Source organism: Aquarana catesbeiana, linkage group LG08 (assembly GCF_042186555.1).
Source record: "Aquarana catesbeiana isolate 2022-GZ linkage group LG08, ASM4218655v1, whole genome shotgun sequence".
NCBI classification, from domain to species: domain Eukaryota; kingdom Metazoa; phylum Chordata; class Amphibia; order Anura; family Ranidae; genus Aquarana; species Aquarana catesbeiana.
The window spans coordinates 266,058,549-266,346,906 of NC_133331.1; the positions used below are offsets into that span (position 1 = coordinate 266,058,549).

Below are 288,358 nucleotides of genomic sequence, written 5' to 3' on the forward strand. Positions count from 1 at the left end.
GCTGGTCATGGACATGGTGTATCTTCTGCAGGTGGCCATGAGGCATGCTTGTCCTTTTTTTCTGCTGCTGGCCATGTTATTGAGCCAGAATATGCAGAAGAGTTGGTGGAGTGTATAACAAAGCCATCCTCATCCTCCTCATCCGCTGTTACCCAGGCTCACTGTAGTTTGCCTTCCAACGCAGCTGCCACAGCGGCCTATTTCACTGGCTCCTTGTCCACAGTCGCTCCTTCTGTAGCCCCACCATCATGTACAAAGGAGTCCCCAGAATTATTCAACCACAGTGTCGGGTACATGCTGCTGGAGGATGGGCAGCAATTTGAAGGCTCCGATGTTGGTCCCCAGGTTGAGGAAGGGAGTAATGTGAGCCTATAGAGAGGGGGTGCCCAAGAAGGACAAGAAACTGGCAGTCGTGTTCCCCCAGCTGCAGCATACTGCCAAGTTTGCTCCAGTGACGAGGAGGGAGGGGATGATGAGGTCACGGACTGTGCTTGGGTGCCTGAGAGAAGAGAGGAGGAGGAGGGGGCACAACTCCAATGAGGCAGGATGTACTCTAGGGGGCAGCTTAAGGGCAGCCACCCTACTGCATCACACCGCAGAGCTCAACAGGTGCAAGGCGCTGCTGACTCCCTGCTGACTTTGAAAAGTTCCTTGGTCTGAAGCGGATCAAACGTGGCCAGAACAGGAGCCACTTGGGCACGCTTGACCAGACATATGATGACCTGCCATGCAGTCCGTTGGCAACAGAACTTGAAAGATCCACATCAAAGAAAAAGGCAGACTTCTCCTTGCTCCTCATCTGGGATCTCCAACCCCACTATACCTCCAGTCCCCTCAAAAACCTGCACTGAGAGGAATGAAGGTATAGCAATAGGTGCCCCAAGTACTTGCAGCCAATCTGCTATCAGTGCATCACCATCTGATTTCAGCAGGCAAATTTCCCAACCCCAGTTGCTAAACCGTAAAAAGAAATTTGGTCCCAGCCATCCACTAGGGATGAGCCGAATACCCCCCTGTTCGGTTCGCACCAGAACTTGCGAACAGGCAAAAAATTTGTTCGAACACGCAAACACCGTTAAAGTCTATAGGACACGGACATGAATAATCAAAAGTGATAATTTTAAAGGCTTATATGCAAGTTATTGTCGTAAAAAGTGTTTGGGGACCTGGGTCCTGCCCCAGGGGACATGGATCAATGCAAAAAAAGTTTTAAAAACAGCCGTTTTTTTCGGGAGCAGTGATTTTAATAATGCTTAAAGTGAAACAATAAAAGTGTAATATCCCTTTAAATTTCGTACCTGGGGGTGTCTATAGTATGCCTGTAAAGGGGCGCATGTTTCCCGTGTTTAGAACAGTCTGACAGCAAAATGAGATTTCAAAGGAAAAAAAAGTAATTTAAAACTACTTGCGGCTATTAATGAATTGCCAGTCTGACAATACACATAAAAGTTCATTGATAAAAACGGCATGGGAATTCCCCACAGGGGAACCCCGAACCCAAATTTAAAAAAAAAATGACGTGGGGGGGTCTCCCTAAATTCCATACCAGGCCCTTCAGGTCTGGTATGGATATTAAGGGGAACCCCGGACAAAATTTTTTAAAAAAATGGCGTGGGATCCCCCTCAAAATCTATACCAGACCCTTCAAATCTGGTATGGATTTTAAGGGGAACCCCGCGCCAAAATTAAAAAGTGTCACACAGTGGGAGCTTCCCTCCGTGCCATCATGGATGCGGAGCGGCCCGAAAAGAAGATGAAAACAAGAAGATGAAGAGAAGAAGATGAAGAGAAAAAGATGAAGAGAGAAGCGTCACACAGCGGGAGCCTCCCTCCATGCCATCATGGATGCGGAGCAGCCCGAGGAGAAGAAGGGAAGAAGACGCCGACGCCGCGGAGGAAGATGCTGGACGAGAACACCGGAAACGAACCAGAAGAACCAGAAGAAGAAGAAGATGGAGGAAGAAACCGAAGGAAGTCAGAAGAAAGAAGAAAGAAGAATCATTTAAACAAAGGAATTGTCAAAAACTGTCTCTTGTCATTTTTAACATTTTTGACAGTTTTTTTGTGAAATGGTAGGGGTACGCCTTACCATTTCACACAGGGGGGGTGGGATTTGGGGGTCCCCTTGTTAAAGGGGGATTCCAGATTCGGATAAGCCCCCTGCCCGCAGACCCTCACAACCACTGGGCAAGGGTTGTGGGGATGAGGCCCTTGTCCCCATCAACATGGGGACAAGGTGTTTTGGGGGGCTACCCCAAAGCACCCTCCCAATGTTGAGGGCATGTGGCCTGGTATGGTTCAGGAGGGGGGGCGCTCTCTCGTCCCCCCTTCTTTTCCTGTGGCCTGCCAGGTTGCGTGCTCGGATAAGGGTCTGGTATGGATTTTTGGGGGGACCCCACGCCGTTTTTTTTTTAATTTTGGTGCGGGGTTTCCCTTAATATCCATACCAGACCTGAAGGACCTGGTATGGAATTTAGGGGGACCCCCCACGTCATTTTTTTTTAAATTTTGGTTCGGGGTTCCCATGCCGTTTTTCTCAATGAACTTTTATGTGTATTGTCGAACTGGCAATTCATTAATAGCCGCAAGTAGTTTTAAATGACCTTTTTTCTTTTGAAATGTCATTTTGCTGTCAGACTGTTCTAAACACGGGAAACGTGCGCCCCTTTACAGGGATACTATAGATATCCCCCCAGGTATGAAATTTAAAGGGATATTACACCTTTATTGTTTCACTTTAAGCATTATTAAAATCTCTGCTCCCGAAAAAAACTGCCGTTTTTAAAACTTTTTTTTGCATTGATCCATGTCCCCTGGGGCAGGACCCAGGTCCCCAAACACTTTTTATGACAATACCATGAATATAAGCCTTTAAAATTAGCACTTTATGTCCACGAACAGCACTGTTGACTGTAGACAAAGAGGTTGCTTGCACTCTTTTAGTTGCCTGTGAGTGTCTGCCTCTTCTTGGTGGCCTTTCAGACATGATGTATATTTTGTTTTGCAACACCACACTACACTGTATTGTGTACTGTGTACACCACCAGAAAAGTAGTAGCAACTGTACTACGGCTGCACTGTATTGTGTACTGTGTACAGTTGTACACCACCAGACGTGTAGTAGCAACTGCAATATGGCTGCACTGTACTGTTTACTGTGCACACCACCAGAAAAGTAGTAGTCAGTCTAATATATATATATATATATATATATATATATATACTAGACTGACTGTGTATATATATATATATATATATATATATATATATATATATATATATATATATATATATATATATATATATATATCGAATACACTGCCACTAACTGAATAACCTGCCTGCTTAATCTAAACCACGCTATCTCTCCATCAACACCAACAACACTACACAGGGCCACCCTGTAGGCAGCCTTATATAGTGTGGGACGTGGACTTAGTCGCCTGAGCCATGATTGGCCAAAGGCATCCAGCCTTTGGCCAATTATGGCTCTCTTAGCAGAGGGCGCTGGAATTGGCCAAAGCATGCAGGTCAGGTGCATGCTTTGGCAAATCATACAGCAATGCACTGCGATCTCGCAGCGCATTATGGGGAGTTCCGCGGCGCTCTAATTTTCCGCAAACGTCCCATAAAATTTGCTGTCCGGCGAACGGTCGAACACCCGATGTTGGAGTCGAACTTATATTCGACTCAAACCGTGGGCTCATCCCTAATGAGGATAGATGTTTCATATTTCTACCCTCATAAGCTCCCTGAAAATGCTGGTTGGAGCTTGTGCTCCTAATCAAGACACACACTTGGGACAGGTCAAAGGGTAGAGTCCACATAAATAAATATGCAAGGGTTTGACAGGACTATAGGGTGTCAAGGAATCCATGAGTGATTCTCTCACAAAGCTACACTCTGATCCATATTTCTCGAGTTGTCTTCTCGTATCTTCAAATTATTAATTGGTTTGAGTGAGTGTAGTAGTGCAGGACCTTCTAGAGGGTGGACACTTAACTTGTGGAGGTATCCCTGGTGTGTAGATCCCGTCAATTAGTATCAGTTGTGATGAGCGAGGAAAGTGGTTAAAGATGGACTTTTCTTTTAATAGCTATGCCCCATATTATTATCATTTAATCTCAAGGGCGCAAAAAACAATTTTAATGGTTAGGCATTGGTTTGTCTCCTCTTGGCTAGCAAAACCATTACACTTTATGCTCAATATAACAATTCAGAAAGCCAGAAATAAGCCAGTGCCATAGAAGGTATGGATTGTATAGGAATGCTAGATGGCCCTTGGGTTAAGGAATCCTAAAGAGCAGCAAGGATAAGATTAAAAAGATCTATGTGGGCCAATCTAAAAACTTGAAATGGTAGTTCATCCAAGTCGTGTGACTAGTAGCATTGATTATAGAAAATATGGAGCAACATAATTGTGTAAGTTGAACTTTCCTAAAGAAAATACCAGCTGCTTGACTTTTTTCAGGTTTTCATTTTAAAGTACTGAAATATGAGGCAGCCAGTCTATCAACAATTTCTGAAAGTGTTAAATCATAAAGAAGGGGTTGTAGTTAGGGACTTTGAGGAAGCCATGACCTGGTGAGGTCACGTATTTCCATCCCTAGGGAATTTAATTGTAATCGTGGCCTGGTGAGGTCATGTATTTCCATCCCAGTCTAAATCAAAGAAGAGGGGCTGAGCAAGGGGAGGGTGGGACTTTATATGAAGCACGTGACTGCAAAGTGGTAATTGGGTGAACATAAGGAAATTTATTGAATACAAAATGGTAAACATATATAGTGGCAGTATCAAGGGCACATAATAGCATACATATATTACATGGTAAATAGTACAGTATGAACATGCAAGTAATGCTGAAAGCAAAGGTAATTGATAAGCATGACAATGACAATTAGCATGGCAGTAACATCTCATGATAATACCACAATAAGTTTCCTAGTTCACCACAAAAAGATTTATGTAAAACCATAATACAAAATATTGCCTGCAAAGCCTATGGCCTTAATGAACCTGGAATGGTAGGTATTCCATAAACTTGAAAGATATAGGTGAAATGGGTAAAGACACGGCATCCGGTAGCTCTTCATATAAAATCCCACCCTCCCCTTGCTCAGCCCCTCTTCTTTGAATTTCTGAAAGTGGTCAGCAACAACAATACCTATGTTTCTCAGCACAGGTCTTCTTTAAAGTTAGACCGTGGTGTTTATTATTCTCACATAATATTTGTATCTGAATTCATGCCTTTCTTTCTTGTATAATGTTTGTTTAAAGCCGTGTGTGTTGATACATCATTAAAAGTCCCAAAACATTTTGATAAAATTGAATTCCTACTACCTTTATTAACCTGAACACACCCAAAGAAGTTAGTCCAGATGGCATTACTGATGGGAAAAGTCTTTTACTCAAAGCCCCTGGGGGAATCAGAGGTGAAAAAAATATCTAGGGTAGGGATGGGCCGAAACCCCCCCCCCTCTTGTTTGGCTTACAGAACTCCCGAACAGGGGAAATGTTCTTACCCGAACGGCGAATCCCATTGACGTCTATAAGAGCCAAACAGGAAAAATCAAAGGTGCCCATTTTGAAGGCTTATATGCAAGTAATGGGCCATAAAAGGGGTGTTGGGTACTGCCCTGGGGAACATATAGCAATACATATATTTTTTTTTAAGCCATCCTTTTTTAGGAGCAGGGATTTTAATTATGCTTGCAATGCAACAATAAAAATGAAAAATTCCTGCCTGGATGGTCCATGTAATGTGCCTGTAAAGTGGTGCATCTGTTGCAAGCATAAAACATGCTGCTGTAAAAATTACATTTCTAAAGAAAAAAAAAACAAGTTGAATCCCATTACAAATGACTCGCAGTTACAATGTTACAATTGCTGGCTATTGAAAAGAATAAAGAAAAAAAAACAAACAATTTTTCTTTAAATAAACGGCGTGGGGTTCCCCCAAAACCCATAGCAGTCCCTTATCTGGGTATGCAGCCTACAGGTCAGGAAAAGGGTGTACGAGCGAGTGCCCCCTCCTCCTGAACTATACCAGGCCACATGCCCTCAACATAGGGGGGTGGGTGCTTTGATGGGGACAAGGGCCTCATCCCCAAAACCATGGCCGGTGGTTGTGGGTGTCTGCAGGTGGGAGGCTTATTGAAATCCGGAAGCCCCTTTTAATAAGGGTGCCCACAGATGCCGCCCCTGGTGGGAGCCTTCCTGGGAGGTGGGAGCGTTTTTGTTTTTTTGTTTTTAAGGTCAGCGGGCAGCGTGATTGAGGATGGATTTACATTGAGGGACACTATTGTTTGAATAAAGGAATTGTCAAAAACTTGTCTCTTGTGTTTATTACTTTTTGACACTTTTTTGGTGAATGGGTAGGGGTACGATGTACCTGATACTCATTCACATAAGGGGGTTGGGATCTCGGGGCCCGCATGTTAAAGTGGGCTTCCAGATGACGATAAGCGCACTGCCCACAGATCCCCACATCCACCGGCCACAGTTGTGGGGGTAGGGCTCTCCCATCAACATGGGGCAAGGTGCTTTGGGGTGAGGGAGGGAACTTTAGAAATGTAACTTGTTCTTTAGAAATGTAATTTTCAATTGCAACCGCAAATAAATTTAAATGTGATTTGACTCATTTTGTTTCTCATTTTTGCAGCAGCACATTCTGTACATCCTACAGATGCACCACTTTACAGGCAGACTAAGGGGACCCCCCCCCCCCCCCAGACACTATATTTAAAAGGAATTTGTTGTTTTTACTGTTTCACTTAAAGTGGGAACGCAGTGTTTTTGTTTTTTTTTGCTTATAACAGTGATGATCACAATAGTTTTAGCTGTCATGAATGGAAGCCATACATGACAGCTTGCATACAATTATGATTTGTGATTGGCTACAGCTAATCACATGGTGCAGGATGCCAGGTACCAAGTGTTAGCTGTGGGCCAATCACAGCATCACAAAGGTAAGCAAACAGTCATGAATGGAAGCCATTCATGACTGTTTTTTTACATTGTAATCTTGTGATTGCTATGATTGGTCACAGCGGTCACATGATTTCCCAGCCGCTCACAGCCGCCAGGTACAGAGCGCCATGATCCGCTGTCAGGATCACACCACTGCATACCCTAATGCCCCGTACACACGATTGGACATTCCGACAACAAAATCCATGTTTTTTTTCCAACGGATGTTGGCTCAAACTCGTCTTGCATACACACGGTCACACAAATCTTGTCGGAAATTCCAAACGTCAAGAACATGGTGACATACAACACGTATGATGGCACTAGAAAAGGGAAGTTCAATACCAAGTGCGCCACCCTTTGGGCTCCTTCTGCTAATCTCGTGTTAGTAAAAGTTTGGTGAGAGACAATTTGCGCTTTTCAGCCTCGTGCTTTTCCGATCTTTACTGCTCTTCAGTTTGTGCTTGTGGGTTCGTATCTGTTTTTCAGTGCTTGCATTCCCAAAGCACACGCAAGGTCCGTATAAAATAAAATATATGGAGTACTTTGCGGGTAGAGGGGCCATTGATATGCCAGAAAAGGTTTAATAAACATTTTAAAAATACTTTTTTTATTTAAACTGAAATAATATCTCCTTTGATTTACTGCTTGTGTTTCTTTTAGCTGTCTCCTAGGTTCTCCAATGGAAAGAAAGTGAAGTTGCTATGGCGCTGTTCTATTGTGTTGTACACCTGATCACATACCCTCTGATTGCTGTTAAACATAAAATATACAAAAAAAATGTAGTTGAACGTGCACTAATGCATTAGACATGCACTAGATAACTTATATTAAATGTGGTGACTAGAGTTTATCAATGTTCCATATGTGATTAATAAAGGATGCAAAATTAGTGACATTGGTGAAATAAATTGTTAATAAAATTAATAAATAAACTTAAATAATAGTGAACTGGAATACCAAAAAAGAGGGACAAATCGGTCCCATTTAACATACGTTAAGAAAATGTATATATATATATATAGTCCCATTTATTAATAAGTATACAATAACATGCTTCAGACCCCATTCACACAGGGGCAACACGACTTGCAGGTCGCCTCAGCGAGGCGACCTGCAAACGACTGCCCGGGCGACTTGCAAAACGACTTCTGTATAGAAGTCTATGCAAGTCGTCCCAAGTCGCCCCCGAAGTCGTACAGGAACCTTTTTCTAAGTCGGAGCGACTTGCGTCGCTCCCCTTAGAACGGTTCCATAGCACAGAACGGGAGGCGACTTGTCAGGCGAATAGGTCGCCTGACAAGTCGTCCCTGTGTGAATGGGCTCTCTGTGTTGGTGAAAAATTAGTGTTGATAATTTTCACTTTCCAAGGGTGATCACAGCATACGTGTCTTATTCGTGCTCTTATTGTGGCTGCACTCACCGGAATTTCCCCCCCCTCTTGGGGTATGGAGCATTCACAGTATCTGCCACTGTGTAGCACTTTTAAAGGCTGGATGATCCCCGATGTATTGGCAGTCCTCCACTCATGTACCATATACCATATAGAGGAGAAAGGAATACCAATAGTGTGATACTGTTTTAACTGTTTATTGCATTAAAAAGCGTGAAAAGGTACTCACATTCAGTAAAAAACAGTAAGGCATTTGTTGCTGACACTAGCGCTGACGAACGGACTTCGGTCTGCGATATCCTACCCAAAATGGCCGCCGTAATTACCAGCCACCGCAACACTCAGGTCACGGTTCATTATAAAAAGGAGATGAGGCATGCACGGTGTACGCTCGGCGCTAGTGTCAGCAATAAATGCCTTACTGTTTTTTACTGAATGTGAGTACCTATTGGGATTCCTTTCTCCTCTATATGGTTTGGTACATGAGTGGAGGACCAGTGGCGTAGCGTGGGTTGCCAGCACCCGGGGCAAGGCAAATCATTTGAGCCCCCTAACCTGCGGACTTTTAGCACTCCCCGAGTCCCTTCAAATACAATAGTACTGACCTACCTGATTCCTATATTGACCACAACACTAACCTACCTGATTTCAACACTGACCAACCTGATTCCTTTACTGACCATTACACACTACACTGACCACTATACTATACTGTCCACTACACTGAGAACTACACTGACCACTACACTGTGCACTATACTGTCCACTACACTGACCACCATACTATACTGTCCACTACACTATACTGACCACTACACTGACCACTACACTACACCGTCCACAACAGACCACTATACTGTCCACTACACTACACTGACCACTACACTGACCACTTTACTGTCCACTACACTGACCACCATACTATACTGTCCACTGCACTATACTGACCACTACACTGACCACTATACTTCACTGAGAAGGACAGACCACTATACATGTTCACTACACTGATAACTACATTGACCACTATACTGTCCACTACACTGACCACCATACTATACTGTTCACTACACTATACTGACCACTACACTGACCACCATACTACACTACACTGACCACCATACTACACTGACCGCTATACTGTCCACTATACTACACTGTCCACTACACTGACCACTATACTACACTGACCACTATACTATACTGTCCACTACACTGAGAACTATACTGACCGCTATACTGTCCACTACACTGCCCACTATACTATACTGTCCACTACACTATACTGACCACCATACTACACTACACTGACCACCATACTGTCCACTATACTACACTGTCCACTACACTGACCACCATACTGTCCACTATACTACACTGTCCACTACACTGACCACCATACTGTCCACTATACTACACTGTCCACTACACTGACCACCATACTACACTAACTGACCACCATACTACACTAACTGACTTTCTCTCCCCCCTCCCCCCGGGGCCAGTAACACGACTCTTACGAGAGAGTCTCACTCACCTTCGTGTCTGGCTGGCCTGCATCAGTCCGGAGGAGGAGAAGACAGCGGCGACCCACATTGCTTCTCTCCCCCACGCTCTAGCTGCCATATGCAGTGTGCGGTGCAGCGCACTGTGATTGGGTGTATGGGGGTCATGTGCAAAGGCGGGACTTCAGGAGCGATTGCGGACAGGCCAGCTCTACGCCTCACATGACCCCTATACACCCAATCACAGGGCGCCGGACACTGAACATGGCGGCCGGAGCGCGGGGGACACAGGAATTTAAAATTAGGATGAGGCAGCCAGTGACACATACTGGCGCCCCTCTAAATGTTGCGCCCGGGGCCACGGCACCCCTGCACCCCCCACGCTACGCCACTGTGGAGGACTGCCAATACATCGGGGATCATCCAGCCTTTAAAGTGCTACACAGTGGCAGATACTGTGAATGCTCCATACCCCAAGAGAGGGGGGGGAATTCCGGTGAGTGCAGCCACAATAAGAGCACGGATAAGACACGTATGCTGTGATCACCCTTGGAAAGTGGAAATTATCAACACTAATTTTTCACCAGCACAGAAGCACTTTATTGTATACTTATTGATAAATGGGACTATATATATATATATATATATATATATATATATATATATATATATATATATATATATATATACATATATGTCACTAATTTTGTACCTTTTATTATTCACGTATGGAATATTGATAAATTCTAGTCACCACGTTTAATATAAGTTATCTAGTGCATTTCTAATACATTAGTGCATGTTCAACTACATTTGTTTTGTATATTTTATGTTTAACAGCAATCAAAGGGTATGTGATCAGGTGTACAACACAATAGAACAGCGCCATATCTACTTCACTTTCTTTCCATTTATTTACTCCACCTAGTGTTAGTAACCAGTAGAGGAAGCAGTTATTTAACCCATTTTTCTGCTAGTACTTATTTCTTGCGCGGAATCACTCATATCCTCTTTAGGTTCTCCAATGGGCTTTTATTTTTTGACATTTTCTTCAATAGTGCAAATGTAATTTATTTGATACATGAGGTGACATTCTCTTCTTCAACAAACTATTATTATGTTGTGGGTCTGCTATACACACACCTTGTTTTTGTTGTTAATGTATGCAATACATTACAGTTAAAAATATACATCATTTTCAACACCATGAATTAATTTTGCAGAGTCACGAAAATGGCATGATTGTGGCAAATTATAAAACACTGTGGGAGCTATTTAATAAAGGAAAATCCACTTTGCACTACAAGTGCACTGCAAAAGTGAACTTGAAAGTGCACTTGTAGTGCAAAGTGAATTTGCCTTTTGGAAATAACCCTCATTGTCACTGTAAACATTAACTTACTCCAAAAACTGCTATTGAGCATTGAAAGAATAAGCCACACATTGTTGAGTATTAAAATTTTTACTCTGTGCACATTCACATGTGCGTTAGAAAAGGGTTTTTGAACAAACCAACACATGTTAGGAATAACATTTTTGGTATAGACAGTACAAATAGCCTTTTTTGTGTTAAATAGGCATGTTTAAACCATAAAACAATACCCAACTCAAGAACTTACAAAGTCAACTTTGAAAAAATGAAGGCAAGATCACACATTAGTATGTCCAAACTGTGTTGATCTTGCCTTCATCAGATGGGGTGATGTCACCCCTGTAAAAGCCAAATTTTGAAGATGCACACAAATTGAGAGTCAAAATGGGGATTTCCCTCCTGATCCCATGCCTAATGTCAACATGTGCTAGCTCCCATCATGGGGGGATCAATGGACGTGTTTCGAGGGTGCAACCCCTTCCTCTCATCTACTTTAGTTGCGAGGAAGGGGGTGCAACAACCAAACGCGTACATTAATATCCCGTTATGGAAGATAGCACATGTTAACACACTGTGTGCATCTTCAAAATTTGGCTTTCAAGATACTTAAAAAATTGGTGAAAAATAGCAAAAAATTAAGACTTTAGATGTTTTTTAGATTCGGCCTTAAAACATCAATGATGTTTTTGAGTCTTTTTTCAATATCATTGATGTCTTCCTTGATCTTTTGTAAATCACGATTGCACACCATGAGCACTCATGGTGTGCAAGTGCACATGTCCTCATGGAAACATTAGGACATGTCCCCATGAGGACATGTACACTTGCACTTGTGAAATGCGAATCTTCTTCCACAACATCCACATCACCTAAAATTAAAAAACACACCATGTATTATAAATATGCAGGCATCCATCTATTACCTGAAGCTGTGGTCTCAGACACTCACCTATTGTGGTCCCTATTTCACCTACTTCATAAACGTCTCCTTCCTCCACATCTTCTGGTTGTGATGTGGGGATTTGCTTTTTTTTCGGAGGGGGGGGTTCCCTGGTGTCCTCAGATGTCCCGAGTCTTTTCTCCCCTATGTGAATAAAAAAAGGTATACTTAGCTCACAGATATTTGAGGCCAGAAATAGTAATATGAAACATTGCTTGGAAGTGTCGTACAATTGTCTTTTTTGGCAGAGTTCCAAGCTGAAGACATTTTTTTTTCCTTTCCAAAGCTGGAATACTTACCTTTCTTGTACAATTTTCACACATGCAGACACCCCTAGTATCCACTGGAGCACCTGTGTGGGACACCCTAAAAAGTTTATTTTGGTGTCCCAGACTAGTGTTCCTGCGTCCAAATGTGTAAACAGCTGCTGAGTGTCCTCTCCCTACACTGAATTAAATTTGCATTTCATTCTAGTACAAACCCATCAAGACAACAATGTACTAAACTTCTTTTAATACAAATAGGCCTGAACAAATGTAGTTAACCTGTATTTTCCAAAAACATTGTATTAGTGGGCGAACTAACGATGTTTACTATGAACGATTATTGTGCCCACGAACCTGAAAGTTGCCATTTTAAACTGTACAACAGTAAAGAAAAGCACATGGAGCAGCATGCAAGTAATAATAAGAACACAATACAACTACATACTTTTTTGAAGAACTCTCTTGATCTTTCTGTACTGATCCTGCTCCCTCAATTTCAGGTCTGGCCAGCGTTTCCTCAATTGATCCTTGGATCGTCGTACCCCAAAATTCCTGTGCAGACTTTTCATAACTTTAGTCATGATCTTGGCCTTTCTCACATTTGGGTTTGGGTAAGGTCCATGCTTCCCATCATAGTCATCCCCACTTCAAGATGTCCACCATCACTATGAAGGACATATTTGAGGCCCTAAATCTCCTCCGGGATCGGGACGTTCGTGGATCCGGGCTTTCGTCGTTGCTTCTCTCCTCTGCATGCACTTGCTCTCTCTCCGCCATGTGCTCTCCCACTGCGCCGAAGGACAAGGGGCGGGGAATAGACTAGAAAGAACGTCAGGGACATGCGCAGTGTACATAAAGCATAACACACGTGCGTCGTACGTACAATCTGTGAGAGGAGGAAGGAGTATCGGAAGCGCCGATCGTTTGAACAAAGGTACAATTTTTACTTGGTGCATCAGTGGCCTATACTGCTTCTAGATTGAGGCCTATATTGGGACAAGATTATGAGAGTTTAGCCTGACATTAGGGTTTGTCTTGTGTTGTGTCTTGCAGAGAAAATTGATCTATTGAATGATCAGGACTTTATCCCCATATTCATTGATATGTACAGGGAGCTGCCCTGTCTGTGGCAGGTAAACCACCCCTTTTCTAACAATCAAACAAAGAAGAAGGCATCGCTGGATCAATTGCTGGAATTTGTGAAGCCGGTGATCCCTCATGGCAGACATTCCCTATTTGAAGGCCCTAATTGGTGGCATAAGGAGCACTTATAATAGGGAGCACAAGAAGGTCCAGGATTCCCAGAGATCAGGAGCTGCAGCAGATGGCATTTATGTACCCAGGCTGTGGTACTATGACAGACTGCATTTTCTGGCAGGCCAGACTAAACCTAATGATGTTAACTAGATATTATTATTGATCAGTAATTTCTGATTTTACAAAGTGTTTTACATATTAATAGACAGTAGTGGCCACAAATGATTGGGACAAGAATGAAAAATGCTGGGGTCAGAATGATAGTCTTTTCTATTTATTAACATTCAATTTGCAACAGTCATGAGCTGTAAATTGTATGTGATTGATGAACCAAAAGCTAAAATGTCCCTTTTTCACACACAGGAAAGTCTCAGCCAGGAGGAGGCTGAGGAAAGTGGCAGCCAGGAGGTGGCGGGGTAAGTGGAAGCCAGGAGGTGGCCGGGCCCAGTAGCCTGCCCGAATCCCAGATCCCTCCCCTCCGCCTTCCAAAAAAAAGGCCCAGGAAGAGGAGTAACCTGGAGGAGGCAGCACTTGGCCTATTTCGGAAGGCTACTGCGGCCCTCAGAACCCCCCCCAATATTCAAGAGGACTATGCCTACATGGCAGCCTGCAAAATGGAGGAGGGCCAACGCCTCTTATGTGAGGAAGTTAGCTTACAAGCCCTAAATAAAGGGTTGAGGGGCGAAATCACAAGCCAAAGCCACGTTTGTGAGTTCAACCATGGTCCTCCTCCACCTCCTGCCATACCTACGACATCAGAGCCACAGCCTGGAAGCACGCATGGAAGGAAGCGTGGAAGGAAGACAAGAAAGTGATGGCCTGGGTTCAGTCTGGTCTGACAAAAGACACAGGCTGTTGTAAGACCACAGCCTGGGGACAGATATGTCATCTGCTGCTGCTCCTGATCTCTTGTATTCCTGGAACTTATTGTGCTCACTATTATAAGGACTCCTCAGGCCACCAATTTTGACTGTAAAATAATTGACGTCTGCCCTGGGTTACAAAGGCTTCGCAAATTTCACCAGTTTCTCCAACGTTGCCTTGCTCTTTATTTTGTTATGACCCAGAATAAATGGCTATTTATTTTTCACAAATACTTGCCTATGTGTTTTACTTCAAAAAGGACAGTTTGTTTGTGAGTAGGCAGGTATATTTCCTAAATACAATGTCAAATTAACAAGGGACACCAACCTCCTTGGGGTTAAAAAATACAAGATAATAATGGTGTTGTGGTAACGTGACACAAAACAAAAGAAAAAATTATGGAGATCACTATAAAAAAATAAAATAAAAATGGGAGATCTGGATAAAAAAAAAAAAAAAATATTCATGAGATCACGAAAAATACTAAAGAAATCAGTTTGTCAGAACTCTGTGTGAATATCAGCAGCAAAACAACTTCATTATTCTAGCATTATAAAGAAGAAGAGAATGCGCTGCATTAAAAGATTTTAAAATTTGCAAAGTGACAAATGTGCTATCTCCATTACAAACGCAAGTTTTTCCAGAACGAGCGCTTCCGTCTCGTGCTTGATTGAGAGCATGCGTGGAACTTTGTGCGTCGGAATTGTGTACACACGATGGGAATTTACGAGAATGGATTTTGTTGTCGGAAAACTTGAGATCCAGATCTCAAATTTTGTGTGGCGGAAATTCTGATGGAAAATGTCCGATGGAGCCTACACACGGTCGGAATTTCTGCCAACAAGCTCCCATCAAACATTTTCCGTCGGAAAATCCGACCGTGTGTACGGGGCATAAGGGGGCGCACCGGTGTGCATGTTACAATCTCATGTTTTTCTCACACAGTTAAGAGGGAGAATGAGAATCTGCTGCTGTTGAAAAGGTACAAGCTAAATCATATATTATTATGCTATATTTTATAAGATAATAATGTATTATTTATCTATTTACTGTGAAATTACTGGTTGGAGGTTATAACTTTAAACTTCAGTAATTTGTCCGTTAGGCCACCTGCTTGAGTACAGTTTTTGAAAATATTATAAAATACCTTAAAAATAATATATAATAATTATTTGTATATTACTTACTTATGGTAATTAACCCCTTGCCACCCAGGCCAATTCTGACACTTCTCTCCTACATGTAAAAATCATCATTTTAAGAAAATTACTCAGAACCCCCAAACAATATATATATTGTTTTAGCAGACACGCTAGGGAATAAAATGGTGGTCATTACAAATAATTAATTAACATTTTATGTTACATGGTATTTGCGCAGCAATTTTTAAAACTTAAAAAATACACTAATGTTAGCCCGATTTTTTTGTGCACACTTGTGGAATGGCGCCAAACTTCAGTACTTAAAAATCTCCATAGGTGAAGCTTTAAAAAAAATTACAGGTTGCATGTTTAGAGTTACAGAGGAGGTCTAGTGCTAAAATTATCGCTCTCGCTCTAACGTTCGTGGCATATGTAACCTGTGTGTATCTAGCTCTGATACTAGCCAGTGCCTCAACAGCCACTGACCTTACCGCATGTCCCTGGCCCCCTATCATCCTTTCCAATAGCTTGCAGACTATTGATGTTAGGCTGACTGGCCTGTAGTTCCCAGATATAGATCTTGGCGCTTTTTAAATTTTGATGCCACGTTGGCTTTTTTCCAATCAGCTGTCAGCATTCCAGTCAGTAAACTGTCCATAAAAATTAGGAACAATACTGCCGGTCACTTTTTTTTAAATGAAAGTGATTGAACACTTTAACCGGAATACATAACTGTCCTAAATGATCCCATAATACTATATACAGTATAAAGCAAAGCAAAAATTTGGGCTGGAATTCCTCCTAAATTGATTTTAGATTAAAACTTTCTAAATAGCAGATCAGTAGATAACTAAACTGCTGACTGGGTGCTGATGTTTGTCCCACATGGAGGCTAGGAGGTAAATATTTTAATATTTTAATAAATCCACGTAGTTTTAGGTATGTGAGAAAAGAAAAATGTGATCTCTAAATTAAAATAATTAAAACTTCTGTTTACTCAACTTGTTTATCTTTTATTATATAAGCCAACCCCCTTCTCTGTAGGGTAGACCTCCACTAAAGTCTTCCAGCTGTCTACATTCTCAGCACCAACTGAACTACCCAGTAAGTATATGCTGGAATATCGTTATCTTAATATTATTTTTAATATAGTTATTAATAAGGAGAGAAACCTTGGTATTCAGATTTCAGGTAAAATTTAAAAATCTGCTCTGTTTCATTTTGATTTTAAATGATGGCAAGATTCCTCATGTTATTTTTACCATAATGGCTTTTTTCTGCACAATGAATTTTTTAGGTAATTTCTTTTCCCAAGTTTCTTCAACCTTTAAATACATTTAATATGTAAAAGAGGAATCCATTGTTTCAGTATAATGGTTGCTATAGGGGTATGGCCAACCAAAAGTAAAAAAAGCCTGTTTGGAAAGAATGATGACTTGCCTGCTCATTATCTGCATGACTTTTTTTATACCAATGTTCTTAGTGATTTATTTATGATGTAAATCTACACATGTGGATTCTTGTGGGCTCTCTGTATTTGGCTGAATTGGTTCGGACAGTGCTGAATCGCAGCCATTAATATCTAAACTGCTGCCAACAAAAGTGAGTACACCTCTAAGTGTGAATATGTCCAAATTGGGCCCAATTAGCCATTTTTTTCCTCCCCGGCGTCCTGTGACTCGTTAGTGTTACAAGGTCTCAGGTGTGAATGGGGAGCAGGTGTGTTAAATTTGATGTTAAAACACAATAACAGAGCTTTCCATTAAACATTTTTTTTTTTGAAAAAAAAAAAACAACTGTACACGTGCATGTATTTGAAAATGCCCAGCAAAGGCATCTTTACCAATGCCCAGCCAAGCCATCTTTACCAATGCCCAGCCAAGCCATCTTTACCAATGCCCAGCAAAGGCATCTTTACCAATGCCCAGCAAAGGCATCTTCACCAATGCCCAGCAAAGGCATCTTTACCAATGCCCAGCAAAGGCATCTTTGACAATGCCCAGCAAAGGCATCTTTACCAATGCCCAGCAAATGCATCTTTGACAATGCCCAGCAGAGGCATCTTTGAAAATGCCCAGCCAAGGCATCTTTGAAAATGCCCAGCCAAGGCATCTTTGAAAATGCCCAGCCAAGGCATCTTTGAAAATGTCCAGCCAAGGCATCTTTGAAAATGCCCAGCCAAGGCATCTTTGAAAATGCCCAGCAAAGGCATCTTTAAAAATGCCCAGCAAAGGCATCTTTACCAATGCCCAGCAAAGGCATCTTTACCAATGCCCAGCAAAGGCATCTTTAAAAATGCCCAGCAAAGGCAGAGTATGGGCAGAGTACTGCAGAGTATTGCAGAGTATGGGCAGAGTACTGCAGAGTATGGACATTTCACAAAAAAGGTACATAATAAACACAGAATTGTAGAAGAGCAACTCACGATTTTGTCCAATGTCCCGTGAAACCGCTGACACCGCTCTGCTGGGTCCGCTGTAGATACAAAGGGCTGGAATAAAAAAAATTATTTGTCATTGTTGTCCATAGGCCAGGACACAGGTTCAAAGTACTGCAGAGTATAGGCAGAGTACTGCAGAGTATTGCAGAGTATGGGCAGAGTACTGCAGAGTATGGGCAGAGTATGGACAGAGTATGGGCAGAGTACTGCAGAGTATGGGCAGAGTACTGCAGAGTATGGGCAGAGTACTGCAGAGTATTGCAGAGTATGGGCAGAGTACTGCAGAGTATTGCAGAGTATGGGCAGAGTACTGCAGAGTATTGCAGAGTATGGGCAGAGTACTGCAGAATATGGCAGAGTATTGCAGAGTATGGACAGAGTATGGGCAGAGTACTGCAGAGTATTGCAGAGTATGGGCAGAGTACTGCAGAGTATTGCAGAGTATGGGCAGAGTACTGCAGAGTATTGCAGAGTATGGGCAGAGTACTGCAGAATATGGCAGAGTATTGCAGAGTATGGACAGAGTATGGGCAGAGTACTGCAGAGTATTGCAGAGTATGGGCAGAGTACTGCAGAATATGGCAGAGTATTGCAGAGTATGGACAGAGTATGGGCAGAGTACTGCAGAGTATTGCAGAGTATGGGCAGAGTACTGCAGAGTATGGCAGAGTATTGCAGAGTATGGACAGAGTATGGGCAGAGTACTGCAGAGTATCGCAGAGTATGGGCAGAGTACTGAAGAGTATGGGCAGAGTACTGCAGAATATGGCAGAGTATTGCAGTGTATGGACAGAGTATGGGCAGAGTACTGCAGAGTATTGCAGAGTATGGGCAGAGTACTGCAGAGTATGGCAGAGTATTGCAGAGTATTGCAGAGTATGGACAGAGTATGGGCCGGACTTATCATTGGGCTTGACTGGGCTCAAGCCCATGGGCCCCGCCCCATAGGGAGCCCCACGGGCCCCAGCCGAGTGTACTCGGCTAGTTCCACTCACAGTCATGCCTAGTCCCGCCTTATGATGGACATAACACAGGGACTGTGCGTGACTGTGAGCGAAGCTAGCCGAGTACACTCGGCTATGTATGTTGGCACATGGCTCCGCTCACAGTCACGCTCAGTCCCGCCATTGGACCTGTGTTATGTCCATCATAGGGCGGGACTGGCTGCAAATGACACTGATAAGGCTGCAAGGCTGCAAATGACACTGACAAGGCTGCAAGGCTGCAAATGACACTGACAAGGCTGCAATGTCACTGGGCAAGGCTGCAAATGACACTGACAAGGCTGCAATGTCACTGGGCAAGGCTGCAAATGACACTGACAAGGCTGCAAATGACACTGGACAAGCATGCAGATGGACGCTGTGCAAGGCTGCATTGATGAGCATATAAATGTAAGTTTTTTTCCTTAAATTGTTTTTTTTCCTTAAAATTCCTTAAACTATCTTAACTTATCTTGAGGTTTGCTGATTGGTTATTGGCAGTTACGTAGTGCCTTGTTTACTGCCGTTGAGAAAACCTGTCTGCATTAGACAGTGATGTAATGGCGGACAAACGGTATCAGAGTGGTGCGCTTAAAATAAAACTAAAGGTTTAAGGTAATGTATAGAAGGTAGGGCCCAAAAGTGACTCAAGCCCAGGGCCCCCACCACCCTAAGTCCTGCCCTGGGGCAGACTACTGCAGAGTATTGCAGAGTATGGGCAGAGTACTGCAGAGTATGGCAGAGTATTGCAGAGTATTGGCAGAGTACTGCAGAGTATGGTTAGAGTATTGCAGAGTATGGCAGAGTATGGGCAGAGTATTGCAGAGTATGGGCAGAGTACTGCAGAGTATGGGCAGAGTATTGCAGAGTATGGCAGAGTATGGGCAGAATACTACAGAGTATGGGCAGAATACTGCAGAGTATGGGCAGGGTGTTGCAGAGTGTTGCAGAGTATTGCAGAGTATTGCAGAGTACTGCAGAGTATTGCAGAGTATTGCAGAGTATGGGCAGAGTATGAAGAGTATGGGCAGAGTACTGCAGAGTATGGGCAGAGTACTGCAGAGTGTGGGCAGAGTATGGGCAGAGTACTGCAGAGTATGGGCAGAGTACTGCGGAGTATGGGCAGAGTATTGCAGAGTATTGCAGAGTATGGGCAGAGTACTTCAGAGTATGAGCAGAGTACTGCAGAGTATGGGCAGAGTATTGCAGAGTATTGCAGAGTATGGGCAGAGTATGGGCAGAGTACTGCAGAGTATGGGCAGAGTATGGGCAGAGTACTGCAGAGTATGGGCAGAGTACTGCAGAGTATGGGCAGAGTATGGGCAGAGTACTTCAGAGTATGAGCAGAGTACTGCAGAGTATGGGCAGAGTATTGCAGAGTATTGCAGAGTATGGGCAGAGTATGGGCAGAGTACTGCAGAGTATGGGCAGAGTATGGGCAGAGTACTGCAGAGTATGGGCAGAGTATGGGCAGAGTACTGCAGAGTATGGGCAGAGTACTGCAGAGTATGGGCAGAGTACTGCAGAGTATGGGCAGAGTACTGCAGAGTATGGGCAGAGTATTGCAGAGTATGGGCAGAATACTGCAGAGTACTGCAGAGTATTGCAGAGTATGGGCAGAGTACTGCAGAGTATTGCAGAGTATGGGTACTGAGCAGCGCTGTGGGCGGGATCTGTAGTGCCCACATCGCTGCTCAGTAACCATACTCTGCAAACGATCTCTCCCCCTCCCCCTCTCCCCTCACACTGTAGGGCGCGCGGGAGCAAGATTCTGGGAGGACGTCCATGGACACCCTTCCAGAATAAGCCGACCACACTGTAGCTGTCTTTCGGCTATGGCGGGTCGGCAAGTGGATAATAACTCACTGGACTGCAGTGTGGGGTCAGTTCCCGGGCGCTCCGGTGTGTGCGATAAGGAGATTTCCCACAGGTGCGTCGGCAGGGAACGTCAGATGAAGAGACGTCAGATAAAGGGAACGGGGGGCGTGGCTTCAGCTCTCTCGTTTGGCGTGTGCGTCACCCCACTCGGACACATCACCGCTAGCCCCAGAGAACTATGGGAGATGTAGTTCGCAGGCGTGGTGTAGACGATTTGACAGTGTAATTTCTGAATTGTCACGGCGTGCCCACAGAGACGGCTCGACGTGCCGGCAGCGGCACGCGTGCCACGTGTTCGCCATCACTGGCCTAGGCTATAAGAAGATTGTCAAGACCCTGAAACTGAGCTGCAGCACGGTGGCCAAGACCATACAGTGGTTTAACAGGACAGGTTCCACTCAGAACAGGCCTCGCCATGGTCGACCAAAGAAGTTGAGTGCACATGCTCAGCGTCATATCCAGAGGTTGTCTTTGGGAAATAGACGTATGAGTGCTGCCAGCATTGCTGCAGAGGTTGAAGGGGTGGGGGGTCAGCCTGTCAGTGCTCAGACCATACGCCACAGCCTGCATTAAATTGGGCATTAAACTGCATTAAACCCTATTGAGCATTTGTGGGGCATCCTCAAATGGAAGGTGGAGGAGCGCAAGGTCTCTAACCTCCACCAGCTCTGTGATGCCATCATGGAGGAGTGGCAGAGGACTCCAGTGGCAACCTGTGAAGCTCTGGTGTACTCCATGCCCAAGAGGGCAAAGACAGTGCTGGAAAATAATGATGGCCACACAAAATATTGACACTTTGGGCCCAATTTGGACATTTTCACTTAGGGGTGTACTCACTTTTGTTGCCAGCGGTTTAGACATTAATGGCTGTGTGTTGAGTTATTTTGAGGGGACAGCAAATTTATACTGTTATAAAAGCTGTACACTCACTACTGTAGCAATAACTCTCGGTGGAGCTGCTGGTTTAAGCGGACTTGTTACCTTCACTCTCCTTCCCTCTGTTTTACCGTCACCGGGTCTAGGGTTCCGTTGAGTTTACCTCTGGACGATACACGCACCAACACTTGAATACGTTTTCAATGCTTTATTAAACGATTTACTAAGGAAGTAGCAGGAAAGAGGAAGAAGGGAAACTGCAGAAGAAACTCAAATATCTTCTTATAAGGTTCTTGACAAATGTCCCGGTAGAATTTGGATAATATAATAGAATGCGCTCCCCTCGTGGGACACACTCTTTGCTCGCCTGGATAGGCCTCTGTCACTTGCCTAGCAGCCAGTACGTAGCACGAACAAAAGTCTCTGCCACAGACTTGTTTGGGATAAACCTGTACGGTCCTCTGCCACAGGATGTACCATTTTTTTCTAGTAGTGAATGTCAGTCACAGTGCTTGAACCTTTAAGCCAACCCGGCAACACTATGCTGTATAGTTACTTTTAGGATACATCCTCCAACCGAGTCACCAGGCCCCTCTCCAGACCAGCACGCTGCGTGATCCTTCCATGGGATCTCCTCCGTTGTCCAGCTTCATCCCTTCTGGATAGACAGCTCAGGACCATTCCTCGGCTGCTGCGGTAGGCCCCAGACAAGCTTCTGGGCCCACCCCTGCGCCGCAGCAGCGTGGGCCTCCGGAACGGAGGACCACGAGATTGCTCTCTAACGCATACCTGTCGGCCAGGAGGGCCAGCAGGTGGCTGTAAAACGAACCCCCTAATATGGCGTCTATCCCATAAATACCCTCGCCCAGAATGCAACTCGGAGGACCACCTCCACCGAGTTGTCTCCGGGACAGAAGAGCATCCATATGCTTCGACGCGTTGCCCTTCCAACACTGACTAGTGATAACAGCGACACCCACCGGTCAGTCTGAAAACACACACAACGTCAGCCAAGCTGGAACAGAGGCAAACTTAACCTATTTAACGAACAAGTTACTAAATTTACCTAACATATGGTAGATCGCAAATCTACCAGCGCTACACTACATTGTAGCAAAGTGTCATTTCTTAAGTGTTGTCACGTGAAAAGCTATAGTAAAATATTTGCAAAAATGCGAGGGGTGCACTCACTTTTGTGAGATACTGTATATGATTTGTGCTGCACCGGATATGGCCAGGGTGTAACAGCCTGCAGCTATATATTTAGCTCGTGTGAAGCATGCAGATGCTGAACATAGGTAATTTTCATATAAAACACCTATATACAGTATGGCTTGTCTCATCATCTCTCATGATACAATAGTCCTCATGTCCTGCTTCGTGCAGACATGAGGGCGGTGCATTCAATGTAACAGTGTGTGTTGAGTCTCTATCTGTTACCCACATCCAGTGGAGCTTCTGTGCACTGTAGTGAGGTATCCTGGCTGAGAATTCACACCAGCGTGCATTCAAGTGTGACACGAGGGCTACCAGCAACAATTGGGGGTGCCCAACGTGGTCCGACTTTTGTTAGGACTCCAGCATTCACATCAGTAGAGAGAGGGGAAAAAGAGGCTTTGGTAGGGGTGGGCTATCAGGGTCGGTGGGAAGGGATGCGCTAACTTTTAGGGGGGTTTGTCACTAGTTATTTGTATATGAACATATGTCCCATGATCAATAAAGGCGAATAATAGCCTTAGTAGGTGCTGTATCCTCTTGTGGTTTGTCTTTCATGTTATATTTTTGGATGCACCTCCCTTACATTTTTGGGTTTAGGCAGCATAGCCGTTTACACTCACATAGATCTCATTTTTGGTGCGTTTCTGTAGTGCCGTAAACAGTAGCTTTTGGTAGGTTGATCAGTAGTCCTTTGTTTAAAATGATTTTTGGTACTACTTAAACTTTGAAGATATGCCATTTTAAGGATGAGATGTATATAAAAATAAAAAGTTACTTATTTACTTGTATAAAAATAAAAAAATGTGTTTAACAGTAGAATTTACTGAATAGGCAAATAAAACCTAAGAAACATAAAGGTATAGTTGAAACAAAAATCTTTGCTTACGTCCGTTTTGTGTGTGCAGATTTGTGGAAATGTGTTAGATTTAGAGAACAATTCAGGTACAGAGCAGATATAGGTAGCACATGGTATTATTTATGTTTTTGTTACCAGCCGACCAGTGGAAGAGGGGGATGGGATATTGCCCTTTAGAACATAGTAAAAACTAACATACTTTCAATGAATTTTAATATCAATCATTTGACTCAAACAGTGGTGGCTGGTGAAGTTTTAGGATGGGGGGGCGTCAGACCCTGCCCTTCCATTTTGACACCGCCCATTTCTCATAAGCCCCACTCCTTTTAGAATCCACCCACTCTGTCCCCTGTATTCCACTTGCTTCAAACCATAGTGTCAGGAGTATACAGCTCAGCATCACAGGACAGAGTATACAGCCCAAGAATCACAGGACAGATTATACATGCCCCAGAATCACAGGACAGAGTATACATGCCCCAGAATCACAGGACAGAGTATACATGCCCCAGAATCACAGGACAGAGTATACATGCCCCAGAATCACAGGACAGAGTATACAGCCCAAGAATCACAGGACAGAGTATACAGCCCCAGAATCACAGGACAGAGTATACATGCCCCAGAATCACATGACAGAGTATACATGCCCCAGAATCACAGGACAGAGTATACAGCCCCAGAATCACAGGACAGAGTATACAGCCCCAGAATCACACGACAGAGTATACATGCCCCAGAATCATAGGACAGAGTATACATGCCTCGGAATCACAGGACAGAGTATACATGCCCCAGAATCACAGGACAGAGTATACAGCCCCAGAATCACAGGACAGAGTATACATGCCCCAGAATCACAGGACAGAGTATACATGCCCCAGAATCACAGGACACAGTATACATGCCCCAGAATCACAGGACAGAGTATACAGCCCCAGAATCACAGGACAGAGTATACATGCCCCGGAATCACAGGACAGAGTATACATGCCCCAGAATCACAGGACAGAGTATACAGCCCCAGAATCACAGGACAGAGTATACAGCCCCAGAATCACAGGACAGAGTATACATGCCCCAGAATCACAGGACAGAGAATACATGCCCCAGAATCACAGGACAGAGTATACATGCCCCAGAATCAAAGGACAGAGTATACAGCCCCAGAATAACAGGACAGAGTATACATGCCCCAGAATCACAGGACAGAATATACAGCCCCAGAATCACAGGACGGAGTATACAGCCCCAGTATCACAGGACAGATCATACAGCCCCAGAATCACAGGACAGAGTATACAGCCCCAGAATCACACGACAGAGTATACATGCCCCAGAATCACAGGACAGAGTGTACATGCCTCGGAATCACAGGACAGAGTATACATGCCCCAGAATCACAGGACAGAGTATACAGCCCCAGAATCACAGGACAGAGTATACATGCCCCAGAATCACAGGACAGAGTATACATGCCCCAGAATCACAGGACACAGTATACATGCCCCAGAATCACAGGACAGAGTATACAGCCCCAGAATCACAGGACAGAGTATACATGCCCCGGAATCACAGGACAGAGTATACATGCCCCAGAATCACAGGACAGAGTATACAGCCCCAGAATCACAGGACAGAGTATACAGCCCCAGAATCACAGGACAGAGTATACATGCCCCAGAATCACAGGACAGAGTATACATGCCCCAGAATCACAGGACAGAGTATGCAGCCCCAGAATCACAGGACAGAGTATACAGCCCCAGAATAACAGGACAGACTATACATGCCCCAGAATCACAGGACAGAATATACAGCCCCAGAATCACAGGACGGAGTATACAGCCCCAGTATCACAGGACAGATTATACAGCCCCAGAATCACAGGACAGAGTATACAGCCCCAGAATAACAGGACAGATCATACAGCCCCAGAATCACAGGACAGAGTATACAGCCCCAGAATCACAGGACAGATCATACAGCCCCAGAATCACAGGACAGAGTATACAGCCCCAGAATCACAGGACAGAGTATACATGCCCCAGAATCACAGGACAGAGTATACATGCCCCGGAATCACAGGACAGAGTATACATGCCCCAGAATCACAGGACAGAGTATACAGCCCCAGAATCACAGGACAGAGTATACATGCCCCAGAATCACAGGACAGAGTATACATGCCCCGGAATCACAGGACAGAGTATACATGCCCCAGAATCACAGGACAGAGTATACAGCCCCAGAATCACAGGACAGAGTATACATGCCCCAGAATCACAGGACAGAGTATGCAGCCCCAGAATCAAAGGACAGAGTATACAGCCCCAGAATAACAGGACAGAGTATACATGCCCCAGAATCACAGGACAGAATATACAGCCCCAGAATCACAGGACGGAGTATACAGCCCCAGTATCACAGGACAGATCATACAGCCCCAGAATCACAGGACAGAGTATACAGCCCCAGAATCACAGGACAGAGTATACATGCCCCAGAATCACAGGACAGAGTATACATGCCTCAGAATCACAGGACAGAGTATACAGCCCCAGAATCACAGGACAGAGTATACAGCCCCAGAATCACACGACAGAGTATACATGCCCCAGAATCAAAGGACAGAGTATACATGCCTCGGAATCACAGGACAGAGTATACATGCCCCAGAATCACAGGACAGAGTATACAGCCCCAGAATCACAGGACAGAGTATACATGCCCCAGAATCACAGGACAGAGTATACATGCCCCAGAATCACAGGACACAGTATACATGCCCCAGAATCACAGGACAGAGTATACATGCCCCAGAATCAGAGGACACAGTATACAGCCCCAGAATCACAGGACAGAGTATACATGCCCCAGAATCACAGGACACAGTATACATGCCCCAGAATCACAGGACAGAGTATACATGCCCCAGAATCACAGGACACAGTATACAGCCCCAGAATCACAGGACAGAGTATACATGCCCCAGAATCACAGGACAGAATATACAGCCCCAGAATCACAGGACGGAGTATACAGCCCGAGTATCACAGGACAGATCATACAGCCCCAGAATCACAGGACAGAGTATACAGCCCCAGAATAACAGGACAGATCATACAGCCCCAGAATCACAGGACAGAGTATACAGCCCCAGAATCACAGGACAGATCATACAGCCCCAGAATCACAGGACAGAGTATACAGCCCCAGAATCACAGGACAGAGTATACATGCCCCAGAATCACAGGACAGAGTATACATGCCCCGGAATCACAGGACAGAGTATACATGCCCCAGAATCACAGGACAGAATATACAGCCCCAGAATCACAGGACAGAATATACAGCCCCAGAATCACAGGACGGAGTATACAGCCCCAGTATCACAGGACAGATCATACAGCCCCAGAATCACAGGACAGAGTATACAGCCCCAGAATCACAGGACAGAGTATACATGCCCCAGAATCACAGGACAGAGTATACAGCCCCAGAATCACAGGACAGAGTATACATGCCCCAGAATCACAGGACAGAGTATACATGCCCCAGAATCACAGGACACAGTATACATGCCCCAGAATCACAGGACAGAGTATACAGCCCCAGAATCACAGGACAGAGTATACATGCCCCAGAATCACAGGACAGAATATACAGCCCCAGAATCACAGGACGGAGTATACAGCCCGAGTATCACAGGACAGATCATACAGCCCCAGAATCACAGGACAGAGTATACAGCCCCAGAATAACAGGACAGATCATACAGCCCCAGAATCACAGGACAGAGTATACAGCCCCAGAATCACAGGACAGATCATACAGCCCCAGAATCACAGGACAGAGTATACAGCCCCAGAATCACAGGACAGAGTATACATGCCCCAGAATCACAGGACAGAGTATACATGCCCCGGAATCACAGGACAGAGTATACATGCCCCAGAATCACAGGACAGAATATACAGCCCCAGAATCACAGGACAGAATATACAGCCCCAGAATCACAGGACGGAGTATACAGCCCCAGTATCACAGGACAGATCATACAGCCCCAGAATCACAGGACAGAGTATACAGCCCCAGAATCACAGGACAGAGTATACATGCCCCAGAATCACAGGACAGAGTATACAGCCCCAGAATCACAGGACAGAGTATACATGCCCCAGAATCACAGGACAGAGTATACATGCCCCAGAATCACAGGACACAGTATACATGCCCCAGAATCACAGGACAGAGTATACAGCCCCAGAATCACAGGACAGAGTATACATGCCCCAGAATCACAGGACAGAATATACAGCCCCAGAATCACAGGACGGAGTATACAGCCCGAGTATCACAGGACAGATCATACAGCCCCAGAATCACAGGACAGAGTATACAGCCCCAGAATAACAGGACAGATCATACAGCCCCAGAATCACAGGACAGAGTATACAGCCCCAGAATCACAGGACAGATCATACAGCCCCAGAATCACAGGACAGAGTATACAGCCCCAGAATCACAGGACAGAGTATACATGCCCCAAAATCACAGGACAGAGTATACATGCCCCGGAATCACAGGACAGAGTATACATGCCCCAGAATCACAGGACAGAGTATACAGCCCCAGAATCACAGGACAGAGTTTACATGCCCCAGAATCACAGGACAGAGTATACAGCCCCAGAATAACAGGACAGATCATACAGCCCCAGAATCACAGGACAGAGTATACAGCCCCAGAATCACAGGACAGATCATACAGCCCCAGAATCACAGGACAGAGTATACAGCCCCAGAATCACAGGACAGAGTATACATGCCCCAGAATCACAGGACAGAGTATACATGCCCCGGAATCACAGGACAGAGTATACATGCCCCAGAATCACAGGACAGAATATACAGCCCCAGAATCACAGGACAGAATATACAGCCCCAGAATCACAGGACGGAGTATACAGCCCCAGTATCACAGGACAGATCATACAGCCCCAGAATCACAGGACAGAGTATACAGCCCCAGAATCACAGGACAGAGTATACATGCCCCAGAATCACAGGACAGAGTATACAGCCCCAGAATCACAGGACAGAGTATACATGCCCCAGAATCACAGGACAGAGTATACATGCCCCAGAATCACAGGACACAGTATACATGCCCCAGAATCACAGGACAGAGTATACAGCCCCAGAATCACAGGACAGAGTATACATGCCCCAGAATCACAGGACAGAATATACAGCCCCAGAATCACAGGACGGAGTATACAGCCCGAGTATCACAGGACAGATCATACAGCCCCAGAATCACAGGACAGAGTATACAGCCCCAGAATAACAGGACAGATCATACAGCCCCAGAATCACAGGACAGAGTATACAGCCCAAGAATCACAGGACAGATCATACAGCCCCAGAATCACAGGACAGAGTATACAGCCCCAGAATCACAGGACAGAGTATACATGCCCCAGAATCACAGGACAGAGTATACATGCCCCGGAATCACAGGACAGAGTATACATGCCCCAGAATCACAGGACAGAATATACAGCCCCAGAATCACAGGACAGAATATACAGCCCCAGAATCACAGGACGGAGTATACAGCCCCAGTATCACAGGACAGATCATACAGCCCCAGAATCACAGGACAGAGTATACAGCCCCAGAATCACAGGACAGAGTATACATGCCCCAGAATCACAGGACAGAGTATACAGCCCCAGAATCACAGGACAGAGTATACATGCCCCAGAATCACAGGACAGAGTATACATGCCCCAGAATCACAGGACACAGTATACATGCCCCAGAATCACAGGACAGAGTATACAGCCCCAGAATCACAGGACAGAGTATACATGCCCCAGAATCACAGGACAGAATATACAGCCCCAGAATCACAGGACGGAGTATACAGCCCGAGTATCACAGGACAGATCATACAGCCCCAGAATCACAGGACAGAGTATACAGCCCCAGAATAACAGGACAGATCATACAGCCCCAGAATCACAGGACAGAGTATACAGCCCCAGAATCACAGGACAGATCATACAGCCCCAGAATCACAGGACAGAGTATACAGCCCCAGAATCACAGGACAGAGTATACATGCCCCAGAATCACAGGACAGAGTATACATGCCCCGGAATCACAGGACAGAGTATACATGCCCCAGAATCACAGGACAGAGTATACAGCCCCAGAATCACAGGACAGAGTTTACATGCCCCAGAATCACAGGACAGAGTATACATGCCCCAGAATCACAGGACAGAGTATACATGCCCCAGAATCACAGGAAAGAGTATACATGCCCCAAAATCACAGGACAGAGTATACAGCCCCAGAATCACAGGACAGAGTATACATGCCCCAGAATCACAGGACAAAGTATACAGCCCCAGAATCACAGGACAGAGTATACAGCCCCAGAATCACAGGACAGAGTATACATGCCCCAGAATCACAGGACAGAGTATACAGCCCCAGAATCACAGGACAGATCATACAGCCCCAGAATCACAGGACAGAGTATACAGCCCCAGAATCACAGGACAGAGTATACATGCCCCAGAATCACAGGACAGAGTATACATGCCCCGGAATCACAGGACAGAGTATACATGCCCCAGAATCACAGGACAGAATATACAGCCCCAGAATCACAGGACAGAATATACAGCCCCAGAATCACAGGACGGAGTATACAGCCCCAGTATCACAGGACAGATCATACAGCCCCAGAATCACAGGACAGAGTATACAGCCCCAGAATCACAGGACAGAGTATACATGCCCCAGAATCACAGGACAGAGTATACAGCCCCAGAATCACAGGACAGAGTATACATGCCCCAGAATCACAGGACAGAGTATACATGCCCCAGAATCACAGGACACAGTATACATGCCCCAGAATCACAGGACAGAGTATACAGCCCCAGAATCACAGGACAGAGTATACATGCCCCAGAATCACAGGACAGAATATACAGCCCCAGAATCACAGGACGGAGTATACAGCCCGAGTATCACAGGACAGATCATACAGCCCCAGAATCACAGGACAGAGTATACAGCCCCAGAATAACAGGACAGATCATACAGCCCGAGAATCACAGGACAGAGTATACAGCCCCAGAATCACAGGACAGATCATACAGCCCCAGAATCACAGGACAGAGTATACAGCCCCAGAATCACAGGACAGAGTATACATGCCCCAGAATCACAGGACAGAGTATACATGCCCCGGAATCACAGGACAGAGTATACATGCCCCAGAATCACAGGACAGAGTATACAGCCCCAGAATCACAGGACAGAGTTTACATGCCCCAGAATCACAGGACAGAGTATACAGCCCCAGAATAACAGGACAGATCATACAGCCCCAGAATCACAGGACAGAGTATACAGCCCCAGAATCACAGGACAGATCATACAGCCCCAGAATCACAGGACAGAGTATACAGCCCCAGAATCACAGGACAGAGTATACATGCCCCAGAATCACAGGACAGAGTATACATGCCCCGGAATCACAGGACAGAGTATACATGCCCCAGAATCACAGGACAGAATATACAGCCCCAGAATCACAGGACAGAATATACAGCCCCAGAATCACAGGACGGAGTATACAGCCCCAGTATCACAGGACAGATCATACAGCCCCAGAATCACAGGACAGAGTATACAGCCCCAGAATCACAGGACAGAGTATACATGCCCCAGAATCACAGGACAGAGTATACAGCCCCAGAATCACAGGACAGAGTATACATGCCCCAGAATCACAGGACAGAGTATACATGCCCCAGAATCACAGGACACAGTATACATGCCCCAGAATCACAGGACAGAGTATACAGCCCCAGAATCACAGGACAGAGTATACATGCCCCAGAATCACAGGACAGAATATACAGCCCCAGAATCACAGGACGGAGTATACAGCCCGAGTATCACAGGACAGATCATACAGCCCCAGAATCACAGGACAGAGTATACAGCCCCAGAATAACAGGACAGATCATACAGCCCCAGAATCACAGGACAGAGTATACAGCCCCAGAATCACAGGACAGATCATACAGCCCCAGAATCACAGGACAGAGTATACAGCCCCAGAATCACAGGACAGAGTATACATGCCCCAGAATCACAGGACAGAGTATACATGCCCCGGAATCACAGGACAGAGTATACATGCCCCAGAATCACAGGACAGAGTATACAGCCCCAGAATCACAGGACAGAGTTTACATGCCCCAGAATCACAGGACAGAGTATACATGCCCCAGAATCACAGGACAGAGTATACATGCCCCAGAATCACAGGAAAGAGTATACATGCCCCAAAATCACAGGACAGAGTATACAGCCCCAGAATCACAGGACAGAGTATACATGCCCCAGAATCACAGGACAAAGTATACAGCCCCAGAATCACAGGACAGAGTATACAGCCCCAGAATCACAGGACAGAGTATACATGCCCCAGAATCACAGGACAGAGTATACAGCCCCAGAATCACAGGACAGAGTATACAGCCCCAGAATAACAGGACAGAGTATACATGCCCCAGAATCACAGGACAGAATATACAGCCCCAGAATCACAGGACAGAATATACAGCCCCAGAATCACAGGACGGAGTATACAGCCCCAGTATCACAGGACAGATCATACAGCCCCAGAATCACAGGACAGAGTATACAGCCCCAGAATCACAGGACAGATCATACAGCCCCAGAATCACAGGACAGAGTATACAGCCCCAGAATCACAGGACAGATCATACAGCCCCAGAATCACAGGACAGAGTATACAGCCCCAGAATCACAGGACAGCGTATACATGCCCCAGAATCACAGGACAGAGTATACAACCCCAGAATCACAGGACAGAGTATACAGCCCCAGAATCACAGGACAGAGTATACATGCCCCAGAATCACAGGACAGAGTATACATGCCCCAGAATCACAGGACAGAGTATACAGCCCCAGAATCACAGGACAGAGTATACATGCCCCAGAATCACAGGACAGAGTATACATGCCCCAGAATCACAGGACAGAGTATACAGCCCCAGAATCACAGGACAGAGTATACAGCCCCAGAATCACACGACAGAGTATACATGCCCCAGAATCACAGGACAGAGTATACATGCCCCGGAATCACAGGACAGAGTATACACGCCCCAGAATAACAGGACAGAGTATACAGCCCCAGAATCACAGAACAGAGTATAAAGCCCCAGAATCACAGGACAGAGTATACATGCCCCAGAATCACAGGACAGAGTATACATGCCCCAGAATCACAGGACAGAGTATACAGCTCTAGAATCACAGGACAGAGTATACATGCCCCGGAATCACAGGACAGAGTATACATGCCCCAGTATCACAGGACAGAGTATACAGCCCCAGAATCACAGGACAGAGTATACAGCCCCAGAATCACAGGACAGAGTATACATGCCCCAGAATCACAGGACAGAGTATACATGCCCCAGAATCACAGGACAGAGTATACAGCCCCAGAATCACAGGACAGAGTATACAGCCCCAGAATCACAGGACAGAGTATATAGATCAGTGTGACAGACCTAGCCGGGAAAGAGACTTTTGAAGGGGACTGTATGCTAGCCTCTTGCTGATCGATCGGGGGCCCTTGCATTTGGGGGAACGGTGCTCTTTGTGAGCTGTATGTCTGGGGACCCTGGATTTGCCATATTGGAATAGTGGCTGATTCATAATGCTGGGACAGATACTGTTAGGAGATGCTGATGTAAATTCCAACACCTGTCTGTCTATTGTCTGCTAAAATGTGTATTGTAAATAAGTCTACTATGGGATCAAAGAGTTATTAGATCCCCATTGTTATTTGTGTTAATTAACTCTGCTATTGTGTGAAGAAGAGTCTATGTTGATTGTGATAATGTTGATTGGATTTTCTGAACTACAAGACGGCCAGTCTGGCCTAACGGTCATGTCTGAGTCATCTAGGCTGTCTAAAGGGATTAGTTAATTAGCTCATGTTAATTAGGTTAATTAGGTTACAGCTGTATTGTTAGAGTAATATGAGCAGGAGGTCTGCACCTCCACTTTGAGTGTATAAAAGCCTGTATTTTGTCAATAAAGATAGATTCCTGTTTGAACTTACATACAGCTTTCCTGGTGTTTGTTCTGAGCTATCACAACTGGGTTAGAACGGCACAGAGCTGTAGTTCTAATCCCGGAGCATCTGATGACCGAACCATCAGATGTTGCAATCTGATTCAATAGCTGCAGAGGAGTGTTGGGAGAGTGGAACCGAGCGAGCAAAGGGGCTCATTACATTGGTTGGCAGCGGTGGGATTTGCTCTCCAGTCACTGGGACACTCCAAACCAGCCTGCAGGAGAGCCACGCTGAAAGACTTACTTGAGAGCCATGGAGGGAATGGTGGGATCGTGCTTCCTTGCCGTGAACACATCCAAACCATCACCTGGATCCAAGGTAGCAGGATAGCAGGATAGCAGGAGAGGAGAAATACCAGCCACCATGGATGAGGAATTCAGAAGGAGGTTGCGAGAGGAGATACAGCACAGAGGACCAGTATCAGAGCAGGTCCTGCTAGGATGGTTTGATTCTGTCCGCTGTGAGCTCTGGAAGGAAGCGCTAGCCCGTGAGCAGCGACACCAGGGAAAAGTTCTTCCCTCCGTCCATGTGAGGTACTGGTCGCAGTATGAAGTGCGAATGCTGTTTTTGGGGGAGCAGCCGAACTAGGAGTGGACAGCCGAGTTAAGCAGGCTGATCTGGGCAGAAATGCGGTTGGACGAGAGCTACAGAGCCCTCCAGTGGTATGTAGCCCAAGTGTGCCCATGGACGGCGGATGACAGCCCCACGGAAGGCTTTGACTACGATGGCCTGGGATTGTTATATTGGAGGCTGTCCAGGGACCCTGACTTGGAAGTGATCGGGAGGGGCGTTTGGAGGAAATAATGGAGCACAGAGAGCGGAGACTGAATGTCTCAGAAGTGCACTGGGCACTGGAAGATTTGGAGTTTCTGGCCGTTCAGGAATGGGAGTTGGAGATCGCCTACAAACAGCTGTTAGACTCTGCTCAGCAGCAGGGTGGTGCTCCCTTTGCCTGGGACTATCAGGAAATACCAGTTGACAACTCTGAAATCCTGGCTGAAGAGTTGACAATGTGGCAGAGTAACGGTGTGCTTTGCCAACCTGCACCCGCAGCTATGGAGGCGGAGGTCTTATGGCAGATGCAGCAAGTGCTGACTGACCTTGATGAACCTGTTTCTGCATTGGATGATCTTGGATGGAGGAATGTGCCTGTTCAGCAGAATGCCAGAGAATCGGCAGTGGAAAATCTGAAGATTGCCGTCCCCAAACCTGAAGTGCTGACAACAGAGCAGAGCTCTGCTAACCTCTGCCTAGCACTAATAGCATCTTCTGGGTTCCACGGAGAGGAGATGGTGAACCTTTATCCCCAGACACCAGTTGCAGAGACAGGGGATTTGATAGACTTTTCTGCTGAGGAAGAACAACCTGGTGAGCCTCCAGCAGAAGAAGAGCTGTTATTAGGGCCAAACTTCACTATGCTCTGCCCAGCACCAACAGAAGTATCTGTGAAGTCACAAGGAACTTCCCCAGCTGAAGCGCTGGCAACCGGACAGAGGGTCCAAGATCTCTGCCCTACACCTGCGGCGGTTCCGGAGGCTCAGGGTGAGAAGGAGGTGGTCACGTCCCAGCAGCAGATCAGGATACAGGGGGAGAAGGGAGAGGAGGTGTTCGTCATCCCTCCCCAACAGTTAGCCGGAGCAGATGGTGTGGGGTTTCCAGCAGAAGGGCTGGCAACAGGGCCGAGTACTGCTGGACTCTGCACTCAACTAACAGAGGATGGATGTCCTGTGAAGGTGGATGGGACTTCAGTCTCCACCTGTATACCCCAGGGATGCTGGGCAGTCGGCCCAGATCCCCAACAGCATGACGGAGTGAGCCCAGACACCCTGTCTTCTCTCCAGCGGCAGAAAGGACTCCAGGGAGAAGGGCCAGTCCAGGCCTCTTCCCAGCGGCAGATATGTCCTCTGAGAGAGGCAGAGGTTGGCTGGGTGAGTAATACTTTGTTTGGAACAATTTGTTTGGGGTACTGTGTGGGTACAGGCATTAGAGGACTGGAACTACTGACTAACTTCGGAGTCAACCCGTCTGGGGTCTCCTCCTGTGTTAGTCTCCTGCCGAAAGGGGAGAAATGTGACAGACCTAGCCGGGAAAGAGACTTTTGGAGGGGACTGTATGCTAGCCTCTTGCCGATCGATCGCGGGCCCTTGCATTTGGGGGAACGGTGCTCTTTGGGAGCTGTATGTCTGGGGACCCTGGATTTGTCATATTGGAATAGTGGCTGATTCATAATGCTGGGACAGATACTGTTAGGAGATGCTGATGTAAATTCCAACACCTGTCTGTCTATTGTCTGCTAAAATGTGTATTGTAAATAAGTCTACTATGGGATCTAAGAGTCATTAGATCCCCATTGTTATTTGTGTTAATTATCTCTGCTGTTGTGTGAAGAAGAGTCTATGTTGATTGTGATAATGTTGATTGGATTTTCTGAACTACAAGACGGCCAGTCTGGCCTAACGGTCATGTCTGAGTCATCTAGGCTTTCTAAAGGGATTAGTTAATTAGCTCATGTTAATTAGGTTAATTAGGTTACAGCTGTATTGTTAGAGTAATATGAGCAGGAGGTCTGCACCTCCACTTTGAGTGTATACAAGCCTGTATTTTGTCAATAAAGATAGATTCCTGTTTGAACTTACATACAGCTTGCCTGGTGTTTGTTCTGAGCTATCACAACTGGGTTAGAACGGCACAGAGCTGTAGTTCTAATCCCGGAGCATCGGATGACCGAACCATCAGACGTTGCAATCTGATTCAATAGCTGCAGAGGAGTGTTGGGAGAGTGGAACCGAGCGAGCAAAGGGGCTCATTACATTGGTTGGCAGCGGTGGGATTTGCTCTCCAGTTACCGGGACACTCCAAACCAGCCTGCAGGAGAGCCACGCTGAAAGACTTACTTGGGAGCCGTGGAGGGAATGGTGGGATCGTGCTTCCTTGCCGTGAACACATCCAAACTATCACCTGGATCCAAGGTAGCAGGATAGCAGGAGAGGAGAAATACCAGCCACCATGGATGAGGAATTCAGAAGGAGGTTGCGAGAGGAGATACAGCACAGAGGACCAGTATCAGAGCAGGTCCTGCTAGGATGGTTTGATTCTGTCCGCTGTGAGCTCTGGAAGGAAGCGCTAGCCTGTGAGCAGCGACACCAGGGAAAAGTTCTTCCCTCCGTCCATGTGAGGTACTGGTCGCAGTATGAAGTGCGAATGCTGTTTTTGGGGAAGCAGCCGAACCAGGAGTGGACAGCCGAGTTAAGCAGGCTGATCCGGGCAGAAATGCGGTTGGACGAGAGCTACAGAGCCCTCCAGTGGTATGTAGCCCAAGTGTGCCCATGGACGGCGGATGACAGCCCCACGGAAGGCTTTGACTATGATGGCCTGGGATTGTTATACTGGAGGCTGTCCAGGGACCCTGACTTTGGAAGTGATCGGGAGGGGCGTTTGGAGTAAATAATGGAGCACAGAGAGCGGAGACTGAATGTCTCAGAAGTGCACTGGGCACTGGAAGATTTGGAGTTTCTGGCCGTTCAGAAATGGGAGTTGGAGATCGCCTACAAACAGCTGTTAGACTCTGCTCAGCAGCAGGGTGGTGCTCCCTTTGCCTGGGACTATCAGGAAATACCAGTTGACAACTCTGAAATCCTGGCTGAAGAGTTGACAATGTGGCAGAGTAACGGTGTGCTTTGCCAACCTGCACCCGCAGCTATGGAGGCGGAGGTCTTATGGCAGATGCAGCAAGTGCTGACTGACCTTGATGAACCTGTTTCTGCATTGGATGATCTTGGATGGAGGAATTTGCATGTTCAGCAGAATGCCAGAGAATCGGCAGTGGAAAATCTGAAGATTGCCGTCCCCAAACCTGAAGTGCTGACAACAGAGCAGAGCTCTGCTAACCTCTGCCTAGCACTAATAGCATCTTCTGGGTTCCACGGAGAGGAGATGGTGAACCTTTATCCCCAGACACCAGTTGCAGAGACAGGGGATTTAATAGACTGTTCTGCTGAGGAAGAACAACCTGGTGAGCCTCCAGCAGAAGAAGAGCTGTTATTAGGGCCAAACTTCACTATGCTCTGCCCAGCACCAACAGAAGTATCTGTGAAGTCACAAGGAACTTCCCCAGCTGAAGCGCTGGCAACCGGACAGAGGGTCCAAGATCTCTGCCCTACACCTGCGGCGGTTCCGGAGGCTCAGGGTGAGAAGGAGGTGGTCACGTCCCAGCAGCAGATCAGGATACAGGGGGAGAAGGGAGAGGAGGTGTTCGTCATCCCTCCCCAACAGTTAGCCGGAGCAGATGGTGTGGGGTTTCCAGCAGAAGGGCTGGCAACAGGGCCGAGTACTGCTGGACTCTGCACTCAACTAACAGAGGATGGATGTCCTGTGAAGGTGGATGGGACTTCAGTCTCCACCTGTATACCCCAGGGATGCTGGGCAGTCGGCCCAGATCCCCAACAGCATGACGGAGTGAGCCCAGACACCCTGTCTTCTCTCCAGCGGCAGAAAGGACTCCAGGGAGAAGGGCCAGTCCAGGCCTCTCCCCAGCGGCAGATATGTCCTCTGAGAGAGGCAGAGGTTGGCTGGGTGAGTAATACTTTGTTTGGAACAATTTGTTTGGGGTACTGTGTGGGTACAGGCATTAGAGGACTGGAACTACTGACTAACTTCGGAGTCAACTTGTCTGGGGTCTAATCCTGTGTTAGTCTCCTGCTGAAAGGGGAGAAATGTGACAGACCTAGCCGGGAAAGAGACTTTTGGAGGGGACTGTATGCTAGCCTCTTGCCGATCGATCGGGGGCCCTTGCATTTGGGGGAACGGTGCTCTTTGTGAGCTGTATGTCTGGGGACCCTGGATTTGCCATATTGGAATAGTGGCTGATTCATAATGCTGGGACAGATACTGTTAGGAGATGCTGATGTAAATTCCAACACCTGTCTGTCTATTGTCTGCTAAAATGTGTATTGTAAATAAGTCTACTATGGGATCTAAGAGTCATTAGATCCCCATTATTATTTGTGTTAATTAACTCTGCTATTGTGTGAAGAAGAGTCTATGTTGATTGTGATAATGTTGATTGGATTTTCTGAACTACAAGACGGCCAGTCTGGCCTAACGGTCATGTCTGAGTCATCTAGGCTGTCTAAAGGGATTAGTTAATTAGCTCATGTTAATTAGGTTAATTAGGTTACAGCCGTATTGTTAGAGCAATATGAGCAGGAGGTCTGCACCTCCACTTTGAGTGTATAAAAGCCTGTATTTTGTCAATAAAAATAGATTTTGAACTTACATACAGCCTGCCTGGTGTTTGTTCTGAGCTATCACAACTGGGTTAGAACGGCACAGAGCTGTAGTTCTAATCCCGGCGCATCGGATGACCGAACCATCAGACGTTGCAATCTGATTCAATAGCTGCAGAGGAGTGTTGGGAGAGTGGAACCGAGTGAGCAAAGGGGCTCATTACAATCAGCATTACAGATATGGTATATAGATCAGCATCACAGATAGGGTATATAGATCAGGATTACAGATACATTATATAGATCAGCATCATAGATATGGTATATAGATCAGCATCACAGATAGGGTATACAGATCAGCATCACAGATAGAATATATATCAGCATCACAGATAGTATATATATATCAGCATCACAGATAGTGTAGCATGACAGCACCCCCCAAGTCCCTACACCCTCCCCCGTTTGCGACACACTTATAGCAAAAAAAACCCCTGGGCGCAGGAGATCCGGCACTTACCGGGCTGTGGTGTCTTCTCCTCCTGTGTCTCCTCCAGGCAGCAGCAACGGCGGAGGAGTCCGCTCTTCCAGCTTTCTCCGCTCTGTCTCCTCTTTTGCCAAAGTGCTGGGCATCCAATAGGATTGCATGGTACTTTGGCCAATCGGGACACAGGTCTCACTGACCGTCGTCCTGATTGGCGGGGAGGCACTATGGTGTGAAAATAGCAAAAATCCATTTGCTAAGGTCACATACTTGGGTAGGATCAGGGTTCACACTCTGCACCCTGAACCCACTCTTTTTTGAAGCCTATTAGAGCCTCTGGCTCTAATCAAGTGCTTAAAAAAAAACACCCCCTTTCATCCCCTCCATAGGAGGCCATGCGTCCGGCATCCTGAAAGGGGCCTGGCTCATGGATAGGGAGGGTGGCACCCCTGCGCCCACAATGCACGGTCCGCCACTGGACTCAAATATTATTGCATATCCTAATATAGTTATATATAAAATATTGTTCTTTCGTCATTAATGCCCTTTTTAGGAAACAATACGGTAGAAAGATTGCACTCATAAGTTATATACCTTACAATGATCAATTATTTTCACATAACCTCAAAAGTCTTATTTTCCTTCTGTCCAAAACTGGAACAAATTAAAATCACAGAGATTATTATCTGGGGACTCGTCTCTTTCATACAAGAAATACCCTAAAGAAACCCTTATACAGTAAAATTATATTCAATCTAACATCCTTTAGTACTGCTTGAGTGAGGGCCATACTGGGTAGACAAGGTGAGGAAAAAGGCATCCCTCTTTGAGATAGAAAGCCCTGGAAACCATAAGAAATGAAGATTGGAACTTTGGTTTTTGTGAACCAGCTCCAATGGTATTTGAGAACCTGTTGTACTCTTCCTTTTGTGGTATTAAGGAATAAGATATCTCAATACCTCTTGTCATTTCTTTATCCATGGGTAGCCACATCCTATAAGGTCTGGAAAGCATCAAGCAAATCCATGTCATTAACAACACTCAACCTGCCAATAATGGGTGCCAGTCAGATGTGATCCTTTATTTAGAACAAATGAACATTGGACTGTATATTGTATTGGAACAACCATTTTAAAAGTGCCAAATATTAGAGTGCCTCATATTATTATTAGCCATATTTTCAATGTTGTCTTCTTTTTTTTTCAATGAATCCAAATTATCCACAGAGCTCAAAGATGTTCACCTTGAAGAAATCCCTGTTACTCCTTTTTTTCCTCGGGACCATCAAATTATCTCTCTGTGAGGAAGAGTAAGTATGTTAAAACTTTTTTTTTAATAAAAGTACAGGCTTTTAAAGCTTAAACTGGTTCTAAAGTCTTATGCTGCATACACATGGGCAGAATTTTTGACCGGACTGGTCCGACAGACCGAGTCCGGCGGACAGTCGATCGTGTGTGGGCTCCATCGGACCCGCAGCTGACTTTTTCAGTTTGGAACATGTTTCAAATCATTCCGACGGACTCGAGTTCGGTCGAAAAGTCTGCTCGTCTGTATGCTAGTCCGACGGACAAAAACCGACGCTAGGGCAGCTATTGGCTACTGGCTATCAACTTCCTTATTCTAGTCCGTCCGTACGTCATCACGTACGAATCCGTCGGACTTTGGTGTGATCGTGTGTAGGCAAGTCCGTTCATTCGAAAGTCCATCGGAAGTCCGTCAAAAGTCCGTCAGAAAGTCCGTCGGACCAGTCCGGTCGAAAAGTCCGCCAGTGTGTATGCGGCATAAGTATGTTTTACCTTAAAGCATTCTCTGCATTAGGATACACAACTCCCCACTATAATATCCACAGCACTCACACTTATGGGCCTACTTCAATATTATATACCCCTATACTTAAAATATCCAATAATCAAAAAAAAATTTTAAGTGTAGAGCCATGCTTAGCATAAACCTTTTACCCAATCTGTACAAACTTGAATTTAAGTTATGTGTAAATGTGATGGTGCTCAATTGTGACATAAATTACAATCCAGCAAAAATTGTGATATAGAAACACAAATCAATTTGATAACCCCTCCAACTGTGATATAGTTTTATAAACCAAATAAATCAGATGCCTGCAAAGTCCTATGCCTCAATCTCCTTGCAGCTTGTGATCTCAAAATAATCCTGTCCAATGTGAATGCACCAGCTTTCCCTAAATAAATCTTCACCATCATCAACTTCAATTTGTGCTCCAATGTGCCCCTTTAATTGTGCCACACACTGGATTTAATTGACCTCTTATACAGTATATAATAAGTAGGTCCAGCCAGCACTCAATTTTTTTGTTTTCCTCCTCCAAGCCAAGGAAACTCTCAGAGGGATATGTAATTGGCCACCCACCGGTATTTACATCATATGTTTGTATGGTACATAGGAGACACACACCCAACATTGCATCATTGCGCAATGCCTTTTATTAGAAAATGCCCAAAAATTATGCACTCGCAATGGCACCCAGAACCACGGCAGAGTAAGTTATCCACGAAAACGGTGCTGCCTGGAGCCAGTGCGCGTTCCACCAAACAGAAATGATGTCACCGGTCCCGCCTCTACGCGCTTTATCGCTTATCGGATGTTTTCAGGAAGCAGATCATCTGGCACCATCTCCGCTCCATAGATTTACTCATTAACCCTTGCTTTGACAAATCCAATCACAAATATAAACATGAATAATTCTATATTCAGTCATTTCAGGCTTGAATGGTATTTCATTGGTATTGATATACAGAATAAAATGTAAAGTAAAATGGGCCGTGAAATATTACCTAAGTAAACCTTGATTGAAACCTCTATATCAAACCGTTTAGCACCATCTTATGGTTAAAAAGTATTTTACCTCCTCCATACACACCTTACTGCATCTAACATCACATTATGCTTAAAAAATGTGTACTATCTATCCTACAGGCTTTTGCCCTCCTACTGCTTCTGTATTAAACTGTATTGTAATTGTACAGTCCCCCTTTTTATTGTAAAGCGCTGCGTAAACTGTTGGCGCTATATAAATCCTGTATAATAATAATAATCCTACATACTCATGTAGTGAAAAGATTGTGTACTATATCTCCCAGCTCTAATTATACCAAAAAAAAAAAAACAAATAAATAATACACTATAAAATTTACAGGATAAAATCATCCTTACATTATTAAACAAAATGCATAAAAAATATGAATATCAATGTGATAATGCCTTATAACAGTGTACAATGAACTTCACCGATAATCGAACCTTTAAAAATCCGCAATAAAACAATTTAGATCAATTTCAATATTCATTCCATGTGGGTTAAAGTGGTTGTAAAGTCAAAGATTTAAATCAGCATTATCCGTTTTACTTTTGGGCTCTTATATCGGAAGTGTGTTTTTTTTTTTCCAAATAGTGTCTAAATACTTTTTTTAAGTAGTCCGATATTGCGGTCACATTAATACTTCTGGTCCCTCTCTGGAGCTCCAGGACTGATCTGGGAGGAGCTTCTAGTCCTCTAATGTATATAACATAGGTCAGCATTGGACTCCATAAACTTCAACCTTGTGTCTGATTGGTGCTGTGCCGATATAGCAGGTGATTCTGTATCCCAAGCTCCAGCCTGCAGAGAACGTGAAAGCAGTTACCCCATAAACGGCGAGCATCATTTGAGGGACAGGGGATGCAGCATTTCATAGGCAGGAGGGAGAAAAGCAACTGTCAGGAGTTACAGAGCGGGACTTTGCCAACACTTGGTGCTCATCTCTACTAACAGAGGAGGAAGGGGGGGGGGGGAGAACATGCCTTTACAATTATTATTATCGACAGAGAAAACAGAAGCCAACACTCAGATTTAACCCCACAGCGCTGGGGAGGGAGCTGAGCAGGAGGATCACAATAAACCCCTCAATGCCCAAACACCCACATTATGTAACCAGCAGCCCGCTAGTTATTTTCAACTTGTCATATCTCACAGTCAGTCTGAAAGAATAGGGGGTCTGTCAGTGTAGGGGGGGGCAGTGTCCCTGTACGGGGGTGTGGAGTGTAGGGGGTGTCAGTGTGGGGGACCAGGGGTGTCGGTGTGGTGGTTGGGGAGCAGGGTGTGTCAGTGTAGGAGGTGGGGGTGTCAGTGTGGGGGGTGACAGTGTAGGGGGTGTCAGTGTGGGAGGTGACAGTGTAGGGGGTGTCAGTGTGGGGGGTGGTGGTTGTCAGAGTGCAGGGGTTGGGGTGTCAGTGTTGGGGAACGTGGGTGTCAGTAGGGGGGGTGGGAGTGTCAATGTGGGGGAGCAGGGGGTGTCAGTGTAGGGAGTGGGGGTGTTAGTGTGGGGAGCGGGGGTCTATCAGTGTGCTAGACAAAAGTCTGTCAGTCTGATATGGTGGGGGTTTCAGTCTGGAGGGGTGGGAGTGTCAGTCTTGGGGGTCTGTTGGAGTCGGGGTTTCAGTCTGGGTGGAGATCTGTCAATGAGGGAGGTTAGTAGTTGGGGATTGGGGGTGTCAGTCCGGGAGAAGTGTGGCTCTGTCAGTGGGGGGGGGGGGCAGGGGTATTATGGGGTTACAGAATATCATGGCCTATTTTACTACTAGAGGAGATAAAAAGGGGGTGCGGAATATCACGGTCTGCATTGCTTTTAGGGGAGAAATAGAAGGGATCCAGAATATCATGGTCGTCATTATTATCAGAGGAGATATAGAGGGGGTGCAGAATATCATGGCACATTCAAACATTATTCTGCAGGCTGTGATATTCTGTATCCACTCTATATATCAGCTGATAATAATGAATCCTGTGATATAGATAGATAGATAGATAGATAGATAGATAGATAGATAGATAGATAGATAGATAGATAGATAGATAGATAGCTGGATAGATAGATAGATCTATAAATACACGCATGTGCATACATACATGCACACACATATGCATATAAATGCAAATATGCATATACACATACAAACATGCATTCATAGATACACACATGGACATACAGACACATATACATATATATAAATAGTTAATTAAAACAAACTTTGCAGCAGTGATGGCCCGTCCATACGTCCCTCCTTAAGCCATGTGTCCGGCCCCTAATCTACATACAGGGCACAGACGCATGGATTTCAATGTTTTTTGTTTTTTTTTCAGAAGCATGTGAGGCTCTAAGTGGCTTCCATAAAGGGTGGGCTCGCTAATTCGCAATTGTCTTCCTGATTCTCCCCCCGGCCAATCAGGAAGCGGTTCCTGAGTCCCGTATTGGCTGCCGAGGAGGAGGAAGAGAAGCCGTCGTGAAGCTGAGGAGAAGGAGATGCTGGGTGATGCCGACGACCAACCGCAGTGGGGGGTTTGTCGGGCAGCCACATCCCAAAAAAATGGAACACCAGCCGCCACTGCTTTGCAGGCATAATTCATTTATTATTTTTACTTTTTTTTTTATTAAATATTATTTTTTAAATTGTTTTAATACATTGCCATGTGACAGCATACAAAACTGTCTTGTTAGCTGCTGTCTCCAAAGATAATAAATTCTGGAAGACACTGCAGCTTTAACAAAGAGGAGGGGAGGAACAGAAATGCTCAGTCATTCAAGCAGGGAGGGGAGAAAAGGGGAGGGGCTTCACACAGACCGTGGAAGGAAATGACAGAAAGGAATGAGGGAGGGGGAAAGAGAGAGCTATATAGAGATGCAGTACAGAGATGCCAATAATGGAGGGATGTAAAGTGACCACCCTATCATGGATTGGGAGCCACGATTAGCGTTGTCAGTTTACAGACAGGGACACAGGAACAGGCAGGATCAAGCAGGTATTGTGCAACATAGAAAACTTTACATAGCAACATCCCAATGCAGTTTATCCTGCCTTAAAGAGATAGGAACTTGATTTTTTTTTAGGTTTACAAACATTTTAAGTGTTTCAAATTCATATATCAATAAGGTTTCATTCCTAGAAATCTCCTTTCTCAGGTCCGACCCTCTCCAGTGACTACTTACTTTATCTATTCCATAAAAAGTGAAGCCACTGGGGTCCTTATTATGGCATACCCTAAAGTGCCTGGAAAAACTATGAAGGTGATTTACTACAACTGGAGTGCAAAATCTGGTGCAGCTCTGCATGGTAGCCAATCAGCTTCTAACTTCAGCTTGTTCAATTAAGCTTTGACAAAAAAAACTGAAAGCTGGTTTCTATGGAGAGCTGCACCAGATTCTTCACTCTCCAGTTTTAGTAAATCAACCCTTATGTTTCTTAAAACCCTTATATATTTTGCTAATGTATTCGTTAATCTGGGTGGAAAGTTTCTTAGTTGTTCTTCCCACATATTGGAGGCCACAGGGACACTCCAATATGTAGGTGACATGTGGACTAAGGAAGAAAATTTGGTTATCTATTTTATATTGTTCACCAGTATGATGTGGTTTAAATTCAACTTTTTTCGTTAGTTTTACACAAAGGCGCCTTTTAAATCTAAAGCGGCCCATCTGATCAATAAATGTCCCTCCCAGATCGTAATATCCTTCAGTAAGGAAAGCAACCAAACTGATAAGAGGCATGGGGGAGCTCAGCTATGAGGAAAGATTAGAGGAACTCAATTTGTTTACTCTTGAGAAGAGGAGAATAAGGGGGGATATGATTAACATGTTCAAATATATAAGGGGTCCATATAGTGAACTTGGTGTTGAGTTATTCACTTTACGGTCAACACAGAGGACAAGGGGGCACTCTTTACGACTGGAGGAAAAGAGATTTCATCTCCAAATAAGCAAAGCTTTCTTCACAGTAAGAGCTGTGAAAATGTGGAATAGACTCCCTCCAGAAGGACAAAAAAAGGGGAAGTTGGGACTTTAAATGAGGTGGTAGACTTTGTGTAGAAAATGTGGTCAGTTTTATTGAAGTAAAAAATATAAAATGTATAATGCATATAGGTGATAAACATCATATGAAAAAACATATAATGAAGTGTTGTCATAGTGTGCATATGCATACTAAATTCAAATTACAGAGTAATAATAAAATTCCTATACAGAGATCAATGAATAAGTAACATCGTAATATACATATGCATAGAGCAATAACATCATATGGGTAGATGTATACATGATAAACACTTAGTACATATATATAGCATAATCAATTAACATGACAGCTGGCAGCCAAAGGAATGATACAAAAAATAGGTGTAACATATCTTGGTATGAAGTTAGTAGGCATATAACTACATCCTTAATGCCCAATGCGTTTCTGTGTAAGATACACTTCTTCAGGGGTGGATGTGGTGGGGTATCTATGAAAATTATATAAATGATAAAAATGAATCCTAATATAGGTAAGTACAGCAGGTGAAAAACTGGTAGTGTGGTATACCCTAAGTACTTACATGCCTGTACGTAGCGACGGTATGCAGTATGAGCAAAACCGGAGCCGTGGAAATGGTCTGTCCCGGGAGCTGAGGTGATAGAACACCCCATGTCCAAGGATTAGCACATGCAGAAACCCTCAGAGGGGACGCAGGCCTCTTGTGATAGAGGTGTAAAAGGTGTAAACAGTGATGGAACCCAACGAAAATGTGAATGTGACCTGAAAAAATCCTCATTTAAAGTCCCAACTTCACCTTTTTTTTGTCTTACTGATTCCGGGATGGTAAAGTCCCAAAACTCCCCTAATTTGATTGGTTAGACTCCCTCCAGAGGTGGTTCTGGCCAGCTCAGTAGATTGCTTTAGGAAAGGCTTGGATACTTTCCTAAATGTACATAATATAACTGGGTACTGACATTTATAGGTAAAGTTGATCCAGGGAAAATCCGATTGCCTCTTGGGGGATCAGGAAGGAATTTTTTCCCCTGCTGTAGCAAATTGGAGCATGCTCTGCTGGGGTGTTTTGCCTTCCTCTGGATCAACTGTGGGTATAGTAATGGGTATATTGGATTGTACAATATTTTTTTTTTTTTTATGGTTGAACTGGATGGACTTGTGTCTTTTTTCAACCTGACTAACTATGTAACTATGTAACTATGTAATTAATATTGGCCAATACTTCTTAAAAAAATTAAATTTCCCTGTATACTCAATACTTAAACCTGTAATAAACACTGTATTAAATTTATGTTGTGAATGAACTTGGTCTATCAAAAGTTGTTCTCTGTCCATTTCACCCACCATCCTCTTAACATTTTCTAAAGGACCCCATATAGCCCTTTTCTACACATCTATTGATTAATAGTGTGGGTTGTGTGTCATAATCTTCCTCAAGATCACAATTTCTCTGTTTTTTAAAGATTTGGCCTTTAAGGAAAGCTTTTATCTATTTGGGGGTGATGGCAGCCCCAGGTGGGGATATAACTATTTAAGTTTTATAATATAAGTCTTGTGGATTCACACTGAGGAAGATTATTTTGAGATCACCAGCTAAAAAGAGATTGAGGGACGGGACTTTGTAAGCATGCAATTTATTTGGTTTATAAAACTATGTCACAGTTGGAGTAAAACCTCCCTACTGCTTGTTCTTTCCAATCCTAAGCACTTACCTGACTCCTCTCACTCATCCAACGCTGTCCTGGCTGCTCCACTTTTCTCTTTTTCTGATCTCACGCAAGACACTAAGAGCAGCAGGAGACCTGGGACCCTGCTGCTGCTAGTCAATCTGCTCTGATGAGGGAGCAGGGTGTGGTATACCAGTGCTTTGTGTATCTATGGATGCACACAGCCCCGCTCAGGAGTGCACCCTCACAGGTGCTGCCTTAACATTCTGCTTGCTTAGGGGGAACCTGGAGGAAGAAAGAGTGGACAGTGTCAGTGGGGGACCACCAAAGAGGAGGTAAGGGAAGACTCTGTGCACTATTATTGCACAGAGCAGGTAAGTATAATATTTTTTTTTATTTCACCAAAAAAAAAAAAACCTTTAATATCACTTTAACTCTGGGGAAAACAGCTAAACATATAGGTGAAATACATATATAAGCATTGTTTTAATTTGTTTTACTTACTAAAAACTGCTTAAGTCTGTTTATTTAGTCCTGAGATTTTCACAGCTCTGCTACACAGAATAGCCCGTTACAAGGAGACCTGATATTTCTCTGTTGCAAAAAAGTTTCAGGTTTTGCTCCTCCCTCAGCCTGTGATTGAACAGTGAAATGAGAAGCAGCAGATTGATGACCTCATCTCTCTATCACTCTGCTCTCTCCTATCAAAATGCTCCCTGTGCTACTTTTTTGCCTCGGTCTGAGCTCTGCTGTACAGAGACTGCAAGAGGCTGATACCAGGTCAAATTCAGAGGTGCATTGATGTATGCCTTTTTTTAAATAATAATAATAAGGTTTATTGCACATTTAAAATAAAAACAGGTACAGGGATCTGTAATGCAGTACATGCAAGGCAACAGTATAGGACCTCTTGAACACATATAGAAGGTTAACCACTTCGTATCCGGGCCAGTTCTGACACTTCGCTCCTACATGTAAAAATTTACTTTTTTTGCTAGAGAATTACTTACAACCCCCAAACATTATATATTTTTTAGCACGGGCCTTTTAGAATAAAATGGCGGATGTTGCAATTTTTTAAGTCACAAGGTATTTGTGCAGCAGTTTTTGAAACACATTTTTTTTGTAAAAAATACACTTTAATAAATAAAAAAAAACAAAACAGTAAAGTTAGCCCAATTTTTTTGTATAATGTGAAAGATGATGTTATGCCGAGTAATTAGATACCTAACATGTCACGCTTTAAAATTGCATCTGCCCATGGAATGGTGGCAGACGACGGTGCTTAATATTCTCCCTAGGCAACGCTTTAAATGCCTTTACAGGTTACCAGTTTAGAGTTGCATAGGAGGTCTGGTTCTAGAATTATTGCTCCAGCTCGAATGTTCTCAACAATACATCACATGTGTGGTGTGATCACCGATTACATATGCGTGCAGGAGTAACATATGCGTTCGCATTTACGTGGAACGGGGCACTTAAAAAATGTTTAAATTTGTATTATTTATTTTATACAAAATTTTAAAAAATTTTTTACACTTTTTTTTAAATTAACTTTATTGCTATCATAAGGGATTAACAGCATTCCTTTAAAAGAAACATATTTAATACATCTGGGATTCCATTCATGTAGCAGGTCTGGATACATTTTTAAGGGCATTAGAATAATATTAGTTGACTCCATGATGGCAAGATCAAATGCTCTGGTGAATGATTTTTCAGAATTCCCATATGAATGAAATCCTCCTGGTGTTTGGACAGCTTTAGCTGTGTCCACTTACTGATGGGAAATGTTCCAGCTGTATATTCAATAAGAAATTCAAGTTTGTGACATCCCGCTGTGCCGGATTCCTTCACCATGTTACTGTGGTCATAGAATAGTAGTCAACGTGGCCTAAAAATACACATTTGTGGTCCCAGCAAAATACAGTTTTTTGTATTAATCAATGTTGTTTTATTTACCGATAGCCGTGTCTTCTTCCAGGAGAGATGCCAAACAAGAAGAAAGAAGAGATGATCCAGGTGAAAGGGATGTTGAAGTGGAAAGACGAGTGATGGCTAAAAATTTTAGGGGGACGCGCAGAAGATGTTGTAGAAGGCATTCAACGCAGCCACTGTGCTATCAAAGGAATCGAGTGTGTCCATCAATAGCTGTCACTGTGTCCTTAAATGCTGTCACTGTGCCCTCAAATACTGCCACTGTGCCCATCAAACGCTGACACTGTGCCCTCAAATGCTGCCACTGTGCCCATCAAACGCTGTCACTGTGCCCTCAAATGCTGCCAATGTGCCCATCAAACCCTGCCACTGTGCCATCAAACACTGCCACTGTGCCATCAAACGCTGGCACTGTGCCATAAAACGCTGCCACTGTGCCATCAAACGCTGCCACTGTGCCATCAAACGCTGCCAGTGTGCCATCAAACGCTGCCAGTGTGCCCTCAAATGCTGCCACTGTGCCATCAATTGTAGCCACTGTGTCAAACGCTGCCACTGTGCCCATTAAACACTGCCACTGTGCCCATCAAATGCTGCCACTGTGCCATCAAATGCTTTCAGTGTGCCCATCAAATGCTACCAGCGTGCCCATAATATGCTGCCAGAGTGCCCATCAAATGCAGGCAGTGTGCCCATCATATGCAGGCAGTGTGCCCATCAAATGCTGTCAGTGTGCCCATTAAATGCTGCCAGTGTGCCCTTGAATGCCCCCAGTGTGACCCCTGCCTGCTTGCCGTCTGCCCGGCACTTATCCTGTCTTGGTGGGGCAGCGGGTGAGGGCGACGAGCAGGGTCCTCAATGCATCTCTTGCTGTCCTTATCTCCCGTCCTCTCCTCCAAAAAATTGTAGCTCCAATCTCTCAAATCCATAACAAGACAACCGCCCTAATAGAACTCACAGGTGCTGGCTCTGCACAAGCTTGAGGAAAGAAAAAGATCCTGGATGGCCGCACACCATAGAAGGCATCTTTATTGATATTCATAGCTACTATGAATAAGCGCCATGATGGGGCGTGAAACTGATGAAACCGTGAAAATGTTAGCTATTTTTCCTGTTCCTCCCTGTACACGAGGTGACTGCATTTGGATTTTATTTCTTCACATCAATAAAGATGCCTTCTATGGTGTGCGGCCGTCCAGGATAATTTTTTTTCTCCTCCTGATAGGCACCAAATAGCGGTGCCTGTCGTTTCAGCCAATCAGGCAACAGGTAACAAACCCGAGCACCTGATTGGCAAAGAGACGGTTTAGTGTTAGGAAAGCGAATAGTCATTCACTTTTCTAACACAGTTGAGCGACCCGCCAGCGCCCAGCATGGTCACCTTTTTTGACGCATATTAGAGCCTATGGCTCTAATCAGGTGCTTCAAAAACACCCTCTCCTGCTCTAATTCATGTACTCTGCGCCCGAAAAGGGGCCGGGCGCCTGAATAGGGCGTGGCAGCGGCAGCCATAGATAGATTTATGCAATGCATGAATCTATCTATTGATGATAGTGGGGGTGGCAGGAGAGAGGGGGCGTCGCCCGTGTGCCCTTAATGCAGGGCCGCCACTGGTTGGATGGCTTCTCTCTGGTTTGTTGGGAAAATAACCAAAAATGTTGAAACTTTGAAAATGCAATTGGAAATCATCTGATGTGGAATATTATTTGGAAAAAAATAAATTAAAAATAAATAAATATGTTGCATATACTGTGCTGTCTTTTTTTTTTATCTTCATATAGTGAACCTAATTTCCTGACAGACTCCATGGCAGCCAACGTGTGGGTTTAGTCCCGCCTCTACTACCCTATAGGACACTACTCCCATAAATCTTTGCTCCTCACCAGCAGCCGTGTTCTTTTTTTGTCCTCCTCCAAGGACCTAGTAAAATGGTCTTTCTACCCGAAGATTATTTTCTCCCTGCGATCAGATCTGGCGAGCGATTCCTAGGTTGGGATCGCAGTATTCCAATAAGCCCTAGCTACTAGCAGGGTATGGAAGGGGCATATGGAAGAGGCTCTGGAGACGGTGTAGTCCTAGCCACTGGCAGGCGAACCCCAACTGGTCATACAGCCTAGCTACTAGCAGGTGACCCTTGTTGCCCAGGAATAAGTCCGGTTTGTGCGGTGTTACCTGACCCAGGTCTCGATCGCAGCAGGAGTGGTGAGTCCGTTCCGTTTTCTCTGTTATGGCAGCAGTTTGTGTATCCCTTCCCTGTGTTTGTCTCTGCTTGTGCCTGTGTCCTTCCCCGCACTGTCGGGTACAGTGCAGCTGGCAGACATGGCGGCTGGTTCCCTCTGCGTTCCAGCCGCCGTTCACTTCCTGGTTTCGTTTTCGCGGCCGTTCTGCGCATGCGCGGGTACGGCGCGAGAACGAGGCTTGGTTCGCGCACGCGCATAGCGGTAACTGCGCGTGCGCACTAGCGGCACGGCGGTGACGTCACAGGGGCGCCAGATTTAAATTTGGGAAAATGGTCTGCAGGCTTGGGAATGCTTTCAGACTGTCGGCAGTGTATCCCCTTGCTCTGAGTCTGCTATATCAGGTGAGGAGGCTTCTGAGGACAGGTTTTGTGACCTGCCCTTACTGCTTTTTAATTCCTATCTGGTTGCCTTGTTGTTTCAGCCCCGATGGATCCCTCTGGGAACCCTAGCGCTTCACCGCCTGCCCCTGGCCAGCCCTCTCGCAACAGGTACTTGGTAGGGGGGGTTCCTGCCTGGGTGTTGCGGGGGGGGGGTTATGGAACATCAGTTATCTGTTGTCTCCATTAACACAGATGGACTTGTGTTTTTTCTTTTTCAGCCCTTCTAGGTCTACTCAACAACGTAGCTCGCACAGAAGTGGTTCCTCTAGATCACAGCACCGGCATTCCTCTTCCAGATCTGGACATCACGGTTCCTCCTCGAAGTCGAGACACCATAGCCGGGAACCATCTCGCCCTTCCAAATCTCACTCCAGTCATGCAACCGAAGGAGCCTGCTGGGGGTGTAGGGCAAAGGTTCCTTTAGGCAAATCCCTCTGTGATACCTGCTATATAAAAGCAACAGGTGAAAGAGGTGGATCAGATCAGCAACTCAAGTCTCTGGTGGAGAAGATCGTGAAAGAGAATCTAAGAGAATTGGGGTCTAGCCAATCCCATGTTTCTCCTACAGAGCCTCCAGACCCACCAATCAGAGATACCCAGGCTCAGGACACTTGTGAGTCCTCTTTACCCAGTCACCTGTCTGCTGTCTCCTCAGATAGTGATTCAGAAGGAGAAGACCCTTATACTGGATTTAGTTTTGACTTACTCCCTCCTCTGATTAAAGCCATAAAGGAAACTTTAAGCTGGGAAGAGCCAGTGACGGCCCCTGCAAAACAGAGGAAGTTCTTCAAGCAGCTGAAGAAGGAACGTGTCAGCTTCCCCTTTTTCACTGAATTAGGTGAAGTTATCACGGATGAGTGGGGAAAGGTAGAGAAGAAGAACTCCCTTCTCTCTAAAATTCAGAGGCTTTATCCCTTCAAGGAAGAAGATGTTAAGCAACTGGAGTCTGCTCCGCTAGTGGATGCAGCGGTGATGAGATTGGTCAGGCATGTGACCCTCCCTCTGGAAGACACGGTCTCGTTCAGAGACGCCTTGGACAGACGGATAGACTCGGATTTGAAGAGGGTCTATCTCACAGCGGGCATGGCATGTAAACCAGCCTTGGCTCTGGCCGCCATGTCCAGGGCCATGGAGACGTGGTCAGATAGCGTGGACGAGACACTTAGAGGTGTCTCGGAGGAAGTGGCCAAGAATTCGCCCATCCAGGAATTAAGGTTAGCCTCATCCTTTCTGGGGGAGGCTTCAATCGACATTATCCACTTGGTGGCTAGAGTTATGTTGTCTGCTGTTACTGCCAAGCGTGCCCTTTGGCTTCGCCCCTGGCTGGCAGACCCAGCATCAAAGCAGGTTTGGTGCCGTATCCCCTACGATGGGTCCTCTCTTTTCGGTAATAAATTAGACAGCGCCATAACCCGTGCCACCGGGGGTAAGTCGGGGTTCCTCCCCCAGGACAGGCGATTACAAGGCCAGAGAAGATCGTTTCCAAGGAAACAGAACCAGGATCGTGCCAGGGAAGCACGTGGATACAGGCCAGGCCGTGAGTTCTCCAGATCCTGGAAGGCCAGACAATCTTCTTTTAAGAAGACGGCTAAGACCAGTATGTCGGGTGAGAAGGAACCGACCAAGTCTTTTTGAGATGGGGCCCGCCCAGGCAGGCCAGGTGGGGGCTCGCCTCCTCCGCTTTCGGCATGTTTGGGCGGCCTCGATCCAGGACTTTTGGACCGTAAGGACGATTTCCTCAGGTCACACCTGGGTTTTCAGCAGTGCTCCCAGGCTCAGATGTGTCCCCACATCTCTTCCAGCCGCAGAAGAAAAAAGAGAAATCCTTCTAGCTTACGTGAGATCTTTGTTAGATCAAGGCGCGGCTATTCCTGTCCCAGACGACCAACGTGGCTTGGGGATGTATTCTCCTCTTTTCATGGTCCAGAAAAAGAGTGGAGCATGGCGACCTGTTATAGATTTGACGCACCTGAACCTCTTCATCAAAAAGGAAAGGTTCAAAATGGAAACCCTGTCCACAATTCGACAGTCAGTTCAACCAGGAGACTGGCTCATTTCAATAGATCTCAAGGACGCCTATTTCCACGTTCCAGTAGCAGCAGACTTTCAACGCTTTCTCCGTTTTTCCATAGGCCAACTACACTTACAGTTCACATGCCTTCCCTTCGGTCTGTCCACCTCTCCACGAGTCTTCTCGAAGGTCCTGTTGGCCGTTGTGGCTCTACTGAGAACCAGAGGGATCCGTCTTCACCACTATCTGGACGATCTCCTCCTACTGGCGCAAGACAGAGATTGCCTCCTGAAACACAGAGATACGGTCATCTCAACTCTCCAAGAATTCGGTTGGCTCCTGAACTGGGAGAAGAGCCAACTAGAGCCTTCTCAGTCTCTCGTGTTCCTCGGGGCCCTCTTCGATACAGCGAAAGGCACAATTTCCTTACCCGAGGAGAAGATCACAATAGTTCGGGACAGGATTCGCCTGGCTCTCTCCTCTTCTCATCTCCGGGCCCTCCAGTGTCTGAGAATCATAGGCACCATGGTATCCACAATACCAATGGTGAAATGGGCTCAGTGGAGGATGCGTCCTTTCCAGAAGGGGTTTCTTCTTCAATGGTCGGGCGACAAGAATCAGCGCGTTTACATCTCTCAGACCATGAGGGGTTCCCTCCTCTGGTGGCTTCAGAAAGAGAATCTACGCAGGTGTCACTCCATCCTTCCCATCACTTGGATCACTGTGACATCAGACGCCAGCGAGAGAGGCTGGGGTGCTCATTGCCTAGCGGAAGTGGCTCAAGGTTCCTGGGAGTTCCCAGCGCGGAGATTGGTGTCAAATATCCTGGAGTTGCGTGCGGCCTTCCAGGCACTGCTGGCATTTCGTCATCTGATAGCGGGGACTTCCGTGTTACTCAGACTAGACAATACGACGGCAGTAGCCTATGTAAGGAAACAAGGGGGTACCAAGAGCCTGTCTCTGCTTCAAGAAGTGGAACCAATAATGGTCTGGGCCCAGAAGAATCTGGTCAACCTAACGGCAACCTATGTTCCAGGGATTCTCAATGTCCAAGCGGATTTTCTCTCACGAGTCCACCTGGACAACAACGAGTGGTCTCTCCACGAGGATGTGTTCAGATGGATTCTAACACTAGGGATCTCGCCAGAGGTCGATCTCTTCGCCTCCCCGTACAACAAAAAACTAACGAGGTACTATGCAAGGTTTCGAGATCCACAGGCCTACGGGATAGACGCACTGACAGAACGTTGGTGGTTCCACAGAGCCTATGCCTTCCCTCCGACACCTATCATCTTCCAGTTCCTGCGGAGGCTCAGGTGGGAGGAGGTGGAGATAATAGCCATCATTCCTTACTGGCCCAACAGGCCTTGGTTTCCTCTCCTATCACTCCTCAGCTTCCGGGAACCAGTTCCTCTTCCAGCCAGAACGGATCTACTCTTCCAAGGCACGATTCTCCATCCATGCCCAGCTCACCTACAGTTGAGGGCTTGGTTCTTGAGAGGGGTAGGTTGGAAGCACTAGGTTGCCCTAAGGAGGTTATTCCTACACTTCTGAATGCAAGAAGACAAAGCACTAACAAGGTGTATGAGCGTATTTGGTCAAGGTTCTCGATCCATATGTCATCCAGGGCCAAGTCATGTGGCGCACCTGCAGTCCAGGACATTTTGAGCTTCCTCCAATCAGGCTTGGATTTGCCCTTATCTGTCAGCTCGTTGCGAGTACAGGTTTCAGCGATCTCAGCCTTTACTGGGGTGTCCTGGGCCAGACATGCCCTTATTCAACAATTCTTCAAAGGAGCAATTAGAATGAGACCTCAGAGGAAACCCAGGTTCCCTAAATGGGATCTACCTCTAGTTCTTGAGTTCTTTTCTCAACTCGTTAAACCACTGTCTGTTAGAGATCTTACTATCAAGACTGCCTTTTTAATTGCCATCACCTCAGCCAAGAGGGTGTCCGAGATCCAGGCATTAGGGTCAAAAGAACCTTTCTTAACCTTCTTTCCAGACAGAGTGACTCTAATTCCAATGCTAGGGTCAAACCCTAAGGTCATCTCTATCTTTCACGAGAATCAAGAGATCTCACTGCCTACCTTTAGAACTGCCGGAAGTCTGGAAATACACCCACTCGATGTTGGTGTCTCCTTGAAGCAATATCTAGAAGTAACGGCTCCCTTCCGTCAATCCGAGCCTCAGTCAGATCCATTGCTGCATGGATTGTACAGGCGATCCAATGGGCATATAGAGAGAAGGGCTTGGCTCCTCCAGAAGCGGTGACAGCGCACTCGACTAGAAGTCTTTCGACCTCGTGGGCAGCTTCTCGTCACGTCTCGCCTGAAGTGATTTGCAGGGCGGCTTCTTGGTCATCGATCCATACCTTCATGTCCCACTATTGTGTTGAGCCAGCTGCTCTATCCTCAGTTGATTTTGGTGTTAAAGTACTGTCGGTGGACGGTATTAAATAAATCTTTGTTTTCTTCAGCATTTTGCCCACCCGGGTGTGTACGGCGAGTTATTTCCCACACGTTGGCTGCCATGGAGTCTGTCAGGAAAACGGAAAATTCCTATCAAAATACTTACCGTAATTTTCCTTTCCTGATGGACTCCATGGCAGCAGGAGTTCCCTCCCAAATGACTGGAGTAGGCTAGTTATCGAACACGGCTGCTGGTGAGGAGCAAAGATTTATGGGAGTAGTGTCCTATAGGGTAGTAGAGGCGGGACTAAACCCACACGTTGGCTGCCATGGAGTCCATCAGGAAAGGAAAATTACGGTAAGTATTTTGATAGGAATTTTCCGTTTTAGTCAGGGAAATAATGTCCTTGGAGCACTTCCCAGGGAACATAATAATTTATCGACTTTCAGTTGGATTCAGCCACCCCCCCTGATCCGGATAGATCCTCCACCTTATCCAATCACGATAAAAGCATACAGAATGGATCAGTCCACACTTAGGTCTCATGTACTCTGGTTTCTTCTAAATGCTGTTAATCCCGACAGGAGAAAATCAGAATTATAAACTCATCTAAGCTGCATTTTTTTTCAAAACAGTTTAGGTGAGTTTAACAGAGTTTGGGAGTTTATTTATTTCATTGGCCAAAATCTTAATTTATTCTGGCCATTGAAGTAAATAAACGCTAAGCGCTAAAGTGCTAAACGTGCCTAGAGTTTATGCGCGTTTATGAGTGTTTAACAGAGTTCAGCGTTTTTTGTGGTCAGAATTCCTTCCCTTGAATGCGATTTTAGGGGCGTTCAGAAAACAGCCTATTATCTCCCCTTCTAATAAACTGCTAAAAACGTCCATGTGTGTATGGACACATAGGATAACATAGAGGGGAGTTTAAGGGCAGACAAAAAAACCCCGTCCAAATGCGAAAAAACGTGTGTTTAACAGCAGCAGTGTGCATGAGGCCTTACTCTTTATACTTTCACTTCCTTTATACTAATATTTATAAAACATTTTCCATCCAGTAAACCGCCATCAGTAATGCTCACTGGATTTTATTGCAGCAATACCAACATTGCTATTCCCATATACGATTAGCTGTATAGGTGTAAACTGATCCTCTATTTTCAGACTGCTATCATCCGCTGTCCATTAAAAATAGCAGCACACTCTGTATAAAGCTTTTACTGTATAAATGTGACAAAATGTTGCCATTTTTATTTGGCTGCATTCAGAGTTACCAACATGTTGGCAGGTACAGTTAGCCTGCCCACCACTGGATGGCTCAGTTCCCATTATAGTATGGTAAGGGAAAGTTGTAATTGGATGTTGGCTCCCCTTTAGGAAAGTCCCTCCTCTAGTGATGTCATTGGTGCAGTGAGTGCCAAGAAAAATGTCAGTGTAGGCGGGGCCCAAGGTAGATGGGGCATGGGCATGAGATACTCCAGTACTGCTGAGGATGTAGTCCCTGCAGTGCTGAACTAAAGGGCCCTGTCATCGGGAGCAGTGATCTCTGTCATGTTGTAGTGAGCCCATCCCCCCCACAGTTAGAATCACTCCCTAGGACACACGTAACTCCTTGATCGCCCCCTAGTGTTTAACCCCTTCCCTGCCAGTGTCATTTATACAGTAATCAGTGCATTTTTATTGCACTGATCGCTGTAAAAATGACAATGGTCCCAAAATAGTGTCAAAAATGTCTGATGTGTCCGCTATAATGTCGCAGTCATGGAGAAAATCGCAGATCACCGCCATTACTAATAAAAAAAAATTAATAATAAAAATGCCATAAATCTATCCCCTATTTTGAAGACTCTATAACTTTTGCGCAAACCAATCAATATACGCTTATTGTGATTTTTTTTACCAAAAATATGTCGAAGAATACATATCAGCCTAAACTGAGAAAAAAAATGTTTTTTATTTGTTTTTTATATATTTTTGGGGGATATTTATTATAGCAAAAGTAAAAAGTATTGCTTTTTTTTCAAAATTGTCCCTCTTTTTTTGTTTATAGCGTAAAAAATAAAAAACGCAGAGGTGGTCAAATACCACCAAAAGAAAGCTCTATTTGTGGGAAAAAAGGACATAAATTTTGTTTGGGTGCAACGTCGCACGACCGCGCAATTGTCAGTTAAAGCGACGCAGTGCCGAATTGCAAAAAAGTGCTCTGGTCAGGAAGGGGGTAAATTCTTGTGGGACTGAAGTGGTTAAGGAAGTGGTGTGTCCCAAGGGGACCACTTTTTTTTGAAAATGTGCATGGTGTCAAAGAGTGGTGGATACGCTCTGATGCCCCGTACACACGGTCGGACTTTGTTCGGACATTCCGACAACAAAATCCTAGGATTTTTTCTGACGGATGTTGGCTCAAACTTGTTTTGCGTACACACGGTCGCACAAAATTGTCGGAATTTCCGATCGCCAACAACGCGGTGATGTCAAGCATGTACGACGAGACTAGAAAAGGCCAGTTCAGAACCAAGCGCGGCACCCTTTGGGCTCCTTTTGCTAATCTCGTGTTAGTAAAAGTTTGGTGAGAGACGATTCACGCTTTTTCAGACTCGTGGTTTTCAGATCGTTTTCTGCCGTTCAGTTTGTGCTTGTGGGTTTGTATCTGCTCTTCAGTGCGTGCAAGCAAGTTCCGCGTGACTTTAATTAGTCATTGTGTTCTTGTTCATTCGTTACTGTTTTTCAGGTCGCTCTTCACAGGCCTTGCTGTTCTTCAGTGCGTTCTGTTACTTCGTTCTGAGCAGCCGACCGTTTTCTAGCCATGTTGCGTATGCGTACTCCTCGTAGAGTTCGTGCTGTGCGGTGGCTTAGTGTTGGGGTCCTGACCTTGACACAAGTCCAGTCTATGAACAGGGTGGGGAGGAGTTCATGGACCAAGAATTGGTTGCTTCAGCGTGACCAGTTCTGTCATATGCCTTTGCTCCGTGAGATCCGTGAGAATAATCCTGATGATTTCAGGAACTTTCTCCGGATGACGGACCCCGTATTTCACTGTCTGTTGGCTTCGCTGACCCCCTATATCAGCAGGCAGGATACCTGCATGAGGCAAGCCATCACTCCAGAGCAGAGGCTCATTGCTACCCTGCGGTACTTGGCGACAGGGAGAAGCCTGCAGGACTTGAAGTTCTCGACAGGCATCTCCCCCCAGGCTCTGGGAATCATTATCCCAGAGACCTGTTCTGCCATCATCCAGGTCCTGCAGAAGGAGTATATGAATGTAAGATTTTTATCCTTTAATATCACATTTTATAGTATTTAATGTTTGCTAATATATTGTATTTCTTTCCTCATTCCCTAATTACCATGATTGTAATATGCTGTGAAGGTCCCCTTTGTCCTCATGCATGCTGGATTTTTATGTAATTAATTTTTTAGGTCCTTCATACATATTTGCCTTCACTTACCTCCCCAGCATGCTCTACGGGCCCTATATTCACCGCATGTAGTCACTTAAAACAATGTATTTTATCAGCTCCATAGTAGTGCTTTACCCCAAACACCCCCTAAAATGTTTTTAAATGTTATTTTTGCTTTAAATTCAGGCAGAGTGGCAGAGGCTTTTTTTTCTGTGGTGTCCCCAAATCATTTTTAGTAACCCTCCCTCCCCCAACTGCTAAGTCAGCTGATACCAATTCTCTATCTATCCTCAATCATCTATCTGCTGACTTTGCCAAACCCATACACACTATACCCATCTCTTTTGTGCTCTGATTTATGGATGAATTCCCCAAAGCATGTAGTGCAAGGGCCTGCCTGTATACTTTCAAATGGTACTGTTTGAATTTTTAAGATCCTATTATTATCTTGAGACAGGTAATAGCAGAATGTCCAAATATGCTCAAATGTGTACAGTGTGTATTTATATCTTTGTATTCAGACACTTCTTACCTGTCCAGTGGGCTGCCAATAGTGTAACTAAGGAGGGGCTGTTCCAAGTAAAACCCTGTATTTAGGCATTCATCTCTCAATGAAGTGAAGAGGGTTACCTGTCCAAGATTTCCACACCCCCCATAATGTTAGAAATGGCCCATGGGGGGGGGGGGGATATAATAGGTGTACCTTATACTTTGGTGTTGTTAAATTCCCCTTAATAAATGCTATCTGGAGGTTTCCCCAGAATGTTTGTGCCTAATCTGCTTGCCATGTTTCGGAGCAAAAATATTAATTTTTTTTTTTCCTCAACAGTTTCCTTCCACACCACAGGAATGGCAGACTGTGGCCTCCCACTTTGCCCAGCAGTGGGACTTTCCTAACTGCGGAGGGGCAATTGATGGGAAACATGTCCACATCATCCCACCACCCAACTCGGGGTCGTACTATTTCAACTATAAGGGGTTCAATAGTATTGTGATGTTGGCGGTGGTGTCGGCTAATTACGACTTCTTGTATGTGGACGTGGGGAAGAATGGCTGGATGTCCGATGGTGGAGTCATCGCCCAGATGGAGTTCTACAGGCATCTCCAGAATGGCAGCTTGGACTTGCCAGCTCCAGAGGACAATGTGGAAGGACTCCCATTCGTGTTCGTTGCTGATGAAGCGTTTGCGCTGGGGGACCACCTTATGCGGCCATTCCCTATGAGGACCCTCACCCCGGAACAGAGGGTTTTTAATTACCGGCTGGCCAGAGCCCGAAGAGTGGTGGAGAACACATTTGGAATCCTGGCCATATCAATAGACAGTAGTGGGCAAAAATAATTGGGACAAGAATGAAAAATGCTGGGCTCAGAAGGCTAGTCTGTTATATTTGTGAACATTCAATTTGCAACAGTCAGAAGGTGAAAATTGTGTGTGATTGATGAATAAAATACTAAAACTATGTTCATTTTTCATACACAGGAAGACCTCAGCCAGGAGGAGGTTGTGGAATGTGGCAGTCAGATGGAGGCTGGGATTAGTGGCAGCCAGGAGGAGGCGGGGCTAAGTGTCAGCCAGGAGAAGCCTGGGACCAGTCGCAGCCTGACCGAATCGCAGGTTCCTCCCCTCTGCCTTCCATATAAAAGAGCGAGGAAGACGACTCCCATGCAGGATTCTGCGCTCAGGCTCATTCAGGAGACTTCTGCATCCCTCCGAGCCTTACCCACTCCTGAAGAGGTCTTTGCCTGCATGGCTGCTACAAAACTGCAGGGCATGCAGGAGGGTCAACGCAAGCTGTGTGAGGACCTGCTTTATAAAGTCCTAAGTAAGGGGGTGAGTGGGGAACTAACACCCAAGACCGACGTGATTGAGTTGGACCATCCTCCTCCTCCTCCTGCTGCCACAACTCCACCACCACAGCCACAGCGTGGAAGGAAACGTGGAAAGAAGACCAGAGAGTGATTGCCCTGGGTTCAGTCTGGTCTGCCAAAAGCTGCAGGCTCTTGTATGACCACAGCCTGGGGACATGTATGTCATCTGCTGCTTTCCCGATCTCTGGGACTTCTGGACCAGACTGCCCTCCCTTAGATAAGGACTCCTCAGGCCACCAATTTTGCGTGAAAATTATTGATGTCTGCCCTGGGGGTCCAAGGCTTCACCCATTTCTGCTGTTTCTCCAGCGTTGCCTCCCTCTTTGTTTAGTTGTGACCCCTTATTAAAAGTTTTTTATTTGGGAAATTATACTCTCCTATGTGTGTTTTCATCGAAAAAGGACAGTTTGTTGGTGACGATTCAGGTACATTTCTAACATAAAATGTGAAATTAACAAGGGACAACAACACCAAACAATCTCCTACAGATTAAATAGAACAACATATTAATGGTGTTGTGGTAACTTGACCCAAAAATCACACACAAAAATTTTCACGAGTACAAAGAAAAATCCCAAAAAACAAAAATATGCCTTGAAAAAAATACAAACCCTGCAAAAATTAATCGGTCTTAAAAACCACAAAAAAAAAAAAAAAAATAATTATGTCAGATGTGACAAATCAAAATATATCAAAATATATTGAGGGAACCCCGAAAAATAGTAAAGAAATTAGTTTGTGAGAAGTGTGTGTGAATATGAGCAGCAAAACTACTTAATTCTTGTCCCATTATAAAGAAGAAGAAGAAGAAGAAGAGAGTGCGCTGTATTAAACCATTTTTAACATTGCAGCGTGACGAAAGTGCTGTATCCATTGCGAACGCTCATTTTACCTGACCGAGCTGTTCCGTGACGGAATTTCTTCTGAGCATGCGTGGCACTTTGTGCGTCGGAACAGGCCACACACGGTCGGAATTGACGCGATCGGATTTTGTTGTGTGTCGGAAAATCCGATGGAAAATGTCCGATGGAGCCCACACACGGTCGGAATTTCTGACAACACGCTCCGATCGGACATTTTCCATCGGAAAATCCGACCGTGTGTACGGGGCATGAGAGTTTTATTTGATCCATTCTACTCAATACCTGGGACCAAGGGACTGTTGATGAATGCCAATTAAAAGCTATCATCCAGTGGATTGAGTTAAAGCGGAGTTCCGGACACATTTTTTTTTTCTTTTTAAATTGATCTGAGCATAATTAACCACTTCAATACAGGGCACTTATACACCTTCCTGCCCAGACCAATTTTCAGCTTTCAGCGCTGTCACAGTTTGAATGACAATTGCGCGGTCATGCTACACTGTACCCAAACTAAATTTGTATCATTTTGTTCCCACAAATAGACCTTTCTTTTGGTGGTATTTGATCACCTCTGCGTTTTTTTTGGACATGGCTGATCACGTGGTAAAGAGTCACCGTCAGAGACTCTTTACCTAGATCGGTGTTGCGTGGCACCTATGCAGTGGCTCAATATCCTGCGGACGTCATATGACGCCCAGTCAGGATATTGAAACCACTTTGCCGCCGTCATTCTGCTATATGGCGGGCGGCAAGTGGTTAATTATTAAATTAAAAAACGATTATATAATTTTAATAATGGATGTTGCTAAAATAAAAATGTTATACTCACAAGTTTTTCTCTCCTGTTGTGACCGTTGCCATCATGATTGTGGGCATGTGAAGCCCAATCGATAACTCTTCCTGGATCAGCTTAAGAGAGGTGCATGTTAGGTAACCAGCATGCACCTCTCGACTTCACGCATGCGTGATTCACCTGCGGCCATAGCGCCGTTTGTTTCTAAAGTTGCCATAACAACGGGTGGTGACGGAGGAAGGTCTCGCCCCGTTGTTATGGCAACATAGATAAACACATCTTGGCGCTGTGATCTGCCTTAAATCGCGTCATTTCCTGTCAGGAAAATAACGTGATTTTTGATCACAGTACTGCCCACAGACTCTTGGGAAATGATGACACATCATTTCTCAGGAGCACAGGCAAGGGAGGAAGTGACGAGGAGCTCCGTGGACCAGGAAGTGACAGATTAGGAGGACTACATCTACTACGTCTGATTATGAAAAAAAAATTCAGAGTGGAACTCCGCTTTGAACAGTGTATGTATTAGTAAAATATGGGTACATTTGATATAGGTGCAAACAATAAACACATCTTAGGGGTGAGGGGAAATTTTTTACCTATAATATGTTCAATCTAGGCAGCTGCTGGTAGCCATATGGGTTTCACAATTTTACAGTTCCAGGATGTGTGTAAGATGGTACCTTGATCTGGGCATCCTCTAGAACATGTGGAAGATACTGATGGATAAAATGAGTTTATTTTGTACGGGGTTAGGTACCATCTGGTGTGTAACTTCATGGCTGTTTCTCTTGCTGAAATTGAGTGAGTACATTTCAGTAGGTTTTGGATCAAAGTGGTCCATTCTGGTAGTGTAAAAGATTGGTCCAGGTCAATTTCCCATGGAAGCAATGGTTTTGACTTTTCCGAAAGAGGAAATTCATAAAATCAGCAGTAAATACGAGAGATCAATACCCTATCTCTCTGTGAGGAGATGCAGATTTGTTCAAATTGGGATTAAGGGGAATGTACTGTTAGAGAGATGTATTTTTGGTAGCATTTTTAAATTTGAGTATAATGGGCTAATTCTGAAATTGGTATATTGTATAGTTCACGTAAATCTGAAAAAGGGCGAAATGCATTATTTAGGGATAGGGATTTCAAGGTAGGGAGGTAATGTAGTCTCCATATAAAGAAAGTGTTGCTATTTCTAAAGGCCGGGGAGAAGTGGGGGACTCCTATAAAGGATGCGGGGGGGGGTCTAAGAAATCAAGTCAAATTTATCTTTATATCGGTGCCACAATTGATATGAATGAGCCACCACTATATTTAAGGGAAAAGTTTCAGCAGATTTTATGCAATAGTTTTGCTGTAATTAGAGGTTCAGAACAGCATGTGTGAGGAACAGTGGAAATGGCGCAAAATCATAAAATTACTGTATTAGTCAGAACAAATGTTTATTGTAAGCACTAAATTCTTATACATAGGTATATTTAAACCTGGTTTATGCAAAGTTACATAAATTAGAAGCCACAAATTTAAAACGATATTAAATGGTTAAAAACCTCTTGTATTGTAAAGGTTATGCATTGCTTCGTACAGACATGCAATGTGCACCATCTAGTGGTAATAAAAGAGAACTACTGAAAGAATATCTGCATTAAAGCAATACAATGCAAGTATTATTATGGCACAGCTAAAGTGTACCAGAGAGCTAAAGATAATTATCTATAATACTGAATAAAAGGAAATATATGTTTATTAAAATATAATAATGTTCATTGTTGCAACTATGTTTTAAAGTATTTCAGTCAAAATCTGTACTATATTATGTCAACGGTTATAAACATGTGACAATAAGAAATGTAATATATGCATTGTTAGGTAAAAGTGAAACTGCTTCAGCCATAAAGATGAGTGGTCATATCTTATACTGTTTGTGTAATTCTTTGCAGTACCCGCCAAGATGATCACATTACCTCATCACGTCTACAATCATCGGCTCTCTTAATTTATATTTTGAGACCGGTAACATTAGGAAGGCTTAAACCACCATTTGAATGAGATCTGTGCATAAGAGAGTAACCAAACCTCAGTTTATTGTTGAGCCATATAAATTTGTTAATTTCTCTTTGATGGGAGTCTAAAGTGCTTTTAGGGATCAGTATGGGTAAAGCTCTAAAATAAAATAGTAGTTTAGGTAAAATCATTATTAAAGGACAAATATTTTATATGGGTACAGAATCGCATGACCGTGCAATCGTCAGTTAAAGTAACGTAGTGCCGTATCGCATAAAAATGGCCTGGGGGTAAATCTTCCCCGAGCAAGTGGTTAAATATATATGTTGCTGTTTCTACATTTGTGCTAAACTATTCCGTTCTCTTGCAATCGAGGCTGGAGCACTGGAATGACGTCACCGGCGCATGTGCATATTTTTGGCTATTTATGGCATGTGCTGTGTGCCGTTAGTTTGTTCCGCCCGATGCCGTGTCATGTACTCTCTGCAGAATTGCATTGCTATACCGCAAGAGTACAGTCCCATGCACAGCTTACTGATACACCCCATGGGACTTGCCACGTCTAGTGCTTTAAGGTCATAGAGGTCTAGACAGAGTCCTCTTATGTGAGTAGTGGTGGAAGCCTCGGACATCTGGGAGTGTGATCGTCTGGGCGGAGCTATAGAAGGAAATGTAAATGTAAAAACATCACGTAGTGCAGTGCAACCAATTCAATTAAAGGGAGCAGCATTCACCAGATATTGGAATACAAATATCAAAACATTTAAGTGCAAAACAATAAGTCTTATGTCCCCTTCAAATCACATGACTTAAACTAATGCAATCATAATAAATGCGATCATAATAAAAAAACTCAGGTGTCCACACAAATGACCAAATTGGTTATTCTAATAATATATACATACATATAAAAAAAACAATAATCAAGTGATCCCCAGTGCAAAAACGTCCATAAATTCTGTGATCAAATTCCGAGCGGCTTGTGTTATCTTCAGTGAAAAATCCTCCAATGCTCCACCACCTTTTCACACCTATTCTGCTTACCAGAAGCTTAGACCCCAAATTATAGGAGGTCTGACAGAGTTTTGTGATATCCCAGTCCAGTAATGACAACCTGGATAGATCTCTCACCCCCCCCCCCCGGTTCTCCAGTAGAAAATACTCAATAATATCTGGCATTAAAAAAACAGAGGAGGAACTCCATAGTGTAGCGAGCTACTCAACTCAATTATTGTGCAAAAGTGTGGCAGCACTCTGCTCTTTTCCTTATTTCCTCCGTAACAAATCATGTGCTATGGTAGCACCCATGCAGGCAGGCTCCCGAGCTAGGCTGTGTGCATCCATAGACACACACAGCACAGCTCAGCCATGCCTCTCTCACCCTCCTAACAGGATTTGACTGCTAGCATTGGCTCCCGCTGCTCTCAGTGTAGTTTGTGTTTCCAGGAAGAGAAGAAAGGGGGGCTGCCTGCAGGGACAGCACTGGATCAGGAGAGGTTTTAGGTAAGTGTGTATAGGCAGAGGGGTGGAAGAGGGGCTAGTGGAACATTTTTTACTTTAACCACTTCAATACCGGTCACTTTTACCCCCTTCCTGCCCAGGCCAATTTTCAGCTTTCAGCACTGTCACACTTTGAATGACAATTGCGCAGTCATGCAACACTGTACCCAAATGACATTTTTTAGCATATCATTTTTTTTTTAGATAGATAGAGCTTTCTAATGATGGTATTTAATCACCGCTGGGTTTTTTACTACACAAATGAAAAAAAAAAGCTTTTCTTAGTTTCTGTTATAAAATTTTGCAGATAAGTAATTTTTCTTCACTGATGTGCGCTGATGAGGCTGCATTGATGGGCAGTGCTAGGCACTCTGATAAGGCTGCACTGATGTGCACGGATGAGGTGGCACTGATGAGGTAATAGTGATAGGCAGCACTGTTAGGCACAGATAGGCACTGAAGAGGGTCGGCTGAACAGCCGTACAGAAAAAAAGCTTTTAAGCTGTAACCAGCAATCTGTACTTTTGTAGCAACAGATGTCTCCTATAGCAACTGGAAAAAGACTCACATTTTTTGAATTTTCTGGATAAGGCCATCTTTTCTCAGGCTCTCCACATTTCCCGGTCTATGGCACAGTAACTTCTGATACTTCATCTCAGGTCTCCATTCTTTCCTTCACGCCTCCAGGCAACAAACAGGCTCTCTTACCAGGCTTAGGAGAAAACCCAAATGATCACTGACTACAAATCAGCCAGGTTAACTACATCCCAGCAAAGCTAAATTTACTAGTAGCCCTGTTTACAACAAGGGTGCTACAGGAGTCGGAGCTTTAGATGTATCTGAATCTCTGAATGAAATATTAACAGATTTAGTTGAAATTCATTTAGTTTCATGTCATATATAACAAATTCCATATTTTGAGAATGATTCGAATTCGGAACAGTTGAAAAATGATTGACCAATTTGAATTTTGTGTGAAGAACAGCTGGTTGTTAAGGAGTGGGCCAGGAAGCAATCAATGACTTACCAGAATGCCAGCAATGAAAAATGCTGAACAAATAACAGCTTGAGGTCCCCCCCATTCCTTACCTGGCCCTTAGGGTCTGGTGTGAATTTTAAGGGGAAACCCACACCAATTTAAAAAAAAAAAGGCATGGGGTCCCCCCAAAGTCCATACCAGATCTTTATGCAAGCATGCAGCCCGGCATTGTTCCGAAGAAGCTCATGCTCAGTGGCGGGCGAAACATGTCAGCGTAAAATCATCACCGTGGTCAGAGAGCTGCTTATACAGACACCCATGCTGATATTATAGCCATTGGATAAGGATCTACACTAGCCGGGAAACAACAAACTGTTTATTTGGCTGGACTATCTGCATTAATAAGGGACTGAGAGAGACAGTGAAAGCAAAGGTGCCATCTCACCGACAGTGAGTAAAGATCTGATATATAAAATGTTAATAAAGCACTACCATCAACCTTAATATAGCACAGTGATTCAATAAATAATGTGATCCAATAAAGGATGTGATCCTATAAAGAATAAATAAACTAATCATATATAAGTGTCCAGTAAACCACACTAGATATAAATTAATTACTGTTCTTCCAAAATGCTTGTAGATTTCTGGAGATACTGGGAAAAAAGTCAAATACTACTCATTTGTAAAATAAAACACAAAAGGACAATGATACTGAAAAGATCAGGTATGTAGTCTCTGATGTTGTTCACATGTGGTGGATTGCTTTCATACCTTCATTGCTTTCAATCCTTCATAGGTCGATATCGCTCAAATAAAAGAAAGAACATACCTCGTTGCGCAAATAAATAAACTAAAAACGACATGTGGGTAATAAAACACAATTGCACTCACACATGCCCCACAATAATATCGCATTTAAGAAGGTCAGTTGCATATATTCAGACAGTCTCCTCACTTAGCTTTTTCCTGCTGACACAGCACTGGGGTTACTGGCTCCTCCTACGCGTTCCATCACTGGCACGTGACTTTTTCAAGGTTAACCCTGTGAGATACTTGCTGCACATTTATACCTGGTTGGGCATACCTATTGCCATGGTAACAAAAGAGCATTATGCATCATCATACCATCACATGCGGTCATTGCCGCATAATCAGCATATTATGCAAGATACAAATTTTATTAATACATGAAAACAACTTAAAAAAATTATTGTATAATTTAAAAACATTGTGTCCAAATACATTAATATGTTTAAAATCGGGAAAATTACACTTACTGATAGATTCTGTCATGAAGATCCTGCCAGTAATCAGCAATCCAGACACAGGGGGACACGGCCGCGGGTTCCACTGCGCATGCGCCCGTGTTCACGGGTGCTGTCACGCACGGGCACGCGCATGCACACTCCCGCTAGTGCCAGGCGGGCTATTTAAACCGGCCTGTCACACTCTATCCCCGCTGTCTGCTCTACAGCGTTCCGTGTGCCTTAACCTGATCTGACCTGTGTACTCTGCTATCTGACCCGGCTTCCTGTTAGACCATCCTGCTATCCGCCTGCACCAGACCCTCTTGGCTTGCCTGACCATCCCTCTGTGTTGTCCCTGGTACCTCTGCTGATCGACCTATACCGACCTCCGGCTTGTTTGACCATCCCTCAGTCTGATACCTGTATCCAGTCTGCTACCTGCTGCCTTGTTCCTGGTTCCAGTCCAGCGTTCCAGTCTACTACCTGCTGCCTTGTTCCTGGTTCCAGTCCAGCGTTCCAGTCTACTACCTGCTGCCTTGTTCCTGATTCCAGTCCAGCGTTCCAGTCTACTACCTGCTGCCTTGTTCCTGGTTCCAGTGCAGCGTTCCAGTCTACTACCTGCTGCCTTGTTCCAGGTTCCAGCCCAGCGTTCCAGGCTACTACCTGCTGCCTTGTTCCTGGTTCCAGTCCAGCGTTCCAGTCTACTATCTACTGCTTTGTTCCAGGTTCCAGCCCAGTGTTCCAGTCTACTACCTGCTGCCTTGTTCCTGGTTCCAGTCCAGCGTTCCAGTCTACTACCTGCTGCCTTGTTCCAGGTTCCAGTCCAGCGTTCCAGGCTACTACCTGCTGCTTTGTTCCTGGTTCCAGTCCAGCGTTCCAGGCTACTACCTGCTGCTTTTTTCCTGGTTCCAGTCCAGCGTTCCAGGCTACTATCTGCTGCTTTGTTCCTGGTTCCAGTCCAGCGTTCCAGGCTACTACCTGCTGCTTTGTTCCTGGTTCCAGTCCTGCTTACTTACCTGCTTACTTACCTGCTGTGGCTCCGGGTCCTCTCTGCATTCCAGCCTTCTCTTCAGCTTCTGGATCCAGAGGGTGCCACCACTCCTGAACTTCCGGTGACTGTCGTTCCTGCCAGGCACCCATACCACTCCTCACTCCTGGCCTTCTGTCTCCATTCCAGAGGAACAGGAGTGGGAGCTGTAAGGGAGGTCCTTCTCTGCACTTCGGGCTCAAAACCTACCAGGTACGTGACAGTAGCAGACAGCCATGTCTGAGTCTGAGCAGGGAACGTCTCCCATGGAGGAACTTTGTGCACACCTGGCAGGATTGACTGAAGCAGTCAAGAATCTACAGCAAGGATACACCAGGCTGGAGGAACGAGTGTTAACCTTGTCTAATCCCATTGGGGCTCAGGGAGTTCCTTCCGCTCCTGCTCCTTCAGTCGGGCCTTCCTCAACAGTGGTGATGCTCCCTCCAGAACCCAAGGTCCCGACGCCTGAACGTTTCTCCGGAAATCGCCTCAAATTCAGGGCTTTCCGCAACTCCTGTGAATTGTTCTTTGCTCTTCAGCCACGTACCTTTTCCCTGGAGGCTACTAAAGTGGGCTACGTAATCTCTCTGCTTTCTGGTGACCCCCAAACCTGGGCCCACCGCCTCTGGAGCAAAAGGACGTATCCCTGACTAATCTCTCCACCTTCTTTGACGCACTAGGTCAGCTGTATGATGACCCCCAGCTGTCCGTGACTGCAGAAGCGGCTTTGCACACCCTTCAGCAGGGTCGCAGGGCTGCAGAGGACTATGTGGCGGAATTCAGAAAATGGAGTGCGGACACAAATTGGAATGATGCGGCTCTCCGCTATCAGTTTCGAATGGGACTTTCTGACTCTCTGAAGGATGAATTGGCCAGGGTGGGTACCCCACAGACTTTGAATGCATTGATCGATCTAACCATCCAGATCGATCGACGTCTAAGTGAACGTAGGACTGAGAGAGCTATGGGAACTTCTCGCCCAACTTGGGTTACCCCTAAAGTTCCCCATCATATGTCACCAGCACCACCAATCTCTACGTTTAACCCACCTGAGCCAATGCAATTAGGGGTTCTGCGGTCTTCTCTTACCCAGGAAGAACGACAACGTCGTCGAGTGAATAATCTGTGCCTGTATTGTGGGGAACCTGGGCACTATGTCAGGAACTGTCCCCTTAAACTCCGTAAGTGCCTATCTCTGTCCTCTGACTATGTTGCACCTCTGGTTAAGAACACTACTCACCTTGCTCTCTCTCTCCTGTTACAGCTTCCAGGAGAGACTCTGCAAATAACCGCCATTATTGACTCTGGAGCTTGCAGTTGTTTCATGGATTCTCTTTTTGCTACCCAACACCGGATACCTCTGTTGCCTAAAGCCCATGGACTTTCCATCCATCTAGCTGATGGAACAGCCATTAAGTCTGGGCCTGTTACCCAAGAGACTGTTCCAATACCCGTCTCCATCTCCAATTCTCATCAAGAACTGTTACGCCTAGATATCATCGCTTCACCTCTGTTCCCCATAATCCTCGGCATGTCATGGTTACAGGCCCACAATCCTGACATTAATTGGATCACAGGTGAAGTTACCTTTTCTTCCCCATATTGCCAACAGTCTTGTAGACTTCAGAACACTCAGGAGAACCCTACCCTGCTCTGTTTGAACACAGATCCTAGTCTACACCTTTCCATCCCTTCTGCATATCATGATTTTTTAGATGTATTCAGCAAGCAGGGGGCAGAGGTCTTACCCCCTCACCGGGCCTATGACTGTCCTATCGAATTACTCCCCGGTGCTGAGATACCTTTTGGAAGAATATTTCCTTTGACGGAAGTGGAACAAGGGGCTTTAAAAGAATATATCGATGAGAATCTAAAGAAAGGCTTCATTCGTCCATCCACATCTCCAGCAGGTGCAGGTATCTTCTTCGTACAAAAGAAAGACAAGACCCTCAGACCATGTGTAGATTACCGCGAGCTGAACAAAATCACTGTAAAGAACCGTTACCCTCTTCCCCTGGTACCAGAGTTGTTCCAAAGACTTGGGACAGCTACCATATTCACTAAGCTTGACCTCCGCGGAGCCTACAATTTGGTTCGTATTAGGGACGGAGACAAATGGAAGACCGCCTTTCGTACCCGTTATGGACATTTTGAATACCTTGTGATGCCGTTCGGTCTGTGCAATGCCCCTGCTACATTCCAGTACTTCATCAATGATGTTTTACGAGACTTTCTAGATCTGTTTGTTATCGTCTATTTAGACGACATACTAATTTTTTCTTGTTCCCTTGAATCCCTTCGCAGGCACGTCAGAAGTGTGTTGGGCCGGCTTCGACAACATGGTCTATATGCAAAAGCTGAGAAATGTGAATTTGAACAGGAAAGTATTCCATTTTTGGGGTTAATCATTTCCAGCAAGGGCATTAAGATGGACCCTCAAAAGGTCACTGCAGTGCTAGACTGGCCAGTCCCGACAGATAAGAAGGGGATCCAGCGATTCGTTGGATTCGCTAATTTTTACCGTAAATTTATTAAGGGGTTTTCAGCCATCATCACACCCATCACACAGCTAACTAAACAGGGTACACGTTTCCACTGGTCTGCTGAGGCTCAAAAGGCTTTTGAGACTCTCAAGGGCCTTTTTACTTCTGCTTCCATGCTAAAACATCCAGATTCCTCTCTGCCATTTGTACTAGAGGTGGACGCATCCGAAATTGCAGTAGGGGCAGTGTTGTCCCAAAGACAGGGAACTAAGGTCCTGTTATATCCTGTGGCCTTCTTCTCTCGTAAATTGTCCACGGCAGAGAGAAATTATGATGTAGGTGACAGAGAGTTATTGGCTATCAAATCAGCTTAGGAGGAGTGGCGCTATCTGCTAGAGGGTGCTGCTCATCCAGTCTTAATTTTTACAGATCATAAGAACCTGGAGTATTTGAGGTCTGCAAAAAGGTTGAAGCCACGCCAAGCCAGGTGGGCCCTCTTTTTCTCCAGGTTCTCCTTTTATGTCACTTATCGCCCTGGCTCCAAGAATACCAAGCCTGATGCCCTATCCAGGATGTTTCACAAGCCCCAAGAGGTTTCCCCTCCGGACACCATTCTGTCCCCGGGGAATTTTCTTTTGCTTCAGGGAGACCTGCTTTCCCAGATTAAGCAGACTTCCGCAGAGTTGGGATCTTCCATTAGGTCAGAACTCCAAGTTAAGGATGGGTTATTGTGGCACGAGAATAGGATCTTTATACCTGAAGAACTACGAGTTTCAGTTCTAGAACTCTGTCATGACCATGCATTGGCTGGGCATTTTGGAGTGGCTAAGACTACTGATCTGGTACAGCGTACCTTTTGGTGGCCTCACTTACGTGAGGATTGTAGGAGATTTGTTGAATCCTGTACCACCTGTATCAGGAACAAGGGGCACAGGACCAAGGCATGGGGTTTGCTAAAGCCATTACCTGTCCCAGATAGGCCTTGGAAGATGCTTTCTATAGATTTTATTGTGGAATTACCTCCGGCTGGGGGCTTCACCTCAATTTTTGTCATAGTAGACCGGTTGTCGAAGATGGCCCACTTTGTCCCAATGAAGGGCACCCCCTCAGCTACAGAAACGGCACAGGCATTCATTAGAGAAGTCATCAGGCTCCATGGGGTACCAGTTAATATTGTTTCAGATCGGGGGTACAGTTTACCTCCCGATTCTGGAGGTCTCTGTGCAAAACATTGAAGATTGAACTCTCATTTTCATCTGCTTATCATCCCCAGACTAATGGGCAAACAGAGAGAACAAACCAGACTCTTGAACAATATTTACGCTGTTTCTCTTCATTTGCCCAAGATGATTGGATTTCTGTTCTTCCATTGGCTGAGTTCGCCTACAACAACTCTATTCATTCCGCTATCAAACAAACCCCATTTTTTGCAAATTATGGTTTCCACCCTTCATTTCTGCCTAATTCTCTTCCAGAGTGCACAGTACCCGCAGTTCAGGAGAGGTTGGACTTCTTCACTTCCAACGATCAAGTTTTGCAGGAGACCATGACCAGGACCCAGGAGTATAATAAAGCAACTTTTGATAAGAAGAGACGAGGTGAGCTGTTACTTACACCTGGGGACCAGGTATGGTTGTCTACAGTAAATCTCAGGATGGCTTGCCCATCAAAGAAATTGGGTCCCAAGTTTCTTGGACCATTTCCTGTCAAGCGAAGAATTAATGAGGTGGCATACGAACTTGAACTCCTGGATTCATTAAGAGTGCATCCAGTATTTCATGTGTCTCTACTCAGACCCTCTGTTTCTAACCCATTTCCAGGCCGAAGTACGGATCCTCCTGATCCAATTTTGGTAGATGGGGAGGAAGAATTTGAGGTGGAGGCTATCATGGACCATAGGAGAAGAGGCAACCAAAATCAATTTCTGATAAAATGGAGGGGGTTCGGCCCAGAAGAAAATTCTTGGGAACCCGAGGATAATATTCATGCTGAAAATCTTTTGCAATCTTTTCAAAGAGCCCATCCGGAGAAATTCCTTCAAAGGGGCATCCGGAGGCTGCCCCTTGGGGGGGGGGGCAATGTCATGAAGATCCTGCCAGTAATCAGCGATCCAGACGCAGGGGGACACGGCCGTGGGTTCCACTGCGCATGCGCACGCGTTCACGGGTGCTGTCACGCACGGGCGCGCGCACTCCCGCTAGTGCCAGGCGGACTATTTAAACCGGCCTGTCACACTCTATCCGCGCTGTCTGCTCTACAGCGTTCCATGTGCCTTAACCTGATCTGACCTGTGTACTCTGCTATCTGACCCGGCTTCCTGTTAGACCATCCTGCTATCCGCCTGCACCAGACCCTCTTGGCTTGCCTGACCATCCCTCTGTGTTGTCCCTGGTACCTCTGCTGATCGACCGATACCGACCTCCGGCTTGTTTGACCATCCTCCAGTCTGATACCTGTATCCAGTCTGCTACCTGCTGCCTTGTTCCTGGTTCCAGTCCAGCGTTCCAGTCTACTACCTGCTGCCTTGTTCCTGGTTCCAGTCCAGCGTTCCAGTCTACTACCTGCTGCCTTGTTCCTGGTTCCAGTCCAGCGTTCCAGTCTACTACCTGCTGCCTTGTTCCTGGTTCCAGTCCAGCGTTCCAGTCTACTACCTGCTGCCTTGTTCCTGGTTCCAGTCCAGCGTTCCAGTCTACTACCTGCTGCCTTGTTCCTGGTTCCAGTCCAGCGTTCCAGTCTACTACCTGCTGCCTTGTTCCTGGTTCCAGTCCAGTGTTCCAGTCTACTACCTGCTACCTTGTTCCAGATTCCAGCCCAGCGTTCCAGGCTACTACCTGCTGCCTTGTTCCTGGTTCCAGTCCAGCGTTCCAGTCTACTACCTACTGCCTTGTTCCAGGTTCCAGCCCAGCGTTCCAGTCTTCTACCTGCTGCCTTGTTCCTGGTTCCAGTCCAGCGTTCCAGTCTACTACCTGCTGCCTTGTTCCAGGTTCCAGTCCAGCGTTCCAGGCTACTATCTGCTGCTTTGTTCCTGGTTCCAGACCAGCGTTCCAGGCTACTACCTGCTGCTTTGTTCCTGGTTCCAGTCCAGCGTTCCAGGCTACTACCTGCTGCTTTGTTCCAGGTTCCAGTCCAGCATTCCAGGCTACTACCTGCTGCTTTGTTCCTGGTTCCAGTCCTGCTTACTTACCTGCTTACTTACCTGCTTCCTTACCTGCTGTGGCTCCGGGTCCTCTCTGCATTCCAGCTTCCTCTTCAGCTTCTGGATCCAGAGGGTGCCACCACTCCTGAACTTCCGGTGACTGTCGTTCCTGCCAGGCACCCATACCACTCCTCACTCCTGGCCTTCTGTCTCCATTCCAGAGGAACAGGAGTGGGAGCTGTAAGGGAGGTCCTTCTCTGCACTTTGGGCTCAAAACCTACCAGGTACGTGACAGATTCGGTGAAATTCCCTCTGGTGGTGGCTCATAATATTACAATTTCCTCTATTGGTGGCTCCTACTGCTCCAATCACAATATATAAAATCGCACCAAAGCTAAAATACATTCAAAATTATTAAGAATCCAATAAAAAACAATTTAGATCAAAGTCTATGTTTAATCCCATAGGAGAGAGCGTACACATTTCAAAAATCCATCTGGATTCACTTTTACTGAGTTCTCTCACCTTATTACTGCCCCGCCAGTATGGTTTATATTTTTCTATGGCCCAAAATTTGAGGCTGATGGGATTTTTATCATGGCATAGTGAGAAATGACGTGAAACGCTGTGCTTAGGGAAACCATTTTTTATATTCTGTATATGCTCTCGGATCCTTTTCCACATCGGTCATTTCGTTCTTCCTATATACTGTAGGAAGCACGGGCATTGCAATATATATACTACCCCCTCAGTATTGCAATGTCTGTGCAATGCCCGTGCTCCCTACAGTATATAGGAAGAACGAAATGACCAATGTGGAAAAGGATCCGAGAGCATATACAGAATATAAGAAATGAGTAGTATTTAACTTTTTTCCCAGCATCTCCAGAAATCTACAAGCATTTTGGAGGAACAGTAAATAATTTATATCTAGTGTGGTTTACTGGACACATATATATGATTAGTTTTTTTATACTTTATAGGATCACATCCTTTATTGGATCACATTATTTATTGGATCACTGTGCTATATTAAGGTTGATGGTAGTGCTTTATTAACTTTTTATATATTTACTTTTTTGTGATATCAGCACATACAATACAATAATAGCAGTCGCTATCATTTGTTCATCTTAATATAATTTTTGGTTCACAATTTGATACAATCATTCACATCAGCGCTTTAGTAATTTTTACACAGAGTAAAGATCTTACCTTCCAAGGTTTGGCAATGGTGGTTTTCTTATACAGTACCTCCTCCTGTCTTCATTGAGTGGACCTACTGACACCTGACACCTGATCTGCCCACTGCCAATACATTCCCCCATCCAAGATACAGTTGAGTCTCTCTGGGGAGGATTTCATTGTTTGTATCGTCTATCTGAGTGCAGTTCCAGCCTTTTCATTGCACAATTACTGTATTTATCGGCATATAACACGCACTTTTTTCCCCTTAAAATCAGGGGAAAATCGCAGGTGCGTGTTATACGCCAATCCCCGCTGATCCCCCGCTGACTGTGAGCGGAGCGAGCGCCGGCCGCCCATATACATAGATACCTGAGTGTACTTGGCTAGGTTCGGCTAGCTCCGCTCACAGTCACGCCCAGTCCCGCCCTATGATGGACACAGGGACTGGGCGTGACTGTGAGCTAGCCGAACCTAGCCGAGGCTATCTATGCATATGGGCGGCCCTCGGCTCCGCTCACAGTTACGGCCATCCTAGGCGGGACTACGAGACGAGCCGAAAGCGGCCGAGAGCCGCCGAGATATACAGGACTGGCGTAGGGTTGCCACATCATCCCTTTAATCCAGGACACGCATCAATTACACAGGTTCTGTGGCTGATTAAGGTGGTAATTAAACTCACTTGGTGCCTTATCTGCATTAAATTAGCCTGAGAACCTGTGTAATTAATATGTGTCCTGCATTAAAGGGATGATGTGGCAACCCTAGACTGGCACTGTGTACTCGGCGACGCCATTTTCAAACTGCAGTGACACTGACAAGTCACTGCAGCCTGGGCAAGGCTGCAAATGGACACTGACAAGGCTTGCAGATGGGCACTGACAAGGCTGAAAATGGACACTGATAAGGCTGCAAGGCTGCAAATGACACCAAGGCTGCAAGGTTGCAAATGACACCAAGGCTGCAAATGACACCAAGGCTGCAAATGACACTGACAAGGATGCAAAGGCTGCAAATGACACTGGACAAGCATGCAGATGGACGCTGTGCAAGGCTGCAGATGGACACTGATAAGACTGCATTGATGGGCATTTAAATGTAAGTTTTTTTTCCTTAAAACATTTTTTTCCTTAAAATTCCCTCCTAAACTTGGGGTGTGTGTTATACGCCAATGAATGAATACAATACATCGCTGATCCTGCAGAAGTGATCCATCCAGGCTTCAACTTTTTATGGCAACCACCTTGAATTGTGGGCACTTCCTGTCCTTGGGGTGACCATTCAATGACAGATCCATGACCAGCAACCTATACACGGCTTTTCAGGAGTGATTACCTATTTGCAATCTTCTTTGTGCAATTTGTGCTTTACACTGTTCAGCTCCATTGAAATTCAACCACTTTTTTCCACCATATCCTGGTGGTGTGAATGAAAGACATGCATGATTGAGGTGTGCTGCTAGCAGCTCCATGTAGTCACATTGACAACGTTGTCTTTTTTATCTTTTGCATGGGTGGTAGTGTGGTAATTTTATCTTAATGTTACTTTTGATACATTGTTTTCAATAGAGTGTTTATTTTTCCTTTAACCCTGGTGCCTCTATAGAAGGTTACTTTGAGGATCTGTCATCCTCAACTTTTTTATATGCAGCCCGGCAGCCCAGAAAAGGCCTCAACATGGGGGCGTGCTTTGGGGCAGCGGGGCCTCTTCCCCTCCAAAGCACCTTGTGCGTATGTTGATGGGTACAAGGGTCTCTTCCCCACAACCCTGGACCGGTGCTTGTGGGGATGGGGGGTGACTTATTGAAATCTGGAAGCCTATGTGAATGAGTGTGGGGTACATAGTACTGCTACTCATTTACTAAAAAAGTGTAAAAAGTTAATTAAAAACACAACAGTCCTTTATTAAAAAAACAAAACAATACAAATATAATAAATGTCCCTTGAAGTAGGTCCAAAGTAAATCACAAAGCCCGCTTACTTTCACTATCTTTTTCACTTACTTCCAGTGTGGGTGATAGTTCTATATATGTTTTTGGTGTTTTTCATGTGCACAATATTATTGACATTTTAGGGTTAACTTTTTGAACGTGGGCAGTCTGACTGGATTTCCCAGCTGCTAATTAAATTAATTACTTTAGTATTTAGCTTCCTGTTGTCCAGTGCATCCCTAGCTCTGAAGAAAATTGTTTGTTGTATGAAACGTGTCAACTAGACGCCCCTACATTCACTGCACCCACCTGGAATCATTCAATACCCCCTCTTGCTTCATCCAATTCCCCCCCCCCTTCCTTTTGCTGCCTGATGCACGGATGCCTCCACTGGAAAACTGTGGATCCTTGGGACTTTCACACATCCTACACAGCTGCTGTCCATAGAGACATTATCTGAAATACTTCCATAGAGAGTCAGCTGTGTACGTTCACGGAGTGCCATACCTATGCTGTGAGCCTTTTCACACCAGCTCCACTCCCAGCGCTGTACGGCTGTTGTGCCTGGCGTCTGTAGGAAAGCATTTACAGAGCAGTGTGTGTCAGCCCAACAAAGCTACATAGTCCATTTTGGCTGGTCGGCGACTCTTGGGTCCGGACACGGCTGCCTATTTGTGTGGTGCAACTTACAGATCAGTTTTGCTATTCCGGACACTACTACTTGGGGATCGCTGCTCAGAGGGCATGTGTTCACTTCTCATCAGCGGCTTGGGCTATTAGAGGAGATCAGCTGTACTCCCCCCTGCATACAGGACTACCATTGCAGGAGTGGAGTGAAGTTATGTGCTTTGTAGGGTCCTATTTCTTTAACTTATGCCGCTCACGTTGACTTTTACATTGACTTTACATTATAGCGATGGTACGGCAAGTTTGAGAACTTTCAGCATACTTGTCAAGAACCCACTCTGATTTAGAGATCAGTGTCTCCAGTGGTTTCATTTTTTGTTCTTTGTTTCTGGCAGGATCTACTACAACTACAAATGGAATATATTTTTCTTTAATGGAACTTTATCCCCCTCTTTTTTTGGAGCATATGAAACTTGTATTTTTGTTTTTCCAATTACATGTTCACACTGCTCCTAGTCCTGGGTTGTGTTATAGTAGTTGGTTCTGGTTGGGGGTACTGTGGAGTGAATGAGGAGGGTGCAAGGTGGTGTGTTTGCTGTTATTTATTCGTGCTACTTCATCCAGTGGTGGAGGTTTTACATGTTCACTATCCATTGTGGGTGAAATAATTTGTTTTTATATCTATCAATAAATTGTTCCCAATTCTTTATTTTCATAGCCTGTGTGTTCCTCTCTGAAGAATCCTGTCTCTAGACCCTCTGGTCCTCTTTTTTACATGTTATGCATTGGTTCAGAGGAACCTACCCATTTGCTATAATCACTCTTTAGCAATTAGGTATTAGGCTCAGTGTCTATTAATAGGTATTCAACTATCGTGTTAATTGTGCTGATTGCATACACACTGATAGCCTATTTTGACACATATACTCACCAGGAGACTTCCTGACCCCCCCACCCCCCTCTTGTTTATAACACCAAATCAGTACCAGGTTAGTGGTGCTACTCCACTCACACCATATATACAAGTGATCGTTGGGATCATCGGGAGCATCCTAGGCTGATAAAATATGGTGCTGGGCGGCCACCCCACGCCTATAGGGATACCCTGACACCTACTGCATGGTGCGTCCCGCTCCTCGCTCACCCGAAACCTACTAAAAGCCAAATAAGAAAGGAGAAGAGCAGGAACTGAATAAAACAGTCTTTTTCTTTTCTGGGCAATGTGCTAATGCGGATGCCGGACGTGAGTCCAAGAGAACGATTTTCACCATCTGAATATGGCTCCTATTGTGGTCATCAGCAAGCTTAAAGGCATAGGCTGGGCTAAAGCCACCTGCCCTTTAAAGCTTGCCGTCCGGTAAGCTTAATCTACAGCTACGGTGGTCGGGCACTTTGTTTGTGGATGCACACTGTGGTGTTGTTATGACCTTTTGCATTTCAAAAGAACATTCATTTGTTTTGATGTCAACTGTTTTGGACTTTAATCTTAGCGCAGCTTTTTCCAATCCATAGACTGTTTGTGTTATCGCGTTGTTTGCTGCTGCTGTTTGCTAATGTTTGTTAGCGTGGTTTTTTACATTTTCTAGGGTTCAGTATTGTTGGAGCTTGTTCTGCCACCATGCCTCCAAAATGCCACAGCTCTCTCCTCCACCCCCTCCTCTTCTTCTTCTTCCTCTATGGTCCCTTCTGCAGATTTGTCCTCTGAACCAGCGGTACTCCGTAAGCGTTCAAGGGCCTACGCAAGCACTCAGTCAAAAAGATGCCATGCGGTGCTTAAATTGGTCTGCTTAGGGGACAGGAGCCACACTGGGGCAGAGATTCTGTCAGCTCTGCAGGGGCAGGCTCAGAGGTGGTTGACGCCATGCCAGCTTCAGTTAGGAATGGTTGTATGCGACAATGGCACTGACCTTCTCTCCGCCTCCGGCAGGGACACTTGACCCATGTCCCATGTTTGGCACACGTCCTGAATTTGGTGGTGCAGCGGTTCTTGAGCAGGTACCAAGGTTTACAGGATCTCCTGAGGCAGGCCAAAAAAGTCTGCTCATTTCCGCTGGTCATACAATGCCAGTGCTTGGCTGGCTGACATTCAAAGGGAATGGAACCTGTCCACCAACCGCCTCATTTGTGACATGCCCACCAGGTGGAACTCAATGTTGGCAAAGCTGCAGCGGCTGCACACATAGCAGAGGGCCATCAATGAGTACCTGTGCGAGTATGGCACCAGGACAGGGTCAGGGGAGCTTGGCTTCTTTTCGCCATGCCAGTGGCTACTGATCAAGGTTGCATGCACTGTCCTGTCATTATTTAAGGAGGCCACAAGGATGGTGAGCAGCGACAATGCATGCATCAGTGATACTGTCCCTCTTGTCTTCCTGTTGGAGGACACGCTTCGTGGAATAATGGACAGGGCACTTGAGGCAGAACAGTGGGTGGAAGAGGAGGACTTCCTTACCTCTCAAGGCCCCCTTTATCCAGATAGTTCTCCTGCGGGCCCACCAAACACACAGGAAGAAGAGGATGAGGAGGAGTAGGATTGTGTCAGCATGGACGTGGAGGATAACACTCAGCAGCAGTCTTCAAGGGATGGTTTTCAGTCCCCAGAAACCCAAGGAGTTGTATGTGGCTGGGAGGAGGTTGTTACGGATCATGTGATCTTTAGTGACCCCGAGAACTCAGAATCGAATACCTCTTCAAACTTACGCTGCATGGCCTCCTTGATTCTAAAAAGCCTGTGAAAGGACCCTAGAATTCATGGTATCAAGGAGAGGGATCATTACTGGCTGGCAACCCTTCTTGATCCATGTTACAAGGGTAAGGTTGCCAAACTCATCCTGCATTCGCAGAGGGAGAAGAGGATGAAACATCTTCAGGAGACCTTGAAGAAAGGTTTGTGCAACGCATTTCCAGACCCTGGGAGGTTACAATTTCCTCGTGCTGGACAACGTGTTGCTGAGGTTTCGTTCAGTCAGAGGAAGAGCGATGGAGAAGGTGGCCGGCTGACCGATGCCTTTAGACAATTTTTCAGTCCTCACCGCCAAGGTCTGATCGGTTCAAGCAACCATCGCCAGCGTCTGCATTACATGGGGCAGGAATATCTACGAACAAGAGCAGACTTGGCAACCTTTCCAACAGACCATCCACTGTGTTACTGAGTCTTGAGGATGGACCACTGCCCAGAACTTGCTCAATATGCAATAGAGCTACTGGCCTGTCCTGCATCCAGCGTTCTTTCTGAAAGCACATTCAGTGCTGCTGGAGGCTTTGTAATGGATCATAGAGTGACACAAACTCTGTTGATAGGCTCACATTCATAAAAATGAATCAGTCTTGGATCAGCAGCTATCAAGCACCTGATGCTGATGTAACTGATTGATTTTTCTATGGATGTGGGATCTCTTGAAGACTGCCTATGCTGAGTGACTATCCTATTCCTCCTCAATCTTGATGATGCTAGCTTCCAACAATATTTTTAGTTTAGGGCACCACCACCACTGCCTAAGGCCCAATTTTTCTGTCCCTGTTTAACAGGGGCATGTAATTACAATTTCTGATTAAATATCTGATTGAATATTTCACAGCAGGGCCCATTACTGTGCCCAACAAGAGTATGTGTGAGGGGTTACAGTGTTGTGCACCACCACCTCCAAAGGCCCAATTTTTCTGCCCCTGCCCCAGCAGCAGAAAAAAAGGACAAGCGTGCCCCGCGGCCACGCACCATGTTCACGAACAGCACTGTTTACTGTAGACAAAGAGGCTGCTTGCCCTCTTTTAGTGGCCTAACAGTGTCTGCCTCTCCTTGGTGGCCTTTCGGACATGATGTATATTTTGTTTTGCAACACCACACTACACTGTATTGTGTACTGTGCAGGGCTGGACTGGGACAGAAATTTGGCCCTGGACTTTATCCAAACCGGCCCACTTACATTTTGAGTGTCCCATCAGCACCCCCTTACATCAGAGTTTCCCATCACCAGCCCCCTTACATCAGAGTCCCATCATCAGCCCCCTTACATCAGAGTCCTATCACCAGCCCCCTTACATCAGAGTCCCATCAGCAGCCCCCTTACATCAGAGTCCCTTCAACAGACCCTTACATCAGAGTCCTATCAGCAGCCCCTTAGCTCAGAGTCCCATCAGCAGCCCCTTACATCAGAGTCCCATCACCAGCCCCCCTACATAAGAGTCCCATCACCAGCCCCCTTACATCAGAGTGTCCCCCATCTCCTCCCCCTCCCAGGTGTACTCACAATTCTGAAGGCAGCTTCTCTTCTTCCTCTCTCCAGTCATGTGATAAGTGACAAGTGATAAGGGGAGAGAGGAAGGAAAGTCTTCCGGCTGTCTATCTCCACCTGCAGGCTGGAGGGAGCAGAAAGCCTAATGCTCTCTCCAGCAAGTGGCGGAAGCTGTTCCTCCTGACAGGAGTGAAATCAAGATCACTCTCTTTCAGAGAGGAGTGTCCAGGACTGCACCTGACTGGCCCACTGAGCCACCGGCCACTGGGAAACTCCCGGTAGTCCCGATGGCCAGTACATGGCTGGTACTGTGTACACCACCAGAAAAGTAGTAGCAACTGTACTACAGCTGCACTGTATTGTGTACTGTGTACAGTTGTACACCACCAGAAGTTTAGTAGCAACTGCAATGCGGCTGCACTGTACTGTGTACTGTGCACAGCACCAGAAGTGTAGTAGCAACTGCAATACGGCTGCACTGTATTGTGTAATATGAAAACAAGTAGAAACAGTACACCACGGATTGCACTGTAGATATAGGCTACACTGGATGCAGAGTACATATATATATATATATATATATATATATATATATATATATATATACTAGACTGTATGCGTGTGTATATGTGTATGTGTATATATATATATATATATATATATATAAAAATTTTTATTTATTTCAGTTACTTATATAGCGCCGTCAATTTATGCAGCGCTTTACATATACATTGTACATTCACATCAGTCCCTACCCTCAAGGAGCTTACAATCTAAGGTCCCTAACTCACATTCATACATACTAGGGACTAGGGATGAGCTTCGTGTTCGAGTCGAACCCATGTTCGACTCGAACATTGGCTGTTCGGTCGTTCGCCGAATTCCGAACTTTATGGGCCATTCGCGCCAAATTCGTGTGGGGCGTCACGGCCCATAATTCACTGCGGCATCGCAGTGCATTGCTGGCTGATGATTGGCCAAGCATGCACTATGACCCGCATGCTTGGCCAATCACCACGCCGTCGGTAGAGAGAGCTGTAATTGGCCAAAGCCAGGGTGGCTTTGGCCAATTATGGCTCAGGGGGTTAAGAACACGCCCCACACTATATAAGGCTGCCTGCACGGCAGCCCTGTGTAGTGTGTGTTCCGGCGTTGAAAGAGAGAGAGAGAGAGAGAGAGAGAGAGAGAGAGACAGTGTCATTTCATTTGAGTTAGATAGATTAGGCAGGACAATCAGTGAGTTAGCTGCACTTACAGTGTATTGTGTATATATATGCATCCCAGGTGTTGTGTGTGTGTGTGTATGTGTATATATATATATATATATATATATATATATATATATATATATATATACACTCTATTCAGTTTAGCTAGATCCGTTCCTGTTATCTTCTTACTGACAGGCAGGCTTGTCTTGTTACAGTATTTACAGCTACCTGAAGAAAATTGCTGGTGTTCTTTTGATCCTATTAGTATCACAGTCAGGCAGCTAGACTATTTACAGTTAGTGCAGTGCGATCTGCTCACAGTGTTCATCTAAAACTACAAGTTAGTGTGGTGCGTCCTGCTCACAGTGTTCAGCTAAACCTACAAGTTAGTTTTTTGCGAGCTTGCACAGTGTTCATCTAAAGCTACAAGTTAGTGCAGTGCGTCCTGCTCACAGTGTTCAGCTAAAACTACAAGTTAGTGTAGTGAGACCTCTGCACAGTGTTCATCTAAAGCTACAAGTTAGTGCAGTGCGTCCTGCTCACAGTGTTCAGCTAAAACTACAAGTTAGTGTGGTGCGTCCTCCTCACAGTGTTCAGCTAAAACTACAAGTTAGTGTAGTGCGTCCTCACAGTGTTCAGCTAAAACTACAAGTTAGTGTAGTGAGACCTCTGCACAGTGTTCAGCTAAAACTACAAGTTAGTGCGGTGCGTCCTGCTCACAGTGTTCAGCTGAAATTACAAGTTAGTGTGATGCGTCCTCCTCACAGTGTTCAGCTAAACCTACAAGTTATTTTTTTGTGAGCTCTGCACAGTGTTCAGCTAAAGCTACCTGTAGAAGGTTGGTGGTCTCATACTACAGGCAGGCAGTTGATTTTGCTAGCTGCAGTATCAGTACATATATATATATATATGTATCCCAGCTTAGTGCAGCTACAGGCCATTAGTATGTCTGGAAGGCCAAGAAGGAGAGGCAGACAGTCATAAGCCAATAAGAGAGGGCAAGCAGGCTTTGTGTCTAGTGCTGGTCGTGGAGACGGTGCATCCTCATCAGCACGTGGCCGTGGGACACGCTTGCCCTTTTTTTCGGCAGCTGGCCGTGTTGAGCCGCAACATGCCGAAGACTTGGTCGAGTGGATGACCAAGCCGTCCTCATCCTCCTCATCCTCTCTCACTCATGCTCAGGGTACTTTGTCTGGCAAAGCAGTGGCCTCTTCCCTCGGCTCAGTGTCATCAGTGACTCCTTCCCTAGCCCCACCATGTCCTCCTGAGGAGTCCCTCGAACTGTTTGACCACAGTGTTGGGTACATGCTCCAGGAGGATGCCCAGCGTTTGGAAGGCTCTGATGATGATACTGAGCTCGATGAATGCAGTAACATGAGCACGGACAGAGGGGGTGCCCAAGAAGGACAGCAATCTGGCAGTCATGCTCCCCCTGCTGCAGCATACTGCCAGTTTGCTCCAGTGATGAGGAGGGAGGGGATGATGAGGTCACTGACTCAACGTGGGTGCCTGATAGGAGAGAGGAGGAGGAGGAGGAGGAGGAGGCGGTACATCACCAACGAGGCAGGATGCCCTCCAGGGGCCAGCCTAAGGGCAGCACATTGACTGCATCACACCCCAAAGCTCCACATGTGCAGGGCGCTGCAGTCTCTGCGCGTTATTCAAAAAGTTCTTTGGTGTGTGCCTTTTTTGAGACGAGTGCATCAGATCGCACTGCTGCTATTTGCAACATATGTCTCAAGCGTATCTTGCGTGGCCAAAACATCTCCCGCTTGGGTACCACATGCTTGACCAGACATATGTTGACCTGCCATGCAGTTCGTTGGCAAGCGTATCTAAAAGACCCACACCAAAGAACAAAGAGGACCTCTGCTTGCTCCTCATCAGCTGAGATCTCCAACCCCACTATACCTTCAGTCCTCTCTGAGACCTGTACTGAGAGGAATGAAGGTGTAGAATTAGGTGTGTCACAGCCAAGTACTTGTGGGCAATCTGCTTTTGGTACACCGACGTCAGATTGTACCAGGCAAATTTCCCTGCCCCAGCTGCTGCACCGCAGAAAGAAGTTTGCTCCCAGCCATCCACATGCCCAGCGGTTGAATGCTAGCTTGGCAAAATTGCTAGCACTTCAACTGCTGCCTTTTCAGTTGGTAGACTCTGCCCCCTTCCGTGAGTTTGTGGAATGTGCGGTTCCTCAGTGGCAGGTACCCAAACGCCACTTTTTCTCATGGAAGGCGATTCTGGCTCTCTACCGGCATGTGGAAGGCAATGTCCATGCCTCGCTGGACAGGGCGGTCAGCGGTAAGGTGCATATTACTGCTGACTCATGGTCCAGCAGGCATGGACAGGGACGTTACCTAAGTTTCACGGCGCATTGGGTGACTCTGCTGGCAGCTGGGAAGGATGCAGGACAAGGTGCAGTAGTGTTGGAGGTTGTTCCACCACCACGCCTCCAAAATGCCACTACTAATGATTGTGACACACCTCTCTCCTCCACCCCCTCCTCTTCTTCTTCCTCCATGGCCTCTTCCTGTGCTTTTTCCTCGGAACCAGCGGTGCTCCGTAGCCGTTCAAGGGGCTACGTAAGTACGCAGGCCAAAAGATGCCATGCGGTGCTTGAGCTGGTGTGCTTGGGGGACAGGACCCACACTGGGGCAGAGGTTCTGTCAGCTCTGCAGGGGCAGGTTCAGAGGTGGTTGACGCCACGCCAACTTAAGGCAGGAATGGTGGTTTGTGACAATGGCACCAACCTCCTCTCTGCCCTCCGACAGGGACAAATGACGCATGTGCCCTGTTTGGCTCACGTCCTTAACTTGGTGGTGCAGCGGTTCTTGGGCAGGTAACCGGGCTTACAGAATGTCCTGAGGCAGGCCAGGAAAGTCTGTGTGCATTTCCGCAGGTCTTATAATGCCAGTGCTCGGCTGGCGGACCTCCAAAAGGAGTTTAACCTGCCCAAGAACCACCTAATCTGTGACATGCCCACCAGGTGGAACTCAACGTTGGCCATGCTGCAGCGGCTGCACACGCAGCAGAGGGCCATCAATGAGTACCTGTGCGACTATGGCACCAGGACAGGGTCAGGGGAGCTTGTTTTTTTTTCCCCACGCCAGTGGGCCATGATCAGGGATGCGTGCACTGTCCTGTCACCATTTGAGGAGGCCACGAGGATGGTGAGCAGTGACAGTGCATGCATCAGTGACACTGTCCCCCTTGTCCACCTGTTGGAGCACACGCTGCGTGGAATAATGGACAGGGCACTTGAGGCAGAACAGAGGCAGGAAGAGGAGGACTTCCTTAGCTCTCAAGGCCCACTTTATCCAGACAGTGTTCCTGCATGCCCGCCGATCACACAGGAAGAAGACGAGGAGGAGGAGAAGGAGGAAGAGGAAGATTGTGTCAGTATGGAGGTGGAGCCTGGCACTCAGCATCAGCAGCAGTCTTTAAGGGATCAGTCCCAAGAAACACATGGACTTGTACGTGGCTGGGAGGAGGTGGCTGCGGACCATGTCATCCTTAGTGACCCAGAGGACTCCGGACCAAATGCCTCAGCAAACCTACACTGCATGGCCTCCCTGATCCTGCAAAGCCTGCGTAAGGATACTCATATTCGTGGTATCAAGGAGAAGGACCAATACTGGCTGGCAACCCTCCTTGATCCACGTTACAAGGGTAAGGTTGCGGACCTTATCTTGCCATTGCAGAGGGAGCAGAGGATGAAACATCTTCAGGAGGCCTTGCAGAAAGGTCTGTGCAAAGCGTTCCCAGAGACTGGGAGGTTACAAACTCCTGTTTCTGGACAACGTGTTGCTGAGGCTTCGGTCAGTCAAAGAAGGAGCAGTGGAGAAGGTGGCCGTCTGACCGTTGCGTTCAGACAATTTTTTGGTCCGCAGCCCCAAGGTATGATCGGTTCCAGTAACCATCGCCAGCGTCTGTTTTACATGGTGCAGGATTACCTAGGGGCAAGATCTGACTTGGACACCTTTCCCACCGAAAATCCTCTGGGTTACTGGGTCTTGAGGATGGATCACTGGCCAGAGCTTGCACAGTATGCAATTGAGCTACTGGCCTGTCCTGCATCCAGCGTTCTTTCAGAACGCACATTCAGTGCTGCTGGAGGCTTTGTAACCGATCACAGGTTGCATCTGTCCACCGACTCGGTCGATCGATTGACCTTCATAAAAATGAATGAGTCTTGGATCACCACCAGCTACCAAGCACCTGATGCTGATGTAACCGAATAATTTTTTTTGAAATCTCAGATCCCTTCAAAGACTGCCTATGCTGATGCTGAGTGACTATCCCTGAGTAATTATCCTCTTCCTCCTCAATGATCACGCTGATAGCTTGTAAGAACATTTTTGGTTCTGGGCGCCACCACGTGAGCGTGTAATTACAATTTTTAATGCAATACTTTGCAGCAGGGCTCATTTCTGCGTTCCAACTAGAGTATCTGTGAGGGGTTGCAGTGTTGTGGCACCAGCACCAGTGCCTAAGGCCCAATTTTTCAGCCCCTGTTTAACAGGGGCGTGTAATGACAATTTTTGATGCAATACTTTGCAGCAGGGCTCGTTCCTGCGTTCCAACTAGAGTGTCTGTGAGGACTTACAATGTTGTGGCACCAGTACCACCACCAAAGGCCCAATTTTTCTGCCCTTGTTCAACAGGGGCATGTAATTACAATTCTTGATCTAATATTTCACAGCAGGGCCCATTTCTGCGCACACCAAGAGCGAGTGAGGACTTACAGTGTTGTGGCACCAGCACCACCACCACCACCAAAGGCCCAATTTTTCTGCCCTTGTTCAACAGGGGCATGTAATTACAATTCTTGATCTAATATTTCACAGCAGGGCCCATTTCTGCGCCCACCAAGAGCGAGTGAGGACTTACAGTGTTGTGGCACCAGCACCACCAGCACCAAAGGCCCAATTTTTATGCCCCTGCTCAACAGGGGCATGTAATTACAATTCTTGATCTAATATTTCACAGCAGGGCCCTGTGAGGGCTTACAGTGTTGTGGCCACAACAACACCTAAGGCCCAAATTTCTGCTGAGTATATAGGGCAGGCCCCTACTTTCAAACATCTAACTTACAAACGATTCCTACTTGCAAACGGAAGAACACAACAGGAAGTGAGATGAAATCTACCCCTAGGAAGGGAAATTCTCTCCTGTAAGAGTTAATATGGGAAAAACATTTCTCCTTTCCACTGATGCTTTCCAATCCTTGTTTCACATAAAAACCCAAATTTTCAAAAAACATTTGTCATTGGGACAAAAAGTGAGGTGAAATCTTCTGAAGAGGAGTACAGACAGCAAAACAAATGTCACAGGGGTGATAACCCTTCCCTATGTTTTCCAAAAAGCTTAAAAAAGATTTTTTGGCTGGAGCTAAACACGTTAAAAATGTACCCGTTCAAAATTACAAACGGATTCTACTTAACAACAAACCTACAGTCCCTGTCTTGTTTGCACCGCCTGTATACTGCTGTTCAGAGTATATAGGGCCTGGTGGCCCCACACCTTTCCTTATTTTAATTTGGGTGCGGGGTTCCCCTTAATATCCATACAAGGTAATGGACTGGGGGGTACCCATGCCGTTTGTCTCACTGATTTTCATCCATATTGCCAGGACCCGACATTACATTAAACCAGCAAGCAGTTTTAAATGAGATTTTTTCCTTTAAAAAGACATTTTGTGCAGGGACTGTTCTAAACACGGGAAACACGCGCCACTTTACAGGCATACTATAGACACCCCCCAGGTACAATATTTAAAGAAATATTTCACTTTTTTTTTTACTTTAAGCATCATTAAAATCACTGCTCCCAAAAAAACGACCGTTTTTAAAAGTTTTTTTTTGCATTGATACATGTCCCCTGGGGCAGGACCCGGCTCCCAAACCCTTTTTAGGACAATACCATGCAAATTAGCCTTTAAAATGAGCACTTTTGATTTTGAACGTTCGAGTCCCATAGACGTCAATGGGGTTCTAACGTTCGTGCGAATTTTCGGTCCGTTCGCAGGTTCTGGTGCGAACCGAACCGGGGGGTGTTCGGCTCATCCCTACTAGGGACAATTTAGACAGGATCCAATTAACCTACCAGCATATCTTTGGAGTGTGGGAGTAAACTGGAATGCCTGGAGGAAACCCACGCAGGCACAGGGAGAACATGCAAACTCCAGGCAGGTAGTGTCGTGGTTGGGATTCGAACCAGCGACCCTTCTTACTGCATAGGAAAAAGTGCTAACCACTACACCACTGTGCCGCCCACAAATACACTGCCACTAACTGAATAACCTGCCTGCTTAATCTAAACCATGCTATCTCTCCGTCAACACCAACAACACTACACAGGGCCAGCCTGTAGGCAGCCTTATACAGTGTGGGGTGTGGACTTAGTCCCCCTGAGCCATGATTGGCCAAAGGCACCCTGCCTTTGGCCAATTATGGCTCTCTTAGCAGAGGGCGCTGGAATTGGCCAAAGCATGCAGGTCAGGAATTGGCCAAACATACAGCAATGCGCTGCGATCTCGCAGTGCATTATGGTGCGCATTATGGGGCATTCCGCGGCGCTCAAATTTGCCGCAAACATCCCATAAAATTTGCTGTTCGGCGAACGGTCGAATACCCGATGTTGGAGTCGAACTCATATTCGACTCGAACCGTGGGCTCATCCCTAATGAGGATAGATGTTTCATATTTCTACCCTCATAAGCTCCCTGAAAATGCTGGTTGGAGCTTGTGCTCCTAATAGAGACACCCACTTGGGACAGGTCAAAGGGTAGAGTCCACATAAATAGATATGCAAGGGTTTGACAGGACTATAAGGTGTCAAGGAATCCATGAGTGGTTCTCTCACAAAGCTACACTCTGATCCATATTTCTCCAGTTGTTTTCTCATATCTTCAAATTATTAATTGGTTTGAGTGAGTGTAGTAGTGCAGGACCTTCTAGGGAGTGGACACTTAACTTGTGGAGGTATCCCTGGTGTGTAGATCCCTTCAAGTTTTACCAGTTGTGATGAGCGAGGAAAGTGGTTAAAGAAGGACTTTTCTTTTAATAGCTATGCCCCATATTATTATCATTTAATCTCAAGGGAGTAAATCACAATTTTAATGGTTAGGCATTGGTTTGTCTCCTCTTGGCCAGCAAAACCATTACACTTTGTGCTCAATATAACAATTCAGAAAGTCAGAAAAAAGCCAGTGCCATAGAAGGTATGGATTGTATAGGAATGCTAGATGGCCCTTGGGTTAAGGAATCCTAAAGAGCAGCAAGGATAAGATTAAAAAGATCTATGTGGGCCAATCTGAAAGCTTGAAATGGTAGTTCATCCAAGTCGTGTGACTAGTAGCATTGATTATAGAAAATATAGAGCAACATAATTGTGTATGTTGAACTTTCCTAAAGAAAATACCAGTTGCTTGACTTTTTTCAGGTTTTCATTTTAAAGTACTGAAATATGAGGCAGCCAGTCTATCAACAATTTCTGAAAGTGTTTAATCATAAAGAAGGGGTTGTAGTTAGGGACTTTGAGGAAGCCATGGCCTGGTGAGGTCACCTATTTCCATCCCTAGGGAATTTAATTGAAATCATGGCCTGGTGAGGTCATGTATTTCCATCCCGGTCTAAATCAAAGAAAAGGGGCTGAGCAAGGGGAGGGTGGGACTTTATATGAAACACGTGACTGCAAAGTGGTAATTGGGTGAACATAAGGAAATGTATTGAATACAAAATGGTAAACATATATAGTGGCAGTATCAAGGGTACATGATAGCATACGTATATTACATGGTAAATAGTACAGTATGAACATGCAAGTAATGCTGGAAGCAAAGGTAATTGATAAGCATGATAATGACAATTAGCATGGCAGTAACATCTCATGATATGACCACAATAAGTTTCCTAGTTCACCACAAAAAGATTTTTGTAAAACCATAATACAAAATATTGCTGCGGAGCCTATGGCCTTAATGAGCCTGGAACGATAGTTATTACATAAACTTGAAAGATATAGGTGAAATGGGTAAAGACACGGCATCCGGTAGGCTCTTCATATAAAGTCCCACCCTCCCCTTGCTCAGCCCCTCTTCTTTGAATTTCTGAAAGTGGTCAGCAACAATACCCATGTTTCTCAGCACAGGTCTTCTTTAAAGTTAGACTGTGGTGTTTATTATTATTATTATATTTGTATCTGAAGTCATGCCTTTGTTACTTGTATAATGTTTGCTTAAAGCAGTGTGTGTTGATACATAATTAAAAGTCCCAAAACATTTTGATAAAATTGAATTCCTACTACCTTTATTAACCTGAACACACCCAAAGAAATTAGTCCAGATGGCAATACTGATGGGAAAAGTCTTTTACTCAAAGCCTCTGGGGGAATCAGAGGTGAAAAAAATATCTAGGGTAGGGATGGGCCGAACTCCCCCTTGTTTGGTTTACAGAACTCCCGAACAGGGGAAATGTTCTTACCCGAATGGCGAATTCCATTGACGTCTATGGGAGCCAAACAGGAAAAATCAAAGGTGCACATTTTGAAGGCGTATATGCAAGTAATGGGCCATAAAAGGGTGTTGGGTACTGCCCTGGGGGACATGTAGCAATACATTTTTATTTTTTTAAACCATCCTTTTTTAGGAGCAGGCATTTGTCAGCAACAAATGCCTTACTGTTTTTTACTGAATGTGAGTACCTTTTCACGCTTTTTAATGCAATAAACAGTTAAAACAGTATCACACTATTTGGATTCCTTTCTCCTCTATTATGGTATATGGTACATGAGTGGAGGACTGCCAATACATCGGGGATCATCCAGCCTTTAAAGTGCTACACAGTGGCAGATACTGTGAATGCTCCATACCCCAAGAGGGGGGGGGGAATTCCGGTGAGTGCAGCCACAATAAGAGCACGGATAAGACACGTATGCTGTGATCACCCTTGGAAAGTGGAAATTATCAACACTAATTTTTCACCAGCACAGAAGCACTTTATTGTATACTTATTGATAAATGGGACTATATATATATATATATATATATATATATATATATATATATATATATATATATATATATATATACATATATGTCACTAATTTTGTACCTTTTATTATTCGCGTATGGAATATTGATGAATTCTAATCACCACGTTTAATATAAGTTATCTAGTGCATGTCTAATGCATTAGTGCACGTTCAACTACATTTGTTTTGTGTATTTTATGTTTAACAGCAATCAAAGGGTATGTGATCAGGTGTACAACACAATAGAACAGCGTCATATCTACTTCACTTTCTTTCCATTTATTTACTCCACCTAGTGTTAGTAACCAGTAGAGGAAGCAGTTATTTAACCCATTTTTCTGCTAGTACTTATTCCTTGCGCGGAATCACTCATATCCTCTTTAGGTTCTCCAATGGGCTTTTATTTTTTGACATTTTCTTCAATAGTGCAAATGTAATTTATTTGATACATGAGGTGACATTCTCTTCCTCAACAAACTATTATTATGTTGTGGGTCTGCTATACACACACCTTGTTTTTGTTGTTAATGTATGCAATACATTACAGTTAAAAATATACATCATTTTCAGCACCATGAATGAATTTTGCAGAGTCACGAAAATGGCATGATTGTGGCAAATTATAAAGCACTGTGGGAGTTATTTAATAAAGGAAAATCCACTTTGCACTACAAGTGCACTGCGAAAGTGAACTTGAAAGTGCACTTGAAAGTGCACTTGTAGTGCAAAGTGAATTTGCCTTTAGGAAATAATCCTCATTGTCACTGTAAACAACAACTTACTACAAAAACTGCTATTGAGCATTGAAAGAAAAAGCCACACATTGTGGAGTCTTAAAATGTTTACTCTGTGCACATTCACATGTGTGTTAGAAAAGGGTTTTTGAACAAACCAACATATTTTAGGAATAACATTTTTTGGTATAGACAGTACAAATAGCCTTTTTTGTGTTTAAATAGGCATGTTTAAAACCATAAAACAATACCCAACTCAGGAACTTACAAAGTTAACTTTGAAAAAATGAAGGCGAAATCAGACATTAGTATGTCCAAACTGTGTTGATCTTGCCTTCATCAGATGGGGTGATGTCACCCCTGTGAAAGCCAAATTTTGAAGATACACACAAATTGAGAGTCAAAATGGGGATTTCCCTCCTGATCCCATGCCTAATGTCAACATGTGCTAGCTCCCATCATGGGGGATCAATTGACGTGTTTTGGGGGTGCAACTCCTTCCTCTCAGCTACTTTAGTTGCGAGGAAGGGGTTGCAACAACCAAACGCGTACATTGATATCCCGTGATGGAAGATAGCACATGTTGACACACTGGGGGTCATTTACTAAGATGAATGCGCTGCGCCGGTTCATAGCTTAATTGGTGCGCTGGATAAATCCATAATTGAGCGTGTGAATCAGCGCACGCACAGCAGTACCTGCCGGCAAGAATGTTTGAAGCGCGATCCTATCACAATGGTTCTCGGCGAGGTACATCTCGCGCTGGCTGCAATAGGAAAAACACATCTTCCTATTAAAGCAGCGCGAGAAAAGCCGGCATGGGTTCCCCCTCCAGGGGCATACCAGGCCCTTAGGTCTGGTATGGATTTTAAGGGGAACCCCTACACCGAAAAAACGGGGTAGGGGTCCCCCCAAAATCCATACCAGACCCTTATCCGAGCATGCAGCCCAGCCGGTCAGGAAAGGCAGTGGGGACGAGCGAGCGCCCCTCCCTCCTGAACCGTACCAGGCCGCATGCCCTTAACATGGGGGGATGGGTGCTTTGGGGAAGGGGGGCGTGCTGTGGCACTTTGTCCCCATGTTGATGAGGACAAGGGTCACTTCCCAACAACCCTGGCCGTTATTGGAATCCGGGAGCCCCCTTTAATAAGGGGGGCCCCAGATCCCGGCCCCCCCACCCTATGTGAATGAGTATGGGGTACATGGTACCCCTACCCATTCGCCTGGGAAAAGTGTCAAAAATAAAACACACTACACAGGTTTTTAAAATAGTTTATTAGTCAGCTCCGGGGGTCTTCTTCCGACTTCGGGGGTCTCTTTCTTCTTCTCTGCGCTCTCCGGCCTCTTCTCCCACTCTGCGGTTCTTCTGCCGGGCTCCTCCGCTATCTTCTGCTCTTTTGCTGCTCTTTTGCTAGCGGTGGCCCGGTCTTCTTCGCCGTCTTCTTCCCTCTTCTCCCGGTGTCCGGTTCTTCTCCCTCTCTTCTGTTCTTCTGCTGGACTCCTCCGCTATCTTCTGCCGCTCTTTTGCTAGCGGTGGCCCGGTCTTTGTCCCTCTTCTCTTCTTCCGATGTTGACACGACACTCTCTCTCGCTGTAATGCTGTTTGCGGTGAGGAGCCACTTATATTGGCATGGGGCGTGGTCACCGTGTAATGTCACTCGGTGACCCTGCCACTTATGATGGCACAGTCCCGGGGCATGATGGGACTGTGCTGTCATAAGGGGCGGGGTCACCGGCTACATGCTCGGATAAGGGTCTGGTATGGATTCTGGGGGGACCCCCACACCGTTTTTTCGGAGTAGGATAAATCCCTAAAATCCATATCAGACCGAAGGGCCTGGTATGCTCTTGGAGGGGAACCCATGCCGGTTTTTTATGTAATTGGCGGGGATCCAAGTCAGATTCCTGAGCTTGACTGCTTGTCGCTCATTGGGAAAGAAAAAAAAAATTTTTTCCTTTCCAGATGAGCGAGCCAGCTCGGCGCTGCTATCCGCAGCTGACACAGTGCACTGCGATTACTTGCGATTATGTGCGGATAGCTGAGCTAAATCGCTCCTGGACACAGCCAATTTAATTTTTTCTATCCGCATCAAACCGCATGTAATCAAACTGCAGTTAAACGCAGTGTGTAAATGGAGCATAGCAAAGCATTGTGTGCATTTAGCTGCAGTAGAAAACGCAACTAAAAGCACAATTCTATCCGTCCGTGTGAATGGGGCCATAGGAAAGCACTGTGTGCGTTTAGCTGCGGTGGAAAACACAGCTAAAAGCACAATTCTATCCGTCCGTGTGAAAGGGGCCTAAGGCCTAAGGCCCCTTTCACACTGGGGCGTCAGGGTTATTTTTAGCGGTGCTTTACCATCGTTTTAGCGGCGGCATTCGGCCACTGGGGGGGTTTTAACCCCCGATAGTGGCAGAGAGATGGTAAAAACCACCGTAAAGCGCCTCTACAGAGGCGCTTTGCAGTGCCTCTGCAGAGTCGCTTTGCCAGGGGGAATACCTGCGGTGTTCCATTGATTTCAATGGGCAGGAGCGGTATGTACACCGCTGCGAAGATGCTGCTGGCTGGACTTTTTTTTCCCGTCCTGCCAGCGCACTGCTCCAGTCTGAAAGTCCTCGGGGGCAACACAGCATCAGCTGTTTTAGGTCGGTTTGCAGGTGCTATTTTTAGCGCAATAGTGCCTGCAAACCGCCCCAGTGTGAAAGGGGTCTATCCGTCCGTGTGAAAGGGGCCCAAGGCCCCTTTCACACTGAGGCGTTTTTCAGGCACTATAGCGCTAAAAATGGCGCATGAAAAACGCCCTAAAGAAGTGGCTCCATTCACTGTGGTGTGCTAGCAGGATGGTAAGGCCCCTTTCACACTGGGGCGGTGGGGGCGTCTGCGGTAAAGCGGCGCTATTTTTAGTGCCGCTTTACCGTAATTTTAGCAGCGTTATTTGGCCGCTAGCGGGGCAGTTTTAACCCCCCGCAGGGCGGTTTTTACCCCCCTAGCAGCCGAAAAGGGGTTAAGTCCACCCACAAAATGCCACCGGAGCGGCGTTTTGCCGGCGGTATCACAGCGCTGCCCCATTGATTTCAATGGGGAGGAGCGGTGAGTACACTGCTCCAAAGAAGCTGCTGGCAGGACTTTTTGTGACTGCCTGCCAGCGCACCGCTCCCCTGTGAAAGCCCTCACTGGAGTGAATGGAGCCGCTTCTTTAGGGTGTGTTCCAGGTGCTATTTTTAGCGCTGTAGCGCCTGGAAAATGCCCCAATGTGAAAGGGGCCTAAGACCCCAAGTCCATTCTAGGCAGGTCACGATATATGTATATGTATATGTATAGATATATGTGTATGTATTTTATATATGGTGTTACATGTAGGAATTCTAGGACAAGTCCATTCTAGACAGGTCACGGTGGTATCTGTTAATCTAATTACACATATCAAAGGGGACTTGTTGATGTTAATATGCAATAATGCAAATTAGCGCAGTTTATGACTGCAGCTGTTCACGGATAGGGGTCATTGTCTGTCTGAAAGACTCTGAAAGACAGACGTATATCAAAGGCCTAAATGGAAACGGCCAATCAAATTGCTCAGCCATTCAGTGTCTAGTGAATATAACATGGCGTTAAGTCTATTCTCTGTCTGTGTGTGACTATGAAGGCGCAGGTCTAGGAAAAATGGGACTTTGAGTTATATTTACTCTGTTGGATTTTTGTCATCTGTGGACTTTGGACTTTGTTCTGTGCTGGAAGCAAATAAAGTGAATCTCTCTGGAAGAATTGGGTTGCTGCAGAAAGAGTACTTACATCGAGATTATAATAACTACTATTGAAATAATTACCCACTATACCATATAGCACTACACTGGTGCCGTGACCCGTTCTTTAAAGGATATATCACTACATTGGTGCCATTCAAGTGACCAGAAGAGCATTTTCAGGATCTAGTGACAGAAGTCGGTGGTGACTACAATCCTGTGAGGTGGACAGAAGTCTGATGGAGACCCAAGAGCTGTGCTGTGACTCTAATGTCTGGTTGTGACATAAGAGAATCTGATCTACAAAATTAAACAAGTTGGGAACCCCAGAATTATTCTCTGGAGACTGGAAACAACAAAAAAAGGACTGTGTTGTGTACCAGAAGACCTGAACTGGAAGCTGAAGGAGTAACTAATGCGGTGAGTAAAATATTTCCGTTTTTTTTAAATTATTTGTAATATAGTCAAAATGCTTACTCAGGATGAAGCTAGTGTCAGTTCTGATAAAGTTAACAGATGGGTATTAAAATGTAGCCATGGCGCCATGGCGGTCCTTATGAAATTCCAGAAAAATGTAAGCAGACATGGGCTATGATGAAGGAATTTTTAGAGAAAAATGTTTTTGATAGCAAAATTTCAGAAAGTAAAAGAAAAGGTTGTATTGTACAGGGCTTGTTATCTTGCTGTTTAACAATGGAAAGTTCTTTGAATGGTAAGGTTGAGGAAATTACCCAGTTACAGAATGCAGTTGATAATAGCAACAAGGTTTGTGAGAGGTTACAAAACCAATCAGACACTGAGACAGTAAATTTAAAATTGCATTGGGGGAGCTTTGCTTGAGAAATCTAAACGCTGTGATGAATTATCAGAGGAAAATGAGAGATTAAAATTAAGATTTATGGAATTAGAGAAGAGATCTCAGGAATGCAGATATGCATCAAATCTTGGATTCAGCAATCTGCAGCAAAATACAAACACAAACTTTCTATCAAATGAAACAGAACCTCGTATTAAATCTAATAATTCATTGCCAGCCGCACCCACTGTGAACACCACAGTTTATAACAATAATAATAATACAGGTGAAGTTCAGCTTGTAATGAAGCCTTTGAAACCAAAAGAATTAGATGCAATTCTTAAAGAAATAGGAATGATTCCCTGCCATGATTTAAACAGATTTTTAAAATGGTTTTGTGACTTGCAGAATGTCAGAGATATGTACAATCTCAACCCATCTGACTTAGAAAGAGTCATACAACATTCTATAGGAAGTGGTCTTTGGATGAGAATTAAACAAATCTGTATTCATCCTCTGTGGACAAGGGACATATTACTGGAATTATTATGTGTTTTGTATGGTGTACGTTCTGATGTTACTATTCATGGGGAGATCCAACAAATGCAAAGTGATTCTCCCTATGAATTGTCACACAGGATAGCAACTATTATGGAATTATTGGTCGGTAATAATCTTGCATTTGAGTGTGGTGGCTTGATACATATGAGATTGTTTCTAGATGCTTTGTATGAAGATATCAAACAAAATATTTTATTAGTTACCCCAAATCCCCATGATTTAGAAGACATATTGTTGAGAGCAAGCTATTTATGGTGAAATTTGAATGAGCAGGCTGTCAAAATTGATTTAGCCACATAGGACAAACACTGAACATAAAGATCAGAAGATAATATCCTATGATAACACCCAGAGAGGAGACACCGGGTCAAATATAGGTGATATTAATATGAAAAACAGAGCTGACCAAAATAATAATAAGAAAAGGTCCAAGAACTGGATACCGTTTTCTCAGTTAAAACAGAAATATGACCACCTGAAGATTGAGTATGACAAGATGAGAGGGGAACGTGATAAATTATTAGAGCAGTTGAAGGGGGTACAGGGTGTCATAAATGAAGATGTACATTCTCCAGATCTGTTTTTGAATGCAAATGACACTTCTCTAGCAGTGGGGGTGAATTAGCTTCAAACTGTAAATGTGTAAATAGTGCTTTGTTTTAACTTCAAACAACGTTTAAGGAGCTTGCTAACAAGTTTTTTGTTGGACAGTTTTTTTTTGTCTTTCAGATATTGCCGGAGATGCTCGTTTGCATGTGAATAGCAGAAGCATTAGAAGTATCTGACATTGCTGGCTAGTGAGAAACGCTGAATAGACAATATATCACTATACAAGGAATTATAAAGAATTCATGGACTCTCTCAATATTCATCAAGCAATGGACCTTATTTCTTTTTTTCTTTAACGCCCTAATTTTTAAATTTTCTCCCTTTCCCAGATATATTTTGCTTTTAATTTTTTATTTTCATTATGTTTTATTTCTTGAACTTCATCTTCAAACCAAAGAGAAACATTTAAACCTAAAATAATTTTCATAATATCTGTACATATTACATAATGCGCATTGATCAATATATTTGACATCTAAGGTGAGATGCTGCACAATGGCTTGGCATAGCATGAATTATAGTATGTTGGGTTGTTTTCCTAAATTTATAAGAGGGGTGAGTGAAATTCATCACTCCAGTCATGATTTGAAACTTTGTTGAATCAGTTGTTTATAATATGCTAAAGGCTATGACATATATGAATAAAAAAGAACTTTCTACCTTTCATGGCAAAACTACTGGCAAGCATTTCCACTGCCGCCTTGTCTGGAGTGGACACATGGGGGTTGATTTACTAAAGGGAAAAAGACTGTGCACTTTGCAAAGTGCAGTTGCCCTCTGCAAGAGCAGTTGCTCCAGAACTTAGTAAATGAGCAGAAGCTCTGCTGACTTCCATCATCCCATAGTGCAAGCAAAAATGCTGCTTGTTTAATTTTCCTTGCACAGGATTGGATACTCTTTGCAAAGTCAAGCCTTACCTCATTTACTAAGCTCTGGAGCAATTGCACTTGCAGAGGGCAACTGCGCTTTGCAAAGTGCACAGTCTATTTGCCTTTAGTTAATCAACCCCATGATCTGATAAACACGGATGTCAAGCTGATACTATCTAAACCATCTTGTGGTCTCATTCAGGTGGAATTATGGACTGAATGATCCAAGTAACTGCTCTATTGAAGGCAAGGTGGGGTCAGCCTACAGCAAATTACAAAAGCAAATTGTGGCTGGCAATCAACAAATTCTGGTACTTGTTTTTTTATTTTTTCCTTTTTCTTCCACATCAGCGAACATTGTTAGAGTGCTAAATCCGCTCGATGTTCATTAACTGTCGCCTTCTCAAATTCACATCATTGTGGTATATGGATTTCCTCGTTTCCGATTATAAAATCACAACTTGAAGCTTTATTACATTCATTTACTAACATATCCTAGTTTCCTTATACTCAAATAACCAATTGTATACGGGTTAAGAGCCCGGGAACAATTGGGTCTTATCTTTTACTGAGCATATTAGAAAAGTAGGTACGCAAAGAAGAGAAAAAATAAAAAGGAAAGAAGAACAGAAAGAAGCAAACTAATGGGCTCCCTGTGCCCGCCACCTACTGTCATAACCAATATTGTTCAGAAAGTTAAATGTTCCTGATTCCACCCCTCCCACCCTCCCCCCCATACTTTAATATATACCCAGATACTCTTTACAGATATTCTTCTATTTGGCTGGAATATACTTACAAAACCACCTCCCTGAAACACTCATTGCAGTCAAGGGTTACTGTTACTCGTAGGCCTATGTTGAATCTATCGCTCACTCTGCTATGCTTTAACTCACCATTGAGGGCAGCCCACCTTTTCCACCCACGGCTTCCACATTCTGTCAAATTCCTGAAGATTGCCCCTCTTAATGTACTCCAATCTTTCCCTACCCAGGGTTTTGCTAAGTGTAGAGATCCAATCTTTCACAGTTGGGGGATCCTTTGATTGCCATCTTAATGCTATCATTTTCCTGGCTTGAAACAAGCCTCTCGTGATGGCAAGTGTAGTACTCATCCTCTCTCTCTTCACCCCTCTATGCCCCAAAATACATACTATAGCCTCCTTCTCCACTGCAATGCCAAAGATATTTCCCAAGCTTTTAGTCACCCCCTTCCAATACCGGAACAGCTTGGGGCACCACCAAAGCATGTGAATGAGATCTCCCATTCCCCGACATCTAGGGCAGCTATCATTGGGCCTTCTACCAAACTTAAAAAGACGTTTAGGTGTATAATAGGCTCTATTTAGTAGCATCAAATGCGAGATCTTCTGTGGAGGGGAGACCGAGACCAATGGCCCCAACTCCAAAATTCTCTCCCATTGTTCCTGAGTCACTACTCCTATATCCTCTTCCCATTTAGCTCTTACGCCCTGGAGTAGCCCCCCACTGTTATCTGATCTACTTAGTTGACCATAAATTTTAGCTATTAACCCCCTAGTGGGGACTACCTGGGTTACACTTTGGAGTAGAGGCGCTTCTTCCCATCTCAAAATCTGATCCTTAAATTGAGCTTTAAGGGCATGTTCTAACTGAAGATACAGAAAAAGGGAGCTCTGTGGCAGCTTAAATTCCCTTACCAACTCCGAAAATTTCTTTAGCGTGTTGCCTGTGTAAAGTTGTCTTAGCCTTCTGATACCAAGATTCTCCCACTTTCTAAATATTCCAATTTTAAAGACTTCCTGTAGATTGCGTTTGTTCCAGATAGGGGTATAAATTGTTAGGCCTTCATACCTCATCAGTTTCTTAACTGTTTTCCAAAGTTTAATTATCAATTTAATTGTTGGAAATTCGTGGTGGAACATATCCGCCTCTAAAGCTTCAACTATTGTATTATGTAGGGCGCTTAACAGTAACAGCCTACCATTTGGGGTGCCGCCTTCCGGGGTCCCGCATCCCAATAGCTGCTGCAGTTGTGTTGAGAGAAAGTAACGCTCTGGGTGTGGGAGGGCGAAGCCCCCATCCCGAGTGGGGAGTTGGAGTACTGGAAGTCGTATCCTGGCTTGCTTCCCTTTCCATATCAGTTCCCTGAAGAGGCCCTCAATTCTTTTAAACCACCTCTTGCTGATCCACACTGGAGAGTTGTGCAGGACGTACAGCAGCTGTGGCATCCATATCATTTTTATTAAGCTACATCTTCCTGCAACTGACAAAGGTAGGCGTCTCCATATTCCTATCTTTTGTTTAAATTTTATTAATAGTGGAGCAAGGTTTTGGCTAATATATAGGGTGGGGTCCTTCGTCAAAACAATTCCCAAGTACTTCAATGCTTCCACAATTACCAGCTGGGGCATTTCATGTACTATTGGCTCATTTATGGGGTCTAACGGTAAAAACTTGGACTTCTCCCAGTTTATCTCCAGGCCGAAAAAACTACCAAATTCCTCCACTATTCTCATCGCCCCCGACAGTGAGTTTCTCGTGTCCCCCAGAAAAAGCAGGATGTCATCCGCATACAGCGCAATTCTTTCCTCACCCGACTTTCTCTGGAAGCCAGTTATCTCATAGCTCTCCCTTATGGAGATGGCCAGGGGTTCCATCACCAGTGCAAAAAGCAATGGGGAAAGTGGACACCCCTGCTTCGTCCCCCTCTCCAACTCAAACCAATCCGAGAACTCATTATTAATTTTTAATCTTGCCTTAGGGCAGGTGTAAAGCATTTTAATCCACCCGATGAAATAAGGGCCAAATCCGTATTTCTCCAGCACACGCCACATGTAGCCCCACTCCACACTGTCAAAAGCCTTAGATACATCAAGGGTCATTAAGGCTCTCGAGCCCACGTTCTCCATAGGAGAATGTAGGTTCAAGAAAGCCCTTCTGATATTCAAACTTGTGAATCTATTAGCTATAAAACCCGCCTGGTCCTCATGGATCAGCTTATGAATAACTCTATTCAATCTTACCGCCAGGACTTTGGCCAGGATTTTTGCATCAGTACATAAAAGAGGAATTGGCCTATAAGCAGCCACGTCTAGGGGATCTTTCCCATCTTTTTGTAGCACTATAATTGTTGCTTCAAGCATTGATGCAGGCAGCTGGCCCCCCCTTAGATACCCCTGCCAGTGCTTTTAGCAGTTCGGGGATTAATACTTCACCATAGTATTTATAGGTCTCAATTGGAAGTCCATCAGGACCAGGCGATTTAAGGCTTGCCATGCACGCTATTGCTTGATGTAATTCTGCAATTGTTATTGGGGCTTCTAGTATGTCCCTTTCCTCTTGTGGTATGGCCGGAATCGACAGCCTCCCCAGGAAGTCCTCCATCTCAGCTTCCTTTCCCTTTTTCTGAGAAGTATACAGTTTTTTATAATAGTCCCTAAAGGCTTGTACTATTTTTGGGGTGCTTGATAGTATATCTCCACTCTGAGATCTAATGGCGAGGACCGTGGATGGAGCAGTATTGTATTTCACCAACATCGCCAGTATCCTCCCCACTCTCTCGCCCTCCACCAAGGATTCCTGATGCTGGAGTAGGCACCTAGTCTCTGCCTTCTGCATGATAACTAGCTTATACGCTTGTTGTTTCTCTTGCCATGCTATTTCCTTCTCCGGTGTTGGATCACTAATAAAATTATTTTCAGCCTCAAGAGCTTCCCTTAGAGAGTTCTCTTCCTCACTCCTAGCCTCTTTATTAAATTTAGCCATCTGTTGTATTAGGACCCCCCTAAGAAAAGCCTTAAAGGCGTCCCATAGCACAGGGAGCGTTACCGTTCCCTGGTTAATCTCAACAAACTCTCTCAGAATAGGGAGAATTCCATCCGATTTTAATTACTTCGAACCAGTACGGACTTATACTCCAGCCCTTCCGAGGTCTAGATTCTCCTAGATTTAGTGTAACCACCACGGGGGAGTGGTCTGAGATACCTCTTGGCCAATATAGTATTTTATCTAGTGTCTGGAGCGCTCTGTCATTCCCCAGGACTAGGTCTATCCTTGAAAGCGTAGAGTGTGACGCTGAACGACAGGTATATTGTAGCACACCCGGATTCCGCACCCTCCACAAATCTACTAGCCCCACTTCATCCAGAAATAGACTTAAACGACTCTTCTCTGTATCCTCTGAGCAGGTTCGTAATGGGAATCTATCCAGCCTTCTGTCTAGAATCTCATTAAAGTCCCCTACTGCTATAATCGGTACCTCTTTTTTATCTAATAAAAATTCGTTCAATTTAAGCATAACATCCAGATTGAAGGGCGGAGGAATATATATGTTTGCCACCACATACATAACACTATTAATGGAGCAGAATAGAAAAATATATCTACCCAATTCATCTATACTGGACTGTCTGCAGGAAAATTTCACCCCAGCTTTCACCAAGATGCTCACCCCCCTGCTAAAAGAGGTTTGGACCGCATGGAATTGATATTGAAATTTTCGCATCTGTAGATGCTGAATTGTATCTTTGGTTAGGTGAGTTTCCTGCAGGCAGATCAGGTCTATCCCACATCTCTCCATCATAGAGAGTACTGCCAACTTTTTGAGCGGTGCCCCCAGACCCCTAACGTTCCAGGATCCTATTTTCAGAGTTTTAGCTTGCATCGGGATACTGAGATACATAAACTACCCTGACAAGTGCCACTATGTGAAACTAATTTCTTTACAAAATGAAATTTTTGCACCCCTCTACTCAAAAACAAATTTTCCCTGGTGAATTCTGTGCCTCTTCTACGTGCATAAACATTATAATCTCTAAACCACGTGTTCAACATAGCCATGTCAACCCAGCCTTGAGTAAAAATTTGCTGAAAAATGTGCTTACATGTGCAAATTTAGGAGCCAAAAATCTATAAGTGAAAACCTGGGACCATCCAGGGTGATTTCCAATAGTGTATATGCTTACAATAAGTGGTTTGCCCACACTACCTCCCCTCCCTCCCCCCCTCCCGCCCCTACCTTTTCCCAACCAACTCCCACCCCTCCTCACAACCCCCCCCCCCACCTGTCTAGGTGAATCCCCCGGGGGTTTACCCTGACCGTTAACTCATCTACTAACACCACACTTTTACACCTGATTCTGGTACTTGACAGGTACACAACAGGTCATCATTGCTCAAATAGGAAATGGAAAGAAGCAGATGTGAATTGTAAAATGCTTGCAAGATGGACTACAGCTTTAAGCTCATGAATGTCAAGTGCAAGGAAATAGTTTGCAGCTTATAGTTTTCAGTTTTATTGCCGTATCCAAACCTTTTGACCTTGAAAGGGAGTGCATTATGGGCCGTTATGCGCCACTCAAATTTGGCACGAGCGGCTCATAATGTTCAGTTTTCGACGAACGGGCGAACAGCCAATGTTCGACCCAAACAGAAAGCTCATCCCTAGTTACAACCAAGGTATGCAGTATACCATCTCTGAACGCACAACACATCGAACCTTGAAGCATGGGCTACAGCAGCAGAAGACCACACCGGGTGCCACTCCTGTCATCTAAGAACAGGAAACTGAGGCTTCAATTCGCACAGGCTCACCAAAAGTGAACAATAGAAGACTGGAAAAACTTTGCTTGGTCTGATGAGTCTCGATTTCAGCTGTGACATTCAGATGGTAGGGTCAGAATTTGGCGTAAACAACATTAAAGCATGGATCAATAGTTCAGGCTGGTGGTAAAATGGTGTGAGGGATATTTTCTTGGCACATTTTGGGTCCCTTAGTACCAACTGAGCATTGTTTAAATGCCATGTCCTATCTGAGTATAGTTGCTGACCATATCTATCCCTTTATGACTACAGTGTACACGTCTTCTGATGGCTACTTCCAGCAGGATAATGTACCATGTCACAAAGCTCAAATCATCTCAAACTGGTTTCTTAAGCATGACAATGCGTTCACTGTACTCCAATGGCCTCCACAGCCACCAGATCTCAATCCAATAGAGCACCTTTGGGATGAGGTGGAACAGAGATTTGCATCATGGATGTGCAGCCGACAAATCTGCAGCAACTGCGTGATGCTATCATGTCAATAATATACCAAAATCTCTGAGGAATGTTTCCAACACCTTGTTGAATCTATGCCATGAAGAATTAAGGCAGTTCTGAAGGCAAAAGGGGGTCCAACCGGGTATTAGCAAGGTGTACTTAATAAAGTTACTGGTGAATGTAGTTCTCCTTTCTTTTATGTCGATATGTTTGTCAAACCAATTTTTCTTTTGAAATCTTGAAAATTCTGTAAAAACGTATTGAACTAAAATAATCAAGGTCTCTCGGTGTCAGATCCAATGCTGAAAAGCTACAGGTACACCAATAACTGGAATAAAAGCCAGTGGCCAAACCTCAAGTTCTTATGAGCCTCTTCAATAGTACCCAGATCTCAAGTTCCGTTACCATGGACAATTTTCTACTTTTCAGGGCATCAAGAGCTGAAGGAGTGTATTGATCTGGAGCAGTTTGTCAACTCAGAGTTCTGTAATATGTGCATATTCATACTCCAGAATAGAGTTCTAGCATGTATCATAAGTGAATAAGGTTCAGGAGGGCGATATTTTTAATATGATGCCAAGATCAAGAACACAGGGGTGTGAACGCAAATTAGTAAAAGTATTATTTTACCAAAAGAGTAGTTGGTGCTCAAAATAGAGGTAGTGAGTCAATCAACAGTGCTTGAGACAAACATAGACCAGGCCACCTTCTTTCATTGCTCCATGGTCCAGTTCTAATGCTCACCTGCCCATGGTAGATGCTTTTGGCTGTGGATACAAGTCAGTATGGGAACCCTGGCTGGTCTGTGGCTACGTAGCCCCATACACAACAAACTATGATGCACTGTGTGTTCTGACACCTTTCTATCGGAACCAGCATTTCATCAATGAGCCTTGGTCACCCATGACCCTGTCCCGGGCTCAAAATTTTGGGGGGGGGGCACAAACAAACTAAAAAATACTGAACCCCCCATCAATTGCAGACTCACTGTGCCCATCAATTGCAGCCATTGTGCCCATCAAACACAGCCACTGTCCCCATCATATGCAGCCACTTGTGCCCATCATACAGCCACTTGTGCCCATCATATGCAGCCACTTGTGCCCATCAATTAATGTGCAACATAAAAAATTGCAACAATCACCATTTTATTCTCCAGGTCTCTGCTTTTAAAAAATATATAACGTTTGAGGGTTCTAAATAATTTTTTAACAATAAAATGCTGATTTGTACATGTATTACAGAAATGTCAGAATTGGTGGCGGGGGGGGGGCTAAAGCCATTAATGTAAATCTTTTTTCTTTAAATTGGAGGGCTTCTTTGAACATGAAGTGGTTTATTCATTTCATCTGGCTTGTGTAGTTTCACTTTTTCCATGCTCTGTGTCTTTCTCAATAAATATCAAAGTTATTTCTGTATGCTCTTTATCGTGTACGTAGCAAAACAGCTGGATTAACAGCATGCAAGTCTCATAGATTGATTATTGCCTTCCATCCCTCTTCAGACTTAAGCCTCGTACACATGATGCGATTTTTGGAAGGGGATTGTCTGTTTACAGACTGTTGTCCTAAAATCTTACAGTTAGTACGCTCCTTTTTGACAACTGTTGTCCAACTTTCGGCCAACAAATGTTGGATGGCAGGCTAATAAATTTTCGGCGGACAACTGTCTGTTGTCAGATTTTCGGATGGTCAGTACACAAATCCGTCACACAAAAGTCTAAAGTACAAACACGCCTGCTCGGAATCAATGCTCACCAAAGACGAAATTAGCAGAAGGGGCCCAAAGGGTGGCGCTCAAGAGCTGAAATTCCTTGTAGTACGTCACTACGTTCGTGTTTGTTGCACAGCAATTGTGTACAGTTATTATGCAAGACAAGATCCTGGCACACGCCCTTTCGACAATAAATCAGACGCTCAATTGGCCAACAATCGCATTGCGTGGCTTTAACCTGGAGTTCTCATAGCCAGTCCTCCTTCTTAACTACTTCCAATCCGGGTCTTTTATGGCACTTTTTGTTCACATGTAACAATCAGTATTTTTTGCTAGAAACTTACTTAGAACCCCCAAACATTATACATTAAAGTAGAAGCCCTATAGAATAAATTGGTGAATTTTGCAATTTTTTTATGTCGTATGGTATTCGCACAATGATTTTTCAAACATAATTTTTAGGGGGTAAAATACATTTTTTGGAGTAATGCAAAAAACACAATATATAATCCAATTTTTTCGTAAAATATAAAAGATGAAGTTACACCGAGTAAAGAGATACCAAATAATCGTCACGCCTTAAAACTGTGCATGCCGAGTGGGCGCAGGACGCCGGTGGGAGAGGAAGGAGGGCGGATCTCGCTCTGATATCAGGACCCCCGATTGTCAGCGACATCTCCCCCGGTGTTCCTCTCGCTCCACTCATCACACCCATCATCCGTCCATTGGGATCCGAGAACTCCGAGCCTCTTCATTAGGCTAATTTTACTTCTGTATGCACCATGCCTGGCGATTTCTCCATGTGTCTGTGTCTCAGTCCACCTCCTCCACTACAGTTGCGGCGTCCATCTAAAGGAACACTTCGACCATGCCTGGTTCAATTTCCTCGTCCTCCTGACCCCCGTAAGAAGGGTGTAGTCTTTGCTGATGCGCTTGGACTAGCTCTTGCTACCGTTCGCCATTTCTCGCGCCCATTCTTTGATGAGGATCCCCTGGTACTTGCAATGGCTTCCTTGCGAGTCTTGCGTCCTTTCTCCACCTCAACATACACACTGCATTTTCAGCCTCCTGCTCATGACTACAATGGCTTTCGCGCTAAACTTAACAAGCAGCAGGTATGCCTGGAGCAGTGCGCGGTCCAGGGGGCTGTGGTGGCAGGAACTATAAGAGTTCGTAACCTTGGCTATGAGAAACGGGTGACTCTTAGAGTGAGCTACGACAATTGGCAAAGCCACTATGACCTTCTATGCTCTTATCTCCGTGATCCGTATGGTGGACAGGAGACTGATATGTTTTCTTTCAGGCTTCCGCTGGCACCAGGCACCCAACGTGCAGAGTTCTGTATCTGCTTCTGGTGCCAGGGCAAGGAATACTGGGACAACAACGAAGGCAAAAACTATGCATTGCACAAGGAGACCGAACACGGCAAATGCCTTCTTCAAAGCGTGTATTGGTGAAATGGGCCAGATTGGTGTTTAGAACTATGAAAGTGCTGGTCCACTGAACAAGAGTACTGCATTGTATGTCCTCCCCTTTTGTGGATCAAGAGGGGAAACTCCATTCTTTCAGCTGTAAGGGTAGATTAGATGGAATGCTTGTCTACTGATGTGGTTGTCCTAGGCTTCTACTTGTACTCTTAAGACTTGGCCACTTAAACAACAAGCCAGTTAACTGAATGAGGGCCTACCTTCCAACATAACACTGAGGGGGTTTAATTATAAATGTCTTCACACAAGATTCTCACAACTTTCACTCAGGATGCACATATTTTTTTCCATTTGGGAAATGTGTGAATTTAAAAAAGTTATAAACCTCTAAGTTTTATATTGTATATAAGCTGTTCATTAGCCTATGTGCAACTTACAAGGACTATGTGGACCTGTTGCTTTTTGCAGTGAATGTAGATCTTTGTAGCTTGGTCACTATTTATTAAAGCCACAAAATGCCTCCTTTCTCTGCATGTGATGGGTTTGTATTCAGTCTGTTTATTTTATTTTTTTTTTTTTTTTAATTAAATTGGGTGTAAAAACACATGATTGTCTAACCTGGTCAATAACTTGTGCTAAAGGTCACTTGCTTCACCACTCCCTAGTGATGAATATTTGCAATTTTCATTTGATAAGCTGTAAGTAATCACCTTTTTCTTCTGTATTTTTAACAATCTACCTTTTTTGGGTTGGGATTGCATATTGGCACAGTCTATTTTTTATCTCTGGTTTTATGGCATTCAATAAACATTCTCAAATTTTGCAAAAAAAAAAAAAAAAAAATAAAAAAAAAAAAAATAAAACTGTGCATGCCTGTGCAACAGTGGCAAACAACGTAAATTTACTATCTATAGGGGATGCTTTAAGAGCCTTTACAGATTTACAGAGGAGGTCTGCTGCTAGAATTACTGCCCAGGATCTGACATCCGTGGCGATACCTCACATGTGTGGGACAATCACTGTTTGTGTGAGTGCAGTACCAGAACATGCAAGCACAGGAGGACAGGGGCACTTTACATTTTTTTAAATTATTCATTTATTTTATTTTTTGTATTTTTACACTGTTGCATTAATTTTATTTATTTTTTTATCACTTTTATTGCTGTAAACATTCTTGTGACAGCAATAGGCACATGACAGGTCCTTTTTATGAAGGGATCTAGGGTCTAAGACCCCAAATCCCTCCTCTGCACTTAAAAGCATTCAAAACTCCAAGATCTGTGTGTTTGAATGCTTTCAATTTTTAAAAATGGCGCTGATGGTTTCCAAGTAAATCAGAAGCGATGTCATGTCATCGCTTCCAGAGCCCGAGAGAGCCGTGGAAAGGCGGTGGGAGAGGGGGTGTACGCTCCAATTGCTATTAGATAGACAACCACCAGCTGTAAATAACTACACTGGGGTAATAACCACCGAAAGTCCAATGTAGAGATGGGCCGAACACCCATCCGGTTCGGTTTGCACCAGAACTCTCGAACACAAAGGCTTACATGCAAGTTATTGGCCATAAAAAAGGAGTATGGGGGCCCGGCTACTGCCCTGGGGGACATGTATTAATGCAATTTTTTTTTTTTTAAAGATCGTTTTTACAGGAGCAGTGATTTTATTGATGCTTAAAGTGAAACAATAAAAATGAAAAATTCCTTTAAATATAGTGCCTGGGGGGTCCCCCTAGTCTGCCTGTAAAGTGGTGCATCTGTACTGTGTATAGAACCTGCTGCAGCACCGCCGAACCCAAAAAGAAAAAAAAAGCTTTGCATGCAAGGAAGGCTAACTGCTGAATGCCTGCTCTGCAGTTTGACAGTTTTTAAATAAGGGGCAGGGCCACCTGGTGGCATCGCCCCCCTTGTGACGTCACTGACCGGCACATGCTGTGTCATGATGCCACAAGGGTGCAGTGCCACCAGGTGGCCCCGCCCCTTACCTATTTAAGAACTGTCAAATGGCAGAGTGGGCATTTGGCGGTTAGCCTTCATTGCGGGCGGAGCTGTTTTTTCTTTTGGTCCAGCGATGTGGCGGGCATCGAGAATGACGATGGATCTACATCGGGGGGCATTGTTTTTTATTTTTTAAGGAATTGTCAAAAACTGCCTCCTGTCTTTATTTTTGACACTTTTTTGGTGAATGGGTAGGGGTACAGTGTACCCCTACTCATTCATATAGGGTGGCCCCCTGCCCACAGACCCCCACAACCACCCCACCCAGGGTTGTCGGGAAGAGGCCCTCGTCCCCATCAACATGCAGCACGCAATGCATTGTGGGGCGCTCGGCAGGTGAATATTCCACCAAGCGCACCCCAAATTAAGTTGTTCGTCGAACAGGCGATGTTCGGGCTTAACTTTTGCTCAGCTCAAACTGTTCACCCAACTCTAGTCCAGTGATGTATGGGTAAATCGCTGGACGGGAAGTGGTTAATCTAGAACTAAAGGCAAAACTTTTTTTATGTTGGATAGAGTAAAGGGGGGGGGGGGGGTTATAACCGCTGTCAGTTTTATTTTTATTTTATTAACATGTATTACTACTTTATTACCTCCTTTATTTTATTATATTATTTGTGATCCTCTTATATGAGCACTGTCTGCTAATGGAGAGGGAAAGGAGAGGGGATCTTCTCAGTCTCTGGGGCCATCTGACATAGCTTTGCCTGGATCCAGACTGTCCCGCTCTGGCACAGAGAGGCGACTGAGGTCAGGTATACAATGCAAAGCCGCTGCTCAAGGTAGTGTAACACTATACAAATCCCTGCTCAGCATCCACACAGGTGCAAGCTCCGCTGCCCTGGTTCAAAAACAATATCCAGAAGGTTGCAGTCCTTTGAGCCTTAGTTAAAAAGCCATCTTTATCTTAAAGCAGGGGTCCACCCACCACTGCAAAAATTAAAATCCAGCAGCTGCACATACTGGAGCTGCTGACTTTTAATAATCGGCCACTTACCTGTCCTGGAGTCCAGCGATGTCGGCACCGTAGCTGATGTTTCCATCAGCTGGTCGGGTGCATGCCGCCTCCATCGCGAGTAAGGGAACCCAGCAGTGAAGCCTTACGGCTCCACACCAGGAACCCTACTGTGCATGTGCGAGGCTCCGCTCCTCTCTCCTACTGGCCTGGTGGCCGGGGAAGAAGGAGGGAGGAGGAGGGAGCCCGGGCGGTGACGTCAATACCCACGGCTGAGACTCCCTGAAGTGGGAACAGGTTACCTGTGAAAGACAGGTATCCTGCCCCCCCCCCCCCATAAAGGTGCCAAATGTGGCACCTGAGGGGGGAAGGAGTACAATGAGCGGAATTCCACTTGGAACCATGTGGAACTTCACTTTAAATATTCTAAAAACAGCCCAACAAACACAGGGATAAAGAGCAGACAGGGCTAACGTGTTTCATGCTACATAGAGCACTCACTCAGAACCGATTGGGTCACCTGATCAGGCCACCTGATATACCCACCACCGGTAGGCTGCTCATGTGGAAACCATAAGGCCCCTTTCACACGGGTGTCATCGTTTTTTCAAAGAAAAAATAGATTTAGTTTATATCAGTGTTGAGTTCAGTTCAGCTTACATCAGTTTTTACATCCACCCACTGGCTTCCTTAACCACTTGACCTCCGGAAGGTTTTACCCCCTTCATGACCAGGAAATTTTTTGCTATTCAGCACTGCGCTAATTTAACTGGCAATTGCTCGGTCATGCAATACTGTACGCAAATGAAATTTATATCATTTTTTGCACACAAATAGAGCTTTCTTTTGGTGGCATTTGATCACCACTGGGTTTTTTCTTTTTTGTAATATAAATGAAAAAAAAACAACAAAAAAAAAGAAAAACAATATTTTCTACTATCTGTCAAAAAATATATATCTACTAAAATCAAATGTCCTCATATATTTGGCCAAAATGTATTCTGCTACAAGTCATAAAAATCTGCTACATTAATACAAAAAAAAAATCCCAATAAGTGTATATAATTTTTTTTTGTGAAAGTTATAGCATCTACAAACTATAGTGTGTATATATATATATATATATATATATATATATATATATATATATATATATATATATATATTGGAAAATTGATCAAGTGACGGCCTATCTCATTTCTTGGGGTCCAAAAATGCCAGGACAATACAAACACCCCCAAATGACCCCTGTTTTGGAAAGTAAACAAGCTGAGGCATTTAGAGCCATGGTGAGCTTTTGAAGTTGTAATTTTTTGTTTTTTTTTCACTATTTTTGCATACTGCCACCAGTCAGGGGCACTGACAGTATGTTAAAAACAAATAATTTTTTTATTTAATTATTTTTGAACATTTTATTTTTATTTATTTTTATTTTTTTTATATACTTTTATCAGAATAGTTCAGTGTCACTATAGTAACATTGTACTACTCTGGGGTGGGGGGGTTGATCAGGGATTTTTTTTTCTATTACATTCTGTTTAAATACATGTTGTGTACATGTTACATAGTTACATAGTTACATAGTAGGTGAGGTTGAAAAAAGACACAAGTCCATCAAGTCCAACCTATGTGTGTGATTATATGTCAGTATTGCATGTAACAGCAAAGTTTTCAACTGTCATTAATGGGTTAACCATTCATTACAGCTGTGATCACTAGTGATCTGTGATTGGTTACAGCTAATCACAGGCTGCTGTGATTGGCCCAGATACCATGTGATAACTAATCACAGCATAGGCAACTGTTTGGAACAAATTAATTCCTAACAGCTTTGTTGACATTGTGATCATGTGATTGCATTACATGATCACCAGTCACCAATTCGCTGTCACACAGTGGTCGGGGGAGGGGTTTAACCCAAGCAGGCAAAATCACATACATTGTACATGATTTTGCCTGCATGTGCCAACCTACTGTAGTATATGTATTGTGGCTGGTCGGCAAGTGGTTTGAGTCATTCCTGTTGTCAATGAAGGATTCCCCACTGACAGCAGAATGTAAGCAAAAGAGCCGCAATTAAAGTGGTTGTAAACCCTTTACAACCACTTTATACTACAGGCAAGCCTATAATCAGACTTACCTGTAGCTACACTGGATATCTCCTAAACCTGCACGGTTTAGGAAATATCCCCTGTATTTGCATGTGCCAACGTCATAGGCAAATGCGCACTTAAGCAAACTGAAGCAACGGGTCTGTGTCTTGTATGGGAGGGATGCAAGAAAAAAGCCGCTCCTCAACAAAGGCCACATGCAGTCATGACTGAGCTTTGCCAAAACACACCTTGAAGATTCTAAGGCCACATGGAAAAAGGTGTTCTGGTCAGATGAGGCTAAAATTGAACTATTTGGCCTCAACACCAAACGTTATGTCTGGCAGAAATCCAATACAGCTCACCATCTAAATAACACCATTCCTACAGAAAAACATGGAGGTGGTAATATCCTGTTATGGAGGTGGTAATATCCTGTTATGGAGGTGGTAATATCCTGTTATGAGGGTGGTAATATCCTGTTATGAGGGTGGTAATATCCTGTTATGAGGGTGGTAATATCCTGTTATGGGGGGTGGTAATATCCTGTTATGGAGGTGGTATGGGGGTGGTAATATCCTGTTATGGGGGTGTTTCTCTGCAGCAGAGACTGGAGCACTTGTCAGGATAGAAGGAACAATGGATCGGGCAAAATGCCATCAAATTTTTGAGGAAAATCTGCTGCCCTCTGCCAAAAAGTTGTCAATGGGAAGAAGGTTTACCCTCCAACATGACAATGACCCATAGCACACAGCAAAAATGACCCCACAGTGGTTGAAGGATAAAAGGTGAATGTCCTTGCATGACTTAGTCAGTGAGATCTTAACCCCATTGAAAATCTGTGGTCACTTGTTGGATAGGGGGGTCAGAAAAGCCCATTGGTGGTCTTAAATAACAGAGGCGCCCATTGTGGTGTGTAATGCGAATATGGTGTGTCTAGGGATGGATCGGAGTCATCATGTTTGACAAACACCACAGAATGCTAAATCACCAAAAGGATGCATTTTGTGATTCACAGATGCCACTGCCTCAGTTTATAGGTATACACAAAAGTTTGCTGCTCCCTGGTTCTAAGCTATACCATAGCATTCTTGGAGCTTTAGTTCAGCTCAAACTTTTTTATTTATTTATTTTTTATATATAATTTGGAATATTTTTTATATAGTTTGGAGTATTAAAACCCTCAGAATTTTTGTTTGCCATCTCTGCCCCATTAGGGCGATTGTCTGTCATTCAGTTCCTGTCCTGTATGCACAACAGGATATAAGAGAAAGTTCCCTCAAAATGAAGGCATTTCCTTGTTAGTGTCCCTATTGGAATATGTCCCCTCTTTTACTCTTCTAATGACAACTCAAAATTAACACAGGTTGTCACCCAAAACTACAAACCAAATTTTTGACTCTCGATACAATTTACCCCTTTTCTTAACATCTTCCTACGAAAATGATATGTACTTAAACTGAGTGTTAAAATGATTGCATGGAGTTCTGCTTTAAAGGTGGCTAACTTCTCAGAAATTTTCATATTGGTATTTTGCAATCAATACTCCCTTCTTTAAAAGCTAACGGAGCCTAATCGTGCCTTGCACTGCGTAATCTTTCAGTGCTCTGTTGTCCATCACAGCTAGCTACATCTTGCTAAGGGAAGGTGGAATATGTAAACTGGGAGGTAGATTGCTTTTTTTAATCCCTGGATTGAAGCCAAAGACAAAACCCGGTATATAAGACAGAACTTGTCCTTTTGTAAGACGTTATCATCATGGAGAACAGGCTTGGATTATTCCTTGTGCTACTCAGCGTTACCTGTTTCTGCGAAGCTAATACCACCTGTTGTGAGTATGATAAGTATCAGAAGATGAAAAGTGACATGATGTGGCTTCCATTCTGATAAAAAAAAAAATCAAATGGATCTCCATCTTTTTTGCAGATGTTCCAGACACCAAAAAGTCTTATGTCACCAGCCTGGCCATCAACATGGCTCATAGCGTGGGGCCGTGTGTCCCTCCTGATCCCAGTGTTCTTCTGGCACTTAACCTGGGACAGGTCAAGCATCCTATAGCCCAAGACATCCTAATTGAACAGTTGAAAAATGATGCAGTAGATAGAGTGTCAAACAGTAAGTAACTTTCATCTTTTCTTGCTTTAGCTGTCCATCAAGCTATGCAATGGATTAACGTCCTTACAGGATGTCTCTAATTTACAAGCCGCCCTCAATGCACTGTCTAATTGGGAAACTAAGTGACAAATGAGGTTTATTGTTGATAAATGTAAAGTTATGCACATGGGGGCTAAGAATATGCATACATCATACATACTAGGGGGAGTACAACTGGGGGAATCCATAGTGGAGAAGGATCTGGGGGTTTTGGTAGATCATAATCTTAATAATAGCATGCAATGCCAAGCTGCGGTTCCCAAAGCGAGCAAAGTCCGTCCTTTCTTGTATTAAGGGAGGTATGGACTCCAGAGAGAGAGATATTATTTTGCCCCTGTACAAATCATGAGTAAGACCTCATCTGGAATATGCAGTTCAGTTTTGGGCACCAGTTCTCGAAAAGTATATTGGGGAACTGGAGAAAGTGTGGAGAAGGGCAACCAAACTGATAAGAGGTATGGATGAGCTCAACTATGAAGAAAGATTAGGGACTGAACTTAGGCGTGCACAGCCTATTACATTAGGGTGTGCACCCCAAAACTCAAACACACGTGTGGGTGTGAGTATATAATATATCTCTATCTCATCTCCCCACCCGCATAGTGAAAGAGAAGAGAGGGAAAGCTTTCCCTTCACCCCGTCAGCACACAGAGCAACAGGGCCACTGTCAGAAATCATGGACCTGATACAGTCTACCTGACAAAGCTCCCTCCACCTGACAGAGCTAGGGCCTAAGCCTGACAGGGGCGCAGTGTTCTATGAGGTGGGTGCAGGGTGTATAGTGAGGGGTGCAGGGTTCTGTGGGGTGGGGGCAGGGTGCTCAGTGAGGAGTGCAGGGTTCTGTGGCGTGGGGGCAGGGTGGGTGCAGGGTTCTGTGGGGTGGGTGCAGTGTGCATAGTGAGGGGTGCAGGGTTCTGTGGGGTGGGGGCAGGGTGCAAAGTGAGGGATGCAGGGTTCTGTGGCGTGGGGGCAGGGTTCTGTGGGGTGGGTGCAGGGTGCATAGTGAGGGGTGCAGGGTTCTGTGGGGTGGGTGCAGGGTGCATAGTGAGGGGTGCAGGGTTCTGTGGGATGGGGGCAGGGTGCAAAGTGATAGGTGCAGGGTTCTGTGGGGTGGGGGCAGGGTGCAAAGTGATAGGTGCAGGGTTCTGTGGGGTGGGGGCAGGGTGCATAGTGAGGGGTGCAGGGTTCTGTGGGGTGGGGGCAGGGTGCATAGTGAGGGGTGCAGGGTTCTATGGGGTGGGGGCAGGGTGCATAGTGAGGGGTGCAGGGTTCTGTGGGGTGGGGGCAGGGTGCACAGTGAGGGGTGCAGGGTTCTGTGGGGTGGGGGCAGGGTGCACAGTGAGGGGTGCAGGGTTCTGTGGGATGGGGACAGGGTGCAAAGTGATAGATGCAGGGTTCTGTGGGGTGGGGGCAGGGTGCAAAGTGATAGGTGCAGGGTTCTGTGGGGTCGGGGCAGGGTACATGGTGAGGGGTGCAGGGTTCTGTGGGGTGGGGGCAGGGTGCATAGTGAGGGGTGCAGGGTTCTGTGGGGTGGGGGCAGGGTGCACAGTGAGGGGTGCAGGGTTCTGTGGCGTGGGGGCAGGGTGGATGCAGGGTTCTGTGGGGTGGGTGCAGGGTGCATAGTGAGGGGTAAAGCCTTCTGTGGGGTGGGTTCAGGGTGCATAGTGATAGGTGCAGGGTTCTGTGGGATGGGGGCAGGGTGCAAAGTGATAGGTGCAGGGTTCTGTGGGGTGGGGGCAGGGTGCATAGTGAGGGGTGCAGGGTTCTGTGGTGAGGGGTGCAGGGTTCTGTGGGGTGGGGGCAGGGTGCATAGTGAGGGGTGCAGGGTTCTGTGGGGTGGGGGCAGGGTGCACAGTGAGGGGTGCAGGGTTCTGTGGGGTGGGGGCAGGGTGCATAGTGAGGGGTGCAGGGTTCTGTGGGGTGGGGGCAGGGTGCACAGTGAGGGGTGCAGGGTTCTGTGGGGTGGGGGCAGGGTGAACAGTGAGGGGTGTATAGTTCTGTGGGGTGGGGGCAGGGTGCACAGTGAGGGGTGCAGGGTTCTGTGGGGTGGGGGCAGGGTGCACAGTGAGGGGTGCAGGGTTCTGTGGGGTGGAGGCAGGGTGCAGAGTGATAGGTGCAGGGTTCTGTGGGGTGGGGGCAGGGTGCATAGTGAGGGGTGCAGGGTTCTGTGGGGTGGGGGCAGGGTGCATAGTGAGGGGTGCAGGGTTCTGTGGGGTGGGGGCAGGGTGCACAGTGAGGGGTGCAAGGTTCTGTGGCGTGGGGCAGGGTGGGTGCAGGGTTCTGTGGGGTGGGGCAGGGTGGGTGCAGGGTTCTGTGGGGTGGGTGCAGGGTGCACAGTGAGGGGGGCAGCCTTCTGTGGGGTGGGTTCAGGGTGCATAGTGATAGGTGCAGGGTTCTGTGGGATGGGGGCAGGGTGCAAAGTGATAGGTGCAGGGTTCTGTGGGGTGGGGGCAGGGTGCAAAGTGATAGGCGCAGGGTTCTGTGGGGTGGGGGCAGGGTGCATAGTGAGGGGTGCAGGGTCCTGTGAGGTGGGGGCAGGGTGCATAGTGAGGGGTGCAGGGTTCTGTAGGGTGGGGGCAGGGTGCATAGTGAGGGGTGCAGGGTTCTATGGGGTGGGGGCAGGGTGCATAGTGAGGGGTGCAGGGTTCTGTGGTGAGGGGTGCAGGGTTCTGTGGGGTGGGGGCAGGGTGCATAGTGAGGGGTGCAGGGTTCTGTAGGGTGGGGGCAGGGTGCACAGTGAGGGGTGCAGGGTTCTGTGGGGTGGGGGCAGGGTGCATAGTGAGGGGTGCAGGGTTCTGTGGGGTGGGGGCAGGGTGCACAGTGAGGGGTGCAGGGTTCTGTGGGGTGGGGGCAGGGTGAACAGTGAGGGGTGTATAGTTCTGTGGGGTGGGGGCAGGGTGCACAGTGAGGGGTGCAGGGTTCTGTGGGGTGGGGGCAGGGTGCACAGTGAGGGGTGCAGGGTTCTGTGGGGTGGGGGCAGGGTGCACAGTGAGGGGTGCAGGGTTCTGTGGGGTGGAGGCAGGGTGCAGAGTGATAGGTGCAGGGTTCTGTGGGGTGGGGGCAGGGTGCATAGTGAGGGGTGCAGGGTTCTGTGGGGTGGGGGCAGGGTGCACAGTGAGGGGTGCAGGGTTCTGTGGCGTGGGGCAGGGTGGGTGCAGGGTTCTGTGGGGTGGGTGCAGGGTGCACAGTGAGGGGGGCAGCCTTCTGTGGGGTGGGTTCAGGGTGCATAGTGATAGGTGCAGGGTTCTGTGGGATGGGGGCAGGGTGCAAAGTGATAGGTGCAGGGTTCTGTGGGGTGGGGGCAGGGTGCAAAGTGATAGGCGCAGGGTTCTGTGGGGTGGGGGCAGGGTGCATAGTGAGGGGTGCAGGGTCCTGTGAGGTGGGGGCAGGGTGCATAGTGAGGGGTGCAGGGTCCTGTGAGGTGGGGGCAGGGTGCATAGTGAGGGGTGCAGGGTTCTGTAGGGTGGGGGCAGGGTGCATAGTGAGGGGTGCAGGGTTCTATGGGGTGGGGGCAGGGTGCATAGTGAGGGGTGCAGGGTTCTGTGGGGTGGGGGCAGGGTGCACAGTGAGGGGTGCAGGGTTCTGTGGGGTGGAGGCAGGGTGCACAGTGAGGGGTGCAGGGTTCTGTGGGGTGGGGGCAGGGTACACAGTGAGGGATGAAGGGTTCAGTAGGGTGGGGGTAGGGTGCATACTGAGGGGTGCAGGGTGCTGTGGGGTGGGGGCAGGGTGCATAGTGAGGGGTGCAGGGTTCTGTGGGGTGGGGGCAGGGTGCACAGTGAGGGCTGCAGGGTTCTGTGGGGTGGGGGCAGGGTGTATAGTGAGGGGTGCAGGGTGCTGTGGGGTGGGGGCAGGGTGCATAGTGAGGGGTGCAGGGTGCTGCAGAGTAGGTCAGTATAGGGTGAGGGGTGCAGTGCAGATGGAAGGCACAGGGTCAGGAGAGGAGCAGAGAACAGTGTCAGAAGGGACCCCAGATAGCCTGGCAGGGTTAGAGGGTTAGCTGGTACTCACGATTTGGGCAGCCAGCAGTGTAGCCAATCTCTTCCTGCAGCACATCCACTTGAGGGTGGGGGGGTAAGTCGGCATCGCGAGGGAGGGACCCGGGACACACTGGAGGGATCCACACAGGCAGCCATCCTCTGCACTTGCGCCTGCTGCTCCATGTCAGTTACCGAGAGCCAGGCACAGCATCGATCACTGGGATTCACCATCCCAGACCCACCACTCCATCCCCTGCACTGCGCTGTGCTGGGCTGGGCACCAGAGTCTGGGGCCAAAGGAGGACTGTTTATTCACGTTCAGGAGCAGGTGGAGCAATTTTCCACAGCCTTTGCTTGCAATTAGATTAAAGCCCCGGCAGATTGTTATAGAAGAAGCGGGAACCGGGACTTTAATTTAAGTGACAGGAACCACAGTGCAGTAGATCACTCCGCCTGCACCCGAAAAAGGTTTAATAGTACCCTTTTGGCCCTGCCAGGCAGATAAACAATAGGGCTATTTTTTCTCTTTAAATAGCTGCAGAGCAGAGGTGCCCAAAGTTTGTGAGTTGGGCTCCTCTCTCTGCTGCCGGGAACTCATACAGAATTACCAGGGCCAGGCAGAGCGATGCACATGGGGGTGATTAGGGTGTGCATGCCTATAGGACTGAATGTATTCTCTCTTGAGAAGATGAGATTAAGGGGGATATGATCATCATGTACAAATACATAAGTAGTCCATATAGTGAACTTGTTGTGTTATTCACTTTAAGATCATCACAGAGGAAAAGGGGGCACTCTTTACGTCTAGAGAAAAAAAGATTTCACCTCCAAATACTGAAAGGTTTCATCAGAGTAAGAGCTGTCAACATGTGGAATAGACTCACTCCAGAGGTGGTTCTGGCCAGCTCAGTAGATTGCTTAAAAAAAAAATGGATTCTTTCCTAAATTTACATAATATAAGGAATTTTTCCCCTGCTGTAGCAAATTGGATCATGCTTTGCTGGGGTTTTTCGCCTTCCTCTGGATCAACTGTGGGTGAAGGATTGTGTAATGGGATGGGTGTATGGGTGTAAGGGATTGTGTAATTATTTTTTTATTCTTTGGTTGAACAAGATGGACTTGTGTCTTTTTTCAACCTGACTAACTATGTAACTATGTGTACATTTTTTGTAGTACCAATGCCTCTTTTGGGCAATAGTGTTCTGGTTTGTTTTCTTCCCTTTCTTTCCAGTTCTCCTGCTGAATTTAGCCAAAATTGTCCACACGGGGGCTAGAAGAAGGGATCAAAAAGTTATACCAACTTTGGCAGTGCCAAACCCCAACATTTACGTTTTTAAAGCGGGGTTCCACCCAAATTTTGAACAATATCTGTATGTATTCTCTTCCTTGCCTAGATGCTGACATGCCGTTTAAAAAAATTTAAATCGCCGTAATTACCTTTTATTTTTCTATTCTTCTTTGCACTTCCTGGTTCTCCTCCCGTGGGAGTAGGCGTGTTTCTAGCCTCTCCCAGACTCCGCACAGCCTCCTGGGAGCTAGTCTCAGGCTTCCCAGGATGCCACTGAGCATGTGCGGGAACGATCGGTGAATGCTGGGAGCACAGCATTCACAGCATCCAGGAAATAAATGCTTGTGGGCTTCAAATGCCCACAATGAAGATGGAAACCGCCTGCAGTGAATAATATAAGTTATTCTTTCCGACGAAATCTGACACAGGCGGACATATTACACACAATATGTGAGTATGTAATGCTGAGAAGAAAAGTTTGTGAATGAACTCAAAAAAAAAAAAAAAAACGATAGATAGGTGGACCCCCGCTTTAATTGCTATCTCTGTTCTTTTTGGGTAAATCTCCCTTCACTTACTGTCCTAACAGAAGAAAAGACAAGGGCAAATCCTACTTTATGTTGTTGGAACAGAACGTGAGTGGTAACACCTTCTCAAATGACAGCTATTAGAAGGTGAGGGGTACATCTTTCCACCCCTTACATTTTATTGAAATCTTTATTGTAAGAATCTTTTGTAAAAAAACAACAGCAGGTCTGTCCTGGGTTGTGTAAGAGGTCTTTGTATGAATCAGACACAGTCTTGCAATTACAGTATGTAGAAATGTACTCTGCTTTAACCCTTTTAGGGTTTTCCAGCCATACAGTAATTGTTACTTTAAACAGACATTAGATGAAGATCCAATTTTACTTGGATTGAGAGAGGATGCACTCTCAGTAAGCGCCCCCTGACCCAGCAATTTTTAGTAACAATCAATCATCTACAATAAATTTTCTTTGATTATTGCTATTGTTTCCTCAAAGTAAAGCCAAAGTTTAGGGTGCATTTAGTGCTTATCCATGAACACTTGCCTGAAATAACTGTGGCATAAACAGCTATGATCGTTTAATGGTGAAAATTAATCTTATTCTTAAAAACTTAAAATAATCTCATGGTGGGAGTGCCTGCATTTGTTTCTGAAATGGGAAAAAAAAAATATTAATTAAAATATTACATTCTTATTAAAATATGGACCTAATGAGAATAAATGTATCCAAAAAGCTGCCTCTACTGCTACATCCCCATTAGATTTGTCTGACGGTGCTGTTACTCCATGATAATTTTTACAACTATATATGCCTATTTGATTTAAATTGTTATCCTCACGGATACATGATAGAGGAGAGAGTCTCCAGTGTTCTCATGGCTCTTTCTACACCATTGTATTATATTGCACAGTATGTGTCTAAACTACGTGGCATGTTCACCAATGCCAGGAGCCTGGCGGACAAGATGGGTGAACTAGAGATACTGTTATACGAGGAGGATTTGGATTTTGTTGGAATTTCAGAGAACTGGTTTAACAGATCTCATGATTGGCTGGCAAACATTCAAGGGTATACCCTTTATTGCAAGGATAGAGAGGGTAAAAAAGGGGGAGGGGTATGCCTATATATCAAGAACAATGTACAAGTGAATGTGAGAGATGACATCACTAAGGGAGCTAGGGAGGAGGTGGAATTCTTATGGGTAGAGCTCCAAAGGGATGAAGCTAAGGGGAAAATAATACTGGGAGTATGCTATAGGCCCCCTAACCTGAGGGAGGAAGGGGAGACAGATCTTCTATCACAATTTGGATTAGCAGCAAGGATAGGAAGTGTTATCATAATGGGGGATTTTAATTATCCAGACATAGACTGGGCGGAGGGAACTGCGCATTCATCTAAGGCTCGCCAGTTCCTAAATGTCTTGCAGGACAATTTTATGGGTCAGATGGTAGACGCACCAACTAGAAATAAAGCATTACTGGATCTACTGATCACCAACAATACATACCTGATCACGGATGTGGAAATAAGGGGCAATTTAGGTAACAGCGATCACAGGTCAATTGGCTTCAGTATAAATCACACAAATAGAAAATAAGGGAAATACAAAGACACTGAATTTCAAAAGAGCCAACTTCCCTAAACTAAGAATCTTGCCAGAAGGCAAAAATTGGAATAAAATCTTAGGAACAAAGAACACAGAGGAGAGATGGGTTTGCTTTAAGAGCATATTAAATAAGGGCATTAGCCAATGCATCCCATTGGGTAATAAATTTAAAAGAGCAAATAAAAGTCCTGGATGGCTCAACTCCAATGTAAAAATGCATATAAAAGCAAAGGAGGCGGCCTTAAAAAAATACAGGGTTGAGGGATCATCATCAGCATTCAGACTTTATAAAGAATGCAACAAGAATGTAAGGGTGCAATAAGGACGGCTAAGATAGAACATGAAAGACACAAAGCGGAGGAGAGCAAAAAAAATCCCAAGAAATTCTTTAAGTATGTTAACAGTAAAAAAGGGAGGACAGACCATATTGGCCCAATAAAGAATGAGGAAGGACATCTGGTTACAAAGGATGGGGAGATGGTGAAGGTATTGAATTTATTCTTCTCCTCAATCTTCACAAGAGAATCGGGGGGCTTCAGTAACCAAAACTGCAGTATTTATCCTCATGACACATCACAGGAAGCACCCCCATGATTAACAGAGGACAGAATTAAAATTAGACTTGAGAAACTTAACATTAAGAGCCCTTGCACACTGGGGCGGGGGGCGGCGGTAAAACGCCGCTATTATTAGCGGCGTTTTACCGTCGGTATGCGGCCGCTAGCGGGGCGGTTTTACCCCCCGCTAGCGGCCGAGAAAGGGTTAAATACCACCGCAAAGCGCCTCTGCAGAGGCGCATTGCCTGCGGTATAGCCGCGCCGTCCCATTGATTTCAATGGGCAGGAGCGGTAAAGGAGCGGTATACACACCGCTCCTTCACCGCTCCGAAGATGCTGCTGGCAGGACTTTTTTTACCGTCCTGCCAGCGCATCGCTCCAGTGTGCAAGCCCTCGGGGGCAATACCAGAATCTCAGACATAAGCCAGGCCAGGGTCATACACAGCAGATAAACAGGTGGACAAGGGATGTTCCAGAAACATAAACGTTAGCCAGGCCATGGTCATACACAGGGAGATCAGTAGATGAGGGACAGGGAACCAACAGGACAGGGAGGGGATGGATCGGGCTGTAGGGTAAGGTAGAGGTAACAGGAACGTAGGTGGGACACCTGCTGGTGGACCTCAGTAATACACGCCAAATGATAGATATTCCCAGCGGATGGACCCTTTCCTGACACTGACAGTCTACTGACTGGAATGGTACCAGCTGATTGAAGAAAAGCCAATGTAGCACCAATATTTAAAAAGGGCCCAAAATACATCCCTGGGAATTACAGACCAGTTAGCCTAACTTCAATAGTATGTAAACTCTTGGAGGGGATGATAAGGGACTATATACAAGATTTTAGTAATGAGAATGGTATCATTAGCAGTAATCAGCATGGATTCATGAAGAATCGTTCTTGCCAAACCAACCTACTAAACTTCTATGAGGAGGTGAGTTGCCAGCTAGATAAAGGAAGGCCCGTAGACGTGGTGTATCTGGATTTTGCAAAAGCATTTGACACAGTGCCCCATAAACGTTTACTGTACAAAATAAGGTCCGTTGGCATGGACCATAGGATGAGTACATGGATTGAAAACTGGCTACAAGGGCGAGTTCAGAGGGTGGTGATAAATGGGGAGTACTCGAAATGGTCAGGGGTGGGTAGTGGGGTCGCCCAGGGTTCTGTGCTGGGACCAATCCTATTTAATTTGTTCATAAACGACCTGGAGGATGGGGTAAACAGTTCAATCTCTGTATTTGCGGACAATACTAAGCTAAGCAGGGCAGTAACTTCTCCGCAGGATGTGGAAACCTTGCAAAAAGATCTGAACAAATTACTGGGGTGGGCAAATACATGGCAAATGAGGTTCAATGTAGAAAAATGTAAAATAATGCATTTGGATGGCAAAAATGTGAATGCAATCTATACACTGGGGGGAGAACCTCTGGGGGAAACTAGGATGGAAAAGGACCTGGGGGTCCTAGTAGATGATAGGCTCAGCAATGGCATGCAATGCCAAGCTGCTGCTAACAAAGCAAACAGAATATTGGCATGCATTAAAAATCAACTCCAGAGATAAAACAATAGTTCTCCCGCTCTTCAAGACTCTGGCCCGGCCGCACCTAGAGTATGCTATCCAGTTCTGGGCACCAGTCCTCACGAAGGATGTACTGGAATTGGAGCGAGCACAAAGAAGGGCAACAAAGCTAATAAAGGGTCTGAAGGATATAAGTTATGAGGAAAGGTTGCAAGCACTGAACTTATTCTCTCTGGAGAAGAGACGCTTAAGAGGGGATATGATTTCAATATACAAATACCAGACTGGTGACCCCACAATAGGAATAAAAGTTTTTAGCAGAAGGGAGTTTAACAAGACTCGTGGACACTCATTAAAATTAGAAGAAAAGAGGTTTAACTTTGAACTACGTAGAGGTTTCTTTACTGTAAGAGCGGCAAGGATGTAGAATTCCCTTTCACAGGCGGTGGTCTCAGCGGAGGGCATTGATAGTTTCAAGAAACTATTAGATAGGCACCTGAACGACCGCAACATACAGGGATATACAGTGTAATACTGACATATAGGGATGAGCCAAACACCCGCCGGTTCGGTTCACACCAGAACCTCCGAAACGGACCAAAAATTTGCACGAACGTTAGAACCCCATTGACGTCTATGGGACTCGAACGTTCAAAATCAAAAGTGCTAATTTTAAAGGCTAATTTGCATGGTTTTGTCCTAAAAAGGGTTTGGTGACCCTGGTCCTGTACCAGGGGACATATATCAATGCAAAAAAAAGTTTTAAAAATGACATTTTTAAAGGAATAAAAGTAATTCAAAACTGCTTGCGGCTTTAATGTAATGTCGGGTCCTGGCAATATGGAGGAAAATCAGTGAGACAAACGGCATGGGTAACCCCCGGTCCATTACCAGGCCCTTTGGGTCTTGTATGGATATTAAGGGGAACCCCGCACCCAGATTAAAAAAAGGAAAGGTGTGGGGCCACCAGGCCCTATATACTCTGAACAGCAATATACAGGCGGTGCAAACAGGACAGGGACTGTAGGTTTGTTCTTAAGTAGAATCTGTTTGCAATTTTGAACTGGTACATTTTTAACGTGTTTAGCTCCAGCCAAAAAAATCTTTTTTAAGCTTTTTGGAAAACATAGGGAAGGGTTATCACCCCTGTGACATTTGTTTTGCTGTCTGTGCTCCTCTTCAGAAGATTTCACCTCACTTTTTGTCCCAATGACAAATGTTTTTTGAAAATTTAGGGTTTTTAGTGAAACGAGGATTGGTGATAAAGCATCAGTGGAAAGGAGAAATGTTTTTCCCATATTAACTCTTACAGGAGAGAATTTCCCTTCCTAGGGGTAGATTTCATCTCACTTCCTGTTGTCTCCTTCCGTTTGCAAGTAGGAGTCGTTTGTAAGTTGGATGTTTGAAAGTAGGGGCCTGCCCTATAACTCTGCAGAAATTTGGGCCTTAGGTGTTGTTGTGGCCACAACACTGTAAGCCCTCACAGGGCCCTGCTGTGAAATATTAGATCAAGAATTGTAATTACATGCCCCTGTTGAACAGGGTCAGAAAAATTGGGCCTTTGGTGATGGTGGTGCTGGTGCCACACCACTGTAAGTCCTCACAGTTACTCTTGGTGGGCGCTGGAACGGGCCCTGCTGTGAAATATTATATCAAGAATTGTAATTACATGCCCCTGTTGAACAGGGGCAGAAAAATTGGGCCTTTGGTGGTGGTGATGGTGGTGCTGGTGCCACAACACTATAAGTCCTCACAGTTACTCTTGGTGGGCTCAGAAACGGGCCCTGCTGTGAAATTTTAGATCAAAAATTGTAATTACATGTCCCTGTTGAACAGGGGCAGAAAAATTGGGCCTTAGCCACTGGTGCTGGTGCCTCAACATTGCAACCCCTCACAGATACTCTACTTGGAGCGCAGGAACGAGCCCAGCTGCAAAGAATTGCATCAAAAATTGTAAATACATGCCCCTGTTAAACAGGGGCTGAAAAATTGGGCCTTAGGCACTGGTGCCACAACACTGCAACCCCTCACAGATACTCTAGTTGGAGCGCAGGAATTAGCCCTGCTGCAAAGAATTGCATCAAAAATTGTGATTACACGCCCCTGTTAAACAGGGGCTGAAAAATTGGGCCTTAGGCGCTGGTGCCACAACACTGCAACCCCTCACAGATACTCTAGTTGGAGCGCAGAAACAAGCCCTGCTGTAAATAATTGCATCAAAAATTGTAATTACACGCCCCTGTTAACCCCTTCCATACAGGGCATTTTCACTCCCTTCTTGCCCAAGCCAATTTTCAGCTTTCAGCGCTGTCACATTTTGAATAACAATTGCGCGGTCATGCAACACTGTACCCAAATGAAATTTTTATCATTTTTTCCCCACTAATAGAGCTTTCTTTTGGTGGTATTTGATCACCTCTGCGGTTTTTATTTCTTGCGCTATAAACAAAACAAGAGAGACAAGTTTGAAAAAAACACAATATTTTTTACTTTTTGCTATAATAAATATCCAATTTTTTTTTTTTAAACAAATTTTTTCCTCAGTTTAGGCCGATACGTATTCTTCTAAATATTTTTGGTAAAAAATATCGCAATAAGCGTATATTTATTGGTTTGCACAAAAGTTATAGCGTCTACAAAATAAGGGGATAGATTTATAGCATTTTTATTATTATTTTTTTTTTTACTAGTAATGGCAGCGATCTGTGATTTTTATCATGACTGCGATATTGCGGCGGACACATCGGACAATTTTGACACATTTTTGGGACCATTAACATTTATACAGCGATCCGTGCTATAAAAATGCATTGATTACTGTATAAATGTGACTGGCAATGAAGGGGTTAACCAGGAGGGGGCGCTGTAGAGGTTAATTATGTTCCTAAAGAGTGATTCTAACTGTGGGGGGGGACTCACAAGGGGAGGAGACCGATCGGTGTTCCTCTGTACAAGAAACACACCATCGGTCTCCTCCCATCTGACATGACGTGGATCTGTGTGTTTACACACACAGATCCACGGTCCTGCTCAGTTACCGGGCAATCCCGGGTGCCCGGCGGACATCGCGGCTGCCGGGCACGTGCACCGGGACCCTGTGACGCGGCGGGCACATGCGCCCCCTGGCGGGCCTGGAAGAACGTGCCGTCATATGACGGCGGCCCAGGATAACAGCTGCACCGTCCCGCCGTCATATGACGGTGGGCGGGCAGCAAGTGGTTAAACAGGGGCTGAAAAATTGGGCCTTAAGCACTGGTGCTGGTGCCACAACATTGCAACCCCTCACAGATACTCTAGTTGGAACGCAGGAACGAGCCCTGCTGCAAAGCATTGCATCAAAAATTGTAATTACACGCCCCTGTTAAACAGGGGCTGAAAAATTGGGCCTTAGGCACTGGTGCTGGTGCCACAACACTGCAACCCCTCACAGATACTCTAGTTGGAGCATCCAGAACCAAAAATGTTCTTACAAGCTATCAGCATGATCATTGAGGAGGAAGAGGATAATTACTCAGCATAACAGGATAGTCACTCAGCATCAGCATAGGCAGTCTTGAAGGGATCTGACATTTCAAAAAAAATTATTCGGTTACATCAGCATCAGATGCTTGGTAGCTGATGGTGATCCAAGACTGATTCATTTTTATGAAGGTCAGTCGATCGACCGAGTCGGTGGACAGACGCACCCTGTGATCGGTTACAAAGCCTCCAGCAGCACAAGAGAACGCTGGATGCAGGACAGGCCAGTAGCTCAATTGCATACTGTTGCTTTAAACAGGGGAATTGGCGCTGTCCGGCTATATGTGCATTAATGGTGATTTATACAAGTGCAAAGAACATATATGTGAAAAGAATAAAAAATAAAATTATTATTAATATTATGCGTATAACCAATGTGTTGCGGGGGCTGGGGTATATCAAAGTGCAAACAACACACCCAGCAATATAATATAATAAAGTGCAACGTGCTCCTAAAATATATGTATATGTGCCAATATCTCAATATATACCAAATACCTATATGTGTATAGGAATGTGCCGAAGGGGGAAGAAAATGAAAAAAGGGCAAAAAAATCAGGAAATCCAAAATACAAACAATTTCAGCAATACAAAACAAACAGTATTTAGCAATAAAAATCCCCAGCATGTGTGCATAAAAAGTCCACTAAAAAAACAAATTATGAAAAAATGAAAAAAAAATTGAAAAAAATGTGTATAGAAAAAACAAAAGATCTGTAAAAAGCAGTAAGTGTCCAAAATAAAAATCCTAAAGTGTATCCTTCTGGTGAAGAAAACGTGGTCTCAGCATTAACTGGTGTGTCCCCGTCCTTCACTGCACCCCCACCCGTGCTTACACTCACCGGACTGCCTAACCCCTGCAGGGGTAAAAGGCATATGTAGAAAATCCTACGCTGGCGAATCCAGGAAGCGATCTTCCGTCCGGGGGTGTTTTATCCTAGTGGTAAGAAGCTTCTATAGGTGACCATTTGGATTTGCAGATGTGACCTCTGGTAGGTGTTCTATTCGCAATTCAGATTTGATCGGAGGTTTTAAAAACCAAACTCTTTTGCTGCTGTAGGTCTGCTGGTTCCACAAGCTTGTGCTCTGCTCTTACTGCACTGACTTAGTTAGCTACATGTTCTTTGCACTTGTATAAATCACCATTAATGCACATATAGCCGGACAGCGCCAATTCCCCTGTTTAAAGCATTTGTACATTGGATTTCACCTAGGTGATTTTCATTTTTAGGGGGGCAGCAGTCCTTTCTTGTTTCTATCCTCCTAAGCGCGGAATCACTGTCATTCATTTATTCAATTGCATACTGTGCAAGCTCTGGCCAGTGATCCATCCTCAAGACCCAGTAACCCAGAGGATTTTCGGTGGGAAAGGTGTCCAAGTCAGATCTTGCCCCTAGGTATTCCTGCATCATGTAAAACAGATGCTGGCGATGGTTGCTGGAACCAATCATACCTTGGGGCTGCGGACTAAAAAAATTGTCTGAACGCATCGGTCAGACAGCCACCTTCTCCACCGCTCCTTCTTTGACTGACCGAAGCCTCAGCAACACGTTGTCCAGGAACAGGAGTTTGTAATCTCCCAGTCTCTGGGAACGCGTTGCACAGACCTTTCTGCAAGGCCTCCCAAAGATGTTTCATCCTCTGCTCCCTCTGAGACGGCAAGATAAGGTCCGCAACCTTACCCTTGTAACGTAGATCAAGGAGGCTTGCCAGCCAGTATTGATCCCTCTCCTTGATACCATGAATACGAGGATCCTTCCGCAGGCTTTGCAGGATCAGGGAGGCCATGCAGCGTAGGTTTGCTGAGGCATTCGGTCCGGAGTCCTCTGGGTCACTAAGGACAACATGATCCGCAGCTACCTCCTCCCAGCCACGTAAAAGGCCATGGGTTTCTTGGGACTGTAAATGATCCCTTAAAGACTGCTGCTGATGATGAGTGCCAGGCTCCACCTCCATACTGACACAATCCTCCTCCTCCTCGTCCTCTTCCTGTGTGATCGACGGGCACGCAGGAACACTGTCTGGGTAAAGGGGGCCTTGAGAGCTAAGGAAGTCCTCCTCTTCCTTCCTCTGTTCTGCCTCAAGTGCCCTGTCCATTATTCCACGCAGCGTGTGCTCCAACAGGTGGACAAGGGGGACAGTGTCACTGATGCATGCACTGTTACTGCTCACCATCCTCGTGGCCTCCTCAAATGGTGACAGGACAGTGCATGCATCCCTGATCATGGCCCACTGGCGTGGGGAAAAAAAAACAAGCTCCCCTGACCCTGTCCTGGTGCCATAGTCGCACAGGTACTCATTGATGGCCCTCTGCTGCGTATGCAGCTGCTGCAGCATGGCCAACGTTGAGTTCCACCTAGTGAGCATGTCACAGATTAGGCAGTTCTTGTGCAGGTTAAATTCCTTTTGGAGGTATGCCAGCCGAGCACTGGCATTATATGACCGGCGGAAATGCACACAGACTTTCCTGGCCTGCCTCAGGACATCCTGTAAGCCTGGTTTCCTGCCCAAGAACCGCACCACCAAGTTAAGGACGTGAGCCAAACAGGGCACATGGGTCATTTATCCCTGTCAGAGGGCGGAGAGGAGGTTGGTGCCATTGTCGCAAACCACCATTCCTGCCTTAAGTTGGCGTGGCGTCAACCTGCCCCTGCAGAGCTGACAGAACCTCTGCCCCAGTGTGGCTCCTGACCCCAAACACACCAGCTCAAGCACCGCATGGCATCTTTTGGCCTGCGTACTCGCGTAGCCCCTTGAACGCCTACGGAGCAGCGCTGGTTCCGAGGACAAAGCACAGGAAGAGGCCATGGAGGAAGAAGAAGAGGAGGGGGTGGAGGAGAGAGGTGTGTCAGAATCATTAGTAGTGGCATTTTGGAGGTGTGGTGGCGGAACAACCTCCAACACTACTGCACCTTGTCCTGCATCCTTCCCAGCTGCCAGCAGAGTCACCCAATGCGCCCTGAAACTTAGGTAATGTCCCTGTCCATGCCTGCTGGACCATGAGTCAGTGGTAGTATGCACCTTACCGCTGACTGCCCTGTCCAGCGAGGCCAAGACATTGCCTTCCACATGCCGGTAGAGAGCCGGAATCGCCTTCCGTGAGAAAAAGTGGCGTTTGGGAACCTGCCACTGAGGAACCGCACATTCCACAAACTCATGGAAGGGGCAGAGTCTACCAACTGAAAAGGTAGCAGTTGAAGTGCTAGCAATTTTGCCAAGCTAGCATTCAACCGCTGGGCATGTGGATGGCTGGGAGCGAACTTCTTTCTGCGGTGCAGCAGCTGGGGCAGGGAAATTTGCCTGGTACAATCTGACGTCGGTGTACCCATAGCAGATTGCCCACAAGTACTTGGCTGTGACACACCTAAATCTACACCTTTATTCCTCTCAGTGCAGGTCTCAGAGAGGACTGAAGGTATAGTGGGGTTGGAGATCCCCCGCTGATGAGGAGCAAGGAGAGGTCCTCTTTGTTCTTTGGTGTGGGTCTCTTAGGTACGCTTGCCAACGAACTGCATGGCAGGTCAACATATGTCTGGTCAAGCATGTGGTGCCCAAGCTGGAGATGTTTTGGCCATGCGAGACATGCTTGAGACATATGTTGCAAATAGCAGCGGTGCGATCTGATCAAAAAAGGCCCACACCAAAGAACTTTTGGAATAACGCGCAGAGACAGCAGCGCCCTGCACATGCGGAGCTCTAAGGCCCTTAGGCTGGCCCCTGGAGGGCATCCTGCCTCGTTGGTGATATGCCTCCTCCTCCTCCCCTCTCCTCTCTCCTATCAGGTACCCACGTTGAGTCAGTGACCTCATCATCACCTCCCTCCTCATCACTGGAGCAAACCTGGCAGTATGCTGCAGCAGGGGGAACATGACTGTCAGATTGCTGTCCTTCTTGGGCACCCCCTCTGTTTGTGCTCACGTTACTGCCTTCATCTAGCTCAGTACCATCATCAGAGCCTTCAAAACGCTGGGCATCCTCCTGGAGCATGTACCCAACACTGTGGTCAAACAGTTCGAGGGACTCCTCAGGAGGACATGGTGGGGCTAGGGAAGGAGTCACTGATGCCATTGAGCTGAGGGAAGAGGCCGCGTTGGCAGCTGCTTTGCCAGACAAAGTACCCTGAACCTGGGTGAGAGAGGATGAGGAGGATGAGGATGGCTTGGTCATCCACACGATCAAGTCTTTCGCATGTTGCGGCTCAACACGGCCAGCTGCTGAAAAAAAGGTCAAGCGTGTTCCACGGCCATGTGCTGATGAGGATGCACTGTGTCCACGACCAGCACTGTTGCCTCTAGACACAGAGCCTGCTTGCCCTCTTTTATTGGCTTGTGACTGTCTGCCTCTCCCTGTTGGCCTTCCAGACATACTATTGGCCTGCAGTGAGCTGCACAAAACTGGGATGTATATATATATATACCGATCATACTGCAGCTAGCAGAATCAACTGCCTGCCTGTAGTATTATTAGTATGATAATACCTGCACTTGTCTTCAGGTAGCTATACTGTAGATGCAACTGTGCAAGGTACACAGTAACTGGAAATACGTCAAGAGCCTACACAAGCACCTGGCTGCAGGTAGCTATACTGTAGGTGAGACAGTGCAGGGTACACAGTACAGTAGCTGGAAATACTTCAATGAGCCTACACAAGCACCTGGCTGCAGGTAGCTATACTGTAGGTGAGACTGTGCAGGGTACACAGTACAGTAGCTGGAAATTCATCAATGAGCCTACACAAGCACCTGGCTGCAGGTAGCTATACTGTAGGTGAGACTGTGCAGGGTACACAGTACAGTAGCTGGAAATACTTCAAAGAGCCTACACAAGCACCTGGCTGCAGGTAGCTATACTGTAGGTGAGACTGCAGGGTAGACAGTACAGTAGCTGGAAATACTTCAATGAGCCTACACAAGCACCTGGCTGCATGTAGCTATACTGTAGGTGAGACTGTGCAGGGTACACAGTACAGTAGCTGGAAATACTTCAATGAGCCTATACAAGCACCTAGCTGCAGGTAGCTATACTGTAGGTGAGACTGTGCAGGGTACACAGTACAGTAGCTGGAAATACTTCAAAGAGCCTACACAAGCACCTGGCTGCAGGTAGCTATACTGTAGGTGAGACTGTGCAGGGTACACAATACAGTAGCTAGAAATACATCAATGAGCCTACACAAGCACCTGGCTGCAGGTAGCTATACTGTAGGTGAGACTGTGCAGGGTACACAGTACAGTAGCTGGAAATACTTCAAAGAGCCTACACAAGCACCTGGCTGCAGGTTGCTATACTGTAGGTGAGACTGTGCAGGGTAGACAGTACAGTAGCTGGAAATACTTCAATGAGCCTACACAAGCACCTGGCTGCAGGTAGCTATACTGTAGTTGAGACTGTGCAGGGTACACAGTACAGTAGCTGGAAATACTTCAATGAGCCTATACAAGCACCTAGCTGCAGGTAGCTATACTGTAGGTGAAACTGTGCAGGGTACACAGTACAGTAGCTGGAAATACTTCAAAGAGCCTACACAAGCACCTGGCTGCAGGTAGCTATACTGTAAGTGAGACTGTGCAGGGTACACAGCACAGTAGCTGGAAATACTGCAAAAACACCTGCCTGCCTGTCAGTATATTAGGAAGAGAAGAACAGGATCTAGCTAAACTGAATACAGTGTGTATATTATATTATATTATATATATATATATATATATATATTTATATATACAACACCTGGGGTATATATATATATATATATATATACACAATACACTGTAACTGCAGCTAACTGACTCGACATGCCTACTCTATCTAACTTAAATCAAATGACACTGTCTGTCTCTCTCTCTCTATCTCTCTATCTGAACGCCAGAACACATTACACAGGGCCGCCGTGCAGGCGGCCTTATATAGTGTGGGGCGTGTACTAAACCCCCTGAGCCATAATTGGCCAAAGCCTCCTTGGCTTTGGCCAATTATGGCTCTCTGTTCAGACGGCGCTGTGATTGGCCAATCATGCGGGTCATAGTGCATGCTTGGCCAAACATCAGCCAGCAATGCACTGCGATGTCGCAGTGAATTATGGGCCGGGACGCGCCACTAGAATTCGGCACGAACGGCCCGTATCGTTCGTAATTCGGCGAACGAACCAACACAAGATGTTCGAGTCAAACATGGGTTCGACTCGAACACGAAGCTCATCCCTACTGACAGGGCCGTCTTTAATATGGTTTGGACCCCGGGCAAACATTTTTTTTGGCCCCCCCTCCCAATTCAATTTTGCTCTTCACCCCAACATCTCAAAAAACAGACACACACATAGATTTATCTTTAAAAAAAAAAACTTTAATAATGTAAACATAAAAGAACTGGTCCACAAACTTATTCTTAGCGCGATCTGTAACAGTACGTACTCACAAACTGTAGTAGCACTTATATGTTAATATATCTTAATAATTTTCAGTAATAAAGTGCAAATCAACATTATGTTTTGTGTGTAAAACAAATAGCCATGTTGTCTAGTAACACAAACATAAATGTTCATAAATAATAGAACAATTAACAACAACACATACCAATTAATCAAACAGTATTAAAACTTACAACCCGTAGAATCCAAAATCAAACATTCAAAACAAAGTGCGTATGCTCCACTCCAATTTAGAGAATAGGTAATCAGGTAGCAGAAGCTATGTGCTTCTGTGCTAAATGGGTGATAAAACCACCCTTTCATCAGCTTTCGGTCCACAAAAAAGCCAAAACAAACCATTAAAAAAAAAAAAAAACTGAATTTTCCGTATAGCAGCCTTATGTTAACATTCCTATTAGGCAACAGCTGCTAGTATAACAGACTATTGTCAACCACTATTATAAAAGTGCAGATAACTTTTTACATAAAGTCAAGAAATACTTTAATTCAATTTATACCACCAGTCTACGTGCTTTTTGAGCAGCAAATGTCTTTGTAATGTTGGTGAAGTCAAGACTGTGAAGTATATCTGATTCAGCAGACATTATAGACAGTTTGGTGAGACGACTTTGGCTCATGGTTGTGCGTTGTAGATTTTTGATCCGTTTCATTTTTGAAAAAGATCGTTCACCTGAACAGTTAGTGATCATTAAAGTGAGATACATTTTTAAAGCAATTTCTGTGTTGGGAAAGGTATCTTTTACATCCTTGTCAAATATGGTATTGTACATAAATTGCTCTATGCTGCAGTCATCTGGTTTTTTATCGAGAAACAAAGAAATGAATGACTGAAACTGAATTAGCTCGTCACCAAAGGTTGTGCCCAGATCATGCTTGTAGAAAGCGGACAACTTTTCTGCTGCAATTTTAATGGAATCAAAGTCCATCACTGGAAAGTTTATAAAGAATCCAAATAAATCACACACTTCACTGTAAGCTCCTAGACGATGCTCCAGACACACTAAAAGTTTGTCAACACATGGGAGAAAGGCCTTAATATAAAAGGTCTCCTTGGGTGTTAAGTGTGCTTCTTCACTGTGTCCATAGTCAAGTGGCTGCTGACGGACATTCCGGCGTTGAAGTCGACGATGTTGCACAGTATATTCTTCAGTATCTGTGAGACGCTTGCCAGCTTCTTCAAATGCATCAAATTTAGTACGTTGTTCATTCATAAAATCTTTTAATGATTTCAAAACGGCAATTGCTGAATTTAGGTTGAGTTGAACAGACTGCAAAGTTTTGCTGCTGCTGTTAAAGCGCTGTAAAACAGTGTTCCAGAATTCTGCAAAAATCCCGGTCTCAAGTTTGCTCATCTGATCAAACAGTCCTTTTGCCATATTACGGCACTCTGACCTTTCTTCACAGTCAGCTGAAATTTCCAACAAAATGTCCATTATATTTTGATAGCCATAGACTAATGCCTGACAAGCATCAGCATGACATGACCAACGTGTGTCACTTAGCTTTTTCGGCATGGACACAGAGAGGTCATTCTCATCAAGCTTGTCTTTAAGCTTCTTGTAGCGCTTGGTTGAGCCAGTAAAGTATGCATACAGAGCTTGTATGAAATCAAAAAACTTGACAGCCTCACTACACGAATTTGCAGCATCCTTTCCAACAAGGTTTAGTGAGTGTCCAAAACAAGGTATATACATTGCATATTTATTCAGGGTAACAATTTTTGCTTGCATACCCTTGTAGTGACCAGACATGTTGCTTGCATTGTCGTAACTCTGTCCACGACATTCTTGTATGGAAAGTCCAACATTATTAAGGAATTTTAGAAGCGCATTCGCCATCTCTTCTCCTTTGTGCCCCGTTGAGGGTAAGAAGGTTAGAAAACGCTCCACAGGTTGATTTCCTTCTAAGTATCGTAAAATCACTGTGAGCTGATCAGTATGGGAATAATCTTCAGATGAATCTACAGATACTGAGTAGTACTTTGCCATTTTAACCCGGTTGATGACATGTTCTAAAATCTTTTCCCCTGTAATCTGTATAAGTTCTTCACAGACATTTGCTGATAGATAACTTGTAAATCCTTTGCAATTGTTTGCCTTGGTTTGGATGTGTTGTGCTAGGAAAGCATCGTACTCCGACAGTAATTCCAAAATTCCAAGATAGTTGCCATTGTGTTTGGATCCAATAACTTGGTCATCTCCTCTAAAAGCCAACCCTCTTTCGGCAGGAAAAATTATGACACTAAGCAACCGATTTACTAGGTTTTGACCATAGCTTGTCAGCTCTTCAATCTCCTGTTGCATTTTATGGTCAATCCGACCCTCCAGTTTCCAATATTTGGCTGTATCAATCACAGCATGAATATGGTTTTGAGACTGGTTATGTGATGAAATTCTTTCACTGGCATGTTTCCAGTCGCTGAAACCATCATTGGAAAACGCATTTCGTGATGCACCAAACAATTTGCAGTCAAAACAGTAGATTCTGCCCATGTTTTTTGAGTAGCAAAGCCACTTTCTTTCAACCTTGTCTCCATTGGGACAGTTACGCATAAACATGTCGATAGTACAGCAACGTCCGTCTTTAAATGACGTTGCAAAACCTTCTTTCTTCAGTTGTTCCAGAGGCTTTTTCACTGACACATTTCCATTTTTTGACCAGTACTCCCGCATCTCAATAGTAGATATGTTGGGCCACAAACCAATGTCAGTCATGAAACCTGACTGTTCCACAAATTCAGGCACTATATCAAATGCTTCCACAGTAGGCTCCACAGTATGGAGGCTAGGCAACAAACCAGTATTTTGGAAAAGGCCTGGTTTCTCCACCTCCATGGGCACTGGTGTTGTTTCTAGTGGCGTTAGTGGATCAGAAGACACTACTGCATCAGATTCAGAGACTATGTCAGAGGTACTTTGAGCAGGAATCACTTCCTGAGAAGATGTACCAGCAGGTTCCTCAGAAGATCCACTTCTAGGTATAAGAAAACCAGTAATTCTTGGTATTCTGCATAGTTTTTCCTCCAACTCCTGTTTCTTCTTTCGCTTCTGTGCACCACTCAGAGATTTTGACATATTGAGGGCTTATAGGCTCTTCAAAAAATAGATGTGACTGACACCTGCATTATAAAAATAAATTAGTCTCTTATTACCTTATAATAAATGCTTATATGTTGTAGCGTTCAGTAGTAAAATGCCAGACTCCCAAACCACTCTTTTTTCCCCCTCATGTTCCAGTCATGTACACTGCTCTATGCACATTACCCATCCAATAGTCCATCTTAGGAGTGAGCAAAAGAGGGTGGTTACATTCCTTCACATAGTACAGTAGAACCATGAAGAAGGAACTCATACATCCTCTAACAGAAAGTCAGATCATAGCATTCACAAAAGGGAGATCTGGAGGCAGCTGAGAGCAAGAGAATGATTTTTTTTTGGTTAAGAATATAATGTATATACCAGGGGTCTTGAATTAAAATTTATGGAGGTCCAGTTGTTAAAATATTTATTAGTCAGAGATCTGAATATCATGTTTGTACCATAACATCTCAGCAGTGTTTACATCACATTCGCAGACCCCCTTCACAGCAGTCCCAAGGTGTCCTCAGTTCCTTTTCATGTCACAGCACCCCATTACATTGCAGCCTCTTCATATCACAGTGCCCCATTACATTACAGCCTCTTCATATCACAGTGCCCCATTACATTACAGCCTCTTCATATCACAGCGCCCCATTACATTGCAGCCTCTTCATATCACAGTGCCCCATTACATTACAGCCTCTTCATATCACAGCGCCCCATTACATTGCAGACTCATCACATCACAGCGCCCCATTGCATTACAGCCTCGTCATATCACAGCCCCCATTACATTGCAGCCTCTTCACATCACAGCGCCCCATTACATTGCAGCCTCATCACATCACAGTGCCCCATTACATTATAGCCTCGTCATATCACAGCCCCCCATTACATTGCAGCCTCTTCACATCACAGCCCCCCATTACATTGCAGCCTCTTCATATCACAGCGCCCCATTACATTACAGCCTCGTCATATCGCTGCCCCCCATTACATTACAGCCTCTTCACATCACAGCCCCCATTACATTACAGCCTCTTCACATCACAGCGCCCCATTACATTACAGCCTCTTCACATCACAGCGCCCCATTACATTACAGCCTCTTCACATCACAGCGCCCCATTACATTACAGCCTCTTCACATCACAGCGCCCCATTACATTGCAGCCTCATCACATCACAGCGCCCCATTACATTGCAGCCTCTTCATATCACAGCCCCCATTACATTGCAGCCTCTTCACATCACAGCACCCCATTACATTGCAGCCTCTTCACATCACAGCGCCCCATTACATTGCAGCCTCTTCATATCACAGCGCCCCATTACATTGCAGCCTCATCACATCACAGCGCCCCATTACATTGCAGCCTCTTCACATCACAGTGCCCCATTACATTACAGCCTCTTCACATCACAGCGCCCCATTACATTGCAGCCTCATCACATCACAGCACCCCATTACATTGCAGCCTCTTCACATCACAGCGCCCCATTACATTGCAGCCTCTTCATATCACAGCGCCCCATTACATTGCAGCCTCGTCATATCACAGCCCCCCATTATATTGCAGCCTCTTCACATCACAGCCCCCATTACATTACAGCCTCTTCACATCACAGCCCCCCATTACATTGCAGCCTCTTCATATCACAGCCCCCATTACATTGCAGCCTCGTCATATCACAGCGCCCCATTACATTGCAGCCTCGTCATATCACAGCCCCCATTACATTACAGCCTCTTCACATCACAGCGCCCCATTACATTGCAGCCTCTTCATATCACAGCGCCCCATTACATTGCAGCCTCTTCATATCACAGCCCCCCATTACATTGCAGCCTCTTCATATCACAGCCCCCTATTATATTGCAGCCTCTTCATATCACAGTGCCCCATTACATTACAGCCTCGTCATATCACAGCGCCCCATTACATTACAGCCTCGTCATATCACAGCGCCCCATTACATTGCAGCCTCTTCATATCACAGCGCCCCATTACATTGCAGCCTGGTCATATCACAGCCCCCCATTACATTGCAGCCTCTTCACATCACAGCCCCCATTACATTGCAGCCTCATCACATCACAGCGCCCCATTACATTACAGCCTCTTCACATCACAGCGCCCCATTACATTGCAGCCTCTTCATATCACAGCGCCCCATTACATTGCAGCCTCTTCATATCACAGCCCCCTATTATATTGCAGCCTCTTCATATCACAGTGCCCCATTACATTACAGCCTCGTCATATCACAGCGCCCCATTACATTACAGCCTCGTCATATCACAGCGCCCCATTACATTGCAGCCTCTTCATATCACAGCGCCCCATTACATTGCAGCCTGGTCATATCACAGCCCCCCATTACATTGCAGCCTCTTCACATCACAGCCCCCATTACATTGCAGCCTCATCACATCACAGCGCCCCATTACATTGCAGCCTCTTCACATCACAGCGCCCCATTACATTGCAACCTCTTCACATCACAGCGCCCCATTACATTACAGCCTCTTCACATCACAGCGCCCCATTACATTACAGCCTCTTCACATCACAGCGCCCCATTACATTACAGCCTCTTCACATCACAGCGCCCCATTACATTGCAGCCTCTTCACATCACAGCGCCCCATTACATTGCAGCCTCTTCACATCACAGCGCCCCATTACATTGCAGCCTCTTCACATCACAGCGCCCCATTACATTGCAGCCTCTTCACATCACAGCGCCCCATTACATTGCAGACATTTCCACATTATAGTGCCCCTTTACAAATCCCCTGTTACATTAGAGTCCCCTTCATGTCCAGGGCTGGACTGGGACAAAAATGTGGCCCTGGACTTCATCCAGACCGGCCCAGGGCATAACACATCAGGGGACAGCACATCAGGGCACAGGACACAGAACATCATGACACAGCACATCAGGGCACAGCACATCAGGGTACAGAGCCCAGCACATCAGGGCACAGGGTACAGCACATCAGGGTACAGAGCCCAGCACATCAGGGCACAGGGTACAGAACATCAGGGTACAGAACCCAGCACATCAGGGCACAGGGTACAGCACATCAGGGTACAGAGGCCAGCACATCAGGGCACAGGGTACAGCACATCAGGGTACAGAGCCCAGCACATCAGGGTACAGGGTACAGCACATCAGGGCACAGGGTACAGCACATCAGGGTACAGAGCCCAGCACATCAGGGTACAGAGCCCAGCACATCAGGGTACAGGGTACAGCACATCAGGGTACAGAGCCCAGCACATCAGGGTACAGGGTACAGCACATCAGGGCACAGGGTACAGCACATCAGGGTACAGAGCCCAGCACATCAGGGTACAGAGCCCAGCACATCAGGGTACAGGGTACAGCACATCAGGGCACAGGGTACAGCACATCAGGGTACAGAGCCCAGCACATCAGGGTACAGGGTGCAGCACATCAGGGTACAGGGTACAGCACATCAGGGTATAGCACATCAGGGCACAGCTCATCAGGGTACAGGGTACAGCACACAGGGTACGGAACCCAGCACATCAGGGCACAGGGTACAGCACATCAGGGTACAGAACCCAGCACATCAGGGCACAGGGTACAGCAAATCAGGGTACAGAGGCCAGCACATCAGGGCACAGGGTACAGCACATCAGGGTACAGAGCCCAGCACATCAGGGTACAGGGTACAGCACATCAGGGTACAGGGTACAGCACATCAGGGTATAGCACATCAGGGCACAGCACATCAGGGTACAGGGTACAGCACATCAGGGTACAGGGTACAGCACATCAGAGTATAGCACATCAGGGTACAGAGCCCAGCACATCAGCGTACAGGGCACATCAGGACACAGCACATCAGGGCACAGTACATTAGGGCACAGTACATCAGGGCACAGTACATCAGGGCACAGTACATCAGGGTACAGGACATCAGGGTACAGTACAGGACATCAGGGCACAGGTCACAATACATCAGGGCACACGACATTGGGGCACAGCACATCAGGGCACGGGGCACAAACCACATCAGGGCATGGGGCACATCAGGGCATGGGGCACATCAGGGCATGGGGCACATAGCACATCAGGACACATCAGTGTACATTGGGGCACATGGGGCATATCAGGGTACATTGGGGCACATCAAAGCACATGGGGCACATCAGAGTACATTGGGGTACATTGCCGCGGACCTCACCGCAGAACAACTGGGAAACCCCAGTTAAGAAACGATGTAATAGGCAAATTATGCGGACGCTGGAACCGGCCCACTGAGCCATCGGCCCACCGGGAAACTACCGGTAGTCCTGATGGCCAGTACATGCCTGTTCATGTCATAGTGCCCCTTTACACATCACAGCACCCCGATTACATTGCAGCCATTGTCACATCACACATTCACATGTATGTGTTTTGGCGGCCCACATTTGCGCAGGCACAGCAGCCCATTCATTTGAATGGGCTGCCATGCCTGCGTTTCCTGCAGAAAAAAAGGTGCATGCAGCATTTTAAAAATGCAGTGGCCTTGAAATTCATTCGGCTTTTGCACCATGCCACTTACCTGCAGTTTCTGCGCACACAAACGTACTGTGTTTTTAAAAGCGTGGCCTAAACATCTAAAAATGCAGCAAGTTTGCTGGAGCAGGAACTGCAGGTAAGTCAAATGGTGCAAAAGTAGAATGAACAGACAGTGCTGTATTTCATTGCTTGATGTGCATAGGTGTGTGCAGCCTATTAAATGCTGTATGCACCTTTTTTTTGCAGGAAACGCAGACATGGCAGTCCATTCAAATGAATGGGCACTGTTCCTGCGCAAATGTGGGCCACCAAAACACATACATGTGAACCAGCTAGGCCCAAAATAAGCCCATCAAGCAGTTCACACCGAGGTGCTTTGCAGGCGCTATAGCGCTAAAAATAGTGCCTGCAAAGTGCCCTGAAATAGCGGCTCCATTCACTCCAGTGTGAAAGCCCCGAGGGCTTTCACACTGGAGTGGTGCGCTGGCAGGGCATCAGAAAAAGTCCTGCCAGCAGCTTCTTTGGAGCGCATTAGGAAAGGCGAACTCACCACTCCTAAAGCGCCCCTGCCCATTGAAATCAATGGGCAGCGCCACTGAACCGCCAGCAAAGCGCCGCCGTAGCGGCGATTTGCAGGTGCTTTTAATCCTTTTTCGGCCGCTAGCAGGGGTTTAAAGTGCCCCGCTAGAGGCCGAAAAGCGCCACAAAAACAACGGTAAATCGCCACTAAAAATAGTGGCGTTTTACCACCAATGCCGGGGTGCTTTCAGTGTGAAAGCAGCCTAAATACAATATGCCATGTGCCTGTAAATCATGCTGTGTGCTCTCCTCTGAGGCCTCACTGGACAGTGGACTGCAGATCTGCTCAGTTTTTTTTAACTTTCTTTCATTACACAAGACATGGCATGGTGTTGGGGATAGGGGGAGCTGGAGCCAGGGGAGGAGAAAAGACCTTACCTGGTCGTGGAAAGCTCAGCTAAATTCTCCACACTGCTGCTTAGTTTTTCCACTTCACCAGGCTTCAATGCACTCTCCACTCCGCGCTGCCCAGGGCCCTGTCTCACTCCTCCTCCGCTTCTCCGCTCCTCCGCTCCTCCGAGTCAGATCACTGCTAACACAGCACTGTCAGCATGCATAGCAAGGGGCGGGGCCAGAGCGTCAGTGGAGCTTAAGGCCCCGCCCACCCGCGTCCCACTCCTCAAATGAAAAAAAAAAAAAGGCACTGGCACTGTGGGCGCCGTGCGAGCCGCTGCAGCTGACATCACATCATTCAGCGCAGATTTGCGGGCAGCACGCAGGGTTAACGGGCAGCTCTGCTTTGGGCTCTAAGCAATGACAGGGCCCTGGGCAGCTGCCCCGTTTGCCCTGCGCTAAAGACAGCCCTGCCTACTGACATATAATCACACACTTAGGTTGGACTTGATGGACTTGTGTCTTTTTTCAACCTCACCAACTATGTGTCGGAATGGAATGTGATTCTGGAATAGTATTCTTTCGATTTCATTGTTTCTGTTTTCTTTATTTTTATATGTAACTTGCAAAAAGAAATCTATAAAAATCATTTGACTAAAAAAACTATATCCAAAAACTGATATGTGTATAACTCCAGCATACATATATATCCGTTTTTGGATATATTTTTTTTTACCCTCATTAGGTCCATATTTTAGTCAGAATTATTTTATTATTATTTAATAATATTTTTTTATTACTATTTTTTAATCCAATTGATTAACTGAAATGGTATGCTTTATCATCCACATTCTCACATTTGTCTGAGGTTCTTGTATAGTGATTATCTATTGAATGTTATCCTCACATAAATTTTTATACTTGGCCATTGAGTATTTGGTTTTTAATACGACCCCAAGGAGGGGATATTGTATTGATATCGGATTGATATGGAGGTGTCCTTATGTCTTTTCTAGCCCTAAAGAAGGGGCATTCTTGGATCGCCATTAAATACTTTTTGGATTGTCTTTTATTGTTATAAAGTTGTATCTGGACCTCTTGGCAGTGGTGTGGCGCTTTCCATTTTTGTTTCAATGAATTTTCGGGGTTTATGAAACACCTTCTTCACCAGTGGTCAATGCACTTTAACCACTTCAGCCCTGGAAGGATTTACCCCTTAATGACCAGGCCATTTTTTGCGATACAGCACTGGGTCGGTTTAACTGACAATTGCGCGGTCAGGCGACATTGTACCCAAAATAAAATTTACATATTTTTTTTCCCCACAAATAGAGCTTTCTTTTGGTGGTATTTGATCACCTCTGCGGTTTTTAATTTTTTGTGCTATAAACAAAAAAAGAGCGACAATTTTGAAAAAAAAACAATATTTTATACTTTTTGCTGTAATAAATATCCCCCAAAAAATGCAAAAAAATACATTTCTTCATCAGTTTAGGCCGATATATTTTCTTCTACATATTTTTGGGAAAAAATTGCAATAAGTGTATATTGATTGGTTCGCGCAAACGTTTTAGCGTCTACAAAATAGGGAATAGATTTATGGCATTTTTATTATTATTTTTTTTCCACTAGTAATGGCAGCGATCTGAGATTTTTAGAGGGACTGCGACATTGCAGCGGACAGATCAGACACTTTTGACACATTTTTGGGACCATTGACATTTATACAGCGATCAGTGTTATAAAAATGCACTGATTACTGTGTAAATGTCACTGGCAGGGAAGGGGTTAACACTAGGGGGTGATCGAGGGGTTAAACATGTTCCCTCGTGAGTGTTTCTAACTGTGAGGGGATGGGACTGACTGGGGGAGGAGACATATCGCTGTTCCTACTTAGTCTTTGAATAGATTTGGTTTAGTTACAAATATAATGTGTATTCTTACTTAAACCCTGATCATTCCTCCATGTCTATTCAGTAATGCACTGTGAAACTTTTCCTCTGCGCAGGAGCTTCCTGTAATGAAGACCAGTCACTCTTGCGCTCTCTTCTTGTGCAGGATGACTGGTCTTGTCTCCGCCCCCTCCTGTAGTTTTCCATAGGTAGCCTGTAGTGGGCGGAACCTGCTGGGCTCCTCCCACAGTTCTGCTCTGCACAGACATGTGCAGTGCAGTGATGATGTCACTACTACTTTAACAAAGTAATATCTGGGGTTTAAGCATCTGCTGCTCACAGAGTAGATTTATATCCTGTTTGTCTATTGAATCTAATGATATTTTTTTTTTGTGCATGGAGTTCAATTTTAGAATTGTTCCCTCAAATTCCCTTATGTAATGCAGACATTAAAGACTTTCCTCTCACTAGCTTGATTTTTTTCTATGAGATTATATAACTTTTATATAATTTAATTATAAAATATGGAATATCACTTTTATTAAATATATAACTAATCACATAGCACCCAGAGAAAAGAACCGAAGATGCAGAATCACATAAAATATATTTTAAAAAGTCTGTAGTTATATAACTTGTCAGAGGAACCTCTATAATTGCTTTTAGTTCCCCATACTTCCTGCCCCAATGGCAAGAGAGGCATTGTAAAGAACACTCCCCAAGTTTATATATCTCTATAAAATAAATTGATACCTGGAAAAAATATATATTTTTTAAATTATTGCTGCATCTATTAAAAAATTAAAAGTATAAAGGTGTTACCGTTGTCCATAACAACCACATGCCTCTATTGAGCTTTTCACCTACCCTCCACGTAACATTTTTCATTGCAGCCCTCATTGCGGCCTGCCTCTAAGACCTGCCATACCTCTTAATTGTAAATGACTGTTTCCTAGTTTCTATACTCGAAGCTTGCTGCATCACATAATTTTCCCATCAAAGCTTGGACCCTTCTTACCTAAAGTACAGTGCATCCTGGAAAGTATTCACAGCACTTCACTTTTTCCACAATTTGTTATGTTACAGCCTTGTTCCAAAATTGATTTATTTCATAATTTTCCTCAAAATCCTACAAACGATACCCCATAATGACAACGTGAATAAAAATTATTTGAAATCTTGGCAAATTTATTGAAAATAAAGAACAAAAAAAAATCACATGTATATAAGTATTCACAGCCTTTACCACGATGCTCAAAATTGAGCTCAGGTGCATCCTGTTTTCACTGATCAACGTGAGATGTTTCTACAACTTGATTGGAGTCCATCTGTGGTAAAGTCAGTTGATTGGACATGATTTGGAAAGGCACACACCTGTCTAAATAAGGTCCCACAGTTAATAGATAAGGTACCACAGTTATTAGTGCATGTCAGAGCACAAACCAAGCCATGAAGTCCAAGGAATTGCCTGTAGACTTCAGAGACAGGATTGTATCGAGGCACAGATCTGGGGAAGGTTACAGAAAAATTTCTGCGGCCTCCATCATCCATAAATGGAAGAAGTTTAGAACCACCAGGACTCTTTCTAGGGTGGGCTTCCCGGCCAAACTGAGAATCAGGGGAGAAGGGCCTTGGCCTGGGAGGTGACCAAGAACCCAATGGTCACTCTGACAGAGCTCCAGCATTTCTCTGTAGAGAGAGAACCTTCCAGAAGAACAACCATCTCTGCAGTACTCCACCAATCAGGCCTGTATGGTAGAGTGGCCAGACGGAAGCCGCTCCTCAGTAAAAGACGCATGACAGCCCACCTGGAGTTTGCCAAAAGGCACCTGAAGGACTCTTAGACCATTAGAAACAAAATTCACTGGTCTGATGAAACAAGGATTGAACTCTTTGGCCTTAATGACAGGTGTCATGTCTGGAGGAAACCAGGCACCGCTCATCACCTGGCCAATACCATCCCTACAGTGAAGCATGGTGGTGGCAGCATTATGCTGTGGGGATGTTTTTTCAGCAGCAGGAACTGGGAGACTAGTCAGACTGGGGAAGAGGTTCATCTTCCAACAGGACAATGACCCTAAGCACACAGCCAAGGTAACAAAGGAGTGGCTATGGGACAACTCTGTGAATGTCCTTGAGTGGCCCAGACTTGACCCGATTGAACATCTCTGGAGATATCTGAAAATGGCTGCGCACCGACGCTCCCCATCCAACCTGATGGAGATTGGGAGGTCCTGCAAAGAAGAATTGGAGAAACTGCCCAAAAATAAGTGCTTCAACAAAGTATTGAGCAAAGGCTGCGGGCACAAATTTGTGATGCACTGTGGGGCTGCTATCCTCAGAGTTGAGCCAACTCTGCAAACAAACACAAGAAGGAAGGAAGGGGGAAGCGCCACGTAAGTGCAGTATCACAGGGGGTTTATTAAAACAACAGTTAAAAACACAAGTAAGATGAAGGAAGGCTTATCGTAAACTGGCTTGTCCGCTGATTGGTCACGTCACATCCGCCCGAGTGTTCCAGGCGTTCCAGGCATGGACTTCCTGTACACCACAGGAACTTTCTTCCACCTCCACTGCTTCCTAGGGAACCTTAACCCGGCGGACCATGCAGGAGTAAGCACTCACCAGTTTACGATAAGCCTTCCTTTTAACTTACTTGTGTTTTTAACTGTTGTTTTTAATAAACCCCTTGTGATACTGCACTTAGGTGGTGCTTCCCCCTTCCTTCCTTCTTGTGTGAATACTTATGTACATGTGATTTTTTTTTTGTTTCTTATTTTTTATTTTTAATAAATTTGCAAATATTTCAAACAAACTTCTTTCCCGTTGTCATTATGGGGTATTGTTTGAGGTATTGAATTTTGAGGAAAATAATGAATTTAATCCATTTTGGAATAAGGTTGTAACATAACAAAATGTGGTAAAAGTAAATATTTTCCGGATGCACTGTATATGTAAGGCCAAAACATTTTTTTTTTGTTTTAGAGTAGGGAATGGCTAGAATACCTGATCTATTTTTACTTTTTGTTTTGTAGACATCATTGAGGACAAAAGATGTTAGATTCAATTAGATCCAAATGGAAGATTTCCCCTTACTTCTTCTTTTGGTGCAGGATAAGTCCCCTCACTGTAACAAATGTTCCTAAAAGATTGAAAGATTTCCTTCACTTCCTGTTCTGGTGATAACTGTAAAATGCAACCATCTCTTTTAGCCCAAGTGACAATGGTCACTAGGATGAATCTTCCCAATTGGCCCAATTTCTAAAACTAACAGAATTAGTTTTTTGCCCTCTTTACCCATATGGGGAAAATGGTGACTGAAGAGTGGATCTCATCCTTCGTATTCTTCTGGTCACATGGCCAGCTGTCCAGTCTTTGGTTGGTTGTCTTCTGGGTGATTCATTTTGGCCTTCTCTCTTTCTCTGTAGATGTGTCCTTTACCTCAGGGAAAGTGGCCCTTTATGTTCTGGCTCTTGGCTCTTCGTGTGTTGATCCCAGCGACATCTCTGTCCAGCAAGGAAGCATTAACCTTGTCAAGCTTCTGGAGAACAAGACTCGTGAAGAGCTACATGCTTTTGGTAAGTTATAAAAACGAGCTTTGGTCAAAAACAAACCTTAACGGTGTTAAAAAAGAATGTATACTGTAGCTGTTTTTGTATATACTTTATTAGTCATGGTCAGAAAAAATTGAATTGGTATATTAGTTTGTCAGGTAAATATAAAACTGCCTATGAATATTATTAGTCTTCTGTCAAGCCAGTAGCTGGAGCTTTAGAGTCCTTTTCATATTTTCCTTTATTTACCACTTGACCTCCAGAAGCATTTTTTGCCATTCAGCACTGTACTACTTTAACTGGCAATTGCTCTGTCATGCAACACTGTACCCACATTAAATTGATATATTTTTTTCACAGAAATAGAGCTTTCTTTTTGTGGTATTTGATCACCCCTGAATTTTTTTTTGTTCTATAAACAAAACGAGACCAAAAATTTAGAAAAAAAAAAAGAACATTTTCCATTTTCTGTTATAAAACACATCCGATAAAATCAAAATTCTTCATAAATTTATGCCAAAATGTATTCTGCTACATGTCTTTGGTTAAAGAAAATCCCAACAAGTGTATACCGTAATTAATTGGTTTGTGCGAAAGTTATAGGGTCTACAAACTATGGTATATATACAGGAATTTATGCAGCTATAGACACTATACTAGTAATGGTGGTGTGACTGTGATAATGTGGTGGGCAATCTGGCACTAATAGATACTGGCTAGCAGGGACACTAACTGTCACTGACATCACTAGTGACACTAATATGGTGATCGGTGATAATACAGTACATTGTACCAATGACACTGGCTGGAAAGGGGTTAACATCAAGGGGAAATCAAGGGGTTAACAATGTTCCTAACAAGTGTAATGTGTGCTGATTTTGCTCACAGCCTTGATTGCTTTTTCTCCCTGAACTCACAATTGATTTCAGGGAGAAGAAACAGCCAGATCGCAGTCTGTGTTTGTAAACACAGAACTCTGTTTGTGATTGAACACAACCGATAAGCAGGTATGTAGGTAAAATCACTTGCTGAAACCTGCTGACTAGGGATGAGCTTCATGTTCGACTCGAACATCGGCTGTTCGATCGTTCACTAAATTGCGAACAATATGGTCTGTTCGCACCAAATTCGTGTGGTGCGTCACGGCCCATAAATCACTGCGGCATCGCAGTGCATTGCTGGCTGATATTTGGCCAAGCATGCACTATGACAAGCATGCTTGGCCAATCACAGTGCCGTCTGTAGAGAGAGCTGTAATTGGCCAAAGCCAGGGTGGCTTTGGCCAATTATGGCTCAGGGGGTTTAGTACACGCCCCACACTATATAAGGCCGCCTGCACGGCGGTCCTGTGTAGTGTGTGTTCTGGCGTTGAGAGACAGAGACAGAGAGACAGTGTCAATTGATTTAAGTTAGATAGATTAGGCAGGACAGTCAGTCAGTTAGCTGCACTTACAGTGTATTGTGTATATATATGCATCCCAGGTGTTGTATATTTATATTTATATTTATATTTATATATATACACACTGTATTTAGTTAGCTAGATCCGTTCCTGTTATTATCTTCCCACTGACAGGCAGGCAGGTGTTGTTACAGTACAGCTACCTGAAAAAAATTGCTGTTGTTCTTCTGCTCCTATTAGTACCACAGTCAGGCAGCTACGCTATTTACAGTTAGTGTAGTGCGTCCTCTGCACAGTGTTCAGTTAAAGCTACAAGTTAGTGTAGTGCACAGTGTTCAGCTGAAGCTACAAGTTAGTGTAGTGCAACCTCTGCACAGTGTTCAGCTAAAGCTACAAGTTAGTGCAGTGCATCCTCTGCACATTGTTCAGCTAAAGCTACAAGTTAGTGTAGTGCACAGTGTTCAGCTAAAGCTACAAGTTAGTGTAGTGCGACCTCTGCCCAGTGTTTAGCTAAAGCTACAAGTTAGTGTAGTGCACAGTGTTCAGCTAAAGCTACAAGTTAGTGTAGTGCGACCTCTGCACAGTGTTCAGCTAAAGCTACAAGTTAGTGTAGTGCACAGTGTTCAGCTAAAGCTACAAGTTAGTGTAGTGCGACCTCTGCACAGTGTTCAGCTAAAGCTACAAGTTAGTGTAGTGTGACCTCTGCACAGATTTCAGCTAAAGCTACAAGTTAGTGTAGTGCGACCTCTGCACAGTGTTCAGCTAAAGCTATAAGTTAGTGTAGTGCGTCCTCTGCACAGTGTTCAGCTAAAGCTACAAGTTAGTGTAGTGCGACCTCTGCACAGTGTTCAGCTAAAGCTACAAGTTAGTGTAGTGCACAGTGTTCAGGTAAAGCTACAAGTTAGTGTAGTGCGACCTCTGCACAGCGTTCAGCTAAAGCTACAAGTTAGTGTAGTGCGTCCTCTGCACAGTGTTCAGCTAAAGCTACAAGTTAGTGTAGTGCGACCTCTGCACAGTGTTCAGCTAAAGCTACAAGTTAGTGTAGTGTGACCTCTGCACAGTGTTCAGCTAAAACTACAAGTTAGTGTAGTGCGACCTCTGCACAGTGTTCAGCTAAAGCTACAAGTTAGTGTAGTGCACATTGTTCAGCTAAAGCTACAAGTTAGTGTAGTGCAACCTCTGCACAGTGTTCAGCTAAAGCTACAAGTTAGTGTAGTGCACAGTGTTCAGCTAAAGCTACAAGTTAGTGTAGTGCGACCTCTGCACAGTGTTCAGCTAAAGCTACCTGTAGAAAGTTGGTGGTGTTTTCCTGATCCTATCACTACCGCAGGCAGCTACATGATTTTAACGTTAGTGTAGTGCGTCCTCTGCACAGTGTTCAGCTAAAGCTACCTGTAGAAGGTTGGTGGTGTTTTCCTGATCCTATCACTACAGCAGGCAGCTACATTATTTACACGTTAGTGTAGTGCGACCTCTGCACAGTGTTCAGCTAAAGCTACCTGTAGAAGATTGGTGGTGTTTTCCTGATCCTATCACTACCGCAGGCAGCTACATTATTTACACGTTAGTGTAGTGCGACCTCTGCACAGTGTTCAGCTAAAGTTACCTGTAGAAGGTTGGTGGTGTTCTCTTACTACAGGCAGGCAGTTGATTTTGCTAGCTGCAGTATCAGTATATATATATATATATATATATATCCCAGCTTAGTGCAGCTACATCTCTCTGCAGGCCATTAGTATGTCTGGAAGGCCAACAAGGAGAGGCAGACAGTCACAAGCCAATAAAAGAGGGCAAACAGGCTCTGTGTCTAGATGCAACAGTGCTGGTCGTGGACACGGTGCATCCTCATCAGCACATGGCCGTGGGACACACTTGGCCTTTTTTTCGGTAGCTGGCCGTGTTGAGCCACAACATGCGGAAGACTTGGTCGAGTGGATGACCAAGCCGTCCTCATCCTCCTCATCCTCTCTCACCCATCCTCAGGGTACTTTGTCTGGCAAAGCAGCTGCCAACACGGCCTCTTCCCTCGGCTCAATGGCATCAGTGACACCTTCCCTAGCCCCACCATGTCCTCCTGAGTCCCTCGAACTGTTTGACCACAGTGTTGGGTACATGCTCCAGAAGGATGCCCGGCGTTTAGAAGGCTCTGATGATGATACTGAGCTAGATGAAGGCAGTAACGTGAGCACGGACAGAGGGGGTGCCCAAGAAGGACAGCAATCTGGCAGTCATGCTCCCCCTGCTGCAGCATACTGCCAGGTTTGCTCCAGTGATGAGGAGGGAGGGGATGATGAGGTCACTGACTCAACGTGGGTGCCTAATAGGAGAGAGGAGGAGGAGGCACATCACCAATGAGGCAGGATGCCCTCCAGGGGCCAGCCTAAGGGCAGCACACTGACTGCATCACACCGCAAAGCTCCGCATGTGCAGGGCGCTGCTGTCTATGCGCGTTATTCCAAAAGTTCTTTGGTGTGGGCCTTTTTTGAGACGAGTGCATCAGATTGCACCGCTGCTATTTGCAACATATGTCTCAAGCGTATCTCGCGTGGCCAAAACATCTCCCACTTGGGCACCACATGCTTGACCAGACATATGTTGACCTGCCATGCAGTTTGTTGGCAAGCGTACCTAATAGACCCATACCAAAGAACAAAGAGCACCTCTCCTTGCTCCTCATCAGCTGAGATCTCCAACCCCACTATACCTTCAGTCCTCTCTGAGACCTGCACTGAGAGGAATGAAGGTGTAGAATTTGGTGTGTCACAGCCAAGTACTTGTGGGCAATCTGCTTTCGGTACACCGACGTCAGATTGTACCAGGCAAATTTCCTTGCCCCAGCTGCTGCACCGCCGAAAGAAGTTCGCTCCCAGCCATCCACATGCCCAGCGGTTGAATGCTAGCTTGGCAAAATTGCTAGCACTTCAACTGCTACCTTTTCAGTTGGTAGACTCTGCCCCCTTCCGTGAGTTTGTGGAATGTGCGGTTCCTCAGTGGCAGGTACCTAAACGCCACTTTTTCTCACGGAAGGCGATTCCGGCCCTCTACCGGCATGTGGAAGGCAATGTCCATGCCTCGCTGGACTGGGCGGTCAGCGGTAAGGTGCATATTACTGCTGACTCATGGTCCAGCAGGCATGGACAGGGATGTTACCTAAGTTTAACGGCGCATTGGGTGACTCTGCTGGCAGCTGGGAAGGATGCAGGACAAGGTGCAGTAGTGTTGGAGGTTGTTCCGCCACCACGCCTCCAAAATGCCACTACTAATGATTCTGACACACCTCTCTCCTCCACCCCCTCCTCTTCTTCTTCCTCCATGGCCTCTTCCTGTGCTTTGTCCTCGGAACCAGTGGTGCTCCGTAGGCGTTCAAGGGGCTACGCGAGTATGCAGGCCAAAAGATGCCATGCAGTGCTTGAGCTGGTGTGTTTGGGGGACAGGAGCCACACTGGGGCAGAGGTTCTGTCAGCTCTGCAGGGGCAGGTTCAGAGGTGGTTGACGCCACGCCAACTTAAGGCAGGAATGGTGGTTTGCGACAATGCCACCAACCTCCTCTCCACCCTCTGACAGGGACAAATGACCCATGTGCCCTGTTTGGCTCACGTCCTTAACTTGGTGGTGCAGCGGTTCTTGGGCAGGTACCCGGGCTTACAGGATGTCCTGAGGCAGGCCAGGAAAGTCTGTGTGCATTTCCGCCGGTCATATAATGCCAGTGCTTGGCTCCAAAAGAAATTTAACCTGCCCAAGAACTGCCTAATCTGTGACATGCTCACCAGGTGGAACTCAACGTTGGCCATGCTGCAGCAGCTGCACACGCAGCAGAGGGCCATCAATGAGTACCTGTGCGACTATGGCACCAGGACAGGGTCAGGGAAGCTTGTTTTTTTTTCCCCACGCCAGTGGGCCATGATCAGGGATGCATGCACTGTCCTGTCACCATTAGAGGAGGCCACGAGGATGGTGAGCAGTAACAGTGCATGCATCAGTGACACTGTCCCCCTTGTCCACCTGCTGGAGCACACGCTGCGTGGAATAATGGACAGGGCACTTAAGGCAGAACAGAGGAAGGAAGAAGAGGACTTCCTTAGCTCTCAAGGCCCCCTTTACCCAGGCAGTGTTCCTGCGTGCCCGTCGATCACATAGGAAGAGGACGAGGAGGAGGAGGATTGTGTCAGTATGGAGGTGGAGCCTGGCACTCAGCATCAACAGCAGACTTTAAGGGATCATTTACAGTCCCAAGAAACACATGGCATTGTACGTGGCTGGGAGGAGGTGGCTGCGGATCATGTCGTCCTTAGTGACCCAGAGGACTCCGGACCGAATGCCTCAGCAAACCTACGCTGCATGGCCTCCCTGATCCTGCAAAGCCTGTGGAAGGATCCTCGTATTCGTGGTATCAAGGAGAAGGAACAATACTGGCTGGCAACCCTCCTTGATCCACGTTACAAGGGTAAGGTTGCGGACCTTATCTTGCCGTCGCAGAGGGAGCATAGGATGAAACATCTTCGGGAGGCCTTGCAGAAAGGTCTGTGCAACGCGTTCCCAGAGACTGGGAGGTTACAAACTCCTGTTTCTGGACAACGTGTTGCTGAGGCTTCGGTCAGTCAAAGAAGGAGCGGTGGAGAAGGTGGCTGTCTGACCGATGCGTTCAGACAATTTTTTAGTCCGCAGGTATGATCGGTTCCAGCAACCATCGCCAGCGGTTGTTTTACATGGTGCAGGAATACCTAGGGGCAAGATCTGACTTGGACACCTTTCCCACTGAAAATCCTCTGGGTTACTGGGTCTTGAGGATGGATCACTGGCCAGAGCTTGCACAGTATGCAATTGAGCTACTGGCCTGTCCTGCATCCAGCGTTCTTTCGGAACGCACATTCAGTGCTGCTGGAGGCTTTGTAACTGATCACAGGGTGCGTCTGTCCACCGACCCGGTCGATCGATTGACCTTCATAAAAATGAATCAGTCTGGGGCGGATGCGCGCTGCTTTACATGGCAGACGCTTCTCTGTAAAGCTCCGCACTCCCCGCCGCACATTCGGGACTCCTACGCCTCGCTGAACTGGCATTTTGGAGCCTCTCTTACAGGGATCGCCTCTCCCCACACCAGTGTCTCCTCTGGTATGGTACTAATGGGGCACCGCAGAAACCCATCAAAGAAGCGCTGGCCCGCGCTTCCTCCAAGATGGCGGCGAAGGCCCGGGCTCTGGCGGAACTCTCAGCATCCTCTCCTGCACGGTCAGATATACTCGATAGTGAGGAAGAGACTGACATACAAGAGAACCTAGGCGGTTCCCCCTCCGTTCCGCACACAGGTATGTCACAAACTGCCTTTTTGAAACTTATGGAAACAATGCTCCACAAGACCCTTAAAGCAACATCAGACCAGATTACCAATAGCCTAACACATGAAATCCACAAGATAGGCCAACGTACAGCAGACCTTGAAACTAGGGTCGATGACATGGAGTTAACTCTTCAAGAACAAGCTCAGGAACATATTGCCCTCCGAGAGGAAAACTCCATGCTTCTATCCCGCCTTGAGGATGCAGAAAATCGTTCCCGCAGGTCTAACCTGCGCGTCAGAGGTATACCGGGGACAATTGATGACTTACAATCGTTCACTACAGCATTATTCCAGGAGCTGGCGCCCTCCATACCTATTGAGCGCCTTGAGTTCGACAGAATCCACAGAGCACTCACCAGGTGCCAGACTGATGGACCACCATGGGACATTATTGTCAAGCTGCATTTTTTTCGCACTAAAGAACAGCTACTAGCAGCAGCCCGCAATAGCAACTCCCTTCAGTTCCAGAGCCACACGTACCAATTGTTTACTGATTTAGCACCCCTCACTATTGCTAAACGCCGTGCTATGAAACCTCAACTGCAGATATTATTACAGCATCAGATCAAGTACACGTGGCGGTTTCCATTCGCACTACAATTCTCCTTCCAAGGTCAACAACACATCTGCACCACCCCAGAATCGCTTCAACGACTGCTGGAATCGCTTCACCTGTCCCCCCAAACATGCCAGCCGGATACATCCCTTCCTCGCACGCCAGCTAGATCTGCCTCCCAGCCATATGCCACGACCCCGAAGAGGAATAACCCTGGTCCGCCATCCATCCGGAAAGGAACCCCAGCCCGATCGTCCGGAAATTCCTACCTTAGCCCGAAGTCCCAAGCCCCACGCTGATGTCAAAGAAACTGCCTTTCTTTTCTTATCTCCCTTTTTTTTGTGCATACAGGTTCTCGGTTGCATTTGCAGTAATTGACCTCACGCCATAACAAGAGGACCTCTCTGCGACCGAGACCTGCTGGACCACTACTGTCGATTATGGTCACTCTACGTTCTGAAAGTGTTTTCTCTTCAGGGCTCACAGGCCACTTAAGGCCTGTTCAGGTTCAGTTGTTTTGTTCTATTATTTTATTGTTTTACTGTTTTTGTTTGATACTATTGCAATACTTATTGCAATAACACAATTGTACATTGAACATACGTAAATTGCGCTTAACCAGGCCCACACATAGTGGGCCTGGTTAACCCTATTACCTCACCATTTCTGCGTAAGCGTTTTGGTAACGTAACAGTTATATACTTTTTACATTCTGCCTAATATATTGCTCTTCTTAGGTATAGCCTAATAGTTTTCTCCCCATGACCCTCCATCTCACCCATCCCTACTTTCCTCCTCTCCTCACCTCTTCCCCTTCTCCCCTCCTTCCTTTCCTTTACCCCCTCCCTTTACCCCTCCTGTCTTTCCTCCCTTCACCTCTCCCCTTTCACCCTCTCCCCCTCCTCCCTTTACCTTCCTTTCCCTTTACCCCTTCACTCTCCTCCCCCTCCCCCCCTTGTCCTTAACCCTCCCCTCCCCCTCCTCCCTCATGTCCTCCCCCCCTCCCCACCCCCTCCTTCCCCTCTCTTTGTCCCCTTTTAGTTCCAATATATTTATCCCCTACGGGAATGGCACTTGCAGAATATTTATGTATGTACTTTTCAGTTGCTTGAATGTATTGTACCTTGCATTTTTACATCCCCCCCCCCCTTTTTTTATTTTGACATTTTATTGTTATCTATAATGTTATGGGGAATAAGGAAAAATGTATCTTTCTCTTTTACCTTAAATTGATATTATTATCCCCGTTTGCGGCGGTGCGCCCACTCTCTGACTGGATATGTGGTTGCAGAGTTGGCCCACTCATTGGTCGGGCATTACTGATCTATCGCCTCCTCACCAGGAGGATCTCTCAGTACTTTGCCCTACACCCCATGTTCTCCCTCTCTTTTCTTTCTTCCTTCCACCTCTTCAATTCTACAATTTTACTTCTTCACTTCCCTTTAACCGGTTGGCTCGCACGGGCCCTGGGCCCTCTGATATTGGCTCCCCATACACCCTATAATGGCCCCACTTGAAATACTTACCTTGAACATTAAGGGACTTAATCCACCACACAAGCGAGTGAAAGCTTTTCAAACGTTTGCATCACTAAAGGCTAATGTAGTAGCCCTCCAGGAAACTCACTTTTCCACACGCCAAACCCCGAGCTTTTTTAGTTCTAAATACCCACAGGTATTTAGTGCCTCAGCAAACACGAAGCATAGAGGAGTCTTGTTGGCCTTCCATCACACTATGCCATTTACTCCTCTGTCTGAGATAAAAGACCTAGAAGGTCGTTACCTAATTCTTGTGGGACTGTTGCAGGACATAACCACAACTTTTGTCTCCTACTATGTTCCCAACACAAACCCGAATCTCTTTTTCTCACATTTACTACAGGTTGTGAAAGCACACTGCAAGGGAACCTTGTTTCTGTGCGGTGACTCCAATTCTGTACTGCAACCACACTTAGATAAATCGCCCTATGCCCCAGAACACTACGCTCCTTCAACACAATTTCGTAAATTAATACAAATGGCCTCCCTTCTAGATACCAGGAGAGAATCCAACCTAAAACTATACATTTTACTCACATCCACATAAATCTTTCTCCAGGATCAATCATATTTTTATTTCTATAGCATCTGCCCCACGCCTCCTTCACTCGCATATCCAACCATTCACATGGACAGATCGCTGTCATCACTACAGTGTCATCTTTAATCCCGCAAGCTACCAACAGATCATGGTGTATGAATGATTCTCTTCTAACCAATCAATCATATTGTCTGGATATCCAAATAGCCCTTAAGGACTATCTTACCCACAACGCCACCCCTGACATCTCCCCCATTCTGCTCTGGGAGGCGCATAAACCTGTGATACGAGGCACATGCATTTCAGTGGCATCACACCTCAATAGAGATAGGAAACTCAAACTACGGCAACTTGAGTCAGATTACCATGATAGCTTCCTTCAATTCCAAGCCAACCCAACCGAAGCACACAAAATAACATTAGAAAAAACTAAACTAGAATTAGATTTACTTCTCGCTGAGACGGCTGATAAGACTATTCGCAGAACCAACCACACGATCTACACCAAAGCAAATAAACCAGACACCTATCTGGCTCTGCGCCTACGCAGACTGGATCATGCTCGTGTTTCCATTAGACTCAAATTGGCTAAGGACACAATCACTAGTAATCCAATCCAGGTTCTCTCGGAGTTACGTAAACAGCTAGCAAATCTTTATGACTCTAAAGCAGCATTTCCGTTGCGCCAAGCTGAGCAGCTGTTTCACAACTTGCCTATTCCTACCCTGTCTGAAACCAATCGTGGGTTGATGGAAAATACGATCACAACAGAAGTCCTGGCAGCCATCCCAAAATGTTGTTGCTTCAGAAGCAAATTACAAAGTGTTAATGCGCTGGTATCTAGTCCCAGCTAGAATCGCTAAATTCCTACCTGAATTTTCTCCAAACTGTTTCAGAGGGTGTGGAGACAGGGGCACACACTTACATATCTGGTGGACATGCCCATTGGTGCAGTGCTTCTGGGCAACAGTATTCCGGATGGCATCCACCCTCTACCAAGTCACCTTAGACCCTAGCCCAGCCGTAGCCCTCCTTAACCTTTTCCCGTAAGATTATACCAGAGCACAACTCCGTCTCCTCCTTCACTTATTCACTGCAGCCAAGCAGACCATTGCTAAGGCTTGGAAAACACCCGCTCTTAACATAGTCGAAATGAAGAATAGGATTACCCAAGCAATGATACATAGCAAAATTGAAGCGAAAATCCTTGATAAAGTCCCCCAACATTCCAGAACTTGGCAACCCTGGGTGGAGCATTTTTTGCCCACAGATATTGACGAAAACCTTTTACTACTTTGAATATGTCTAGCATTGTTTTAAGATTTTGAACTTGCACTTGTGCCCATACGGTCCGACCAGTCCCCCCTCCCCCTCTACTCTTCTAACTCACACCCCTTCTTCTTAGACCTTTCCTTCACTGCTACTTTTCCTTTCCTCCTTCTTGTATTCTATCCTACCTTTCATTATTAAACATTGGTAATGTACTCTGTCACATGTGATGATTCCGGTGGCTTCCCCGCCAGTGTTTTTGGGAACAGCCGGCATTCTAATATATTGAAACTGGGGACATAGTTCCCTTTCACTATTCGTATCTTTAGTTATGTTAACTCAGAGTGTTACCTGACTGAGTATACATCTCCTGTAATACCATCCGGTTTTCTTTATGTTCATGTTATTTTACTCTATTATCATATGCACTGTCTACTATCCATACTGTACCATGTATCGAACTTTATGAAACAGTTGCATGTAAATTACCAATAAAATATTTGAAAAGAAAAATGAATCAGTCTTGGATCACCACCAGCTACCAAGCACCTGATGCTGATGTAACCGAATACATTTTTTTGAAATGTCAGATCCATTCAAAGACTGCCTATGCTGATGCTGAGTGCTTACTGATAGCTTGTAAGAAAATTTTTGGTTCTGGGCGCCGCCACCAGTGCCTAAGGCCCAATTTTTCAGCCCCTGTTTAACAGGGGCGTGTAATTACAATTTTTGATGCAATTCTTTGCAGCAGGGCTAGTTCCTGCGCTCCAACTAGTGTATCTGTTCAACAGGGACATGTAATTAGAATTCTTGATCTAATATTTCACAGCAGGGCCCGTTTCTGCACCCACCAAGAGTAACTGTGAGGACTTACAGTGTTGTGGCACCAGCACCACCACCACCACCACCAAAGGCACAATTTTTCTGGCCCTGTTCAACAGGGGCATGTAATTACAATTCTTGATCTAATATTTCACAGCAGGGCCCTGTGAGGGCTTACAGTGTTGTGGCCACAACAACACCTAAGGGCCAAATTTCTGCTGAGTATATAGGGCAGGCCCCTACTTTCAAACATCCAACTTACAAACGACTCCTACTTGCAAATGGAAGGAGACAACAGGAAGTGAGATGAAATCTACCCCTAGAAAGAGAAATTCTCTCCTTTCCACCGATGCTTTATCACCAATCCTTGTTTCACAAAAAAACCCAAATTTTCAAAAAATATTTGTCATTGGGACAAAAAGTGAGGTGAAATCTTCTGAAAGCCGCAAGCACTACATCATTACTTTAAAGATGGATATCTCGGTAACGACAGCAGCTGCTGCCACAACCGAGGTATCCATCTTTAGGGCCGGCGGTTCTGTACACGATAATGGTGGTCTCCGCGGCGGGTTTGCCGCGAGAACACCGTTATCGGCGGCGGGAGAGGTGCCACCCCCCCTCCCGCCGCTCTCCCGCGCCCTCCGCCGCTTACCGGAGCCGTCAGTAGCGATGGAGGCGATCGGGTCCTTTCCCTTCCTCAGTATAGAGACGAGTGAGGCTAAGATGGCACCCACCCGTCTCTATACCATAGGATGGACGGAGCGACGTCATTACGTCGGCTCCGCCCACTTCTCTTTTTTGTGTGTCATTTTTTTAAACGACTTTTTTTTTTTTTTTTTTTTTGCATTTTAGTCTAAATATGAGATCTGAGGACTTTTTGACCCCAGATCTCATATTTAAGAGGACCTGTCATGCTTTTTTCTATTACAAGGGATGTTTACATTCCTTGTAATAGGAATAAAAGTGATCCAAATTTTTTATTTTTTTTAAAACAGTGAAAAAATAAATAAAATAAAGTAAAATAAATATTAAAAAAAAAAAAATTTTAAAGCGCCCTGTCCCAACGAGCTTGCGCGCAGAAGCGAACGCATACGTGAGTAGCGCCCGCATATGAAAACAGTGGTCAAACCACACATGTGAGATGTCGCCGCGATCGGTAGAGCGAGAGCAATAATTCTAGCCCTAGACCTCCTCTGTAATGCAAAACATGCAATCTGTAGAATTTTTTAAACGTCGCCTATGGAGATTTTTAAGGGTAAAAGTTTGACGCTATTCCACGAGCGGGCGCAATTTTGAAGCGTGACATGTTGGATATCAATTTACTTGGCATAACATTATATTTCACAATATAAAAAAAATTGGGCTAACTTTACTGCTGTCTTATTTTTTTATTCAAAAAAGTGAATTTTTTCCAAAAAAAGTGCGCTTATAAGACCGCTGCGCAAATACTGTGCAAAAAAAAGTATTGCAATGACCGCCATTTTATTCTCTAGGGTGTTAGAAAAAAAAACAATATATAATGTTTGGGGGTTCTAAGTAATTTTCTAGCAAAAAAAAATGTTTTAAACATGTAAACACCTAAAATCCAAAACGAGGCTGGTCTTTAAGTGGTTAAATTACTTTTTATCCTTTAAAAATGTAATTTTGTGCAGGGACTGTTCTAAACATGGGAAACACGCGCCACTTTACAGGCATACTATAGACACCCCCCAGGTACGATATTTAAAGGAATATTTCACTTTTTTTTTTTTTTACTTTAAGCATCATTAAAATCACTGCTCCCGAAAAAATGACCGTTTTTAAAAGTTTTTTTTTGCATTGATATATGTCCCTTGGGGTAGGACCCGGGTCCCCAAACCCTTTTTAGGACAATACCATGCAAATTAGCCTTTAAAATGAGCACTTTTGATTTTGAACGTTCGAGTCCCATAGACGTCAATGGGGTTCTAACGTTCGTGCGAATTTTCGGTCCGTTCGCAGGTTCTGGTGCGAACCGAACCGGGGGGTGTTCGGCTCATCCCTAGTGCAAATTGTATGGGTCAGAAGGGGACACACACACCCAAAAACCTGGAAACACGCAGTGACATACGGGTACATTGCCTAGACTGTAGCTGCCGCCTGCCCACAGTAAATGTATTGTGGAAGTGCATCAAGTGGCTAAAAGGTAATTGTCTACAGGGTTTAACAGCTTAAAGTGGTTGTAAACTTCACACATGAAACATGAACAAAGCATATCCCTCTATAGAGTGTACTTGTCTCAATTAACCACTTAATTACAGGGCATTTTCACCCCCTTCCTGCCCAGGCCAATTTTCAGCTTTCAGTGCTGTCACAATTTGAATGACAATTGCACAATCATGCGACGTTGTACCCAAATTAAATTATAATCATTTTTTCCCCACAAATAGAGCTTTCTTTTGGTGGTGTTTGATCACCTCTGCGTTTTTTATTTTTTGAGCTTTAAACAAAAAAAAACGACAATTTTGAAAAAAGCACAATATTTATTACTTTTTCCTATAATAAATATCACAATTTGAAAAAAAAAAATTTTTTTCCTCAGTTTAGATCGATATGTATTCTTCTACATATTTTTGTTAAAAAAAAAATCACAATAAGCGTATATTGATTGGTTTGCGCAAAAGTTATAGCATCTACAGGATAGGGGATAGATTTATGTCACTTTTATTATTATTCTTTTTTTTTACTATTAATCTGCGATTTTTATCGTGACTGTGACATTGCAGCGGACAGATCAGACACTTTTGACACTATTTTGGGACCATTGACATTTATAAAGCGATCAGTGCTATAAAAATGCACTGATTTACTGTATAAATGTCATTGGCAGGGAAGGGTTAACACTAGGGGGCGCTGAAGGGGTTAAATGTGTGTCCTAGGGAGTGATTCTAACTGTGGGGGGAGGGGACTGATGAGGGGAGGAGAAGCCATTGGCGGTCTTTGATGGCTCGGTTCTCACAGATCCCCGAGCAGAGAGCTGCTGATTGTCAGTCAGCAGCTCTCCTCTCTGCTCCTCCACACTCACTGGAGCACTCAGCTGTGGAGGTGGTGGGGAGCGGTTCACTGAGAGGCTGAGACAGCCATCAGTCCAGGCAACTGACGGATCCACACTCCCAGAGTCAGGATGACGCGGTGCCTGGACTGATCTGTGTGATGTCAGCAGAGAGCGGACTTCAGACCGCTCTCTGCTGAAAATGGGTTACAAGAGTGCAAAACGAATTGCACTCCTGTGACCCTTATGAGAAGCCCAGCCAAACGAGCTTAGGCTGGACTTCTCCTTTAAGAGCACTAAGTATCACTTTTGTCTGCTGTTTCGTTCCTCTGCTATCAACCTGAATCATGTCTGACAAGTTTTCCTGATGGGGAGGGACTGACAGCCTCAGTTCTGTTCCTGTGTAAAGGGGGGGGGGGGTGTCCCTTCTCTCAAATCATCTGTCGGAGTTCTCCTCACTGAGCTCTGCAGAGGTTGACTTCAGCTCTCCACCCCCTTTTTTTTGAACTCTCAGACAATTTTTTATAATTCAGCATTTTGAACAGATGTAGAGAAGAGAAGGCTTCAGATAGATGGGTACAACTTATGTAGGAGGATTTGTTTAATTTCTGTGTATCACTTGTTGCCAATCACTTCACTGGGTTACATGTAAGGGTTTACATTCACTTTACAGTGTCAATCAGCCATGGCCAACTTGGTGTCAGGTAGCATCTGCTATGATGTCTGAGTAGCTATCCAACAGTGCTCAACATGTCCTTTGTCATGTATTTAAAGTGGTTGTAAACCCTTACAGACCACTTTGTGCTACAGGTAAGCCTATAATAAGGCTTACCTGTAGCTACCCAGGATATCTCCTAAACCTACCCAGTTTAGGAGATATCCTGTTAGGTACCTGGTAGTAGAGCCTGACTTGTAGGAGGAGACCTCTCTTACAGCTCTGGTTCAGAAGCCACTGGAGTAGGAAGAGTGGTCCCGTGAGCACAGCGGGGTAGGAGTGCCTGTGGAAGTTGTAGCAGCTGGCACCGAAGCAGGATGATGATCCTCCAGGGATGGCTGGAACTGCAGATGACAGCAGGGACAGTAGCAGGTCAGCGACCTGAAGAGCTGATGAATGCAGGAACAGCAGCAACTGGAACTGGAGCAGATAAGCCGGGTAACACAGCAACACACAGAGCTAGGCAGCAGGCAACAGAGGAGTCAGACAAGCCGGGTCAAGCAGGTAATCAGGCAGGTAAATGCAGCAGGCTGAAGCAGGGTCAGATAACAGGCAGAGGTTTGGCAGCAGGTAAACAAGCAGGAGGTTTAAGCAAGGTCAGGCAAGCCGAGGTCGGGATTAGAGAGAGCAGGTAGGTCAATCAGAGCCGGGTTGGTACAGATGATCAGAAAACAGAACACGGGTTATTTAGGCACAGAGCTGCAGATCAAACAGCACCGCACAAGTGCAGCTGCAGTTCTTTTAAAAGCCCACTGGCGCCAAACAATGCTAACGTCCATGCGTGCGCACCTGCTGTGCTCGCACTTGAGGCGCGCGCCGGCGCTCACAAGTATACAGGCGCTGCTGTTTAACCTGGCCAGGAGCGCTCGTGCGCATGCGCACGCATGTACCCCTGTTCTGTCCTGGTAAGTCCCTGACATTGCCCCCTCCCAAAGGGCAGCCTCCGGATGCCTAAGCAGGCTTTCTTTTCAGGATGGGCAGAAAAAAAAGCACGGATTAACCTTTTAGCATGGATGTTGCTGTCAGGTTCCCAGGAGTTGTTCTCTGGAACGTACCCCTTCCATTTGATTAGGAATTGTATTTGCCCTCGCCATCTCCTACAATCAAGGATGGCCTCCACCTCCTACTCTTCACACCCATCAACTAAGACAGGCTCTGGAGGTCTGGCTCCTCTATCAGGAAAGGGATCAGGCACTGCAGGTTTTAACAATGATACGTGAAACACTGGGTGAATCTTTAGAGAGTCAGGTAAGGATAATTCGTAAGAAACTTCCTTAATCTTCCTCTTCACTGAGAAAGGACCCATGAATTTGGGTGCAAGTTTCCTCGAAGGGAAAGCCAACCTTAGGTTATTTGTAGAAAGCCATAACTGGTCGCCTAGCTCAGGGTTTCTCAACTCCAGTCCTCAAGGCGCCCCAACAGGTCATGTTTTCAGGCTTTCCATTAGTTTGCACAGGTGATTTGATCAGTTTCACTGCCTTAGTAATTACCACAGCTGTTTCATCTGAAGGAAATCCTGAAAACATGACCTGTTGGGGCGCCTTGAGGACTGGAGTTGAGAAACACTGGCCTAGCTGTAGGTCCAATTCTTCTCTTCTTTTCCGATCGAAGGCTCTTTTGCTGTCTGCCTGGGCCTTGGACACTGCCTCCTACAACACCCAGTTATTGCGGCTGAGGAAATCCACCGTACCCTATACTGCCGGAACTGGAGACTCTGCAAGAAAGTCAGGTAAAAATGATAAATGGAAGCCATAATTGGCAAAAAAGGGAGATTGCCCTGTGGGGCAGCAGGGACACACAGTCATCCTGTACAAAGGACGTAAAGCATCTAATATATTGTTCGAGAGTCTGGTTAGTTCTCTCTGTCTGCCCGTTAGTTTGGGGGTGATAGGCTGAGGACAAGGCCAGTTCGATCTTTAGAATTTCACACAAGGCCCTCCAAAAACGTAAAGTGAACTGTACCCCCCTATCTGACACTGTTTGCAGGGACTCAATGTAATCTGACAATTTCCTTAATAAAAACATGGGCAGTCTCCATAGCGGATGGGGTGTCCTTTAAAGGCAAGAAATAGGCCATTTTAGACAGTTGGTCTACGACCACGAAGATAGCTGTACACCCCTCAGAACATGGAAGCTCTACTACAAAGTCCATGGTGATCATCTTCCACCATCTATCAGGTACAGGTAGGGGTTTTAGTAGCTCCCAGGCCCAGTTTCTTGCTGTCTTGTTTTGCATGCAGACAGGGCATGAACTGACATATTTTTTGCAGAACTCTTCTAAACCAGGCCACCAGAACGTGCGCCGCACCAGTTTAAGAGTCTTGCAGACCCCAAAGTGTCCTGCCAGCGGGTGATCATGGAGCAGTGTCAATAATAGACCATCTCTGGGCATCAATGAAATTCCAGGTGGTCTTAAAGAGTCCATGGATGCTTCTTTGATCTGAGAGAGGAGGTCTGTCTGCAAGAGCAGGAAGTTGCCTGCGGGCAAAATGGTGTCGGGAACAGATAGGTCCTTGGGGTCGTCGTACATGCGCGATAGAACGTCTGGTTTAATGTTTTTCGATTCTGGCCAGTAGGTGATGTGAAAACAGAAGCGTGAGAAAAATAGGGCCCAACAAGCTTGCCGAGGTTTCAGCCGCCTAGCATATCTTAGGTACTCTAAGTTTTTGTGATCGGTGTATATCAATACTGGATGGACAGCGCCCTCTAACAGGTATCTCCATTCTTCTAAGGCTACTTTGATGGCGAGTAGCTCCCGATCACCAACATCATAATTTCTCTCCGCAGGAGAGAGTTTCCGAAAGAAAAATCCCACAGGGTGCATCAGATCCTTACTGCCTTGGAGTTGTGAAATGACTGCCCCTACTGCTGCTTCAGATGCGTCTGCTTCAAGGATGTAAGGTAATGATGGGTCAGGATGGCTGAGAATTGGTGCTGAGGTAAAAAGTCCTTTGAGTGTCTCGAAAGCGTCTTGGGCCTCCGGGCCCCAATGAAAACGTGAGTTTTGCTTGGTCAGTTGTGTGATGGGTGTGATTATTGCGGAAAATCCCTTAATGAATTTTATATAAAAGTTTGCGAACCCAACAAAACGTTGCACCCCTTTCTTGTCTAAGGTTAGAGGCAAGTCTAGTATGGCGGATACCTTTTGGGTCTCCATCTTGATGCCCGTTGGAGAGATCACCAACCCCAGAAACTGGATGCTCTGTTGCTCGAATTTACATTTTTCTGCCTTTGCGTACAGTCCATGTTGGCGAAGACGGCATAAGACCCTGCAAACATGTTCCCGGTGCTGGTCAAGAGATCCAGAGAATATTAAAATATCATCCAAGTAAACAATTACAAAGCTGGCTAAAAAGTCCCTGAACACATCATTAATGAGATGCTGGAAGGTGGCAGGGGCGTTTCAGAGCCCGAAGGGCATGACCAAATACTTGTAGTGACCAAATCGGGTCCGGAAGGCCGTTTTCCATTCATCCCCGGCCTGAATGTGGACCAGGTTGTAGGCCCCCCTCAAATCCAATTTAGTAAAGATAATGGCAGATCTCAAATTCTGAAAAAGTTCTGGTATCAAGGGTAAGGGATAGCGGTTCTTGACCGTTATTTTGTTTAGCTCGCGGTAGCCCACACATGGGCAAAGAGTCTGATCTTTCTTGGTGACAAAAAATATTCCGGCACCTGCTGGGGAGGTCAAGGGGCGGATGAATCCCTTGTCCAGGTTCTCATCGATGTAAGTCTTTAATGCCTCCTGCTCCTTTTCTGATAAGGGGAAGATACGCCCGAAAGGGATCTCGGCCCAAGGAAGAAGTTCGATCGGGCAATCATGGGGCGGTGAGGCAGAAAGGAGTCTGCTCCCCATTTACTGAAAACATCGATGAATTCATGATAAGGTTCAGGCACAGACTGGAATATATTCGGATCAGTGTCCAGACACAACAAAGTAGAGGAAGGGTTGGAGGATTCAGGTAGACAATGCTTTTGACAGTAGGGAGACAGAAACCTTACTTCTTCAGTTACCCAATTGATGCGGGGATTGTGAGCCTGGAGCCAGGGGATGCCCAGGATCAACGGAAACAGTGAGGAAGAGATGACATCAAGGGTCAGAAGTTCCTTATGTTTGAAGAGAGTGGTGGCGGGCAGAGGAAGGGTCTCCTGGGTTACTCCCCCAATCTTTATGCAAGAACCATCGGCCAGGTAAACAGAAAGTCTCTGTGTCTTTTCTTGCATAGGAATGTTTTGTTGGCTGGCAAAGGTGGAATCGATAAAGCAACTGCATGCTCCGGAATCAATGCTAGCGTTGACTGCAATTGTCTTTTCCCGAAGCTGTAATGCGAGTGGAAGAGCAAGGTGGGTTGTATTGGCAGACAAAGTTGAAAGATTGGCAGGAACAAAGGATGGACACTTACGCATCTTGGCAGGGCAGTTGTGCACATAGTGCCCCGTTCCACCAAAGTAGAGGCATAGGTTTAGTTGACGACGGCATGCCCGTTCTTCTGGGGGCAAGGTTGGTCATACCAGCGCTGCATGGGCTCGGAAATGTCAGGAACTGAAATATCAGGATTCAAACAGGTCGGAGTCAAGTAGTGGGAAGCAGGAACTGGGGCTTTCACAGTCATCCATAACGGGCGGCTTTGCTGAGAAGAACGTTCTGATCGGCGTTCTCTGAGTCGGCGATCGATTTGTATAGCCAAGGTGATCAAGGCTTCGAGGGTATCAGGTATGCTAACACGAGCGAGCTCATCCTTCAGTCCTTCAGAGAAGCCCATGCGGAACTGGTGTCTCAAAGCTGCATCGTTCCATTGAGTGTCTGCGCTCCAGCGCCTAAATTCCGTGACATAGTCCTCGACCGCTCTGCAGCCTTGCTGGAACACAAACAAAGCAGACTCAGCCATGGCAGTCCACTGGGGGTCCTCATAAAGCTGGGCCATAGCTTCAAAAAAGGATGACAAGAGAGTGAGTCTGAGCACTGTTCCCCTCAAGTAGTCGGTTAGCCCAGGTCTGGCGTTCTCCTAGTAGTAGGGAGATCACGAATCCCACCTTTGTGGCCTCTAGGGAGAAAGTCCAAGGCTGAAGAGCAAAATAAAGCTGGCAAGCATTGCAGAAGGCCCGGAATTTTGTTCGGTCCCCTGAGAACCTTTCAGGGATGGGGACTCTAGGCTCAGATGGGAGCATCACAACTGAAGAAGAGGAGACAGTCTGTGTAGGTGCAGCAGAGGATGCAGAAGCCACGTTACCGGAACCAGTGAGATTCTGGACCTGTCCTTCCAGCCGGACATAGCCATCTTGTAGAGATTTCACGGCTTGTGTGAGGGCCGCAAGGTGCGTACAAATCTCCTTCATGGGAGAGGTTTCTCCTTCAGGTTCAGTCATGGCTGTTTGATACTGTTAGGTACCTGGTAGTAGAGCCTGACTTGTAGGAGGAGACCTCTCTTACAGCTCTGGTTCAGGAGCCACTGGAGTGGGAACAGTGGTCTTGTGAGCACAGCAGGGTAGGAGTGCCTGTGGAAGTTGTAGCAGCTGGCATCGAAGCAGGATGATGATCCTCCAGGGATGGCTGGAACTGCAGATGACAGCAGGGACAGTAGCAGGTCAGCGACCTGAAGAGCTGATGAATGCAGGAACAGCAGCAACTGGAACTGGAGCAGATAAGCCGGGTAACACAGCAACACACAGAGCTAGGCAACAGGCAACAGAGGAGTCAGATAAGTAGGGTCAAGCAGGTAATCAGGCAGGTAAATGCAGCAGGCTGAAGCAGGGTCAGATAACAGGCAGAGGTTTGGCAGCAGGTAAACAAGCAGGAGGTTTAAGCAAGGTCAAGCAAGCCGAGGTCGGGATTGGGGAGAGCAGGTAGGTCAATCAGAGCCGGGTCGGTACAGATGATCAGAAAACAGAACATGGGTTATTTAGGCACAGAGCTGCAGATCAAACAGCACCGCACAAGTGCAGCTGCAGTTCTTTTAAAAGCCCACTGGCGCCAAACATCGCTAACATGCACGCGCGCACACCTGCCGCACACGCACCCGCAGTGCGCGCACCTGATGCGCATGCCGGCGCACACAAGTATACAGGCACTACTGTTCAATCTGGCCAGGAGCGCTCATGCGCATGCGCGCACGCGCGTACCCCCATCCTGTCCTGGCAAGTCCCTGACATATCCCCTGTATTTGCATGTGCCAACGTCATTGGCACATGCACACTGACACAAACTGAAGCAACAGCGCGTACGTGCCGTTGCTTCAGTGAGTGTGCTGTTACCGCGCACATGTGCGGGAGTGACATCATCCTTTTTTATCTTTTTTTTTTAAAGTGGGTTTACAACCACTTTAATGTTTATTTGTTCACATATAGCAAATGTAAAAAAAATGTACTAAAACAAAAAAGTATACAACAGTATTTTGAAAAGATAAAAATTTAAGAAAATCATTATAGTTTGCATTTCATTTAAAAAACAACTCCACACTCTTTTGGTGAGCTGTCGTGCCTATAACTGAGAGCTAGAGATGGGGGAACAGTGGAAGGGTGTTAACGTCTAATAAACGGCACCCAAAACTGAGGTTTGCGTTGCTCTACTTGGTTCCATAAACAGTGATGGCTTTAGTGCAAATTAAAAATATCACGTGTAAAGTATGACTCTAGTGGGGAAAAGTTTTAGGGCCTCTACAGGATTATTTTTGCTGTCCAAACTGGAAAGATTTTCCTTGTGGGATTGATTATGAGTTTGTTAGAGTGTATGAATAATCACTGATTCTTATTACAGAAAATGAGCGATCTCCAAACGCATCCGTAATAACCACCTGGTACCAGGTGGGTCTTGACCTTCTCGGTCTCTGCACCATGTCCAGCCCTTATGCTATTTCAGCAGCACGCATTGTGGCCAATCACACTACACCAGAGGTGTGTGGTGATGTAGGTGAGTATATGAACTGGACCTATGGTCAGATTTCTGCAATATCAAACACACCCAGTTAATAATATTTAACTAACATCAATGTATTACCTACTGATGACCTCTGCTGTCCACTCGTTACTTACTCCTGACCTAGTCTGTTCTTTTTTCGTTACTTGCTCCTGATCTCTGCTCTTGGTGTGTTGCTAATGTGTAACCTCCTACTTTTTGTACATTACTTACTCCTGACCTCTGGACTCCATGTATTACCTACTGATGACCTCTGCTTTCCATGTGTTACTTCTGATCTCTACTATTCATGCATTACTTACTGATGACCTATACTACCCACATGTTACTTATCCTGACCGCTGACCTCCATGCATTATTTACCACTGATCTCTGCTCTCCTTGTGTTACTTACTGATGATCTCTGCTGTACGTATGTTAAATATGCCTGACCTCTGCTCTCCATGTGCTACACACTTCTGGCTTGACTTCTGCTCTCTCTGTGTGTCACTTATGACTGACCACTGCACGGCTGGTCGGCAAACGGTTAAATGATATGTGAACTCATTTCTAAGGTAATATTCAGAGGGTAAGACAGCATAGTTTTTTATTTAAAATATGCCTAATTCCATTGTTAAAGAAAAATTCTGCAGTTCCAACTATGAAAGTGTACTGGAAGATGACATTACTACAGCAGCAATAAGAGGCTGTTGTCAGCACTGATGGAAAGAGGTGAAAATGTGTTATTTATCTAACGTCAAAGGTTTTCATTATTAGCATAACCAAAGCTTTGCCTTCACAGACACAGCAGCCGTAGTAGCGATGGGGTTGGTTTGTGTGCTTGGCATGGATAATATCCCTGAAAAAACACTTACAGAAGTGAGGACAACTCTGTCTGGACTCCTGCATTATATTTTGGAGCAACAAAAAGATGGACTCATCGGCAATGCTTACAGCACAGGCCTAGCTGGACAGGTATGAACAGTACACTTGTATGTTTAGGATGAGGTGTATATAAGCAGTGGCGTCTCCAGCTTTCATATTTAGGGGGGGCACATGGGGGGACAGGACCAAAAGTAGGGGGGCAACTATAAAATGCAATTTATATACATATATATATATATATATATATATATATATATATATATATCCTGGGGCCCTTTACTACGACCCCACAACGGCCCTTTCACATATTCTGCAGTGAGCTCCCTTCCTACTGTATTGGGGTCCCCCAGGGTGACAGAAAACAAGATATATATGTCACCAGTAGGGATGAGCCGAACACCCCCCTGTTCGGTTCGCACCAGAACATGCGAACAGGAAAAAAGTTCGTTCGAACATGCGAACACCGTTAAAGTCTATGGGACACGAACATGAATAATCAAAAGTGCTAATTTTAAAGGCTTATACGCAAGTTATTGTCATAAAAAGTGTTTGGGGACCTGGGTCCTGCCCCAGGGGACATGGATCAATGCAAAAAAAAGTTTTAAAAACTGACGTTTTTTCAGGAGCAGTGATTTTAATAATGCTTAAAGTTAAACAATAAAAGTGTAATATCCCTTTAAATTTCGTACCTGGGGGGTATCTATAGTATGCCTGTAAAGGGGCGCATGTTTCCTGTGTTTAGAACAGTCTGACAGCAAAATGACATTTTGAAGGAAAAAACTCATTTAAAACTACCCGCGGCTATTGCATTGCCGACAATACACATAGAAGTTCATTGATAAAAACGGCATGGGAATTCCCCAAAGGGGAACCCCGAACCAAAATTAAAAAAAAAATATGACGTGGGAGTCCTCCTAAATTCCATACCAGGCCCTTCAGGTCTGGTATGGATATTAAGGGGAACCCCGGCCAAAATTAAAAAAAAAAAATGATGTGGGGTTCCCCCTAAATTCCATACCAGAAAGGGTCTGGTATGGATTTTAAGGGGAACCCCGCGCCAAAAAAAAAAAAAAAAAACGGCATGGGGTCCCCCCAAAAATCCATACCAGACCCTTATCCGAGCACGCAACCTGGCAGGCCGCAGGAAAAGAGGGGGGGACGAGAGTGCGGCCCCCCCTCCCTCTGGAACCGTACCAGGCCACATGCCCTCAACATTGGGAGGGTGCTTTGGGGTAGCCCCCCAAAACACCTTGTCCCCATGTTGATGAGGACAAGGGCCTCATCCCCACAACCCTGGCCGGTGGTTGTGGGGGTCTGCGGGCGGGGGGCTTATCGGAATCTGGACAAGAGACAGTTTTTGACAATTCCTTTATTTAAATGCTTCTTCTTTCTTCTATCTTCCTTCATCTTCTGGTTCTTCTGGTTCTTCTGGCTCTTCTGGTTCTTCCTCCGGCGTTCTCGTCCAGCATCTCCTGCGCGGCGTCTTCTATCTTCTTCTCCTCGGGCCGCTCCGCACCCATGGCATGGGGGGGAGGCTCCCGCTCTTCTATTCTTCTTTTCTTCTCTTCTTCTCTTCTTCATTTTCTTCTCCGGGCCGCTCCGCAATCCATGCTGGCATGGAGGGAGGCTCCCGCTGTGTGACGGCGCTCCTCGTCTGACAGTTCTTAAATAACGGGGGGCGGGGCCACCCGGTGACCCCGCCTCCCTCTGACGCACGGTGACTTGACGGGACTTCCCTGTGACGTCACGGGGAATGCCACAGGGAAGTCCCGTCAAGTCACCGTGCGTCAGAGGGGGGCGGGGTCACCGGGTGGCCCCGCTCCCCGTTATTTAAGAACTGTCAGACGAGGAGCGCCGTCACACAGCGGGAGCCTCCCTCCATGCCAGCATGGATTGCGGAGTGGCCCGGAGAAGAAAATGAAGAAGAGAAGAAGAGAAGAAAAGAAGAAGAGAAGAGCGGGAGCCTCCCCACCATGCCATGGGTGCGGAGCGGCCCGAGGAGAAGAAGATAGAAGACGCCGCGGAGGAGATGCTGGACGAGAACGCCGGAGGAAGAACCAGAAGAGCCAGAAGAACCAGAAGAACCAGAAGATGAAGGAAGATAGAAGAAAGAAGAAGCATTTAAATAAAGGAATTGTCAAAAACTGTCTCTTGTCATTTTTAACATTTTTGACACTTTTTTCGTGAAATGGTAGGGGTACTTATGTACCCCCTTACCATTTCACACAGGGGGGGGCGGGATCTGGGGGTCACCTTGTTAAAGGGGGCTTCCAGATTCCGATAAGCCCCCCGCCCGCAGACCCCCACAACCACCGGCCAGGGTTGTGGGGATGAGGCCCTTGTCCTCATCAACATGGGGACAAGGTGTTTTGGGGGGCTACCCCAAAGCACCCTCCCAATGTTGAGGGCATGTGGCCTGGTACGGTTCAGGAGGGAGGGGGGGCCGCACTCTCGTCCCCCCCTCTTTTCCTGCGGCCTGCCAGGTTGCGTGCTCGGATAAGGGTCTGGTATGGATTTTTGGGGGGACCCCACGCCGTTTTTTTTTTTTTTTTTGGCGCGGGGTTCCCCTTAAAATCCATACCAGACCTGAAGGGTCTGGTATGGAATTTAGGGGGAACCCCACGTCATTTTTTTTTTTAAATTTTGGCCGGGGTTCCCCTTAATATCCATACCAGACCTGAAGGGCCTGGTATGGAATTTAGGGGGACTCCCACGTCATTTTTTTTTTTTAATTTTGGTTCGGGGTTCCCCTTTGGGGAATTCCCATGCCGTTTTTATCAATGAACTTCTATGTGTATTGTCGGCAATGCAATAGCCGCGGGTAGTTTTAAATTAGTTTTTTCCTTCAAAATGTCATTTTGCTGTCAGACTGTTCTAAACACAGGAAACATGCGCCCCTTTACAGACACACTATAGACACCCCCCAGGTACGAAATTTAAAGGGATATTACACTTTTATTGATTGACTTTAAGCATTATTAAAATCACTGCTCCTGAAAAAACGGCCGTTTTTAAAACTTTTTTTTGCATTGATCCATGTCCCCTGGGACAGGACCCAGGTCCCCAAACACTTTTTATGACAATAACTTGCATATTAGCCTTTAAAATTAGCACTTTTGATTTCTCCCATAGACTTTTAAAGGGTGTTCCGCGGCATTCGAATTTGCCGCGAACACCCCAAATTGTTCGCTGTTCGGTGAACTTGCGAACAGCCAATGTTCGAGTCGAATCCCTAGTCACCAGCATACCAAGAAAATATAAGGGTCCAAATCAGTGGGAGAACTATCAGGGTTGCAAAGGTTGTCTTGCCACCGGGCCCTGGTGTTCTGCCACTGTTGGGTTCCCCAGCCTCCTCTAGCTGTCCTGCCCCTGCTATTGACTGCTCTGGTCTGGCATATCTTGGAATTTACAGGCTGGTTCTCCTGTCCTAAGGATGGGAGAAATCAGTCTGTTTTCTCAGTAACTGAGAGTCCTGGTGGAGTCCTTCCTGCAACTCGCTCTTCTCCCTGCCAATGAGGATGCAGGAGAAAGAGCAGATCGGGTGGCCATGGTTGTGTGAGCGCTCGCATTATGCAGTGTCAGCAAGCAGAGGGAGGGGGGAGGAATCACCCGCAGGAGCTGACTGGGGACTCTCTCCCTCTTAGACATTGATTTTTAGTAAAAAAAAAAAAATTCTTTTTTTTTAATTGGGGGGGGGGGGGGGGCACATGGTGGGGCACAGCATAATGTTGGGGGGGGGTTCAGGGACCCCTCTGCCCCCCCCCAGGGACACCATTGTATATAAGTGTATAAAAAAAAAAAACTAAAACAAAAAGTTAATATATTGCAGCTCACCAGTTCTCAGATGTGCTGGCTGCTTTGGTTTTCCCTTTTTCAGGTTTTTTTATTATTTTATCTGGTGATCCTGACAGTAACATACTGCTTGGCTCAGGGTGACAAAACTCACGCATTATACTGTATTCATGTAGGAGCTGTGTTGTCATCCAAAGACAGGACTACAGAACACGTCCCCTTGCCCTCGTCTCCATAACATTGAGGAGACGTATTTTGGTAGTCCACACCAAACTGGGCAGGGCTGATAACACTGCTTGAGATAACACTACAGACAGCACCGGAAGTTAATTTCTCACTAAACTTCTGGAAGGATCAACAGGTATGTTCTTTCTCAAAAAGATATATGCAGACCTTAAAGTGATACTAAACACACACTGTTTAACCACTTCAGTCCCGGAAGGATTTACCCACTTCCATCCTGACCAAGCCATTTTTTGCGATACAGCACTGCGTCGCTTTGACTGACAATTGCTGTTCCCAAACAAAATTCATGTCCTTTTTTTCTCACAAATAGAGCTTTCTTTTGGTGGTATTTGATCACCACTGCGGTTTTTATTTTTTGCGCTATAAACAAAAAAAGAGCGACAATTTCGGGGTTTATTTTCGGGGTTTATGAAACACCTTCTTCACCAGTGCTCAATACACTTTAACCACTTCAGCCCTGGAAGGATTTACCCCTTAATGACCAGGCCATTTTTTGCGATACGGCACTGGGTCGGTTTAACTGACAATTGCGCAGTCGTGCGACGTTGTATCCAAACAAAATTTACATCTTTTTTTTTCCCACAAATAGAGCTTTTGTTGGTGGTATTTGATCACCTCTGCGGTTTTTATTTTTTGCGCTATAAACAAAAAAAGAGCGACAATTTTGAAAAAAAAAAGTAAAAAAACACATTTTATTCATCAGTTTAGGCCGATATGTATTCTGCTACATATTTGTGGTAAAAAAATCCCAATAAGCTTATATTGATTGGTGTGCGCAAAAGTTATCGCGTCTGCAAATTAGGGGCTAGATTTATGGCATTTTTATTTTATTTTTATTTTTTACTAGTAATGGCGGTGATCAGTGATTTTTTAGCGGGACTGCGACATTACGGCAGACAGATCGGACACCTAACTGACATTTTTGACACTTTTTTGGGAACCAGTGACATTATTACAGTAATCAGCGCTAAAAATATGCACTGTTATTGTACTAATGACACTGGCAGGGAAGGGTTTAACATCAGGTGCGATCAAGGGGCTACATGTGTTCCCTGCAGGTGTTTTCTAACTGTAGGAGGGACTGTGTGATTGGGGAAACACACAGATCCATCTTCCTGCTTAGCACAAAGACAGGATCTATGTGATCTCCCCTGTCAGAACGAGCAGATCCCTGTTCTATCACTGCAGGGAAGGATCGCAGGTGGCCAGCAGACATTGAGTCCGCCGGACCCACTGATTGGCTCCCCTGCTGGCCAAAGGGAGCGCACGCGTGCCCACAAGAGCGAGTTGCTGAGCTGACGTACACCTATGGCCAGGGCTGGACTGGGACACAAATGTGGCCCTGGAATTCAACCAGACCGGCCCACTTTAATTTTGAGTGTCCCTATCAGCACCCCCTTACATCAGAGTGTCCCCATCAGCACCCCCTTACATCAAAGTCTCCCCATCAGCACCCCCCTACATCAAAGTGTCCCCATCAGCACCCACTTACATCATAGTGTCCCCCCCCTCTCCCATGTGTACTCACAGTTCTGAAGGCAGCTTCTCGTTCCTCTCTCCAGTCATGTGATAAGTGACAAGTGATAAGGGGAGAGAGGAAGGGAAATCTGCCGGCTGTCTATCTCCCTCTGCAGACTGGAGGGAGCAGAAAGCCTAATCATCTCTCCAGCAAGTGTAGGCAGCTGCTCCTTGGTGACAGGAGTAAAAATCACGATCACTCACTGTCAGTGAGGAGCGGCTCCAGGACTGTGCCTGACTGGCCCACTGAGCCATCGGCCCACCGGGAAACTCCCGCTAGTCCCAATGGCCAGTACATGCCTGCCTATGGCGATTTGCAGGATCGTGCTACCTTGCCGCAGTATAATGACGGTGGCTGGTCGGCAAGCAGTTCATTTACATTGTCTCTTCTGTTTCTGTATGTGGATGATGGCACTGTAAATATTTTAATAAAAAAAAAAAAAAAATCTAAGTACCTTTTTCCTATGTGATACAGTTAGGGTGACCACATTTCCAAACTGCCATTCAGGGACAATTTTGCCAAGGACCGGGGGGGGGGGGTTGTGTTGAATGTAGTTTCGGGGTTGGCGGGATTTCGGCGGCGAGTGATTTGTCGGGTGAATGGCTGGTTTTAGCACTTATATCATCCCAATATCCTGCTTGAAATGTATTTCTATTATTACATTGTAATAATACACTCCCCTCCCTTAGTATAGACCCCCCTCCCTCAGTACGGACCCCCCTCTACTAACTGTAGACCCCCTCCCTCAGTCCGGCCCCCTCTTCACTAAGTATAGGCCCCCTCCCTCAGTACAGAACCCCCCCACTAACTATAGGCCCCCTCCCTCAGTACGGACCCCCTCCCTCAGTATGGACCCCCCTCTCCACTAAGTATAGGCCCCCTTCCTCAGTACGGACCCCCTCACTAACTATAGACCCCCACCCTCAGTACAGACCCCCCTCTCCACTAAGTATAGGCCCCCTCCCTTAGTACAGACCCCTCCACTAACTATAGACTCCCTCCCTCTGTACGGACCCCCCTCCACTAACTATAGGCCCCCTCCCTCTGTACGGACCCCCATTAAATATAGACCCCCTCCCTCAGTACGGTCCCCCTCTCCACTAAGTATAGGCCCCCTCCCTCAGTACAGACCCCCCCACTAACTATAGGCCCCCTCCCTCAGTACCGACCCCCCTCCACTAATTATAGGCCCCCTCCCTTAGTACGGACCCCCCTCTCCACTAAGTATAGGCCCCCTCCCTCAGTACGGACCCCCCTCCACTAACTATAGGCCCCCTCCCTCAGTATGGACCCCCCCACTAACTATAGACCCCCTCCCTCAGTACGAACCCCCCTCTCCACTAAGTATATACCCCCTCAGTAAAGACCCCCCTCCATCAAGTATAGATTCCCCACCTCAGTACAGACTTCCCCCCCGCTCAGTATAGACCCACCCCCACTAAATACAGACCCCTTCTCCATCAGTATAGACCCCCCTAAGTACAGACCCCCCCCACTAAGTAGAGAAGCCCCCACAGTACAGACCCCCTCTTACACTTGTGCTAGTGGAAAGGTGGGTGTCAGAAACGTGCTGGGGGGGCACTTTTTACCCTTTTCCTGATCACTGTCCCTCTTCTGTCTATCTACATACACAAAATATAAGCTTAGAACAGACCTCAGATCAGCGCCAGGAATGTATAGCGATGTCCCTCTTCCCTCTTTGTGTACTTGTAAATAGCCGAGGAGGGGGAGGCGGCTTCGGTCTGCTCTGCGGTACAGGGCAGGGAGACATCCAGCAGAGCTGCGGAGGTGGTAACAGCTGATTCGTGTCTTTGGGGCTGCCCCTGCTGACAGCCTCGACGGGCATTGTGGAGAGCGTTAGGCGCGGAGGAGGAGAAAGTTAACTTCTCCTCCGTTTTGCATGCTGGGCAGGGTCGCGCTGTGAGGTCACTGGTTGCTAGCCGCCAGGCGGCTATAGCAACCAGTGAGCAGAGTATCAGGTGGAGCTGGAGGCAGAGCGAGCACCAGCGCTATAGCGGGGTTTGCTTGCTCTGTCAATTCCATTCCGGGACACTGTATTGTCCCGGAATGAAGGTGCCCGGGACCCGGGACAGACCTGCCAATTGCGGGAATGTCCCGGGCAATCCGGGACATGTGGGCACCCTAGATACAGTATACAGCTGTCACATGACCCAGATCTTTCCCAGCCTGCCCACAGGGAAACATAAGCAGGAGGAGCTTCTAGTCCTCTGCTGCTGGTCACATGTTCAAAATAAAAAACTGCCTTTGGAATACAGAGTAAAAATAAATTATTTCAATAAACTGTTTTAAGTTGTCATACGCATATACTGTACATTTAGAATCAAATTTTTTTTTTTTTTTTTTTTGGCAATAACATGGTGTGGGCGAATTTCTGCCAGTCACAGGCTGTGTCACGCCCCTCCAGCCTGTGTCTAAGAATAACATCACAATGGAGATATTTGCCAGCACACCATGGATCAACAAGGTAGCGTCCAAACAGATTGTTTATTGCATGATCACATCACAGAACAGTGCAACGTTTCCGCGTCATGCAGGACCCCTTCATCACATGCCTGACGAAGGGGTCCTGTGTGACTCCGAAACGTTGCACTCTTCTGTGATGTGATCATGCAATAAACAATCCGTTTGGACGCTACCTTGTTGATCCATGGTGTGCTGGAAAATATCTCCATTGTGACTTTCTGAACCAGTTTCCAGCTGGTTGTTACTGCAGCACCCAAACTTTTGAGAGCTTATACAGGAACGTGTGCGATGGGAACATGGAGTATTAAGAATAACATCAATCTACATGTAATATTCTGCCCCCATTGTGTTTAGCTGGTTAGTGGGCATGGATGAGGAGGGAGGGAGTGGACTGTCATTTACCACCGTGTATACACCCACATGTGTAACTCTATAGTCGCATGGGCTGCTCAGATGTAATAGGAAGGAAATGTTTAGGGTAGAAAATACACTGAAAACTGAGCATGTGCAGAGCTGCCACCACAGCTGCAAAATCCCTAGCTAAATTGCAGACTTGGACAGAAGGGGGGGATAGAGAAGCAGGATCAACCAGGTTTTTGCAGAATATAGAAAACGAATACCATACTGACTAAGTGGGTATGAACAGCATGTATACAGCATTTATTGGTTGATAGTTTTTAATTAGAGATGGGCCGAACACCCCCTGGTTTGGTTCACACCAGAAATCTCGAACATCGCAAAAGTTTGGATACGAACCGCGAACCCTTTTAATCGGTTCAATACAGGGCATTTTCACCCCCTTCCTTCCCAGACCAATTTTTAGTTTTCAGCGCTGTCGCACTTTAAACGACAATTGCGCGGTCGTGCGATGCTGTACCCAAACAAAATTGACGTCCTTTTTTCCCCACAAATAGTGCTTTCTTTTGGTGGTATTTGATCACCTCTGCAGTTTTTATTTTTTGCACTTTAAACAAAAGAAGAGCGACAATTTTGAAAAAAACACAATATTTTATACTTTTTGCTATAATAAATATCCCAATTTAAAAAAAAAAAAAATAATTTTTTCCTAAATTTCGGCCGATACGTATTCTTCTACATATGTTTGGTAAAAAAAAACACAATAAGCGTACATTGATTGGTTTGCGCAAAAGTTATAGCGTCTACAAAATACGGGATAGATTTATGTCATTTTTAAAAAATTGTTATTTATTTTTTAACTAGTAATGGCGGTTATCTGCGATTTTTTTTTGTGACTGCGACATTATGGCGGACACATCGGACACTTTTGACACATTTTTGGGACCATTCACATTTATACAGCGATCAATGCTATAAAATTGCATTGATAACTGTGTAAATGTGACAGGCAGGGAAGGGGTTAACCACTAGGGGGAGACAAGGGGTTAATTATGTTTCCTAGGGAATGATTCTAACTGTAGGGGGAGGGGACATACAAGGGGAGGAGACCGATCAGTGTTCCTCTGTACTGGGAACACAGATCGGTCTCCTCTCAACTGACAGGACGTGGATCTGTGTTTTTACACACACAGATCCACGGTCCTGCCCAGTTAACGGGCAATTGCGGGTGCCCGGCAGACATGGCGGCCGCCGGGCACACGCACCGGGTCCGGAGCGACGCGGCAGGCGCGCGTACCCCCGAGACGGCCGGGAAGCCCAGGACGTCATATGATGGGAGATCCCATCTGAGGCCGTCATATGACTATGGCTGGGTAATGAAGTGGTTAAAGTCTGTGGGACCCAAACTTGAAAAATCATTAAGTTCTCATTTTGAAGGTTTATATGCAAGTTATTGGCCACAAAAAGGGTTTGGGGGCCAGGTACTGCCCTGGGGGCCATGTACCAATGCAAAAAATGTTTTTTAAAAAGATTTTTAATATAATCAGTTAAATCCGATGTATACGAACATGTGTGCTTATTATTATTTTGTTTCCTACTGTTTTTGTTTAATTATATTAATTTATCTGTCCTTTTTACTCTTGTAACGTTGACAAAAATGTAATAAAAACTTTAATGATAAAAAAAGATTCTTTTTAAAGGAGCAGTGATTTAAATGATGCTTAAAGTGAAACAATAAAAATGAAAAATTCCTTTAAATATAGTGCCTGCGGGTCCCCTTAGTCTGCCTGTAAACTGACGCATCTGTACCATGTATAGCACCTGCTTCAGCAAAACTGACATTTATTAAAAAAAAATGACATTTAAATAGATTTTCCCTGCCAGCTTTCTTTACTTATTAAACAACGGCTCGGGGAGCCAGTATGAATTATGAGGCCGCAATTTAGTGCACTCAGAACAAGATTACAGATTTTTTGGATACTATCTGGTGTCTATTTGGCAGACTTTGGATGGAAATAACAAAGTTTTGCACCACAGTGAGCAAGACTTCTGTGAAGGAGCCAAATTATATTACACAAGACTAACAATTTGTTTTAGATAAATGTCTCTCGCAGATTTTGGATAGAAGTATAACAGGTGCGGAAAAATTGGGCTTTGGGTGCCTTCACACCATAACCCTATAGAGGTACTCTTTGTTAAAAGCAAGAATTTGCCTTGCTGTAAAAATGTAAATTTAATGCCCCCGTCAAAAAATTTGGCTTTGGGTGTTGGTGGTGCCTTCACACTCTAAACCTATAGAGGTACTATTGATGATAGCAAGAATTGTCCTTGCTGTAAAAAATTGAAATTTGATGCACCTGTCAAACAGGTGCAGAAAAATAGTTTTTTGGGTGTTTATTGTGCCCATAAAACCTATACCAAAAAATGACTTCAAGATAAAATCAACACAGCCCTGGGCACAGAGGACAAATTTTTTTTGAAATGCATCACTTAGGCAACTCCCTTCTCCACCGCTTCTCCTTTGACCAACAGAAGTCTCAAAACTGTGAGGGCAGGATGAGTTCCGAGACTTTCCCCTTGTAACGTGGTCAAGGAGGGTTGCCAACCAATGACGAGCCTTCTCCTTGATGCCACAAATGCTCAGGTCCTTTCTCAGGCTTTGAAGAATAAGGGAGCCAATGTACCGCAATTTTGCGGAGTCATCTGGGTCACTGATGATTACAGCATCTGGAACTGCCTCCTCCCAGCCACATACTACTCCCAAGGTTTCTGGGGATTGAAAATTTTTTATTTATTTATTTATTTATTTCAGGTACTTATATAGCGCCGTCAATTTACGCAGCGCTTTACATATACATTGTACATTCACATCAGTCCCTACCCTCAAGGAGCTTACAATCTAAGGTCCCTAACTCACATTCATACATACTAGGGACAATTTAGACAGGATCCAATTAACCTACCGGCATGTCTTTGGAGTGTGGGAGGAAACCGGAGTACCCGGAGGAAACCCACGCAGGCACAGGGAGAACATGCAAACTCCAAGCAGGTAGTGTCGTGGTTGGGATTTGAACCAGTGACCCTTCTTACTGCTAGGCGAAAGTGCTACCACTACACCACTGTGCCACCCAATCATCCCTTAAGGTTTGATGTATGTCTTGCTCTGCTTCAATGCCTCCAAAACTGACAGAATTCTCCTCTTCTCTCTCCTCTTGTGTGTTCTGTAGCGTCACAAGAATGGTGTCTGCATAAAGTGGGCCTTGAGAATAAAGGAAGCCCTCCTCTTCCTCCTGCTGCTCTGCCTCAACTGCCCTGTCCATAATGCCACAGAGAGTATGCTCCAGCAGGAACACAAAAGCTATTTTGTCACTGATGCCTGCATTGTTAAGGCTCACCATCCTTGTCGCTTCCTCAGAAGGTGACAGTAAAGTGCATGCATCTTTTATCAGCAGCCATTGGTATGGGGAAAAAAAGCTGAGCCTCCCTGAGCCTGTCCTTGTGCATACTCACGCAGGTACTTGTTGACAGCCCTCTGCTGCATGTACAGTTGCGGCAGCATTGCCAAAGTTGAGCTCCGCTAGGTGGGCATGTCACAAATCAGGCGGTTTACGGGCAGATGGAGTTCCCACTGAATTTAATCCAACCGGACACTGATTGTGTATGACTGTCTGAAATGGCTACAGACTCTTCTGGCCTGCCTTAGAAGATCTTGCAACCCTGGGTACCTGTTTAAGAAACACTGCACCACCAAATTGAGGACATGTGCCAGACATGGTACATGTGTCAAATTTCCTGTCAAAGGGCGGACAGAAGGTTAGTGCCATTATTGCACACCACCATTCCTGGCTCAAACTGCCATGGCGTGAACCACCTCTTGGCCTGCCCCTGCAGAGCTGAAAGAATCTCTGCTCTGGTGTGGCTCCTGTCCCCTAGGCAAACCAGCTGAAGAACTGCATGGCAACGTTTAGCCTGACTTATTGAATAGCCCCTTAAATGCTTAGGGGAAATTTAGGGGGTTTGGTGATTCATGGGACAATTCGGTAGAGAAATGCATGGAGGAGGAGGAGAAGGAGGAAGGGATGAAGCTGACAGATCTTGCATCATCACCACCAGCTGTATGGAGACATGGCGGCAAAACAAGCTCCAGCACTAAGCCCTGTCCTGCATCCTTCCTAGTTGAAAGCAGACTTACCCAGTGTGCTGTGAAGAAAATATATCGTCCCTGACCATGCTTGCTGGACCACGTTTCAGCAGCAATGTGGACCTTTCTGCTGACTGCCTTGCCCAACAATGCCACAACATTGCCTTCCCCGTGATGGTATAGAGCTGGAATGGCCTTACATGCAAAGAAATAACAACTGGGAACCTGCCATTGTGGTACAGCACATTCTGCAAATTCACAGAAGGGAGCAGAATCCACCAGATGGAAAGGCAGGAGTTCTAAAGCTAGCAATTTGGACAAGCTGGAATTTAGATGCTAGGCATGTGGGTGGCAGGGAGTGTATTTTTTTTTCAATGCAGAAGCCGGGACAGAAAAAATTGCCTGCTTTACTCTACAGCTGGTGGTGTGCTGCTGGCAGACGTGTTGCAAAGACCTGTGACACCCTTCGCTATACCATCATCCCTGTCAGTGAAGGCTGCTGAAAGGTCATGAGATATAGCGGGGGTAGACATGAAAGGTGAGGAGTGAGAAGAAGAATTGTGTCCCTTATGTGTGGTTTTCAGGTGCTCTTGCCAATGGGCTGAGAGGATAAATGCCTTGTCAAGCATGTGGTACCCAAATGGCTGGTGTTTTTGCCATGCTTGATCTGCTTGCGGCAGAGATTGCAAATTGCAACAGTACGATTAGCTGCACATGTGCTAAAAAAGGCCCAAACGGCGGAGCTGTGGGAAGTGGGCAAGAAGAATCTGGTGGAATAGGGTGGCTGCTCTCTACTGTTCCAATATGATTGCCTGTAGAGGACATCCTGCCTCGCCTTTTCTTTCTCTGCTCTATCCGGCACCCAAGTTGCATCAGTGACCTCATCATCATCACCCCCTCCATCCTCATCATCACTGGAGCCAACTTGGCAATACGCTACAGTTGGGGGAACATAGTTATATATTTGGTAAGGTTGAATAAAGACATCCATCCAGTTCAACCTGTGTTGGTATATGTGTGTGTTTGTGTAAATAATCATTTCCCATATCCCTGTATATTGTGTTCGCTAAGATGCACGTCCAAGAGTAACTATCAATACTTCCTGCTGACACTACCGATTGTGGAAGAGTTTCACATCCTTACCGCCCTGACAGTGAAAGACTCCCTATGCAGCTTAAGGTTAAACCACTTCACTTCCAGTCTCATTGTGTGGCCCCATGTCCTCTTGTCTGAAAAGTTTCATACTTACACTGGGATCACCGTTGAGATATTTGTATATCACTATCATATCTCCTCTCAAGCGTCTCTTCTCTAGGGAGAATAAATTTAGTGCTTGTAGTCATTCCTCGTAATTGAGGTCCTCCAGTCCCATATTCATTTTGTTGCCTTTCTCTGGACTCTCTCCGGGTCCAGCACATCCTTCCTGAGGACTGGTGACCAGAACTGGACAGAATACTTCAGATCCAGCCGAAAATCCAAAATCCTTTATTGGGACATCCCAGAGTAACACCACCAGACCAGAGTGCCCGGTAGATGCGTTTCACATGATTATAGGTGCTTAGTACCACTAAGCCACCTAAATGGCACTGGCAGGTGGCATTGATTGCATGAAGGTGGCACTGATTGGCACTGACTGAGGAGAGGGAGTTTCACACTAAGGGTCATATTGACGCTTAGTAAAACTGTGTGTGACACTGTCATGTAATGTAACTTCATGCAGAGAGAGACCAGCTGTCAAAAATTAAGCGACTCCTGTCAATTGATGCAGAAAAAGCATTTGACAGGGTAGACTGGGGATTCATGATGACCACACTTCAACACCTTGGATTGGGGCCTAAAATAATGAAGTGGATAAACAACTTGTATAAAGGACCTACAGCAAGAGTAAGAGTCAACGGGAAGATGTCGCCGGTGTTTGAAATGTACAACGGAACCCGGCAAGGATGCCCGCTCTCGCCCCTTTTGTATGTACTGTCATTGGAACCTTTTTTGGCGACCTTACGCAATGACCGCGGGATAAAGAGGGTTCGAGTAGGGGGAAAAGAACATAAAGTTGCTGCCTACGCCGACGACATACTCGTGTATGTGACCAAGCCTAGAGAGACCTTGTTAAATATCCTGACAGAAGTAGAAAAGTATATCGAACTGTCAAACTTCAAAATAAACCCTATAAAAACAGAAATACTTAACCTAGGAGTAGGGAAAAAAGACATCTTGGCCCTCCAAGAAGAATTCCCATTTACGTGGGTCAAGGGGAACTACCCTACCTCGGGATCAAATTAACAACATCTCTCGAAAAAATTTATTCTGCAAACTACATTCCATTACTAAATGAGATCAAAGCAGAAGTCTAGAAGACAAATATACAATCAATAACCTGGATTGGAAGAATTAATACGCTCAAAATGGTAATTTCACCTAAAATCTTGTACAAATTTCAAATATTGCCAATAGGTGTCCCACAGAGTTTTTTTAAAACTATACAAAAAATACTGACAAAATTTATTTGGTGAAACAAAAAACCAAGATTAAAATTTGCATTAATTTCTAGGAAAAGACAGCACGGGGGGTTAGCAGCTCCGGATATATTTAGGTACTACAAAGCAGTTAACTTATCACGTATGTTTGAGTGGACAAAGGAAAACAGAGAAAAGAAATGGATAGAAATAGAAAATACCTTAAGTAAAACCACGTTGCACACGAATCTGGATATCAAATAAATATAGAACATTAGATTTAAACACACATGGACTGACAAAAAATGCTTTCAGAATTTGGGATGCACTACACCGGAAACAAAAGTGGGTTTATAACTCACCATTAATCGCCCTCACTGGCACAAAGTTTTTTTCACCGGGTGAAGACATATTTCGAAGACTTAAAATAAAGAATCCACAAATTAAAGATATCACTAGGAAAGGGAAACTGAAATCTGCACAAGAATTAGAGCTTAAATTCGGTGGAAAATTACGTGAATGGGAATACACTCAACTAAAGCACTTAGTCACTACATCACCGTATAAGTTTAGAGAAGGAGAAAATTTGAGTTGTTTGGAAAAACTCTGTGCGACACCAATGCCATTTAAGGGAGGCATCTCAAAAGTACACGAGTTCCTATCGGATCTGGAGGGCCAAAAAAGACCCTCCTTCATAGAAAAATGGGAAAAAGAACTAGAAATAAATTTGGAAGAGCAACAAATGGAGAAAATGATTGCAGGAGGATATAATCAAGCTTGGGACGTCAATACCATCGAGATGAATTATAAGTTCCTAGTCAGGTGGTACATGACTCTGGAGAGGCTCCATAGAATCAACCAGGAAAGATCACCATTTGGCTGGAGAAAGTGTGGAAAAAAAGCCACAATGATATACATATGGTGGGACTGTCCAAAAATCAACATATTTTGGCAAGAAGTAATTACATGTGTAAAGGAGATAACAGGAGAGAAGCTAGAAAACAATAGACTGGTCTGTTTGTTCCATGATACTAATTCCCCTAAAAACCAATACATGAAAAAGGTAACGTCAAAACTATTAAACGCTGCAAAGGGATTGGTTCCAAAAAAATGGTTAAAGAGCGAAGGCCCAGACATAAGAGAATGGCTTAACCAAGTGGAGTACTACCACAAAATAGAATTTTTCTGGTATAAAGACCAAGGACAATTAGATAAATATGCCAGTGTCTGGAACAATTGGGTAAAATACAAAGCATCGGACAGCTATAAGCAGAAGTTGGTAGAAGGTATAAGATCATAAGAAGATGAAAGGAGGAGGGAGGAAAGGGAAAGAGAAGAGAAAAAAAGAAGGGAAAAAGGAAAGGAAAAAAAAAAAAAAAACATCGGGGAAAGAAAGGAAGAAAAATGTAGTGGTGAGGCAGGTCGGGAGGGAGGGGGGTTAGGGGGGAGAAAAAAAAAATAAAAAAAATAAAAAAAAATAAAAAAAACACCAGTCAATGGGATGGGATCTGGGCGGGCCGCTACATGTATGTGGCCCCACCCCCTTTCTTAAGCAGCCCAATCATTGGCTGGTGTTTGATAGCTGCTGGGTCCCGCCCACTCCGGGTCCCACCCACCCTCAACATCACCGCTGAATTTTGATAGCTGGTCTCTCTCTGATGTCGAGGGGTGGGTGGGACCAGGGGTGGGTGGTACCCGTGGTGGGTGGGACCCAGCAGTTATCAAACACCAGCCAATGATTGGGCTGCTTAAGAAAATGGACGCGCCACATACACATAGCGGCCCACCCAGATCCCATCCCATTGGCTGGTGTTTGATCGCTGCTGGGTCCCGCCCACCCCGACATCAACGCTTAATTTTGATAGCTGGTCTCTCTCTGCATGAAGTTACATTACATTGTTACAGTACATTACAGTGTCACACACTCAGCAGCTCTTACAAGCAGAACGATCTGCTCAGTGTGAAGCTGTCTCACAGACAGCAGGGGCTGCACACTCATTGGATGCAGCCTTTCACAGCAGTCCCACAGGCCACCCCTCTTAAAATGCCGCCTGGGACCATGGCCCACTGGGTCCCATGGTAGGGCCGGCCCTGCATGTTACACCCGTAATATACAATTTGAAAACAACGCTGCCATGCAGGGCTGCACCCACACAGCCATGCCATTTATTTGCAGTTTCCTGTGATGAATAGACAAGTACAGTCAGCCAATGTGTCTGATAGCTTGTAGTTCTCAACAAACTTTGAGGGCACTTGTGAGTGCTTTTGTAGTTCATTGATCTTCCTGCTCATAGCTGCCTGTCCGACAGTTATCCTGAGAGTCTGCAGAAGGCTGACATTGCCCCCCCGTAATCAGCAGATCCCAGGTGTAATGTTCTGCAGGCTCCTTAGAAAAAAAATGATAAATGCACATTTGTTTACCAAAAAGTGCATTTATTTATTTATTTATTTTTTTAAAAAGTAAACTTCACCTTTAAGAGACTTTACTATTGCTTTATTATTACTAGTCTTCCCAACATGTCCTCCTGATGAAGTATAATGTGAAACACGTAGAATAATAGGACTCCAGCATCATCCCATGTGTGCAATTGAAATTGTCTGTATTGTAATACCTAAAAAACCATTGAGGTCTGCATATTGTTAGTCTTCTCTGGGAGTAGATTGGTGGTAACTAGGGATGAGCCGAAAACCCCCCGGTTCGGTTCGCGGCAGAACATGCGAACTGGCAAAAAAATTGTGCAAACACCGTTAAAGTCTGTGGGACTCAAACGAGACAAATCTAAAGTGCTAATTTTAAAGGCTACTATGCAAGTTATTGTCATAAAAAGTGTTTGGGGACCCGGGTCCTGCCCCAGGGGACATGTATCAATGCAAAAAAAGTTTTAAAAATGGCTGTTTTTTCGCGAGCAGTGATTTTAAAAATGCTTAAAGTGAAACAATAAAAGTGAAATATTCCTTTAATTATCGTCCCTGGGGGGTGACTATAGTATGCCTGTAAAGTGGTGCATTTTTCACGTGTTTAGAACAGTCCCTGCACAAAATGACATTTCTAAAGGAATAAAAGTCATTTAAAACTGCTTGCGGCTGTAATGCAATGTTGCCCCCCCCCCCCAGCCCATTACCAGGCCCTTTGGGTCTGGGGTGGATATTAAGGGGAACCCCGCACTCAAATAAAAAAAAAAGCGTGGGGCCCACAGGCCCTATAAACTCTGAACAGCAGCAGTACACAGGCGGTCCCCGGGTTACAAGCAAAATAGGGACTGTAGGTTTGTTCTTAAGTTGAATCTGTTTGTAATTTGGAATAGGTACAAGTGTAGCTCCAGCCAAAAAATCTATTTTTAAGCTTTTTGGATAACATAAGGAAGGGTTATCATCACCCCTGTAACATTTGTTTTGCTGTCTGTGCCCCTGTTCAGAAGATTTCACCTCACTTTCTGTCCCAATGACAATTGGATTTAGAAAATTTGGGGTTATTAAGGAAACAAGGGTTGGTGATAAAGCATCAGTGAAGACACCTTTTTCCCATATTAACTCTTACAGGAGAGAATTTCCCATCCTAGGGGTAGATTTCCTCTCACTTCCTGTTGTCTCCCTCCGTTTGTAAGTAGGAGTTTTTTGTAAGTCGGATGTTTGAAAATAGGGGACTGCCTGTATATACTATATGGCCTGCCCTATACACTCTGTGGAAAATTGGGCCTTAGGTATTGGTGGTACCAGTACACTGTAAGCCCTCACAGTTACTCTTGGTGGGCGCTGCAACGGGACCTGCTGTGAAATATTATATCAAGAATTGTAATTACGTGCCCCTGTTAAACAGAGGCATAAAAATTGGGCCTTAGGCGGTGGTGGTGGTGGCACAACACTGTAAAGCCTCACAGATACTTTTGTTGAGCACAGGAACGGGCCCTGCTGTGAAATATTAGATCAAAAATTGTAATTACGTACTCCTGTTAAACAGGAGCAGAAAAATTGGGCCTTAGGTAGTAATGGTGGTGCCCTGAACCGAAAATATTCCTAGAAGTTATCATCAAGAAGATTAAGGAGGAATAGGATAGTCACTCAGCATAATAGGATAGTCACTCAGCATATGCAGTCTTCAAGGGATCCCACATCCATAGAAAAAATCAATCGGTTACATCAGCATCAGGTGCTTGGTCGCTGGTGATCCAAGACTGATTCATTTTTATGAATGAGCCGATCAACAGAGTCTGTGGACAGGCGCACTCTGTGATCCATTACAAAGCCTCCAGCAGCACTCAATGTGCGTTCAGAAAGAACGCTGGATGCAGGACAGGCCAGTAGCTCAATTGCATATTGAGCAATCTCTGGCCAGTGGTCCATCCTCAAGACCCAGTAATGCAATGGATGTTCTGGTGGAAAGGTCTCCAAGTCTGATCTTGCCCCTAGATATTCCTGCACCATGTAATTCAGACGCTGCCAATGGTTGCTGGAACCGATCAGACCTGGGCGCTGAGGACTGAAGAATTGTCTGAAGGCATCGGTCAGCCGGCCACCTTCTCCCCTGCTCTTTCTGTGACTGAACAAAGCCTCAGCAACACGTTGTCCAGCACCAGGAAATTGTAACCTCCCAGGCTCTGGAAACGCATTGCACAAACCTTTCTGCAAGGCCTCCCGAAGATGTTTCATCCTCTGCTCCCTCTGCGAAGGCTGGATAAGTTCTGCAACCTTACCCTTGTAACATGGATCAAGAAGAGTTGTCAGCCAGTAATGATCCCTCTCCTTGATACCAAAAATTCTAGGGTCCTTTTGCAGGCTTTGCAGGATCAGGGAGGCCATACAGCGTAAGTTTGCAGAGGCATTCGATCCTGAGTCCTCTGGGTCCCTAAGGATCACATGATCCTCAACCACCTCCTTCCAGCCACATACAACTCCATGGGTTTCTGGGGACTGCAAATGATCCCTTGAAGACTGCTGCTGATGCTGAGTGTTATCCTCCACCTCCATGCTGACACAATCCTTCTCCTCCTCTTCTTCTTCCTGTGTGATTGGTGGGCCTGCAGGAATACTAGTATCTGGATCTCCTCTTCCTCCCGCTGTTCTGCCTCAAGTGCCCTGTCCATTATTCCACGAAGCGTGTGCTCCAACAGCAAGACAAGAGGGACAGTATCACTGATGCATGCACTGTCACTTCTCACCACCCTCATGGCCTCCTCAAATGGTGACAGAACAGTGCATGCATCCTTGATCAGTAGCCACTGGCGTGGCAAAAAAAGCCAAGCTGCTCTGACCCTGTCCTGGTGCCATACTCACACAGGTACTCATTGATGGCCCTCTGCTGCGTGTGCAGCTGTTGCAGCATTGCCAACGTTGAGCTCCACCTGGTGGGCATGTCAAAAATGAGGCGGTTCTTGGGCAGGGTGCATTCTCTTTGAATGTCAGCCAGCCGAGCACTGCCATTATATGACTTTCCTGGCCTGCCTAAGGAGATCCTGTAAACCAGGGTACCTGCTCAAGAACCGCTGCACCACCAAATTCAGGACGTGAGCCAAACAGGGAACATGGGTCAAGTGCCCCTGTCGGAGGCCGGTAGAGGAGGTTGGTGCCATTGTCGCATACAACCATTCCTGGCTGAAGCTGGCGTGGTGTCAACCACCTCTGAGCCTGCCCCTGCAGTGCTGACAGAATCTCTGCCCCAGTGGGCTCCTGTCCCCTAAGCAGACCAATTCAAACACTGCATGGCATCTTTTTGCCTGAGTGCTTGCGTAGCCCCTTGAACGCCTACAGAGCATCGCTGGTTCAGCCGCTTGGGTTACATCAGCATCAGGTGCTTGATAGCTGGTGGTGATCCAAGACTGATTCATTTTTATGAAGGTCAGTCGATCAACCGAGTCGGTGGACAGACGCACCCTGTGATCGGTTACAAAGCCTCCAGCAGTACTGAATGTGCGTTCCGAAAGAACGCTGGATGCAGGACAGGCCAGTAGCTCAATTGCATACTGTGCAAGCTCTGGCCAGTGAGCCATCCTCAAGACCCAGTAACCCAGAGGATTTTCGGTGGGAAAGGTGTCCAAGTCAGATCTTACCCCTAGGTATTCCTGCACCATGTAAAACAGACGCTGGCGATGGTTGCTGGAACCGATCATAACTTAGGGCTGCAGGCTAAAAAATTGTCTGAACGCATCGGTCAGACGGTCACCTTCTCCACCGCTCCTTCTTTGACTGACCGAAGCCTCAGCAACACGTTGTACAGAAACAGGAGTTTGTAACCTCCCGGTCTCTGGGAACACGTTGCACAGACCTTTCTGCAAGGCCTCCCGAAGATGTTTCATCCTCTGCTCCCTCTGCGACGGCAAGATAAGGTCTGCAACCTTACCCTTGTAACGTGGATCAAGGAGGGTTGCCAGCCAGTATTGGTCCTTCTCCTTGATACCACGATTACGAGGATCCTTACGCAGGCTTTGCAGGATCAGGGAGGCCATGCAGCATAGGTTTGCTGAGGCATTCGATCCGGAGTCCTCTGGGTCACTAAGGACGACATGGTCCGCAGCCACCTCCTCCCAGCCACGTACAAGTCCATGTGTTTCTTGGGACTGATCCCTTAAAGACTGCTGCTGATGCTGAGTGCCAGGCTCCACCTCCCTACTGACACAATCCTCCTCCTCCTCCTCCTCTTCCTGTGTGATCGGCGGGCATGTAGGAACACTGTCTGGATAAAGGGGGCCTTGAGAGCTAAGGAAGTCCTCCTCTTCCTGCCTCTGTTCTGCTTCAAGTGCCCTGTCCATTATTCCACGCAGCGTGTGCTCCAACAGGTAGACAAGGGGGACAGTGTCACTGATGCATGCACTGTCACTGCTCACCATTCTCATGGCCTCCTCAAATGGTGACAGGACAGTGCATGCATCCCTGATCAAGGTCCACTGGCGTGGGGAAAAAAAAACAAGCTCCCCTAACCCTGTCCTGGTGCCATAGTCGCACAGGTACTCATTGATGGCCCTCTGCTGCGTGTGCAGCCGCTGCAGCATGGCCAACGTTGAGTTCCACCTGGTGGGCATGACACAGATTAGGCGGTTCTTGGGCAGGTTAAACTCCTTTTGGAGGTCTGCCAGCCGAGCACTGGCATTATATGACCGGCGGAAATGCACACAGACTTTCCTGGCCTGCCTCAGGACATCCTGTAAGCCCGGGTACCTGCCCAAGAACCGCTGCACCACCAAGTTAAGAACGTAAGCCAAACAGGGCACATGGGTCATTTGTCCCTGTCGGAGGGCAGAGAGGAGGTTGGTGCCATTGTCGCAAACCATCATTCCTGCCTTTAGTTGGCGTGGCGTCAACCACCTCTGAACCTGCCCCTGCAGAGCTGACATAACCTCTGCCCCAGTGTGGCTCCTGTCCCCCAAGCACATCAGCTCAAGCACCGCATGGCATCTTTTGGCCTGCATACTTGCGTAGCCCCTTGAACGGCTACGGAGCACCGCTGGTTCTGAGGACAAAGCACAGGAAGAGGCCATGGTGGAAGAAGAAGAGGAGGGGGTGGAGGAGAGAGGTGTGTCACAATCATTAGTAGTGGCATTTTGGAGGCGTGGTGGCGGAACAACCTCCAACACTACTGCACCTTGTCCTGCATCCTTCCCAGCTGCCAGCAGAGTCACCCAATGCGCGGTGAAACTTAGGTAACGTCCCTGTCCATGCCTGCTGGACCATGAGTCAGCGGTATTATGCACCTTACCACTGACCGCCCTGTCCAGCGAGGCATGGACATTGCCTTCCACATGCCGGTAGAGAGCCGGAATCACCCTCTGTGAAAAAAAATGGCGTTTGGGTACCTGCCACTGAGGAAAAGCACATTCCACAAACTCACGGAAGGGGGCAGAGTCTACCAACTGAAAAGGCAGCAGTTGAAGTGCTAGCAATTTTGCCAAGCTAGCATTCAACCGCTGGGCATGTGGATGGCTGGGAGCGAACTTCTTTCTGCAGTGCAGCAGCTGGGGCAGGGAAATTTGCCTGGTACAATCTGACATCGGTGTACCGAAAGCAGATTGCCCACAAGTACTTGGCTGTGACACACCTAATTCTACACCTTCTTTACTCTCAGTGCAGGTCTCAGAGAGGACTGAAGGTATAGTGGGGTTGGAGAGGTCCTCTTTGTTCTTTGGTGTGGGTCTTTTAGATACGCTTGCCAACGAACTGCATGGCAGGTCAACATATGTCTGGTCAAGCATGTGGTGCCCAAGCGGGAGATGTTTTGGCCACGCGAGATATGCTTGAGACCCACGTTGAGTCAGTGACCTCAAAATCCCCTCCCTCCTCATCACTGGAGCAAACCTGGCAGTATGCTGCTGCAGGGGGAGCATGACTGCCAGATTGCTGTCCTTCTTGGGCACCCCCTCTGTCCGTGCTCATGTTACTGCCTTCATCTAGCTCAGTATCATCATCAGAGCCTTCTAAACGCTGGGCATCCTCTTGGAGCATGTACCTAACACTGTGCTCAAATAGTTCGAGGGACTCCTCAGGAGGACATGGTGGGGCTAGGGAAGGAGTCACTGATGCCATTGAGCCAAGGGAAGAGGCCGCGTTGGCAGCTGCTTTGCCAGACAAAGTACCATGAGCATGGGTGAGAGAGGATGAGGAGGATGAGGATGGCTTGGTCATCCACTCGACCAAGTCTTCCGCATGTTGCGGCTCAACATGGCCAGCTGCCGAAAAAAAGGCCAAGCGTGTCCCGCGGCCACGTGCTGATGAGGATGCACCGTCTCCACGACCAGCACTGTTGCCTCTAGACACAGAGCCTGCTTGCCCTCTTTTATTGGCTTGTGACTGTCTGCCTCTCCTTGTTGGCCTTCCAGACATACTAATGGCCTGTAGCTGCACTAAGCTGGGATATATATATATATATATATATATATATATATATATATATATATATACACTGATACTGCAGCTAGCAAAATCAACTGCCTGCCTGTAGTATGAGAACACCACCAACCTTCTACAGGTAGCTTTAGCTGAACACTGTGCAGAGCTCGCAAAAAACTAACTTGTAGCTTATTCAGCTGCCTGCGGTAGTGATAGGATCAGGAAAACACCACCAACCTTCTACAGGTAGCTTTAGCTGAACACTGTGCAGAGCTCACAAAAAACTAACTTGTAGCTTATTTAGCTGCCTGCGGTAGTGATAGGATCAGGAAAGCACCACCAACCTTCTACAGGTAGCTTTAGGTGAACACTGTGCAGAACTCACAAAAAATGAACTTGTAGCTTATTTAGCTGCCTGCGGTAGTGATAGGATCAGGAAAACACCACCAACCTTCTACTGGTAGCTTTAACTGAACACTGTGTAGAGCTCGCAAAAAACTAACTTGTAGTTTTAGCTGAACACTGTGAGGAGGACGCACTACACTAACTTGTAGCTTTAGCTGAACACTGTTCAGAGAACGCACTACACTAACTTGTAGCTTTAGCTGAACACTGTGCAGAGGTCGCACTACACTAACTTGTAGTTTTAGCTGAACACTTTGAGGAGGACGCACTACACTAACTTGTAGCTTTAGCTGAACACTGTGCAGAGGTCGCACTACACTAACTTGTAGTTTTAGCTGAACACTGTTCAGAGGACGCACTACACTAACTTGTAGCTTTAGCTGAACACTGTGCAGAGGTCGCACTACACTAACTTGTAGTTTTAGCTGAACACTGTTCAGAGGACACACTACACTAACCTGTAGTTTTAGCTGAACACTGTGAGGAGGACGCACTACACTAACTTGTAGCTTTAGCTGAACACTGTGCAGAGGTCGCACTACACTAACTTGTAGTTTTAGCTGAACACTGTTCAGAGGACGCACTACACTAACTTGTAGCTTTAGCTGAACACTGTGCAGAAGTCGCACTACACTAACTTGTAGTTTTAGCTGAACACTGTGAGGAGGATGCACTACACTAACCTGTAGCTTTAGCTGAACACTGTGCAGAGGTCACACTACACTAACTTGTAGTTTTAGCTGAACACTGTGAGGAGGATGCACTACACTAACTTGTAGCTTTAGCTGAACACTGTGAGGAGGATGCACTACCCTAACTTGTAGCTTTAGCTGAACACTGTGCAGAGGTCAAACTAAACTAACTTGTAGCTTTAGCTGAACACTGTGAGGAGGAAGCACTACACTAACTTGTAGTTTTAGCTGAACATTGTGCAGAGGTCACACTAAACTAACTTGTAGCTTTAACTGAACACTGTGAGGAGGATGCACTACACTAACTGTAAATAGTCTAGCTTCCTGACTGTGGTACTAATAGGATCAAAACCAATTTTCTTCAGGTAGCTTTAAATACTGTAACAAGACAAGCCTGCCTGTCAGTAGGAAGATAACAGGAACGGATCTAGCTAAACTGAATACAGTGTATATATATATATATATATATATATATTGTGTATATATATGCATCCCAGGTGTTGTATATATATATATATATATATATATATATATATATATATATATATATATACACAACACCTGGGATGCATATATATACACAATACACTGAAAGTGCAGCTAACTCACTGACTGTCCTGCCTAATCTAGCTAACTCAAATGAAATGACACTGTCTCTCTCTCTCTAAGCACACCGGAACAAACTACACAGGGCCGCCTTGCAGGCGGCCTTATATAGTGTGGGGCGTGTTCTAAACCCCCTGAGCCATAATTGGCCAAAGCCACCCTGGCTTTGGCCAATTACAGCTCTCTCTACTGACGAGGCTGTGATAGGCCAAGCATGCGGGTCATAGTGCATGCTTGGCCAATCATCAGCCAGCAATGCACTGCGATGCCACAGTGAATTATGGGCCGTGATGCGCCACACGAGTTTGGTGCAAACGGCCCATATCGTTCGCAATTCGGCGAACGGGCGAACAGACGATGTTCGACTCGAACATAGGTTCGACTCGACCATAGGTTCGACTCGAACACGAAGCTCATCCCTAGTGCACAGTACTGTGTACAGTGCACCAAACGAAGTGTAATAACAACTATGGGTGTACTGTTCTACTTAGGTGTGTGCTAAAAGGTTAGAAAGGTTTAGAGCTAAGTGTAAATTTCAGGCATTACCCTGTTTGGTATAGGCCTGGCTGGGTTTGATTTATTGGGGAGGAATGATAGTGTAGGATGGGGGGGTGTGACCACCTGCATTCTGCTAGAGTGACGCCTGGTCTGACCAGTGAGAGGTGCTGGATGACAGGTTGATGTGATACAGGATGTAGTTAGTGGTATAGGTCACCTCTAGCCTATCATTAATTTGTATGGGCAGGGGCTAACAGGCCTATATAACTGTGGGTCACATGCTTCCTGGCATGCTTGCTGATGGGAAGAGGACAGCAAAAGGAGTACAGAATGTAGCTGCTGATACAGTTAAAGAACTCTCCCCTTAGGGGGAGAGCAACTAGCCTTAACAGGAGGAGAGATGAAGGAAACTACTGTGGGAACCTGCACATCTAAAAAGGAGAGGCTGCTACCCCCAACAGAGGAAAAGAGCTGGTAGAGGACCCCACATGGTAATCATGGACGGTCACTTCAATGTACACGTGAGTGCATGGCCAGAGAAACAGTTAGCTCCAAAGGCTGAGGGTGCCGGTCCAGGGATTTTATTCAGAGTAATATTCTTGGGACTTAAATTGAAGCTTCTGTGCAGTTGGGGAAGTAGTGGTAAACAGGAGGGAGAAGATGTGCAGTCCATTACAGGAACCAGATGATTAAGGCAGCTCATATTTCCACAAGACTTGTTTCATATTCTTTCTGCAACGTGCTATGGGAAAGAATAAAGTTACTGTTCTTTTTGTTTCAAGACTGTTTGCTGTGTCGTCTGTGCAGGGAAGTGGGGGGGTAATGGAACAACTGGTGGAAAGGAACGAACTATTAGCAGCTCCTACGGGAGTAGTGCCCTTCATGGAGGTCCCACCGAGATTTTACCTTTTTCAGCCAGTCCGTTGCCCCTAGCAACCCTGCATACAGTAACCCGCACTGCCATCTTTATTCAAAAACTTTTCCTGCATAACAGATGAAAATGTGGAGGAGTTGTGGGTGTCGCTGTTGCCCTTGGAAACATTGACACAGGGGGTGGTGTGGTGCCGGAGACAATACAGGGACTATTTCTCCTACAGTAGGGACATCGCAAGGAAGCATTTTCACTGTAATAAAATCAGTTTGTTGTAAAATCTGCAGTTCTATTGTGCCTGCCGACATGGGTCGCTGGTGCGCCCAATGGAAATTAAAAGTTACAGTTCCTCGTGTGCTGGATCAGCGAGAGGAGGGGGTGGAGTTACGCCCCAGAGGAAAGTTCTCCAGCGTCACACACGGTGTGCGCTCAGCAGTGAAAGATAGCACGGAGCTTCAACCGCCCGCCGGCCATCCAACAAAACACTGAACAGCAGGAACGGATTCTCGTTAACACCGGCTGGAAGTTATCGATGGACTGGCGCTAGGAGTAGTGAATGGAGTGGAGAGGATATGCCAGAAACCCACCATGGGAGTCACCGCCTGGGCCCGCTGTGGCCATTGCAGCATGCAGCTAATGCGGCTGGGATCTGATCAGCACCACCAGACTCTGCACACCGCAAGCCTCAAACCTCCGGAGGGCCGAGATACTACAGGGAGTGCAGCGGAGAAACTCCATCCAGAGTCTTTCATCACGGAAGCACCGGAGGTCCAGGTAGGATCCAAAGGGGAGGCCTGTGGTCTGGAAGGGGCTCCAGGGGTTGCTAGAGTAATTGAGCAAGCCCCAAGATGTTCCCTTGAAATGCCGACCGTTACAAGTAAGCCCCTTGTTGAACCTGTCCAGAGGGAGCCATTGGAAGGAGATGGTGATATCTCAGGTGAGCTGGAAAGGGGAAGCAAGGGCCGGGCCATAGATTGGGGTTCTGCAGAAGAAGGTGGTTCCAGTGACAAGGAGTGTTTTGTGGAGGGCTTCACATCTCTGAGTGTTGTCTCCGGGGCTCTGGAAAGCATTACCACCTTCCCAACATCCCCAACACCCCGAATTAAGACATCCACGGGCGCATTGCTAAGTCATACACCTTCATTTCAACAAAGGGCTATTAAGGCTCCAGAAACTAAGACGTCCATAGGCGCATTGCTAAATCCTTTACCTTCATTCCAACAAAGGGCTATTAAGGCTCCAGACTCATGTGTGCTACCTAGGAGAGGAAAACCTAGAGAACTTCCACGTTTGTCAAGGTTTCAGAGGGACATTCAGAAACGGGTTGCACAGGAATATGGATTTGACTATCCTTATGTCCCAGAAGAAATAATGAACGTAGTGGAAGTTTCCCGGGAGCAATGGGAAAGGGACCTTATATGGGACTACCTACATGTACCCAAGCCCCAAAGGACACCCGATCATGCAATGTGGGTGCATTTTCAGGACATATTTAAGTAGTGGCGGCAGGGACGAGCCATCTTTAAAAATCGTGTTCTGATACAGAAACCTGGGCAACACACCAGGAGTTTTTCCATACCTGTTAAAGGGGAAAGGAGATTCATGGAAATGATTGCCGGACCCCGGTATTACCTGTAGGGTGTTTGTCACAGGTATGCTGAATAATCCTTGAACTGCAAGTGAGCAGACGGGTTAGGGTGGGCTTTTCCATGGACTTCCTTTGCAGAGCAACAGTACCAGTGCCTGCCTGGCCAGCATGGACATGGATGTTGTCTCTGTCATTCCCTTTGTTTCTACAGTTAAAGTTATGAACTCTCAGTTGGAGTCACCTAGAAAGTATGTGGCTCATGGACTAGAATGCATTGACCTGGCGTGGCTACTTAGGAGCTGTCCTGCAGGAGTACCCCAGACTCCTTTTGAGGGGACAGTTATTCTAGTAGGTTCACCCATGCCAAAAACATACTTGTACAGTTAGCATAAAGGATAGGATGCTTTTGTTTTCTGCAGGTATCATGGAGATGATCGGTGGAGGAATACAGAAGATTATGGAGGAAATCAAAGCATTGCTCTTTCGGGAGTGATGGCTTGATTTATGTGAAATGGTGAGCGTGGCTTAAATGGGCGTGGCTCAAAGGGGGTGTGGTTCAAGTCTGAGATGAATGAGGGCTGGAGAGGGAAAGGGGGAGAGAGGAATGGGGGGACAGCAGGCCCAAATCCTACACAACAATAGAAATATGTGTATTCTAGAAAGTTTAACAATCAGCAGATAAAGATACTCCAAACACCTGGTGTTAGTGCTTCAATCATCCCGGTACCATGATTGTTATGGTGTCGGGATAATTGAAGTGCATTATTTCTATTATTACATTGTAATATAAAATGAAATCATTCAACTCACCATAGCCGAATCAGTGGGATCCCTGAGCGTGTCACTAGCCACGTTGCCGGCCACCAGCAGAGTCCTTCCTTGCATCAGGTGCCCCCAGCAGAGTCCGTGCTTGCATCAGGCGCCCCCAGCAGAGTCCGTCCTTGCATCAGGTGTCCCTCCTTGCATCAGGTGTCCCCTAGAGAGTCCCTCCTTGCATCAGGTGTCCCCTGCAGAGTCCCTCCTTGCATCAGGTGCCCCCGGCAGAGTCCCTCCTTGCATCAGGTGCCCCCGGCAGAGTCCCTCCTTGCATCAGGTGCCCCCCGGCAGAGTCCCTCCTTGCATCAGGTGCCCCCCGGCAGAGTCCCTCCTTGCATCAGGTCCCCCCGGCAGAGTCCCTCCTTGCATCAGGTGCCCCCGGCAGAGTCCCTCCTTGCATCAGGTGCCCCCGGCAGAGTCCCTCCTTGCATCAGGTGCCCCCAGCAGAGTCCGTCCTTGCATCAGGCGCCCCCAGCAGAGTCCGTCCTTGCATCAGGTGTCCCTCCTTGCATCAGGTGTCCCCCGCAGAGTCCCTCCTTGCATCAGGTGTCCCCCGCAGAGTCCCTCCTTGCATCAGGTGTCCCCTAGAGAGTCCCTCCTTGCATCAGGTGCCCCCGGCAGAGTCCCTCCTTGCATCAGGTGCCCCCGGCAGAGTCCCTCCTTGCATCAGGTGCCCCCGGCAGAGTCCCTCCTTGCATCAGGTGCCCCCGGCAGAGTCCCTCCTTGCATCAGGTGCCCCCGGCAGAGTCCCTCCTTGCATCAGGTGCCCCCGGCAGAGTCCCTCCTTGCATCAGGTGCCCCCGGCAGAGTCCCTCCTTGCATCAGGTGCCCCCGGCAGAGCCATAGTTACCCCCCCTGTACATAGTTTCCCCTCTCCCCCTAGTTACCCCCCCGTGCATAGTATCCCCCTGTACATAGTTACCCCCACTGTACATAGTAACCCCTCCTGTACATAGTTAACACCCCCTCCTGTAAATAGTTAACCCTCCCCTCTCCTGTACATAGTTAACCCCCCTCCTCCTGTACATAGTTAACCCCCCTCCTCCTGTATATAGCTAACCCCCCCTCCTCCTGTATATAGCTAACCCCCATCCCTCCTGTATATAGCTAACCCCCCCTCCTGTATATAGTTACCCCCCCTCCTCCTGTATATAGACAATCCCCCTCCTGTACATTAAAGTTAAATTGCTACAGAGACAAGAGCCAGTGGCATCACTGCAGCTGGTGTCATCCGGTGCGGAAAAAAAGTGGTGTCACCCCCCCTCCACCAACTATGGTCCCCTTCAGTACAGCCCCCCTCCCTCAGTAAAGACCCCCCCACTAAGTACAGACCGCCCCTCCAGCAGTATAGATCCTCCTCCCTCAGTACAGACCCCCCACTATGTTTAGACCCCCCTCAGTACAGACCCCTCTCCCTCAATACAGACCCCCCTCAGTCCCCCATCTATCAGTGCAGACCCCCCCTCTCTATCAGTGCAGACCCCCCCTCTCTATCAGTGCAGACCCCCCTCAGTGCAGAACCCCCCTCTATCAGTGCAGACCCCCCTCTATCAGTGCAGCCCCCCTCTATTAGTGCAGACCACCTCAGTGCAGCCCCCCTCCTCTATTAGTGCAGACCCCCCTCAGTGCAGCCCCCCTCCTCTATTAGTGCAGACCATCCCTCTATCAGTGCAGACCCCCCTCTATTAGTGCAGATGCCCTGCTCTATTACTGCAGAACCCCCTCAGTGCAACCCCCCTCTATTAGTGCAGGCCCCCCTCAGTGCAGACCCCCCCTCTATTAGTGCAGGCCCCTCTCAGTGCAGACCCAACTCAGTGCAGAACCCCCCCTCTATTAGTGCAGACCCCCCTCAGTGCAGCCCCGACCCTCTATTTGTGCAGACCCCCCTCAGTGCAGCCCCGCCCCTCTATAAGTGCAGAACCCCCTCAGTGCAGCCCCCCCTCTATTAGTGCAGGCCCCCCTCAGTGCAGACCACCCCCTCCATCAGTAACAGTGCCAGTGCAGACCCTCCCCTCCCATAACACCCCTCCACCACACATCCAGGAACTCAGGGAGTGGCCGGTGCTCTGCCGAGAAAGTTCCCTTCGGCAAGTAAGGACCCCCCTGTACTGCGCAGGCGCAGCGCTTGCGCAGTACTAGCCGGCGGAAATAGCTGAATAGCTGGGGAACTTTCTCTGCAAGACACCGGCGCCGCGTGTTCAGTGGAGAGGGGAGGGGCCGATCCGTGCAGCTAAAGAAGCTGATTCATTGGCTGCATGGATCGAGCCCCCTTCCTCTCTCCAATGAACACTAGGGGGAAGATCTAGCGGCGGCGCCGGCGGCCATTTTGCTGGAGCCAGCTGCTCCAAAAAATTAAAAAACCAACATTCCCGATTTTCCTGATGGAAATCCCGATTCGGAACAGCCCCTGATCGGGACGAGGGTCCCAAAATCGGGACTGTTGGCAACTATGGGAATCCTTTTTACAACTGGGGACAGTTGTGATTTTAGGAGGGGGTGTATGTAGCGCCCACCTACTTAGGTGTGTGCTAAAAGGTTAGAAAGGTTTAGAGCTAAGTGTAAATTTCAGGCATTACCCTGTTTGGTATAGGCCTGGCTGGGTTTGATTTATTGGGGAGGAATGATAGTGTAGGATGGGGGGTGTGACCATCTGCATTCTGCTAGAGTGACGCCTGGTCTGACCAGTGAGAGGTGCTGGATGACAGGTTGATGTGATACAGGATGTAGTTAGTGGTATAGGTCACCTCTAGCCATATCATTAATTTGTATGGGCAGGGGCTAAAAGGCCTATATAACTGTGGGTCACATGCTTCCTGGCATGCTTGCTGATGGGAAGAGGACAGCAAAAGGAGTACAGAATGTAGCTGCTGATACAGTTAAAGAACTCTCCCCTTAGGGGGAGATCAACTAGACTTAACAGGAGGAGAGATGAAGGAAACTACTGTGGGAACCTGCACATCTAAAAAGGAGAAGCTGCTACCCCCAACAGAGGAAAAGAGCTGGCAGAGGACCCCACATGGTAATCATGGACGGTCACTTCAATGTACACGTGAGTGCATGGCCAGAGAAACAGTTAGCTCCAAAGGCTGAGGGTGCCGGTCCAGGGATTTTATTCAGAGTAATATTCTTGGTACTTAAAGAGGAGGTCCAGTCAAAAAAAAGAAAAAAATTAAAAGTCAGCACCTACAAATACTGCAGCTGCTGACTTTTAATTGGACACTTACCTGTCCCAGGGTCCAGTGATGCAGGAGATCGAAGCCCCGCTCGTCTCCCCCTCCGTTCAGTGGCGCCGGCATTGCAACTGTGGGTGCTGGGCTGTGGCTTCACAGTCTGGCACCCACTGCGCATGCGCGAGCGGTGCCGCGCGCCGTGATTGGCCGCTCAGTCACCTGGGACCTGTAATGGGTCCCAGATGATTAACAGGAGGGAGGGAGCAGAGCTGAGCCCTTTCTGTGCCGAGGGGGAAGTGATGTCACCAGCCCAGGCACTGGAAGAGGCAGACTAGGAGGGACCCCCTAGCAACAGGCATTTAGAGGTAAGTTTAAAAAAAAATCCAAATTTTTTTTTGTATTTTTTTTTTTTTTTTAGGATTTTTCGTGTAGTTTTTTTTTTTTGGGGTGGAACCCCACTTTAAATTGAAGCTTCTGTGCGGTTGGGGAAGTAGTGGTAAACAGGAGGGAGAAGATGTGCAGTCCATTACAGGAACCAGATGATTAAGGCAGCTCATATTTCTACAAGACTTGTTTCATATTCTTTCTGCAACGTGCTATGGGAAAGAAGCTGTGTCGTCTGTGCAGGGAAGTGGGGGGTAATGGAACAACTGGTGGAAAGGAACGAACTATTAGCAGCTCCTACGGGATATATGAGACTGTATGTATGTATGTATTAAATACACTGCAGCTAACTGAATAACCTGCTTGCCTGAAGTATATTAGAAAAAGTACACCAGGAACAACCTGCAGTCATATATAGCTAAACTGGATATATATATACATACATACACACATACATACATACATACATACATACATACATACATACATACATGACTGTCTGTTTAATATATATATATATATATATATATATATATATATATATATTACACTACAGCTAACTGAATAACCTGCCTGCCTGCTCAATCTAAATGACACTCTCTCCATCCACGCCAACAACACACTACACAGGGCCGATGTGCAGGCAGCCTTATATAGTGTGAGGCGTGGACTTAGTCCCCCTGAGCCATGATTGGCAAAAGGCACCCTGCCTTTGGCCAATTATAGCTCTCTTAGCTGAAGGCGCTGGGATTGGCCAAAGCATGCAGGTCATGGTGCATGCTTTGGCCAATCATCATAAAGCAATGCACTGCGCTCCCACAGAGCATTATGGGCCATTACGCGTCTCTCGAATTTGGCGCGAATGGCCCATAATGTTCAGTTTTCGACGAACGGGCGAACAGCCATTGTTCGAGTCGAACTCATGTTTGACCCGAACAGAAAGCTCATCCCTAGTGGTAACCCAAATGGGAAGGTTGCTTGATAAAATAATAACTATATGGTGTAATGCCGCATACACACGAGTGGACTTTACGGCAGACTTTGTCCGGCGTACTTTACGACGGACTTTCCGAATGAACGGACTTGCCTACACACAATCAACCAAAGTCCGACGGATTTGTACGTGATGACGTACGACCGGACTAAAACAAGGAAGTTCATAGCCAATAGCTGCCCTAGCGTCTGTTTTTGTCCGTCGGACTAGCATACAGACGAGCGGACTTTTCGACCGGACTTGAGTCCGTCGGACAGATTTCAAACATGTTTCATTTCTAGGTCCATCAAACTTTTGAGAAAACCGCTGGAGCCCACACATAATCGAATTGGCCGACGGACTCCAGTTCGCCGGACCAAGTATGCCGTAAAGTCCGGTTGTGTGTACGCGGCATAACAGTTATTATATATATATGTGCTTGAATGTCATATTTTTATTCATACAGTTTTTGTAAAAATGTAAGGTATACTGAAGCATATTTACAAGCATTTCATAAGTGTCAAAAGCTTTTATTGACAATTTCATTAAGTTTATGCAAAGAGTCAATATTTGCAGTTCTTTATCAAGATCTCTGCAATTCACACTGGTGTGCTGTCAATTAAAATTAGTGGGAGTTTTTTTGTTCACCTGCCTCTTGAGGATTCCTGACCATGGACCCAAAATTTCGATGTTTTGTTCCCCAAGCCACTTTGCTATCACTTTTTCCTTATGGCAAGGTGCTCCATCATGCTGAAAAAGGCATTGTTCGCTACCAAACTGTTCTTGGATGGTTGGGAGAAGTTGCTCTCAGAGGATGTTTTTGTACCATTCTTTACTCATGGCTGTGTTCTTAGGCAAAACTGTGAGTGAGCTCCTTTCTTTGGCTGAGAAGCAACCCCACACATGAATGGTCTCAGGATGCTTTACTTTTGGCATGACACAGGACTGATGGTAGTGCTCACCTTCTCTTCTCCAGACAAGGTTTTTTCCGGATGCCCCAAGCAATCAGAAAGGGGATTCATCAGAGAAAATTACTTTACCCAGTCCTCAGCAGTCCAATCCAAGTACCTTATGCAAAATATCAGTCTGTCCCTGATGTTTTTCCTGGAGAGAAGTGGCTTCTTTGCTGCCCTTCTGGACACCAGGCCATCCTTCTAAAAGTCTTCTCCTCACTGTGCGTGCAGATGTACTCACACCTGCCTGCTGCCATTCCTGGTGGTGCCCCAATCCTGCAGCTGAATCAACTGTAGGAGACGATCTTGGCGTTTGCTGGACTTTCTTGGGCACCCTGAAGCCTTCTTCACAAATGTAGTGTAAATGTTTTTATGGGATTAAGTTAATTCTCATGGCAAAGAGGGACTTTGCAATTCATCTGATCACTCTTCATAACATTCTGGAGTATATGCAAATTCCATCATAAAAACTGAGGCAGCAAACTTTGTGAAAATTAATATTTGTGTCATTGTCAAAACTTTTGGCCATGGCTGTAGATATAGCAGTGCATGCTCTTAGTTTAAAATCATGTGTCTCCTGTGTTTTTTTTAGGCTTTGTTGGCTGCAGAGAAGTATTTTTTAATAAGCTGGGATTGTTCTGGAACAATACAAAAAGTGCTTGACCTAATACCCGAGAAGACATTCTCCTTGCCCACCGCTGCTGCCCAGGTGCTGCCTTTCCTGTGGTGTACAAGCTATGTCTCTGTGAAGCATCTGCCATGTCCAGAAGATGATGGTAATTCATTTATTTTTTTATAGTAACAAAGCACTGAATCACATACATCAAATCCTAAAGTAATATTCTTCATGGAATCCAAAACAATAAAGTACCTCTGGAATGCCCCCCCCTCCCCCAAATTAGTCAGAACAGCATATGCATAGACGGGTGCGAGACAGACCAGATCGGCTAGCAGACTTTAACAGAATGGTGGCCGTCTGCACACAGACCCCTACTCCCTGTTGTATAAATGTAAATGAGATGGGTAAAAAGATGGCTTCAGCTCCTGTTCTCTACCTGTAGAGAACGACACGTTTCATCCTTTTGGGGCTTAATCATAAAATAAAAGGGTGAAACAGATCTGAAGAGTTTACTACAGGTTGAGAACAGGAGCTGCTGAAGCCATCTTTTACCCATCTCATTCACATTTATGCAACAGGGAGTTGGTGTCTGTGTGCAAAGAGCCACCATTTTGTTGAATTCTCCATGGAATGCTACACATTTTCACTGCATCACTTTTTACCATTTGGTGATGCCATTAGTTTTTTTTAAACAAATAAAAAATAATGGCTACAAAAATGTACATTGAAAAGTTAATGAGACTCTATTCATTTACTTTAGTGGGTTGGCACATAGTTCTTGGTGCTTGGTCCTTTAATGGCATCTTTTGTTTAGTTGGTGCCATGTCAGGGCATGCTTAGTTTGAATGGTATGGGCACAAAGCATGAGTTTTTAGCAATACAATGCAAAATGCCAGATAGGGACCTGCAGTGGGGTGGCAGCGGCTGCTTCTACAGTGGTCGCCAGATCAAGAGGTAAGAGGAAATATTCCAATGGATACACTTGCTCCAATTTAAACTGGTTAAAGCAGTAGTAAACCACCGGCAATTTTTTATTTATTTTTTGCATCACATACCAGCAGATTATGTCAAACTTACCTTAGAACGAAGCCCTCCCAGCGGCGAGCTGTCACCGCTGACAGGGCTTCCATTGCTTCGACCAGTTTTTCTTCCGAGTTTGTGGACTCCCACTGCATGAGTGGCCGGAGCCGCTATGACGTTGCTCCCGCACATGGACACGGGAGTTGCTGTATACAGCACAGGACTCTGATGGAACAGCCCGGGTGGCCGTTCCTTTAGAGCCGATGCGCCAGGTGATGTCACTGGCTGCATGTACAGTAAATCTTTCCTAAACGGCGCACGTTCAGGAGATATTTACGGTACCTATAGGTAAGCCTTATGTAGCGCTGGTGGATTTCTAATCTACTGCTGATAGGTAAATTTAGTGGAGTACTTGTTAGGTTAAGTTAGATTTGCCTCTGTTCCAGCTTGGCTGAGTTGCGTGTAGTTTCACATTGCGCCGGTGGGTGTCGTTGTCACCATGGGCCAGTGTTGGAAAGGCAACGTGTTGAAGCGTATGAGTGCTCCTCTGTCCCGGAGACAGCTCGGTGGAGGTGGTCCTCCGAGTTGCATTCTGGGAGAGGGTATTTATGGGACAGACACCATGTTTTAGGGTTCGTTTTTCTAGTCACCTGCTGGCCCTCCTGGCCGACAGGTATGCCTTAGGAGTACCACCTCGTGGTCCTCCGATCCGGATGCCCACGCGGCTGCAGCGTGTGGGTGGGCCCAGAAGCCTGTCTGGGGCCTACCACAGCAGCAGAGGAATGGTCCTGAGCTGTCTATCCCGAGTGAAGAAGCTGGACAACCGAGGAGATCCCAGGGGAGGACCTGTCATGGAAGGATCATGCAGAGTGCTGGTCTGGAGAGGGGCCTGTGGTGACTCAGTTGGAGGACGTATCCTGAAGTAATCTCACTGCATAGTACTGCTGGGTTGGCTTAAAGGTTCAAGTGCTGTGTCTGATATTCACCGTGAACCGTTACGTCCTGTGGCAGAGGATTGTACGGGCTTTGCTCCAAACAAGTCTGTGGCAGAGACTTTTGTTCGTGCTGTGCACTGGCTGCTAGGCAAGTGAGAGAAACCTATCCAGGCGGGCAAAGATTGAATCCCACATGGGGAGTACATTCAGCTACAAGTGTTCAATTCCTAACTACGTACTAAAGAATAATAAGAAAGGGGGGCGGAGCTAGCAGCGGACATGTGATCAGCTCTTCACAGGAGCTCCGGCCAGGACGCAACATTCTGCCTTAATCCTGAGTGTCAGAGACACGGATCCTGTAAGATACCAGCACCCCCTTACTCACTGGACCCTACAGATCGCCTGGGTATGGTTAAATACGGGCCGGCTTCTATGGAACCGGCTGCAGAGCGTCTGTCCCGCTATGCCTGGGGAAGCCAAGATGGCGGCGCACACGAGGCGGTGGAACAAGCCTCCAGCAGCACACAGCGGAGCGGAGCTGACAAGACATCCTCACAGCCTGGGAAGGTAAGCCCGCTGCCACGCAGATCTCCGGGTAGAAAAAGAGGATTATCCCTGAATAGACTCCCCTGTGATGATATAGCTACAGAATCAGCAGTTAATGCGGAGGAACCCTCTTTAAAGCAAATTATGGAGGCCATTTACACATGCCAAATAGGGATGAGCTTCGTGTTCGAGTCGAACCCATGTTCGACTCGAACATCGGCTGTTCGATCGTTCGCCGAATTGCGAACGTTATGGGCCGTTCGCGCTAAATTCGTGTGGCGCGTCACGGCCCATAATTCACTGCGGCATCGCAGTGCATTGCTGGCTGATGATTGGCCAAGCATGCACTATGACCCGCATGCTTGGCCAATCACAGCGCCGTCAGTAGAGAGAGCTGTAATTGGCCAAAGCCAGGGTGGCTTTGGCCAATTATGGCTCAGGGGATTTAGTACACACCCCACACTATATAAGGCCGCCTGCACGGCGGCCCTGTGTAGTGTGTGTTCCGGTGTGCTGAGAGATAGAGAGAGAGAGAGACAGTGTCATTTGATTTGAGTTAGATAGATTAGGCAGAACAGTCAGTCAGTTAGCTGCACTTACAGTGTATTGTGTATATATATGCATCCCAGGTGTTGCATATATATATATACACTGTATTCAGTTTAGCTAGATCCGTTCCTGTTATCTTCTATCTAGACTATTTACATTTAATGCAGTGCGTCCTGCTCACAGTGTTCAGCTAGATCCGTTCCTGCTATTTACATTTAGTGCAGTGCGTCCTGCTCACAGTGTTCAGCTAGATCCGTTCCTGTTATCTTCTAGACTATTTACATTTAGTGCAGTGCGTCCTGCTCACAGTGTTCAGCTAGATCCGTTCCTGCAATTTACATTTAGTGCAGTGCGTCCTGCTCACAGTGTTCAGCTAGATCCGTTCCTGCTATTTACATTTAGTGCAGTGCGTCCTGCTCACAGTGTTCAGCTAGATCCGTTCCTGCTATTTACATTTAGTGCAGTGCGTCCTGCTCACAGTGTTCAGCTAGATCCGTTCCTGCTATTTACATTTAGTGCAGTGCGTCCTGCTCACAGTGTTCAGCTAGATCCGTTCCTGTTATCTTCTAGACTATTTACATTTAGTGCAGTGCGTCCTGCTCACAGTGTTCAGCTAGATCCGTTCCTGCAATTTACATTTAGTGCAGTGCGTCCTGCTCACAGTGTTCAGCTAGATCCGTTCCTGCTATTTACATTTAGTGCAGTGCGTCCTGCTCACAGTGTTCAGCTAGATCCGTTCCTGCTATTTACATTTAGTGCAGTGCGTCCTGCTCACAGTGTTCAGCTAGATCCGTTCCTGCTATTTACATTTAGTGCAGTGCGTCCTGCTCACAGTGTTCAGCTAGATCCGTTCCTGCTATTTACATTTAGTGCAGTGCGTCCTGCTCACAGTGTTCAGCTAGATCCGTTCCTGTTAAATTCCTACTGACCGGCAGGCTTGTCTGGTTACAGTATATAAAGCTACCTGAAGAAAATTACAGGTGTTCTATTTGATCCTATTAGTACCACGGTCAGGCAGCTAGACTATTTACATTTAGTACAGTGCGTCCTGCTCACAGTGTTCAGCTAGATCCGTTCCTGTTATCTTCCTACTGACAGGCAGGCTTGTCTGGTTACAGTATATAAAGCTACCTGAAGAAAATTACAGGTGTTCTATTTGATCCTATTAGTACCACGGTCAGGCAGCTAGACTATTTACATTTAGTACAGTGCGTCCTGCTCACAGTGTACAGCTAGATCCGTTCCTGTTATCTTCCTACTGACAGGCAGGCTTGTCTGGTTACAGTATATAAAGCTACCTGAAGAAAATTACAGGTGTTCTATTTGATCCTATTAGTACCACGGTCAGGCAGCTAGACTATTTACATTTAGTACAGTGCGTCCTGCTCACAGTGTTCAGCTAGATCCGTTCCTGTTATCTTCCTACTGACAGGCAGGCTTGTCTGGTTACAGTATATAAAGCTACTTGAAGAAAATTACAGGTGTTCTATCCCAGCTTAGTGCAGCTACAGGCCATTAGTATGTCTGGAAGGCCAAGAAGGAGAGGCAGACAGTCACAAGCCAATAAGAGAGGGCAAGCAGGCTCTGTGTCTAGTGCTGGTCGTGGAGACGGTGCATCCTCATCAGCACGTGGCCATGGGACACGCTTGGCCTTTTTTTCGGCAGCTGGCCATGTTGAGCCGCAACATGCGGAAGACTTGGTCGAGTGGATGACCAAGCCGTCCTCATCCTCCTCATCCTCTCTCACCCATGCCCAGGGTGCTTTGTCTGGCAAAGCAGCGGCCTCTTCCCTCAGCTCAATGTCATCAGTGACTCCTTCCCTAGCTCCACCATGTCCTCATGAGGATTCCCTCGAACTGTTTGACCACAGTGTTGGGTACATGCTCCAGGAGGATGCCCAGCGTTTGGAAGGCTCTGATGACGATACTGAGCTCGATGAAGGCAGTAACATGAGCGCGGACAGAGGGGGTGCCCAAGAAGGACAGCAATCTGGCAGTCATGCTCCCCCTGCTGCAGCATACTGCCAGGTTTGCTCCAGTGATGAGGAGGGAGGGGATGATGAGGTCACTGACTCAACGTGGGTGCCTGATAGGAGAGAGGAGGAGGAGGAGGAGGAGGAGGAGGAGGAGGAGGAGGAGGAGGCGGCAGCACATCACCAACGAGGCAGGATGCCCTCCAGGGGCCAGCCTAAGGGCAGCACATTGACTGCATCACACCCCAAAGCTCCACATGTGCAGGGCGCTGCAGTCTCTGCGCGTTATTCAAAAAGTTCTTTGGTGTGGGCCTTTTTTGAGACGAGTGCATCAGATCGCACCGCTGCTATTTGCAACATATGTCTCAAGCGTATCTCGCGTGGCCAAAATATCTCCCGCTTGGGTACCACATGCTTGACCAGACATATGTTGACCTGCCATGCAGTTCGTTGGCAAGCGTATCTAAAAGACCCACACCAAAGAACAAAGAGGATCTCTCCTTGCTCCTCATCAGCTGAGATTTCCAACCCCACTAGACCTTCAGTCCTCTCTGAGACCTGCAGTGAGAGGAATGAAGGTGTAGAATTAGGTGTGTCACAGCCAAGTACTTGTGGGCAATCTGCTTTTGGTACACCGACGTCAGATTGTACCAGGCAAATTTCCCTGCCCCAGCTGCTGCACCGCCGAAAGAAGTTTGCTCCCAGCCATCCACATGCCCAGCGGTTGAATGCTAGCTTGGCAAAATTGCTAGCACTTCAACTGCTGCCTTTTCAGTTGGTAGACTCTGCCCCCTTCCGTGAGTTTGTGGAATGTGCGGTTCCTCAGTGGCAGGTACCCAAACGCCACTTTTTCTCACGGAAGGCGATTCCGGCTCTCTACCGGCATGTGGAAGGCAATGTCCATGCCTCGCTGGACAGGGCGGTCAGCGGTAAGGTGCATATTACCGCTGACTCATGGTCCAGCAGGCATGGACAGGGACGTTACCTAAGTTTCACGGCGCATTGGGTGACTCTGCTGGCAGCTGGGAAGGATGCAGGACAAGGTGCAGTAGTGTTGGAGGTTGTTCCGCCACCACGCCTCCAAAATGCTGATTGTGACACACCTCTCTCCTCCACCCCCTCCTCTTCTTCTTCCTCCATGGCCTCTTCCTCGGAACCAGCGGTGCTCCGTAGGCGTTCAAGGGGCTACGCAAGTACGCAGGCCAAAAGATGCCATGCGGTGCTTGAGCTGGTGTGCTTGGGGGACAGGAGCCACACTGGGGCAGAGGTTCTGTCAGCTCTGCAGGGGCAGGTTCAGAGGTGGTTGACGCCACGCCAACTTAAGGCAGGAATGGTGGTTTGCGACAATGGCACCAACCTCCTCTCTGCCCTCCGACAGGGACAAATGACCCATGTGCCCTGTTTGGCTCACGTCCTTAACTTGGTGGTGCAGCGGTTCTTGGGCAGGTACCCGGGCTTACAGGATGTCCTGAGGCAGGCCAGGAAAGTCTGTGTGCATTTCCGCCGGTCATATAATGCCAGTGCTCGGCTGACGGACCTCCAAAAGGAGTTTAACCTGCCCAAGAACCGCCTAATCTGTGACATGCCCACCAGGTGGAACTCAACGTTGGCCATGCTGCAGCGGCTGCACACGCAGCAGAGGGCCATCAATGAGTACCTGTGCGACTATGGCACCAGGACAGGGTCAGGGGAGCTTGTTTTTTTTTCCCCACGCCAGTGGGCCATGATCAGGGATGCATGCACTGTCCTGTCACCATTCGAGGAGGCCACGAGGATGGTGAGCAGTGACAGTGCATGCATCAGTGACACTGTCCCCCTTGTCCACCTGTTGGAGCACACGCTGCGTGGAATAATGGACAGGGCACTTGAGGCAGAACAGAGGCAGGAAGAGGAGGACTTCCTTAGCTCTCAAGGCCCCCTTTATCCAGACAGTGTTCCTGCGTGCCCGCCGATCACACAGGAAGAGGACGAGGAGGAAGAGGAGGAGGAGGAAGATTGTGTCAGTATGGAGGTGGAGCCTGGCACTCAGCATCAGCAGCAGTCTTTAAGGGATCAGTCCCAAGAAACACATGGACTTGTACGTGGCTGGGAGGAGGTGGCTGCGGACCATGTCGTTCTTAGTGACCCAGAGGACTCCGGACCGAATGCCTCAGCAAACCTACGCTGCATGGCCTCCCTGATCCTGCAAAGCCTGCGTAAGGATCCTCGTATTCGTGGTATCAAGGAGAAGGACCAATACTGGCTGGCAACCCTCCTTGATCCACGTTACAAGGGTAAGGTTGCGGACCTTATCTTGCCATCGCAGAGGGAGCAGAGGATGAAACATCTTCGGGAGGCCTTGCAGAAAGGTCTGTGCAACGCGTTCCCAGAGACTGGGAGGTTACAAACATCTGTTTCTGGACAACGTGTTGCTGAGGCTTCGGTCAGTCAAAGAAGGAGCGATGGAGAAGGTGGCCGTCTGACCGATGCGTTCAGACAATTTTTTGGTCCGCAGCCCCAAGGTATGATCGGTTCCAGCAACCATCGCCAGCGTCTGTTTTACATGGTGCAGGAATACCTAGGGGCAAGATCAAACTTGGACACCTTTCCCACCGAAAATCCTCTGGGTTACTGGGTCTTGAGGATGGATCACTGGCCAGAGCTTGCACAGTATGCAATTGAGCTACTGGCCTGTCCTGCATCCAGCGTTCTTTCGGAACGCACATTCAGTGCTGCTGGAGGCGTGGTAACCGATCACAGGGTGCGTCTGTCCACCGACTCGGTCGATCGGCTGACCTTCATAAAAATGAATGAGTCTTGGATCACCACCAGCTACCAAGCACCTGATGCTGATGTAACCGAATAATTTTTTTTGAAATCTCAGATCCCTTCAAAGACTGCCTATGCTGATGCTGAGTGACTATGTCTGAGTAATTATCCTCTTCCTCCTCAATCATCACGCTGATAGCTTGTAAGAACATTTTTGGTTCTGGGCGCCACCACCAGTGCCTAAGGCACAATTTTTCAGCCCCTGTTTAACAGGGGCGTGTAATTACAATTTTTGATGTAATACTTTGCAGCAGGGCTCGTTCCTGCATTCCAACTAGAGTGTCTGTGAGGGGTTGCAGTGTTGTGGCACCAGCACCAGTGCCTAGGGCCCAATTTTTCTGCCCCTGTCTAACAGGGGCGTGTAATTACAATTTTTGATGCAATACTTTGCAGCAGGGCTCGTTCCTGCGTTCCAACTAGAGTGTCTGTGAGGGGTTGCAGTGTTGTGGCACCAGCACCAGTGCCTAAGGCCCAATTTTTCTGCCCCTGTCTAACAGGGGCGTGTAATTACAATTTTTGATGCAATACTTTGCAGCAGGGCTCGTTCCTGCGTTCCAACTAGAGTGTCTGTGAGGGGTTGCAGTGTTGTGGCACCAGCACCAGTGCCTAAGGCCCAATTTTTCTGCCCCTGTCTAACAGGGGCGTGTAATTACAATTTTTGATGCAATACTTTGCAGCAGGGCTCGTTCCTGCGTTCCAACTAGAGTGTCTGTGAGGGGTTGCAGTGTTGTGGCACCAGCACCAGTGCCTAAGGCCCAATTTTTCTGCCCCTGTCTAACAGGGGCGTGTAATTACAATTTTTGAAGCAATAATTTGCAGCAGGGCTCGTTCCTGCGTTCCAACTAGAGTGTCTGTGAGGGGTTGCAGTGTTGTGGCACCAGCACCAGTGCCTAAGGCCTAATTTTTCAGCTCCTGTTCAACAGGGGCATGTAATTACAATTCTTGATCTAATATTTCACAGCAGGGCCCTGTGAGGGCTTACAGTGTTGTGGCCACAGCAACACCTAAGGCCCAAATTTCTGCTGAGTATATAGGGCAGGACCCTACTTTCAAACATCTAACTTACAAACGACTCCTACTTGCAAACGGAAGGAGACAACAGGAAGTGAGATGAAATCTACCCCTAGGAAGGGAAATTCTCTCCTGTAAGAGTTAATATGGGAAAACAATTTCTCCTTTCCACTGATGCTTTCCAATCCTTGTTCCACAAAAAAACCCAAATTTTCAAAAAACATTTTTCATTGGGACAAAAAAGTGAGGTGAAATCTTCTGAAGAGGAGGAAAGACAGCAAAACAAATGTCACAGGGGTGATAACCCTTCCCTATGTTTTCCAAAAAGCTTAGAAAAGATTTTTTGGCTGGAGCTAAACACGTTAAAAATGTTCAAAATTACAAACAGATTCTACTTAACAACAAACCTACAGTCCCTGTCTTGTTTGCACCGCCTGTATACTGCTGTTCAGAGTATATAGGGCCTGGTGGCCCCACACCTTTCCTTATTTTAATTTGGGTGCGGGGTTCCCCTTAATATCCATACAAGACCCAAAGGGCCTGGTAATGGACTGGGGGGTACCCATGCCGTTTGTCTCACTGATTTTCATCCATATTGCCATGACCCGACATGACATTAAACCCGCAAGCAGTTTTAAATGAGATTTTTTCCTTTAAAAATGACATTTGGTGCAGGGACTGTTCTAAACATGGGAAACACGCGTCACTTTACAGGCATACTATAGACACCCCCCAGGTACGATATTTAAAGGAATATTTCACTTTTTTTTTTTTACTTTAAGCATCATTAAAATCACTGCTCCCGAAAAAACGGCCGTTTTTAAAAGTTTTTTTTGCATTGATACATGTCCCCTGGGGTAGGACCCGGGTCCCCAAACCCTTTTTAGGACAATACCATGCAAATTAGCCTTTAAAATGAGCACTTTTGATTTCGAACGTTCGAGTCCCATAGACGTCAATGGGGTTCTAACGTTCGTGCGAACTTTCGGTCCGTTCGCGGGTTCTGGTGCGAACCGAACCGGGGGGTGTTCGGCTCATCCCTAATGCCAAACTACTTTGACTGAGCATATTGATGGGATGAGGGCAGAAATGTCCTTTTTGAAGCAGGATGTGCAGACCATTAGAGAACGGGCCTCTGAAGCTGAGTAAAGAATCAGTGACATGGAGGATGTGGTGCAGCCTATGCAGGTTAAAGTACAATATCTACATAAAGAAATAAATGCGCACACAGATAATCTGGGAGACATGGAAGACAGACAAAGGAGGAACAATGTCTGCTTTGTAGGTTTCCCTGAAAAAGCTGAGGGAACACAGCCGGAAGATTTTCTGGAACTTTGGCTTAAAGATAATATAGTTGACACTACTTTTTCCAGATTATTTGCTATAGAAAGGGCACACAGGATTCCTTCCAAACCCCCTCCTCCTGGAGCACATCCGCGCCCAATGATTGCACGCATATTACACTTCAGAGACCATGAAAGCATACTCAGAGCAGCACGCACTGGAGGTGAATTGCAATATAATGGGAACCGTATATCCATCTATCCCGACTTTTCTGCGGCCACACAAAAACAGAGAGCTAGCTTCATTCATGTAGAAAAGAGACTCCGAGACTTACAACTTCCCTACAGCATGCTGTACGCGGCAAAACTAAGAGTAGTAGATGGGGGGGAAAGTCTTGTTCTTTAATAACCCCACGGAGGCCTCGAGATGGCTGGATTCCAGAGGACGTTGCAGCCCAATCGAACACCGGTAACTGTGTAAGGAGATAATTCAAATACACAAGATGATTACTGCAGGACTTCCTATGCTAGGGTGAAGAGGTATCCATGTTTAGGATAATCTTTGGCACTACAATACCATGGCATAGTGTCCCGCCAGATGTAGCATACAAGTTATAACATCACTTACGTGAACTGTTCCTGATATCAGAGTGAGAAGAAACAAGAACTATTGGAGGGAAAGGAAGAGGAAAGAAGAGAGCGCAGAGGTTTTGGCTCATATCCTGAGCAGTTATATATTTTTTATTGATGTAACTTTTTTTTCTCCTTTCCTCAACTCAAGCATATCTCCCCCCATTGCTACCAAATACGGAGATACCCCCTGGTTGGACTGTATCAGGATTTTTCTTTTTCCCTTTTTTTTTGCTGTTATTTTTTGTCTCCTTTTCTTTTTTTTCCCTCTTTCAAGGAAAGGAGAGAGGGGGCGGTAAGGAGAAGAGAGAAAGAAAAATTTTTTTTCTTTTGCTGTTGGTTGAATATAAGGTGACTTTGTTCTTCTCAGAGAACTGGGACCCCCTGAGGTCACTTTAATTCTTCTGCCTTTTTTTGTTATGGGAGACAGGCACACAACAAGTTGGGTGTGTGTGCAGGGAGGGGGGAAGGGGTTCATGTTACTGTTTAACCTTGGTTTGTGCTGTGTGCTGCTGATGTGTTTTGTTCTCTCCTCACAGGGGATCTGTCCAATAGGAATGAGACTGACTAACAGTTATTCTTTGCTACCCTGCAACTGTTCCTTTATACATGTAAATGGAGGGTAAGATAAAGTTGCTGTCATGGAATGTGTGTGGTATGAACTCTAAGATTAAGAGATCTCTCATCTTTGACTTCATAAAACGCTATAAACCTCATATCATAATGTTGCAGGAGACGCACTTGCAGGGATCTAAGGTTATGGCACTAAAAAAATCGAACGTGATGAGAGTTTTGCATGCTGAATACTCAACATATTCTAGGGGTGTAGCTATTCTAGTCACCAAAAATGCAGCAGCGCAAATCTTGCAAGTCAAATTAGATCCGAATGGCAGATATGCTATCATGGTATGTCGAATGTATAATGTATTTCTGACATTGGTATGTGATTACATTCCACCCCCATTCTCCTTACCAATACTAGACAAAATTATTAAAGAAGCTATATTGATTGCTCAAGGCCCATTATTATTCTTAGGTGATTTTAATGCAGTGTCGGATGGAGCTCTGGACAGGCATGGGAATGTTTCCGGGTCCAGACATAATTTATCTTCCTGGTTGGAGAGTTATTCACTCACAGACATTTGGAGAGAGAGGAACCCTGGAGTTAGGGAGTTCTCATGTCATTCTGAGACCCATAAGACACTCTCCAGAATAGACCTGGCGCTGTCATCTATAAATGGCCTTCCTTACATAACCGCTGTCAGATATCTCCCTAGAGCTATCTCAGACCATTCCCCTTTGGAGGTCACTCTAGATTTGAGGGTTCCGCGGGGAAGGAGACAATGGCGGATGAATACAAAATGGGTACAGGAGGATTATGTTAGAATAAAATGCAAGCAGAGTATTGGGCACTACTGGAAGGAGAATGGGAGGGAAACAACACTAGCTATTCAATGGGATGCCTTTAAGGCAACTATGAGAGGAGTATTTGCATCGGAAACAAGAAGTTTCACCAAAGCACTTAACTCAGATATGAAAGATGCAGAAATTAATGCCTCGGAAGCTGAAAAAGAATATATTCTTGATTCATCTCCAGGTAGATATCGACTTTGGCAGGAAAAAACACGGCAGTATACCTTGCTATTAACTGAGCACACTGGAAAAACACAACTACGGCAGGCTAGATCATTTTTTGAGTTTGGCGATAAAAGTGGACGCCTATTATCCTTTTTGGCAAGCCCGCTTTACGCACCGGTCTCAATAGGCAAGATTAAGAAACTAAACGGTGAGGTAGTTGAGGAACCCCAAGAGATTCTAAATGCTTTTCTAAATTTTTACGAGAATCTCTACCAGACACAAACCCAGCACACTAATCACGAACTGGAAAGGTATATTGACAATTTAATACTCCCATCTCTACCCCAGGAAGATAGAGAACTTTTGGAACAGCCGATATCCCTGGAGGAGATTGGTGGCGCAATCTCATCCTTCAGGCCGGGTAAATCACCTGGCTTGGATGGATTTCCAGCTGAGTGGTACCAGTTACATAAAGAGCAGATAGTGCCAACACTACCAAAAGTCTTTATAGCTGCAGAAAAGGAAGGCATATTACCAGAATCTATGAGGGAAGCATTAATAATAGTGTTACCTAAACCAGGAAAGGATCTACAGGAATGTGAGTCATACAGGCCAATATCTTTGATAAACACCGACGTCAAGATACTGGCCAAGATTTTGGCCGGTAGGTTGAAGTTGGTGATCCTTAAACTAATTAATTCAGATCAAACTGGATTTATACCCGGGCGTTCCACTCAAATGAACCTATGTAGACTATATGTTAACCTCCAGACGCCTCATGCTAATAAAGGAAAAAGAGTTGTGGCATCTTTAGACACCAAAAAAGGCGTTCGACTCTGTAGAGTGGAACTATTTATTTTTGCTTTTAGGTAAGCTGGGTTTCGGACCAAAATTTATTTCATGGATTAGACTTTTGTATAATGACCCCCGAGCAAGTATTAGAGTGAATGGCTCTATTTCTGCGCCTTTCAAGATCTATAGGGGAACGAGGCAGGGCTGCCCCCTGTCTCCTCTTCTGTTTGCTTTGGCTATAGAACCATTGGCGGCTACACTTAGAACTAATGTCACGCTACAGGGGTTCTTGGTTGGAGATCTGGAAGAGCATGTTTCGTTATACGCGGATGACATGCTCCTATACTTGAGAGATCCAGAGCAGTCGTTGGCCACGGCAGTCTCGTTGATCCGGGAATTCAGGAATTTCTCTGGCTTCAGGATCAACTGGACCAAATCAGTCCTCTTTCCGCTAGACCCACAGCCGGACTTAACACTCCCAACCCAGTGCCCCCTGGCTATTGTAGAGAAGTTTAAATACCTGGGAGTAGTGGTCCAATTACCTGTAGACTCATTCATCGAAGACAATGTATGGCCTATAATCAGAGCATTTAGTGATAGAATACAGAAATGGAAGGACCTTCCACTTACACTCTATGGCAGGGCTAGCATATTTAAAATGATCTTCCTTCCGAAATTTTTGTACATCCTTTCTAACGCCCCAATATATATCCCAAAAAGAATTTTCAAACACATAAACTCCCTATTAACATCTTTTTTATGGGGCAATAAAGCAGCAAGAGTCTCTCTTGAGGTATTACTGTTACCTGTTTACAGAGGTGGTCTGGCAATACCTGACCTAAGACTATACTATTTAGCATCCCAATTAGTATTTATTCATTGGAGAATGTTCCCACAATTAAATAATGCAGCGGTTGCAGTTGAAGCAGCAACTGTGACATCATATGAAACCTTACTGACCTTTTTTTTCAGGGGAGAAGTCCCCACCGAAGGGGGCAAAGAGATACTAAAATCTGCTAAAAAGGTATTGGAGATTTGTATGAAACATATAAAAGATAATCCCCTTCATTTATCCCCTAATGCGCTGTTGTGGTTCAACCCCAGCCTGAAAGAATTCTTTAATTTAGAAGACGGATTTAGATGGTCTAAATATGGGCTCACATACTTGCACCAATTGTATATCAATGGGGAACTGAAAACCTTCTCGCAGCTGCGAAGAGAACTGAATGTTCTGGAGACCTGGGAATACCAATTTACCAGATTGAGACACGCTGCTTATGTTCAATTTGGGGTTGGACCGGTGACACTGGAAAACTCTACGATAGAAAGACTACTGGCTACTCCAGTTCATACTAAACGAATTTCTACATACTACAATACACTTCTGGCAGAGGAGAATCCTAGAGAAATTAAACTTAAAGGAAAATGGGTGGAGATTATACCAGAAATTACAGATGGTCAATGGGAAAATGTTCTGGCATCATACTTACCCACAGTTATATCTGCTAGAGACAAATTAATACAGCTAAGGTACTTACATCAAATGTACTATACTCCTTTGAGACTCTATAAAATGGGAAAGAAGGCGGACCCTATTTGTCATAAATGCTTGAGGGAAGAGGGCTCTTTTATACATATGGTATGGGAATGTGACAGAGTTAGACCATTATGGTCTCAGGTGACTCAATTTATTGCTGATACTTTAGATATACCAAACATATGCAGCCCTCTGCTGGGCCTTTTAGGGATCATAGAAGATGAAGTTATGAGAAATAACATGAGAACACTACTAAGACTACTGTTTTACTATGTAAGGAAACTAATTGCACTTCATTGGGTCAGAAGAGACTATCTTACATTGAATGCCTGGAAAGGTTTGGTTAATGCCAATATCACCATGTATAAAATGACATATGAGTCTAGAGGATCAAATAAAAAATTTAATAAAGTATGGGGAAGATGGATTAACTCTGAAAGCACACTACAATCCACCCAGTAATTCCGTAGGATACTAGAGAATCAATGGATAATAATTAAAAGATCTAGTGGGGAGTTGAATCACAGCAGCACACGGCACAAAAAGTTTTGTTTGTTTTTTTTTACTTTTATGAGGGATAATTCCTTTTGGTCGCTTTTATTTGAATAGTGCACAGTTTTTGTTCTATACTATTGCTTAGACTAAGTTCAGTTAGTCTTGAGTTTCAAAGAAAACAGCCAATGATTTAACGAGTAATGACAAACGCAGCATAATACATATAATATTTCTTTAATTGTATGCAGGATCTGCTTCTGAACACATTCTGAACTGTAACATGTATACCTTTGTCTATTATATTTTGCTCATAAGATGTATAATTTTTGGCAAATAAAAACTTAAAAAAAAAAAAAAAAAAAAAAGAATAATAAGAAAAGGTATTTGAGCTTCCCTGCAACTTTCCTTCTACCTCTTTCCTGCTACTTCCTTTATTACCAGTTCATTAAAGCATTGGAAAAGATACTCAAGTGTCTGGTGCCTACATTGTCCGGAGGTAAGCTCAACAGGACCCTAGACCCGATGGCGGTGAAATAGAGGTGGCGAAAGTGACGGTAACAGCCCATTTTAAACCAGCAGCTCCACCGTGAGTAATTGCTACACTTCTAATGCAGGTATGGGAGTTTACTCCCACTTTAGGGGAATACTCTTTAATTTGGACAACTTTCCTCTTTTATGAAGAAAAGGGCTACGCTCCAATGATGTTGCCAAAGCTCAGCAACTTTATTGAAAGACAGCATCCTACATCCTACATCCTACATCCTGGGTCCGCTTCTCTAATACGTTTCACCCATCTGGACTTAGAGATGGTGCAGACAAGGGGATGGACATATATATATATATATATATATATATATATATATATATATATATATATATATATATATATATATATATATATATATATATTCAATTAGACAATCGTTAGAAACCTTTAAATGGACAAAACATGTTTTAATGCTGTAAACCAAAAAATATGTAGAAAATGGGATTTTAAAGGTACCCCTGATATAGGAAAAGACATTATCTACTAAAAATATCTCAAATATTTATTAAAGCAGTTTTACAAAAAAATATATACGATAAAATGTGAGAACAGTTTTACATTCACAGTCAAAGGTATACATCCTCAACCTAATATTGACAATGAAAAAAACTGTGGTCACCAAGAGTTCAAAGCATAACCACGTCCACATAATTTCAACATGTTTCGCCCAGAAGGCTTCATCAGGAAAATGGACGAGGCTTTTCAATTATTCAACAACAATATTCACGATAAAAACAACCTCTGTAATAGAGTTCTGGGGAAGTCAATGTTTTAATGCTGATTTATGGACATTGGTTTATAATGTTGATACCTACTTTAAACCTTGATAAGAATAGCAATTTATTTTTCACCATTAATAAATGTAATAATAAGAGGCATAACTATTTCACATTTCAAACATCCAATCAAATTCAGTAGGTTTTTACCCACCACAAATTATGATAGTAGATTTAGTGACATTTTACAATTGTTGATTTAAAGGATCAGTCCACCCAAAGCTCATCTCATTTTGTAGCTGCTAGAGAATTACACTGCTACCTGGCAGTCTCTCTTATCTCCTGGGGTGTCCAAATTTCTTGGTATGCAGACCTGCTGTGCCCATTAGAATGCACTAACCCTGCTGGATTTTATATTGATTTTATAATATTTAGAATGTAACAGAAGAAGCTAAAAGTTGTCAAGCAAAACTCTCAGGTGGACAGGAACTGAGCTGAGAATTATGACAGGGAGATGTTACTTTTGGAGTACCCAAGACCTAAGCCAGCAGCTGACTCAGCCCACGACTCTACCACCACTTCTAGGTGGATTGGCCCTTTAACCCTTTCGCTGCCAGAGCCGTTCTTGCGTTTTTTTGCACACATGATTAAAAAATCATTTTAGGCCTGAAGGTTACACAAAACCCAAAACATTATATATTTTCTGAAAGCAGACACCCTAGAGAATTAAAAAGCAATAGTTCCAATCTTTTATGTCGCATGATATTACCGCAAAGGTCTAGAAAACTCAATATTTCAGTAAAAAACACACTAACGTGAACAAACGCAAAAAATTACCCAAATTTTTGGTAAAATATAAAAGACATGGTTACACTGAGTAAATAAATACCCAACATGCCAAACCTTTAATTTTTTTGCATGGTGTCAAACTTCAGTACCCCATATTTTCTATAGGCAACGCTTCAAATATGCCCCCTATAGGTATCAGTTTAGTGTTACGGAGGAGGTCTGGTGTTAGAATTATTGCTCTCACTCCGGCATACGCGGCAATATGTAACATGTGTATCGCAATTGACATTTTCACGTGTAGGCGCCCCGACGTATGCATTTACATTCGTGCGTGTGTATATGTGGGGGTGGGGTTGCCTCAAATTTTTTTGGGGGGGGGATTTTTTTTTTCAAAAGATTTATTGAAAAGCGGTACATTACATCTCATGGCCACACACCATTACACATTGAGACAGAGCCTAGAACAAACAGGGCTAGTCAACTGAATAAACAAATATCATTCAACAATATTTATTCCCCAAACTACGGAATCTTCCTGAGTTTCAGGTGAACAGGGGTATAACCTATAAGTGCACTTAAGTAGGTTGTTGGTCCTGACACCCCATATGGGTTCACACTGTGTCAGGGGCCGACTGGCTCGAAAGATAGAATAAGTGCTCTTTGGAGGTCAGAACTGGTCTCGCAGCTCGGAAATACCAGCAGTTTCCAGAGATGTGTGAGAGTCCAAAGGTGAGTAATATGCATACTTTCGCTAGAATCTCGTCTGAACAGAGAGTTTCCTTCAGAGATTATCGCAAATGCTTGTGAGCTCCTGCAACTGTAATAATGGTGAAGGCGCATAATCTATTCAAGATTGTTAGAGCAAACACTCTTGCTATCTTAAACTTTATGATAATAACAGAAAAGTATAGGGGGGAGAAGAAAGTAGAGGAGAGAGAGGGTTCGGGAGAGGGGTGTCAGTTTAAAAAACTTGAGAGCTTGTTCATGTCGCATTGACTCCAGGGATGAGGGAGATTCCTATGTGTCTAGCCCAGGGTTCCCATGTTGCCTCAAATATTTTTGCGGTATCCATTATTGTACTGACCATTTTTTTCTTGGGACATGATCCACAAAATCTTTCTCTTGGCGGCCAGGAGAGAGACCGTGGGCTGCTTCCAGGCCTTAGCTATTGTGATTTTCGCTCCCAGAAGCATAAACGATATCAATTTTTGAGCGTGTTTAGGAGTCTTTGGAATGTGGGCATTCAGCAGTGCTATTTGAGGGGATTTCAAAACAGAAAGGCCTGAGACTCTCCGGATAAGATTAAACATTTTGTTTCAGAATCCTCTGATTCTCAGACATTCCCACAATATGTGAAGCATGGAATCCTGGACTTGACATTCTCTAAAACACAACGGGGAGGTAGAGGGAAACATCACTGCTAGTCTAGTGGGAACTAGGTACCATCTCGTCAACACTTTCAGATTTGCTTCTATCAAGGATATGTTCATAATACCTTAAAAGGCTCCTGTTCCCATTGTATGTCAATCCTCCTTGTCCTAGGTTTCCTGCAAATCTCTTTCCCATGCTTCCATGTAAGAGAATTTGGAGGTGGGTTCCGAAAGTGATGTGTAAATTATGGATATACCCCCCTTTTGTTTCATTGCTTGGCCACACCAACGCTCATAATGTGTGAACTCTGGGGGAGTGGGTTTGTTTTTCCATATAGAGGAGAGGAAGTGAGACATCTGAAAGTATCTAAATTTCTCAGAATCTGGGAGTTCCAATTTTTCCACGCAATGTTCCAAAGAGATCGGGCCAGAAATGGAGAATTAGTGTCCAATACGGTACATCCCCTTGTCTAGCCACCATTGGAATACTTTGATGTCCATGCTTGGATTGAAATGAGGGTTATGAAAAATGTGAACTAGTGGGCGTATGTCAGATGTTAGCGAAGGGAGATGTTTCATGTTATCCTATAATTTAATGGAGTGGGATAGCATAGGGGATATTATTGGGGGCCTAGATTTTCGGGGACACCACAGGAGGTAGTCCAGGGTATGTGTTGGGACCGCTTGTCTCTATATACTAATCCAGTCAGGTTTCTCATATCTAGAGTAGACCGTCGAGAGTTGGGCCAGCCTAGCTGCTTGGTAGTATCTAAAGAGGTCAGGTAGACCTTATCCCCCTCGTGTTTTGGGGCTGTAGAGAATGCGTCGGGCTAGTCTGTATCCTTTCCTTACCCAGATGAATTTAATTATCTTCCCCTGGAATGATTTGAGATGATCTCTTCTAATTGCTATCGGGAGGGATCTAAACAGGTAGAGGAGTCTAGGGAGTAGAGTCATCTTGAAAGAGTGAATTTTACCTAGCCAGGATATGTTGTGTAGTGCCCAAGTTTGGAGCTCAGTTTCAAGTTTGCGGTACATGGGAGGGAAGTTTGCCTGGTATAGTTGTTCGATCTTGGGGGTTAGATTTATCCCTAGATATCGGATTGAGGAGTCACTCCTTTTAAATTTGAAAGAAGGTTTTAAGGAGCTTGCTTATGTTGGGTAGAGAGGTATTGGGGAGGTGACAAAGAGAAGGATATCATCCGTGAAAAGTTCGCACTTGTGGACAGTTTGTCCGCAACGAATGCCCTTGATGTTTTGATCTGACCTAATCGCAATGGCTAGAGTTTCAAACGCTAGGGCGAAGATCAATGGGGATAGAGGGCAGCCTTGCCTAGTCCCTCTGGTGATTTTAATGGGGTCAGAATAGTAACCCTGCAATCTGACCCTAGCTTCTGGTTCAGAGTAGAGGGGTCTCAATAGCCTCAGAAAGTTCTTACCGAACCCCCAATGTCTTAGGACTGAAAAAAGATAAGGCCAGGAGAGAGAATCGAAGACCTTCTGAAGGTCCAATGAAAGAAGACCCTCCTGGAGGGGCCTCTGTCCCATCCAGATTGAAGGATCGAGACAATGTCCACCGCCCTCCTTACTTGGTCTGGGCCTTGTCTCCCTGGAATAAATCCAACTTGGTCTTTGTGAATATAGTGGTTGATAAAGGAGCTTACTCTATTAGCTAGAATTTTGGTAAGTATTTTTAAATCATTGTTAATTAGGGAGATGGGTCTGTAGTTTTCTACTTGTTCTGGATCTCTATCAGGTTTGGGAATTACAGAAATGAAAGCCACATTAAGGTGGGTATCTACCGGGTCCCCCTTCCGTTCGGAATTGAAAAATGAGTGTGGAAACCGTCAGGGCTAGAGGCTGAGCCACCTTTTTAGTTTTTTGATCACCTCTAGGGTTTCTTCCAATGAGATTGGAGCTTCCATGATATCTATATGGTCTTTATGTAGGGTGGGTATAATTAGGTCGTCTAGAAAGGAATCCACAGTGGAGTCGTCTGCCGCGTTGCCTTTCTGGTATAATGTAGTGTAGAATGCCTGAAATGACTGTAGGATGCGTTGGGGATTTAGGGTCATGGAGCCATCCTGTAATCGGATTTTTGGGAGTGTGAGGATACGTAATTTGGGAGAGAGTTCAGTAGCTAACATTGTGCTTATCTTATCTTGCCTTTCTGTTGATAGAATCTTGCGCTACTCCAGTGTATGGATTTCTGGGCCATAACTGTGAGCGCCAAGTTTAAAGCTATTCAGGCAGCGTCTAGCTGGACGATTTGGACCTTTGACGGGACTTTTTTGTGCTGTTTGCATAAAGCGTAGAAGTCTCTCTCATTTCTCTACGTCCGAGGCTCTTTCTTTCTCAATTTGTGATGCTATTTGAATTAGCTTTCCCCGGATCGTTGCCTTGTGAGCTGCCCATAAGGTCTCAGTCGAGATTCTCTCTACGTCATTAACGAGGAAATATTCTTTCAGCGCCTTGTTAAGTTCTAAGACCTTGACGTCATTAAGTAAAGTTTAATTGAGTCTCCAGTGTGAAAGGGGGGGGTCTGGTGAGGTGGCCCTGTAAAGTGAGGATAACCATAGAATGGTCTGAAAGGGCTGTGTCCTTAATGTAGGCTTTGTTCACTGAGGGTATATGTATCGATGAGATAAATATGTGATCAATTCTGGAATAGGATTGGTGAGGGTTCGAGAAGTGTGTGTAGTCCCTTTTTGTCGGATTAAGTTCCCGCCAGATATCAGCAAGACCTTGTTGGTAGATCATTTTCGCTATCTTGGAGCTAATTTTCGTGGGGCGAGTGAGTTGTGCCGTAGGTGGTTTTGATTTGTCCAGACTTTGGTCGAACGCTTTATTGGAGTCTCCTCTGAATATCACAGTCCCTTCCAATAGAGGCCCTAAGGTTTAAAACCTTATTTGAAAACATTTTGCCTGACCCTTATTGGGAGTATAGTAAGAGATGAATGAAAAGAAGTGGTCATCTAACACCCCTTTACTAAGATAAACCTACCCTCAGGGTCCTTGTGTACCTGTAGGGCCTTAAAATTACATGTTTTCGCAAATAGGATCGCTTCACCCTTCATTTTGTCTTTGGCGTTTGCTAAGAAGAATTGGGGGTATTGAGCATGGAAAAAGGAGGGGGAGTACCGTATTGGGAAATGTGTCTCCTGAAGCAGAACAACTGCCATTTTTTGGGAGTTATATGCCTGTATCACTTTTCTTCTCTTGATAGCCAAATTAAGGGCTTGGACATTATGGGAGACTAATCTGAGGGAGGGGAGGAGCGTGGTGGTATTTGGCATGACAAGTGGAGGAGAGGAGCATATCGAAACAGACATCACTTACCCTTCTCGATAGGAGATGGAGCGATTTTGAGCAAATCGTGGAGCTGGACCTGGGACCTGGAGTGGGAAGGTGGAGTTGCGGCATCTGCGGGCTGGCAATCAGAGAAAAGAAGTTAGTGGGAAAGAAGAAAAAGAGGGGGAAACAAAGTGCAAGTTGGCCTAACATGGGCCTGCGGTGATGGGAGGGGGAAAGGTCCCTCCCTGCATCGCCGTACACAAAACAGTTGTAGCCCTCGAAAGGAGGCTAACCTTCCATCACCCGAAAATGGTGAAACCATTGTCGAGAGATGGATAGAGGCGCATGACTGCTGCCCCAGCCACAGCCATCCCTGGTAATAAGAGAAACATTAGATAATATAAATTGTAACATTAATAAAAACTTTAACGTTAGTAAATGAATGGATCAAAGCCAGCAGGGAAGCAATAACTTAGTCATTTGAAATAAGTCAGGGAGAGGGAGGGGGGAGGGATGGGAAGGAGGGAATCGGGGTGGAAGGGAGGGGGTAAGGGGAGGGGGGACGGTAGGGGTTAGGTATAGCATCACATTTCAAAGTATTTTAAAGAATGGTGCCAGGAGGGACCCCTAAATAAAAAAAAAATTGCTTTAGTCCTTCCCCCCGTGATCCTGGGAGAGTGAAAACTGTCCTTCAGGCAACCTGACGTGTGTCCAGTATGGGTTCTTTTAAATTCTTTGAGTGTTGTGTCTCAAGCAAGTCTCTTGTTAGGCTGGATTCCTTCTGTCCCACTATCTTGGCAAAGGGCGATTGCAAATGAAGGGGGGGTGGAAAGTCAGTCCTGTGGGGGAAAGCGGGTAGGGTAGATTAAGGGAGTCAGAAGGGTCTCTAGAATCTGAGAGGAGATCCAATTTGAAATTGCCGAACAGGGCTGGGCCCTGAGGAGTGAAATGAAAGGGTTAGCGTCTTATCAGTAATCAGGTGGGCTTGAATTCCTTCAATCGCCTGCTTTTGTTTGTTCCACGTGGGAGAAATCGGACTTTTAGGAGTGGGGCGCTAGGAGTATCCTGCTTGAAGATTTGAAGGGTCCATTGCTGGGTCTTGCGAGATGAATTTTAGGGAAAGGAGCACCCTTTCGCCCTCTGGGAGGGTGGCGAAGGAGTAGGTTTTACCTTTTTATAGGCAAATTTTAAAGCGAAGGGGAAAGCCCACCAGTATTTGATTTCCTTCTGCGAGAGGATCAGTAGCAGTGGTTTAAGGGCTCGCGTTTTTGAATGATCATGGGTAAGATGTCAGTAGAGATCTGGATGTCATGTCCTTGGAAGGAGATGCGGGATTGTTTCCGTGAGATTTTCATAATCTCCTCTTTCACACCGTAGTAGTGCAGTTTCACTACCACATCCCTGGGGGACCGGTCTTTCCTGGGGGGCCCAGTGATCTGTGGGCTCTGTGTAACTCCAGCTTATGTGGCTTGGATCCGAGGCTAGGGCGGTTTGCTGGCTCGTGCAGTGAGGAGCTGCCGACTTACATGACCATATTGGAAGCTTCCGCACATGCGCCTCCTTGGGGGGGATTTTATGTGCTTGAGTGTAACTTTATTTTTTCTTTTTTTTTTACTTAACTTTTTTTTTTCATCACATAGGGGACAAACAGTCCCCTATGTGATGATTTTTTGGTGACAGGTTCTCTTTATTGCAATATGCAGGGTCTAAAAGACCCTGCATGTCTCCCCTGTATTTCACTGAATGTTTTGCATTGCAGATCGCATTGCAAAACAGCCTAAAAGTGAGCCGGGGACAGACGTCGCTTTCTGGGTCACTGAAAGAAGGGGAGGAGAGTGGACGTGTATGCGCTCTTCTCCTTCCCCTGTATTGGCCAGCACCCGCCATAACTCTCCCGGGCCCACCGATGGGCAAGCAGAGCCCGGTAAGCATGGCAGGAGCGCGTGAGCGGGGGGGGGGGCACTAGTACCGGGGTGTGTGAGAGTGATCGGGTGGCAGCGCGCCACCCGAACGCTCTTACTTGACAGGCAGAAGACTGCCTGTCAGTTTCACACACAATCCCAGTGTCTGACGGACCTGGCGGCGAAAGGGTTAAGGTAATTTAGGAGTTTTTAACCATTTCCATTAAAACTGGGAACTAAATAAACTGTATTGGAGAGCTACAACACAAACACTGTCATTCCTTTTAAAGTTGTGTTTCTCATCATTTGTAATCATAACCTGTTTTGTCTTCCACCTTTTATGCAGCTCACTTTATCTCAGTGGAATACACAATTGTGAATGATTTAGTAGGAGAACATTTTCAATATTCTACTATCATAGCAGTGAAAGAAGGATCCACTCTACTGCAGGTCATGCAAAAGGCTGCTGAACTAGATCCTAATAAATTCAGGTGAGAACTTCCAGCCTAAAAAATGACAAACTATTTCTTATTTGCTGTTTGAAGTTTAAGCAATACTGTAACCGGATGCTAAATGACCAGACTGAGAGTAACTGTAATTTGAAGTATAATAAACTGGTGCAAAACATGGTCAGCGTCAGTGGCGGCCCATCCATTAGTGGCTCCCCCTCTAATCATGTTCGGCCAGGAGGAAAAGCCTCGGCTCTTCCCGGATCCTCCTGGAGCAGCAGCCCCTACCCTGGATCCAAATCATCTTTCTCCTCACGGTAAGGCCTCTAAACCCCTGCCTTCCTTTCCATATCCACGGGGGGGAGGTGTCAGCGGTGCAAGTGAGGGGGGCAGGTTTGTTTGCTGCCCCCCCAAAATATTGAGCAATAGCTGTCACTGGTCAGATGGGCAAAGAACATTCATACACTGCGGAATGAGCTAAAACAGATAATGAAAGTTGCACAAACATGGAGTCAGACTTCACAGCAGTGTCTCTGTGGTTCAATCTTGGTAACATGTGGTTGCGTACCAAAGTGTCTTTAAGACTATATAACAACAGGGAAGCTAGCTGAAAATCACTATTTCAGTAATACAATTCAGAACACAAACCACTTCTGGTGATTAAACTCAAAACAATGTCCTTCTCAGTCCGTTTGCTAAGATCAAGTATAGACTAAGACTAAGATTCCAGTAGGGGTGCTCCATCGTCATTATGACCTTTGGAGATGGCTAGATGTATAGATGTCCTGAGGGATCTTCGTGGGAAAAAATTAATTAAGCATCCATCTGTTAGGGCTTCCTCTGCATCAAATTAAAGGGTTTATTCATACCAGATGCGTTGATGCTACACTGGTTGCTATGTGTTATAGAGCATTTATATAATAGCATGAGACTTTTGAATACCTTCTAAGACAACTTTACTGTGCTTTAACTTAACTGTGTATAGTATCTCACAAAAGTGAGTATACCCTCACATTTTTGTAAATATTTTATGATATCTTTTCATGTGACAGCACGGAAGAAATTACACTTTGCTACAATGTAAAGTAGTGAGTGTACAGCTTGTATAACAGTGTAAATTTGCTGTCCCCTCAAAATAACACACAGCCATTAATGTCTAAACAACTGGCTACAAAAGCGAGTACACCCCTAAGTGAAAATCTTCAAATTGGGCCCAATAAGCCATTTTCCCTCCCCGATGTCATGTGACTCTTTAGTGTTACAAGGTCTCAGGTGTGAATGGGGAGCAGGTGTGTTAAATTTGGTTTTATCGCTCTCACTCTCTAATACTGGTCACTGGACGTTCAACATGGCAAAGAACTCTCTGAGGATCTGAAAAAAGATTTGCTGCTCTACATAAAAATTTCTTAGGCTATAAGAAGATTGCCAAGACTCTGAAACTGAGCTGCAGCACAATGGCCAAGACCATACATCAGTTTAACAGGACAGGTTCCACTCAGAACAGGCCTCACCATGGTTGACCAAAGAAGTTGAGTACACGTGCTTAGTGTCATATCCAGAGGTTGCCTTTGAGAAATAGACGTATGAGTGCTGCCAGCATTGCTGCAGAGGTTGAAGGGGTGGGGGGGTCAGCCTGTCAGTGCTCAAACCATACGCAGCACACTGCATCAAATTGGTCTGCATGGCTGTCAGCCCAGAAGGAAGCCTCTGCTAAAGATGATGCACAAGAAAGCCCGCAAACAGTTTTCTGAAGGCAAGCAGACTAAGGACATGAATTACTGGTACCAAGATAAACTTATTTGGTTCAGATGGTGTCAAGCATGTGTGGCAGCAACCAGGTGAGGAGTACAAAGACAAGTGTGTCTTGCCTACAGTCAAGCATGGTGGTGGGAGTGTCATGGTCTGGGGCTGCATGAGTGCTGCCAGCACTGGGGAGCTACAGTTCATTGAGAAAACCATGAATGCCAACATGTACTGTGACATACTGAAACAGAGCATGATCCCCTCCCTTCGGAGACTGGGCCGCAGGGCAGTATTCCAACATGATGATGTCCCCAAACACACCTCCAAGACAACCACTGCCTTGCTAAAGAAGCTGCGGGTAAAGGTGATGGACTGGCTAAGCATGTCTCCAGACCTAAACCCTATTGAGTATCTGTGGGGCATCCTCAAACCAAAGGTGGAGGAGCGCAAGGTCTCTAACATCCACCAGCTCCGTGATGTGGTCATGGAGGAGTGGAAGAGGAGTCCAGTGGCAACCTGTGAAGCTCTGATGAGCTCCATGCCCAAGAGGGTTAAGGCAGTGCTGGAAAATAATTGTGGCCACACAAAATATTGACACTTTGGGCCCAATTTAGACATTTTCACTTACGGGTGTACTCACTTTTGCTGCCAGCGGTTTAAACATTAATGGCTGTGTGCTGAGTTATTTTGAGGGGATAACACATTTAGCAAAGTGCTAAATGTAGCAAAGTGCCATTTCTTCAGTGTTGTCACATGAAGATATACGGTAATAAAATATTTACAAAAATGTGAGGGGTGTACTCGTTTTTGTGAGATACTGTATGTAAAAGTGTTGTATCCCTGAACACTTAACTTTTATCTGCCTTGTTATGCCTCAGCTTCGAGTCAACAAAATCTTCTTGGGGAGTTTCCATCATGACCATTAACCACCTTGCTAGAAGCACTAATGATAAGACATACTGGCGGTTCCTTAGAGATAGCAAAGCTCTGGAAGTAGGTGAGTAGTCAGTAGACTTAGGAGTGCCATCCTTTATTACGGGTCTGAGTAGAAATGCAGATTAAACTATACATAAAAACAGGATCCAGCCCAGGACATGTGAGTACTCCAACAGTGTCCAAATTCAAAGGGGTACTGACTCACCTAAAAATGTTTTAGGTGGTGTCCCAGGAACTAAAAAGCTATGCACAATAACAAACAGGGACCAGAAGATCCACAGTGTTTAGTAGTTCCACAATAAGACGAACAGCAGTCTCACCCACAAAAATCTTTTTTAATATCAAAATTTCATACATAAATAGAAAACACGGAATGGTCTCCACCACTCACCATTAAAAACAAATGAGAACATTGTGTTTTCTATTTATGTATGAAAGTTTTATATTAATAAAAAAATGTGTGGGTGAGACTGCTGTTCGTCCTATTGTGAAACGACTACACACTGTGGATCCTCTAGTCCCTGTTATTATAGAAATGCAGATTGCAAGGAATGAGCAAATCTCTGGGGGTTTCACTGCCCTGAAATATTGGGAAATATTGGAGATATCAGTGAAATTTTGCCATTTTAGCAAAATGCATTGCAGTCAGATAGGAAGGTAAAAATAAGATGGCTGTACCAAAAGTAATGCCGAAAGGAATGCAAAAGTAGTATAACTAAAGGCAAAACTTTATTTTTAGTTTTGAATGGAGTGGAGAGAAATTAGAACACCTGTCAGTTTTTATTGCTGTCTGTGTCCCTGTTAGGGTGATTCATCCTCTCTATTTGTCCTGTTTACCGTTATCATTGAAAGTGAAAGAAAGAGAAAATCCCAAATTTTGGGTAGTCCCCAGAAAAATAATAGTAGTGAAATCTTCCAATGGGGACACTAGTTTTGGTGATCTGGGGATCCCCAAGAAATTCCCTTAATTTGCAGGGATTTCCTCCTGCTTCCTGTTTTGGCTATTGGACAGGAAGGGAAGGTAAATCAGTCCAATGGGAAAAAGAGAACAAAAACAGAAAACTGTATCAAATACTTATGGTAATTTTCCTTTCCTGATGCCAATCCAAGGTAATATACATGATATAGCTCCGCCCCTATCAACACCCACAGGACCTGTTTAAATCTCTAATAGTCTGAAATCAAAAATGCTTATCTGAATGCCCAGTTTGGTAGCCACATCCCGGTAAATAGATACAGAAAGAAGGTTTATGGAAGGAACTTTTGGAAAGGCACCACTATGACAAATATATAAAAAATACAAATATAGTTTTTATTAAATACAATCCTAAAGGGGTTGGAAACCTTCCTGATTTTTCACCTCAATGCATTCTATGCATTGAGGTGAAAAACCTCTTGCGGTGCAGCAGCCCCCAAGTTCCCCCTGTTTTACTTACCTGAACCCTCTTTTTCTCGTTCTGGGGATGAGCACACCAGCTCTAGCCGGTGTCTCGTGTCCTGATTGGCTAGATTGATAGCAGCGCAGCCATTGGCTCCCGCTGCTGTCAATCAAATCCAATGACGGGGGTGGTGGGGCCAAACTTCGGCATTCGTGTCTATGGACGCCGAATGCTGGACTCAGGAGCATGCCCGCAAGGTAACCCCCTCAGGGAAGCACTGATATGGGGAGGAGCCGCGAGAGCTGCCGGGGGACCCCAGAAGAACAGATTTGGGGCCACTCTGTGCAAAACGAGCTACACAGTGGAGGTAAGTATGATACATTTGTTATTTTAAACAAAAAAAAAACAAGCCCTTACAATCACTTTAAGACAATAATAAAATACATGCAACAGTGAATGCAAATTTTGCACAGAATAATAGGACTTTCTTCATAAAAAAGAAATGGCTCTAGATCTCAAAAAGAATCATGGGTATTTCTACGCGTTTTGACTCAAGAGTCTGGGGGTTCTCAAGAGCAGCAGATTGGACAACAGTCTAAAAATATAAACAGTAATAAGTGTCATAAACACATAAATGCACATAACATGTATATAGGGAGACATATACAGTAAGGCAACTTACTACATATGGCACATAATGCATGCATGCAAGAGCACCAGGACCCCTCCAAAGCCTCCACAAGTATAATAGTCTGACTGAGAGATACCTCCCCCATTCCTTGTACAAAGAACAAGATCAAAAAAGGGAGGGTTTGTATGCTGCCATGGATTGGCACCAGGAAAAGAAAATTACTGTAAGTATTTGATACAAGTTTCCATTTTCCTGATGCCAAAATGGCAGCATACATAAGATAAATAATGAGCTAAACATGGATTGCTCATGCTGCAAACTCAATAGGGCTTAGTCAACCAGCCTGTGTACTGGATCAGTGGATGAAAAGTGGCCTTAGCCTAGGCTCCTCCTGGGCCATGCTTACTGATGCATTTTGCCCCGCCCACAGGGCTTAGTCAACCTCTATGACTATGCCCTTTGCATGGGGTGAAATGCATTAGAGGTCGTGGACTGGTTGGAGTTTAGGCTGAGGCCACGTTCCATCCACTGATCCAGTTTACAGGCTGTTTAGGGGTGTGACATCGACGAGTTACACTTTGCAAGGATTAGCTTAGGCTTAATTTCAACAGGATATATTAAGTGCGGAAGTCTTGGGATTATTCCCCACAAATGCCAGTCATGGAGATTAAAGAGTCACAGCTGCATGTAATGCAATAGGGCTCATTGAGTAGTCCCACAGCTTATTTCAAAAAAGCAGTGGAAATATATACCTAAAGCTGTGTGGCTCTCCCAGTGTGTGGGAGCTGTCCATTCATTCCTATGGAAAGGTTGTCTATTATTTGTCCCAAAAGTGGACAGCCTCTCCATAGAATTGAATGGAGATTTAAGGAAGGAGCAGAACCGGGAGGCTTCTAGTGATGAGGCCATGTGGCTAAAAGTGGGCAGTAGAGGAGTGGGGACAGATCAATATAAGTCTTGGGATAGGGGGGGGGGGTCCTGTTGTCCTTTAAAGTTTAAGTTATGAATGTGTAAGCTTACTTTACAACGTTCTCTTTTGCTTTTCTAGGTGTCGGTAGATACATACCCAAAAATAATGACCATATCACCGCCATCTTCAGCAAATACTGATTATATTGGCCTTATAGCATATATCTCTATATGTACAGCTGGGCAGCTGGCTTAACAAATTTTGGAGAGTTTAGTTCTTCTTTAATCGGCTATTTTTTATTCCTTATGCTGCTAACATTAAATAGATAGGAAGGTATATTAAGTTTACTTGTTTTAAACTGTTTTTACATGTCTTCAGTTGCTTCCTGGTTTCTGGCCTAGGCAAGTGATGTCATACATCCCAGGATTCTTCATGGGCATTTTATTCTTTCATTTGGAGAAGTGGAGAAGGGACTTTCTGAGCTAAGCAGCCACCTGCCTGCATGACTGAGCTAAGGGCAGATGGATTCCAGGAGTTAAATGCTAAATGAATCATCTGCCCTTACTTAAGATGGCCACAGCTAGAAATGCTAGGGGAGTGTTTTTCAAAGTGATTTCTCAACAAAATAAAGCATGGAGACATGGGTGGATGATATTGCTTTGAATATTAAAAATGCATTAAGTAGTGTTTTCAGTTTGTGGTGCTCAGATAAGGCTGTGTTCCGCTTTAACTCTTCAATAAACGAGAAGAAACTTTACTTTTCTTGCAGTTGCATTTACTGAATTTGTTCTTTATGTTGTGAAACTGCAATACATACAAAACTGATAAGAAATGTAAAAAAAAAAAAAAACTGAGTGTAAATTCTCCATACTGGGAGCATTACATACAATGAACAATTATAGATTACTAACACTGAACCGGGTGGGAAAACATGCTCACTGCAGAATCTTAAATTGAGATGAAAGGATCTTTATAACATGTTTTTTTTTTTTATTTACCTGCTCTGTGTAATGGTTTTTGCACAGACCAGCCCCGATCCTTCTCTTCTCATGTCTCCTGTCTGTGCTCCTGGCTCCTCCCCCTTGACCAGTGCCCCCATTAGCAAGCCACTTGCTATGGGGGCACTGGTGTGTGCTCGCTCCTAAGCCCCCACTCTGTGTCCATAAGACACATAGAGTTGCGGCTCGGCCCTGCCCCCTACTCTCTCATCATTGGCTGACTGGCTGTGATTAACAGCAGTGGAAGCCAATGGCTCCTGCTGCTGTCTCGGCCAATATAGAGAGAGAGACCCGGGACAGCCGAGGCTCCCGTGCACATCAATGGATCCAGAGGGGACTCAGGTGAGTATTAGGGGGGCTGTAGGGGGAGCAGCACACAGAATGTGTAAAAACCTTCAGCCTTTGCAACCAGTTTAGGTTAAATAATTCAACGTTTACCTGAATATACATAGAGAGTTTTGCTAACAATCAGTGTACACTTACAAACAAGTAATGTCCCAGGCTTGAGTGTTAGGAAGAGGAACACTGGACACATGGGGGTCTTAAAAATGCTTTAAAGTATAACTAAATGCAAAACTTTTCCTTTAGTTTTGGATAGAGAGGAGAGGGATTAGAACACATGTCAGGTTTTTTTTTTTACCAAATAACAATTTTATTGTTTGTATTTCAATACAAAGAAAAAACAGAAGATAAATGCATTCAGAAGAAGGTAACGCATTATGCATCATAACCGTTGTATAATCAGATAGTCATAGCGCTGTGTGATGTGCGTAAAGATAGTACCAGTAAAACTTCTGGTGTAGCAATATCGCTGCTCATGCATTATGACGCTAAATAACAGTATATATCAGCTAGTGTAATATAATAAAAATCACAAAAAAATAAATAAAACAAGAAGAGAAGAGAGAGAAGGGAGAAAAAGAAAGTAAGAGGTCATCATATTAGCTCACCTACATGTTCAGGGTGGGTCCTCCTGGAGGTGCCACAACTCCCACACCTTATTGTGGGCCTCCATTCTGTCCTGCATCCTGGCAGTCATTTTCTCCATCAGTTCCACATCTTTGACTCTAGCGCACAGCTCATCAGGGGAAGGCGGGGAGCGTCGCTTCCAGTTAAGAGCAACAAAGCAACGTGCAGTTGTGACGATGTGAATTAATAGCTTTTTATAGTGTTTGAGAATTTTCAGTGGTGAGAAGCCTAGTAAAAAGAATTTCGGTGTCATGGAGACAGGTACCTCAAAAACGCGGTTCAGCAGCTGTGAACGAGTTCCAGAATGGAGTAATCAGTGGGCAGCTTCAATAGATATGAAGGAGTGTACCTTTTTCCCATGGCAATGCTAGCAGCGGTTGGAGCTAGTGGGGTAGATGGCATGAATCACATCTGGGGTCATGTACCAAAAATAGAGGATTTTTATAGGTGTTTTCCTTGTATAGTGGTCAAAAAGAGCTTTGAGCTGCTTGGAACCAGATCACCTACCAGGTCTCTGTGGGGATTTCCTCACCGAGTGCCCTCTCCCAACGGAGCATGCAAGCGTGTTTGCCCTGCACAGTTATGGAGTAGGCATTCAGTAACCAATATATATCGGAAATTAAACCCTTCTGGGCTGAGCCTGCTAGAATTACGTTTTTAAAGGGGGATGTGGGGGGAATTGCAGATTTGTGGTTATAGTTAGGGCATAGTGGCGAATTTGCAGATACCTGTGAATCACCTGGCGAGGCAGATCAAATTTGTCCTGAAGTTCAGCAAATGGCAATAATTTGCGAGACCTAGGATCTACTAGATTCCCAAAATGGAATGAATTCCGTGACGTCCGTGGCGAGGACATCTGATGAGTGAGGCTATCTGGCACTTTGGGGTTGCAGATAAATTAGGTCATCAATATATTTTTGGATGACAGCTCATGCTGACGCAATAGAGCTGTTGGAGATGGGACATGGATCCCAGCAAACGGCTAGGGTCTACCTCCACATCCGCACTCCAAAGAAAATTGTTCAGGTGTACAGAAGCAAGCCATAGTTTTTCAATTTCCATCCATTTGTTGTAAGATCGCTGGGTAAACCATGAGGCTATTGCCTGCAACTGAGTCGCTTGGTAGTATTTTATAAGGTTAGGAAATGCGAGGCCCCATCTGAGCGTGCTGCCATGAGTACTGAACGGTGTATCTTATGTCTTTTATGATTCCAAACATATTGGATCAGGTCAGCTTGTAACTTTCTCAGGTTTTCATAAGGAACTGGGATTGGCAATGTTTGAAACGGGTACAAAAGTTTTGGGAGGATGGACATGTTGATTGAGGTGATGCATCCTAAGAGGGAGATATGATGTTTCTTCCACTGCAGTAGCATAGCTCTGATTGAACGAAAGAGGGGGAGAACTTTCCTGATACAGGGTAGCGAACTTTGGGGTGATATATATCCCCAGGTATTTTAAGGCAGTAAGTTTCCAACTATAGGGGAAATTTGGCCTTCAGGTGATCAACTTCAGCTTCGAGAATGTTAACCGGTAGGGCCTCTGATTTAGACACGTTTATTTTGTATCCCGAGAGTGCACCATAACGATCAAGTTCCGCATGTAAATTCAGGAGGGAAATCCTAGGTTGTGTCAAGGTGAGGATAACATCATCAGCAAACAGTGAGATTTTAAATTCCCTGCCTCTAACTGGGATGCCCCGAATGTCCAGATTTCTGCAAATAGAGGCAGCCAGGGGTTCAACACACAGCGCAAATAGTAGGGGTGAAAGCGGGCATCCCTGCCGGGTGCCATTAGCCACTGAGAAGGAGGAGGAGAGGGCAAAGGGAGTTCCTACTTGTGACGAAGGGTTGGAATAAAGATGTTGGATCGCTCGCTAGAAGGGTCCTCTGAACCCAATGTGATGTAACGTGGAAAACAGGAAGGGCCATCCAAGGCGATTGAAAGCCTTTTCTGCATCCATGCTGAGTAGCAAGGATGCTGAGCTGTCCCTGTTCGCCACATCAATCAGATCTATGACCTTTCTAGTATTGTCACCCGCTTGGTGGAGTGGGACAAAGCCCACCTGGTCTTTGTGAATGAGGGAGGTAAGGACTACATTCAAGAGGATCGAAAGAAGTTTGCTGAAAATTTTGAGGTCTGAATTCAAAAGGGCAATGGGTCTGTAGCTGGCACATAGGGAGGGATCTTTATCTGGCTTTGGGATCAAGGTGATAAAGGATCTTTGCATGTCCGGTGGAATGGGGGTGTCTTGGAGGAAGGCATTAAAAAGTTTACACATATAAGGGATTAACAGAGGGAGAAAGGATTTGTAATACTCATAGGATAGTTCATCTGGGCCCAGGGCTTTATGGGATGTAGGGATTTAAGTCAGCTCAATTTCTTTTTCAGTAATAGGTGCATTTAGAGATGAGAGGTCTGTGGATTGGAGTTGAGAGATCCCACTCTGCTTAAGATATTGTTGATGCGTGAGAGGGAGGGTTACAAGGGATCCCAGGATTGTTATAGAGATCAGTGTAGAATTCTGCAAAAAAATGAGCAATCTCTCAAGGGTGGGACATGACTAAAGGATTCGTCAACCTTGGGTCCTAATCATTAAATTAAAGACACAGACCGCGTGACATAAACAAGAAAATAACTAGCTCATTCTAGGTTTATAAAGGAGCCGTGCCACATCCATGAAATACATATTAACTAAAAAAAGAAATTCCCCTAACTGGATTTTTCCGGCACTTGCACAAAAAATTGTATAGATTGTGATCTCATATGAGAGTAAAAACAATAATTTTTATTTAAAGATTATAAAAACAAAACATTCCAAGCAACGGAAACATGTATAATACATATAATTCAAAAACATTACTGATTGTGTTCAACTAGACAGTGATATTCCTACAGTCGGGGCTTTTTTAGGCCCATTAATTGTATTCCACTACACGGTGGTATTTAAACGATGGAAACTCTTTGCCAGTCCAACGCGTTTCGGGATATATTAAGATTCAGTCCTTCTTCAGGGGATTAATTGGAAAGAGGAATTCATCTGAATTAATTAAAAAAGCGTAATAGGTAAGTTACCATGCATCTTTTTATGTCAATATCTAGCTGTATCGGTTGATCGATTGATCACCTACCTGTGATGTTGACGTTGCTTGTTTTAGAACCAATGGTAAAAAGGGAGAACGGGAGTACTTGAAAATATGATGACAGATGGTTATAATTTTTATATATATGAAATGCTGTTCTCTGGATACTCCATCAATATGTTTCAATCCCTCAAATTGTGGATATGTACAATTAACATTACAACTACCCTGCCCGTCTTGGATGCGTGCTGGCCGCAGCGGTACACTGGAGCAAAAACAGGGGAGAAGGCAAACCTATAGATAGAATTTAAATAGAGATTCTCTTTTAAAAATAAATTCTTATTCAAAGTAACTGATTGTGAAGAAAAAAAAAAAAAAGGGCATGTATAGACATATATGCATGAATGCGTAATATACACACATACGTATACGCATACAGAATTCAAATGGGCCATTGTTATTGCATCCTAAAGGTGGAAGTGTAAAAAATAATCGTGAGAGCTAATAAGGAGGAAGGACCTCTAGAGTATTGCTGCATTTAAGTCTTTTTTATTATCCAGAAAACAAAATGTAGTATTACTTATGGTATTCCTACATATAGGTCTTTTAAATATTTTAAAGGCGTTATTACATAATTATAGTTAGGGCAAAACAATATGTAAATTTTGCGCCAGCTGATTGGAACCCACTCTACTTTAAAAACCAGCTTCATTTATTCCCAGCCCAGACACCGTGTCTGTCGGATGCTGGGATCTGTGGCTGGCTAAAACTTTAAATATTCAATTACAGGTATTACTCTTTACTATTCTATTGCAACTAATTATTTTATATATATATTTTTTCTTTATCCACAATTACCGTGTTTCCCCGAAAGTAAGACAGTGTCTTACTTTCTTTTTATCCCTAAAAGCCCCACTATGTCTTACTTTCGGGGTATGTCTTATATTGGGAAAAAATTGTCGAATTACCTGGGGTGCGGGGATCTGTTAGCAATCACCTGAGAACGTTGTATGTGTGTGTTATTTTTTTTTTTTTGTACAATTTTTATTTTTTACAATAATATTTCTTTTATTCTTTATTGTTTTTTTTTTTTTTTTTAATCAGCCCTTTTGGGGGGCTTTGGTGAGATATCAGGGGTCTTAACAGACCTCTGATATCTCCCCCTTGAGACAGAGAAAGAGACAGAGGATAGAGATTCCCCAGTCCCTTTCTCTGCAGCGTCAGCTGCACTGACAATGAATGGAGAGAAGACCGCAGCTTCTCTCCATTCATAAACTGACACATCGTAATCACAGAAGATTACAATGTTTCAGTTATGTGAATGGACAGAGTCAGCTGACTCTATCCATACACAAAGGAAGGAGGAGGGGGAGGACGGAAGAACTGAGGGGGAGAACGGAGGGGACAGATAAGAGCAGAACGGAGGGGGACAGATAAGAGCAGAACGGAGGAGGACAGATAAGAGCAGAACGGAGGGGGACAGATAAGAGCAGAACGGAGGGGGACAGATAAGAGCAGAACGGAGGGGGACAGATAAGAGCAGAACGGAGGGGACAGATAAGAGCAGAACGGAGGGGACAGCTGAGAGGGACAGAGGAAAGGAGGGGGCATGGAGGAGGATGCACACCCGACCTTCCTATCCCCCCGTGTTTCCCCGAAAGTAAGACATATGTCTTACTTTCGGGGTACGGCTTATATTAGCTGACCCCTCTGAAACTCCCGATACGTCTTACAATCGGGGGTGTCTTACTATCGGGGAAACACGGTATATACTTAAGCTTTGCTTCCTATATCCCGCTTAGTATTGGCTGCTTCCTGATTCATTTATGCATATCTTTAGGTGCAATTTAGGTGCACACTGTGGAGATGATATGTTAATTATCTCTACAAGCTATGTAAGGCAATCTGTCTGTTTATACTGCTTCTGTTATAGAACATTCTATATATGGATATATTTTATTACTATATTTACATATTGTTTTGCCCTAACTATAATTATGTAATAACGCCTTTAAAATATTTAAAAGACCTATATGTAGGAATACCATAAGTAATACTACATTTTGTTTTCAGGATAATAAAAAAGACTTAAATGCAGCAATACTCTAGAGGTCCTTCCTCCTTATTAGCTCTCACGATTATTTTTTACATTTCCACCTTTAGGATGCAATAACAATGGCCCATTTGAATTCTGTATGCGTATACGTATGTGTGTATATTACACATTCATGCATATATGTCTATACATGCCCTTTTTTTTTTTTTTTTTTCTTCACAATCAGTTACTTTGAATAAGAATTTATTTTTAAAAGAGAATCTCTATTTAAATTCTATCTATAGGTTTGCCTTCTCCCCTGTTTTTGCTCCAGTGTACCGCTGCGGCCAGCACGCATCCAAGACGGGCAGGGTAGGTGTAATGTTAATTGTACATATCCACAATTTGAGGGATTGAAACATATTGATGGAGTATCCAGAGAACAGCATTTCATATATATAAAAATTATAACCATCTGTCATCATATTTTCAAGTACTCCCGTTCTCCCTTTTTACCATTGGTTCTAAAACAAGCAACGTCAACATCACAGGTAGGTGATCAATCGATCAACCTATACAGTTAGATATTGACATAAAAAGATGCATGGTAACTTACCTATTACGCTTTTTTAATTAATTCAGATGAATTCCTCTTTCCAATTAAGCCCCTGAAGAAGGACTGACTCTTAATATATCCCGAAACGCGTTGGGCTGGCAAAGAGTTTCCATCGTTTAAATACCACCGTGTAGTGGAATACAATTAATGGGCCTAAAAAAGCCCCGACTGTAGGAATATCACTGTCTAGTTGAACACAATCAGTAATGTTTTTGAATTATATGTATTATACATGTTTCCGTTGCTTGGAATGTTTTGTTTTTATAATCTTTAAATAAAAATTATTGTTTTTACTCTCATATGAGATCACAATCTATACAATTTTTTGTGCAAGTGCCGGAAAAATCCAGTTAGGGGAATTTCTTTTTTCAGACCGCGTGACATGGGTTTTATATGGCCACAGCAGCCCAATTTATTAACCAAATAATAAATAACATAACATGAAAACATGTAACACATACCCATAATTGCTAATTTTTAACAAAAAAATGTCCAACAGCAAGAGGTCTTTGGGTGTCTTAAAAAGGCACACTTTATAACTGTAATGGTCTATATCCTCAGCTGTGCCCCAACTGGCTCGAGGACGCTCTGACATCACACCTACTTTCATATTCCCCTCCCCCAGGGGATTTATCTCCTGGGAGAACCACCGCTAACCAAATGTAAGCGCCATCCTTAGATGGGCCCCACTAATTCTGTGACCATGTAAATTTCTCACTGACCCCCAAAGACCCCTTGAACCGCCGACTGCTGTGACAAGATTGAAAAGTACACCACAACATTAACTTATACCATAGACAACGTGTGTTTTATTATTATTATTATTTTTTTTTTTTTTTATCTTTTTTTATTTTATTTTATTTTTTTTTAATAATTTATTCATTTGGTTTTTTTTTTAAATAAAACATGAACGACAAAACACATTCACTCACCATTCAGAAAATACCAATACGCCCCCTACCTGTCCAGCATTCTGACTCCTAACACCAGAGCGGGAGGACGGGAAGATGTCTCCTCTCCAAACTTATCTGAATGATGAAGAATCCACCCCCTACACCGGACCCCAACCTCTGGACCCTGCCCCCTCTGCCTTCTACCTCCAATCAGGTAAGAGCTGCACCCATGCCCCCACTACTGACCTGACTGACCGTTCCCTGACCCCTGTTCCTCCCATAGTCATGCATCCCCTCCGTCTATTCTCTCCTACGGGTCTCACTTGACTAAAGGTTCGTCAACCTTGGGTCCTAACCATTAAAATTAAAGACACAGACCGCGTGACATGGGTTTTAAATGGCCACAGCAGCCCAATTTATTAACCAAATAATAAATAACATAACATGAAAACATGTAACACATACCCGTAAGTGCTAATTTTTAACAAAATAATGTCCAATAGCAAGAGGTCTTTGGGTGTCTTAAAAAGGCACACTTTATAACTGTAATGGTCTATATCCTCAGCTGTGCCCCAACTGGCTCGAGGACGCTCTGACATCATATCTTCCATATTCCCCTCCCCCAGGGAATTTATCTCCTGGGAGAACCACCGCTAACCAAATGTAAGCGCCATCCTTAGATGGGCCCCACTAATCCTGTGACCATGTAAATTTCTCACTGACCCCCAAAGACCCCTTGAACCGCCACGTGAGCTTGATTGAAACCTCATTCAAGCGAATCCCTCCACACCTGCAAAGCCCTCACCACCCCTTCCTGAAGGCCCAAGGACCAGATGTCTATGCCCACAGCATTCAGGTGAACACCGTCGTCTCTTCCAGCTCCCGGTGTCGAACCACTATGCCCCCGAGCCTAGCCACAAACCTCCCAACCTCCCTATTCAACTTAATTCTGGTTTTGTTCAATCGGCCCACGGAGCGAGCGAAACGCCACACCGTTCTTGCCACAATATCTGACCACACAATGATGCAACCAGGAAAATCACGCAGCAGGCGCAAAATATCAAACTTGATATCCCTCACCAGATCCCTGGCAGCCCGTACCCCCAAATCATTGCCCCCTGCCTGTAAAACTAGAACGTCTGGAGGCCTGTCGACTCTTGAGAAATAATGAAATTCAGGAAGGACCTGGCCCCACATCATTCCACGGATACCCAACCATTTCAAGACAGCCTCAATCCATGAAATGCCCAGTTGCCTCCCTTCTGGACGGACATTGGCCCTAACAGCCCCCCAGTAAACGTATGAATCCCCCGGGATCCAGATCAGGCCAGGAGGAAGATCTGAAAGAAGCAAAAAAGGAACATAGAACCACACACAAACACTCAATGCGTCTTCAAAGCAGGTGAGGGCGAACATAAATCTTAAAACGATCTGACTCCCACCTCCCTATATGTCTCACTACCTGGGAACCCAAACCCCACCTGGCCGCTTCAGTGGCTGTCCCCACACGAAAGGAGTGAGTATTAAATTGGGAAACCTCCCTGCCCGCCTTTACCAAACAACGGCGAAAAACAGACAAAAATTGAAAACCCGACAAGGATGAGCCATCCTTGTGCACTAAAAAGGTCCCCGACCCCAACCCCCTCTCCCCCAGATACCGTTGCACAGAAGAAACTGGGCAAACCGATTCCGGCAGCACCCAAAACAACGACACAGAAACCCCTTTTCCCAACTGATCAGTTTTAGACTTGCTAATATGAATCTGAACACAATCCCCAGACATTGTCACGTCCGTCAATTTTAACCCCCCTACTCCACACCTGTTCTTGCTCACTAGCTCCCAAATGTGCAACGCCCCAAAAAATGCTAACGCAAAAGCCACGGTGAACAGCCTCACCTCATAATCAGAAGTACAAACCCCGGGCAACAGCTCCACCACCTCCTGAAGCAACTCAAACGAGATCGGGCGCCCAGTATCTGGCTGTACTCGCCCGCGCCGGAACCCCTTCATAGCCTGAAGCACTCTAAAATCCTTTGTCACATCCATCAGGCCCTGCATCCGAAAGAGAAAAGCTAGGGCAGCTAAACTCTTGTTCATTTTTGATACCGACGTGCCCCGCATAAATCCTGTCTCAATAAAATACAGCAACAAAGCCAAGTGATCATGCGGTGAAACACATCCCCAACCCAACTTACCAGGGTAGACCACTCACCCCATACCGAGGAGTACGCCGCCCATGTACCCCCGGTCATCGATCGACGTAACAGCTCCTCTGCTACACCAATGCCAGTCTCCACAGCCTGTCGGGACAAGGAACCCCCAGTTGCTCCGACTCCGGCGCCAACCTCCGGAACCTGTCCCACTGGAAACGAGACAAAGAATTGGCAATGGAATTCAGAACACCGGGGACATGAACAGCTTGTGCAAAACAATTCAAACTAAAGCACTTTAAGACCAGGTGCTGCAGCAATCGCACCACCGGTGGCGAAGAAGCAGACAAGCTCGATATTACCTCCACCACCCCCAAATTGTCGCAGTGAAAACATACTCGCCGATCCCGAAATTTGGAGCCCCAAATTTCAACCGCCACCACAATCGGAAATAGTTCCAGTAACACTAAATTACGTAAGAACCCCGCCGAACTCCATTCCTCGGGCCACGCCGCTGCGCACCAAGCTCCTTGGCAAAATGCCCCAAAACCAGAACTACCCGCAGCATCAGTGAAAATGTCAATGTCGGAGGCTGCCACAACCGGAGCCATCCATAAGGACCTGCCATTATATGTGGCCAGAAACTCACCCCAAACCCTCAAGTCGGCCTTCAGCTCGCGCGAAAGCCTGATGAATTGATGCGGCATTAGTACCCCCGCAGTGGGGTGCTGCAGACCTCAAAATATGCGCAAAAGATGGAACAGCCCATCGGCAGACAACGGTCCATATAAAACTGCCCATCCCAACAACAGCCCAGCAAATGTTGACTGTCCGGGTGCACCGACAGCAGACGAAAAGCGAATTCTATATCCGTCTTTGCCATCAATGAACCCTGACCAAACCTTTGAACCCCAACCAACCCCATCAAAGGAGGTGTAAGACACCGAAGCCAGATCCGGAGAAATGGCATCATTCACCGAAGTCCCTTTCGGATATGACAAATGATGAATTAACCAGAATTTGTTGGGTTCCTTTTTGGGGACAATCCCAAGGGGAGACACGTGTAAAGACAAAACAGGGGGGTTGATCGAATGGTCCGGCCATTCTCCCGAGTTCCACCTCCTTCACCAACTTGTCAGAAACAACCTGGGGAAATTGGCGTGTTGATTTTAGGTTTCGGGGCCGTGGGGACGGGGCCACAGGTCCCGAACACGGGACCCGAAAACCATGGGCAAAACCATCAGCTAAAAAACCTGCAGCCTCCCTCCGCGGATATCTATCTAGATACGGTACAATCGCGGGAAGGTTTACCGGCGTCCTCCCTTTTTGAAGCCGACTAAACGGGTTGGGACTTTCCTTTCCTAAAACACTTGGCATAACTGTGGGAGCCCCCGCAACCAGAGCACTTGTGATGGAAACGACAGTTCGTGCCAAAGCGGCACGACCCCTCGTCAACAAATTCCTTTTCACTGTGTGGCCGACTGTCCAGCGGCACCTGAACCGCCGGCATCCCCGAGAAAGGGCTGTCCTGAAGCCCTCGCCTGGGACATAAGCTTCATCCAAAGCCCAATGTCCTTATGGTCCCAGCGCAAGCCCGGACGCAAAGCCTTGCTCTGGCGGAATTGCTCATCATAGCTCAGCCAAGCAATACACCCATAAACTCCATAAGCCTCCCCAATGGTATCCAGATAACAAAAAAGCTTTTTCGCCAATTACACTAGCCAAAATGGCAAACGCCTGAAGCCAATTCCCAAAAGTGCGAGGAATAAGCCTCCAGTGGCGCTTCTCCTCCTCCTCCTTCTTGCTTTCGTCCGCCTTGCCGTTGTCGATATTAAATTTTTCTAGTGGCAAAAGAGAGAATATTTCAACATATTCCCCTTTCCAAATCTTTTCCCGTACGTCTTGCTTTAGATGAACCCCCAGCGGGCCCTCGAAGCACACGTAAATTTCGCACTTCGCCGCATCCGCCAACCGCACCTTATCCTCAGAGGACTCCTTCCCTTTATTCACGTCCACCCCAGTCACTTCCGTCTGCGACGCGGACGTCACGCTATCACCGGAGGACACCCCCGCCCCGGATACCGCTACCGCAAGTGGCCCTGCTGAGGGGGGTGTGGGAGGAACAACAGAGTCCACACCAGAGGCAGTGGGAGCCCATGCCCCAACGGGCCCCTGAGATGTGGAAGAAGACCCCGCCGGGTCAAAACCGGCGGGGTCGGTTTTGACCCGGCGGGGTCTTCTTCCACATCTCAAGGTCAAGTGTAAGTAGGATAGGGGCATGGTCAGACCAAGAGATCAGAAATATCTGTGCTGATTGGGCAATGCAAAGAGTGAAGTTGTTAACAAAGAAGTAGTCTATACGGGAGTGTGTATGATGGGGGGCAGAGTAAAAAGTGTACTGTCGATCACCAGGGTGCAGAACCCGTCAGGCATCAAAAAGAGCGTATCGTCTAGTAATTTGTTGGAAGTGCTCCGAGTGTCTAAGGAATGGAGTTTGGGGGGCCCTGGGGTTCACCACATGGCGATCAGAAGCTGCAGACTGGGTTAAGTTGAAGTCACCCCCCATCACTAGAAACTCTTGGTCTGACCGGAAAAGGTGGGCATAAACTTTAGATAGGAACCAAAGTTGTCAGACATTCGATGCATATAAGGCATAAAAAGTAGCCACTTGCGATTGCCACAGGCCCCGGAGAATGATAAACTGGCCTTGTGGGTCACGGTAGGACTCAGAGCAAGTGAATGGAGACCCGCTTTTAAAAGGTATGGAAACGCCCACTCGTTTATGAGGGCCTGAAGACAGGTAGACCTGGGGATAGTGTTTGCAGGCGAATGTTCCTGGACTAGGATGAAATCAGTTCCTGACTGCTTAAATTCCCTTAGTGCCAGATGTCTCTTTTTGTTGGAAATTAGGCTGTGGACATTCAGGGACAGGATCTTAGCCATGGTGTTGGGTAAAAGCAAGGGGGATAGTACTTATCTGATGTGGTTGATAGGTGTCCGTAACAAGGAAGCCAGTAGCGGGTACTCTCCAGGAGGAAGTCCAGGTAGGTGCAGGGGACAGCATGAGGAGCCAGTTGATTACGGGAGGGAAGAGAGGAAAAAGAAAGGCAAGAAAAGGTTAGTACAATAGAACATTGAGAAAATTCAGCATACATTATCACAAGACCTTGTAAGGCTAACAGGCCTAGTTCAGTACGGGTGCCTATAAGTCCTCCCAACTCAGACCCAAGAGGACGGGTCAGGGGGACACAAAGGAGCCCAAGGTTGGTCAGAAAATTAAGGAAACTTTAGTCAAATTGTCAGGTCACCTTGAGGCTAGGTGACAGATGCACACCGTTGGGATCAGGAGTGCACCGCAAGGTAGTGGACCCTACGGCCAGCAGGTGTTCACTAGAGCCTCTAGTGGTGAGGATGGACTGGGCTGCAACTGGCTCCAGGTCGCGACCCCCGGGGTCCCCCAGCTCACTCCCACAGTAGGCAACAGGAGGATAGGGATAGTAAGGGAATAAGCCAAAGTCGGGGCCACAAGCAGACAAAGACAACAGAATTCACGCCAAGGTTCAGGGTCACAGGCAATCAGGGATAGTCGGGGACACGCCAAAGGTCAGGGTCACAAGCAGACAGGGAAAGTCGAGAACAGGCCAAAGTCGGTAACTGGAATCAGATGTAGGAAACACAGCAAGTACACACAAAAGCTAACACACAATGAACACATGAGGAGAAGGTAAGCTGACAGAGAAAGATTACTGCATAACCATGACACAAATACCCAGAGGGAATTAGTGAGCGGAAAAATCATCCACTCTCAGGTCTCATCCGAGACATGCCCATGAGGTAAACCTAAGACAAAAACAGGGGCACATGAGGACTAAAAGCTGGACAATGGTTAGGGCAGAGTCACCAGCTGTGGCCAGGTGTCAGTTCAGTAGAGGAGCAGATGCCATGGGAGATAGAACAGATATAGTTCAACCATTTCTGTGTTTGGTGGCTTTGCGAGGTGTACCTTGGCCCTGAGGGCGCTTAGGTGAAGGGACCTTCTGCCAGACTGTGGGTGGTGGGGGAGGTGTAGCCACAAGATCCCAGTCAGGGAGTTGGGGGGCGGGAATCTCCAAGACATCACAAAAGGTAGCTACTGTAATTCCCTGTATACACGGTCGGATTCTCCGAAAATGTGCGATCGGAGCTTGTTGTCGGAAATTCCGACCGTGCGTGGGGTCCATTGGACTTTTTCCATCGGAATTTCTGACACACAAAGTTTGAGAGCAGGCTATAAAATTTTCCGACAACAAAATCCGTTCGCGTCAATTCCGACCGTGTGTGGACAATTCCGACGCACAAAGTGCCATGCATGCTCAGAATAAATTCCGAGACAGAACTGCTGGGTCTGGTAAAATTAGCGTTCATAATGGATATAGCACTTTCGTCACACTGCAATGTTTTAAATTGTTTAATGCAGCGCACTCTCTTCTTCTTTATAATGCTAGAAGAATTAAGTTGTTTTCCTGCTCATATTCACACAGAGTTCTCACAAACTTCTTTCTTTATTATTTATCGTGATTTCATGAATATCATATTTTTATTTGCCACATCTCCCGAAAAGAATTACATTTTTGAATGTTTTCAGATTTTGTTTTTTTTGTTTTTATTTTTTGAAATCCTGATCTCCTGTTATTTTTTTGTATATATTTTTTTTTAACTCCAGAATAGTTTTGGGTGTGTTTTGTGTGTCAAGTTACCACAACACGATTATTATCTTGTATTATTTAATCTCAAGGAGGTTGCTTGGTGTTGGTGTCTCTTGTTAATTTCACTTTGATTTTTTAAAATGTACCTGCCTCCTCACAAACAAACTGTCCTTTTTGAAGGAAAACACACATAGGCGAGTATAATAAAACAAACCAAAAATGTATTAAGGGGTCAAAACCAAGGAAAAAGGGAGGCAATGCTGGAGAAACAGCGGAAATTGGCGAAGCCTTTGGCCCCCAGGGCACACATAAATTATTTTACTGCCAAATTGGTGGCCTGAGGAGTCCATATATAAGGGAGTACAATCTGGTCCAGAAGTCCAAGAGATCATGAAGAGCAGCAGATGACATACATGTCCCCAGGCTGTGGTCATACAAGAGCCTGCATCTTTTGTCAGACCAGACTGAACCCAGGCCATCACTTTCTTGTCTTCCTTACATGCTTCCTTCCAGGCTGTGTCTGTGGTGTTGGAGGTGTGGCAGGAGGAGGATGATGCAACTCACAGGTGGGTATTGGGTGTGATTTCGCCCCTCACCCCCTTAGTTAATGTTTTATAAAGGATGTCCTCACACATGAGGTGTTGGCCCTACTGCATGTCCTGCAGTTTTGTGGCAGCCATGCAGGCAAAGGCCTCTTCACGAGTGGGGTGGCTCTGAGGGACGCAGAAGCCTCCTGAATCAGCCTGACTCCTCCACGTTACTTCCCTTCCTGGGTCTTTTGTTTGGAGGGCGGAGGGGAGGGACCTGCGATTCTGTGAGGCTCCTACTGGGCCCGGCCACCTCCTGGCTGACACTTACCCCCGCCTCCTCCTGGCTGCCACTTACCCCGGACACCTCCTGGCTGCCACTAACCCCCGCCTCCTCCTGTGTGCTACATCCCACAGCCTCCTCCTGGCTGAGGTCTTCCTGTGTATGAAAAAGGGACATAGTTTTAGTTTTTTTCTTCATCAATCACACACAATTTTCACCTCATGACTGTTGCAAATTGAATGTTAACAAATATAAAAGACAATCATTCTGAGCCCAGCATTTTTCATTCTTGTCCCAATTATTTTTGCCCACTACTGTCTATTGATATGTAAAACACTTTATTAAATCAGCAATTAGTGATCAATAATAACATCTAGTAAACATCATTTATTTATTGAGCAGAAATCTGTAGAAGAATGCTATACCTGGCTCAAGCTGGGCTCCTCCACTTCTTCCTGGCTGGTAGTCCCAGGTTGGACATCGGAAGCCTCAGCTGGGGTGGAAGTTAGGGTGGAAGGAAGAGTGGAAGGAGGGGTTGAAAGGGATTCCCTGACTTCAGTCTGGTCTGACAGAAATCGCAGTCTCTCATAGTACCACAGCCTGGGGACATAAACGTCATCTGCTGCAGCTCCTGATCTCTTGGAATCCTGCACCTTCTTGTGCTCCCTAAGATAAGTGCTCCTCAGGCCACAAATTTTGGCTTTTAATCAGGGGATGGTTGCTGTGGGGACCACCGGCTTCACCAATTCCAGCAGTTTCTCCAGCGCTGCCTGCCTCTTTTGTTTATGATTATAATGTGGGTGTTTGACCTGCCACAGACAGGGCAGCTCCCTGTATTTATCTATGAACAGGGGGAGGAAGTTGTGGTCATTGAAGCCATCCATTTTATCTGCAATACACAAGACAAACCCTAATGTCAGGCTAAAGTCTCCTAATCTTGTCCCAATATAGGCCTCAATCTATAAGCAGTATAGGCCCAAGTTTAAATGTTACCTTCGTTATCACGATCGACGCTTCCGATACTCCTTCCTCCGCTCACAGATCGTACGTACGACGCACGCGTGTTACGCTTTATATGCACTGCGCATGCGTGAAACTCCGCCCGCCCCTGACGTTCTTTCTAGTCTATTCCTCGCCCCTTCTCGTTCGGCGCAGTGGGGAAGAGCACATGGCGGGGACACAACAGGTGCGTGCTAAGAGCAGCAACAAGGAGGAGGAGGAAAGGCCGGAGCCAGAAATGTCACGATCCCGGAGGAGAAGATTTAGGGCATCAAATATGGCCTTTGTTGAGATGGTGGAGATAATGGACATATTGAAGAGGGCCGACTATGACGGGAAGCATGGACCTTACCCCAACCCCAATGTCAGAAAGGCCAAGATCATGGCAAAAGTTGTGAAGAGTCTGCACAGGAATTTTGGGGTACGGCGATCCAAGGATCAACTGAGGAAGCGGTGGTCGGACCTCAAATTAAGGGAGCACGATCAGTATAGAAGGATCAGGAGAGTGCTGCAAAAAAGTAAGTAGTTGTCCTGTGTTCCTATTCTTTATTTTTCTTACGTTTGTGCTGCTCCATGTGCTTTTCTTTACTGTTGTACAGTTTAAAATGGCAACTTTCATGCTCATGGACACATTATTCGTTCGTAGGAAACATTGTTCATTCGGCCAATAAAACACCATGTTTTGTCCAGATGCAGTTCAATACATTTTTTCTGGCCTACTTCTCTTAAAATAAGTTTGTTGTCTAGATGGGTTAGTAACTAGAATGAAATGCAAACTAGATTCTGTGTAAGGAGAGGACACTCAGCAGCTGTTTACACACCTGGACGCTGGAGCACTAGTGTGGGACACAAGAACACCCTTTTTATTAGGGGGCCCACACAGGTGCTCCATTGTATACTATAGGGGTGACTCCATCTGTGAAGCTTGTACAAAACAGGTAAGTATTCCATCTTGACAAAGGACAAAAATATTTCTTCATCTTGCAACTCTGCCAAATTGTACCCCACTTCCAAGCAATGTTTCATATTCCTATTTCTGCCATCAAATATCTGTGTGCTAAGTAAGTATACCTATTTTTTTTAACATAGGGGAGAAAAGACTCGGAGGACACCACTCATCAGAGGAGACCACCCCCCACCTCAGGAAGAAGGGGAAATCCCCAGTGGCGGCTGGTGAAGTTTTAGGATGGGGGGGCACCAGGCCCCGCCTTTCCTTTTTGACCCCTCCCACTTGGTGAAAATGGGCGTGGTTTCAGCGAAATAGTGGGCGTGGCTCTAAGGTGGTGTGGTCAGTGTCTGAGTTGAACGAGGGAGAGGGAGAGAGGGATGGAGGGACAGCCGGCCCAGATTCTACACAACAATAGAAATATGTGTATTCTAGAAAGTTTAACAATCAGCAGATAAAGATACTCCAAACACCTGGTGTTAGCAATCATCCCGACACCATTGTTGTTATGGCGTTAGGATGATTGAAGCGCATTATTTCTATTATTACATTGTAATATAAAATGAAATCATTAAACTCACCATAATGCAGAATCAGTGGGAGCCCCGAGCGTGTCACTAGTCACGTCACCTGCCACCAGATGCCATCAGGTGTGACATGGACATTCACTGTACTGTTCATTTAAACACAAGAGACTCCGTTTTGTTCTCACTGTTGAAATGTGTTCTGTAACCTTCACCTAACACACAGACACTTCTCCTACTATACGCTCTCTACTCCCCCCTCCCTTCTCAAGGTTTTACTTTTGCAATTGTTCTATTCGCTAGTTTTTAATAATATATTTCTATTTGTTAGCTTTTAATAACATATTTCTATTTGTTAGTTTTTAATAACATCTCACACCTCCCCTTTCTTATCTATGTATAAAATAACATGTAATAATATTATTATGAGGAACCAATGAGGAAGCCGCAGGGGCTTATTGGGGGCGGTTAAGCGATATGGCTGAGGAAGCAGGCATTAAAATAGAGGAAGAGAAGGCGGGAGAAACTGCAAGTCCATCTACACAACTGGTGAAACAAAGGGGAAACATTTACACTGACAGCAGATGTGCATTTGGAATAGCCCAAGATTTTGGGCCTATCTGGAAAGCACGGAACTTTCTGACTAGTGCAGAGAAGCCAGTGAGACATGCAAAACTCATAGAGCGGCTATTTGAGGCTTTTCAGAAACCAGCAGAAGTTTCCATCTTGAAGGTAAAAGGGCATGCAAGGGGAAATGACATGACAGCCAGAGGAAATGCTTTAGCGGACCAAGCGGCAAAGGATGCTGCCCTTATGGCATTTGGAGTCACATCCACTGTAGGGGTCGCCCAGGTAGCAGGGACAGATTCCCCTCATCAAGAGCAGTGGGATGTAGAAAATCTAATTCAGTTGCAGAACCAGGCCCCTGATGAAGAGAAGGATAAGTGGATCAAATGTAATGCTACATAAAATCAGCAGGGCCTGTGGAGCGCTGACCACAGGTGGTGTCTACCCAGGAGTTTGTACCCAGTTTTAGCATAACTGGCACATGGCGTCAGTCATCTTGCTAAGGGCGCGATGGTGGCACTTACTGACTGCTATTGGATAGCACCTGGATTTAGTGCATTTGCAGCCAGGGTTTGTGCTTCATGTCTCACTTGTGCTCTGTACAATGCAGGGAGGCCTGTCCATGTTCCCCAAAAGCATTTCTCCTAAGCCAGATTTCCCTTTCCAAAGAATTAAAATAGACTACATTCAGATGCCCAGAATAGGCACCTATGAGTTTGCTTTAGTGTGTGTTGACATGTTCTCAGGTTGGCCCGAGAGCTGGCCAGTAGCTAAAGCAAATGCAAAAACAACAGCAAAAAATTTTTTGAATGAAATAGTTTGTAGATATGGAGTTCCTGAAACTATTGAGAGTGACAGAGGAACCCATTTTACTGGGGAAGTAATGAAAGATCTAATGGAAGCCCTTCACATACAGCAAGCTATCCATACACCTTATCATCCACAAAGTAGTGGTAAAGTTGAGAGGCTTAATGGAATTTTGAAAACAGATGTGCAAAAATTAAAGCAGATACAGGGGGTCCCCGGGTTACAAACAAGTTAGGGACTGTAGGTTTGTTCTTAAGTTGAATCTGTTTGTAAGTCAGAACAGGTACATTTTTTAAGTGTAGCTCCAGCCAAAAAAACAATTTTTAAGCTTTTTGGATAGCATAGGGAAAGGTTAACACCCCTGTAACATTTGTTTTGCTGTGTGTGCCCATGTTCAGAAGATTTCACCTCACTTTCTGTCCCAATGACAATTGGATTTTGAAAATTTTGGGTTGTTGTGGAAACAAGCCTTGGTGATAAAGCATCAGTGGAGGTACCTTTTCCCCATAATAGCTCTTACAGGAGTGAATTTCCCTTCCTAGGGGTAGATTTCCTCTCACTTTCTGTTGTCTCCCTCCATTTGTAAGTAGGAGTTGTTTGTAAGTTGGATGTTTGTAACTAGGGGACCCCCTGTACAGGAAAAGGATGGGTGGAAGCTTTGCCATTAGCCCTATATTCTGTACGAACTACCCCTAAACAACCACATGGGCTGTCCCCCTATGAGATTTTATTTGAAGGGCCACCCAAAACAGGGCTATATTTTCCCCAACAGTTGCAGGCTTCTCACTCTAATCTGTTAGAATATGTTCAGATTTTGCAAAGAACATTCAATAAAATACATGAAGGTGTTTATAAATCTCTCCCCGACCCAGATTCTGTTTCAGGTATTCACAGAATCCAACCAGGTGACTGGGTGGTGGTCAAGCGACACGTCAGAAAGCCACTAGAACCAAAATTTGACGGACCACATTTGGTGCTTTTGACAACCGGTTCTGCTGTCAAGTTGGAAGGAAAGCCCACCTGGATTCACGCCAGTCACTGCAAGAAAATCCTGAAGGGATGATATCCTTTGAAAAAATGATGATAATGTTTCTTTTCTTTTTGTTGTTTGTGAGAACTGAGACATGGAAAAATAACCCTTTCATCCAAATGTTAAAATTGTATGCAAGCCATAGCAACGCTAGTAACTGCTGGGTGTGTTCTCACTTACATCCCCAAACAGGAACAATACCCATGATAGCAATGCCTCTCAATTTCACTGATCTAAACAGGACCAGAATAAATGGCTCATACATCGTCTCTACAGCTAATGAGCACAGATCAGTAACTTTGATGGTTTCAAAACAGATAAACACTCCACAGATTTGTTAAACATCACATGCCCGTTTAACACTAAATGTACACGGCTGGGCAATTCAGATTGCACCAGAGCAAAAATTACAGTTTATGGAGGAAACTATGGTCAATATTATTATATCCCAGATCCAGAACTAAATAGAACCCTTTATAGTACAAATTGCTCACAGTTCCCAATATTTTCACATATTGGGAACTGTGAGCAATTTGTACTATAAAGGGTTCTATTTAGTTCTGGATCTGGGATATAATAATAATGACCATAGTTTCCTCCATAAACTGTAATTTTTTCTCCGGTGCAATCTGAATTGCCCAGCCGTGTACATTTAGTGTTAAACGGGCATGTAATGTTTAAACAAATCTGTGGAGTGTTTATCTGTTTTGAAACCATCAAAGTTACTGATCTGTGCTCATTAGCTGTAGAGACTATGTATGAGCCATTTATTCTGGTCCTGTTTAGATCAGTGAATTTGAGAGGCATTGCTATCATGGGTATTGTTCCTGTTTGGAGATGTAAGTGAGAACACACCCAGCAGTTACTAGCGTTGCTATGGGTTGCATACCATTTTAACATTTGGATGAAAGGGTTATTTTTCCATGTCTAAGTTCTCACAAACAACAAAAAGAAAAGAAACATTATCATCATTTTTTCAAAGGATATCATCACTTCAGGATTTTCTTGCAGTGACTGGCATGAATCCAGGTGGGCTTTCCTTCCAACTTGACAGCAGAACCGGTTGTCAAAAGCACCAAATGTGGTCCGTCAAATTTTGGTTCTAGTGGCTTTCTGACGTGTCGCTTGACCACCACCCAGTCACCTGGTTGGATTCTGTGAATACCTGAAACAGAATCTGGGTCGGGGATAGAGTTATAAACACCTTCATGTATTTTATTGAATGTTCTTTGCAAAATCTGAACATATTCTAACAGATTAGAGTGAGAAGCCTGCAACTGTTGGGGAAAATATAGCCCTGTTTTGGGTGGCCCTCCAAATAAAATCTCATAGGGGGACAGCCCAAATGGTTGTTTAGGGGTAGTTCGTACAGAATATAGGGCTAATGGCAAAGCTTCCACCCATCCTTTTCCTGTATCTGCTTTATTTTTGCACATCTGTTTTTCAAAACTCCATTAAGTCTCTCAACTTTACCACTACTTTGTGGATGATAAGGTGTATGGAAAGCTTGCTGTATGTGAAGGGCTTCCATTACCTCTTTCATTACTTCCCCAGTAAAATGGGTTCCTCTGTCACTCTCAATAGTTTCAGGAACTCCATATCTACAAACTATTTAATTCAAAAAATTTTTTGCTGTTGTTTTTGCATTTGCTTTAGCTACTGGCCAGCTCTCGGGCCAACCTGAGAACATATCAATACACACTAAAGTGAACTCATAGGTGCCTATTCTGGGCATCTGAATGTAGTCTATTTTAATTCTTTGGAAAGGGAAATCTGGCTTAGGTGAAATGCTTTTGGGGAACATGGACAGTCCTCCCTGCATTGTACAGAGCACAAGTGAGACATGAAGCACAAAACCTGGCTGCAAATGCACTAAATCCAGGTGCTATCCAATAGCAGTCAGTAAGTGCCACCATCGCGCCCTTAGCAAGATGACTGACGCCATGTGCCAGTTGTGCTAAAACTGGGTACAAACTCCTGGGTAGACACCACCTGTGGTCAGCGCTCCACAGGCCCTGCTGATTTTGGGTAGCATTACATTTGATCCACTTATCCTTCTCTTCATCAGGGGCCTGGTTCTGCAACTGAATTAGAGTTTCTACATCTCACTGCTCTTGATGAGGGGAATCTGTCCCCGCTACCTGGGTGACCCCTACAGTGGATGTGACTCCAAATGCCAGCATCCTTTGCCGCTTGGTCCGCTAAAGCATTTCCTCTGGCTGTCATGTCATTTCCCCTTGCATGCCCTTTTACCTTCAAGATGGCAACTTCTGCTGGTTTCTGAAAAGCCTCAAACAGCCGCTCTATGAGTTTTGCATGTCTCACTGGCTTCCCTGCACTAGTCAGAAAGTTCCGTGCTTTCCAGATAGGCCCACAATCGTGGGCTATTCCAAATGCACATCTGCTGTCAGTGTAAATGTTTCCCCTTTGATTCTCTAGGAGATGACATGCTTTGACTACAGCACACAACTCCGCTTCCTGTGCTGACATCTGGGGTTTCAATGCATCCTGATGTAAAATGGTGTCTGTAGTGGTTACAGCAAACCCTGTGTATGGCTGACCATCATCAGTGTAAAATCTGAAACCATCTACGAATAAGTGTGTGTCACAATCTGATAAAGGCTCATCTTTTGCTGGTGTGACAGAGGCCCTTTCTACCTCCATAAGAGCCATACAATCATGAGAAAAACTCTCAGGTTCTACATCAGTACCATTTGTTGCATCTTCCTCATCAATTATAGGAAGAAAAGTAGCCAGATTTAAAGTAACACATCGTTTGATTGTTAAATTCGATGGAGCAAAAAGAGCAGACTGGTACTTGTCAAATCTACTGGCAGACACATGTGTGGTATTTACTTGATTCATGATTTCCTGTACTGCATGTGGCACATACAGGATCAGAGCAGAATCTAATACAAGCTCAGTTACTTTGTCTAGCAGCAAAATGCAGGCTGCTATGGCTCGCATACAACTGGGGGAGCCTTTGATGACAGGGTCTAATGAGGCTGATACATACATCACAGGCCTCTGTTTGTCTCCATGTAGCTGGGTGAGTACACCTGCAGCAAATCCATTGACTTTATGACAGAACAACGAGAAAGTGTTAGTATAGTCAGGAAGTCCAATGGCGGGAGCTTCAGACAAAATTTTAATAAGCTCCTTCATCTGCAATTCATTGTCCCATGTGAGTTTGAAAGGGTTTCTAGTGGTAGCCTCATATAGAGGAGCCACAAGTTTTGATGCATTTGGAATCCAGTCCCTACAATATCCCACTAACCCCAGGAAGGCATGTAGTTGCTGTATATTTCTTGGTTTTTCAAAGTTTTGTAGAGTTTTAACTCGATCTGGGGTTAGGTGACGGATTCCATGTGAAATGCAGTGACCCAGGAAGATCACTTTCTCTTGGCAGTATTGTAGCTTATCTTTGCTAACTTTGTTGTTACTGTTATAGAGAAACGTGAGAAGGCTTACTGTTTCTCTGTTACAAATGTCCTTTGTATCAGAACAAATAAGCAAATCGTCTATGTACTGAAGAAAAACTGTGTTTGGGTGTGAGGGGGACCATTGGTCCAATACTTGCTTTAACGCAGTATTATATTCAGAGGGGCTACTCACACAGCCTTGGGGCAATCTCGGGCATCATGGGTAAATGAAAAAAGGTGCCAGCAATCTGGGTGCAGGGGCACCGAAAAGAAAGCATTTGCAAGATCAATCACTGTAAAGCGTGCTGGAGGCAGGTATTCCACTTAGTAAAGTGCGGGGGTTGGGCACGATCGGGGTATCTGCCTCTATTATATTGTTAATGGCTCTCAAATCATGCACCATGCGGTATGTCACCTGCCCACCCTTCTTGTCTGGCTTCTTTGCAATTGGGAACAGGGGTGTATTGACCGGGGACTTAATTGGTACAACAACCCGTGCTGCTTTCAGTTGAGTGATTTGATCCTTTATCCCCTCAGTCTGAGCAATACTCAGTGGGTACTGTTTAATCTGTGGGAGATGGGCTCCTGGTTTAATTTTTATCATGATTGGGGTGCAATCCAGCAGACCTACATCATATTTGCTGGTGGCCCATAATTCAGCGGGAATCACTTTCAATTCTGGGGGAAATGGCGGAGTGGAGTCCTGGATTAAAAATACTCCACAGGCAGAATTTAAAACTTCTCCTGACAGACTACTGACCACTTGGACTCCTGTAGGAGTGTAGTCTATGTTTGCTAAAATTTGGTTCAAAATGTCAGCTCCCAAAAGATTGGTAGGAACTGTGTCTGAAACTAACACTTTAGTGATAATTTCTGTTTGCTGTCCTAGCCTGAGTTTAAGTGGCTTGGACTCAACCAAATCAGTAGAGGTCCCGGTTAGGCCAACACCAGAGATAACATTTGTAAATAATAATCCTGGAAGTAAGTCCTCTATATTAAAAACACTTCGGCTTGCACCAGTATCAATTAAACAGGTTAATTCTGTTTCTCCTCCAGGAAAGGGAGTTCTTGTAAAAATACTTTTACTCTGGCCTCGGGACCATTGTCTCCCCTATTTAACATGATTGATACTGGCATGCCATTTTCCTATGCCTGATCCACTGCTTTTGGCAGAGAACTGGGATCAGCATGAGGTGCCTCTAAGCTCTTTTCTAGTCTACGGTCAGGAAGATGGCAGAATTTGGCTATGTGTCCTTCCCCATCACAATTGTAGCATATCATTGGTCCTTGATTGCCATGATTTCTGAAATTGCCTTTGCCTCTTCCTCTTCCTCTCTGCTTCCCCATGTACATAACCTTGGGTTTGCTGTCTTTTTGGTTAATCCTGTTTTCTATGGATAGGCAGGACATCTCGAATAGACATATTGCCTGCCTCAGGCCTTGCTGTGAACAACTTTTCTTTCAACTGGGGTATTAAACCATCAAGAAACCTTTGTTTCACCAGTTGTGTAGATGGACTTGCAGTTTCTCCCGCCTTTTCTTCCTCTATTTTAATGCCTGCTTCCTCAGCCATATCGCTTAACCGCCTCCAATAAGCCCCTGTGGCTTCCTCTTTCCCTTGCTTAGCATTCATAAATTCAGCATGTCTGGTTTGTCCATATATTTGGGGCAATTTTTCCTTCAATTTCTCACAAACCTCCCATCCACTAACCATCTTACCTAGATTTTTGACGTCTACACCACATTCTTTAAGTATATAGCCAGACATGTTGCTTCCCACTGCTTTAATAAGAAGCTGATGAATGTCAGTAGCAGAAGCCTCATATGCTTCCTGTGCAGTGCTAAGTTTGTTTGCAAACCCAATTGGATTCTTTCTAGGATCTCCCAATCCCTCTAATATGGCTCTCATATCTTGGGAACTAAAAGGTACATGCCATTTAATTTGAGACTTACTGTCAACAGCATTACCTTCAAAAACTAATTGGGTTCTGACAGGATAAACTGCAACAGATTGCTCTGTGCCAGGGGCAAAAGGGCTGGCATCTCCCTTCCTTCTCTCTTCATCTTCCTGCCAAAATTTGGAAATTATGGTTTGCTCCAGAAGTTCAGACTCTATCTCTCTTTCTCTGGCCAAAGCCTTAAGTTCAGAGAGATCTAGTTTTGCATATGTGCCTTTTGATTTATGCCAATCATCTGTTTCTAGGATACGAGCCAAAATCCTCTTTGTAGGTTAATATGGGGCTGTTAAACCTCTGCTCTCTACTATATTGCATAGCTCATCTTTTGTGTGTTCCATGTAATCTAATTCTTTTGCTTTTGTGCGTGGACCTCTTAAAGCCAAACTGGCAGCCACATAAGGTGGGGGGTCCTCCACTACAGAGTCTTCTGGCCAAACGTAGTAAATTTGGGCAGTACTTTTATTAAATATCTCCGTCAAGCCAGTTTGATTTGCTACTTTAGCTTCTGTCTCCCATGTGCAAGCTATTCTCCACGTTCCTTCACTGCACAATAGTGGGCCATAATCATACAGAAAAGTTTGCCATACTTGTAAATCAGTCCCTTCTGATTTTAAAGGTTTAGCTGTTGCCTTTGTCCATTCTACCCTTTTATCTAGGGGCTCAGTATAGGCGGAACCGTACCTTCGGCTCATATATTCTCTAGTGCTCATCTTGCGCTGGGCATTTTCTGAAGGCCTCTCTCCCTTCATTCCCTTAATTAATTTAATGCCCATAATGACTGGCCAGTCTTCTCTACTTGTGCCTATACCCTCTTGCCTCTAAAACAAATAGTACAGCAAATTTGCAGATTTACAAGAATAGTCTCCACTTATCTACATGGATAGAAGGGGTTTATGACAATAGACAAAACACTCATTAAGAGACCCTTCTCGTCTCTTCTCTTCTCTGTGAGTTTTATCTGACCCTACCATGCGCCTCTGACTCAGGTCGCCCACAAGGAGTCAACGCAGGGAACTGCAGAGGATTTTCCCTATCCACACACAGTCCAACCCGTGAAGGGGGACACATACACATTCACACACACACGTTACCATGGGCGTCCACACCATAGGGCAAGGGGGTCATTTGCCCCCCCCCCGGAATCGTAAGAGTGTGTTGAAATCCCTGTGTTGCAACGGCTGCCGCGGCGGCCTCCGCTGCAGCCGTGGTGTTTTTTTTCAAAGCCTGGCTGCTGCTGGAGCTGCGACTGTCTTTTCCGACTACATGGATGCATCCGTGCGTGACCGTCCCTCCCTCCTCACCCCCGGCCGAGCATCAGATTGGCTCTGCCACTCAAGCCTCTGCGCTCACCGCTCTGCTTAATGTGACACTGACCCCGCTGTTCCTCGATTGGCTGCTGCCTCTGCCTGTGTAAATTATGTTGTGCCTATGCCGATCCGGCCGGCGCGGCACTGGCTCCTCTCACAGGTCACAGCTGCGTGGCGTGCAATGGCCGGGACGACAGGGAATACACTGCCTGACTGCCAGTGCCTGAACTATCCCTGAAGAACCACAGGAAACAGCAGTGCCTGTACAAAGATACCACTATGTACATGCCGCCCCCTCTTTCCTGCCACCCCTCTATCACCTATAGATAGATTCATGCATTGCATGAATCTATCTATGGCCGCCGCTGCCACCCCCCTACTCAGGCGCCCGGACCCTTTTCGGGGGGCCAAGCATGGGTGTCCATAAAATTATGCCCCCCCCCCCCGAAAAAAGCTCTGCGGACGCCCATGCACGTTACCCAACCAGAAAGGTCCGAGAGTGGTCTGGTTTCCTTGAGAACCAACAGATAGGATACATAGGAAAAGACAGAAATATAGCAAGCTTAAGGGCAGCTTACCTAGCCGGCAATTGAGGTCTGCGTTTCCCGATGATCCAGATCGAAGCGCGGTTCCTTCTGGAGACTCTGCCAAACTCCTGTTATGACTCGCCAAGCTGATATGACTGATTTCTGATTGGGACTCTAAAACAAAGTTAATACTGCAGCTGCAGGAACAGATTCACAGGACTCAATCACTGTGTTTAAAATGTCCGTTCAGTGAAAATTTATTATTACATCCCATATCCAGACCTAAATAGAACACTTTATAGTACAAATTGCTCACAGTTCCCAATATGTGAAATATCGGTTACCTGAGATTCCATGTTATTGCTTCCAGTTTTTTAGAAGCAGGCATACCATCCATATGTAGAGGGTTTTATTATATACGTGGAAATGAAGCTTACGCCTGGCTTCCTACTAATGTTACAGGTACATGTTATATTGGGAAGTTAGTACCTGCTTTGGCTGTTCGCAAAGATGCAGTGCGACCAGATCAAAGTCCAGAAAACCCTTTAGTGTTCAAAAGAGAGGTGTTCACTGAAGGTGACATGGCATGGTCATGGTTCCCTTCCTGGACAGGATGGGGATTGAAGCAATGAAAAGACTAAATAATTACACTAGAATTGTAGATGAGATTATTAACCTTACTACCACTGATATAGGTTTATTAAGTGAAGAAATGGCTCAGCTTAAAAAAGTAGTATTAGAGCACAGATTAACGCTAAATTATCTCACTGCAGCTCAAGGTGTGATGTGTAAGGTATTTCGCACTGACTGTTGTATATACATTTCTGATAATGAGGACATTATTAAAGGGCATCTTGCTAAGATAAGAGAACTACAGAATAAGGCCAGAGATATTGCTAAAGATGGATGGAACCCCTTTCAGGGTTTAGGAGGTTTTGGTAATTTTTTATATGGCATAGCAACATGGTTACAGAAACTAGGCGCTTACATTGTGATGTTCCTATTTCTCATATTTGTTATTTGTTATTTACTTCCTCATCAGGCTATGCCTCTGTGTGACTACTCACTGTACCAACCCACCTCCAACCAGAGGAGGAGGAGGGAGACGTTGTGGAAATTGTCACCACAACAGATGAGTGTCTGCGACCACAGGCTCAGGTAAGAGATGGATGCCTGCATATTTATAATACATGATGTGTTTTTTTTTTTTTTATATTTTAGGTGAACGTGATATGGAAGAGGAATGTAACTTCACCAGTGAAAGTGCCCAGATCCTCATTGGGGAAATAATGGGGTGTAATAGGATTTGGAAAACATCAAGCAAAACATCAATGATGTTCAAAACAAAATGAAGAACATCATTGATGTTTTAGGGAGAATTTAAAACACCCAGAAATCCCTAACTTATTGCAGCTTTATTATTGTTATTTTTATGATAATTTTTTGAGATATTATAGAAAAACCAAATTTTGAAGATGCACACAGTGTGTCAACATGTGCTATCTGCCATCACGGGAGATTAATGTATGCGTTTTGTGGGTGCAACCCCTTCCTCAATAATAAAGTAGCTGAGAGGAAGGGGTTGCACCCACAAAACACGTCCATTGATCCCCCATGATGGCAGCTAGCACATGTTGACATTAGGCAATTTGTGTGCATCTTCAAAATTTGGCTTTTCCAGGGGTGACTTCACCCCATCTGCTGAAGGCAATATCAAACACAGTTTATAAATACTCATGTCTGATATTGCCTTCACTTTCTATAAAAGTTGAACTTTGTAAGTTCCAGAGTTGTGTATTTTTTATGATTTTAAACATGCCTGTTTTACCTTAAAAGGCAATTTCTAATTATTTTAATGTGACCCAAAAAATTGTTAAACAACAAACATGTTGGTTTGTTCAAAAAACCTTTTAGAAAAGCACATGTGATTGTGCTTTGATTAAAAAGATTGATAATCAACAATGTGTGGCTTCTTCTTTCAATGCTCAAAAGCATTTTTTTGTAGTAAAGTTGGTGTTTTCAGTGACAATGGGGGTTATTTACTAAAGGCAAATCCACTTTGCACTATAAGTGCCGTTTCAGGGCAGTCTCAAGTGCACTTGTAGTGCAAAGTGTATTTTCCATTAGTAAATAACACCTAACAGTGCTTTCTAATCTTACACAATCACACCATTTTCAGGACTCAACAAAATTTAGGGCATGGTGTTGAAAATTATTATTATTTTTGTCAGTAATGCATTACATACATTCACAAAAAAAGGTGTGTGTGTAGCAGACCCACAACATAATAATTAATAGTTAGCCGGAGAAGAGATTGTCACCTCATGTGTCAATGAAATTTCGTTTGCACTGTTGAAGAAAAAGGCCAAAAAATTAGACCATTAATAAAAGATAACCGAGGAGACAGCTAAAAGAAAGCCAAGCAGGAAATCAATGCAAATATTTGTTCAGTTTAAAATATATTTTTATTTAAAAAATGTCTCAGACATTGTCTGGCATATCCATGGCCCTCCTACCCGCAAAGTATTCCATGTATCTTATACAGACTTCGAGGTCACTCGGGGGGGAAAGCCAGGATGGCCAACTTCAAGCGTCGTCAGGGTTGGTTCATTAATATTAATTTCAGCTTCAGGCCCAACTGAGGCAGCATAGTTCCAAGAATTTCTCCCTAAAAAGTTGTGGAGAACACAGCAACACAGGATGATGTGATTGAGTTTATATTCCGTCATGTGTATGGGTGTAAGAAATAGGCGGAACCGGCTGGCCATTATTCCAAACGTGTTCTCCACCACTCTTCTGGCTCTGGCCAGCCGGTAATTAAAAACCCTCTGGTCCGGGGTGAGTGTCCTCATAGGGAATGGCCGCATAAGATGGTCCCCCAGCGCAAACGCTTCATCTGCAACGAAGACGAATGTCCTTCCGCATTGTCTTCTGGAGGTGGCAAGCCCCAAGCTGCCATTCTGGAGATGCCTGAAGAACTTCGTGTGGGCGATGACTCCACCATCTGACATCTGGCCATTCTTCCCCAAGTCCACATACAGGAACTCGTAAGTAGCCAACATCACAATACTATTCAACCCCTTGTAGTTGTAATAGTATCACCCAGAGTTGGGGGGTGGGATGATGTGGACGTGCTTCCCATCAATTGCCCCTACGCAGTTAGGAAAGTCCCACTGCTGGGCAAAGTGGGAGGCCACAGTCTGCCATTCCTGTGGGTTGTAAGGAAACTGTGGAGTCAAAGAAGAACAAAAAATTAATCATTTTGCACATAAACATTGAAAGCAGATTAGACACAAACATTCTTGGCCAACATCAGTATAACATTTATTTTAAGGAGTATTTAAAGACAAAGGTATAAGGTCCACCCATCAGATCCCCCCCCCCCCAATGGGCCATTTAAAAAAAAAATTGGGGGGGGGAGATGTTTTGGACAGGTAACCCTCTCCACTTCATTGAGAGATGAATGCCTAAATAATGCATATTACTTTGGCCAGCCCCTCCTTACTTTACACTATTGGCAGCCCACTGGACAGGTAAGAAGTGTCATAATACAAAGATATAAATACACACTGTACACATTTTAGCACATTTTTACATTCTGATATTAAATATTAAGATAATAATAGGATATAAAGACTTTAAACAGTACCATTTGAAAGTATTCAGGCAGGCCCTTGCACTACATGCTTTGGGGAATTCATCCATAAATCTGACCACAAAAGAGTTAGGTATAGTGTGTATGGGTTTGGCAAAGTCAGCAGATAGAGGATTGGTATCAGCTGACTTAGCGGTTGGGGGGAGGGAGGGTTCCAAATGATTTTGGGACCCCAAAAAAAAGCCTCTGGCACTCTGCCTGAATTTTACAGCACAAATAACATTTTTACACATTTTAGGGTGTGTTTAGGGTAAAGCACTACTATGGAGCTGACAAAATACATTGTTAAGTGACTAGGCGAGGTGGATATAGGCCCAGGAGAGCATGCTGGGGAGGTAAATGAAGGCAAATATGTATGAAGGACAAAAAAAAATGTCAAATAAACCCAGCATGCATGAGGACAAAAGGGACATTAACAGCATATTACAATCATGGTAATTAGGGAATAAGGAAAGAAATACATTACATTAGCAAACATTAAATACAATAAAATGTGATGTTAACCACTTGCCAACCGCCGCACGCCGATGTACGTCCAAACTTTGGCGGCGGATATCGTTGTTATGGCAGCTAGCTGCCATAACCCCGGTATCCCCGTTTTCGTGCGGCGGTCGGCTTTCAGATAAAAGTGGTCCCTGCGGCTGATTCCCCCCCCCTCCCGCCGTGATCCGGTGCCCTCCACCGCTTACCGGAGCCGTCAGTAGCGGCGGAGCCGATCGCGTCCGTCTCCCTTCTGTGCCTGGAGACGAGTGAGGCTAAGATGGCGCCCACTCGTCTCCATGACACTGCTGGGCGGAAGCGACGTCAAAACGTCACTTCCGCCCCGCCTCTTAAAGGCACATTTTTTTCAATGTCATTTTTTTAAATTACTTTTTTTTTTTTTCTTATTGCATTTTATTGTAAATATGAGATCTGAGGTCTATTTGACCCCAGATCGCATATTTAAGAGGTCCTGTCATGCTTTTTTCTATTACAAGGGATGTTTACATTTCTTGTAATAGGAATAAAAGTGACAATAATTCTAGCCCTAGACCTCCTCTGTAACGCAAAACATGCAACCTGTAGGATTTTTTAAATGTCGCCTATGGAGATTTTTGAGGGTAAAAGTTTGACGCCATTCCACGAGCGGGCGTAATTTTGAAGCTTGACATGTTGGGTATCAATTTACTTGGCGTAACATTATATTTCACAATATAAAAAAAATTGGGCTAACTTTACTGTTGTCTTATTTTTTTATTCAAAAAAGTGAATTTTTTCCAAAAAAAGTGCGCTTATAAGACTGCTGCGCAAATACGGTGCAAAAAAAAGTATTGCAATGACCGCCATTTTATTCTCTAGGGTGTTAGAAAAAAACAATATATAATGTTTGGGGGTTCTAAGTAATTTTCTAGCAAAAAAACCTGTTTTAAACATGTTAACACCTAAAATCAAAAACAAGGCTGGTCCTTAAGTTAAAGGTTAAAGGATAAAAATCTTACCTTAATATAATCCTTCTGCAGGACCTGAATGATGGCAGAACAGGTCTCTGGGATAATGATCCCCAGAGCCTGGGGGAGATGCCTGTCAAGAACTTGAGGTCCTGCAGGCTTCTCCCCATCGCCAAGTACCGCAGGGTGGTGACTAGCCTCTGCTCCGGGGTGATGGATTGCCTCATGCAGGTATCCTGCCTGCTGATATAAGGGGTCAGCAAAGCCAACAAACAGTGAAATACGGGGTCCATCATCCGGAGAAAGTTCCTGAAATCGTCAGGATTATTCTCATGGATCTCACGGAGCAAAGGCATGTGACAGAATTGGTCACGCTGGAGCAACCAATTCTTGGTCCATGAACTCCTCCTCGCGTTGTTAATGGACTGGGCTTGTGTCAAAGTAAGAACCCCAACACCAAGCCCCCGCACAGCAGGAACTCTACGATGAGTACGTACACGCAACATGGCTAGAAAACGGTCGGCTGGTCAGAATGAAGTAACAGAACGCACTGAAGAACAGCAAGCCCTGTGAAGAGCGAACTGAGAATCAGTAACGAACGAACAAGAACACGACAGAGTCAAGTGTAACTCGCTGCACGGACTGAAAACCAGATACAAGCCCACAAGCACAAACTGAACAGCAGAAATACGAAAACCACGAGTCTGAAAAAGTGCGAATCGTCTCTCACCAAACTTTTACTAACACGAGATTAGCAAAAGGAGCCCAAAGGGTGCCGCGTTTGGTATTGAACTGCCCTTTTATAGTCTCGTCGTACGTGGTGTACGTCACTGCGTTCTTGATGTTCGGAAATTCCAACAACTTTGTGTGACCATGTCTATGCAAGACAAGTTTGAGCCAACATCTGCGGAAAAAATCCATGGATTTTGTTGTCGGAATGTCCGATCAATGTCCGACCGTGTGTACAGGGCATAAGTCTTCCGGGTAGCGCAGCACAGCAGAGTTGCCATGGCGTTTTGCTGTAAGGCTAAAGGGAAACCCCCAGCAATAGATAATGTCCTCTTCTTGTAGTGTACATAGAAGGGGTTGGAAAAGACTGCGCTTTTGTAGAGTGATCCAAGAAAGACCTGGGTATAGCTGGACTTGGGTACCTTCAGATATCACTTTACGAGCAGAGCGAGCCTTTCGCATGATGTCTTTCTTCAGAAGGTAAGAGTTGACCCTACAGATAACATCTCGCGGCTTGGAGGTAGATCCTTTAGGACGTAGGGCGCGGTGGGCTCTGTCCATTTCGATATGCTTAGTAGGAGGTTCGCCAAGTAGGTTATTGAATAGGGCCTGCAGTGTAGATTGTAGATTTTCAGAGCCCTCTGATTCTGGAATGCCCCGTACGCGATTGTTGTTCCTGTGCCCCCTGTTGTCCAGGTCCTCAACATGCCGTTGCATGTCTCTTAATAAGGAGCAGGGATCAGCACGCTGAAGTTGGGCCTGGTGGACTGCCAGTTTGGTTTCCTGTATCTCCTCCTCAGCCATTTCAACTCTGTCTGCCAGATGTTTTAGGCCTGATTGGAGTACTTGGATCTCTGTACGGCATGTGGATTTCACATCCTCTATCAACTGCTTGAAATCCTCCTTGGTAGGGATAGCCTGGGGATAGGAATGCCGGGGTGGGGGGGATGGGATGCACATGGGCAGGTACTGTCAGTTGTGGTGGTATGTGGGATTGAGACGGCAGTGGATGAGGCTCCAACATAGTGGTGCCGTGAGCTTGGCGTGTAGGCACTTGTGGCTGATCCCATGGCTCATACCAGGCTGGAGCTTGTGGGGATGGTAGAGCCTGCAGGATGTGTCCTGCAGGAGCAGAGGAACAGGCCATTTGGGCATAGGTGACAGAGAGTTCCGTATTGTCCCTTTAGGAGCTGGGATCTTGGGAGCGAGACAGCCTCTGAGATTTATGGGAGGATGGTGCTGAGATGGAGTCACAGGGATGTGAATCGCTCCTTGCAGGTTCAGGCTCTGGCATCGGGTGGATGCGGGCTACATAGGGCCAGGCAGGGCAGGGAAGTCCTCAGAGGAGTCCGAGGGTGCAAGAGATCCAGGATCTACCCCATGGACACAGGGGTCTGATGCCATCCACAGGAGTCGTGGAAAGGCATCTGTGCATTGAGTGTACTGCAGGGGGAGCTGGCCTGATATGGCGGCCTGTGTGCCTCGTGGCGTGGCCCCAGGGGTGGAAGCCTGGAAGGAGAGACTCACTCTGATCTGTGCTGTCGGATCTACACCCTCCATCGCCATCAGCAAGGGGTCAGTTGGGGCCCGGTGTGTTTACTGAGCCGATGGGGAGAGCCGTGTTGAGGCCCGGGAGGTGGAGGCATCCATCGCCATCTTGTCTGTTCCTCCCGGCAACATGGCAGTCAGTGGAAAGTAGTCCTGGAAATCCGTGGAGGAGCCCAAGAGGTGTTACGAGGATCCCGGGCTTTGGCGGAGCGAGTCGTCCTGTATCTGCCCATATATATGAAGCAGAAAGTCCCCAAAAGTGCCTGGTAGCTACAGGCTGAGAAAGAGCAGGGGATTCAAGCACCCATACAGGACGGCTTCCTGTCACGCCTCCCCCCCCCACCTATCAATTTTTATTGCTGTCTGTGTCCCCGTTAGGGAGACTCACCCTCTCTATTTGTCCTGTTTACCATTTTCATTGAAAGTGAAAGCAAAGATAATCCCACATTTTGGATTGTCACCAGAAAAGTAATAGAGGAGAAATCTTCCAATGGAGACACAAGTTCTGGTGACCTGGGGGTCCCCCAGGGACTCCCTTAATTTGTAGGGATCTCCTCTTAGTTCCTGTTTGGCTATGGGACAGAAAGTGAAGGGAAATGGGACACGGATGTAAAAAAAAAAATCTGACAAGGGTTATAACCCTCTTACTCTACCCAAAATGAAAAAAAATAAGTTTTGCCTATAGTTCTACTTTAACTACTTAATGACCAGTAGATGGCAGCAATAAACTCAGTACTTCCAATATACAGTAAATGCCAATAACATTATGAGTGAATAACATTGATTATCTCGTTACAATGACATCTGAAAGTGAGTAGGATATATTGGGCAGCAGGTGAACATGTTGTCTCTGAAGTTGATGTGTTGTAAGCAGGCAAATGGGAAAGTGTAAGGATTTGGGCAACTTTGACAAGGGCTAAATTGTAATGGATAGATGACTGGGTCAGAACATCTCCAAAACTGCAGCTCCTGTGGGATGTTCCCAGTCTACATTGGTCAGAACTGACCAAAAGTGGTGCAAGGATGGAAAACTAGTAAACCAGCAACAGGGTCATGGGTGCGCAGGGCTCACTGATGTACAGTACGCGGGAAGTGATGGCTGGCCTGTGTAGTCTGATCCAATAAAAGAGCTACCTTAGTTCAAATACTGGAAAAGTGAATGCTGGTTCTGATAAAAAGATGCATCCCTGTTTGTTGTGTATGGGGCTGCGTAGTCACAGACCGGTCAGGGTGCTCATGCTGACCCGTGTTCACAGCATCAAAACTGGACCACAAGTAATGGAATGCTTTATCTGCCTGCAAAAAAAGTGAATGTATCCTCTTTCGTTTAATAAAATATATTGATTTTAACAATATTACACTATTGGAGTGCTTCTGTTTTTATGTATGACTCGGATCCGCTCTTGATGCCGTTTCTGTGAAAGGAATCCTCTGACCTGCTGGGATTGCTGGATTGTGTTTTACACACTGTAGGACTATCAAAACTGCTACTTTTTCTTTGGACTGTTTGTTGGAATCACACATTTTTTCCACTTTTATTCGCATATTTGGAATATTGTGGTACAATTATATGTATTATATTAACATTGGAGCGCTGCACTATTAGTTTATTGAATGGAAGAAGGTGGCCTGGCCTGGTGTGAGGAACACAAGTTTAAGGTGTTGACCGTATTCTCTAGATCTCAATCCAATGAATCATTTGTGGGATGTGCTGAAGAAACAAGTCCGGTCCATGGAGGCCATACCTCACAACCTACAGAACTTAAAAGATCTGCTACTGATGGCTTGGTGCCAGATACCACAGCATACCTTCAGAGATCTGGTGAAGTCCATGCCTTGAAGGGTTATGGTGGGTGGTCATATGTTATGACTTGGTGTATACCAGAATAACCCTTGCCTAGCAAAATACAATTTTGGCAACAAAAACACAATTCGACTGAATTTAGATTACTGGTTATTAGGGATGAGCCGAACACCCCCCTGTTCGGTTCGCACCAGAACATGCAAACAGGCAAAAAATTCGCTCGAACATGCGAACACCGTTAAAGTCTATGGGACGCGAACATGAATAATCAAAAGTACTAATTTTAAAGGCTTACATGCAAGTTATTGTCATAAAAAGTGTTTGGGGACCTGGGTCCTGCCCCAGGGGACAAGGATCAATGCAAAAAAAAGTTTTAAAAACGTCCGTTTTTTCGGGAGCAGTGATTTTAATAATGCTTCAAGTGAAACAATAAAAGTGTAATATCCCTTTAAATTTCGTAGCTGGGGGGTGTCTATAGTATGCTTGTAAAGGGGCGCATGTTTCCCGTGTTTAGAACAGTCTGACAGCAAAATGACATTTCAAAGGAAAAAAAGTCATTTAAAACTACTCGCGGCTATTAATGCATTGCCGAGCCGACAATACACATAGAAGTTCATTGATAAAAACGGCATGGGAATTCCCCACAGGAGAACCCCAAACTAAAATTAAAAAAAAAAAATGACGTGGGAGGTCCCCCTAAATTCCATACCAGGCCCTTCAGGTTGTTTGTGCAGACCCTCTCCTATGTTCCCCCCATTGTTCAATGAGAATGCTGAACATAGGAGAGGGTCTGCACAAACAACATACCCTTTAAACAACTTACCAAACACTGTACCATCTGGGGTGGGTAGTGGAAGGGAAGATGCATCTAATCGTCCCCCCCATACCTATTCTACCCCAGTTAGGGGCGGTGTGGGACATGGGGGATTAGATGAAAGGAGAAATATACCTAATAACCCTCATTATCCTACACCTTCTAACAGCCAGTATCAAGTCCCTGTGTACAATAGATATGAATCCTTGAGGGATAATGGTGATAGAATAAATTACCATTCCCCCCGTTCTTTTTTAGGGAGGGGGAGGGGCTGGCAGAAACATGGTCGGGGATATCCTCAACGCAGGGGGAGGCCTCCGTCCCACCCACAGCAGAGACAGACATATGTGGAACCACAGTGGAGGGAGTACCCCCAATGGGAGAGGGATTATGCCCACCATCCCAATTCACGGAGAGGAGAACAAGGGGCTGCAGGGCAGGACGAAGGGCCCAGAAAAAGAAGGAGAGAGCAGGATTAGGAGGCATTTTTAATTTGAGCAATGCAGTTTTATCACATAAGGAAACGAATATTTTGCATCTGGGTTTAAAATGCGGCCTTAAAAGGCCGATCAATAAATTTAATGTTTTTATTGACGTACATAAGTACATCAGAAAGATAAATATTAAAAAATATTTTTTGAACAAAAATTCCCAACCTGTCAGTGCTACGGCTATGGCTTCGGTGCCAACCGATAGTGGATTAAGGAATAAGTCCCTGTTTAATCCCTTGAATAGTGCGAACCAGAATATTGATGTGTTTAAAGGACTAGTGACGCGGGATCTAGAACGTATAGTACCGAAAAAGAATGTAAACTCTCAATATATACTGGATGGGATTACTATGCTGGAAAAAAGGAAGGAAATTGTCATAAGGCCCGCCGACAAGGGAGGAGAGGTAGTGATTTTAAATAAGCAGTTTTATCACAATCAGCTTACTGAAATGCTGAATGACAATAATACCTACGTGAAATTGGCAAAAGATCCTACCGTGCAGTATTAGAAGGATTTAAGAAATTTGGTTGAAAGTGGTTATGCTTCAGGGGTACTATCTAGCCGTGAGAAAAAGTATCTCGTGCCGAGTAGTAGTAGGATCCCTTGGAGGCTTATTTAACTTGCAGTTCTGGTGAGTTTGACCCCCTAGGGGGAGAGTGTCAACACAGGGTGAAATCCTACTGACCGGTGGAAGGTGCACACTGCGATTCAGCTGTATTATCACTTATGGACATTTTCCTGATCACCTCACAGACTTTGCACCTCTCTGTGTAATCACTTTTGTGCGTAGTTGGCCGCATGATATTTATATATATATATTTTTTTTGCTCAACAATAGCACTGTTTGTAGTGTATGTTTACTTGTATTGTTTATATATACTATTATTTTGCAATTTTATGATCTTTTAAACGGCTGCTGTCTCTTTGGTCACTCAGTGTAGAAACTGAGTGTTTTTACCTCCCTCATTCTCTAGTTCTGCTCTCTTAATTTTGGACGCTGACCTATCCTTCTGGTGCTGAGTGGTGTGCTGCAGGCCCAAGCAGACCTCTTCTTTGTTTACATTCTTAAATATAGAACAGACATCGGGCAAGTGCTCATTGTAATGCTAATCAAGTTAATGAGCTTTTCCTCATTCTAGAGATCTTCCTCCTTTCAACAACTGTGCAGATCTTCCCTGGACTTGTAATTGTACATTTTATGGTGATAGTCTCTAATCATTGGTGGAGCCGAAACGTCCATAATCATTGGTGGAGCCGAAACGTCCATGAAAACATCTTCTCAATACATGTTTGTGTATTGTGCATTCTGGACAATTAATTTCTCCATACACTGTGCAATCTGATTGGATGATGTTCAAATCTAATCATCTATCAGAGCAATTCATTTCCCCATACACTGTGCAATCTGATTGAATAACTTTTAAATCTAATCATCTTTCTGAGCAATTCTTTCCTCATACACTGTGCAATCTGATTGTATAACGTTTAAATCTAATCATCTATCTGAGCAAATCATTTCATCCAACAATGTGCAATCTGATTGGATGACGTTTAAATCCACTCATTTGTCTGAGTAATTCTTTCCCCATACACTATGCAACCTTATTGGATATCGTTTAAATCTAGTCAGCAATCTGACCAGGTTCCACACCGTATGGCCAGTGAGGCTCGGTTCACACATCGGCGGCACGACTTGCAGGTCGCCTCAGCGAGGCGACCTGCAAACGACTGCCGGGGCGACTTGCGAGACGACTTCTGCATAGAAGTCTATGCAAGTCGCCCCAAGTCGCCCCCAAAGTAATACAGGAACCTTTTTCTAAGTCGGAGCGACTTGCGTCGCTCCGATTAGAACGGTTCCATAGCACAGAACGGGAGGCGACTTGTCAGGCGACTAGGTCGCCTGACAAGTCGCCCCAGTGTGAACCGAGCCTGAGTGTTACTTTGGTACAGTTTAACTCAATAAATATTAATTTTGTCATTACGACAATGTTCAGAAATCTGATTAACGAATGTTCCAGCCCATAATAAATAATTAAGATGTGACCACGCCTCACTGATCAGTATAATTACATTGTATTTATTAATTAAAGCAGAATTGAGAACACAGGGAACACACATGTTTATAAAGTAGGGGGACTCCAATATCCGTGGCAGACTCTTGATGAAGAGAGAAATGACTATGCACCCCCCACCAGCCTCATAGAGGACATGGATGGTGAGGTTGTTGTGCTGCTCCTTCCACACTACCTCTGGCATTCCAAGGTGTTTATACAGATCCTTGATGCCGTTCTCACCTTGTACCACAACGTATCCACTTTACAGAAATGCATCCAAGTGGAGGACCTAAAGATGGATTTTTCCCAGCTGGAACCAAAAGCAGTACTACGCCTGTTCAATGGACAGAAAAAATTAAGTTGAAGTAGGGCTCCACCCAAAAGGTGAAGCTCCGCTTGTTTGCCTGCCCCCCCCCCCCCCCGATGCCACATTTGCCACCTTTCGGGAAAGGAGGGGGGGGAGTGGGTACCTTGATTTGATTGATTACCGCTCCCACCTGTAAGAATCTCAGTTGGACATTCCGCCCTTCTCCTGCCACCAGGCCATTCACAAAGTGCACTCTGTGCATGTGCAGTAGGTGACTGGCTGTGAAGCTGAAAGGTTTCACTGCTGGTTTCCTGTAGCCAAAATGGTGAAGCCATCACCCAAGAGCCAATTGAAAAATTGAAAAATTGGCTCTGTTGAGGACATCTCTGGATCCCTGGACAGGTAAGTGCCCTAATATTAAAAGTCAGCAGGTGCGGTATTTGTAGCTGCTGATTTTTTATTTTGTTTTTTTTTTGGCAGAACTTCGCTTTAAGTGAGTTTATTTTTGTATTTTTGTTCTATTACATGGAATGTAAAAATCCCTTGTAATAGAATTAAGCAGGACAGGGCCCCTTTAACGTCAAAAAGACCTCAAATCTCATATTTACACTTGAAAGCAATAAAAAAAAAAATTATTCATAAAAAAAAAAAAAAAAAAAAAAAAAAAGGCCCTTTAAGGCTGGCAGGCAGAAGTAGCGTTTGACGTTGCTCCAGTCCTCCAAGGGCATAGAGTTGAATGGGGGCCATCTTGACCTCACTTGACTTCCTGTCCATCACTACACCAAAACAGATTGTTTCTGACCTCTCTGGTAAGTGAGGAAAATGACCGGGAAAAGATGGGAGTAGGGGGGGGGGGGGGGGCACCTCTCCTGCTGCCCATAAAAGTCATCCTGTGGTGAATAAGCCACTGGGACCACTTTTATGTGAAAAAGGATCGGCCACTGTTTAAAAATATACCAGGGTGATGGCAGCTAGCTGCTGCCATAACGGTATATAATGTCAAAGTAGCAACATATATACACGCTGGCCAGTTCGGATGTGCCTAGAGTAAACCTTTTAAAAAAAATGACATTTATCAATAAGGAAAGAGAGACAGATATGTTGGGTGTATGTATGTACAGAAAAATGTGTATATAATGCACCCATACACAACAAAAATGTGGATGTACACACAGCTAAACATAGTCAAACCCCCCCTCTCCCCGTGGATGCATGTCACACTCACACTGCAAATAACAAAGAGCTCCTCCTCCTCAGAGAAGGTTTGGCGAGGCATGCTGGCAGCAGTATCAATCAACTTCCTGGAAAAATCTGATTGGACGAAAGCCTAACAATGAACCAGGAAGTAGTCATATTTCCAGGGGTCGTGCATCATCTGCATAGAAATTGAGCATTCACCCACTACATATTTTGCACCTATGTTTGTGCATGAAAATTTCTTGATTATTTTTCTAAATGTAAACTGGAGTTGCAGAATTAATAATCAAAAAGTATTTTGCTTTTTTTTTAATTTTATTTATTTTTGGCTTTTTTCCTTCCTCAAAACATTGGAGACTGCAACCAATACAAACATTTCATGTACAATCTGTGGCATGCAAACTCCCCCTCAATGTAATCCCAAGATAACCAAAAACAGGGAAAGTCTTATCTTTTCAAACTTAAAAAGGAATATCTGATCTGTTTGCAAATAAATGAACACATGCTATGAGGATTGATATCGGAGTTCACCTTTATCATGAAAAAAGACCCCAGAACACAGAAAAAGCACTGCAAAGCATTTTACAACTTTGAAAAACATAGTAAAAGTTCACAAAAAAAAAAGAAGATAACATAAAGGCAAATACACAGCACCGTGAAAGTAATTACTCGGCCATTCGAAAAATCATGTGAAGGTTTTCTATGCACAGAAAACCAAAAAAACACACCACATACAAAAGTGCAAACACTTAGGACTAGGGATGAGCTTCGTGTTCAAGTCGAACCCATGTTCGACTCGAACATCGTCTGTTCGCCCGTTCGCCGAATTGCGAACGATATGGGCCATTCGCGCCAAATTTGTGTGGCGCGTCACGGCCCATAATTTACTGCGGCATCACAGTGCATTGCTGGCTGATGATTGGCCAAGCATGCACTAAGGCCAATCACAGCTCCGTCTGAACAGAGAGCCGTAATTGGACAAAGCCAAGGAGGCTTTGGCCAATTATGGCTCAGGGGATTTAGTACACGCCCCACACTATATAAGGCCGCCTGCACGGCGGCCCTGTGTAGTGCGTTGAAAGAGATAGACAGAGAGACAGTGTAATTTGATTTGAGTTAGATAGATTAGGCAGAACAGTCAGTCAGTTAGCTGCACTTACAGTGTATTGTGTATATATATGCATCCCAGGTGTTGCATATATATATAGGCAGTAACATGAGCACGGACAGAGGGGGTGCCCAAGAAGGACAGCAATCTGGCAGTCATGCTCCCCCTGCTGGAGCATACTGCCAGGTTTGCTCCAGTAATGAGGAGGGAGGGGATGATGAGGTCACTGACTCAACGTGGGTGCCTGATAGGAGAGAGGAGGAGGAGGAGGAGGAGGAGGAGGCAGCACATCACCAACGAGGCAGGAGCCAGCCTAAGGGCAGCACATTGACTGCATCACACCCCAAAGCTCCACATGTGCAGGGCGCTGCAGTCTCTGCGTGTTATTCAAAAAGTTCTTTGGTGTGGGCCTTTTTTGAGACAAGTGCATCAGATCGCACCGCTGCTATTTGCAACATATGTCTCAAGCGTATCTCGCGTGGCCAAAACATCTCCCGCTTGGGTACCACATGCTTGACCAGACATATGTTGACCTGCCATGCAGTTCGTTGGCAAGCGTATCTAAAAGACCCACACCAAAGAACAAAGAGGACCTCTCCTTGCTCCTCATCAGCTGAGATCTCCAACCCCACTATACCTTCAGTCCTCTCTGAGACCTGCACTGAGAGGAATGAAGGTGTAGAATTAGGTGTGTCACAGTCAAGTACTTGTGGGCAATCTGCTTTTGGTACACCGACGTCAGATTGTACCAGGCAAATTTCCCTGCCCCAGCTGCTGCACCGCCGAAAGAAGTTTGCTCCCAGCCATCCACATGCCCAGCGGTTGAATGCTAGCTTGGCAAAATTGCTAGCACTTCAACTGCTGCCTTTTCAGTTGGTAGACTCTGCCCCCTTCCGTGAGTTTGTGGAATATGCGGTTCCTCAGTGGCAGGTACCCAAACGCCACTTTTTCTCACAGAAGGCGATTCCGGTTCTCTACCGGCATGTGGAAGGCAATGTCCATGCCTCGCTGGACAGGGCGATCAGCGGTAAGGTGCATATTACCGCTGACTCATGGTCCAGCAGGCATGGACAGGGACGTTACCTCAGTTTCACGGCGCATTGGGTGACTCTGCTGGCAGCTGGCAAGGATGCAGGACAAGGTGCAGTAGTGTTGGAGGTTGTTCCGCCACCACGCCTCCAAAATGCTAATGATTGTGACACACCTCTCTCCTCCACCCCCTCCTCTTCTTCTTCCTCCATGGCCTCTTCCTGTGCTTTGTCCTCGGAACCAGCAGTGCTCCGTAGCCGTTCAAGGGGCTATGCAAGTACGCAGGCCAAAAGATGCCATGCGGTGTTTGAGCTGGTGTGCTTGGGGGACAGGAGCCACACTGGGGCAGAGGTTCTGTCAGCTCTGCAGGGGCAGGTTCAGAGGTGGTTGATGCCACGCCAACTTAAGGCAGGAATGGTGGTTTGCGACAATGGCACCAACCTCCTCTCTGCCCTCCGACAGGGACAAATGACCCATGTGCCCTGTTTGGCTCATGTCCTTAACTTGGTGGTGCAGCGGTTCTTGGGCAGGTACCCGGGCCTACAGGATGTCCTGACGCAGGCCAGGAAAGTCTGTGTGCATTTCCGCCAGTCATTTAATGCCAGTGCTCGGCTGACGGACCTCCAAAAGGAGTTTAACCTGCCCAAGAACCGCCTAATCTGTGACATGCCCACCAGGTGGAGCTCAATGTTGGCCATGCTGCAGCGGCTGCACATGCAGCAGAGGGCCATCAATGAGTACCTGTGCGACTATGGCACCAGGACAGGGTCAGGGGGGCTTGTTTTTTTTCCCCACGCCAGTGGGCCATGATCAGGGATGCATGCACTGTCCTGTCACCATTTGAGGAGGCCACGAGGATGGTGAGCAGTGACAGTGCATGCATCAGTGACACTGTCCCCCTTGTCCACCTGTTGGAGCACACGCTGCGTGGAATAATGGACAGGGCACTTGAGGCAGAACAGAGGCAGGAAGAGGAGGACTTCCTTAGCTCTCAAGGCCCCCTTTATCCAGACAGTGTTCCTGCATGCCCGCCGATCACACAGGAAGAGGACGAGGAGGACGAGGAGGAGGAGGAAGATTGTGTCAGTATGGAGGTGGAGCCTGGCACTCAGCATCAGCAGCAGTCTTTAAGGGATCAGTCCCAAGGAACACATGGACTTGTACGTGGCTGGGAGGAGGTGGCTGCGGACGTTGTTGTCCTTAGTGACCCAGAGGACTCCGGACCGAATGCCTCAGCAAACCTACGCTGCATGGCCTCCCTGATCCTGCAAAGCCTGCGTAAGGATCCTCGTATTCGTGGTATCAAGGAGAAGGACCAATACTGGCTGGCAACCCTCCTTGATCCACGTTACAAGGGTAAGGTTGCGGACCTTATCTTGCCATCGCAGAGGGAGCAGAGGATGAAACATCTTCAGGAGGCCTTGCAGAAAGGTCTGTGCAACGCGTTCCCAGAGACTGGGAGGTTACAAACTCCTGTTTCTGGACCTTCATAAAAATGAATCAGTCTTGGATCACCACCAGCTACCAAGCACCTGATGCTGATGTAACCGAATAATTTTTTTTTAAATCTCAGATCCCTTCAAAGACTGCCTATGCTGATGCTGAGTGACTATCCCTGAGTAATTATCCTCTTCCTCCTCAATGATCACGCTGATAGCTTGTAAGAACATTTTTGGTTCTGGGAGCCACCACCAGTGCCTAAGGCACAATTTTTCAGCCCCTGTTTAACAGGGGCATGTAATTACAATTTTTGATGCAATACTTTGCAGCAGGGCTCGTTCCTGCGTTCCAACTAGAGTGTCTGTGAGGGGTTGCAGTGTTGTGGCACCAGCACCAGTGCTTAAGGCCTGATTTTTCAGCCCCTGTTCAACAGGGGCATGTAATTACAATTCTTGATCTAATATTTCACAGCAGGGCCCATTTCTGCACCCACCAAGAGCGAGTGAGGATTTACAGTGTTGTGGCACCAGCACCACCACCACCACCAAAGGCCCAATTTTTCTGCCCCTGTTCAACAGGGGCATGTAATTACAATTCTTGATCTAATATTTCACAGCAGGGCCCTGTGAGGGCTTACAGTGTTGTGGCCACAACAACACCTAAGGCCCAAATTTCTCCTGAGTATATAGGGCAGGCCCCTACTTTCAAACATCTAACTTACAAACGACTCCTACTTGCAAACGGAAGGAGACAACAGGAAGTGAGATGAAATCTACCCCTAGGAAGGGAAATTCACTCCTGTAAGAGTTAATATGGGAAAAACATTTCTCCTTTCCACTGATGCTTTCCAATCCTTGTTCCACAAAAAACCCCAAATTTTCAAAAAAAATTTGTCATTGGGAAAAAAGTGAGGTGAAATCTTCTGAAGAGGAGGAAAGACAGCAAAACAAATGTCACAGGGGTGATAACCCTTCCCTATGTTTTGCAAAAAGCTTAAAAAAGATTTTTTGGCTGGAGCTAAACACGTTAAAAATGTACCCGTTCAAAATTACAAACAGATTCTACTTAACAACAAACCTACAGTCCCTGTCTTGTTTGCACCGCCTGTATACTGCTGTTCAGAGTATATAGGGCCTGGTGGCCCCACACCTTTCCTTATTTTAATTTGGGTGCGGGGTTCCCCTTAATATCCATACAAGACCCAAAGGGCCTGGTAATGGACTGGGGGGTACTCATGCCGTTTGTCTCACTGATTTTCATCCATATTGCCAGGACCCGACATTACAGGCAGTTTTAAATGAGATTTTTTCCTTTAAAAATGACATTTGGTGCAGGGACTGTTCTAAACACGGGAAACACGCGCCACTTTACAGGCATACTATAGACACACCCCAGGTACGATATTTAAAGGAATATTTCACTTTTTTTTTTACTTTAAGCATCATTAAAATCACTGCTCCCGAAAAAACGGACGTTTTTAAAAGTTTTTTTTTCATTGATACATGTCCCCTGGGGTAGGACCCGGGTCCCCAAACCCGTTTTAGGACAATACCATGCAAATTAGCCTTTAAAATGAGCACTTTTGATTTCGAACGTTCGAGTCCCATAGACGTCAATGGGGTTCTAACGTTCGTGCAAATTTTCGGTCCGTTCGCAGGTTCTGGTGCGAACCGAACCGGGGGGTGTTCGGGTCATCCCTACTTAGGACAGACAAATCTTTAGGACATAGATAACAAAATCAAGACAAATGCAAAACTTTCATACAGCTAAGTGAGTATATCAAAGAAAAAGGCAAGTCATTATACACACATCCCTCCAACTCCATCCATAGACCTCCCTGTCTTGTGTGGATCACGCTACACTTGATAAGAAATTTAAGGTCAAAATAGGTAACAGCTGAAAACATTTTAGAAAACAATTCTTATTAGTGAAGTAACCGTGATTCCCATATATTTTGAATAGTTAGACCCCTTTCACATTGGGGCGGTTTGCAGGCGCTATTGCGCTAAAAATAGCGCCTGCAAACAGCCGCTGCTTTGTCTCAAATGTGAAAGCCCCGAGGGCTTTCACACTGGAGCGGTACTCTAGCAGGACGGGAAAAAAAGTCCTGCTAGCAGCATCTTTGGAGCGGTGTATACACCGCTCCTTTACCCATCCTGCCCATTGAAATCAATGGGGCAGCGCGGCTATACCGCCGGCAAAGCGCCTCTGCAGAGGGGAGGGGGTAAAACCGCCCCGCTAGTGGCCGAATAAAGCCGCTAAAACGACGGTAAAGCGCCGCTAATAATAGCGGCACTTTACTGCTGACGCACCTTCCGCCCC

General features: G+C 45.5%; 2 protein-coding genes across 4 annotated transcripts; both read left to right on the forward strand.

The window, feature by feature from the left end:
* Positions 1–16,744: 16,744 nt before the first annotated feature.
* Positions 16,745–240,862, forward strand: LOC141106408 (cobalamin binding intrinsic factor-like). Of its 3 annotated transcripts, none has more exons than XM_073597175.1 (10): positions 16,745–16,812; positions 41,112–41,198; positions 118,301–118,489; positions 151,807–151,956; positions 173,878–174,030; positions 174,818–174,990; positions 210,258–210,441; positions 234,404–234,548; positions 237,128–237,246; positions 240,244–240,862. In XM_073597175.1, the coding sequence occupies exons 3-10, from the start codon at positions 118,348–118,350 to the stop codon at positions 240,303–240,305; spliced, it is 1,128 nt and encodes a 375-aa protein (XP_073453276.1). In that variant the 5' UTR covers positions 16,745–16,812; positions 41,112–41,198; positions 118,301–118,347; the 3' UTR covers positions 240,306–240,862. The 3 variants fall into 3 exon arrangements, with proteins under 3 accessions (XP_073453276.1, XP_073453275.1, XP_073453274.1); XM_073597174.1 differs by having other exon boundaries at positions 41,112–41,194; XM_073597173.1 differs by lacking the exons at positions 16,745–16,812; positions 41,112–41,198 and adding an exon at positions 118,078–118,205.
* LOC141105376 (protein phosphatase 1 regulatory subunit 3C-like) lies at positions 110,508–112,152 on the forward strand. Its single transcript, XM_073595246.1, has one exon. It carries the CDS (start codon positions 110,691–110,693, stop codon positions 111,363–111,365), a length of 675 nt encoding a protein of 224 aa, XP_073451347.1. The 5' UTR covers positions 110,508–110,690; the 3' UTR covers positions 111,366–112,152.
* Positions 240,863–288,358: the final 47,496 nt, after the last annotated feature.

Excerpts from the sequence above, each read along its gene's own strand:
- LOC141106408 (XM_073597173.1), top strand. The coding sequence starts at position 118,133 with ATGGAGAACAGGCTTGGATTATTCCTTGTGCTACTCAGCGTTACCTGT. Across the intron at positions 118,206-118,300 it reads CGAAGCTAATACCACCTGTT|ATGTTCCAGACACCAAAAAG; the intron begins GTGAGTATGATA and ends TCTTTTTTGCAG. Across the intron at positions 174,031-174,817 it reads AGAGGTGTGTGGTGATGTAG|ACACAGCAGCCGTAGTAGCG; the intron begins GTGAGTATATGA and ends TTGCCTTCACAG.
- LOC141105376 (XM_073595246.1), top strand. The coding sequence starts at position 110,691 with ATGCCTGGCGATTTCTCCATGTGTCTGTGTCTCAGTCCACCTCCTCCA.